At 46.2% G+C, this 288358-nt stretch overlaps 2 protein-coding genes across 6 annotated transcripts in view; one reads left to right on the top strand and one right to left on the bottom strand.

The window, feature by feature from the left end:
- The first annotated feature begins 61854 nt into the window (after positions 1-61854).
- LOC146046198 (serine/threonine-protein kinase D1-like) lies at positions 61855-241140 on the top strand. 3 transcript variants are annotated; one of them, XM_083165423.1, is made up of 20 exons: positions 61855-61982; positions 84279-84792; positions 154965-155103; positions 156743-156871; positions 159156-159340; positions 167777-167972; positions 189530-189613; positions 192360-192507; positions 197101-197212; positions 199112-199189; positions 200803-201067; positions 202669-202697; positions 203474-203546; positions 204890-204996; positions 208548-208709; positions 224360-224458; positions 226427-226694; positions 236276-236361; positions 240490-240690; positions 240786-241140. In XM_083165423.1, exons 2-19 carry the CDS (start codon positions 84652-84654, stop codon positions 240667-240669), a joined length of 2481 nt encoding a protein of 826 aa, XP_083021549.1. In that variant the 5' UTR covers positions 61855-61982; positions 84279-84651; the 3' UTR covers positions 240670-240690; positions 240786-241140. The 3 variants fall into 3 exon arrangements, with proteins under 3 accessions (XP_083021549.1, XP_083021547.1, XP_083021548.1); XM_083165421.1 differs by having other exon boundaries at positions 240490-241140; XM_083165422.1 differs by having other exon boundaries at positions 61886-61975; positions 240490-241140.
- Positions 241141-261693: 20553 nt separating this feature from the next.
- RCE1 (Ras converting CAAX endopeptidase 1) overlaps positions 261694-288358 on the bottom strand; it is a 26751-nt gene continuing 86 nt past the window's right edge. Inside the window, exons 1-10 of one of the 3 annotated variants that reach the window (XM_083165206.1) lie at positions 288287-288358; positions 285587-285664; positions 282460-282793; positions 281816-281918; positions 280700-280783; positions 280542-280620; positions 280280-280447; positions 269223-269294; positions 269035-269097; positions 261694-265449 (exon numbers count right to left, since the gene is read on the bottom strand). The exon at positions 288287-288358 is cut by the window's right edge and continues 83 nt beyond it. In XM_083165206.1, the coding sequence (XP_083021332.1) occupies positions 265214-265449; positions 269035-269097; positions 269223-269294; positions 280280-280447; positions 280542-280620; positions 280700-280783; positions 281816-281918; positions 282460-282590 (936 nt within the window). In that variant the 5' untranslated portion in view covers positions 282591-282793; positions 285587-285664; positions 288287-288358 and the 3' untranslated portion in view covers positions 261694-265213. The remainder of the gene's footprint in view (positions 265450-269034; positions 269098-269222; positions 269295-280279; positions 280448-280541; positions 280621-280699; positions 280784-281815; positions 281919-282459; positions 282794-285586; positions 285665-288286) is intronic. The other 2 variants (XM_083165205.1, XM_083165207.1) reach the window with 2 other exon arrangements.

The following is a 288358-nucleotide window of genomic DNA, read 5'->3' as shown; positions in this document are numbered from 1 at the left end:
GCTTTCTAATGGTCCTACGACGGAGCCATACAATACATCCATAGAAAGAAGATAGCACTCACCAGGGCTTTTCAGCTTGTATTTCAATCTGCTGTTTTATTCCATCAGCAGGATGCACATAATTACAGATAAGTCAGGTCGACGTTTCAGCCACAGAACGTGGCCTTACTCATGACCACATCAAAGACAGACAAACAGATCCCTATCAGTAGGGCCACCCCTAATACCCAAAGCCGGTAACACCCACCTATAATCAACAAATCAGCATTCACTATTATAGGCATATATCCTATAACAAACAGGCGGCCAATAAAACCAGACACAGTGCTGTACTTACATAGACATCACCCAGGTGTCCATTAGGGCGGGTAATACCGCCATCTGGTCCGGCGTGCGGTTGCGCTTCCAGGTAGCGTGCACGTTCTGTGGCCGAAACGTCGACCTGACTTATCTGTATTTATGTGCATCCTGCGGATGAAATAAAACAGCAGATTGAAATACAAGCTGAAAAGCCCTGGTGAGTGCTGTCTTCTTTCTATGGATGTATTGTATGGCTCCGTCGTAGGATATATATATATATTCGTCCTAATCTTTGCGGCCACAGATTATGCTACAGAATTTACGTAGGAATCTAGGCGTACTACGTCACCACCCTAGGTCCACGCCACTACCCTCATGTGTCTATTACATTTAGTATAGTTGTTGTAAGTGAAGGTGATCTAGTCAGATCACTTAGAATAGGGTATTAAATCGCCCCATGTTTACGCCCCTTAAGGCTTTAGGAGGGGAACTCATGAACATGTTCCCCCTCCCTGAAAAGTGCTCTCCCTCCTCCCGTTGTTCAGAATTATACATGGGCTGAAAACTTCATATACATATTTTGGTACTCTTTACTTAGTTGGGCGCCCGTCGCGGTCATCGCGGGTACATTTATGTCTGGCCGCGACGCGACCGACGCGATGCCCGCGATTTCCCATTGAAACCCATGTTAAACATGGAAATCGTGTCGGTCGCGTCGCGGCCGGCCATAAATGTACCCGCGATGCCCGCGACGCGATGCTCCCGATTTACCATAGGAATCAATGTTAAAAGGCGCGATGGACCCGATTTTACTGTTAAATGGCTCAATGGACCCGATTTGGCCATAGGAATCAATGTTAAATGGGCCACAGAGCCCATTAACCCTTAAATGTCCCCCCAAATTTTTAACGCCACCCCACGATCCACGCCAACCCGAAGCGTGGCGAGCGCAGCGAGCCCGCGAGGGGCGGCGGTACGCGTCCTCCGACCTTTTCATGCCCTACTATCCACTAGGGCGTGGAGTGAGAATATAATAGTGTGGCGAGCGCAGCGAGCCCCGCGAGGGGACGCGGATACCTTCACAGTTATACGCGTCCCCTCGCGGGCTTCACAGGTGTCCGTGGCGACGCCGACACCTGTGAAGCCCGCGAGGGGACGCGTCTACCTGTGAAGGTATCCGCGTCCCCTCGCGGGGCTCGCTGCGCTCGCCACGCTTCGGGCTCGGTGGCTCGCTGCGCTCGCCACACTATTCTATTCTCACTCCACGCCCTAGTGGATAGTAGGGCATGAAAAGGTCGGAGGACGCGTACCGCCACCCCTCGCGGGCTCGCTGCGCTCGCCACGCTTCGGGTTGGCGTGGATCGTGGGGTGGCGTAAAAAATTGGGGGGGACATTTAAGGGTTAATTGTGCCTATTTGGGCTCTGTGGCCCATTTAACATTGATTCCTATGGCCAAATCGGGTCCATTGAGGCATTTAACAGTAAAATCGCGGTCAATCAGCCTTTTTAACATTGTTCCCTATGGAAAAATCGCGGTCATCGCGGGCATCGCGGCCATCCCGATTTACCCGCGATGCCCGCGATGACCGCGATTTTTACCCCCGACGACCGTGATTTCAATCGCTGGCGCCCATCTAGGTAAAGAGTACCCATATTTTTTATGTGAATGTATTCAAAGTAATCAGCCCTGTTTCCTGCAGTGTCCGTGGCTGAATTACTTGGGCGGCGCAACACTAGTGATTAGGTAGAAACACGTGCAGCTTCAAGTTCGGCAGGTATACTGATGTAGTAACCCCGCCTATTGTTATGCTGGCCCCGCCCATTTTGGTTTGGGGCTGCCCACATGAGGCCGCTTCCAGAAATTTTCCAGGGCCACTTTTGGTCCCCAATCCGCCCCTGCTCAGGGACTTACTTTTCCCATCATCAGAGATGGGGCTGAACTCGCTGCTCAATGAGCATGTCTGAAAGGCCCCGGCATGCACTGTGGGAAAGAACTTGATAATAGTAATAAATCTAAAAAATGCTGTTCATGTTGTTATCATATGACCAAAGTTTTAAATGTTTTCAGCATGTTACTAATGTTATATAATTTTTGGAGAATTTAAACCAACTCATTTGGTCACATGTTCTGCTCTAGGAATTACATGGTTTGAGATTTATTTGTTATGTCATGCCTTAGGTTGCGAAACTTTTGGCCTGATTCTGGTTCACTTGAAAAAGCAAATTTTCTCTCTAATGGACAAAACCATGTGCAATGCAGATAAGGCAGATGTAACATGCAGAGAGAGTTACATTTGGGTGGGGTTTGTACTACAAACTGATATCTATATTGCAGAGTAAAAATAAAGCAATCAGTATGTATTCTGTGCACGTTACATCTGCCTCACCTGCAGTGAACATGGTTTTGTCCATTAAAGAAAGAATTTGCTTTTGCAGGTGAACCAGAATCAGGCCCTTTGTGATATCTGAATTCTTAATATAGAAAAGATACATTTTCCACACTGAACAAAATAATCTCTGTCATCACTTTGTTTCATTTGCAAAGTTCTCCTATGGAGAGGGGTGTTAAAACATATTTAAAAAGTAGCAAGAATGTATTTTTTTCCATTGGGATAGAAAATATTGGCCCTTATTCCGATTTACTCAGTCGGGTGCGAATTCGCACCGAGACTGATGTTTTGCGTATGTGCAGAAGCATTTCTACACATCTGCATACATTGGGAGCGTGCAAACTCGGTGCAAAATTTGTTTGCCGAGTGTACGCTCCCTGCCTTTTGAGCAGGGGATGGAGAGGGGCATGAGGTGCCGGCCTGGGACATTAGCATATGTGAACGCCCAGCATTTCATGGACGTTCCCATGAAAACGCTGGGCGTACACATGTTAATGCGTTCGTAAGGCACATGCAGGGGGCGGCCAGCTGACATAACCGGATATCAGCTGGCCGCCCTATGCCCTGGAATTCTACACCACCCTTACATATGTGTGTGAATTCTACACCACCCTCACATATGTGTGTGAATTCTACACCACCCTCACATATGTGTGTGAATTCTACACCACCCTCACATATGTGTGTGAATTCTACACCACCCTCACATATGTGTGTGAATTCTACACCACCCTCACATATGTGTGTGAATTCTACACCACCCTCACATATGTGTGTGAATTCTACACCACCCTTACATATGTGTGTGAATTCTACACCACCCTCACATATGTGTGTGAATTCTACACCACCCTCACATATGCGTGCCGAGTAGTATGAAGAATACTGCATGTCTTGTGCTATATCTGGACCACCCTTACATATGCGTGCGCCTTCATCATCATTCGATGGTCGGTGACCATCGAAAGATGGGGTAGGTTCCCACTAGCATGCGAATGGATGTTTATGTAAAGCATCCATTCGCATGCCGGGAAAACGTAGCTGGCGTGCAAAGGGGGGCGGATGTACCACCATTCGCAGGACGGGTTCTGGATGACTCGCAAAGGTGTGAATTTGCACCCGAGCAAGTCAACCAGAATAAGGGCCTTTGTTTGGATCATGCAAACTGGAACTAATATATGGGCCTGATGCATAGATGTATGAGTCATTGGGACAACCAACTAAAGGTCGACATGCATTGAGATGATCACTGGTCGACATGGCTTGGGTGGACAAGGACGGAAGGTTGACACAAGCATTAGGTTTAACAATTTTTTTACACTGTTGCATTATTATTGGAAATCTTGGCATGCACCTGTTGCACTGAGCATGTGCTATGATTATCTTGCGATAGTGGTCATAGGGGTATATTTATGAAGTCCTGCAAAGAGATAAAGTGGAGAGAGATAACGTACTAGCCAGTTTGCCCTTAACTGTCATGTTACAGGCTGTTTGAAAAGCGACATGAGCTAGTTGTCTTGTACTTTCTCTCTGTCTCAGAGGCGTAGTAAAAAGACCCCATTGAAGATTTATTTGCAAAGTGAATGACAGTCAGGGAACATTTGGAGAAGGTAAGGAGTGGTAGTGGTGGTGCAGGCATGTTGCAATCAGTTTGGGGGAGTGTGTGAGTGGGAGGCTGCGACTGTGATTCCGCTTGCAGCTGCAATATATCCAGTGTCTTAGGGTGTACGCACGGATAACTTTTAACAGGGGATATTGACTAGATAGTCAAAATCTCCTAGAAGGTTAGCCAAAATCGCCCTATTTTTCTCCTGTTTAGTCAATATTGTCTAGCAGAAATTGCTTAGCATAGATTGACTGTGCAGGCAAGAAAATTTTGACTAGATCATAGACTATCATTGCTTAGACAAAATCGCTTAATCAAAATCTCCAGTGCATCTAGCCAAAATCTCTCCTAAAATTGCTTAGTCAAAATTGTCCATTAGTCAAAATCTCCCCGTGTGTACATCCCTTAACTTCCTGATGCCAGGCTGTGCGACCATTGGGCTACTCAGAATCTTGATAATCTACTGTACTGTGAACAATGCATATTTGTACAGTTTGTACAGTTTTACATAGCAGCTGGGGTTACGGTATAAATGGGAGAATATGTCTATGTCGGCAGTCAGTAGGTCGACCATTAATGGTCGACAATTACTAGGTTGAATACTGGAAATGGTCGAAATACCCAAGGTTGACATTGATAAAAGGTCAACACAAGCTTATGGTGGACATAGACATGGTCGACATGACTAAAGTGAACATACTTTTTTCATGCTTTTTGTTGTCTATGTCGACATGGACACCATATAAATGTAATGTGTCCCCTCACTGCGTGTACGGTGCCTCTCTGCACTCGACACACTATTATGTTTCCATTTTATGCCCACTTGAATAGTAAAGTATGAAAAAAGCCTTTTTGAGAAAAAAAATGTGAAAAACTAATTTCAACATTATTCATGTTCTTCTCACCTTCTCAAGGTGCCAACCTTGTCACTGTTGACTATTAGTGGCTGACCCAGTGACTGTCAACCTAGATGTTGTCTACCCAGTGACCACATACAGCAGAAGGTGGGCATCTCCATACAGATCTAGGTGCCTGCAATATATTTGTGCACAGCCACTGCATAACAATTCTAGACTGCGAATTGGGCCCTATATATATTGACATAGTTACATACAGTAGTAGTTAAGGATGAATAAAGATGTGCATCCATCGAGTTCAACCTTTGGGTAGAGTGTCTGATATATTTTCTACCTCCCTTTATAAAGGTAGTGTATTCTGATTTATTAGACAGATTATGATATTTGGTTGTACCCCTGGATGTTTTTACCCAATAGGTATTTGTCCAACCTTAAATGTATTTATCTTGTCTGCCGACACCACCTCTCCATTTTAGTTGCTCATCATCTTCTCAATTGTAAAGAATTGCAGAGTATGCTGGTGCTGTATAAATACATGTTAATAATAATTATACCCCCAGCTTGCTTATTGAGTACTTATGCTATTTTCCCATATATTAAGAAGAGTATCCACCTTCTGATACTTTAATTGCAGCGTTACTCAGGGCTCTGCTTTATTTGTTGGCTTACTTTGGTCTGTAGAAAGCCAGATGAGATCCCTTTGTATACTCTCCGGTCACCTCTCCCAAATAGAAAACTTAAAAGAGCTGTGTGTCACAAAGACGTTTATTCTATCATGTTTGCATAGCAGCATTATGGAAACTCACTCCGCATAGGACCAGAAAACTGAGGACATACACATGACTCTGCTATTCTGCCACCGCCACACTTGCAGGGATGGGGCTGTTTCTGGGGGCTGTCCATTGGGACACCAATTAATTAGTTGGTCCAATGGTGGGTATGGGTATGTAATTAGGGTACTTATGTATTATCTGGGCGCCCGATTTTTTCATTGCATGCTACTACTTAAGGCATGCGATGCGATGAGATTTTCATTGTAAAGACCCGATTTTTAATTGTATAGTCAACCATGGGTGATTTCATACCCCCACTATCCAACTACGCATGGAGTTTAATCTATATAGTGTGGCGAGTGCAGCGAGCCCGAAGCATGGCGAGCGCAGAGAGCCCCGCGAGGGGCCGCGGATTACTTTACATGTATTCTGCGTCCGCTCGCCACTCTTCGGGCTCGATGCGCTCGCCACACTATATAAAATCAACTCCATGCGTAGTTGGATAGTGGTGGTATGAAATCACCCATGGGTGACTATACAATTAAAATTGGGTCTTTACATTGAAAAATCGCTTCGCATGAATTGTATGCCACTATATTGCATGCGATGCGATAAAAAAAACGGGCGCCCAGATATTACATAAGTACCGTAATTAGTTATGTGAGGCTAAAGGAGCTTATTCTGATCGTAGCGGCCAAACGTGCGTACGTTCCAAAACAACGTACGCTATCCGTACGCGGCCGTTGGGGTTAAGTCCACCCACAACTCAGCCGCATACGTACGGCCAGAAACAACGTCGAAGGTACACGGACGGGCCAGCCCTTACACTCCGACAACTGGCGTACAATTGAGCGTACACCACCGTTTACGGACGTCTCTCGGCCGTCTTCCCACCGACTTCTTGCGGCTATCTGAGCGTACGCCAGCTTGCACGGACGGGTCCCTATTGTTTTCAATAGAAAAGTCAGCTTATGTCACCGCTCGTGAGAGTGAGCGTACGTCCGTGTACGCTGACATACCCTTCATATATATGGACCTGCAAATCTTGCCTTTGAACTATAATGATGAAAATTAATTAATTGATTGAATTAATTAATGTGCAAAATAGTGGACATGGGCTTAAAACATTGCTGAAACATCCTTTGTAGGTGTTAGATGTGGTTTATGTTATTGTATCCTAAATACAAAACCTATGTTTGTATTAGAGTGAACATGTTGACACATGTCGACTTGTGTAGATTGAGTGTGCTACTGTGTAAAGTCTATGAAAGCACGTAGTGAATGTGTATAACTGTTTAACAAATACCTGCCTTAGCATATATAAGCAGGTCTTAAAAAGATTCTTACCTTAAATTAAACAAACCTTTAAATGTTGAGAAGTTTCGAAAGATAAGCTTCCAATGTGTTTGAGTGCTGTGTGTGGCTTGCAGGTAGTGAAATCATGGTTTGGACTTAATAGACTGCAGCATTGCTTATTACATTCAGGTGTATGTGTTTGGTAGTAATCAGCGTAAATTAGCAAATCCAGGCGCACGCTGGCATGCGGTATCTGTAGGGGTGGTCTGAGATGGCGGTTGGCGGCCGCCTGTTTTGTGTCCGAAATGAACGGTGCTTTAGTCGATCGTGAGGTAGTAGCACCGCTCATTTTTGGTGCACACCCCCGTGTACGCCCATATTTACGCCCATTTTCCCTCATTATTTCGGCCGCTCCCCTTATCACGCCCCTATGCCGCCCCCAATGCCCGTACACTCGCGTATAGGTTTTTTCGCACGTAGAGACCCGTCCGTAGGCGTTGTGGAGTGTTCGCGCCTGCGCATTAGCGAATGTACGCATGCGCAGATCATAAAAAATCCCGGGACGTACGCGTACGGCCCGGCCGCTCCAACCAGAATAAGGCCCTTTATGAGCCACCATGGCCCTAACTGTGCGGAGTTGTATATTTTCCCCGTGCTTGCGTGGGTTTACTCCGGATACTCTGGTTTTCTCCCACAATCCAAAAATATACAGGTAGGTTAATTGGCTTCCAAAAATCAGGGCCGTTTCTAGAGGCGGACAAGCCGTGCAGCAGCCCGGGGCGCCGCACGGCTTGTCCGCCTCTGAAACAGCCAGGGCGCCCGGCAGTCTCCCCCCCAACACCCCGTAGCCGTAGCCGCCGTAGTCTCCCCGGCCGGCCCGACTACACACTGGAGAGGGGAGGGGAACGCATCGTGCGTCTCTCCGTCCCCTCGCTCAAGTCACTGGGCTGCCGCTGTCAGCCAATCAGAGCTCGGGCGCGAGATATGAATGGCTGACGGCTCAGCTCAGGTACACCCACTGAAGGGGAAGGAGAGAGGCAAGATGCGCTCCCCTCCCCTCGGAAGCAGCATAGAAAAAGTGAGTTTGGCACTGTGGGGGCATATGTGTAGCAGTGTGGGGGCATATATTTGTGGCACTGTGGGCCGGGCATATATTTGTGGCACTGTGGGGGCATATATTTCTGTCACTGGGGGCATATGTGTGGCACTGGGGGCATATATTTCTGTCACTGGGGGCATATGTGTGGCACTGTGGGGGCATATATTTCTGTCACTGGGGGCCTATGTGTGGCACTGTGGGGGCATATGTGTGGCACTGTGGGGGCATATATTTGTGGCACTGTGGGGGCATATGTGTAGCACTGTGGGGGCATATATTTGTGGTACTGTGGGGGCATATATTTGTGGCACTGTGGGGGCATATATTTGTGTCACTGTGGGGGCATATATTTGTGTCACTGTGGGGGCATATATTTGTGGCACTGTGGGGGCATATGTGTGGCGCTGTGGGGGCATATCTGGCACTGTGGGGGCATATTAGTAAATGGCATCAGTTGTGCGGCAGCGGCACATGGGGCATAATGTGTAATGGGCATTACGATGTGGGGAGTATTGTGTAATTGCCATCACAGTGTGGGGTCTAATGGGCATCTTGGTGTGCGGTGTAATGTTTAATTGTCATCACGGTGTGCGGCGTAATATGTAATTGTCATCACAGTGTACGGCGTAATGTGTAATTGGCATCACGGATAAATAGTGTATAATGATTTAAGTAGCCTGTCATTGTTTGGCCTTGATCTGTGAGGCGTACTAGGTCACTGTGTGTGGCCTTCAGCCCGCCAACTTAAGTGCGGGAGGACAATAACAATTCCTGCAGCAACCAATGTCTGGTCATGCAGGTTGCAACAGTGTGATATAAGGTAATTGTTTTCCTGCTAGACCACGCCTTACATTAAGCCACACCCCCCTTTTTAAATTAAGCCACACCCCCTATTTCGGCGCGCGCAATTTCTATGATACCATGTTATGTATTGGGGGGCGCATTTTTTTTTCTTCGCCCTAGGTGCTAAATTGTCTAGAAACGGCCCTGCCAACAATATTAACCCCAGAATGTCTGTATGTGTGTATATGTGGTAGGGAATATAGATTGTAAGCTCCACTGGGGCAGGGACTGATGTGAATGCTCAAATATTCTCTGTAAAGCGCTGCGGAATATGTATGGGTACTTGTGGAGTATCACGGCTCCCATCGCATGCCATCGCATGCCATGCATGAGATGGCATGCGATGAGATGCGATTTTTACAGGTTTTTAGCTATTTTTTGGGGGGGAAAATAGCATCGCATCGCATGCGTTTTTGCACTGAAATGCATCCAAATGCATTGAAATGTGTAGCAAACATGTTAAATGCCCCCAAATGTTTCAGAGTGTACCACCCCCACTATCAACGCCAACCCGAAGTGTGGCGAGCGCAACGAGCCCGCGAGGGGCGGCGGTATGCGTCCTACGACCTTTTCATACCCCCACTATCCACGTCGGCGTGGAGTTGAGAATAGAAAGTGTGTCGAGCGCAGCGAGCCACCGAGCCCGAAGCGTGGCGAGTGCAGCGAGCCCCGCGAAGGGACGCGGACACCTGTGAAGCCCGGAGGGGACGCGGATACCTGTGAAGGTATCCGCGTCCCCTCGCGGGGCTCGATGCGCTCTCCACGCTTCGGGCTCGGTGGCTCGCTGCGCTCGCCACACTTTCTATTCTCAACTCCACGCCGACGTGGATAGTGGGGGTATGAAAAGGTCGTATGACGCGTACCGACGCCCCTCGCGGGCTCGCTGCACTCGCCACGCTTCGGGTTGGCGTTGATAGTGGGGGTGGTACACTCTGAAAAATGACATTTGGGGCCATTTAACATATTTGCTACACATTTCAATGCATTTGGATGCATTTCAGTGCAAAATCGCATGCGATCGCATCGCATCGCATGCGATTTGATCGCATGCAATGCGATGCGATTTTTTAGCATGCGATGGACATCGTGGGAGCCGTGATACTCCACAAGTACCTATGTATGCTCTATATAAGAAACTATTAATAAATAAATAATGACCTGTGAGAAAGCCTCTTTGTTCCTGTCTTCCCACCCTCCCTGCCCAATATTTTTGTTTTTGTATTGTTTTTTGTTGTCAGTGTTTTAATGTGGGAAAAAATGTCTGATCACTGTTTCAGGTGCAAATTTGGTTAAGTTGATTAATGTTATGGTTTTTGGGTGTGCTCACCTTCATTGACTTGTTTATCCATACCTCCCAACTGTCCCAATTTTCACTGATCTGTCCTTTTTTTGGGGGACTGTCCCACATCCCACCCAGGGCAGGCATGGTTTCATGGTGGGGGGGCAGGTAAGAGAATCTATTCAGCGAGATAGAGGGGCTGAGGGCATGGCCAGCAGCAAAGCCTGACCATGCCCCCACAATGGCAACAATGAGGCATGGTGTCGCAGGACGGCTGTGATAATAGGCCAAGCCCCTTGTCCATGAGGTCATGCCCTCAAATTTCCGGTGCGGTATAGTTTGTTGCTGGACTACACGGTACTTGTGTATTATCACAGCGCCCATCGCATCGCATAGCATTCCACTAATTAAGGTATGCGATGGCATGCGATGACATGCGATGGGACCCGATTTGAGCCTTTCCCTGGCCGTGAGCATACAATTTTAACATCGCATCGCAAGCCATTATAATGGCATGCTATGCAATGCAACGCGATCATGCCCGATTTGGGCTTATTCCCATGTTAAATGCCCCCCCAGACCCGATTTGTAATTGTATACCCACCCTGATGGGTAATGACTAAGGGCAGTATTCAATGTCAAATATTCTCCGTGCATGGCGAGAGATTTTTTCTCTCGCCATGCACTCTCCGTGTTCCGGAGCCTCCTGCTCCCCCTATTCAACGTGTTAAAGACTCGCCGCCACTCGCGGCGAGTCTTAACCCCTGCAGCGGACGAGCGTCCGCGGCAGGGAGCTGTCAGGGAGCCGGGGGACGTAGCAGCCAAGAGAGATTAAAGTCTCTCTTGGCTGCTGCAGGTGATATGGGGTGGGGAGCAGGGCTCCCCTGGACCCAGGCAGCACAGGCTGCCCCCCCTATAGCCAGCGGGGGACCCAGTATTCACTGTACCCGAACGTGCATCGGGTGCAGTGAATATATGAATATCTAATGAGCGGCTCGAGCGCTCCGGCCCCCTGCTGGCTGCACTGTGTAAAAAAAAAAAAAAAAATGTAAAAAAATATTTTTTTTTTAAATTAAATATATATTCATGTGCTATAGGCACATGAATAAAAATAACATGGCCCTTCACAGAAAAAAAAACCTGATTTTTTGACACCAAAATTAAAAAAAACACCCTTTTAGTTTAAAAGTTCACATTACTGCTCTCCATCAAAAGATGGAGAATTTCTACACGGAGAGAGACGGCGAGAATCACTTAGAAAGACGGAGAATATTTCACATTGAATAGGGTGGCTCGCCTTTGGAGAAAAAAAACCTCTCTCCACCGCGTGAAAAGCACAAACTCTCCAGAAATCACAGCGAATTTTTCTCATTGAATACTGCCCTATGTTAAATGCCCCCCCCCCCCCTTTTAATTAATTTATTAATTTATTAATTGTATTATTAGGTACTGCTTGGCAGTGGCACTCAGTGGCACACGTCAGTGCACAAGCAGCATGGAATTATTTTTTACAGTCCCACACAGCACAAGTATTATTTTTTTATTAAATTAGATATAGCAGCCTAGTATGTACTTGTACTACTAGGTACTGTAGGTACACTTAGGCAGTAACACTGCCAGTGGCAACAGTGGACTGAGTAAATAATACTGGCAACCTCTATTCACAGTATTCAGTGCAGACAGGCAGCACCAGTGGACTATATATAATTCAATTAATTATTAATAATATAGCAGCCTAGTAGGTAGAGAAAATAAACTACTAGGTACTAGGTAGGTAGGCAGGCAGGCAGTAGCACTGCCAGTGGTCACCACAAAAGGTAGTTAGTTATTAATATTACACACCACCAGTAGCTTTATGCAGTGCACCAGCAGAATTTATATAATAATTAATTTTATTATTAGGACGGTACTGCTTGGCAGTGGCACTCAGTGGCACACGTCAGTGCACCAGCAGCATGGAATTATTTTTTACAGTCCCACACAGCACAAGTATTATTTTTAAATTAAATTATTAGATATAGCAGCCTAGTATGTACTAGGTAGGTACACTAGGTAGGCAGTAGCACTGTCAGTGGCAACAGTGGACTGAGTAACTAAATAATACTGGCAGATTCAGTGCAGGCAGCCCCAGTGGACTATATATATAATATAATTAATTAATTATTAATATATAATATAATATTACAGGCACAGCACAGCACAGCACCAGAGGTAGGCCCCAGCACAGAGGAGACAGTACAGTACAGGTACACTGTTAGACTGTTCTCCTAAGCAGAGAGGAGAACAGAGTACACAGCAGCACTGAGGGAGACAGCCCCAGCGAATAAAATAAGTAATTACAGCACAGCACACCAGAGGTAGACCGCACAGAGGAGACAGTAGTACTACAAGTACACAGTTAGACTACACAGCACTGAGAGACAGCACCAGCGATTGAAAAATATTGCGCTCAAGGTCAAGCTCAAGTTTAAGCCCCAGCAGCAGCACCGACACACCGTCTCCCAACCCACTACTTGACTGGAGTGAAGATGGCGGGTGCGGCAGCCGCTTTTAAAGCCTCGCGAAATCCGGCGCCGGGAGATGACGTTCTGACCACGCGGACGGACCCGAGTCAGGCGGGATTCTCCGAGCACTGCTCTGAACCGGTCTCGAAATTATGATGTTCGTGGGGGCTTGGATCTCTGGAATCCGAGTCTGCACATCTCTAGATATAAAAGCAGTAGATTAGTGTACATTCATGAATCCATATTTTTATACTTATAATTTATTTTATTTAGTTTATATGAAGGGCATATTTAAGTAAAGTGCTTGAATGAGAATAATAAATAAATAAAAATAATAATGAAAATAAAAATAAAAATAAATATGCAAAGAAATAATAATAATAATAAATTAAAAACAAATAATTAATTTAATAAGTGAAGAAGAGGCTTGTGTATTTATATATATATATATATATATTTTTTTTAGTTGATTAATACAGAGGTGATATTATAATTATATTATCAAGTGACAAATACATAGAGTGCTATACTGTATATAGTATACTAGGTGATTCATCGCGCCCTACGGGCGCTCTTCACACCGGCGTAAGGGGCTACGCCCCTTAATTTGTGAACATTTGTATTGTGAGAAATATGGTTAGAATTGTATGAAAGATGCCTGTATTGCAGCTTCTGGCAGTGGGTGAGGGTCCAGCGTGGCAGCACAGGAGTACCGGACGGTGGCCCTGAGTCAGTGTCTCCTCCTACTGGGTGGGAGTTAGGGTGCATGAGAGCAGGAGGCTGGGATATGAGGCATGATAGGGGTATGTGGGCAACACAGCGTCAGCGATTACCCAGTGGTGGAAGTTACGGTTCAGGAGAGCAGGAAGCTGGGTAGTGATAGGGGTGTGTGGGCATACGGGGGACTAAAGAGGGTGGTGGACACTGTGCAGCTTCTGCCAGTGGGTGAGGGTCCAGCGTGGCAGCACAGAAATACAGGAGTCAGTGTCTCCTCCAACTGGGTGGGAGTTAGGGTGCATGAGAGCAGGAGGCTGGGCGGTAAAGCATGATAGGGGAATGTGGGCAACACAGGGTGAGCGGGTCTCCACTGGCGGAAGTTACGGGGCAGGAGAACAGGAGGCAGGGCAGTGTCCTCCCACATTGATGGCAAAAGTATTCAACATCGGCCATAAACCATCGATTATTTGAAAATCATTGATGGTCGATGGGCATCCCTAGAACTGGAGGAGGGTGGGGGACAGTATGCAGCTCCCGGCAGTGGGTGAGCGTCTCCTCCCACTGGGAGGGAGTGAGCGTGCATGAGAGCAGGAGGCTGTATAATAGTGGTATGTGGGCAAGACATTGATAAAAGTTGTGGCGCTGGTGCAGAGGGCAGTGGGGAAACCTGCAGTGCGGCAGCCAGGGCCGGATTTCCCACCTAGGGGCGGTACCTGCTTGTGGTGGTACAGGATCCCCCATTGTCACGGGGGTACGTGAAATGCGGGAGCGGGGGCCGCGGTGGTCCGCTGGGGGGTGGAATTGCCGGAAGGGGGTCTGGGGGGTCTGCAAATTGCGGGAGGGGGGGTGGTGTGTGGGGATCCGCGGTTAGCGGGAGGGGGCGGGGGTCCGCAAATCGTGGGCGGGGGGGGGGCTTGAATCGTGGGAAGAGGGGTCCGCAAATTGCGGGAGGGGGGTTGTCGGGGTTAGTGAATTGCGGGAGGGGGGGTTGCGGAGGTCCGTGAATTGCGGGAGGGGCGCGTGGGGTGCCGTGAGTCAAGAGGGGGTGGTGCGGGGGTCCGTAAATCATGGGTGGGGTCATGAATCGCAGGAGGCGGGGGTCGTGGGGGGGCTGCGAATCGCAGGAGGGGGGGTGTGGGGGGTTGCCGTGAATTGCATGAGGGGGGCGTGAATCAAGGGAGGGTGGGCGCAGGGGGGTGGTGCGGGGGTCCGTGAATCGCGGGTGGGGGCATGAATCGCAGGAGGGGGGGTCGTGGGGGGTTCCGAATCGCAGGAAGGGGGGTATGGGGGGTGCCGTGAATTGCGTGAGGGGGGCATGAATCGCGGGAGGGGGGGGCCCCGAATGTGTGAATTACGGGGCGGTCGCAAATCGCGAGAGGTGCCGAGGGGGCCCGCAAATCGCGGGAGGGGGGCGCTATGGGGGGTTTCGTGAATCGCGGGAGGGGGGGTCGTGAGGGGTTGCGAATCGCAGTAAGGGGGGTGTGGGGGGTGCCGTGAATTGCGTGAGGGGGGCATGAATCGCGGGAGGTGGGGTCCCCGAATGTGTGAATTAGGGGGCGGTCGCAAATCGCGAGAAGTGCCAAGGGGGCCCGCGAATCGCGGGAGGGGGGCGCTACGGGGGGTTCCGTGAATCGCGGGAGGGGGCGGCGCGAATTGCGGGAGGGGGGTCGCAAATCACAGTAGGGGGGGGTGCCGTGAATCGCGGGAGGGGGGGTCGCGGGGGGCCCTTTTAATGCCGGGAGGGGGGGTCGCAGGGGGCCCGCGAATCGCGGGAGGGGAGGATGCAGGGGTCCTGCGAATCGCGGGAGGGAGGGGTCGCTGGGGTCCCGCGATTTGCGGGAGGGTCGCGTGGGTCCCGCGTTTCGCGGGAGGGGGTGGTCGCGGAGGTCCAGCGAATCGCGGGAGGGGGTGGTTGGGTCTGGGACGGATATTAGACAGCACTTACATCGACAGCCATTACATCGACACCATTAGTTCGACAGCTCAATAGGTCGACATGGTTTTAGGTCGACATACCATTAGGTCGACATGTCATTATGTCGACAGCTCATTATGTCGACAGCTCATTAGGTCGACAGCTCATTAGGTCGACATGTTTTTAGGTCGACACTGCCATTAGGTCGACAGAGTCTATGTCGACAGTCAAAAGGTCGACATGGGTTTTTTCACTGTTTTTTGGCCGAAATGTCGACACAGTCGACATGGACACAGTTTGAAGTGTACCGCAGCCGCTCGCTATGCTTCGGGCACGGTGCCTCGCTGCGCTCGGCACACTATTTTATTCTCCCACCACGCCCTAGTGGATAGTAGAGCATGAAATACCGCCTGTCGGCACATGTCGGCTCAATAAACAGTGAAAAAACCCATGTCGACCTTTTGACTGTCGACATAGACACTGTCGACCTAATGGCAGTGTCGACCTAAAAACATGTCGACCTAATGAGCTGTCGACCTAATGAGCTGTCGACATAATGACATGTCGACCTAATGGTATGTCGACCTAAAACCATGTCGACCTATTGAGGTTTCGAACTAATGGTGTCGATGTAATGGCTGTCGATGTAAGTGCTGTCTAACAATAGTCCGGATACCGGGGTGGTCGCGGGGGTCCCGCGAATCACGGGAGGGGGGGTCACGGGGGTCCCGCGACTTGCGGGAGGGTGGAAAGCGGGGGTCCCGCGAATCGCGGGAGGGGGGGTGCGGGGTCCTGCGAATGGCGGGAGGGGGGGTCACGGGGGTTCCGCAAATCGCGGGAGGGGGGGTCGCGGGGGTCCCGCGAATCGCGGGAGGGGGGGTCGCGGGGGTCCCGCGAATCGCGGGAGGGGGGGTCGCGGGGGTCCCGCGAATCGCGGGAGGGGGGTCGCGGGGGTCCCGCGATTCGCGGGAGGGGGGGGTCGCGGGGGTCCCGCGATTCGCGGGAGGGGGGGTCACGCGAATCGCGGGAGGGGGGGTCGCGGGGGGTCCCGCAAATCGCGGGAGGGGGGGGTCGCGGGGGGTCCCGCGAATCGCGGGAGGGGGGTCGCGGGGGTCCTGGCAGAGGGTAGAAATGTGCAGGAGTAATGGTGGATGGTGGCTGTGGAGTAATGGTGGATGGTGGGCGTGTACTGTAGCCCTGGCTGGGCGGGGGGAGGTGATGTCAAGGGGGTGGAACGTCAGACACATGAAAGTGAAACTGTTCTACACAGGAACGTTCTCCACAGGGGTTGAGTGACAGATCTGGCTAAATATATAAGAGATAGTGCTTTGTTGAGTGTTTATAGTCATATCATGTACCTGGTATTTATCTGATTGAGATATTAATTAAGACTCCTGAGCTTAATGATATATAGCTTAAAACCTGGACTATAATGTCAGTGTTTGAGAACCTCTGAATTAGCTCCTGATTTATATACCTAAAACTACCCAGTAAGAACTGACCAATAATGGTCCAATCAGAAATGTTCTATCTAGTCTGCCTCTGGATTTATTATATTATTATTATTTTTATTATATTATTATTTATATAGCGCACGCATATTCTGCAGTGCTTATACTGTATGTCTTATTAGCTCTGATACCCACTATCCCTTACTCATTCCCCAAAAGACAAACTATACACCTATACACTGAAGTTCTGTTCTCCTACATATATTTTACAGAATAATTAAGTTTAATTTAATAACAAAAAAGACCACTTTAAGGTGGATAAGCAGATGAGTAATATACTGCCAATCAAATAACTCCTAAACAAGCTATAATGAAGTTAAAACCAAAAGTCCAAAATTCCAATCACGTAATTATTTGCATGTTGGACTTTGGCATCATTTAAGTGACATTACAATAACTAAGCCAAACCTTCTTTCTTTTTCTTTTCATTTCCTTAATCCTCACACTTTCAGATGCATACCGCACATAATCCACACATAATTTATCTAAAATAAAGACTCGGACAACTGAACTATGGCATGAAAGGGGTCAACTTTTTATTGTTGAGAAGAGGAAGTCCTATTAATTCTAACTCTTAATAATTGAGTCCCTCTTCTATCTAAGGTGGCGGGGAGAAGAAAGGTTGTACAGGTTGAATATCCCTTATCCGAAATGCTCGGGACCACAAGCATTTCGGATAAGGGGTTTTTCCTGTTTTTGGAATATATATTTTTTAACATACTTACCTGGTCCCCCGGCATCCCCCGTCATCCACGGCGGTCTTCAGGATCTTCGTCAGCGGTCCCGGTCAAAAGCAAGTTCCATAAAACCTGGCCCGTCACATAAACAACTCAACTAACACTAAGAAAAACTAGCCAGTCTCAAAAACCCTTAATATATTCTGCAAAAGAAAATAAATAAAACTAGCAAGACCTAAGAGCCCTGATGACATCCTTCAAAAAAGATGAACATCCCCTCGTCCAGGAGGTGAATGCCATCCGACCTAAACAAGCGAGTGTCACGGAAGCCAATTCTTCCATGGGAAATTACATGACCGTCCTGTTGGACAACAGCACGACCAACCACATAGTTGATCCTCAAGCAGACAAAATCGATTGCTGCTGGCCTGATCGCATCTCTCCAGAATTGCCTAGGAACAATTTTAGAGCAAATAATCTTGCAAAAGTGCCAGCTCTGCATCAAATTCAACAGATCCTTTCAGATCTCGAATCTCAATTCAAGGCCCGAGTGAACGTGAGGTATTTACCATCAAGGTGGATAATAACAAACAGCGGTAAGCCCCAACTTGATGCGGAGGACATCGTCAGGACCCTTAGACCACCCATCTGAGGCCCCTCACCCCTATCCATCTGAAGAGTTGTACTTCAGAGAAATGAAAAACATCAGCCGCTGCTGTGGACCTAGACACTATCTATATCTATATATATATATATATATATATATATATATATATATATGCTTGTGTGTTGGCCGGCACTCCCAGACGCTGGTCCAGATAATTGCTGACCCGGTGCCTTCCAGTGTGGACCCGTGGGTCCCAATGCAGGGTTTTGGAGAAACAGGCGGCACTCTCGGATTTGATAAACAACGTGAAAGCAAATTTATTGTTCCGACATGTTTCGGGCGGTATGCGCCCGTCCTCAGGGATCAATATTACAACAAAAGTGAACGCAATATATACAGAACCAAGTGAAAAAAACCTCCCCCTGTGCTCCATGGTTACCCGCCCCTCTCACATGTGATATTCATTGCTTACCCGCGCTTCCGCCCCCTCACAGCGTGTGCCGCTCCGTCGGGCGCCATTAGGGAGGCCGTCGCCATGTTCAGCTCCCAGCCACTCCCCGTGACTCCCCATGACGTCAGCGGGCGTCACCTTGCGCTGCGGTCCGGCATGGAGGCCAGGCCTCGCTCTGAATCACGCAGACGGATGGTTGCCATGGCACCTGGGGATACAAACAATACAAAAAATACACATCAATATAAGGTGCATAAAATACATTAAAAAACTGTGAAATAAGAGGCTGCTGTAGCCATAAAAGAGGCGATTAATTCGCCAATCCACTGCTAGAAATGAAACAAATATATATAAAAAGACATACATGTAAGGTAATTAAAAACTTGCAGTCAGGGATTTTGTGAATATCCTGGACCACTGCTATTTCAGGATAAATGCATTGGCCTGTCCTAAACGCATCAAAATGATGCCAGTGTAAATATCGTCTTATTCCAGATAATGGTGCCAATACATATCCATTACAGTGGTGCATGATATTCAGGGGACTGTGTGGCAACATGATTCATAAAAAGTGCTTAATAAGCTCTATTATTACAAAAAATGATACATCCCATGTTGCTCATTCAAGCCCCGAGGTGAGAGCGTATCCAAGAGGTGAATCCACCTTGCCTCCAGTTGTAAAAGCATCCTTTTTCTATTTCCCCCTCTAGGTGGCTCTGGTACATGGTCAATGATCTTTGACCTAATGCTTGCTACACTGTGTTTCTTCTCAGCACAGTGCCTCGCAACTGGCTGTTCGCTCCGGCCCGTCATCAGGGCCTGTCTGATGGCTAGGCGATGATTCGCCATTCTTTCTTTAAACTGACACTCTGTCTTGCCCACGTAGTAAAGCCCACATGGACAAGACAGAATGTATATGATGTACTTACTGGAACATGTGACCGAATGTTTGATCTTTATTTTCCGGCCTGTGTGAGGGTGATTTACTGTGTCACCAGCCAGCATGGAGCTGCAAGTGACACAGCCGATACACTTAAAGCAACCTTTAGGGCGGGACAGAAAATGTGTAGGTCTGATGTTTTTGGTTAACTTGGCCATATCTGTTTTGACCAGTTGATCTGCCAGGTTACGGCCCCTCTTATAGGCTGGCATGATGGTGGTATTATGCAAACTTTTCAAGCCTCTATCAGTGGCTACCATTGGCCACAAGGCCTTAACCTTTTTAGTGATTTCTACTGCCCACTGCATGTTGGGTAACCCATGGGATTCTGTTGCCTAGATCTTTTTTCTTATTAGCTGCCCTGAGTGCTGTTTCTCGGGGGAGGCTGAGCACCTTTCTTTGATGGCTATCAGGCTCCTCCTATTATAGCCTCTTTGTTCGAATTTTTCTTGCATCTGATCCAGGGCTTTTTTGGTGGTCTCAACATTGCTGGTAATTCTCCTTACTCTCAACATTTGAGAGTAAGGGAGGCCCTGGCGTAATGCTATAGGATGGCAGCTATCTTGTCGCAATATTGTATTGCGATCAGTGCTTTTTACATATAGCGATGTTTCTATTTTGCCTGATTTAAGCTGGATCTCAACATCTAGAAAATTAATGACCTCCATACTCATGTTGAAGGTCAATTTGACAGGATGATTCTGTCTATTGTAGGCCTCAAGAATCCCCCTTAACTCATCCGCTGTCCCCCTCCAAAAGATGAGCAGGTCATCTACATATCTGCGGTATGGTATGACCTTCTCCGCATAGGGGGCCTGAAAAAACAATTGCTCGTCAACCTCACACATATAGGCATTGGCGTAGGATGGGGCCACATTCGACCCCATCGCTACGCCAATGCGTTGTCGATACATCGCACCATCGAATGAAAAATAGTTGCGGTTGAGTACCAGATTGAGCAGGCTCATGTAGAAAGGTACTGCGGGGCCCCTGTAAATCTCACTAGTGCGTAGCAGGTTCTCCACTGCATTCATTCCCTCTATGTGTGGTATGCATGTGTATAATCCTACCACATCTGCACTGCACATTATGGTGCCTTCTGGAAGGTCGCCCAATGTGCTCAATAATTCCAATAGGTGATTAGTATCCTTTAGATGGGACTTCGTCACCTGAATGCATGGATTAAGGAATACATCCAAATAAGTGGACACTGGTTGGAATAATGAACCCCTGGCAGAGATGATGGGTCTGCCAGGGGGTCTTTCCAAGCTCTTGTGGACCTTGGGTAGCATATTCAGTAAGGGAGTGATCGGGTATTCGGTGCATAGTACCTTTCCCAAATCTTCTGGTATGATCCCATCCCTTACAGCAATATTTATTATGCTATCAACCTCTTTTTTATAGTCCACTGTGGGGTCTTTACTTAAGACCTCATAAATCTCAGTGTCCGCCAATTGTCTCTTACACTCATTTACATAGTCTTGCAGATCTTGGACCACTACTGACCCACCTTTATCCGCCTTACGGATTATGATATCTGTCCTCTTTTTCAGTCCACATAAGGCGTCTCTTTCTTCCTGGGTCAGGTTGTTATGATGTGGCTTGACTGTGGGTGTTTGGATGGATTCTTCCATCATGCGGATGAACGTCTTTATGGATGGACTTGATACTTGCGGGTCGAATGTTGATTTTGGAGCTAGCTTCTTCAATTGGGGCGGTATAGTCGGACCGCTTTGTGCAGTGCTTTCCTTTCCCCAAAAGTGCTCTTTCAATCTTAGCGTGCGACCAAATTTGTAACAGTCCACTTTCCATCCAAACTGATTAGGAACGCAACTGGGAATGAATGATAAGCCTTTTGATAAGACCGAAGCTTCGGCTTCTGTGAGCGGGGTCTTAGACAGGTTAAATACCAGTTCTTTTAATGTCGAGTGCCTTTTCGGCCTGCTCTGCCTTTCGGCCTGCCGACCGCGCCTTGTCCTCTTCCTCTGTCTGTGGGTGTTTTTAGACCCGCCCGGGTCCGTACCCCTAAAGGGGGATTCCCATCGGTGTTGGAAGTGGTCTGGGTGCCGTTGTTAAAATCACTGGCGGAGGTGCTGGTGCCATCTTCATCCTGACGCCTGTATCTCTGTCTGCGTGGTCTGGAAGGCCCCTGCTGACTCGTATGTAGGCCAGCTGTGCTGAGCCAGTGGTATACCCTGTTGGTCTCATAGTCAGCCTGCACCTTCCTCCGTTTCTCCCTTTTAAATTTTAGGAGCTCTTTGTGGTAGGTCTCAATTTGGCTCTTTAACTTGGCTCCCCAATCGGTCTGGGTGTCGACCGTCAATATCGACACATGGGTAGACTCAAATGCGGACAATTTTTCTTTCACTGCTGTTAATTCCTTCGTCGACTCATCCACCACTAATAATAGTAGGTCCATGGAGCACTTGTTTAAGATGCCCACCCACTTCTTGCAAAAGGCGACATTATTTCTCCCTATTGTGGGGACACTCCGGACTTGGAATCCCCGTGGGATCTGCTTGTCTTTGAAATATTCCGCCAAAGTGGATGCATGTAGCATATAGTCGACTTCCCTCTTCTTTAGGGAATACCAGTCTCTGTATAATTCTTCATTTTCAACTGCAGGGGTCTGGTCTTGTACAAATGCAGCCTGTATGATGTTATCTGCATCGATGTCTGAGTAACTAAATCGGTCACCTGTGTCGATTTGAGTCAGGCTGACACCGGCCAGGGGGGGCTCCATGTTAAATGATGATATGGGAGGTTACCTTCAGTCGGTGCTGGCTTCAGCTTGCTTTAATGGAAGATCCACTGTGTGGGAGATTTACCGGGCACACCGGATGAACACTGTGTGCAAGGTTGGTCCAACTCCAGATGGACACTCTCCGTTTCCCTGTGCTGCAAGTAGATGTTATGGTTTCTCCCTTGGCGCCCGACGGAGCGGCACACGCTGTGAGGGGGCGGAAGCACGGGTAAGCAATGAATATCACAGGTGAGAGGGGCGGGTAACCATGGAGCACAGGGGGAGGTTTTTTCACTTGGTTGTGTATATATTGCGTTCACTTTTGTTGTAATATTGATCCCTGAGGACGGGCGCATACCGCCCGAAACATGTCGGAACAATAAATTTGCTTTCACGTTGTTTATCAAATCCGAGAGTGCTGCCTGTTTCTCCAAAACCCTATATATATATAGATATATATATATATATATATATATCTATATATATATAGATATATATATATATATATCTATATATATATAGATATATATATTAGAGATGTGCGGACTCGGATTTCAGAGATCTGAGCCCCCACGAACGTCATCAATCTGAGCCCAGTTCCGAGCAGTGCTCGGAGATTCCCGCTTGACTCAGATCTGGACGAACGGGCAAAACGTCATTGCACGGTGCCGGATTTTGCGAGACTTTAAATAGCGGCTCCCGCGCTCGCCATCTTCACTCCAGACTAGGAGTGGGTTGGGAGAGGGTGTGTTGGTGCTGCTGCTGGAGCTTGAACTCAATTTGTCACTGGGGCTGTCTGCTGGGGCTTGTCTCCCTCAGTGCTGCTGTGTACTCTGTTCTCCTCTCTGCTTAGGGTGGGATCACCAGTCAGCTCTAACTGTGTACTTGTAGTACTACTGTCTCCTCTGTGCTGGGGCCTACCTCTGGTGCTGTGCTGTACCTAATATATTATATTATTAATAATATATATATATATATATATATATATATATATATATATATATATATATATATATAGTCCACTGGTGCTGCCTGCTAGTGACTGCACTGAATAGAGGCTGCCAGTACCTACTCAGTCCACTGGTGCCACTGCCAGTGCTACTGCCTAAGTACCTAGTAGTACTACCTACCTACTAGGCTGTTATATTTAATAAAAAAATAATACCTGTCCTGCAGTGATGCCCGGAACTGTAATAAATAATTCCATGCTGCTGGAGCACTGCCAACCAGTACCTACTGCAGTATAATTAATTATTATAAATTCTGCTGGTGCATACTAGTATTGCCGATGTATCTACCTGTCTTGTGCCTAGTACTGCTGTAACTATCTACCTGTCTGGTTTCCACTGCCTAGTACTGCCGTATCTACCTGTCTGGTGCCTTGTACTGCCGTATCTACCTATCTTGTGCATAGTACTGCCATATCTACCTGTCTTGTGCCTAGTACTGCCATATCTACCGTCTGGTGTTTAGTACTGCCGTATCTGTAATACCTGCCTGCTGCTGCATACCTACTGACGTATTATAATTGCTCTCCAGTGGAGCTGTCCTGTGACATAACTCCACAAAAATAATGGAGATCCAAAATATGGTGTATAAAAAAATAGGGAAAGATAAAGATCCACTTCCTCATAGTTCTGAAGCTGCTGTCACTAGTCATGACATACTGTAGACAATGAAAAGCCAACAACGTCGTCTGCCATGGCCGTTGCCCAGTGTGAAAGCAGAGGGCATGTACAACCGAAACCAAAGTTCCGTAGAAGGATTGGAAAAAGTAAATGTAAATCGATGGAAGAGAAACGTAAACTTGCCAATATGCCATTTACTACACGGAGTGGCAAGGAACGGCTAAGGCCATGGCCTAAGTTCATGACTAGTGGTTCAGCTTCACATGATGATCAAAGTCCTCCTCTCCCCCTGCCCAACAGTAAATATAAGAGAGTTAGGCTGACACCGACTAAAAAAACTCAGAAAATAACTGCCTTCTAAAGACATATCCCAAATCCCCAAGGAGAGTCCTAGGGTGTCGGTGGTTGTGATGCCGGACCTTCCCATTACTGTACGTGAAGAGGTGGCTCCTTCCACCATTTGCAGTAGGCCCTCTGCATATGCTGGAAGGATCACCTACAGTCGAGTTCCAGATCTTAATAATGAAGGTGATGATGTCTCCTGCTCTTCCATTGATAATAGGTGTCCCCCAACATTTTATTCTTGGCCCTCTTCTTCTCTGTCTCTACATGTCCTCCCTGGGTGAGCTTATTTGCTCACTTAACTTCCACTACCACCTCTATGCTGATAATACTAAAATCTACCGATCCTTTCCTGATCTCTCTCCCTCTATCCTCACTCATACCTCCAACTGTTTCTCTGCTGTCTACTCTTGGATGACCCAGCACTTTTTTAGACTTAAAATATTAAAGACTAAGCTGACCTCTTCCCACCCTCCTGCATAAAACCTGACAATCTCTCAACCTAACCTGTCTAAGCTCACTTCTTCGCCTTCTGTGTCACCCCAGTCTGTCTAACCCTCCCCTTTAGAATGTAAGCTCTCACGAGCAGGGCCCTCTCTCCTTATGTGCCTTTCTTAGAATATATAAACCTCTGCCACCCTGATAATTGCTTCAGTGTCCTGTCCCCTGGTGCACCTATCCATATTAACCATGTACTTGTCCGAAACTGTCTTGTACTGTAATTTGTTATGTGTTTTTGATTATAACTATGCTCTGTAAAGCGCTGCGGAATCTGTGTGCGCTATATAAGAAACTAATAATAAATAATACACCAATAGGAGGATATTGATGTAGCTAACGCTGAGGAGAAAGTTGACGAGGAGGATGCAGAGGTGGTTTGCTTAAAAACCAGGGGGGAATCAGGCATCTGGGGGGGGGGAGGGGAATTGATGTCCATGGGATGAAAAAGCCAATCGTCATGCCTGGGCAGAGGACCAATAAATCCACCTTTACGGTCTGTATTTTTTTTATCCGAATCCGGACAACAAATGTTTTGCCATTTGTAGCTTATGTAAAACTCCAATAAGCAGGGGTAAGGATCTTGCCCACCTAGGGACATCCTCCCTTCTACGTCACCTAAACAACCTTCATAAATCAGTGTTTAGTTCAGAGTCCAGGGACACCTAAATCCCTTGGTCCTCCTTTTGAAGCCAAGCGGCTGAAAAGCACACCGCCAACTCCCTCCTCGTCAAATTCCTCCTCAATCTGGATCGGGGGGAATCCTGCAGGCCATCTCACCTGCATGACTGACTCCATAGATTCCTCCGGAGGATCCTGCAGCGCTATGCCTACTACTACTGCCGCTGCTGCTGCTGTTGCTGCTCCTGCTGCTGTTGCCTGCTCTATGGCAAAGCGGATAACTGAGGCCTTACAGCTATGTTGGTGTTAGACGTGCATCCGGTGTCCGCCATCAATGGAGTGGGATTTAAACGGTTGATGGAGGTATTGTGTCCCCGTTACCAAATACCGTCTAGACTCCACTTCACTAGTCAGGCGATACCCGCGATGTACAGGGAAGTCAGAAAAAGTGTCCTCAGTGCCCTGAAAAATGCAACTGTACCCACTGCCCACTTAACTACGGACATGTGGACAAGTGGATCAGGGTAAACGGACTATATGACTGTGACAGCCCACTGGGTAGATGCATCGCCTTCCACAGCAGCAGCATCTCCTGAACGCCAGCTCCTTCCAAGGCAGGCTACGCTGTGTATCACCGGTTTCAGGAAGAGGCACAATGATGACAACCTCTTAGAGAAACTGAGGGAAATCATCTCCCAGTGGCTTATCCCCCTTAGACTCTCCTGGGAATTTATGGTGTCGGACAACGCCAGTAACATTGTGCGGGCATTAAACATGAGCAATTTCCAGCACGTGCCATGTTTTGCCCACACAATAAATTTGGTGGTGCAGCATTTCATCAGAAGTGACAGGAGCGTGCAGGAGACACTTTCGGCATTCTGCCACTGCCTACCGAAGGCTGGAGCAGCAGCAAAAAATGCTCAATCTGCCCTGCCATCAGCTTAAACAAGAAGTGGTGACGTGCTGGAACATCGCCCTCTATATGCTGCAGAGGATGGAGGAGCAGCAAAAGGCCATTCAAGCCTACATGGACACCTAAGACACAGGCAGAGGAGCTGGGCTGCACCTGACTTAAGCATAGTGGAGGCTTATTTCTGTGTTGTGCAAGGTTCTCCAGCCATTTCAACTAGCCACACGTGAAGTCAGTTCCGACACTGCCAGCTTGAGTCAGGGGATTCCCTTGATCAGGCTGTTGAAGAAGCAGCTGGAGAAAGTGAAGGAGGAGCTAAAGTGTAGCAATTCCGCAAAGCATGTCGCTCTTGTGGATGAAGCCCTCCATATGCTTTGCCAGGATATGAGGGTGGTCAGTCTGTTAAAGTCAGAGGAATACATTTTGGCCACCGTGCTCGATCCTCAGTTTAAAGCGTATGTTGTGCCTCTGTTTCTGGTGGACACAAGTCTACAAAGGTGAAAAGACCTGCTGGTCAGGAGATTGTCATCTGAAGGGGACTGTGTCACGGCCCCAGCACCTCCTTCATTTACTCCCACACCTGTGCCTGTGAGGAAACAGCTGCGATTTCCCACACAACCCACTGGCGGGGATGTAGGGCAGGCAGGAGGTAGTTTTGACATCTGGTCCGGACTCAAGGACCTGGCAACGATTGCTGACATGTCTACTGTCGGTGCATTGGATGCTGTCAACATTGAAAAAATGGTGGATGATTACTTTGGTGACAGCATCCAAGTAGACATGTCAGACAGTCCTTATATGTACTGGCAGGAATAAAAGGCAGTTTGGAAGCCCCTGTACAAACTTGCTCTATTTTACCTGAGTTGTCCCCCCTCCAATGTGTACTCCGAAAGAGTTTTTAGTGCAGCGGGGAACCTGGTCAGTGAGCGGCGAAGAAGGTTGCTTCCGCAAAATGTGGAGAAGATGATGTTTATAAAAATGAATGATCAATTATTCAATGAAGACCAGGAATTGCATCCAGAAATTATAACGGGACCTGTAATTGTGGAGTCCAGCAGGGACGAGGAATCAGAGGAGGAGGAGGATGATGACATCTTGTCGCTGTAGAGCCAGTTTATACAGGGAGAAATTATGAATTGTTTTTATTATGTGGGGGCCCAAACAAACCAATCATTTCAGCCACAGTTTTGTAGGCCCTGTCGCTGAAATGTTTGGTTTGTTAAAGTGTGCATGTCCTATTTTCGAAACATAAGGGTGTGTAGGAGGGCCCAAGGACAATTCCCTCTTGCATCACCATTCATTAATCCCATGGGGTAACTGGACTTGTCTTTCAATGCATACAACTGTTTGCATTCTTCTTGACAGTGGTAATACATTTAATAAATTATAATCAATCACAGAGCTGACCAATACCCACTGCTGAGATTAATTAATTGATTCGCCCACTGCCCCTCGGCTGCACATCGTAAACATGATCAAGCCAGATACGATTAGGAAGGAAGCCACCCACCCGTAAGAACTGGTATACAGCTCCAACCCAGGGGTAAAAGTGGTCCTAGAGAGGTGGGGGAATTCTTTTCCATCTGCCACCTAATTAATTACCCACTTCCCCTCCACCCATTAGGCAATGTTTTGGGAGATGACTGGTAATCCCAAAGTTGAGCAATCAGATTACATTTATTGTGAAATATTTTTATTATATTTTCTAAGCAAAACAAGTATAAAATATAAAAAACAAACATGAACATTAATTACAGTTACTTTTTTTAACCGTTATCGTGATACAGAAAGGTTTTTGTCTTAAAAAATTGCAGAAAAATAAGTGCTTAAAAACAGTTTGCTCTTTAATCTAAAAGCTATACTTACAAATCTCCTAAATTCTAAAACTATTCAAAATGTACAACACAAAAACATTAAAAAAAGGAAAATATTTTAAGTGTTTTTTTGTTATTATGATGTTAGAATGTAGGAGTCCAAAAACTGGGTTGACCATACATGGCTGATGGATCAGACATAGATACTGGATTTGTGTCATAAGGGAGACGACTGGTAATACTAATAATAATCACAAAATTGAGCAATCAGATTAAATTAATTAATAATAAAATAATCAAACAATCAAGCCAGATAGCGGTCTTATTGGATGTTAAACTGATCAAAACGGTTACACACTTGCAGACAAATTCAGTGCTGCACGAAACACCCACTGCTCCTTGGCTGCACATGGTAAACACGATCAAGCCAGATAGGGGTCTTATTGGATGCTTAACTGTACATGTACGGTTAGGTAGGAAGCCCCTGGTTTCTGAAAAGCTATACATCTCCATCCCAGGGGTAAAATCCGTCCTAGAGAGGTGGAGGAACTCTTCCATCTGCCACCTAGTAATTGATTACCCCCCTCCCCTCCACCCATTAGGCAATGATTTAAGAGATTTGTACAGAAAGACTGCGCTTATAAAAACCAGGTGCATGTATGTCTGAATTCACGCTCACCACTTAATTGTACATACATGTATTTATTATTAAGAATATATCAAATTAAAAATGTATTAACATATCAATAAAGTGTACATTTTATTGATATGTTAATACATTTTTAATTTGATATATTCTTAATAATAAATACATTTATGTACAATTAAGTGGTGAGCGTTAATTCAGACATACATGCACCTGGTTTTTATAAGCGCAGTCTTTCTGTACAAATCTTTGGGAGTACAGGTGGGGTTACACGTAAGTGTACCCAACACCTGAAAAGGTGTGAGATCACAATCACACCATTTAGCCTGCTGCTAAGTAGATTGTATTTGGTTGTAAAATTACATATGGATATTGGAAAGTGAATTAAAATAAAATATTTTTAATTAGCGCCTATCACAAGGGGAGATCTCTTCCCAAAAAATGATTTAAGAGACAACTGGTAATAATAATCACAAAATTGAGCAATCAGATTACATTAATTAGAAACATAGAAACATAGAATTTGACGGCAGATAAGAACCACTTAGCCCATCTAGTCTGCCCCTTTTTAAACATGTTACCTCAAACCATATTTGATCCTTATTTTTTTGTAAGGATATCAATATGCCTATCCCAAGCATGTTTAAATTGTACTACTGTATTTGCCTCTACCACCTCTGATGGGAGGCTATTCCACTTATCTACTACTCTTTCTGTGAAGTAATTCTTCCTCAAATTTCCCCTGAATCTTCCTCCCTCTAGTTTCAGTGCATGTCCCGTGTTCTGCTGCTCCTCTTCCTGTGAAGAATGTCTCCCACCTGTACCTTGTTAAAACCCTTGATATATTTGAAAGTTTCTATCCTGTCCCCCCTTTCCCTTCTCTGCTCTAAGCATTAAGTATACATATTAAGATATTTTAGTCTTTCCTGGTACGTTTTGTGATGTAGGCCATGCACCATTATAGTTGCCCTTCTTTGTACAGTCTCTAATGTATTTATATCCTTCTGGAGATATGGCCTCCAGAACTGAACACAATACTCTAGATGAGGTCATACCAATGACCTATACAGTGGCATTATTTCTTCTTTCTTTCTACTGCTGATACCTCTCCCTATGCAACCAAGCATCTGACTTGCCTTCTTCATTGCTTTGTTACATTGCCTACTTGCCTTTGAGTCCCCTGAAATAGTGACACCTAGATCCCTCTCTTCCTCAGTAGTTTCCATTATAGTGTCATTTATACTACTGTATATTTAGTCTTTGGATTTTTGTAACCCAAATGCATGATTTTTCATTTTTCGGCATTAAACTGTAGTTGCTATGCTCTTGACCATTCCTCTAATCTACCCAGATCATCAATCATTTGTTTTACCCCTCCTGGTGTGTCTACCCTGTTGCATACCTTTGTGTCATCTGCAAAAAGGCACATTTTACCCTCAATTCCATTTGCAATACGTATCGCCAATAAAGATATTAAAAAGCACTGGTCCAAGTACAGATCCCTGGGGTACTCCACTTGTAACCTCTACCTCCTTTGACTGTACTCCGTTTACTACAACTCTGTTTTCTGTACTGCAACCTTGCTCTTATCCATTCAACTATTTTAGAATCCAATCCCAAGCTTTTAAGTTTATTTATTAGTCTGTGATGTGGGACAGTGTCAAAAGCTTTACAAAAGTCTAGATAAGCTACATCTACAGCCCCACCCTGATCTATTACTTTAGTCACCCAGTCAAAAAAGTCAATAAGATTTGTTTGACATGATCTTCCCCCAGTAAACCCATGCTGTTTTGGATCCTGTAAATTGCTGGTTTTGAGATATTCTACAACTCTTTGTTTTAAGAATGTTTCCATCAATTTCCCTACTACCGATGTAAGGCTCACTGGTCGATAGTTGCTTACCTCTTCCTTGCTTCCACTTTTGTGCAGTGGGACTACATTCGCTGTTTTCCAGTCCTCTGGGATTACTCCAGTAGCTAGTGACTGGTTGAATAATTCTGTTATTGGTTTTACAAGCTCCCCTTTAAGCTCTTTTAGTATCCTCTGGATTTATCCACTTTCAGTTTTGAGAATTCTGTGAGGACTTTCTCCTCTGTAAATGTACTTGTTTCTCCCTCAGTTTTCTGACTATACTTGCAACTTAACTGTGGCCCCTTCCCCTCTCTTTCAGCAGTGAATACTGAGCAGAAATAATATTATTAATATTATCTGCTATTACATTGTCCCCTCAAGAAAAATTCCACTCTCTGTCTTTAGTCTTATTATTCCACTTTTTGTTTTTCTCCTTTCACTTATATACCTAAAAAAGTTTTCCCCCCTTTACCCACTGATTGGGCCATTTTCTCTTCAGCCTGTGCTTTTGCATCTGATTACCTTCTTAGCCTCCTTCTGTCTAACAAGATACACCTCTTTGTCCTCATTCTTCTGCGTCTGCTTAAATTTCTCAAATGCCAACTTTTTTGCTTTCACAATACTTGCTACTTCTTTTGCAAACCACAATAGCTTCCTTTTACTTGTGTTTTTCCTAACTCTTTTGACACAAAGTTCTGTTGCTTTTAGAATTGCACTTATAATTTTTCCCATTTATCCTGCACTCCTTCCAAGTTCCTCCACTCTGCCAAAGAATCCCTTACAGTGTTTCCCATCTCTAGAAAATCAGCCATTCTAAAATCTAACACCTTTGTTTTTGTGTGCGATGAGTCAATCTCTGTCTTTATTTTGAACCATACTGCTTGATGGTTTTCACCCACATTTATGTCAGATATTCTGTCACCATTTGTAAGTATTAAGTCTAATATTGCGTGCTTACGAGTGGGCTCCCTCACCAATTGCTGGAGGGATGCTCCTTGCAAGGAATTCAGCATGTCCCTACTTCTGGTGCAACTTGCAACAGGCAGCTCCCAGTTTACATCAGGTAGATTAAAGTCTCCCATGATTATCACCTCTCCTTTTAATGCCATTTTATTGATGTTAATTAATAATAATTATCGGTACTCTTTACCTAGAACGGCGCCCACGATTGAAATCGCGGGCATCGCGGGTAAAATCGCGGTAATCGCGGGCATCGCGGGTAAATCGCGGGTACATCAAAATCGGGTACCCGCGATTACCGCGATTTTCCCATAGGGAACAATGTTAAAAAGCCTGATTGACCGCGATTTTAGCGTTAAATGCCTCAATGCCCGCGATTTTCCCATAGGAATCAATGTTAAATGGGCTACAGAGCCCAAATAGCCCCAATTAACCCTTAAATGTCCCCCCAATTGTTGTACGCCACCCCACGATCCACGCCAACCCGAAGCGTGGCGAGCGCAGCGAGCCCGCGAGGGGCGGCGGTACGCGTCCTCCGACCTTTTCATGCCCTACTATCCACGTCGGCGTGGAGTTGAGAATAGAATAGTGTGGCGAGCGCAGCGAGCCACCGAGCCCGAAGCGTGGCGAGCGCAGCGAGCCCCGCGAGGGGACGCGGATACCTTCACAGTTATACGCGTCCCCTCGCGGGCTTCACAGGTGTCCGCGTGGCCACGGACACCTGTGAAGCCCGCGAGGGGACGCGTTTACCTGTGAAGGTATCCGCGTCCCCTCGCGGGGCTCGCTGCGCTCGCCACGCTTCGGGCTCGGTGGCTCGCTGCGCTCGCCACACTATTCTATTCTCAACTCCACGCCAACGTGGATAGTAGGGCATGAAAAGGTCGGAGGACGCGTACCGCCGCCCCTCGCGGGCTCGCTGCCCTCGCCACGCTTCGGGTTGGCGTGGATGGTGTGGTGGCGTAAAAAATTTTGGGGGACATTTAAGGGTTAATGGGCTCTGTGGCCCATTTAACATTGATTTCTATGGCCAAATCGGGTGGATTGAGGCATTTAACACTAAAATCGGGTCCATCGCGGCTTTTAACATTGCTTCCTATGGGAAATCGGGAGCATCGCGTCGCGGGCATCGCGGGTACATTTATGGCCGGCCGCGACGCGACCGACGCGATTTTTCAGGTTTAACATGGTTTTCAATGGGAAAATCGCGGGCATCGCGTCGGTCGCGTCGCGGGCAGGCATAAATGTACCCGCGATGCCCGCGACGGGCGCCGTTCTAGGTAAAGAGTACCTAATTATCATATAATCAAGCCAGATAAGGGTCTTATTGGATATTAAACTGATCGAAACAGTTACACACTTGCAGGCAAACTCTGTGCTGCACGAAACGCCCACTGCTCCTTGGCTGAACATGGTAAACACGATCAAGCCAGATAGGGGTCTTATTGGATGCTTAACTGTACATGTACAGTTAGGTAGGAAGCCCCTGGTTTTTGAAAAGCTATACATCTCCATCCCAGGGGTAAAAGTGGTCCTAGAGAGGTGGAGGAACTCTTCCATCTGCCACCTAGTAATTGATTACCCCCCTCCCCTCCACCCATTAGGCCAGGGGTCCACAAACTTATTAGACAGGGGGCCAATTCACTGTCCCTCAGACCGTTGGCGGGCCAGACTATAGTAAAAACAAAAACTATGAACATATTCCTATGCACACTGCATATATCTTGTTATCTGCCTATACAGGGTGTTTGCATGCTTCTACCCCAAGGGTTAAATGCTCATTGCATTCCCAGCAGAAACAGCACTGCTGCCTCCTTCAGTCTCCCACCCTTCCCATGGACGGGAGAAAAATGTCCATGGGAGGAGCTACGTGCAGTCGGGCATGCGTGCAGCCCTTCCGTGGCCATCTTTTTGGTGGAATAAAAATGGGCAGCGGCTGTGTTTGTATTTAAAGGCACAGGAAGTCCGGCGGGCCATATAAATGTCCTCAGCGTGCCACATGTGGCCTGCAGGCAGTAGTTTGAGGACCCCTGCATTAGGCAATGATTTAAGAGACGACTGGTAATAATAATCACAAAATTGAGCAATCAGATTAAATTAATTAATAATAATAATCACACAATCAAGCCAGATAGGTGTCTTTTGGGGCCTAGTTTTTTTTAACTGCAATCCTGTCTGCTGCTGCAGTGCCACTCTTACATGAGCCACGTGTTTGTGCCGCACACTTGTGTGGCTTAGCATAGTTATCCAGCTACCTCAGTGCAACATTTTGCCCTAAAAACAATATTGTGAGGTGTGAGGTGTTCAGAATAGACTGGAAATGAGTGGAAATTAATGTTATTGAGGTTAATAATAGCGTAGGAGCAATAAAAAACCCCAAATTCTGCGATTTTAGCAGTTTCTATGCTTTAAAAAAAAAAAATCAGAACCCAAAACGTTTAAGTCAGTGGCAAAACCCATTAGAACCCAAAACCTCAAGGTAATAAGAACCCAAAACGCAAAAAGTGGCCGGTGCACCTGACCCAAATAAACTGCGGATCCAACCACATTCCTGCAAAAGAATGGTTGTAAAAAATGAGTAGTGTTATTATGAGGGAAATTTTAGGGAACTAAAAGTGGAAGAATTTAGCAACCTAACTAAATTTTTATATTTTATGTTGGGTGAAGATGAAACAGGAATGATAAATGGAGGGTTGGAAGGAGTGGGGTGATGTGGTCACCCAGTTTGAGGCAAGAACAAAAACCGTAATTACATGTGATGGTAAAACAAAAGTTCCACAATGTCCCTACAAACACAAATGGCATTTTAGCGAGTGGCGAATCCTCAAGGGGGCTCACTGACAGGAGAAGGCCTGATGTAACATTGAAATGCATGAGACCACCACATACCCAGTGCCAAAATATTGACTTTGAACCAACCCACTGCAGCAGCCGCTGAAGCAGTGCCGATGCGGAAAGAGTGAGTCCCATAATCAACTGGTGAAAGACCCAAATGCAGAATACAGCTTTTTAAAACTGACTTGAACTGATAACAAGTCAAGGGAGATCCATTCAAATGGATGATCCAACCCTCAGCTCATTGAGGACGCAGATCCAGATAAGCCCCAGCCACAACAACCGGACAAATGTGGCGTTCACAACTACGACCCATCTTAACTCAACGGCCCCTGACGACTATGTCAGTCTTAGAATGCTGAATCCTACATCACAGACTGTCAGTGCGCACATCGGCATGGTCAGCAAGCATCCTAGAAGGGGTCACCAGTCTGCCTAACCTAACTGCCCTATGAAAAGCCATAATAAAGAGCTGAACCTTGTAGCCTGAAGATCAAATGTTCCTCAAGGACTTCAAAATTCGATGTGGCAGGATGCCATCAATGGGCTTCCTTCTGTCAGGTAAGGGCGGGACCACCCTTGCCCACCCTTTCAACACCCTTGATAAAAAGAAAGACTTGGTAAAGTCCTTCTCACCATGAAGGCGTAGTATATATGAGATGCCCACAAGGACTAGTCCGACGTATGCAAGCTGTTGCCCCGTTCTAAGAGGAACTATGTCCAGAGTTCCCACGAGGACATGTAAGTGGCAAAAGTTGCCAGCACCAGGGATCTGTGGGCCAGATCTTCCTATCCAGTTGGATAACATGCCACTCATAAGAGGGACAAACATACAGTAACCCACAGCACAATCAGAAGGTGCTAGCCTCCTAAAACGATCAAACTCAAAAATGTTGCATGCCGGGAATGTGCTTGGCCCTTAACCACTTAAGTGCTGTCCCGGGAAAATTTCCGGGCATGCCACTATGTAGTAGGTGCGCGCCAGTGGTGCCTCCATTGGAGCACCACTGACGCACTACCTTTAGGGGTCACCCCACCCCACCCCTCCTGTTGTCCCCCCCGGGTCCCTCTGCTCCAGCGTACCCAGCGATCGTACGCCGGAGCTACCCCGCCGCCAATCATCCTTCTGTAGTGATGTAGGCAGCAGGCTTGGGGATGTTCGGGGCGGCTCGGGGGGGCTCGGGAGAGTTCAGGCCCCCGAGTCCTCCCGAGCCACCGCGAAACATCCCCGAGCCTGCCGCCTGTCTGATGACTGACAGGCAGCTGGGGCAGCAGCGGCACGGGAGCTCCGGCGTACTAACACCGGAGCAAAGGTGAGGGTGGGGGTGGGGGTGGCGGCGGCTTGTTATGCTCTGAGATGGGTTTTGCTGGTGCAGGACAAACCTGCCCTGGTAGGTTTGTCCTGCTCAGCAATAACCCACCACTCAAGGGGTTAATGTAAAATTGTTAACCAAGCATTTCAGAACCATATGCTATAATACCCTGAGAACTGGGAGCGAAGTGGATTTTTGTCTATTTATGGTGAAAACCACACCTAGATTATCTCACCAAAACACATCTTCATGGTACTTAAGATCGGAAACACTTCTAAGAGAAGAATGTTTCCTACCAACTGCCCTTGTACCCAATCATCCGGCCACTGATCTGCACACCATCTTCTTGCAAAATATGCTCCAAAACAGGAAATGCCAGCTGCGTCAGAGCAGTATTCATAATAGGCCTAGATTGCCACATGCAAACTCCATAAAAATGTAATAAAAAGGCAACCCATACAGCGAAAACCCTGCGGATTTCCAGAGATAACCAACTTAAATTATGCTGCCTTTTGATACCCGCTATTGCTCTTTCTAGTTTCCTATAAAAAAAAACCTTCCCATAGGTATCACCTGACAAGCAAAATTAAACAAGCCCAAAAGAAATTGAGCCGACTTAAGTGTAAGCTTGCCAGCTGCTAAAGCAAACAAAACTTCATCATGAAGACGTCTAACTTTATCGTCAGGGAGCCTGCACTGGCCTGATAGGTTATCAATTTGGATATGCAAATAGACCATGGCACTGAGACCTTCAGTCTTGTTCTTTGCTATTGGCATGCCAAAGCTTTTGAAAATCTTAAGTAATTTAGCTAATACGTCTCTACACCACCCTGAATTAGGCTGACCAATTAACAGAAAATCGTCCAAATGAAGAGTTATTCCATTTTCACCAGTAAACTCCTGCAACCACCATTGCAGGAATTATTTATTTATTAAAAGTTTCTTATATAGCGCACACATATTCTGCAGCACTTTACAGTGAATATTATGAACAATCACATCAATCCCTGCCCCAGTGGAGTTTACAATCTATATTCCCTACCACATGTACACACACACAGACATTCTAGGGTTATTTTTTTTTGGAAGCCAATTAACTTACCAGTATATTTTTGGATTGTGGGAGGAAACCGGAGTAAAAACACGAAAGTACAGGGAGAATATACAAACTCCACACAGTTAGGGCCATGGTGGGTAATGAACCCATGACCTCAGTGCTGTGAGGCAGTAATGCTACACCATCCGCACTGAATGTACTGAACCATTCAAAATACGAGCAGGAAATGAAGCTAACCATAGGAAGGTGCCTGTCAATTTAAAATCCGTCATCCAACCTAAAACCCATAAACCTAAAGGCTGATGGGTGTAAAGGGAGTAAACAGACTCAAAGCTGACTCAACATCTAACGTGCACATAAGAGCACCATGGCCGTAAGAACGAGCCATATCTAATGCCCAATCAAAGAAAAAATAAACCACTCTGCAATACTTCTATCAATAGTATCATTAACGGACACTCCCAAAGTGCAAGAAATATGCTGAATAAGCCTAAATTTTCCAGGTTCCTTTTTTGGCACTACACCTATCAGTGTCAGGAATGGGGATTTCCTGAATTCCACTAAAATTTTATCCCTAATTATCAGCAGAATTTCCTTGGAGAATGGAGATTCCGGAGGGGCCCTTGCCGAACCATACCCGCTATGAGTAAAGTGGAATCGGGTCTGATCTCCAAGTAGCAAGCTGAAAAAATCAGCATGCCCTTAATCCAATTATTATACAAATGGAAAGCATCTTCACCTTGCTGACCTTTCTTCCTTGCGATGAGTAATGTCCTCTAATCCTCACTGGTCAATGCAAATATATTAACATACCTCCACTTCCTAATTCTATCTTGTGCCCATGGTCGTAAACCTTGTTTAATGGCCATGTTATCACAACGTACAGTATACAATTCCACCAAAACCCTGGAGGAATCTGAACTAGGAGAACGACGGAAACGTTGTCTCCTCTTCTTCACCTCTTCTTCACCTTATGAACCCCACAAAACTAGTCAGAAGATGTTGAAGCAAGGGGAGAATCAGAGCCCTTATGCCTGCACCTTTTCCCATTATGTTTACAACAAGAATATCGATCCTCAGAAGATGAGGACCTGCACTCCAAGGAAACATCACTCCCTTCTTCGACTGAACCCTCTTTGGTACCAATTCTTTTTTGTATATCAGCGCTAAGCCCCACAAACACACTATCCCTTATATAAATAACATTTGGTGTGGACCATATACACTGCTGCGTATATATACTCTTTAATTAAATGTATATTCACAGCAGGTCCAAGCAGTGTCTGTAATAGGAAATGCCTATTTCCCAAAGATGTAAGAAAACAAAACAAAAAATACATGTAACGCGCTGGAAACAATGGGGGGAATTTACTAAGATAAATTCGTAAAATACGATTATTATTTTTTTGGTGTATTGGTATTCATATTGATGGGACATTCGTATTTGTATTTACAAATACGAATGAATGGTGATTCCTAATTTACTAACTGGCCGTATTTTCAATACGCCCGGTAATTAGCGGGATACGCAAGCTAATTGCCGGTCAAATACGCCTGGAAAATACACTTTATTTCCCCGAGTATTTGGCTTCAGCCTGCACGGATCAGTAAGATCTGTGCAGGCTGCAATGTGTAAAAAAATATAGAAAAATAAATAAATTAATTAAAAAACGGCGTGTGCCCCCCCCCAGCACCAGCACCAGCACCAGGCTGAAAGAGCCGGGGCTGGTATTAAAAAAATCAGGAAACCATTCAAGTAGGGCTTCACTGTATTTTTTAAACGGGGGACAAAATGACTAGGGGTCCCCCGTATTTTAAGAACCAGCCCCAGGCCCAACCAGCCAGCAGGTAATGCCACAGCTGGGGTATACTTATTTATAAGGTCCCACAGCCAAAGCATTCATCCCTACTGACCTGTCAGGCTGGCCAGGGGTCCTGGGGGAGTGGGGACCCCCCAATAAAGGGATCCCCCCTCCAGGACTTACCTGGCCAGGCTGAAGCCTGGTGCTGTCCTCGATGCCCCTGGGTGGAGGGCATCGAGCTGATAAAATGGTGTAAAAAATAGATTGAAAATATATGTGCAAGGCACCGGAGCGCCCCAGGCGAGTCGGGGTACCTGCGGCACTGTGTATAAAGCTGGCGGTGTCGGCGTCCCTGCAGGGATTAAGAAATAACTAGCGCTATGCGGCGCCACGGGAAGCGCTTCTGATTTTGAAAACACTGGCCACACGCTGATTGGCTGAATCTCAGCCAATCAGTGTGCGCCAAGTGTTTTCAAACCCAGCAGCACTTCCCGCGCCGCCGCATAGCGCTAGTTATTTTCTATTCGCTGCAGGGACCCCGCCGCCAGCTTTATACACAGCGCCGCAGGTACCCCCGCGGCACGGACACCCCTGCCCGCTCCAGCATCTATGCTAACCATCCATGCTGGTGGCGAGGGGCAAACTGATGCCCTCCAGTGGCCAGCGCCCTAGGCAAATGCCTAGAGCTGCCTAGTGGTGGCACCGGCCCTGCCTGTGGCATTACCCTGCTGGCTGGTTGGGCCTGGGGCTGGTTCTTAAAATACGGGGGACCCCTAGTCATTTTGTCCCCCATATTTTGGGAACCCGCCCCGGCCCCGGGGCTTGTTTTAAAAAATACAGCGAAACCCTACTTGAATGGTTTCCTGATTTTTTAATATCAGCCCTGGCTCTTTCAGCCTGGTGCTGGTTATGCCCGTGGGGGGAACCCCACGCCGTTTTATTTATTTATTTTTCTTTTTACACATTGCAGCCTACACGGATCTGACCCGTGCAGACTGCCTAGAAAAATTTGTATTAGCGGCCATATATATGGCCGCTAATACAAATGGATACGACATCGGGGTTTACAAAGACTGCTTTGTAAATTACCCTCCGGAACACGAATTTGCATATGGCTGTTTCAGCCATATGCATTTGTATTCATTTGTATTAAGAATACGAAAACAAAATATCGTATTCGTATTCTTAGTAAATTTTCCCCAATGCATTAAAAATTTTAAAATAGCTCAATATCTGAAGAAGCCGCCGAGTCCCCACGGAGGCGGGGAAACGCGTCATTTAGCAATTTTCTTACTCTCTTTATTTACCTGCACACACAGCTGATTGTTCCTGAGATCACTGGGAGTCCTATTGGAATAAGGAACCCGGGCTCTCAAGAATCCACTAATGCTGCTTTCAGACCTCAAAACTGGCTTTGACCAGGTATTTTGAAACGTTTCTAAAAAAGGTCTGCCAGGTAAAACCCCTTTCACACCGCATCTCTTAAGCAGTATATTACCGTTTAAGTGCCATTTTTTGACACTGGCAGACCCGTTTTTGGAAACTTTCCAAATACAGGATCAAAGCCAGTGCGATCTTCAGCAACCCCCCCCCCCCCCCCCCCCCGTAACACGCTGTGTGGCAGCGTGTTACAGTTAACACCCCCCCCCAACCAATAGGGCTAACACCCCCCCCCCCCCCAATGTGTTTAAGAAAGCCCCCCGTGCAGCCGGTACCTCATGCCTTGCGGATCCCGGCTGTGCAGACTCCTGCTGCTTATTAAAAAAGTGACTTTCGGAAAATGGCTGCCCCCATACCAAAGAGAGTTTTTTCAAACAGTCTTTCCTATGGGGCAGCCATTTTCCGAAAAGTCACTTTTTTTATAATCAGCAGGAGCCGACAGCCGGGATCGTAAGGCACGAGGTACCGGCGCATGGGGGTTTTCTTAAACACATTGGGGGGGGGGGGGGGGGGGAGGACCTGGCTCCCCTCTGAGCCAGGTCCCCTCTGATCCAGGTCCCCTCTGCACTGGTCCCTCTGAGCTAGCGCAGTGCATATTTAACGAGCCGGACGAGCATTACATATGCGCATATGTAATGAGCGGCCAATTACATATGCGCATATGTAATTATCGGCTATATTACATATGCACATATGTAATTAGCGGCCGGCTCATAAAATATGCAGGCACTGGGGACCAATAGTGCTCACTGCTGCCTGGGTACCGTTTCAGACCCGTTCAGACCGCAAAAACGGGTTTGAAACGTGTAGGACCCTGCTTTTTTACCGTTTTAAAATACCGGTTATTTTAAAACGGTAAATTCACTCTGGACCTTTCAGACCGCACATATTACCGTTTTGAAATGGTAAAGAAACGGCAATATTTGTGCGGTCTGAAAGGGGCATAAACTAGACTATTGCTGAATACAGCCATAAGGATTAGAAAACCAGTCGTCTGTAAAGCAGGTACAGGGAAGACGCTCCCACCTCTCTCTCGTTTGTTTTTATTTATTATGTCTGGCCAAACAAAATCTAAAGATATCGGGTGACATTTAAAGGAATGCAACTTATTCGCACATTTACAAATCGCACCTTATCGCATACTTTTCAAATTCACATTTTTCCTTCAAAACCGCATATTTAATGGGTTACAAAAATGAGCCCAAAAAGTGCGATAAAGTGTGAAGAGTTGCGATGTGGTGCGATGCAATGTGATTTCATGACACATGTGCAAGTTGAGGCCCAACCAGAATGCGAATTACAACACTGCCTCCACATGCCAAATAACCCCCTAACCTATTGGCCCACCTAAGTCCCCTACATTATGCATCACACCCCCTATATAAAGGGGCACAGGCACCATTTTGACCTTTGAAAGGGAGTAAGGAGCATGTAGAGGAGAGGAGGAATGTCAGGGAGCAGAGTGATGTCTGGAAGTGCAGTTGGCAGAGGCAGCAGGGGGCCAGTCACACCCAGTACTAGCAGAGGAGCCAGGGGGAGAGGCAGCAGAGGCATGCTGAGAGGCAGCACTGTGAGAGGGAGAGGCAGCAGTGTGCCAGGCACCATGGCCACAGCAAAGCCTGGGCCAGCCCTGCTCCCGGAGGAGATGCCACAGCAGGAGGAGGTGGAGGACCCTCTTGCTTCCCCATCCCATCCACTAACACAGGACCTGTTCACCACACAGTCCGAGGAGGATCTGCAGGAGGGCCACATCTCTGAGGTCGACTGTGAGAGGGAGAGGCAGCAGTGTGCCAGGCACCATGGCCACAGCAAAGCCTGGGCCAGCCCTGCTCCCGGAGGAGATGCCACAGCAGGAGGAGGTGGAGGACCCTCTTGCTTCCCCATCCCATCCACTAACACAGGACCTGTTCACCACACAGTCCGAGGAGGATCTGCAGGAGGGCCACATCTCTGAGGTCGACTGGCTTGAGGTGGAGGAAGATGGAGGTGAGGAGGGTGAGAATGCCCTGGTCTGAAAAATGTGTGATTTTTAGACACCTCAAAAATGTGAAATCCGTTTGCGCATGCCATTAAATAAGCGATTTGTATACTTTAGAATGGGAAAACATCTGGATGCGATAAAAATGCTAATTTTTACCGGCAAGTGAAAAAGTGCGAGTTATCGCACAAAATGTGCGAATTCCAGGACTTAGCGCACCCTATTAAGTAGGCGATTTTGGCAAAAAATGCGATAACGCCATTTTGTTGCCTAAAAATCGCAAAAAAAAAACCCACAAAACGTACCCTATTAAATGTCACCCTTCATGTTTTCCATATAGCAGACTTGAAATATTATTTTTTCCATCAGGATAAAACACAATTAGGATCAATAAAGGTCCCGGTACTTGTTTCTTATCACGGCCACAATCGCGGGCATCGTGTGCCTTAACTTTAAGGCAGACGATGCGACGCCCACGATTTCCCCATAGGCTTCAATGTTAAAATATTTAACATTGAAGCCTATGCGATGGACCCGATTTGTCGTGTGCCTTAACTTTAAGGCACACGATGCGACGCGATGCCCACGATTTCCCCATAGGCTTCAATGTTAAAATATTTAACATTGAAGCCTATGCGATGGACCCGATTTGTCCATAGGCTTCAATGTTAAATTATTTTAACATTGAAACTGAGTCCATTTAACATAGTAAAAAATGGGAAAAGGCCGAATAAGGGCCATTTCTCATTGGCTATGGCCCTGTCATGTGTGTAAAAAATAATGGCCCCCCATTGTGGCCGCCACCCCCACGATTAACGCGAACCCGAAGCGTGGCGAGCGCAGCGAGCCCGCGAGGGGCGGCGGTGCGCGTCCTCCGACCTTTTCATTCCCCTACTATCCACGTCGGCGTGGAGTTGAGAATAGATTTGTGTGGCGAGCGCAGCGAGCCACCGAGCCCGAAGCGTGGCGAGCGGACGCTGATACCTGTGAAGCCCGTGAGGGGACGCAGGGAACTGTGAAGGTATCAGCGTCCCCTCGCGGGGCTCGCCACGCTTCGGGCTCGGTGGCTCGCTGCGCTCGCCACACTAATCTATTCTCAACTCCACGCCGACGTGGATAGTAGGGGAATGAAAAGGTCGGAGGACGCGCACCGCCGCCCCTCGCGGGCTCGCTGCGCTCACCACGCTTCGGGTTCGCGTCAATCGTGGGGGTGGCGGCCACAATGGGGGGCCATTATTTTTTAAACACATGCCGGAGCCATACCCAATGAGAAATGGCCCATATTGGCCCTTTTACCATTTTTTACTATGTTAAATGGACTCAGTTTCAATGTTAAAAAAATTTAACATTGAAGCCTATGGACACGATGGACACGATTTCTCCATAGGCTTCAATGTTAAAATAATTTAACATTGAAGCCTATGGACACGATGTACCCGATTTCTCCATAGGCTTCAATGTTAAATTATTTTAACATTGAAGCCTATGGAGAAATCGGGTACATCGCGTCGGTCGCGTCGTGTGCGTTTTGGTATGCACCCGACGCGACCGACACGACCACCACGATAGAAATCGTGGTGGCCGTGCTAGGAAACAAGTACCAAGGTCCCTATATACATCCACTAGGACTTGGACTGATATCCTATTGTGACATAGGGGGTTATTTTGGTTCACTCTTTCTGACAAATTCCTTCTTAGATGGACAAAACCATGTGCACTGCAGGTGGGGCAGATATAATGGGGGAAATTTACCAATATGAAAAACCTAGTTTTTCGTATTGGTATTTTCCCTACGACTGCATACGACTGTTTAAGTCGTATGCAAAGTCGTGTTCCGGAGGATCAGTTACAAAGCAGTCATATACGACTGCTTTGTAACCCTCCGATGGTGTAATGATTCGTATTAGCGGCCGTATATACGGCTGCTAATACGAATTATTTCTAGCAGTCTGCACGGATCAGTCAGATCCGTGCAGGCTGCATGGTGTAAAAAAAATAGAAAAAAAAATAAATTAAAAAAAAAAACGGCGTGGATCCCCCCCACAGCCGAAACCAGCACCAGGCTGACAGAGCCTGGAGCCGGTAATTAAAAATCAGGGAACCCGACAAATAGGGGTTCCCCGATTTTTAACAACCAGCCCCAGGCTCCTGCTCTGGGGCTGGTTCCCAAAATACGGGGGACAAAATGACTAGGGGTCCCCCGTATTTCAAGAACCAGCCCCAGGCAAAACCAGCCAGCGGGTAATGCCACAGCCGGGGGGAGACTTTTTATGCAAGTCCCCCCGGCCAAAGCATTAACCCTACCGACCAGTCAGCCTGGCCAGGGGCCCTGGGGGAGTGGGGACCCCCCCAATAAAGGGGTCCCCCCCCTCCAGGACTTACCTGACCAGGCTGAAGCCTGGTGCTGTCCTCGATGCCCCTGGGCGGTGGGCATCGAGCTGATGGTTTTGTGTAAAAAATAGAATAAAAACCATTGTTTTTTACTGTGGCACTACAAGTGCCAGCAAGCCTCCCCAGCAAGCTGGGACTTGGATAACCACAAGTCCCAGCCTGCTGGGCATTAAAGGGCCCGCTGGGTCTTGTAGTGCCACCGTAAAAAAAATAGTTAAATAAAACACACTGACACCCGTTTTAAATAAAAGTTTAATACACACATTACATACATACTGATACTTACCTTTCTTGATCCCGTAGGTAGCCCTGGTCCTGATGTCCTGTGTCGTCCTCCAGGTCCATGTCGGCTGTCTGCGTCGTCCTCCAGGTCCATGTCGACGGTCCGTGTCGTCCTCCAGGTCCATGGCGGTGTCCGGGTCCGAAGAAATCCATGTTGGAGCTGTGGAAGGAAATCCTACTCACCTGTTCCTGCGCTGAAGAAGTCTTCTCTTGATCCGACGTAGTCCAGGTAATCTTCCTGCTGTCGCCGGTCCCCGCTGTCTGCGCTGTCTCTGCATCGCGCTGAGGAGAGATGCTGAAGTTTCATATTCGGCGCCTCTCCTCAGACTGAATTCTATTGGCCGCCTAGCAGGCCAATCAGGAGCCGACTTTCTCGGCTCCTGATTGGCCTGCTAGGCGGCCAATAGAATTCAGTCTGAGGAGAGGCGCCGAATATGAAACTTCAGCATCTCTCCTCAGCGCGATGCATTTTTTTTCTATTTTTTTACACCGAAGCCTGCACGGATCTGACTGATCCGTGCAGGCAAAAACGCAAATACGACATGAAAATGGTGTTCTATTTTCCTGTCGTATTTGCGTGGGTGTTTTACACCACTAAGCAGCCGTATTATCCATACGGCTGCTTAGTAAATCAGAAACCACCATTCTTTTGAATGGTGATTTCTGTCGTATTCTATCGATGGTGTAGACATTCGTATTTGTAACTACAAATACGAATGTTCCATCTTTAGGACTACGAATTGTTGTATTTTTGGGATTGTAAATCCCGAAAATACAAATTCGTAAAAAAAAGGTGTATTTCTCCCTACGAATACACCTTTTTTCTACGAATCCATTTTGGTAAATGTCCCCCAATATGTGCAGAGAGAGTTAGATTTGGGTGGGGTTTTTCTTCAAAGTGAGATCTATATTGCAGTCTAAAAATAAAGCAGTCAGTATTTTCCCTGCACAGACACAAAATAACTCACCCAAATCTAAATCTATCTGCACCTGTTGCATCTGCCCCCCTGCAGTGCACATGGTTTTGTCCATCTGAGAAGGAATTTGCCTCTAAGAGTGAACTAGAATAAGGCCCATAATTCTGATTTATTGGCAGAGGCTTTTCTAATAATAATGTCGGGATATTGAATTTGATTAATTGTTTTTATATATATTTGGTATTTAATTGTGTTTTGTTATCACTGGCCAGTGAGATTTAGTATAATAAATATTTTATATTTTTTATACATTGTTTCTAGCGTGTTATATGTATTTTTTTGTTTTTTCCTCTTTGGTCCAGTCAGGGTCAGAAGATAACTCATCATGCCTACTGCTCGAACCTTGGTAGCCTGCTGCTCCATGCCCAGACCTCGCAGCTGATGTTCTTTCCATTGACTTCGACAGGGTTAGCTGGGGATACAAAAGAGATATCTTCCCTGTCTGCCACATCACGAGAAACTTGCACAGTCTTGGACTGCAGATGTCCAGCGGGTTTGCTAGCTGATACTAACACTAGAGTGATTGCTTGCATAATATTAGCAAATAATGACGCTGTATCGCCCAGAGAACTATTGGCAACCACTTGCCCACCTGGACCGGTGGTCAGCAGGGGAACCACCGCTGCAACTAACGCTGCGCAAAAGTGTTGAAAAATGGTTGCGCCTCGCTCACCTGGCCTCACAATGCCATCAGACTGGTCCTTGACAACCACAAGGCCTGGCATTAGCCATAGCAGGGCAGTAGCGCACGCAGGGGGGGTTTCCGAGTACCCAGAAACCCCAAGGAGTCTAATGACTCTAGGCTGAAAGCTGAGGGTCCCCTCTTTCTATGAGTACAAGAATTTTTGGTACTTGTTTCCTAGCACGGCCACAAAGATGTTGATCGTGGGCATCGTGAGGAAAAATCGGAGGCATCGCGGCCATCGCATGCACTAAAAAAATCGGGTGCGATGGTACCGACGATGCCCACGATTTTCCCATAGGGAACAATGTTAAATACCTCAATTTAGCCGCGATGCCCCCGATTTAGCATAGGAATCAATGTTAAATGGCTCAATTGACCCAAATCATCATAGGGAACAATGGGAAATGGGCCAGAAAACCCAAAAAACACAGCTGAACACTGAAATTTCCCCCCAAAAGTAGTTGACGCCACCCCACGATCAACGCGAACCCGAAGCGTGGCAAGCGCAGCGAGCCCGCGAGGGGCGGCGGTACGCGTCCTCCGACCTTTTCATACCCCCACTATCCACGTCGGCGTTGAGTTGAGAATAGAATAGTGTAGCGAGCCCCGCGAGGGGACGCGGATACCTGTGAAGCCCGCAAAGGGACGCGTTTACCTGTGAAGGTATCCGCGTCCCCGCGCGGGGCTCGCTGCGCTCGCCACGCTTTGGGCTCGGTGGCTCGCTGCGCTCGCCACACTAATCTATTCTCAACTCCACGCCGACGTGGATAGTGGGGGTATGAAAAGGTCGGAGGACGCGTACCGCCGCCCCTCGCGGGCTCGCTGCGCTCGCCACGCTTCGGGTTGGCGTTGATCGTGGGGTGGCGTCAACTACTTTTGGGGGGACATTTCACTGTTCAGGGGTGTTTTTTGGGTTTTCTGGCCCATTTACCATTGTTCCCTGTGATGATTTGGGTCAATTGAGCCATTTAACATTGATTTCTATTGGAAATCGGGGGCATCGCGAGTAAATTGAGGCATTTAACATTGTTCCATATGGGGAAATCGGGGGCATCGCGTCTGGACCATTTAAGCCTTTTTAGCCGCATACGACGCGACCGACGCGATATTGACTTTTTTCAATGCATTTCAATGGGAAAATCGGGGGCGTCGCGTCGGTCGCGTCGTATACCACTAAAAATGACACCCGATGCCCGCGATTGTGGCCGTGCTAGGAAACAAGTACCGAATTTTTAAAATCGGACCTTGGGAACTGGAGATATCTGACTTCAAAGCAGTGGTCCCCATCCAAGCCTGTTAATTGCTCTTCCCAGTCAGATATTTCAGGTTCTGTCTGACGTAGTGTTTTTCTGAGGATATATTCCAAATCTGGGACTCTCCCCCTTTGAATGACACTAGAAGCTTGTCTCTACTGCTCCCAGAACCAGAGATATTAGACTTCCAGCAGCTGGTTACTGCTCCAGCTCCACGCACCTGGTATGTAGTTTTATATACTCGTTGGCAGATTGCTCTGCCTCCTGAACTCTGATCTCCTAGTCCCCAATACCATTTGGTAGGTGGGATTCTCTAGTTTTTAATTCCATTAACATCTAAGAAATCTATTTGCGGGAACTGGAGATATCTGCAGTCAAGCAAGCTGTCCTCTCACCACAACATAATGAATAATAAGCCCACTCCACTATACACCCCTCCTCTGCGTATTAAACATCCTCTACCACCCTGGAAGTTATGTAACAGGGCCACTTCATTCAGCCCAATGCCCCCTTCTCCCACCTCATCTCCCACCATCTGTGCAGTAAAGGGGTAATTAGTGGAAATTACTGATCCAGGCCCTACATGCTGAGCGGTTGATATAATACCCCCTACCACCCGCGGGACATCAAAGCATATACTGGGTCACCTAAGTGTCCATCTCTGTGCTTTGCTCCGCCCCTCTGGAAACCCCCTTCTGAAAATCCTGCATTTGCCCCTGCAGGGATAAAGGAAAGAGATCAAAATGACAGCTAAGAAATTAAGAAAAGATGAAAAAAAGAAAGCAGAAAGGGAAGAATAACAAAAAGAGATATGATTAAACACAAGCTCAAGAGCCCAGTGTTGCAAGTAAGGGGGTACGGCGTGGTACGGAGTACCTGTAAGAAATATGTTGCAGGTACGCAGTACCACTTACCCACTGATCCACTGTCAATTCTATTTTTATTTTAAGTCTAAATATAATGCATCCGCAACCCGCCCACCCAGCGTTATGATTGGTGCTGTATGCAGCTACCGGCTACTGCTGATTTAGCCTGTCACACTGACAGGCATCAGCAGCGCCGACAGCATGAAGAGCAGGCTCCACTATTGTAAGCACAAGCTGCCTGGCTCTCCCCCAAGCAAGAGCCAACCCACCCCCAGTCATTCTCAGTTTCTCATTCCCTGTCTCCTGTGTCAGAATCAGAATCAGAATCAACTTTATTGGCCAGGTGTGCTTGCGCACACTCGGAATTTGTTGTGGATATACAGTGCAGCATCAAGCAGGGATGAAGGGGGGGGGGGGGAAGAGGCATTACATAGGTTACAGACACATTTCATGCTGGCAACACATGCTCATCGAGTAGCACAGCTGTACAGCAGGGACAGTACAGTATACACAGAGAATATGTACCCGCCAAGCTGCACAGCGCCTAGGCAGCCAATCAGCGGCGCCACTGGTCGCTGCAGCAGCCAGGTAGGTGACAATATAAGCAGGGACAGTACAGTGTCACACAGAGAACATATACCCACCAGGCTGCACAGCGCCTAGGCAGCCATCAGCGGCGCCACTGGTCGCTGCAGCAGCCAGGTAGGTGACAATATAGGCAGGGACAGTACAGTATCACACAGAGAACATATACCCGCCAAGCTGCACAGCGCCTAGGCACCGCACAGCCAGGTAGGTGACAATATGAGCAGGGACATTACAGTATCACACAGAACATATACCCGCCAAGCTGCACAGCGCCTAGGCAGCCATCAGCGGCGCCACTGGTCGCTGCAGCAGCCAGGTAGGTGACAATATAAGCAGGGACAGTACAGTGTCACACAGAGAACATATACCCCCAGGCTGCACAGCGCCTAGGCAGCCATCAGCGGCGCCACTGGTCGCTGCGGCAGCCAGATAGGTGACAATATAAGCAGGGACAGTACAGTACCACACAGAGAACATATACCTGCCAAGCTGCACAGCGCCTAGGCACCGCGCAGCCAGGTAGGTGACAATATAAGCAGGGACATTACAGTATCACACAGAACATATACCCACCAAGCTGCACAGCGCCTAGGCAGCCATCAGCGGCGCCACTGGTCGCTGCAGCAGCTGGGTGGTAACAGTATGAGCAAAGATACCGCAGTTATAGCAGGGACAGTACAGTTTTCACACAGGGGAACCACAGGGTACACAGGGGGTTACATATGCTGATTGCACAGATCCTAGGCAGCCATTTGCGGCGCCAGCTTCCTGTAGGGGAACAGCGTGGAGAGCCAGCAGGGGGGAGGGGGAGGGGGGGAGAAAGAGTCACTGGGGCCTGATGGAGTCAGTGGGGCCTAGGGCTGGAGTTGGGCCCTCCCTGGCTTGAGTTCCAATGGACCAGACGTCCAGACGTACCTCCTCCCTGGAGGGCGACGCCAGAGGCATAAAATGTCTTCCACGCCTCTATTGTCATTTAGTCACTCCTCTAGCTTTGTGTGACCACGCCCCCTGATGACACATGACCATGCCCATTTTTGGTGGAGGCTATCAGTACCACCAAGAAAAAAATTCTACTTGCACCACTGCAAGAGCCATACTTTATCGTCCAACGAGTGACAGCAAAGACACCAAAGACTCACTATACCCTAGCCTTGAGTATGCCCCATAATTATTTCAAACTGAAATTAACTGAAAACAGCATTTCTCTTCCCAATAGCTTAACCCCTCACCGCCCGTCCATCACTTTGTGCAAGATGACATGCTCTTCTGTCCAGACTGGTGAGTTTATGCCACCCGGGCACAATATATGCCCTGCACTTTTTGTATGAGATTTATCGCATTTGATCACAGTCAACTCCTGCTGTTGCTACTCACAGGCGATGGGCACGGGAACGCGCATCGTATCGGACCTGCTGCCATTAACCAGCAATTTGGGGTCTTTTGATGCGATTGATTGCCTTAAGTCTGTAGTGCTAAATCTCATTTCCTCTTCCTCTGATGTCTCCTTCTTGAAGGGCTTCCCTGTTCCTGTGTACCACCCTACCTTTCCTTGCACAACCTACTGGACCCATACTCTATAATCATAACTAGGTGATTAATCGCGCCGACGGGCGCTCTTCACACCGTTGTAAGGGGCTCCGCCCACTTAACATGTGAACACCTTTAGTGTGTGAAATCTGGTTTGTATTATATGGAGAAATCCTGTATTGGTACTATAGTTAGAGGTTTCATTTTTAAGATGAAAAGGGCATTTGATTGTGAAGAGGGTGTAGGTTATTTTGTTGGTATGAACAGTGCTTTCAGATCATGGGCATCTGTGTTGTTGGTGTGGCTGGTTGCAGGGGTAATGCGGAATGTAGAGGGGCAGGTGCAGTGTTTTGGCAGGTGGATGTGGGGGTGCTGCATGTGGTGAAAGGGAGGAGGCTTGGTGTCGTTGGAGGGGCTTTTTTTTTGAGTGGTGGAGTTGGAGGTGCATGTGGGTGGTGTGGGTGTGTGGGGTGAGGGTGCTGTAGTTGGGTGGGGGGTGGTTGACGCCAGTGTTGGAGGGGCAGTTGTGGGGTTTTGGGGTGGGTTAGGGAAGGGGTTTGGCCATGTTGTGGATGTGTGAAAGGCCGGTGTAGCGTTGGTGGGGGAGGGGTGGTGGGGGAGACGCAGTTGTGGGGTTTGCACAAGTGGATGGCGGGGTGCTGTGGGTCGTGGTGGAGGAGCGGGTGCGGTGGTGTGGTGTGTGTTGTATGGTGTGTGGCAGAGGTGTACAAGTGTGGCGGGGGGTGCTTGTGGGTGGTGTGGGTGGGCTAGTGTGAGGTGTGAGATAGTGTGGGTGGTGGAGTTACACGTGTGGTGGTGGTCCGTGTGGGTGGTGTGTGTAGGTGTGGTGCGTGGGTGCACCGGTTGTGAAACATGCATTTGTGGGTGTGCTGTGGGAAGTAAGTGGTCGACTGCGCTACACAAGGAAATTTAAACAATAATAATTTTAGAGTGGTCAGGTGTATGGTGAAAAAAGATTTGTACAATTTATTAAAATTTAGACATAAATTAAAATTAAGACAATAAAAACAGAAAGCACGTTAGATATTATAGTCACCTTTCGATTGGTCAAAAAGTCCGGTCCAATTGATAGGTCCTGCAATTGTAATCCGTTTTTGGAATTGGATGTAAATGGATTGAGATTTATTCCTATTGTAGGGAATAGTTCTTAGATTTATTCCTATTGTAGAGAATAGTTCTAGGAGATGGAGTTTGTGTCACAGCAAAGTGAGGGGCCAATTCACTTTGTCTGGAAATGGGGGGTGACATTCTATGGGATGAGATAATCTGACTTTGGCGAATTTTATCGCAAAAACGGCCGTTTTCGCACTTTTTCCCGAATTCGCATATTTAATGAGATGCGAAAATCGGCAAAAAGTGCGGTTTTGCCGCGAAATCGCACTTTTTAGAAGTGCGATTTTTAGTTTTCGCCAGAACTCGCATCCAGATGTTTTCACATTGAAAAGTATACAATTCGCATATTTAATGAGATGCGAATTTGAAAAATGTGTCTAAAAATCTCAAAAAAATCAGACCAGGTTCTGATATGCGATTTGGCCAGAACCCTGCACAGATCATAGAGATCTGTGCATGGCCCTGTGTTAAAAAATGTGGAAAAGTGTTTTTTGACAAAAAAAATTGCGTGGGGTCCCCCCTCCTGAGCATAACCAGCCCCGGGCTCATTGAGCCAGGGCTGGTTCCAAAAATACGGGGGACAAAAAGCATAGGGGTCCCCCGTATTTCTGAAACCAGCCCCGGACTCTTGGACCGGTCCTGGTTCCAAAAATACGGGGGACAAAAAATCTGGGGGTCCCCCGTATTTTGAAACCAGCACCGGGCTCCAACAGCACTCGGTGTCATGCCACAGCCGGGGGACACTTTTTATATTAGGTCCCCCGGCCGAAACATGAGCACCGTGGCTGGTCAGCCTTGGACGGGGTACCTGGAGGAGTGGGGACCCCCCCATAAAGGGGTCCCCCCCCAGGCTTCACCCGTCCAGGGCTGAAGCCCGGGGCTGTCACCGGCGTCCGTGGCCAGTGGACGCCGGCCTGATAGTGTTAAATCTTCCATACATAACATTGCTTGATACAGAAGAACTACAAGTGCCAGCAGACCTCCCCCGCATGCTGGGACTTGGAGAACCACAAGTCCCAGCATGCGGGGCATTAATGGGCCCGCTGGGACTTGTAGTCCACCTGTAAAAAGAATGTTAAAAAAAACACACACACAGAGCAGTAAAACTTTATTACACACACACACCTCACTTTTACACCGCTATACATACCGATCCAGGATCCAGCGCTGGTCTCTCTGCAGCAGAGCCGGACAGCCCGCACTGACAGCGGGCTGAACCGGCTCTCTCCGATGCCGCTAACAGCCTCTGTAGCGCTGTCCCAGCGCTACAGAGGCTGAGAGCGTGATTGGCCGATGCGTCTCCATGGAGACGCATAGCTCAGCCCTGATTGGCTGAGCTATGCGTCTCCATGGAGACGCATAAGCCAAAGACGCTCTCAGCCTCTGTAGCGCTGGGACAGCGCTACAGAGGCTGTTAGCGGCATCGGAGAGAGCCGGTTGTCCCCGCTGTCAGTGCGGGGGTAGCCGGCTCTGCAGCAGAAGGGAGACCAGCGCTGGATCCTGGATCGGTGAGTATGTGGGTGTAAAAGTGAGGTGTGTGTGTGTGCAATAAAGTTTTACTTCTCTGTGTGTGTGTTTTTTTAAACATTCTTTTTACAGGTGGACTACAAGTCCCAGCGGGCCCATTAATGCCCCGCATGCTGGGACTTGTGGTTCTCCAAGTCCCAGCATGCGGGGGAGGTCTGCTGGCACTTGTAGTTCTTCTGTATCAAGCAATGTTATTTATGGAAGATTTAACACTATCAGGCCGGCGTCCACTGGCCACGGACGCCGGTGACAGCCCCGGGCTTCAGCCCTGGACGGGTGAAGCCTGGGGGGGACCCCTTTATGGGGGGGTCCCCACTCCTCCAGGTACCCCGTCCAAGGCTGACCAGCCACGGTGCTCATGTTTCGGCCGGGGGACCTTATATAAAAAGTGTCCCCCGGCTGTGGCATGACACCGAGTGCTGTTGGAGCCCGGTGCTGGTTTCAAAATACGGGGGACCCCCAGATTTTTTGTCCCCCGTATTTTTGGAACCAGGACCGGTCCAAGAGTCCGGGGCTGGTTTCAGAAATATGGGGGACCCCTATGCTTTTTGTCCCCCGTATTTTTGGAACCAGCCCCAGCTCAATGAGCCCGGGGCTGGTTATGCTCAGGAGGGGGGACCCCACGCCATTTTTTTTTTTTTGATGAACAAAAAATCGCACATTTCCTTAAATTCGCACATTTTCATGCCTAAAATTCGCACATTTTCATGCCTAAAATTCGCACATTATCGCACCTAATCGCACTTTTCATTCCAGAATTCGCACCTCATTAATTATGCGAATTCGCGGCAAAAATGCGATATTAAAAAAGTGCGATAATGGGCGATTTTGAAAGTGCGAAAAATTCTCATCCCATAGAATGTCACCCGGGGTTTCTCAGAAATTGGTGGGTGGGCGTGCCAGGTGGGTGGATGGCATGCACTGGTGGGGAGCGCTGGAACCTCCGCTATCTGCGCCAGGCTGTCTTTAGGGGGTGGCGTACCTCCAGATGTATTGGGCCTCGGAGGGATGTTAAGGACCAAAGTGCTTCTCCCACCGATGGTGCAGGGGTTGTCTGTGTTAGGCAGCAGTCCCACTGAGAGTAAAGTTCTCCTTGTTTGGAGTGGTGCGGAATCCAAATCCAATTCAGGGACCGTGGGTACCAAATCTGTGGGGTGGTTGGGGTCACTTGTTTGCACCTACGTGTTTCGCTGCCCTCAGCAGCTTTTTCAAGGAGTGCTCTGGGAAGTGTGTGTGGTGTGGTTGGGAGACAGATGGGTCCGTGGGTAATGCGGGAGGGGGATGGGCGGGTGCAGTGTTTGTGCTGCTTGTTGCGGGGGGTACTGCGAGATGGAGAGGGGCAGGTGCAGTATTTTTGCAGGTGGATGTGGGGGTGCTGCGGGTGTGTGTGGGGGGGTGATGTTGTTGTAGGTAGGGGTGTGGTGGGTGTGTGAAGGTTGGGTGCAAGATTGCTATGGGTGTGAAAAGGCATTAGGGGGTGGTGTGTGTTGTGAAGTGGCAGATGGGGGGATATTTTGTGTGGTTGAGTGTATGTGGGTTGGTTGGCCATGTGGGTGGTGTGGGTTGGTTAGGTGTGGTGGCGCAGCGTTTTAGTGTGCTGCATTTGTGGTAGTGCTGTGGGTGTAGTAGCAAGGGTAGTATGCTTGGGTGAGGCATGGGTGCGTCGGCAGTGTAGGTGGGGGCTAGGCGAGTATGGTGTTGCCATGGGTGGGTGCATGGATACTTTGAGTGAAGGAATTTGGGGTGGAGGTGTGGCGTGTGTTGGTGTATTCGTGCCAGGAGGGGCGGGTGCAGTGTTTTGGCAGGTAGATGCGGGGAGTGTAGTGTGGGTGGGGCGGTTGTCATGGTTGTGCAAGTAGATGCAGGATTCCTGTGGGTGCTGAAGGGGCGGGTGCGTTGGTGTTGTGTGCGTATTGTAGTGGTGTGGGTGGTGGGTGGGGAAGGGTGCTTATTGGTGTGGGGGCAGTGGGCCGGTAGAGTGTTGTGGGGATCTAGGGGGGTTAGGAGGTTTTGGTGTTGGGGTAGTGAGGGTGACTGCATTAGTAGTGCGGTTGGGGAAGTGGAGTACATGGAGTGGCTGCAGGTGGGTGACAGTGTACAGTGGTAGGGGTGGGTGTTCTGCATGATAGTTAGGCTTGCGGGGAGGGGGATGTGTATACACTGTAGTTAGGCTTGCAGTAGTGTACTGCATAAATAGAGTTAGGCTTGTGGGGGAGGGGGTGTATAGGTAGAGGTAGGGTGTGTGTGTGTGGTTACCAACCTGGGCTTAATAGGAGGCGGCTTTTGGGGGACATTCCGAACCAGTGAACTATTGCATCCTATGGGGACCTCCGCTTCCAGGTTCACTGCATACTGCTTCTCCCTTCTGTTCACCCTTCTGCCACTGGGACCCGAATTTCTTCTGGTCCAGTGGCAGGCACCCTGCTTGTGTCCTCTTCTGCTCCCTTTCATCAGGCCCGGCCGGCCTGACTCCTGGCATACATTCAGTGTCAGCAGCGCTGACAATTTCGCTGCTGCGGCACCGCAGGTGAGGTCACATCCGCCCAGCCGTGGCACATCACTTCCATCGGGCCGGGGGACACTAGCACTGATCAGGCCGCTATGCCCAGCGGTTGCTTAGCAACCAGGGGACGCCAGGCTGCGTGCGCTAGGACACCTGATATAAATGTTTAATTATAAGGGGGCTGGTCTGGCGGCGGCTGGTTGACCAGAGGATCCCTTTTAAGGGATCTGGCCCAGCTCAGCCCCGCCGGTCATATTGTTTCTCACAGAGGGCCTCCTGCACTCTGTTGTCCCGGTCCTTGCTGTTATTCAGCCATGCACCATCCCTGTGCCGTTACCGTCTGCCGTGGTTCTTGTGCCGCTGGAAGGTCCGGTCCGGTCACGTAAGTGCTCCGGTGGAGCCTGGTTCCTTACTCTTCGTTTCTGCGAGCAAGCTGCCCTTTTTCGTTGGTTGTTTAAGTAATTTACTTTGCCTGGCTCTCCGGGGTTCAGAGAGGCTCACGTTAGTGGGCTCACCCCCATTTTGGGGTACCGATATGGTACCATTTTGTGCTGGCGTATTTTGTGTTTGGTGGCACCTCGTTATGGTTTGTTCCGTTGCCTGTGACTTGGTCACGCTCCCCGTCCTTGGCCAGGTGCCGTTAGTTAGGGTGTTTAGTCCAGATAGGCCCTGGTAGTTAGATCCTCCTTTTGGTCCAGTCCCTGATGGTCGCCGTTGGTTTGTCCCAACATAAAACCTGGTTGCATCGGGGTTGGGGCAAGCTTAACTCGCTCCTCCGAACGTGGCGACTAAAGGAGAAGGCTAGCACTCTGCAGCCTGCGGTCACCTGCCCGGGACGGCCAACAGCGTTAGTGTAGGGCTTTGCCGTTGCCATTCTAAACAGCGGTCCTGGCTGAGGGCTCAGCCCACCACCATCATTGCTTACACCCACACATGTTACATTCAGGGGCCAGCGCAGTAGAGAGAAGACACATGTGCGGGGAGGGAGAGACACTCTTTGAATCCCTCTGCCAGCCTGCGCACACATACTGGCTCTGTGCCAGTTAAGTTAAAGATTGAAGGGTGGTGAGGCTGTGAGCAGCGTGTGCGGGGAGGGGGGCAGTTGGGAGTCCCCCCAGCATGAGGAATAGACACTGCGCACATGCGTACAGCGTCTATTCAGCGACGCAGAGGACGAAAAAGGGGTGTGACCCGGTGGGGAAATAATTTGCATATGTCCCACCTTCATTTGCATAGACCACGCCCCCTTTTCACCGCGAGCATCCCGCTTCATACACTGAAGAAGTTGGGAGGTAAGTGGCTGTGCCGGTGCACTGCATAATGGCCCTTATTCTGATTGAGTCGGATGGCTCCGAATGTGGACGGACGATGGTTGGTGTTTGCGCATGTGCAGAGGCGTATCTGCGCATGTGCAAATGCCTCACACGTCCGAACAGAGCGTGAGGTCCGTGTAGAAAAGGATCATACGGAACCATCCGAGCAGGGGGTGGAGAGGGGCGTGAAGGGCTGATTTTGCTCATTACCATATGCGTACGCCCCCGCGTTTTTCATGAAAACGCTGGGCGTACGTATGGTAATCCGGCCGTGATGCACATGTGGGGGGTGGACATATGACATAGCCGGATGCCAGCTGCCCGCCCATATCCCTGCTTTTGCACAGAGAAATGCCCGAGTGGTCTGGAGCACTCGGTGCTGCCTGACCACACGGTCCAGCATTCGATGGGAGCATTCGGGGGAGGTTCCCACAGATGTAGGAGGTGTTCACATGAAAAATTCACTTGCGGTCCGTTCGGTCAGCGTCTTACAGCATTCGGACGGTGCGAGCGATCCGTAGGGAAGGTGGGGCTAAGAACACTCGGTTCCTGTCTGAAAATACACCTCCGTCCGATTCAACTAGAATTAGGGCCTATGTGTGTGGGCTGTGGGGATGTGTGCACATGATGGGGAACTTTTTGGGTTCCCTGCAGCAGCTCAGCTATACTGTTTATGAGGACTGGAGTCTGTGACTGTGTGTATAACTCTGCCCATGACTCCGCCCAGCGTTATACACACAGTCACAGACTGACAGTTCTGGCTAAGAGATAATAATAATAATAGTCATAATAATAATAATAATAATAATAATAATAATAATAATAATAATAATAATAATAATGTTATTTATTTAGCACTTTTCTCCCAATAGAACTCAAATGAGGTTTTACTAAGATGGAGTTCTACTGAAGATGGGATGTTGCATATTCTAGAAATCAGTCCCGGGCCCCACAATTTCTAGTGGCAGCCCTGTGCGTACACACTAGACAATTTTACGAATTTGTAGTAACAACATGTCCTTAAAAAAATAATCTAGTGTGTCCACATAACCGTCCATAGAGGGTGCTTAATCATTTCATCACTGCTAAATCTGAATCTGATAATGTTGAAATTATTAGTCTGCTATCCTGGGTCTTATTCTACTTATGAAACTGCTCTTTCAGTGTAAGTTCCTGCAGATTCATCTCATCTTTGCTTCAATTGTCATTTTCTCTTCTTATCCAAACCGCCGGGGTCTCTGAAAAAATAATAAAAATACTTTTGGGGTTTCAGTATAACCTCTATTTGGTTGACTCCCAATTTCAGCTATCCTCCCTGCACCTCCCCATCAGTCCTGGGCCATATTCTAACAGGAAATAAAAGGGGCCAAACACAAAGGCAGAGAAAATCCTTGTACATAGGGATTTGCTCTGCCTTCAGCCTGCTAGCCACATGTAGCATTGTAAACAAAGTAGATATGGGGGTTAGCGTGGCGCGGGATGGTTTCAAGTTCGCCCTTCAGAACTTCCTGGAGTCTTACCCTATTGACTCACATACCAGACCATTCACATGTAGCATTGTACCTATGCCACATGGTGCCTATGGCAGCGCTAAGTGTCCAAGGTGTTACAAGGAGTAGAGGTTACTTACAATTCGTAGTCTTTTTTAGAGCTACAGTAATACCACCACCTATAGCTGCAGTATTTTCTTCACCACTCTATAAAAGCAGGGCGTGAGCTCTGTCACTTGGTTGGTTGTCAATATGGTTTTCGCATAAACTATCGCTTACAATCGCTCCACTGTCTCTGCCGCTGGGCTGTAGCGACAACTACAAAATAAATAATGCAGTTGCCTGTCCGTCGTAGGGAAGACACGCTATGGCCAACAACTTGCCTTGAATAAAGCCACGTTGGGTGCAGCACCCTCCACCACATCAGCTCCTGCACACAAGTGACGGTGCAGGAGCACATCAGCAGCAGAGTGCAGGACTTGGAGCCTGCCCAGCAGCAGCGGTGTGTGTTGACCCACCGTGGGGCAGCCTATTTACATACTCTGGTAAGAAAGTATCACTAGGTGCAGGGAGGAGGTGACATTTTGGAACAGTGCTGGGCGGGGGGGGGGGGGGGGGGGACTGCTGGGGCTAGTCACACACTTTCAGAGACCCTGTGCTGGGGATGGGGGTACCTGCTGCAGCAGCTAACCAGCCAGTGGTTCTGTCAGTGCTGGCCAGGATGAAAAGAGTGGTGGCGGCAATACTTCAGCGGCAGGATTTGCTTCCCCTTAAGGCATCACACTTCTAAGCCAACCACTAGAGTTCATTAGAACATGTATGCTTATATGTGCTAAGTGGTTTAACCCCTACACTATATGGTTGGCACTGCAATGCAGGGGGTTGCAGACAGTCACCACTGGTCTCTGCTCTGCTGCCTGACACAGAAACAGCCCTAATCAATTTCATGCCCTAGCACCAGAACTACTTCTGCCTTTGACCCAGCATCTCTCTCCCAGCACTCCCCCATCACTAAACAGCACAGATTACAGCAAAACCCATCACTCCTCACCCATAGCAATCCTCATTCACAAAACCTTAATTAGGCATTTGGTGCCCAGTGCCACAAAGGGCATTGGCATCCTCCTATTTTAAACAGGGACAGCGTGTGCTGGGGTGCCGGACGGGGTCCCGACAGTCGGGATCCCGACTGTCAAAACAGCCGTCGGCTATTTTCCTTTGTGGGGGTCCACGACCCCCATAGAGGGAGAATAGAATAGGTGGCTCGCGTAGCCCGCGAGGGGCTTAGTTGCGCTCACCATGCGGTCTGGGTCCGGCCAGTCGGGATCCCGACGTCGGGCTAATGACTGTCATGATCCCGACTCTCGGACCCCTATACCACACCCGTGTGCTGAAGGTGCATGTCCCAAGAAAGGGGCATGGTCTTGCTAGGCAGAAGCATTGCCACACAATAGTAACCACAAATTATGCCAAACAGTGGTGCAACCTGATTTACATAACATCATAGTGTCCCTTTTTCATCTAATGTGGCATAGTAATGCCCCTCCCACCATGCTATTCCCAACACAGTGATGTTTTTTCAACCATATTATACCCCAAATAGTATTGCCCCATGTACCTTATTATTCCACCCACAGTAATTCCCCTTGCATATTATGCCCTAGACAGTAATGCCCCTTCCGAAATTACATGTATGTCCCACACAAAGGGATCAATAAGCTTTTAATCTTTGCCAATAGTTGACCTGTTCCTGCTCGTTGCCAGGAGTTTTGCTGGTCAGTGGTCCTGTTGCTGCTGTCTTGCTGACTGACATGGCATTATGCTTGGAATGTATTCCCTTTTCCCTATTTTCTATCCTAGGAAGGAGGTTGGGAGCAATGAAACATAAGAAGAAGCCCAAGACAAGGAGAGTGAAACATAGACACAAAGGAGAGAGTGTCAGGAAGAGAATTAGTGCCCCCCCCCCCCCCTTGAAATTTTCTACTATGGACATAAGGTGCATGCCCTTGTGGGGGAGCGGCATGGCAAAACTGGCCCTAGGGGAAGCTCACACTATGATGTCTATATTTATGAATACTGTATATTATGTACAAATGCTGCTATTCCCAGGATTCAAACCCAAACCTATAACCTTACTCTCATTTGATCCCACATAACAGCGATGAGATGTATAACTATATGAAGCTATCAGCATTGCAATTGAGCAGATTTATGTAGTATACTGCCACACATCCAATCCAGTGCAGCCACACACTATACAGATCTGCTTAGCTGCAATGCTGATATTTTTTTCATGAAATATACGATGAGCTTCAAATATTGTAGTTAGAAGTTTCTAGCTTTCTTGGAAGTGTCAGATACATCATGAATAGAATGTCTGACTGCAATACCGCAAGTGATAGGTTCAAACCTTGGGTACAATGAAAGTAATTAAAACAGATTATTAACAAGTGCCACCAACAGCGCCGACTTTCTTGCTGTGCTGTGTGCATCAGCATATTCCACACCACCCTCGTTGCAGCCCCTAATCTCTGGATTATTAACACAATAAAGCCCTTTTGTTTTTACTATATCTTTTTTTGAATCAATATTCTGCTATAAACCAAAGTTTTGTTCTCTGGTATATTTGTCTCATGTACTGTCTGTTTATTGCATCTTTAGCCATGTATGCACCGTGAGATATTGGCTAAGGGACAATTTTGACTAAGGTGATTATGTGCACTAAATGATTTTGACTATGTGCAATTTGGCCAATCAAATCAGCTAGTCAAACCGGCTAGTCACAATTGCCTTGCCTGTACAGTTTATTTCGCTAGGAGGTAGCGATGCCTCGGGGCCAAGCATCGCTATTGCCCACAGTGTGCACATGGTGCGATTTAGCTAATTTGCTAGACAAATTTGATTATATAGTTAAAATTGACAGTAAAATCGCACCGTGTTTATACACCTTTATGTGCTAATCTCATATACCATGTCTTATCTATCATAGACTTGTATACTCTTATCTAATCTATGTCTGTGCCTTCTCTCCAGCATGAGAATAAGCAGAAGCCATGCATTTAGTGGTGGAGGGGAGGGGCAGACAGGACAGAGCAGCTCTTGAATTTCCTGTCTCTGAAGTTGTTCGAAAAAAAAAAAAAAAACTTGAGAGATGTTGAGAGAGGAAACTGTGAGGAGTCTGCAGAAGATCGTACAGGGAAGCTGTAAAGTTGGTGCTGGTCTCAGAAGTGTTACCTGTGGTAAGAGGTGAGGACATGTTATGTATTCTTTATACTGTATGTACTGTAGCTCTTCTTTTTATCTGATTTCTCTCATTTTCTCTGGACTGTCTTATGTTCTTACTCCTCCCGTTCCTTTCCTGTTTTTGTGTTGTCATCTTTCTCTTTCACATTAACTCACAGTGATTCTATGTTCCATTACCCTTCACCTTGTATATACAGTATATTTTATCTTTTTTTTTATATTATCTGCCTTTATATACTGTCTGTATATAATTATTTATTTATTTCTTTATGTTCTTGATTTTATTTGGATCATCTAAAGGGGCATACACACAGGGCGATTTCAGCCCCATTTCTAAGCGATGTGATTAGGGGGGAAATTTACTAAAATGGATTCGTAGAAAAAAGGTGTATTCGTAGGGAGAAATACACCTTTTTTTTACGAATTTGTATTTTCGGGATTTACAATCCCAAAAATACAACAATTCGTAGTCCTAAAGATGGAACATTCGTATTTGTAGTTACAAATACGAATGTCTACACCATCGATAGAATACGACAGAAATCACCATTAAAAGAATGGTGGTTTCTGATGTACTAAGCAGCCGTACTGATAATACGGCTGCTTAGTGGTATAAAACACCCACGCAAATACGACAGGAAAATAGAACACCATTTTCATGTCGTATTTGCGTTTTAGCCTGCACGGATCAGTCAGATCCGTGCAGGCTACAGTGTAAAAAAATAGAAAAATTTAATAAATAAAAAAAAAACCGGCGTGGGGTCCCCCCCACAGCCGAAACCAGCACCAGGCTGACAGAGGCTGGAGCCGGTAATTAAAAATCAGGGAACCCGACAAATAGGGGCTCCCTGATTTTTAACAACCAGCCCCAGGCTCCTGCTCTGGGGCTGGTTCCCAAAATACGGGGGACAAAATGACTAGGGGTCCCCCGTATTTTAAGAACCAGCCCCAGGCAAAACCAGCCGGCAGGCTAATGCCACAGCCGGGGGGAGACTTTTTATGCAAGTCCCCCCGGCCAAAGCATTAACCCTACCGACCAGTCAGCCTGGCCAGGGGCCCTGGGGGAGTGGGGACCCCCCCAATAAAGGGGTCCCCCCCCTCCAGGACTTACCTGACCAGGCTGAAGCCTGGTGCTGTCCTCGATGCCCCTGGGCGGTGGGCATCGAGCTGATAGTTGTGTAAAAAATAGAAGAAACCATTGTTTTTTACTGTGGCACTACAAGTGCCAGCAAGCCTCCCCAGCAAGCTGGGACTTGGAGAACCACAAGTCCCAGCCTGCTGGGCATTAAAGGGCCCGCTGGGTCTTGTAGTGCCACAGTAAAAAAAATAGTTTAATAAAACACACTGACACCCATTTTAAATAAAAGTTTAATACACACATTACACACATACTGATACTTACCTAGCTTGATCCCGTTGGTAGGTCGCTGGCTCCGGTGTCGGCGGCTCCGTGTCGGCGGCTCCGTTGTCGGCGGCTCCGTGTCGGCGGCTCCGGGGTCGTCGGCGTCCTGTCCGAAGATAATCCATGTTGGACCTGTGGAAGGAAATCCTACTCACCCAGGTCCTGCATGGATGGTCTTCGTTCTTCATCCGTCGACATCCCGGTCTTCTGACAGCTGCTGGCGACTTCCAGCAGCTGTCGGCATCTTCCGCGACGCTCCCCGGCTTTCAGAGCCGGAGAGAGAACCTTCCTGGTCGGCGTCTGGGCTCAGAATGAATTCTGGCCAATCAGGAGCCGCCTAGCCGCCTAGCGGCCAATCAGGAAAGACCTTTCCTGATTGGCCGCTAGGCGGCTAGGCGGCTCCTGATTGGCCAGAATTCATTCTGAGCCCAGACGCCGACCAGGAAGGTTCTCTCTCCGGCTCTGAAAGCCGGGGAGCGTCGCGGAAGATGCCGACAGCTGCTGGAAGTCGCCAGCAGCTGTCAGAAGACCGGGATGTCGACGGATGAAGAACGAAGACCATCCATGCAGGACCTGGGTGAGTAGGATTTCCTTCCACAGGTCCAACATGGATTATCTTCGGACAGGACGCCGACGACCCCGGAGCCGCCGACACGGAGCCGCCGACAACGGAGCCGCCGACACGGAGCCGCCGACACCGGAGCCAGCGACCTACCAACGGGATCAAGCTAGGTAAGTATCAGTATGTGTGTAATGTGTGTATTAAACTTTTATTTAAAATGGGTGTCAGTGTGTTTTATTTAACTATTTTTTTTACTGTGGCACTACAAGACCCAGCGGGCCCTTTAATGCCCAGCAGGCTGGGACTTGTGGTTCTCCAAGTCCCAGCTTGCTGGGGAGGCTTGCTGGCACTTGTAGTGCCACAGTAAAAAACAATGGTTTCTTCTATTTTTTACACAACTATCAGCTCGATGCCCACCGCCCAGGGGCATCGAGGACAGCACCAGGCTTCAGCCTGGTCAGGTAAGTCCTGGAGGGGGGGGACCCCTTTATTGGGGGGGTCCCCACTCCCCCAGGGCCCCTGGCCAGGCTGACTGGTCGGTAGGGTTAATGCTTTGGCCGGGGGGACTTGCATAAAAAGTCTCCCCCCGGCTGTGGCATTAGCCTGCCGGCTGGTTTTGCCTGGGGCTGGTTCTTAAAATACGGGGGACCCCTAGTCATTTTGTCCCCCGTATTTTGGGAACCAGCCCCAGAGCAGGAGCCTGGGGCTGGTTGTTAAAAATCAGGGAGCCCCTATTTGTCGGGTTCCCTGATTTTTAATTACCGGCTCCAGCCTCTGTCAGCCTGGTGCTGGTTTCGGCTGTGGGGGGGACCCCACGCCGTTTTTTTTTTAATTTATTTATTTATTTATTTTTTACACATTGCAGCCTGCACGGATCTGACTGATCCGTGCAGACTGCCTACAAATAATTCGTATTAGCAGCCGTATATACGGCTGCTAATACGAATTCCTACGACATCGGTGGGTTACAAAGCAGTCGTATATGACTGCTTTGTAACTGATCCTCCGGAACACGACTTTGCATACGACTTAAACAGTCGTATGCAGTCGTAGGGAAAATACCAATACGAAAAACTAGGTTTTTCATATTGGTAAATTTCCCCCAAGATCGCTTAGATATTGAGCACCCTGCAGTGATGGCGATGTTTGGGTCCTGTGTATCACTATAGCCTGCAGGGAAAGCCAGCGCTTGCACCATCTATCAGCTAGATTGCGGGGTTCTGCCTATCAACGGGATACGGTCACTAGGTCTACAAGCATTCTGTTGACGAGCATTAGATCGACACCACAAGATCAACATGGGGTTAGGTCCATGGGGTCATTAGGTCGACAGTCAAAAGGTCGACATGGGGTTTTTCAGTTTTTGGGGGAGTCAGTATGTGCCAACAGGCGGTATTTCATGCCCTATCATCCACTAGGTGGGAGAATAAAATAGTGTGCCCGAAGCATGGCGAGCGTAGCGAGCCATGTGAGGGGACGCTGTTCTACATTTCAGTGTCCTGTGTCGAAATTCAGGACAAAAAAGTGAAAAAACCCCTGTTGACCTTTTGACTGTCGACCTTCTCCATGTCGACCTAATGACCCTGACGGCCTAATGACCCTGTTGACCTCACCAAATGTTGACCTTCAGTCATATTGACCTTGAGGCATGTCGACCTTGTGGTGTCGACCTAGTTGCTGTCTGTCCAATGATCCATACCCCTATAAACAATTGGCAAAACGTTTGATCAGCACACAGCACCGCAGGGGTGCATCGATAGTCCTACGAGATGTGTTGAGCCATTGTGCTTAAGCCTGTCACTATGGGCCTTATTCTAGTTCACTCTTTCTGACAAAATCTTTCTTAGATGGACAAAACCATGTGCACTGCATGTGGGACAGATGTTACTTGTGCAGCTATAATTAGATTTGGGTGGGGTTTTACTTCAAGATCTATATTCCAGTGTAAAAATAAATCAGTCAGTATTTACCCTGCACAGAAACAAAATGAATCACCCAAATCTAAATGTGGGGTACACACCAGGATGTCACGCTCACGATGCACATCGTGAGCGGGTCGTCAGTGTTTCTTCCGACCCGCTCACGACGACGGGGGGGCATGACCCGCTCACGATGTGCACCGTGAGCGGGTCTGATCCAATGGCAACCCGCACCCGGGAGTATGGTCATTTCCAGATCCTACCTGCTGCAGGTAGGATCTGAATAACAACCGACCGACCCGAGGGGCCGCGCATCGGATCGGTGTCTCTCCACACCAGGACAGGAAAGGGCCCAATCACCACACAATCTACATGCATTCGGTCGGAATTGGATCTAGATTGATGGGATCGGGCCCTAGTCGTCCTGGTGTGTACCCAGCATAATTCTCTCTGCACATTTTAATACTCATCCACTTTTTCCATAGGGGAAAAAGATCTCTGGAAAGTGGATTAAGATGTTCCTTTCCAAAAAAAAAATAGATGTAGTGTACAATGATATTTATTAAGACCTATTATTTTCAAACAGAAATAGTAATAGTTGTGTAATCACCATGTGTTTTCATTATATTTTGTCCGTTTAACCCTTTGAGTGCCAACATCTCTGTGAGAGATGTCAAGATATCTGCCAAGATATGGTACCGTTACTCACATTTTTTTATATAAATTCAAATAAAAAATGTTGTATAAAAAAAGATTTTATTTCCTGTATAAGGTAAATATTACAGGCCATTATGATGAATAAGAATCTTTGTTTAGCAGTTTTCATACCTATGTTAACAAATTCACTTGGCACTCAAAGGGTTAACATTGTAATATTTCTTAAAGTGGTTGTTGAATGTTACCTGTTTCATTGGGATATTACCTGGTTAAATAAATGCTATATGTTATAGTTTACAGAATAGTTTATTTCATATGTTAATATTCTTTGTTACAGTTGATGCAATTTGTGTTTACATTTGTGATTGATATGTGCTGATAGGGACTGCTATAGTAATAAAGGACCAGTCATGAACATAGGCCCTTATTCTGGTTCACCCGCAGAGGCAAATTCCTTCTCAAATGGACAAAACCATGTGCAATGCAAGTGGGGCAGACGTAACTTGTGCAGAGACAATTAGATTGCGTGGGCTTTTACTTTAGAGTCTATATTGCAGAGTAAAAATAAAGCAGTCAGTATTTTCCCTGCACAGAAACAAAATAACCCCCCCAAATCTAATTTTCTGCACATGTTACATTTGCCCCCCCCCCCCCCCCCTGCAGTGCACATGGTTTTGTCCATTTGAGAAGGAATTTGGCTTTGTGAGTGAATCAGAATAAAGGCCATAGGGCGAGATGTATCAAATGGAAAATGCGGTAAAACCCCGGTTTTACCGCATTTTCCAATGTATCAAAAATGATACCGCATTGAAGGGTATCGCCACCTTTGGGTGGCGTTACCCTATAGAAGCCTATGGGCTTCTTTTCGCCGCCCGCCGCAACCCCGCCGCCTCGCCAACCCCCCCTCTCCCCCTCCCTTGGGCTTACCTTCTTGCAGGTCCTCCTGGACCCCGGAAGGTAAGCCCTTCCTCCCCCTATCAACGCAGCCGGACGTCCTTCCGGCTGCAGAGGGGAGGAGGAAGCGCCGGGGGACAGCCTGCTTAGCTGTCCCCGGCGTGAAAGCAGCAGAAGCCGGCTGGGAGGTGACGGAGACCCCCCGCAGACCACAGTACAGGTATCACGGGGGGCCTCCGTCACCGCATCGCGATGCCAGCCGCATATGTTAGTACATATGCGGCGGCATCGCGGCGGGGGGGGGCGTTAAGGGCGGCAATGTATTTTAATACATCCCGCCCATAGTGGCTCTACCTGCAAGTATCCATCTCCAAGCATCGGGTACCGCCGTTGGTGTCCATCTCTCCAGCACCTCTGCAGGTCTCCACCGTGCTGGCTGTCGCTGCAGTTGTGCTCTCCCCTTCCGTTGCTCAAGTTTTCTCTCCCTGGCGCTGCTACAGGTGTCCCTGGCTGCTGCTGAAGTTCTCCCTCAGCCCAGGGCTGCTGCAGTTCCAGCACTAATTACACGTAACGCCCAAACCAGTTGCCAACAGTAGTAACGCTAATTACATGTAATGCCCATGCCAGTTGCTGACAGATTAGCAATGCGTACACATAATGCCCACGCCAATTGCCGACAGTAGTATCACTGCATACACGTAATGCCCATGCCAGTTGCCGACAGTAGTAGCACTGCTTACACGTTATAAACCTGGTATGACTAAGCAGTCATAAACCTTGCATTGCAAGGGAGAAGGGAAAGTAAAGATGTCCCAGGGGTAAATTTTAATGCATACCTGCATTATTAAATGTTGGTATGCATGTGATATGGAGCAGAATACACTTGCTACAACATGGACACAAGGAGTAACCAAAATCCTGCTTTATGCTCCCTTATTACCAACTTGTACTATTGCATCTTCCTCTTTAAATGGCCTTAAGGCCTGTACACACTGGGTGACTTTGAGCTGAAAGTCGCTCAAAACAGCAGGTTTGAGCGGCTTTCAGCTCAAAGCCACCCAGTGTGTATGCCCGGGCGATGAGCGGTGAGTGCTGCTACGCGCTCCCGCAACATCGCCAGGAAAGACGTCTTTGCATAGTGCTGCGCTATGCAACGCCCCCCCCCCCTTCTGACGGCGCCGGGCAGGGGGAAAGCTGCTCAGTGTGTATGCACTGAACTGCTTTCCCCGCGCATCATCACTGTCCATTTACGCTGGGCATAGTCGTCCAGTGTGTATGGACCTATAGCATCTTTCAGACAATCTTACATTCCTCTTCCTTTACTTGTTTCTATTTTCCTCCAGAGGACACTTCACAATTATTACTTTCACCTACAATCCCTCACAAACGCTGCCCATTTACAAATTTCTTACCTTGTCCCTAGATGCACTTCAGCTCTGTATCTTTACACATCTCCTCACCTTCCTTTCAATATATTACTACCACCTCCTAAACTTCTCCTGTGTGGCTTCCCACCTAAAGAACCCTCTGCCTTGCTCCCCCTAGAATCCCAGGATTTACAATCTTTCAAATGCTTCTTCAAAACCCTCCTATATATTGTTCCCTGACCATTATAGCCCTCCAGATTTTTCCACATGTATTCCCTTGCTCATGCTGTCTTTGCCTGTCCCCACTCACTAGTAAGCATGCTGTGTCTTATCTATCCAACTCCCTCTAGATTGTACAGACTCAAAGACAAGGCCTTCACTTAACTTATATCTTTATTATTATTATTATTTATTTATTTGCTTTTTCAGTCCCCTCTTTGTCTAACCTGCTGCTCATACATGTAAAGTTTTATGTTGGGGATTCATTTATGATGAATACTGACTGAGCAAACAATATGTTACAAACTCATATATACTGTACTGTATATGTATTTTTAGGAAACTGATTCTTTAGACCAGTCATTCCACACTTTTTTTTAAATCACAACATAAAGGGGGAAATTTACCAATATGAAAAACCTAGTTTTTCGTATTGGTATTTTCCCTACGACTGCATACGACTGTTTAAGTCGTATGCAAAGTCGTGTTCCGGAGGATCAGTTACAAAGCAGTCATATACGACTGCTTTGTAACCCTCCGATGGTGTAATGATTCGTATTAGCGGCCGTATATACGGCTGCTAATACGAATTATTTCTAGCAGTCTGCACGGATCAGTCAGATCCGTGCAGGCTGCATGGTGTAAAAAAAATAGAAAAAAAAATAAATTAAAAAAAAAAACGGCGTGGGGTCCCCCCCACAGCCGAAACCAGCACCAGGCTGACAGAGCCTGGAGCCGGTAATTAAAAATCAGGGAACCCGACAAATAGGGGTTCCCCGATTTTTAACAACCAGCCCCAGGCTCCTGCTCTGGGGCTGGTTCCCAAAATACGGGGGACAAAATGACTAGGGGTCCCCCGTATTTCAAGAACCAGCCCCAGGCAAAACCAGCCAGCGGGTAATGCCACAGCCGGGGGGAGACTTTTTATGCAAGTCCCCCCGGCCAAAGCATTAACCCTACCGACCAGTCAGCCTGGCCAGGGGCCCTGGGGGAGTGGGGACCCCCCCAATAAAGGGGTCCCCCCCCTCCAGGACTTACCTGACCAGGCTGAAGCCTGGTGCTGTCCTCGATGCCCCTGGGCGGTGGGCATCGAGCTGATGGTTTTGTGTAAAAAATAGAATAAAAACCATTGTTTTTTACTGTGGCACTACAAGTGCCAGCAAGCCTCCCCAGCAAGCTGGGACTTGGATAACCACAAGTCCCAGCCTGCTGGGCATTAAAGGGCCCGCTGGGTCTTGTAGTGCCACCATAAAAAAAATAGTTAAATAAAACACACTGACACCCGTTTTAAATAAAAGTTTAATACACACATTACATACATACTGATACTTACCTTTCTTGATCCCGTAGGTAGCCCTGGTCCTGATGTCCTGTGTCGTCCTCCAGGTCCATGTCGGCTGTCTGCGTCGTCCTCCAGGTCCATGTCGACGGTCCGTGTCGTCCTCCAGGTCCATGGCGGTGTCCGGGTCCGAAGAAATCCATGTTGGAGCTGTGGAAGGAAATCCTACTCACCTGTTCCTGCGCTGAAGAAGTCTTCTCTTGATCCGACGTAGTCCAGGTAATCTTCCTGCTGTCGCCGGTCCCCGCTGTCTCCGCTGTCCGTGCATCGCGCTGAGGAGAGATGCTGAAGTTTCATATTCGGCGCCTCTCCTCAGACTGAATTCTATTGGCCGCCTAGCAGGCCAATCAGGAGCCGACTTTCTCGGCTCCTGATTGGCCTGCTAGGCGGCCAATAGAATTCAGTCTGAGGAGAGGCGCCGAATATGAAACTTCAGCATCTCTCCTCAGCGCGATGCACGGACAGCGGAGACAGCGGGGACCGGCGACAGCAGGAAGATTACCTGGACTACGTCGGATCAAGAGAAGACTTCTTCAGCGCAGGAACAGGTGAGTAGGATTTCCTTCCACAGCTCCAACATGGATTTCTTCGGACCCGGACACCGCCATGGACCTGGAGGACGACACGGACCGTCGACATGGACCTGGAGGACGACGCAGACAGCCGACATGGACCTGGAGGACGACACAGGACATCAGGACCAGGGCTACCTACGGGATCAAGAAAGGTAAGTATCAGTATGTATGTAATGTGTGTATTAAACTTTTATTTAAAACGGGTGTCAGTGTGTTTTATTTAACTATTTTTTTTATGGTGGCACTACAAGACCCAGCGGGCCCTTTAATGCCCAGCAGGCTGGGACTTGTGGTTATCCAAGTCCCAGCTTGCTGGGGAGGCTTGCTGGCACTTGTAGTGCCACAGTAAAAAACAATGGTTTTTATTCTATTTTTTACACAAAACCATCAGCTCGATGCCCACCGCCCAGGGGCATCGAGGACAGCACCAGGCTTCAGCCTGGTCAGGTAAGTCCTGGAGGGGGGGGACCCCTTTATTGGGGGGGTCCCCACTCCCCCAGGGCCCCTGGCCAGGCTGACTGGTCGGTAGGGTTAATGCTTTGGCCGGGGGGACTTGCATAAAAAGTCTCCCCCCGGCTGTGGCATTACCCGCTGGCTGGTTTTGCCTGGGGCTGGTTCTTGAAATACGGGGGACCCCTAGTCATTTTGTCCCCCGTATTTTGGGAACCAGCCCCAGAGCAGGAGCCTGGGGCTGGTTGTTAAAAATCGGGGAACCCCTATTTGTCGGGTTCCCTGATTTTTAATTACCGGCTCCAGGCTCTGTCAGCCTGGTGCTGGTTTCGGCTGTGGGGGGGACCCCACGCCGTTTTTTTTTTTTATTTATTTTTTTTTCTATTTTTTTACACCGAAGCCTGCACGGATCTGACTGATCCGTGCAGGCAAAAACGCAAATACGACATGAAAATGGTGTTCTATTTTCCTGTCGTATTTGCGTGGGTGTTTTACACCACTAAGCAGCCGTATTATCCATACGGCTGCTTAGTAAATCAGAAACCACCATTCTTTTGAATGGTGATTTCTGTCGTATTCTATCGATGGTGTAGACATTCGTATTTGTAACTACAAATACGAATGTTCCATCTTTAGGACTACGAATTGTTGTATTTTTGGGATTGTAAATCCCGAAAATACAAATTCGTAAAAAAAAGGTGTATTTCTCCCTACGAATACACCTTTTTTCTACGAATCCATTTTGGTAAATGTCCCCCAAAGTATCAGAATTATTTCACGGCACTTATTATCCAAAAGTGTCTTATTTAGAAATGTAGAAAAATATATAATTATGTAAATTGTGTTTTATGTGACGCTTAGGTTAAATTATGTGGTGAAGGATAATATTAGCTTCTGTTTGTCCACATATTTTATGTGGAAGCTACAATAATTTTTTGCCTATTACATGGACAACCAATCCAAGGGCACCCCTGCAGGTGCCATGTCACACAGTTTGGGAACCACTGCCCTAGTTGGATGCATAAAAGAGAGCTTTCTGTTAATCATACTAGCTACTTTGTAAAGGTGCATACACACTCTCCGATTGGCTCCCTGAGCGATATCCTTAACGATGTTGCCAGAACTCCCGGTTGAACGATCTAGTGCATACACAATAACAATAACAGCCGGTGATATCATCAGATCCACACTCCATACATGCAGTCGTTGACAATGGCCCTTATTCTGGTTGGGCGGTAATATCCACGTGCGTTCGTGCCGCCGATGTTTTGTGTCTGCGCATGTGCAGAGGCGTCTCTGCGCATGTTCGAGCGGGACGCACGGCCAAATCCCGCATGAAATGTGAACACTCCGAACAGGGGGTGGAGAGGGGCGTGAAGGGCTATTTGGGCTCATTACCATATGCATACTCCCCGCATTTCATGGGCGTTCCCATGCAAACGCTGGGCGTACGTATGGTAATGCGGCCGTGACGCACGTGTAGGGGGCGGACATATGACATCGCCGGATGTCAGCTGCCCGCCCAGATCCCTGCTTTTGCACGGAAAAATGTCCGTGTGGTCTGAGGTTGCGGGAGCTGGTGGACCACTCGGTCCTGCATTCGATGGTCTGCGACCATCGAATGATGGGGGAGGTTCCCTGAGATGGAGGAGGTGTATTCCATGAAAAATACACGTGCGGTCCGTTCGGCCAGCTTTTTACCGCGTACGGACGGAGTTGGTGATCCGTATGGAAGGCGGGGTTTCGCACGCACGGTCCTGGCCGCATATTCGGATCCGGCCACACCGATCAGAATAAGGGCCCATATGTCAAATTAAGCTGTATGTACAGGGATGTCCATAAACTTACGCTAAGGACCCACAGGAGCATGCATAGTTTGTCGTGTACACAGTGGGCGATATTTGAAACGGTATTGCTCAGAAGGGGCAAAATGAGTGATATAATTCAAATATTGTAGAAACCCGGAGAGAATATAATACAGGGCACTTTATGGTGTCATCATTGCACCCTGCGGCTAATACTGGGAAACACCTGTTATTTGTGAGTCCACGGTAAGGGGGGGAGCTTAAGGATATTATCTAGTCATTTAGCCCTGCCTCCTTCCTGCGGCTCCCATGATTGCCGGTGAGCAACATACAGTCCTTCTTCACTAGGAAGCGGGCAGGATTCGAGTGAGCCATCTACTCTTCCGGGGCTGTGAGGGATTTCACCAAAAAATCAGGAGCCTCCCGCAGCTTCCGAGAGGGTAGGCAAGTATGGTGTAAATCAGTGTTAGTGGTGTAGAAGGATTGTGTCCTGTGTTTAAAATGATGAGATAAAACCATAAGCAGTGGAAATTATCCAAAAAAAAATCTTAACACTTAAAAATGTGCATGCATGGTAAACAAAAACAATGGCCCTTATTCTGATTGACGCGTACTTTTCCGCATACTTTCGGATCGCGTCTTTACGGCGTCTGCGCATGCGTGGAGAACGTGCCACGCCTTGACTCCGTACCTGTTCGGGCAAATCCCGTACAAAACTGTTCACCGCAATCAGTCGGGAAATATGGGCGTATTATGGGCGTCATGCGGAATGACACATGGGCGTAGTTTCAAAGTGGGAAAAACTGGGAGGAAACATGGGCGGACACGGGGGAGTACACTTATGTTGGGGGGCGTACATTCGGATAGCACTCCGAATGCACGCGACCAAAACCGATAGAAATGTGCGGTGTCCAAAAGGCTACTATTGCTTTGCGGACACCACTCGTTCCTGCGGTAGGCGAACGGACCGCCTAATGACTACAAGCATTAACACCTGAACCCAATAGAATCGACTCCTTTACTCATTACTCACTAATAGGACGCTTGTCAGTGCTTTAATTGAAACCATTGCTGCTTCAATTGCTGTAAGGGTTAATGTGTGCAATGCATGTGTTAGGCATGCTTGTAAGGATATATTGGCATCTAATTGATTCCAATTCCAAATATGCATTTTTGTATGAGGATAGGTAATTGAATAAGTGGGTCATGTGATGTATTGCAGAATAGACATAATAGTGGGTTTTTTGGCGTAAATACACCACTTACGTGCGGTAGCACCGCTTGGCTCCCGTTCGGATGCGGTATTCCCGTGCATACTCTGTAATACTCTGTAATACCGTGCAGAATCGGAGTGTTTCTCCCGCACACGCATGGTTTGTATGTCGTCCGTAAACACGCCCTGTTCTTAAAGAGTGAGTCCGTCCGAATGCGGAGGACACGTGGGCGTTTCTACGGACGATGGCCGCACGCGGCAGAACACCGTGGCGTGCGGGCCGCACCGTAAGAATTCGGGAATATCCGCACCGATCAGAATAAGGGCCAATGTTATTTAATCACCGTTTGTTCCAAGTGATTTACAGAGCACAAATCATGTTACTGTGCTCTTTGTCTAAGTTAGTATTGCACTTATTAATCAGGGGAACACAAGTTGTTTGTACAGTTACATTCACACCAGTAGATGTAGAGTTAAGACATAGAAAACAGGGAATGATAACAATGTAGGGAAATAATACAAATACAGTAAAAAGGAAAACAACAAGGGAAACACGCCGGCGGCGCAATTCCTGCATTGAGAAGATTGTTGTATAGATAATGCAATTGGTATTCCCTATACATGTATCCAGCACTAGCCTTATGTGTAAATTCCATGCTGGTCCATGTGGCCTACAGTGTCTTCTGTGGAGAATATGTGCTGCATTTTATATTGCTTACAATGTTGTCCCAGTACAAAAATTCTTCATATAGGAGTGTACAGATATGCATGTAAAGCATACAGATGGGGCAGGTCCCATCTTGGCAGGGGATGGCGATGGTGACGCCAGCCGCCATCCCCCGCCAGTGCCATATCGATTGCGAGAAGGGGACGTCCCCTTCCGACGGCGCTTGCAGCCGCTCCCCCGGGTCACCACCAGCTTGTCGGCGGTAACCCGGGGTCCCCGCCGCCTGCCCGCACCCCCCCTAACCCTGTCCGTCTCCCTGAGGCAGAGACAGACAGGGTTCCCGTCGCCCAGCCGACGGAGTTCGAGACGCGCTTGCGCGTGAGACGCACGCGCGTCTCAGTCAGATGGCTGGCCAGGCTGCTGGCGGATCGCCAGCGGTGACGTTCTGGCGATTCGCCAGCAAGGAAGAGGCCTGCCCCATCTGTACTTGCCTGCCTTTTGTAAAGGTAGCAGTTTTACACATGGGTTTTATACATATTTTGGTACTTGTGTACTAGCACGGTGCCCACGATATTTGGTCGCACGACATATAATCGCATTGCATCGCATGCCGTACACCCGATGAACTGCGATGCGATTTAAAATAGTATAAGCCCCCTATACGATGTTTAATTGTATAAGCACCCTAATGGGGGCTTACAATGTTAAATGCACCCCCACGCCACCCCAACTATGAACGTGAACTCGAAGCGTGAGGAGCGCAGCGAGCCCGCGAGGGGCGGCGGTACGCGTCCTACGACCTTTTCATACCCCCACTATCCACGTCGGATGTCTAAATGAGGTACATTGGACACTTAATACATCGATAACAGCCAGGTGGCTTGGTGTGTCTTGTAGATCGATTATCGTCAAAACCAGTAATGTCCGTGTGCACCAGAGTATCTCTGAGATTCCTTCCTCTCTTGTAACACGTCCTGGGACGAATTTTAGCAAAGCATGGTAATTTTGTTTAATTGTATAATTGTATAAAAAAGAATTTTTCTGGAGCTGCTAATACTGGGACTGTAAATACATCTACCATGAATCGTTTCCACAATAAGTCCACTTTTGAGCCTGTCACCCACAACGCTTCTATTATGGGTTTTGTGAGAGCTCTTGATGCACAAGTTGTGGATTCACAAACACGCCCAGTTGTTAGTAGAAATAATTTATCCAAAGAAGAGTGGAAAGCTCTCAAAGACCTCAGCAGCTACAGAGATGTAGTTATTAGAGCTGTGAAAGTTTTCCAGGGGATATTTGCTAATTCGCATTATAAATACAGCTGCCATTTGGAAAAACATCAGCATTCCATACTATGAATCAGTCCAAGGGCCAGTTGTACCAAGCTTCAAGTGTGATAAAGTGGAGAGTGTTAAACAGCCAGCCCATCAGCCTCCAACTGCCATGCTACAGGATGGTTTGCAAAATGACAGCTAGGAGCTACATGGCTGGTTGTTTATCATTCTCACCTATCACTTTTTAAAGCTTACTGCATCTGGCCCCATATGTATTCAAGATTTGTGAAGCATGCAAAGTTAAAGTAAAATAAAATTTGTCATGGAGGGAATCTGTGCAGATGACAAAAAAACAAAAAACAAAAAAAAAACGCACAAAGGACAAGGTGTACTATGGATGTGTGTACTGCATTGATGTATTCCCATATATACCAAGTTCTGTAATGCAATGCATTCCTGAACATGGACCCAGCACATTGGCCCTTATTCTGATTGATGCGGACTTTACCGCGTACTTACGGATCGCGTCTTTATGACGTCTGCGCATGCGTGGAGAACGCTACGCGCATGTGCCACGCCTTGACTCGGTACCAGTTCGGCCAAATCCCGTCCAAAACTGTTCACCGCTATCAGTCGGGAAATAGGGGCGTATTATGGGCGTCATGCGGAATGACACATGGGCGTAGTTTCAAAGTGGGCAAAACGGGGCGGAAACATGGGCGGACACGGGGGAGTACACTTATGTTGGGGGGCGTACATTCGGAAACCACTCCGAATGCACGCGATGAAAAAAGGGCAGAAATGTGCGGTGTCCACAAGTGTACTATTGCTTTGCGGACACCACTCGTTCATGCGGTAGGCGAACGTACGCCTAATGACTACAACCATTAACACCTGAACCCAATAGAATCTACTCCTTTACTCATTACTCACTAATAGGACGCTTGTCAGTGCTTTAATTGAAACCATTGCACTTACATTGCTGTAAGGGTTAATGTGTGCTATGCATGTGTTAGGCATGCTTGTAAGGATATATTGGAATCTAATTGATTCCAATTACAAATAAGCTGTTTTTTATGAGGGTAGGTAATTGAATAAGTGGGTCATGTGATGTATTGCAGAAGATACTTCATAGTGGGTTGTTTGGCGGAAATCCTCCGCTTACGTGCGGTAGCACCGCTTGGCTCCCGTTCGGATGCGGTATTCCCGAGCATACTCTGTAATACTCTGTAATACCGTGCCGAATCGGAGTGTTTCTCCCGCACACGCATGATTTGTATGTCGTCCGTAAACACGCCCTGTTCTTAAAGAGTGAGTCCGTCCGAATGCGGAGGACACGTGGGCGTTTGTACGGACGATGGCCGCATGCGGAAAAACACCGTGGCGTGCGGACCGCTCCGTAAGAATGCGGGAATTTCCGCACAGATCAGAATAAGGGCCATTATGCCATCTTTAGATCTAGTTCTCCCCCTCCCTAGCAACCTCCCTAATGCGTCATTGGGCAAATGCACAGAAGGATCACAGGGTGATAAATTTTCTTTCTTATCGGAAGATATTTCGGGGGAAATTTACTAAAGGAAATTTGTAAAAAATAGGTGTACTTGTATCCAGAAATACACTTATTTTTGACATTTACTATCCCGAAAATACGGTAGTTCGTATGCGTATTGATAGCACATCAATACGCATACGAATTGCCGTATCTTTGGGATAGTAAATGTCAAAAATAAGTGTATTTCTGGATACAAATACACCTATTTTTTTACAAATTTCCTTTAGTAAATTTACCCCTGCATTTCTAGGTACACACTGGAATTTTTAAAGCCAGTATTTACCCGATAAGTGGTGGGATGTATCAGATCATGAATGCAATTGTTATTACATCCCACCCAAGAGTTCTAATTGACACTTTCTCTATGCCAGATGTTTTACCATGGTATTGACTGTGCTTTAAAATACATACTGCACTATTTTTCTAACTAGAGAACACTTGTCGCTCAGCACACGTCGCTAGGGCATCGCATGTGTGCCAGTGATGTGTGCTGAGCGATCTATGCTAACCTACATAGCTTAGCATGGGCTTCAGTCATCCCATGTGCATGTCACATAACTCTAAAACCCCATTCATACATAAGCCTAAAACCTAGCTTTTGCTTATTTTTGAAAGGGTCTACTCAGGTTGAGGCTCCTACTTCCATGACCCTACCCACTAAGAAGGTTTTTTCTGAGACTTGCAAACTGGGCAGATGACCCAGCATAGGTCTGAAAGGTGCGACTCAGGTAACGACTAAAAAATGTTACTTTAACACATATGCCCTATAGTAGAACACATATACCCAAGAAATAAGCACACTTACATAGGCACAACCACTCATGTAGACAGCAGTGTTCTGGTACTTTTTAGTGTTCTATCAGTTTTTAAGCCACATCATATGACATCATAACTGTGTTGCGCCTAACTGACAAGGCCTTAAACTCTTTAGGAAGTCAGGGAGAACTCTGCTACTTAAGAGATAATCCCTGACATTTAGGGGGAAATTTACTAAAGGAAATTTGTAAAAAAAAAAGGTGTATTTGTATCAAGAAATACACTTATTTTTGACATTTACGGGGAAATTTACCAATATGAAAAACCTAGTTTTTCGTATTGGTTGTTTCCCTACGACTGCATACGACTGTTTAAGTCGTATGCAAAGTCGTGTTCCGGAGGGGGATTTACAAAGCAGTCAGATACGACTGCTTTGTAACCCTCCGATGGTGTAATGATTCGTATTAGCGGCCGTATATACGGCCGCTAATACGAATTATTTCTAGCAGTCTGCACGGATCAGTCAGATCCGTGCAGGCTGCAAGGTGTAAAAAAAAATAGAAAAATAAATAAATAAAAAAAAAAACGGCGTGGGGTCCCCCCCACAGCCGAAACCAGCACCAGGCTAAAGGAGCCGGGGCCGGTAATTAAAAATCAGGGAACCCGACAAATAGGGGTTCCCCGATTTTTAACAACCAGCCCCAGGCTCCAGGTCCGGGGCTGGTTCCCAAAATACGGGGGACAAAATGAGTAGGGGTCCCCCGTATTTTAAGAACCAGCCCCAGGCACAACCAGCCGGCAGGGTAATGTCACAGCCGGGGGACACTTATAATATAAGGTCCCGCGGCCAAAACATTCTCCCTACCGACCAGTCAGCCTGGCCAGGGGCCCTGGGGGAGTGGGGACCCCCCCAATAAAGGGGTCCCCCCCCTCCAGGACTTACCTGACCAGGCTGAAGCCTGGTGCTGTCCCCGGTGACCCTGGAGCGGTGGTCACCGGGCTGATGGTATTGTGTAAAAAATAGATAAACCATTGTTTTTTACTGTGGCACTACAAGTGCCAGCAAGCCTCCCCAGCAAGCTGGGACTTGGAGAACCACAAGTCCCAGCCTGCTGGGCATTAAAGGGCCCGCTGGCACTTGTAGTTCTACAGTTAAAAAAATAGTGCACAAAACACACTGACACACTTTTAAAATAAAACTTTATTACACACAAAGCCCACACATACTGATACTTACCTATCTTCTTCCCATAGGTCGCCCTGATGTCCTGTGTCGTCTTCGGGATCCATGTCGACGTCCTTCTTCATGTCGACGTCGCTGTCGGCGATGGTGTCCCCGTCCGGATCCGAAGAAATCCATGGAGGAAGCTGTGGAAGGAAACCATACTCACCTGTCCCAGCGCGACGTAGTCCAGGTAAGGGTCTTTGCAAAAAAACAAACCGACAGCCCCGAAACCAAACCGGACTGACGGAGACACACGGTGTGTTTACATCGTGCGGCTCCGCCTCCCGAATGCCGCTATTGGCCGCCTTGCGGCCTAGCGGCCAATCAGGAGCCGCTAGGCCGCAAGGCGGCCAATAGCGGCATTCGGGAGGCGGAGCCGCACGATGTAAATAAACACACGTGCGTCTCCGTCAGAGTCCGGTTTGGTTTCGGGGCTGTCGGTTTGTTTTTTTGCAAAGACCCTTACCTGGACTACGTCGCGCTGGGACAGGTGAGTATGGTTTCCTTCCACAGCTTCCTCCATGGATTTCTTCGGATCCGGACGGGGACACCATCGCCGACAGCGACGTCGACATGAAGAAGGACGTCGACATGGATCCCGAAGACGACACAGGACATCAGGGCGACCTATGGGAAGAAGATAGGTAAGTATTAGTATGTGTGGGCTTTGTGTGTAATAAAGTTTTATTTTAAAAGTGTGTCAGTGTGTTTTGTGCACTATTTTTTTAACTGTAGAACTACAAGTGCCAGCGGGCCCTTTAATGCCCAGCAGGCTGGGACTTGTGGTTCTCCAAGTCCCAGCTTGCTGGGGAGGCTTGCTGGCACTTGTAGTGCCACAGTAAAAAACAATGGTTTATCTATTTTTTACACAATACCATCAGCCCGGTGACCACCGCTCCAGGGTCACCGGGGACAGCACCAGGCTTCAGCCTGGTCAGGTAAGTCCTGGAGGGGGGGGACCCCTTTATTGGGGGGGTCCCCACTCCCCCAGGGCCCCTGGCCAGGCTGACTGGTCGGTAGGGAGAATGTTTTGGCCGCGGGACCTTATATTATAAGTGTCCCCCGGCTGTGACATTACCCTGCCGGCTGGTTGTGCCTGGGGCTGGTTCTTAAAATACGGGGGACCCCTACTCATTTTGTCCCCCGTATTTTGGGAACCAGCCCCGGACCTGGAGCCTGGGGCTGGTTGTTAAAAATCGGGGAACCCCTATTTGTCGGGCTCCCTGATTTTTAATTACCGGCCCCGGCTCCTTCAGCCTGGTGCTGGTTTCGGCTGTGGGGGGGACCCCACGCCGTTTTTTTTTTTAATTTATTTATTTTTTCTATTTTTTTACACTGCAGCCTGCACGGATCTGACTGATCCGTGCAGGCTAAAACGCAAATAGAACAGGAAAATGGTGTTCTATTTTCCTGTCGTATTTGCGTGGGTGTTTCACACCACTAAGCAGCCGTATTGTCAGTACGGCTGCTTAGTAAATCAGAAACCACCATTCTTTTGAATGGTGATTTCTGTCGTATCCTATCGATGGTGTAGACATTCGTATTTGTAACTACAAATACGAATGTTCCATCTTTAGGACTACGAATTGTTGTATTTTTGGGATTGTAAATCCCGAAAATACAAATTCGTAAAAAAAAGGTGTATTTCTCCCTACGAATACACCTTTTTTCTACGAATCCATTTTGGTAAATGTCCCCCTTACTATCCCGAAAATACGGCAATTCGTATTCGAATTGATAGCACATCAATACGAATACGAATTGCCGTATTTTCGGGGTAGTAAATGTCAAAAATAAGTGTATTTCTAAATACAAATACACCTATTTTTTTACAAATTTCCTTTAGTAAATTTCCCCCTTAGGGTGTGTTGGCAAGTATGATGGAAATGTATTGCATTATTTTACAATCTTCTTAGTGAACTTAATGCAAAGTATTTTCCTCTGTAATCATACCTCCCAACTTTGGCACCCAGAGAGGCAGGACAGTGATCGCGCCGATTTTTCTGAGGGCGTGGCCTGTACTCACGGCGCTGCCGGACAGTTGGGAGGTATGTGTAATTCTCCATAAAAGACTTTGAGTTGCTTTCTGCATTGTCTAGCAGTGGCCATGTAATAAATATTCCTTGTAGTTCTGCAGAGCAGGAAGTCCAGTGCATAAACAATACTTCCCATCCAAACATTTACAAAGGTACAGTATATGTGAAGGCTGCTGATAAGACTTAGTAACCCTTTCTTACAGTGCTGACTACCTTAGGTAATATGGGCTACACCTAGGGTTGCCACCTCAGGCATCTTCGATTCCTGGAGATTCCTCCCCCCTCACCTTCATGCGCACCGAAAAGTGGGTGTGGCTTTGTAAAACAGGCTTGGTCTCTTTGGAACAGTGGGCTTGACCTCTAATACAGACATGTTTTGAAGCCCCTATTGTTACATTTAATAAGGGCACAGTTGGGAGGTATGTGTAATTCTCCATAAAAGACAATGGGGCAGATGCATTAAGCCTTAACAAGAGATAAATGCAAGGGTGATAAAGAGAGATAAACGTCCAGCCAATCAGCTCCTTACTGACTTTTTTCAAACACAGACTGTAACATGGCAGTTAGCAGGTGATTGGCTGGACGTTTATCTCTCCTTGTCACCCTTGCATTTATTTCTTGTTAAAGCTTAATACATCTGCCCCTTTGAGTTGCTTTCTGCATTGTCTAGCAGTGGCCATGTAATAAATATTCCTTGTAGTTCTGCAGAGCAGGAAGTCCAGTGCATAAACAATACTTCCCATCCAAACATTTACAAAGGTACAGTATATGTGAAGGCTGCTGATAAGACTTAGTAACCCTTTCTTACAGTGCTGACCATCCTTAGGTAATATGGGCTACACCTAGGGTTGCCACCTCAGGCATCTTCGATTCCTGAAGATTCCTTCCCCCCTCACCTTCATGCGCGCCGAAAAGTGGGTGTTGCTTTGTAAAACAGGTGTGGTCTCTTTGGAACAGTGGGCGTGGCCTCTAATACAGACATGTTTTGAAGTCCCTATTGTTACATTTAATAACACATTTCCCATACTGACAACTCCTACACAGAGATACCTCATACATCCTCCCCTCACCCTGACAGCAGTGACAACAACTTCACAGCAACCTCCCCCACCCCCTCACTTTAACATGCATATCTGCCCCAAACACTGACCGTTTACACACACAAATCCCCCCTCCACACTGGCCTCACCATTTCCTCAGCTGACAGCACAGAGGGCTATGCCCTGGGATTGATACACAGTAGCAACAGGCTTATCTCTCCTCTGAGGCTCAGTTTGGAAGTAAGCGCTGCTGCAGCATCCTTAGCTGTTGGCTGCACAGTGCTCCTCCGCCCTCTCTCGTGGCCCAGTTTAAATATTTCTGAAGGTATAGGGAGCTGTGGGTTGGGCAGCAACTCGCAAGTGCTGGAGACACACTGTGCATGCCCCGTGACCTTTCTGGTGCCTGGAGCTCACGCTCCGCCGGAACCACCCTCTCTAAACCCATGACAGTGTGCACACTCAATTGGGAGGCTGTGGAGGGTTTCAAAGTCACCCAGATTCCGGGAGAATCCGGGAGACTGCTAAAACGTCCTGGAGGGTTGCCACTAGTTCAGGGAGAATCCAGGAAATCCTGGAGAGGTGGCAACCCTAGCTACACCATATCTTTAAAACATCCTGGTGTTGGCAGTACAGTCCAATTTGAGCAATAAAATTTGTTTTATCAATTGGGGGTTTTCAAACATACACTTTATCTTGCCTTTAAAAAATAGCTATTTTAATTAATACAATGGCACAGTGTATATTGCCTTAAAAAGTTGCTGCTTTACATCCTGCGGAAGAACTGCTGATTGATATAGTAACTCCTTGATCTTGACTATAGGCCCCTATCTGCTTGTCATAATTCAGGAAAAGTTGAGAAAATAAGCCATTTTTTGAGCATCAGGGACATTTACTAATGTGGACATCAACTATAAGCAGTGACAATGCAGCCGATGCTGTGCATTGGGGCCTGACACTAAGAAGGGGCTTATTACTACTATAATGAGTCAGACTGATTCTTAACATGCCCATGGTCCGTGGTCTGACAGTAACAATGTTACCTGACTTCTTGTAGGCTGACTTCTTGTAGGCTAAAACTTGTTTTCCCCTTTCCCATATTTACAACTCTCACATGCGTACTACTCTCACATGTTTACTACTCACACATGTTTACTACTCACACATGTTTGCTACTCATACATAGTTGGAAAACATTTTCCTAAACACTACTGGAGAATATGGATATCAAATTGGTACATTTTCTCCATACTTGCAATACATGACTTATGCTTGGCTGCTCATTCCAGCATACATGGATTGATATAATTTGTTTTATCTTTATCTGACATTTTTTTTCTCTTTAAACAGAAAGAAGTCAAAGCAGAAGATCCCTTAAGTGTATTTAACATCATTCTTTAAAACTAAAAATACTTCTCAATTAAAGTGAACAATGGATGAATTGGCCTCTTCAAAGCTTTATTGACAATTAGTTATGCACATTTGGATTGCATGGAACTTTGCAAAAAAGGACTAAATCATGAGAAGACTGAATTCCAGTTCAAATATACTTAGCTGGAGATTTCTGATGGTTAACTAACAAATAATTATCAATCTGATAGTGTTACTCTTTGAATGTGACCCCCGTGCATCAGAGAGTTTACACAATATTTTTGGAGTGGTGGGGGAAGGAATTACAGTGACCAAGAATTTTTCACAATTTTTCATTCATTTGGCTTTCACAATGACTTTGGAGAAAGTCATTCAGGGAAAATCAACAGTCCGGCTTCAGATAGGTCTGTGCCGTGAGGCTTATCATCTGCACCCAAGTGAAACCAACTATAGCACTGTAAAGAGACTGGCTGTGGACCTTGTAGAGAAGAAGGTAAGTTTACTTTTATTTCTATGGATGTCAATGATACAGTTGTCATTCTTTATCACAACCATTTTTGAAAATAGAGGATCTGAAGCAAAATACTGTTAAATTATTAAACATTGTTATTTCTTGGTGAGTATAACCTTTGTCTTAACAAATTAAGACCATGTATTAGACCTATTACAGCCTTCTAGATTCCAACAATTTATTAATGTGCTTTTTGGCAGATTTGTATATGAATATTTTTTTTAAATCCATCAGGGGTGGATTGTCAATAGAAGCAGGGAAGATTACCAGTGGGTCAATGCGCCCACGAGGCCACTTGTGGCTGGGAGAGGATAGAGGGTGACTAAGTGATGGTGTGGGTGTGCTATGCAGTAGGGGATGGCATGTTGGTGTGGGTGTGTTAGGGAGTAGAAGGTGGCAGACTTGTTATATGGAAGTGTAAGGGGGTAGAGGGCAGTGACGTCACTAGGCGGGTTGAGGGGGCGGCCCACACCGGGTGTCACCAGTCATTGACACCAAAATCAGTCGCACTCGCCGCACCCGTCGCCAGTTCCGTTCAGAGGAGAGAGCAGAGCGCATTGCGCGTCTCTCCTTCCCCTCACTATCCTCCTCCGCCGCCGCCGCTTCAGATGGGAGGGGAGGAGAGCGATCAGCGCAGGGCGCATATCTCCTTCCCCTTCACTGTGTCTATGAGTCTGTACCTGTCTGGGCCGTCAGCCAATCAGAGTTTGAGCCGACAGCCAGTCAAGAGCCAGCCCGCGAGATATGATTGGTTGACAGGGACAGACTCATAGATACTGTGAGGGGGAAGGAGATATTGCTCCCCTCTGAAGCGGCGGCGGTGGAGCAGACCCAGGAGACACAGGACAGCAGGCCAGGGGGACACCAGACTGCGGTGAGGGCAGTAGGGGTGTGTACTGCGCTTCCGCACAATGGTGAGTTGTGAGTTGCACTCTGCTGGTGGGAAATTATGTCACTGTGGGGGCATATGTGTTTCTGGCACTGTGATAGCATATCTGGCACTGTGGGGGCTTATGTGTATTTGGCACTGTTGGGGAATATCTGGCACGGTGGGGGCATATGTGTATTTGGCACTCTGGGGGCATACCTGGCACTGTGGGGGCATACAGTATGTCCCTATTCCTATCCTTGCTGGCGGGTCGCCAGAACGTACGCGCTGGCGACCCGCCAGCAGCCTCGCCAGCGAGGAGACTGAGATGCGCGTGCGTCTCACGCGCACGCGCGTCTCAGTCTCCGTCGCTAGCGTGGCGGAAACCCTGTCCGTCTCCGCCTCAGGGAGACGGACGGGGTTAGGGGGGGTTTAGGGGGGATGCGGGCAGGCGGCGGGGACCCCGGGTTACCGCCGGCAAGCCGGCGGGGACCCGGGAAAACGTTTCGAAGCGCCGTCGGAAGGGGGCGCGCGCGCCTCTCGTGCGCGCGCGTCCCCTTCTCACGATCGCCATGGCGCTGGCGGGGGATGGCGGCTGGCGACGCCAGCGCCATCCCCTGCAAAGATGGGGACAGACCCATCTGTATGTGTATTTGGCACTGTGGGGGCATATGTGTTTCCGGCACTGTGGTAGCATATCTGGCACTGTGGGGGCATATGTGTATTTGGCACTGTTGGGGAATATCTGGCACGGTGGGGGCATATGTGTATTTGGCACTCTGGGGGCATACCTGGCACTGTGGGGGCATATGTGTATTTGGCACTGTGGGGACATACCTGGCACTGTGGGGGCATATGTGTTTCCGGCACTGTGGAAGCATATCTGGCACTGTGGGGGCATATGTGTATTTAGCACTGTGGGGGAATATCAGGCACTGTGGGGGCATATGTGTACTTGGCACTCTGGGGGCATACCTGGCACTGTGGGGGCATATGTGGCACTGTGTGGGCATATGTGTATCTGGCACTGTGGGGGCATATGTGTACCTGGCACTGTGGGGGCATATGTGGCACTGTGTGGGCATATGTGTATCTGGCACTGTGGGGGGCATATGTGTATCTGGCACTGTGGGGGCATATGTGGCACTGTGGGGGCATGTATATCTGGCACTGTGGGGGCATATGTGTATTTGGCACTGTGGGGAAATATCTGGCACTGTGGGGGCATATCTGGCATTGTGGGGGCATATGTTTAATGGGCATCACATTGTGCGGTGTAATGGGCATTATGGTATGGGTTGTAATGTATAATGGGCATTACGGTGTGGGGAGCATTGGATAATTGCCATCACAGTGTGGGGTGTAATGGGCATCAAGGTGTGTGGCATAATGTGTAATTAGCATCACAGTGTGAAGCATATTGTGTAATTAGCATAGCGGTGTGGGGCGTAATGTGTAATTGTCATCACGTTGTGCGGCATAATGTGTAATTGGTATTACGGCATGTGGCTTTATGTGTAATGGGTATTACAAAGTTCACAAAAATGTGCAATCTGCGGGTACACAATACAGTCATGGTACAGGCCATGCCCCCTTCAGATAGGCCACGCCCCCAATTTTTTAACGTGCCTCCAGCGCGCACAAGCATCCCATCTCCGTATTCCAGAAAGTTGGAATACGTGGGGGGAGGGAGGGGTTGGGGTGACACCATGAGCTACTACACCGGGTGACACCACACCGGGTGACATGGTGGTGTGGGCATATTAGGCTGTCAAGGGTGGCAGGCTGGCAATGTGGGCGTGTAAAATGCCCTTTTTAGAAAAAATTTCAGAACCATGACACCAGGGAAGAGTATTGTAATGGAAAGCATAAAATTGCAGACACAACTGCAGGATTAGACATAAGTGTGGCTTCAACTGAGTCAAACTCAGAATTATGATAAGAGATGCTGCCCCTTCAATAGACCTCACCCTTCAATGGACCCCGTCTCCATGAAATCTCCTTTCTGAAATTTCCCAGGCTAGTTTTCCATTCCAATCCACCCCTGGCATCCAACATGGTGGGAATTAGCATTTGATAACGAAGGTCTGGGTGATACTATCCACCCATTTTCATTTGTGAATTGATGTTTCTTCTGCAGTTTATAGCCATACTGAATACTTATTCAGTCTCCTCTCTGGGAGAAGCTCGGAGAGGAGACGCTTATGGTCACTTCAGGGGCAGGCCTTTCTCAGATCATTTGGCCTAATTTCCCCATCTTGGGTATTTGCAGCGATTTACGTATCTTTGGGTTGGTAAAGGGCTAAAATGATGTGGTTCACATCATTTAGCACTGCGCTCTAGATACCGTGATTCCAATGATTATCTCCCCCATCCTGGAAGCAAGTGGGATGTGCGAGATATGCCTACCCTTGTGGTGTTGCGGGTGACTACCTGTTTATAACACAAATCATACCTGCCTGCTTTTGAAAAATCCTCTCCGGGAGAAGCCCGGAGAGGAGTGAAAGGGGGGCTGGACGAGGCTCCGTTTTGGGGGCCGGGTGAGGCTGATGTCACTAAGCCATGCCCCCACGACCGGCAGCCACATTAATTTGCGGGTCCGTGGATGGGGGGAGGGGCTTAATGACGCGATTCACGACATTTAGCCCCGCCCCTCCCCGCGAAATTCGGAAATTTTTACCGCGGGGAAGGGGGAGCAGGGGCTGTGGCCACAATGCAGGAGACTTGCCCAGCTTCCCTCTTACACATTATGCCACATGGAATGAGCCAAAACTCACACTATACCAAACGGATTGAGCCAAATTTCACAATATGCTTCTCAAACAGGGACATTGCACACCAAAGGCGCGCATTAAAAATTTACACCATAATGCCCATTACATGTTAAACCACACACCATCATTTCCATTATGTATTATATCAAACACCATAATGCCAATTAAAAATTATGCTACATAAGTGCTGCTTACCTACTTGCTCATTGCCAGGGGTTCCATGCTCATTGCCAGGGGTTCCATGCTCGTTGCCAAGGGGGAATACATGCTTGCGGTAACTGGGGGACAGCCGCCGCCAGGCAGAAGTGACGGCCATTGACAGCCGGGCAGAGAGTGGGGGGGCTGCCTGGCTGTATTTAGAGCATTGCAGGTCCTGGCTATTTGAAATAATACCCCTCTCACACCAGAAAATGCAGGGAATTACCCAGGAAAATGGTCCCAGGATCATGCAGGGACTAGCCCCTTTTATACCAGCCTGGTCCCTGCACATTTCCTGGTGTGAAGGGGAGAGAACCCCCCCCCCCCCCTTAACCGGCTATATTGTTTAACCGGCTATAGCTTCAGAACCAAGAGACCCATTTACATGACACCAGTATCATATTGAATAACTTTTTGGTCCCATGAAATTGGGCCATTTGGTTCCAGAGAAATCTGCCCTCAAAGAACATGAAGAGCCATGAAATTACATTTCAGAAATAAAAAATCGCTTTACACGCAATATCTCTGGAACCAATTAACCCATATAAACCAGGTTGGCCAATTGGTATCAGATTGAAGGCCCAGCGATTTGGGTTCAATTGAGATCAACATCGAGCTTCTGTAATGCCAGGGTAGGAACTGGCAGCCGTCGGAACTGGGTGGGGGTTGGAATTAGCGGCTCCCAATTTATCCTATGGGTAAAACATTTCAGCTTTGCCCGGTGGTATCTCCGGTTCCCGGGAGGCTAGCTACGCGGGGCTAGGCTCATTGGAAAGCCCCAGTCCTCATCTACAAAATGGACCTATTTGGAGAGTGGGCCTGGAGCTGTAGCTACATCAGGCCCATTGTTAATCCGGCCCTGACTAAATATCTTGTACTGGTCTAGCGCAATGAAGGCAATTGCCTGATTGGTTGCTGTGGCTAGTCAATATGTTTTAGCTGTGTGTTGTGCCCATATGCACTGGATGTATATGCTCTTAGTTTTACATGCTTTCTTTTTGTATGTAAAACCACAAAGACATCACACAGGTTTCCTGTAACTAGGTTTCAGTTCAACATATAAAAACAAAAGAGAAAAAACATACCAAAGCATCCTATGAAAGCATCATATGTGACCACAGTCCTTACAGGGTAAATCCTTGTATGCTTATTTTTTCCTAAAATAGAACAGTCGGTGCCAGGATATACTTGCCTACTTTTGAAAACTAGTTTCAGGGAGATTATAGACGGTAATAGAATTTTGCACAGTGGCCCATTGAGGGGGCGTTTCATGCTCCTCCCAAAGGGCGTGTCTAGTTCCATATATCGAGAGATTGTGAAAACAGATTGTGAGCGTGGTACCTACAGTAGAAGCGTGGGTGTGTACTGATACATCTGAGAGGAATCTTGTAAAATGACTTATATCCAAATCTAGATGAGCCCAAAGCAGTTAGGAAGAGCTACTATACTTGCTAAGGTGCTGGGAAATGGTGCTGGTGATTCAATGTAAATGTATCTAGCTCTCATTCCTTTTTCCCCAAAAATGTAACAGTGTAATGTGGGCTAGGTGAAATGAGGGAGATTGCTAGACTAATGAAGGAGAGAACGAGATTGCTGCTATTTGAGGGAGTCTCCTGCAGTTTGCGGGGTGACCACTGTCCTGTTGGTCCCATACTGCTTATTGTGTCAGATACATAAATACGGGTTGAGATCGTTTGGTTTACAGAGTTGGTCGACAAGCATTAGGTCAGCATGGGGAAAGGTCGACACCATTAGGTCGACATGGAGAAAGGTCGACATGGTTTCAGGTCGACATGGGTCTAGGTCGACAGGTCAATAGGTCGACACAAGCAATACGTCAACTGGGACTAGGTCGACAGTCAAAAGGTTGACATGGGGTTTTTCACTGTTTTTTTACCTGAATGTCGACACAGTCGACATGGACACAGTTTCCAGTGCACCGCATCCCCTCGCTTCGCTTGCTATGCTTCGGGCACACTATTTTATTCTCCCACCATGCCCTAGTGGATGGTAAATGAAATACCGCCCGTTGGCACATGTTGGCTCATAAAACAGTGAAAAAACCCATGTCGACCTTTCGACTGTTGACCTAGACCCTGTTGACCTAATGCTTGTGTCGACCTATTAATCTGTCGACCTAGAACCATGTCGACCTAACGGTGTCGCCCCAGGCTTGTCGACCAATTTCCTGTAGACCCAATAACCGTATCCCATAGATACACCTATAGGCTTTCATCTGCTGGAAGTACAGATGTCATGTAATTTAAAGAAACAGTGTAATGGATTTAGCTGCAACTGTTCTGTACTGTATACCACACCTGATGTAACACTTTTTGGTCCTAGCCCCTTCTTGTGTCGGGTGCCTAATAAGCTAATTATTATTATTTACAGTTTCTTATATAGCGCAGCATATTCCATTGCGCTTTTACTTTCTCCTCTTTACTTGCTTCTTCACGTTGCCAGCAACATCCACAGTTGGACCTTTAAGACATCGATAGCAGGTGCCATGATGCCAGATGCGGCGTACTGCAAGCATTGACAGCTGTATATGCATTTGCTGATGCCAGTTCCCTGCGGATGATTCAATGCTTTCTTATACACCATTATGTTTTCAGCTTCATAATTTACCATAGTGTTAGCTTTATAATGGGCCTGATTCAGATTTGTACTCTAACCCAATGGTTAGTTTACAAGTCATGTACATAATCGGCCAAATGTAATAGCCTCCGAGTTCAGCGGCTGTGCTAGATGCCAGCTCAGCTTTAAAGAGGCAATCATTTACAAGGCATGGTTTTGCCTTGTAAATGATAGGTACAAAGCAGACAAATAATAGTGACTAAGCACTGATTGACAGTCACTTTCTATATTGTGGCTGCTAACAGGGGTACTAGAAATATAACCAAAAAGAAAAACCAAAGAAAGCAGCGCTTTAAAAGTGACTCAAGATGTATTAAAAATACACATAAGCTTAAAAAACTCTTAGTATAAAACATACAAACCGGCCGGTCTATATAAAAAAGTAAATATAAAATAAATGTCATTACAAACTCATAGCAGTCTACCCTCCTGCATTCTGCAGGAGACTCCCTGAAATAACAGTAATCTCCCTCTCTCCCACATTAGTCTAACAATCTCCCTCATTTCACCTAGCCCACATTATTACACTGTTAAATTTTTTGGGGAAAAAAGGAATGATAGATACATTTACATTGAATCATCAGCACCATTTCCCAGCACTTTACCAAGTATAGTAGCTCTTACTAACTGCTTTGGGGCTCATCTACATTTGGATATGTCATTTTAAATTACACACCCACGCTTCTAGGTGCCACGTTCACAATCTCTTTTCACAATCTCTCCATATATGGAAGTAGATACACCCTTTCGGTGGAGCATGACACGCCCCCTCAATGGGGCACTTTTATTGCAAAATTATAATACCAACTATAATCTCCCTGGAACTAGTTTTTAAAAGTAGACAAGTATGATACAAACTGCATGGAATTTTTATTTTATAGTATAAGCTTTTTAATACCCAGTATTATAACATTAATGATAAATCCTTATAATCAACAGATGGTTTGTGGATGGTAACCGCTTCCCAGCTCTCTCACAGCTGGGGGCACATACAATAAAAATTTACCATATTTGCCGGCGTATAAGGCGACCGGGCATATAAGACGACCCCCCAACTATAGGAGGGCCCCAGGAGGGCCCAGCTAAATACTTAAAGGGCCAGGAGGGCCCAACAATGAAATGCCCACGACTATCATGCCCACAGGCTGGAGGGGCCTGATTTGTACCAACAAGCCTAGTGCCCAATCACCCGGTGGTCTAGGGAGGGGCAAGTGGCCTGGGGCCGCCTACCTGCCTCTCCGTATCCGGCCACCATCTTTCTTCTGCCGCTGGCCTGTCCTGGCCAGTGGCAGCGCCGCTTCTCCTCTTCCTGCAGAAGGCCTCTTCAGCGGCCGCAGAAGTTCTCCCCGCCGCCCTTCGGCGGCTTCCGGCGTCCCCTTGCTCCTCAGCCGGGGGACTTCCTTCCTCGCCCTCCCGGCGGCGTCTGATGTCAGACGCCGGGGGCGGGCCGAGTACGGCGCAGTGAGCGCACCTGTACTGTGGGTGCAGGGATAATACAGCTGATCCCCACACCCGGCTCCCCTCCATTAACCCTGCGCATCCTGTACTCGGCGTATAAGACAACCCTCCCAATTGGAGGCAAGATTTTCAGGGTAAAAAAGTCATCTTATACGCCGGCAAATACGGTATTCATACAAAGACTTGGTTTACAACAGCATTATTCTCCTAGTTGGAGGCCAGGCCATAATGTGGGACACTTTTTTCAATGCAGAGATTTTTGCTTCCAATCGGGATTACACCTTTTATTAAAAGTCTCTCTATATTATAAGCACAGGGCCGGTGCTATGGTGTCCGGCGATCTCCTGCAAACTCTATATTTGCGCCCTCCATCCCATATTCAATTACACCATATAGTATCGCAATCTTATTCACATTACATCGCACATGGTGTCCCTTATACACAAAGCCCACAGTAGTGCCCCTTATACACAATGTCCACAGTAGTGCCATTTGAACATAATGCCCAATGTGGTGCCACTTAAAAAAACACAGTAGTATTGCCCCCCATACAAAATTCCATAGTAGTGTTAATTATAAACAAAATGCCCACAATAGTAGTGTGGGCACAGTACAGTAGTGCCCATTACGCATAAAGTCTACAGTAGTAATGTACCTTATGCACATAATGCCCACAGTAGTAGTGGGCAGGAGAGGGGACAGATCTTGGGCAGGAGGGGGACAGGATAGGTGCTTGGCAGGGAGAGGCAGATACTGGGCAGAGAGGGGGGGGACAGATAATGGGCAGGGAGAGGCGGCTGATACTGGGCAGGGAGAGTGGGTAGATACTGGACAGGGAGAGGAATGCAGAAACTGGGCAGGGAGAGGTGGATAGATGATGGACAGGACAGGTGCTTGGCAGGGAGAGGAAGGCAGATACTGGGCAGAGAGGGGTGGAACAGATGCTGGGCAGGGAGAGGGGGCATATCTGGGCAGGGAGAAGAGGGCAGATGGTGGGCAGGAGGGAGGACAGGACAGATGCTGGGCAGGGAGAGGGGGCAGATACTGAGCAGGGAGAGGGGGACAGATTATGGGCAGGGAGAGGGTGCATATACTGGGCAGGGAGAGGGGCAGATACTGGGCAGGGAGAAGGGGACAGATGATGGGCAGGGAGGGGGTGGAGGGACAGATACTGGGCAGGGAGAGGGTGGGACAGATGCTGGGCAGGGAGAGGGGGGTCAGATTATGGGCAGGGAGAGGGGGCATATACTGGGCAGGGAGAGGGGGCATATACTGGGCAGGGAGAGGGGGCAGATACTGGGCAGAGAGAAGGAGACAGATGATAGGCAGGGAGAGGGTGGGGGGACATATACTGGGCGGGGAGAGGGTGGAACAGATGCTGGGCAGGGAGATAGGGCGGATACTGGGCAGTGAGAGGGGGACAGATGATGGGCAGGAGGGGGGACACGACAGATACTGGGCAAGGAGAGGGGGACAGATTATGGGCAGGGAGAGGGTGGGACAGATACTGGGCAGGGAGAGGGGGCATATACTGGGCAGGAAGAGGGGGACAGATTATGGGCAGGGAGAGGGTGGGACAGTTGCTGGGCAGGGAGAGGGTGGGACAGATGATGGGCAAGAAGAGGGTGGGACAGATGCTGGCAGGGAGAGGGGGCAGATACTGGGCAGGGAGAGGGGGCATATACTGGGCAGGAAGAGGGGGACAGATTATGGGCAGGGATAGGGTGGGACAGATACTGGGCAGGCAGAGGGTGGGACAGATGCTGGGCAGGGAGGGACAGATGATGGGCAGGGAGAGGGGCACAGATAAGGTTGCCACCTCTCCCGGATTTCCGGGATTCTCACGTTTTTGGTGGCAACCCTACCGGAGGCTTTTCCAGTTTCCCGGATTCCGGGATTCTCCCGGAATCTGGGTGTCTTAAAAACCTCCTGTCCAGCCCCCCCCCCCACACACACACACAAAATATCCTGTCTGCCACCGCTGCAGAGCTTCCCACAGCAGACATGCTCGCGAGATGATGATGTCATCATCTCACGGATGTCTGCAGGCCCGCCGCCCACCCAGTGCTGGTGCGCCTGGACCCCGGTGTAACCTGCATGATCATTCGGCTGCCTCCTGGTTCTTGGTCTCCTGCCCTGCACACCAGCCCAGCCAGCCAGCCCAGCCCACACCGCCAGCCCCGCCAGCATGTATTATGTATATGTACTGTATTATGTATATGTATTATGTAAACAGCCAGCCAGTATTTCCAAATATGTATGTATATATATAAATATGTGTGTGTACATATATATATATATATATAGAGAAAGTTTTTGTTTTGGACTTTGGATAGCGACTACTGTGCACGTATTTCACATGGGACAATGTTTGAAGATAAGTAATTTATTTAAACACAGAAGAGAAAAGTATAAAAATGCATATATATATATTCACACAATGTTGTAAAACCACAATATAAAAAATATATCAGATTTAAACCAAAGAGACCGAATAAAATAAGGGGGGGGGGGGAGGATAAAAAATGGATACTAAAATGACAATATGTATTAATAAAAGAATGGGATGGCGATGGTGTCAATTTAATAAACTGACTGTACTATGAGAACACAGCAAGTGTATTCAAAAACTGTATTCAAAAAAGTGTCAATGTGCCACCTGGTAAGTATGCAAAGCCAAGTACAACAAAATACACACAAAAAAAAAAAGGGTTATATATATATTGAACTGCTGTTAGAAGCTGCTACCATGAAATATTTGTAGTTAGAAATATAGGTTAGCTTAACTTGTTAGCAGTGTAGTGAGGAGCAGGAGTCAGAAGTATCCCAACATGTTTCGTCCAGAAGTATCCCAACATGTTTGTTGGACGAAACATGTTGGGATACTTCTGACTCCTGCTCCTCACTACACTGCTAACAAGTTAAGCTAACCTATATTTCTAACTACAAATATTTCATGGTAGCAGCTTCTAACAGCAGTTCAATATATATATAACCCTTTTTTTTTTTTCTTGTGTATTTTGTTGTACTTGGCTTTGCATACTTACCAGGTGGCACATTGACACTTTTTTGAATACAGTTTTTTAATACACTTGCTGTGTTCTCATAGTATAGTCAGTTTATTAAATTGACACCATCGCCATCCCATTCTTTTATTAATACATATTGTCATTTTAGTATCCATTTTTTATCCTCCCCCCCTTATTTTATTCGGTCTCTTTGGTTTAAATCTGATATATTTTTTATATTGCGGTTTTACAACATTGTGTGAATATATATATGTATTTTTATACTTTTCTCTTCTGTGTTTAAATAAATTACTTATCTTCAAACATTGTCCCATGTGAAATACGTGCACAGTAGTCGCTATCCAAAGTCCAAAACAAAAACTTTCTCTACTAATCACCCCCTGAGTGGCACACCACCGCTCCTGGACTTAGCTGACGCCCCAACCATAATATTAGGGGAGTGCACTATATGGGATCACGCTCCTGGACAACTACCTGTTTATACCCTCCTGGCGCACATCTCACCAAATTCTAACCTTTCCATATATATATATATATATATATATAAATATAATATATATATAATATATGTATGTCTTCTCAGGTGGGGATGCGTCCTCACACGAGACTCACTTGATGGTATCACCTGTGATGTGATTTCGCCGTGCGCTATGTGTTTGGGGCATGGACGGCGTCTTACACTTTGGTATATGAGTGTTTGTGTGCGCCCATTTTCTAACTTGGGCACACCTATTTACAAGACCACGCCCACTATTCCGGGAGCGCGTGTCTTCGGCGCGCGCTTTACGATAAGGAGGTCAAAAACTCCAGGATTCGATAATAAGTGAGGTGGCAACCCTAGGCACAGATAATGAGCAGAGAGAGAAAGAAAATGGTAGAACCTGCAGAGAGAGGCAGGAACTACAGAGACAGACAAAGCAAAGGGTATGCTCACAGAGGGAACCATGGTGCGAGATCCTCGGTGCTTGCTTCAGGGATCGAAGAAGCATTTCGCTCCTCCAATCAGGGGACTCTTTTAATCAGCATGTGCCGAGCTCCTCCAATCACAGCTTGGCACATGCTATCCTGACTTCCCCTGCAGACAGCATTCAATGTAAATGTCCTCTCTCCCCTGTGCTGCCAGCGCTGCTGCTGTCTGACATACACTGACAGCGGCATCCAGCATCACCACACATGCCTGCGCTGCACACACACACACAGTGACAATCTGTACTATTGTACTTTAAGATGAAATGTCAAACAGACTATGTGGACAGGTCACTGTGCTCAGGGACCACTCAATGTGGACTCCAGTGCAGGTCTAATCTAAACTGGCCAACAATTACAGGGGTGTGGATCGTTTTATCGACCACAGTTAGGGCGACAGACTATTTTTTTCTCACACCACGACCTTGTGGATGGTAGGGCATGAAATACCGCCTGTCGGCACATGTCGGGTCAAAAAACAGTGAAAAACCCCATGTGGACCTAACGACCTGTCGACCTAACCCATGTCGAACTAACGCATGTGTCGACCTAAACCCATGTCGACCTTGTCCCATGTTGACCTAGACACCTGTCGACCTTCACCCATGTCGACCTAGAACCCTGTCGACCTTGCCACCTGTCGACCCAACGGTGTTGACCTAATGACTGCCGACCTAAGTGCTGTCGACAATACGACTGTATCCCCAATTACAGTGACCTCTTCTGAGTCCGGAGTTGTTATCACTCATTATTGCACTCACACTTTACCTGCAGACCCATTTTATTGACCACTTGAATTCCTGGCTTCTATGTCATGTACAACATATCTGCTGTTAAATAATACTCTATTTTCTCTACCGTCCAATGGGATACTGGGCTTCACTACTATGGGGATTGAGACCTCCGCAGGAGAGACAGGCACATCAAAAAACTTTCAGTGTGGGTGCACTGGCTCCTCCCCTCAATCTCCCTCCACTAGTCAGTTTTGAAAAATGTGCCTCAGGAGAGGCAGTGCTTCTGGATGCTCCAGAGTTTTTCTACATTTATTTTCAAAGTTTGTTATTTTGGGGCGCTGTGGTGACCACACAGCTGTCCTGCTTCGTGGGTGTCAGGGGAAGGGTCAGTCCCCGACCTCTTCAGGTGCAGAGCTGACCCTGCTACAGGACAATTCGGTCCTGTGTGGGGCTTGTCACCGCACAGCATTGCGCTGTGGCGAGCAAGCCTCCTAGCCGCCGCACATCCCCTGACAGGTCTGAAGACTTCAAGTGGTGAGTACAGGCTGGGGGTTCCACAAGGGGACCCCGCAGCCATTTCTGGTGCGGCAAGACGACGGGCAGTAATGGCGGCCTTCTAGCAGGGACCGCGTGAACCCCGCGTCTGGAAACTGGCATAGGGGTGCTGCCGCTGGACACCAGGGACACCCCCCAGGGTATATGTATGTAATATTATACCTTTTTATTATATGTCAGTATAAACGTATGTAAGCGCCAGCTCCGTGTACAGGGGGGCGGGGCTTCACTCAGAGCGGGACCAAGCTCTGCTGGGCGCGCGCTGTCACTTCCTGCTTCTTCACACGCTGCCAGACTCCATTACAGAGGGCTCCTCACTGGCGTGGTGGATCCGGGTACTTGCAGCACGGCAGAGACAGCAGGTTTTTTATAGCGATTTAGCGCTGCTGCGCTATCTGGCTTACTCAGACACTGTGTTTGTTCATATCACTGTGTTTAGCGTTACCAGCTCACCCAGATCTGTGAGTTCAGGTTAAGGGTGCACTTGGCTCCCCAATTGCTCTGTTTTTTCCCCACTGATTAGTTACTTATCACAGCATAAAACAAGCACATAGTCTGTTTTTCACATCCAGCTGTGTGGGGTGTGCACGTGTGTGACTGCGTGGGGGTTGTGTTGTACTGCAGACATTGTAGTACTGTCTCATCATGGTGAAAAAGTTCACTTGTATGGTGTGTAGCACCAAGTTTGTGCCAAAATCACAGTCCCAGGTTACTTGTGAGGCTTGTATGTCACCACAGCCCAGTAGTGCTGACACTCAGATCAGTGGGGTGCCCCCACAGCTTGTGGGGCCATCTCAGGCTGACGAGCAGGAGCCTGTCTGGGCCTCCAACATAAAGACATTGTTGGATTCTGTGGCTTCACAGCTTTCCACTAACACTCAGCAAACGCAGAGGGTTCAGAGGGAATTGTCCATGTTAGCTGCCAGGGTGGATATTCTTCATACTCTTAATGTACCTCCTCCTGCCGCACAGCCCCACAAGAGGCCAGCTGCTGCGATGGCCCCTGATTCAGAGGATGATGAGGAGGACATATTGGAGGAGGGTGAGGAGCAGGTTCTGCAGGAACCAGTCCCTGAGGCAGCAGTGCATGGTCCTGAACCGCTTATCAGGGCCATCAGGGATGTTTTAGATCTCCCGGTGGAGGCATCCGCAGAAGGAGATCCTTTCTTCATGACTCAGAGGAAACAGCCAGTATATTTCCCTGAGCAGGCGGAGTTAGAAACGGTCTTCAAGGCTGCATGGCAAAACCCTGATAAGAGGTTTACTCTTTCAAAGCGGTTCACTAATGCTTATCCTTTTGAACCTTTGGGCAGGAAGAAGTGGGAGGAGCCACCAGTGGTGGACTCATCTGTCTCCCGTCTTTCTAAAAAGGTGTTGTTACCAGTCCCAGGTGTATCCACTCTTAAGGACGGGGCGGACAGGAGGCTGGAATCTACCCTCAAGTCCATATACACGGCTAGTGGGGCCTCCCAGCGCCCAGTTCTAGCCAGCTGCTGGATGGCTAAAGCCATACATACCTGGTCAACCCAGATTCAGGAGGGGTTGTTAGGTGACATGACTGTGGCTCAGATTGGCGACAGCCTGCGTCACATTCAGGATACTGCTAAGATCCTGTGCGAAGCGCAAAAAGAATTGGGCGCAATAAACGCACGCAATTCAGCCATGGCGGTTTCAGCCAGACGGGCCCTGTGGCTGCGTCAGTGGTCCGTGGATGTGGATTCTAAAAAGAGTGTGGAGGGTATTCCCTTTACAGGAGAATGGCTTTTTGGAAGCGAATTAGATGGTTGGATTTCCAAGGCCACGGCAGGAAAATCTACCTTCCTCCCATCAGCTCCCACAGTGGCAAAGCGTCCCTTCACAGCTACTTCCCAGCAGTCCTTTCGTGGGAACAGGTTTCGCCCCAAAGCTAGGGGCGCCTCTAATGCCAACAGAGGCACCAGAGGCAAGTTTAGGAAGCCCAACTCCTCCAGCACACAGGACCGTCCCAATGCCGCGGCTTCCTCCAAGCCTGCAGCATGACGGGGTTTTCCCGCCACGAGACTCTCTCGCGGTGGGAGCGCGATTGTTGCATTTCAGCCAGGTGGGGGACGCCTCTGGTCTGGATTCCTGGGCCAGGGATCTCATTTCTCTAGGTTACAGGCTGGAATTCGACAAACCCCCTCCCAGACGATACTTCAGGTCGGCCCTTCCAGCATCCCAGGAGGATCAGGTTCTCCTTCGGGGGGCCATTACCAGGCTGCTTCAGTCTCAGGTAATCGTACCGGTGCCAGGCACGGAGCGGGGCCAGGGATATTATTCCAACTTATTCCTGGTGCCGAAGCCAGACGGCTCAGTAAGGCCCATCCTGAATCTAAAATCACTGAACCCCTTCCTGCGGGTGTTCAAGTTCAGGATGGAGTCCTTGCGCTCCGTGATTGCCGGTCTAGAGAGAGGGGAGTTCTTGGCCTCTATAGACGTCAAGGACGCCTATTTACACATCCCCATTTGGCCCCCACACCAAATCTATCTCAGGTTTGCCTTGGGGAACGACCATTACCAATTCCGGGCCTTACCTTTCGGCCTGTCTACTGCCCCGCGGGTTTTTACAAAGGTAATGGCGGAAATGATGTCACTACTCAGACTTCGAAGGGTGAATGTCGTGCCATACCTGGACGACCTGCTAATAAAGGCAGGGTCGGCAGAGGCCTTGAGGAGTGCTCTCAATCTGTCCATGCAAGTGCTAAGAGACCACGGGTGGATCCTGAACATGGCCAAATCATCACTGGTTCCGACCCAGAGGATGGTTTTCTTGGGCATGATCCTGGATACATCGGAGCAAAGAGTCTTTCTGCCGATGGAAGAGGTCAGTGCGATACAACAGCTGGTCAGGGAGGTCCTACAGTCTCCTCTGGTACAGATCCATCTTTGCCTCCGGCTTCTAGGCAAGATGGTGGCTTCATTCGAAGCAATACAATTTGCCCGGTTCCATTCCAGGGTCTTTCAATTGGATCTCCTGACAAAGTGGTCCGGCTCCCCCCTGCAGATGCGCAGAAGGATTGGCCTTGCAACAAGAACCAGGATCTCGCTACAGTGGTGGCTAGATTCATCCAATCTGTTGGCAGGCAGACGGTTCCAGATCCAGGACTGGACGTTGGTAACCACGGACGCCAGCTTGAGGGGCTGGGGAGCTGTCACACAGGGAGTCCGCCTCCAGGGTCGATGGTCTCCACTGGAGTCGGCCCTTCATATCAACAAGCTGGAGTTGAGGGCGGTCTACTATGCCCTGTTACAGGCAGCTCCATTGTTACAGGGCAAGGCGATCCAGGTCCAGTCGGACAATGCCACCACTGTGGCCTATATAAATCGGCAGGGTGGTACCAAGAGCATGCCTTGCATGAGAGAAGCGTCAAAGATTCTGTCCTGGGCGGAACAGAATGTCCAGGCCCTGTCTGCCATTTTTATCCCGGGAGTCGACAACTGGGAGGCGGACTTCCTGAGTCGTCACGATCTTCACCCGGGAGAGTGGGGCCTTCACACTCAAGTGTTCGATGCCATAGTGGATCTGTGGGGGCTCCCTCAGATCGACCTGATGGCTTCACGACTGAACCACAAGGTAGCAATGTACTGTGCACGGACCAGAGACCCAGGGGCGATAGCAGTGGACGCTCTCACCTGGACCTGGGAATTCCAATTGGTGTACCTGTTCCCACCTCTCCCATTGTTGGCTCGGGTGCTAAAGCGGCTCCGGCATCAGGGGACGGAGGCCATACTGGTGGCGCCAGATTGGCCAAGAAGGGCCTGGTACGGGGACATTCAGGCCATGCTAGTGGAAGACCCGTGGCGTCTGCCCCTAAGAAGAGACCTGCTCCTCCAGGGCCCGTTCGTCTTCCAGGACTTACAGCGGCTACGTTTAACGGCCTGGAGGTTGAGCGGCAGATCTTAGTCAACAAGGGTCTTCATCCCTCTGTCGTCACTACAATGATAAAAGCCAGGAAGCCGGTGACGGCTTCTCATTATCATGTAATATGGCGAAGATATATTGCCTGGTGCGAGAAGAATGGCTTGCCTCCGGCCAGTTTTCGCCTAAACAGCCTGTTACGTTTCCTCCAGGCTGGTTTAGATAAGGGACTCAGATTGGGTTCCTTAAAGGTCCAAATCTCCGCATTGTCTGTGTTTTTCCAGAAAAAGATTGCGGCCTTGCCTGAAGTGCAAACCTTCTTACAGGGGGTTCTGAGGATTCAGCCCCCCTTTGTACCTCCCACTGCACCATGGGATTTGGAAGTAGTTCATACTTTCTTAAAATCAGCCCGTTTTGTTCCTTTGGAGGAGTCGGAGCTGCGACACCTTACTTGGAAAACAGTTGTTCTGCTGGCTCTAGCTTCGGCCAGGAGGGTGTCCGAGCTTGGGGCCTTATCTTGTCGGAGCCCTTACCTTGTGTTCCACAACGACAGGGCGGAGCTCAGAACTAGACCACAATTCCTTCCAAAGGTGGTGTCAGGGTTCCACCTAAACCAACCCATTGTGGTTCCTTCTGGTGCGGCACACCCGGATATTCCAGATACCTTGGACGTGGTCCTCACCCTTAAGGGATATGTCAAGCGCACAGCTAGGATCCGTAAGACAGACAGCCTATTTGTGCTTTATGAGGCGCAGAAGAAGGGTTTACCTGCTTCAACGCGTACCATTGCCAGGTGGATAAGATGTACTATCCAACAGGCTTATGCATCAGCTGGTCTATCGCTTCCTTTTTCAGTAAAGGCTCATTCAACCAGGTCTGTAGGTACCTCTTGGGCTGCTGCTCGAGGGGTGTCGGCTATGCAGCTTTGCAGGGCCGCAACTTGGTCAGGGCAACACACGTTTGTGAAGTTCTACAAGTTTGACACCCTGGCCAGGGAGGATTCCCAGTTCGGGAATGCGGTTCTACAGCAGACTCCGCACGTTCCCACCCGTTCTGGTAGCTTTGGGACCTCCCCATAGTAGTGAAGCCCAGTATCCCATTGGACGGTAGAGAAAATAGGATTTTGGGTACCTACCGGTAAATCCTTTTCTCGTAGTCCATATGGGATACTGGGAGCCCACCTCGGTGCGGGTTTTCTGCTGTCAGATCCTACTTCTTGTTAGGCTTATTGCCTTGTTTTCTATAGGATAGATATGTCTATAGACTTGTTTACAGTTACAGGTGTCCTCTGAAGTTGTTTAGGATTCACCTCTTTTTTTATATGTTGCTTTCTTCGTTTGGGTGTGCTGGATGAATCTCACCACAATACATTATCACATACTCCTCACATGCTCTCCTTCGGCACAGTTTTTGCATTAACTGACTAGTGGAGGGAGATTGAGGGGAGGAGCCAGTGCACCCACACTGAAAGTTCTTTGATGTGCCTGTCTCTCCTGCGGAGGTCTCAATCCCCATAGTAGTGAAGCCCAGTATCCCATATAGACTACGAGAAAAGGATTTACCGGTAGGTACCCAAAATCCTATTTTCCTGTTATGGAGCATTCAAAGAATTAAACCTCCCAACAGTACACTCTAGTACACTTCTGCTGCACTAGAGCCTGTGTAGCCTGCCAACTGCCTGTGTACACCGAGTAATTGAGATATACTGTACTGTACATATCTTATTTGGTAGTGAATTTATAATTGAATATTGAAAATATTTATTATTTATTTATTAACAGTTTCTTATATAGCGCACACATATTCCGCAGCACTTTACAGAGTATATTTGAACATTCACATCAGTCCCTGCCCCAGTGGAGCTTACAATCTATATTCCCTTCCACATGTACACGCACACACAGACATTCTAGGGTTAATTTGTTAGGAGCCAATTAACCTACCAGTATATTTTTGGATTGTTGGAGGAAACCGGAGTACCCGTAGGAAACCCACGCAAGTACGGGGAGAACTCCGCACAGTTAGAGCCTTGATGGGAATCGAACCCATGACCTCAGCGCTGTGAGGCAGTAATGCTAACCATTACACCATCCGTACTGCCCGAAAAATATATACATTTGGAATTTTTATTTTTGCTCCAAAATTCATAGAACAGTACCCGTCAAGGAAGAGGATTTTTAAACACTTGCTGAAACTACTGCATACTTGTCTAACTTTCCTGGATCGCCAGGAGGCTAATGAAATTGGGATGGCCCACCCAGACCCCTGGAAAGGTTGCAAGCTCCCAACATCCCCCTTTTCCACCGTCCAAATACAGATAGAGCCCCTCTCATTCAGGCAGGGGCTGGCGGAAGATTCCCCAGCTGCCAGCCTCCGCCAGCCGCCGGAAGGTGATGCGCGCACACAAGACGCACGCGCATCCCCTTAAACAGGAGCTCCCCCGGGTCCCCGCCACCATCCCCCACCGCCATCGCCCACCTCCCCGCTCCCCCCCCCCCTAACCCTGCCCATCTCCCTGAAGCAGAGATGGGCAGGGTTCCTGTCCCCCGCCGACGGGAAACTAGGACACGTGGCAAGTGATTAAAAACTCTGACCTGAAAGCTTAAAAACACCTGCAACATAAATGCAACACCCCGTATACTTATCCCACACCTTTTAACCCATTCTTCTGCATTTTGTGGAATTTTACCCCAAAAATGACATGCCATTATAGGACATATTATTTAATAAAAAGCTGTGACACTTAATTAAGTACCTAATTAATCATATCATAATGTGATCTTCAGGTTCCATCTGTAACACAAATGCTTTATGTCCTTTGCATTTCACATTAATGTATTTATCCCAAGCAAAATGCACTGGGCAATCCTACCATAAGCTGTGTTTTTTGTAATGCAAAAGAAAAACAAAAATGCCAGTGGTCCAAGGCCTGAAAGTGTTTGCTTTGTGTAGGGTCAAGAACCTGAAAGATATAGGAGATTGTATGATAAACATTGGCACAGGCAATAGTCTTGTGTGCCTCACTAATATGTCATACCCTCCTGTTCCAAGTCCAGCATACACCCTTCTGATAATGATAAACTTAAAAAATGGAGTAGCAAATAAACCCAAGGACCACATTTGTCATCATTCAAGGTATTGTTTATTATAAGCTATTTTCACTTTAACTAACATTCCCTGGCATCTAACCAAGGAAGGGAGGCTGCACTTCCAAGGTCAGTGAGACTCCGCGGCACTCTTGTGCCAGAATTCCGATGTGACAGCATGTTACCTTATTCCCACATAATCACTTATTTGTTGTTCAATGCAGATGTAACATGCACTAACACAAGAGATGTCTTTGTTTTATTTGTTATACCTGGAATGACTTAAAGTGAAAAAGGTAATGTGAGAACACCATCTCTCCTGGCGCTGAGATCAATATAATAAAAAAATATACATGTGAAAAAATGGGCCCGATTGAGGTTGGCACGGTAAACTGCAAACAGAGTGCCTGGGACATTGCCGGCCACCCGCCCGAACGCCCGCCCGGCCACCGACAATTCCCCTCGGTACCATGCGAGGGGATGTGTAACAAAAACACATACCCTAGCATGCCTTCGCTGTAGGAGAAATCATTCGATGGTCACAATAAGTTGTGCTGTAGAGTGCAGCATGATATTTTAATGGGCCGTCTCAGGTTCCAGTGTAGATAGAGTTATGGTGCTGGGGCTGCATCCAATAACTGCATCTGGGTCAGAAATGGCGCCCAGATAGCGGTGAGGTTGCCTGGTTCATAGTAATCATCTTAATAGCAAGATTGACTGTTCAGAAATAGTGTCTGGATTAGAGGCAGCGTCAATGCCTTTTCTCCCTTCTTTTTTCAAATGTTATGTTGAAAAGGACATATTTATGGATTACAGTAGCCTGGCACTCCCCTATCCAGGTTTGGTGACAGCAAGTCCTACTCTCTTAAGACCCTGGCAACTGCATACCTCCCAACTGTCCCGTTTTGTTTTTTTAGATGGTCCCGCTTCCTGCTGGGGGCCAGCAGTGTCCCGCGGCGGGAGGGGGGTCAGTTGGGAGTCCCCCCAGCCTAATGCGCACAGCGTCTATTCAGTGTTGCAGAAGGGGAAAAACAGGGGCTCTAAGGGCAGAGCGGAGCCGTGCGAGTGTCCCTACTTCACATCAACAGAAGTTGGGAGCTATGCAACTGCACATTATAGCTAGACTGAACATGTGCTTGATTCCTGGTTTGAAGCTCAACTGCCTAATACCTTTTGGATTTTAAAGGTGAGACAATCACCAAAAAAACTCCTGAATTAGCACTAAGGGGGCAGCTTTCACAGGTTTAAGATACATTAGTTTATTTGGGGTGCATGAGAAAGCTATGATCACAGAATGTACCAAAATTAACCCAAATATATTTCTCTTTCGTCCAGTCCGGTGACACAGCTAACCTTGGGATGTAGGACGGTCCGCAGGAGCCAAGGCACCTATGCTGGAAAGCTTTTCCCCTGGACACAGGCTCCTCCCCTTTCCGTATTCCATCATGGATTAGATTAGCTATGTTTTTCTTATTTTATTAACTTAGTGCAGGTTTTTTTTCTCCAGTGTGCTGCTTCTGACAAGAAGCGCTGCACACTGAGAGTGCAGCAGAAGCTGACAAGCACGTCCTGTCAGCGCTCTGTGTGCAGGGGTGGGCTGTCTGCACCCACTGCACTGCGCTTAACCCCAGCTTTGCTGGGGTTTGCCTCGGCCCTGGGAGCGTCTGGAACCGGCTCCTTGTCTAGAAGGGGATCGTGGGGGAAGGACGACTACTGTAGGAGTGGCTAAAGGGGGAAAAGGCGCCAATACTGGCTTCCTACCCCGCTGAAGCAGGGACTTGGTCCCTTCCTACTCTGTGTGCGGACGCCATTTTCTCTCCATAGCTGCGGAGCTGAAGTCTGGCTGAGCTTTCTCAAGTACACAGAGTGCATTTCTCCTGGAAGCACTATTCCCGCTGACGCTTAGTCGCCTACAGCAAGCAAGACAGATAAGTGCACTGTATATACTGTCTTGTACTCTGCCTGACATTGTGCACCGTGGGTTTAAAATGAATGACACGGGTGATAATGCTGCTGCTGTGGGGGGGGGGGGGGGAGGAGCACGGGATATGTTGTTAAAATGCGTTTGCGGGGTTAATTTATCATGTGAACAGATGGACCAAGGGGACCTTTGCCCTGCTTGTGAATCTGTGCCCAGCAATGTGCATGCCCAGGGGTCTGAGCAACTCGAACCAGCGTGGGCTGCAGCGTTGGGGAGGTCTATAAATGCCTTTGTAGAGGCACCTAATAGGCAAAAGGATAGCTTTATAAAGTCTCCTGGCCCTAGCTCTTCCTCCCAAAATTCTATGGGATCCATTGCTCCTGCGCAAGGGACCCCTTATTACTGCAGGTCATACAGGACACTGCACAGGGAATACATAAAATGAATGCTCTTATGGAAAAATTAGCAAAAACCCCTGAGAGCCCTTCCTCCTTGCGGCCTTCAGCTACACCTCCTCTGTTACCAGTAGATTCAGATGATGATGGTGTTTGTACAGATGATTTATCTGGGGATCTTAGGGAAGAGGTGGATGCTTCTGTCCCAGGGATTGAGGATCCCTGGCTGTAAAACAGGCTTTGGATTTGTCAGAGGAGGACAAAGTACAGGCTCATTGTATTTTTAAGAGAATGCGCATAGAATCTGTGACTTTTCCTTCGGATGCCGGTATGATCTCCTTGTTGGGGGAAGCTTGGAAAGTACCTGATAAAAAGGTGTCTATGTCCAAGAGATATGCAAACATGTATCCCATGCCTGAGGAGCATGTGAAATTATGGGAAAAAGTCCCGTTGGTAGATACCCCAGTGGCTAGATTGTCAAAGGCTACGGCATTGCCGGTTCAGGGTGGTGCAGCCTTCAAGGATCCAGTGGATAAAAAAGTGGAAGGATGCCTTGCAGTTTTTGAGGGAGTGGGCTATACACTCCGCCCTATTATTGCCTCAGCTTGGGTAGCAAAAGCTATGATTAAATGGGCTGAGGCTTTGGGAGATCAGCTGCGGCCTGATTTTGAGTCATTTATCCTTGCAGAGAAACTCAGATGTGCAGCAGAGTACATCTCTGAGGCAGGGGAAGAAAGCGCAAAGATGGTGTCAAAGGTATCCGCCACATCTGTGTCTGCTAGACGAGCCCTCTGGCTTAAGGCCTGGGATGCAGACAGTCAATCAAAGAAAGCCCTGGAGACCCTAGAGTTTAAAGGGGAATTGCTTTTTGGCTCTGAACTAGAGTCCATCATAAAGCAAGCAACTATGGGGAAAGAGTACTTTTCTTCCCACCTCTGCTAAACCTTCTGGCTCTAAGTTTGGGGTTTTTAAACCTGCTGTTTGCCGACACTGTCCAGGACTTTCTCCTGCGGCTGGCAGGTCCGGGACGGGTGGCGAGAGCAGTGTGAGGAGGAAGCGTCAGGGTCGTTGCCGAGCAACGCCCCGAACTTCCGCTCTCATTCTCCCTGCTGCCCAGCGTCGGGGCGTTGCTCGGCAACGTCCCCGATCTTCCGCCCGGCAAGCGTCCCTCACTGACGTCAGCAGCCGCAGGGGGCGGGGGATTTGAATAAATAGCCGGCGTCTGCTGGGAACAGATGCCGGTCATAGCTCCTTGGACCCTGCATGCGCACTTCAAGTGGTGTTCCTGGTTCCCGAACTCCCAAAGCTGTTGTTCCAGAGTTCCTGTCCCTGCTGCAGCTAAGTTCTTGTTATAGTTCTCTTCCTGCTCTCCGTTTGCATCCTGTTTTCCAGTAACATCTTGGGCATCTGCACTGTGGGGCTTGTCCCTTGCAGTGCAGGGAAGTTGGGAAGAGATTGTTGTATTGTTTGATACCATCGTCTAGCATTGTTGCTGTTTTATTAGGGTATATTCCATCTTCTGTGCATTGTTGCATTTGGTTATTATCTTGTATCATCCCTTGGTCATTATTACTCTTTGTATTTCCTTATTCCACCACGGTGCATTGTTGCATATTGTTTTGCCTTTGGGGTCATAGGCCTACCCATTCCAGGGTTAGCTAGATATCCTCTTGCTCCTGGTCTGCCTCCACGAATACGTTGTCCCCTCCTAAGACCTGACTGTAACAGAGTATGGTCGGACCTAATTCGCCCTTACAGCCGGGACGGTTAAAGGTCAAGCCTAGCTCTGCACGTATTCGTGGACTCCGGGTTAGGGCAAAAGAGTTAGGGAGTAGGTCTGCTGATCCTCCGCTAGAGTCCTAACACCTGCTTTTCGCTCCTCCTTTCAAGGGGGAGCGTCCGGTAAGGTCAGACTGGAAGAGGTAGATTCCCTGCCAGTAGAGGAAAAGCAGCCAAATCCAGATTTGGGGCCTTCAGTGAGAAACAAGTGTCCAAAGGAGAGGATAAATCCTCCGCATGATGGGATTCAGGCTCCCCGTTCTGGTCTCAGAGTGGGGGGTCGCCTCCTGAAGTTCCCGGACAGGTGAAACATTCCGACCTCAGACCCTTGGGTCGTTTCTATTGTCACAACAGGTTACCAGATAAATCTCAGGGGGAATCCTCCACAGAGATTTCTCCCAACCCTTTTACCGAGGGATGCCTCTTCATGCAAGGTCCTTTTGGGGGCGCCGTTGTCTCTCAGGGAAAAAAGGGGTTGTGGTCCTGGTTCCTCAGGAGGAACACAAGAATTTTTTTTATTCAATCCTTTTCTTGGTTCCCAAACCAGACGGGTCACTCAGACCCATACTAAACTTAAAATCTTTACATCAACACCTTTACGTGGATCACTTCCGCATGGAGTCCCTGTGCTCAGTGCTTGGCAGCATAGAGCCAGGGGAATTATTAGCATCCATAGACATTGAGGATGCATATCTACACATACCCATTTGCAAGGAACATCAGTCCTTACTTCGCTTTGCTATAGGGGAAACTCATTTACAGTTCCAGGCCCTACCCTTTGGTCTGGCCACAGCACCAAGGGTATTCACAAAGGTGATGGGGATTGTGGCTGCGTCACTGATGCTAAGGGGGATAGTGATCATCCCCTACCTGTATGATCTGTTAATCAAAGCAGAGTCAGAGGAGAAACTACTGGATCATTTATCAGTAGCAACTCGTTTCTTGCAGGACATGGGTTGGGTGCTCAATCTACCCAAATCCCATTTAATCCCTCTCAGAGGTTGCAGTTCCTGGGAGTAATCCTGGACACCCATTTACATTGGGTATTCCTTCCAGAGTCCAAAGAAAGGGACATCAGTCAGTTAGTACTACTTTTACTACAGGCTTCAAGGCCTACAGTCTGGCAAGGGGTGAGACTCCTAGGAAAGACGGTGGCGACTTTCGAGACGCTTCAGTTTGCCAAGTCTCATTCCAGAAAGTTTCAATGGAACATCCTTGCCTGTTGGTCAGGGAATGCGAAAACCATGAAACAGGAAAGATTACTTGTCTCTCAGGAGACAAAGGAGTCCTTGCTCTGGTGGACAGACATAGAGACCTTGCAGCTGGGGTGGTCACTACGCTCTTGGGACTGGTGATAACGAACAATGCCAGTCTCAGGGGTTGGGGGGGCGGTTGCCCTTCACCATCAGTTGCAGGGTCTGTGGTCCAAACAGGAATCCAGACTTCCAATAAATATCTTGGAACTTCGAGCAGTCTGGAAGACTCTACAACAGGCCGAGGATTCTCTGAAGGGCCTTCCGATCAGAGTACAGTCGGACAACGCCACGGTTGTGGCTTACCTGAATCATCAGGGCGGGACTCGCAGCAGGATGGCAATGCAGGAAGTCTCCCGGATCTTTGTCTGGGCAGAAATCAACATTCCGGTCCTGTCCGCTGTCTTCATTCCAGGGATCCGGAATGTGGAGGCGGATTTCCTCAGCAGGGAGGATCTGCTGGAGGGGAAATGGTCATTACATCTGGAGGTATTTTAGGAAATTGTGAGTCGCTGGGGGCTCCCAGATGGAGATCTAATGGCATCCAGGAACAACTGTCAGGTTCCGAAATTCTGTTCCAGGACCAGGGACCCAACTGCCTGGGCGGTGGATGCCATGACGGTTCCATGGCACTTTCACCTGATCTACATTTTTCCTCCATTCCCAATGATGCTGTGGGTGTTGAGATGAGTGAAGTCTCAGGAAGTGCGGGCCATTCTGATTGCTCCAGATTGGCCCAAGAGGTCATGGTATTCAGACATTCTAAAGTTGTCAGTGGAATCTTGGCCCCTTCCTCTTCGTCAGGATCTTCTAAAACAAGGGCCTTTTCTGCACCTGGACCTAGCTCGGCTCAGTTTGACGGCCTGGCTTATGAGACCTCCTTATTGAAGAAGAAGGGTCTGTCTGATGCAGTTATCCAGACTATACTTAGAGCTCGTAAACCAGTCTCAGCTGCTAATTATCATCGAGTCTGGAAGATTTACATCAGGTGGTGTGAGCGTCAAAAAGTGCACACCTCCAGGTTCAAGGTGTCTAGATTGCTAGATTTCCTGCAGGATGGTTTCTCCACCGGATTGGGGCTGCAGTCTCTAAAAGTACAGATTTCTGCTCTGTCCATTTTCTTTAAAAAAAGGATAGCTTTTTTGCCTGAAGTTCAAAACTTCTTACAGGGTGTTATCAGGTTAAAACCCCCCATGTAGGCTGCCAGTGGCGCCTTGGGTTTTATCTTTGGTTCTGTCTGTGTTACAGAACCCTCCTTTAGAACCGTTAAGGTCGGCCGACCTTAAGTATGTTTCTTGGAAACTTACTTTTCTGTTAGCCATTGCTTCGGCTAGATGTGTTTCTGATGTGTTCTGTAGATCTCCACATTTAATTTTTCATGAAGATAGGGCTGTGCTTCGAACAGTACCTACGTTTTTACCAAAAGTGGTTTCTTCCTTTCATTTAAACCAGGAGATTGTGCTCCCAGTGTTTTCCCCTCCAGATGGGGATAAAAATAGGGACAAATTAGGGAAGTCAGACGTAGTTCGCGCCTTGTGAATTTACATGGAAAGGATAAAGGACATCCACAAAACAGATCTGTTGTTGGTTCTGTATGAGGTGCATAAGAGAGATTGCAAAAAGAAAAAAGAGGAAGCAGCGCTGATACTACAATGAAAGAATACACAATCTCAATGGATGTTTAGAATACATAAATGATTTTATATAATAAAAGAATTAAAACATTGACATATGCAAATACATTTGAATATAATAAAAAATGAATGAAAGGGAAATGTAAGAGGGGTATCTCACTCTCAGGATGGACGCTGGATACTTGGTCCAATGAAGGGTCCTCACTGGTTGGAGCGGGGCCACCAATAGCCACTGGAGGATGGATAGGGCTGCGACAATCCTTGAATGGCATGGGGGGATGTCCGCTTAAGAATGGATTGGAGAGGTGCGAGGCGGGTGAGGGGTAGCCCATAGAGAAGGATGTTGCAGTAGTCAAGGTGGGAGATGACAAGAGAGTGAATGAGAATTTTGGTCGCGTCAGTGGAGAGGAATGGTCTGATGCGTGAGATGTTGCGTAGGTGAAAGCGGCAAGACTGTGAGAGAGCACGAATTGGGGGGTTGAAAGAGAGGTAGGAGTCAATGATGACACCAAGGCAGCACATTTGGTCGGTGGAGGTGATCTCGGTTTCACCAATGCTGATGGACATAGTGGGAGAAGAGGGGGTGTTCGGGGGATGGAAGATTAGAAGTTCAGTTTTAGCCATGTTTAGTTTCAGGAAGCGTTGGGTCATCCAGGCTGAGATGGCCGTGAGGCATTCGGAGACCTTGGACAGGAGTGATGGGGATAGGTCGGGGGAGGAGTGATAGATTAGGGTATCATCAGCATAAAGGTGGTAATGGAAACCATAGGAGCTGATGAGGGTGCCCAGAGAGGTGGTGTAGAGGGAGAAGAGGAGAGGGCCAAGGACTGACCCTTGGGGAACACCGACTGGCTGTGGGGTAGTAGGAGAGGAGGAGCTCGGAGTGGAGACGGAGAAGGAGCGATCGGAGAGGTATGAGGTGAACGAGGAGAAGACCGTGCCAGTGATGCCAAAGGAGCGGAGAGTGTTGAGCAGGAGAGGGTGGTCAACAGTGTCAAAGGCAGCCGACAGATCAAGCTGGATAAGGATAGAGAAGAGGTCTTTGGATTTAGCCGATAGTAGATCGTTAGTGACTTTGGTCAGGGCAGTTTCAGTGGAATGTAAAGGGCGGAACCCGGATTGGAGGGGGTCTAGAATGGAGTTAGCAGTAAGGTGGCTTAGGAGACGATAATAGGTCAGACATTCTAGGAGCTTGGAGGCAAAAGGGAGGAGGGAGATGGGCCTGTAGTTGGATGGAGAGTTGGGGTCCAGATTTGTTTTTTTGAGAAATGGGGAGACAAGAGCGTGTTTGAAGGAGGAAGGGAAGATCCCAGAGGATAGGGAAAGATTAAAGAGGTGAGCCAGGTGAGAGCAGACTGACGGACTGAGACGACGGATAATATTGGAGGGGATAGGATCGAGCGGGCAGGTGGAGGGAGAAGCGGATTGAAGGATAGAGTGGACTTCAGCGGCAGTGGTGGGGTAAAATGAGGACAGGGGTTGGAAGGAGGGGAGTGGAGATGTAGGAGGGGAGGAGGGAGAGGGTGAGGTCATGGCAGCAGTGATGGCAGTCCCGAGAGAGGAGATTTTGATTGAAAAGTAGGTAGTAAAATCAGCGGCAACGATGGAGCGGGAAGAGCTGGAGGAGGGGGGGCGGAGAGCAAGGAGTTGAAGGTGGCAAAGAGCCTGCGGGGGTTGGATGATTGGGAAAGGATGAGGGACTTAAAGTAGGATTCCTTGGCCAGAGCAAGGGCACAGCTGAAGGAGGAAAGAATGAATTTGAAATGGAGATAATTCACGAGGGAGCGTGATTTCTTCCAGAAGTGCTCAGCAGTGCGCGAATGGATGTGGGTGGGAGAGGTAGTCCACTGAGATAGGCCAAGAGAGGAGCAGAGAGAGAGGAGTTTGGACGTGCCAGGATCAGCGGGGTTATCCAAGGGGATGTTAAAGTCACCAAGAATGACAGATGGCAGGTCAGAGGAGAGGAAGTGTGGAAGCCAGGCGGCGAAGTTGTCAAGAAATTGGGAGATAGGGCCAGGGGGGCGGTAGATTGCAGCGACACGGAGGTGGTCGAATAGACGGATAGAGTGAGACTCAAAGGAGGAGAAAAGGAGAGAGGGTTCAGGGTGAATGACACTGTGGGTGCATGAGGCTGAGAGGAGAAAACCCACGCCGCCAGCTTGGCAACCGTCAGGCATGGGGGTGTGAGAGAAAGAGAGGCCACCATGGGAGAGAGCAGCTGGAGAGACAGAATCAGAGGTGGAGAGCCAGGTCTCGGTGATAGCAAGGAGGTGGAATGCGCTAGAGATGAAAAGGTCATGGATGGCAGGGAGTTTGTTGCAGATGGATCTGGCATTCCATAGTGCACAGGAAAGAGGGGGGGGTGGGTTGTGTATTTATGTGGATAAGGTTTTTGATATTGCAGAAGCGAGGGGGGGTTGTTGGGAGGGTGGGGGTGCGGGGGCGAGTGGTCAGGATAGTTATGGGATGGGAGGGGGGAGGAGCGGTAGGAGAAAGTGAAGTTGAGAGATTAACAGCCATGAGGACCAGAGGTGAGAGGGTAGGTTAGTGAAAGCAGACAGAGAGCAGGGATTTGGGAGGACAGACAGCATCTGTAGTAGATTTGCGAGGATGTGGTAGAAAACAGAGTGAGAGAGCAGTGATCCCCCCAACACCAGCCATTGGGCTAAGTGTACTTACCCTTCATTGGACCAAGAATCCAGCGTCCATCCTGAGAGTGAGATACCCCTCTTACATTTCCCTTTCATTCATTTTTTTATTATATTCAAATGTATTTGCATATGTCAATGTTTTAATTCTTTTAATATATAAAATCATTTATGTATTCTAAACATCCATTGAGATTGTGTATTCTTTCATTGTAGTATCAGCGCTGCTTCCTCTTTTTTCTTTTTGCATCACCTGTCCCAGTGACAGCCCCAACAGAGGGATTGACTACCCCTGTTACCAAGCAACAGCCTAGAGGAATCACTCATATAACAGGCACCCTCATATATACTCTCTAGTAGAGTATATAATTGTCTTTCTGCATAAGAGAGATTGACCTGCTTATAAGCAGACCATTGCCAGGTGGCTAAGGTCAGTGATTGCCTTTGCCTAAATAAGGTAGGTAGACCTATTCCATCTCTGATTTATGCACATACCACCGGGTCAGTTGCTTCCTCATGGGCTGTGCGTCATGGAGCTACACCGAGCAGTTGTGCTGGGCTGCCACTTGGTCCTCTGTTCACACCTTTACCAAATTTTACAGGTTCCATGAGTTCGCGTTGGAGGACGCTTCATTTGGACGGGCAGTGATGAGAACTGGCAGTCTGAGCATACCCTCCCATAGAACCCACTCGTGAAGGTCCCAAATTTAGCTGTGTCACCGGACTGGACGAAAGAGAAAAGGTGAGTTTTGTAAGAACTTACCGTTCAAACCCCTTTCTCTGAGTCCAGGCCGATGACACAGCGATCCCTCCCCTACGCTCAGTAAGTCATACCGTTCATGTGTGTCATGTTATGGTTATATGATTGTGCATATAAGATGTTGGGCATTGTACGGAGTTGTGTATCCTAGTGTGCTTTTTAAGTTGAACTGAAGCATGATGGGATGCGGAAGGAGAGGAGCCTGCATCCAGGGGAAAAGCTTTCCAGCATAGGTGCCTTGGCTCCTGCGGACCCTCCTACATCCCAAGGTTAGCTGTGTCACCGGACTGGACTCAGAGAAAGGGGTTCGAACGGTAAATTCTTACAAAAATTCCCTTATTTTATAGTGCAAAAAGTGCAATCCCTCACTTATTTAGAGACTACCAGTATAGACAGTGAATAAATAAATATAAATAATTAGAAAAATATCGACAAGACTTCAGAATATATACAGTGTCAGCAATATTCTTCGGTAGTTGTGTACTAGCACGGCACCCATCGCATCGCAGACCATATCGCATGCGATGCGATATCGGCCGATGTTGTACAATGGCATACAATATTAAAATTGTATGCCATTGTATATGGCATACAATGCCATACAATGCGATGCGATTATAAATTGTATAAGCACCCTAATGGGTGCTTACAATGCTTAAATGCACCCCCACACCACCCCCCAAGTATAAACGTGAACCTGAAGCGTGGCGAGCGCAGCGGTACGTGTCCTACGACCTTTTCATACCCCCACTATCCACGTCGGCGTGGAGTTGAGAACATAAAGTGTGGCGAGCACTGCGAGCCACCGAGCTCGAAGCGTGGCGAGGGGACGCGGATACCTTCACAGGTATCCGCGTCCCCTCGCGGGCTTCACAGGTATTCGCGTACGCTCGCCACGCTTCGAGCTCAGTGGCTCGCTGCGCTCGCCACACTTTCTATTCTCAACTCCACGCCGACGTGGATAGTGGGGGTATGAAAAGGTCGTAGGACGCGTACCGCCGCCCCTCGTGGGCTCGCTGCGCTCGCCACGCTTCGGGTTCACATTTATACTTGGGGGGTGGTGTGGGGGTGCATTTAACCATTGTAAGCACCCATTAGGGTGCTTATACAATTTAATATCGAATATGAGTTAAAATCACATCGCATCGCATGCCATCGGGTGTATGGCATGCGATTGAAAAATCGGGCGACTAATTATCGGGGAGCCGTGCTAGTACACAAGTACCTATTCTTCAAGTTGGCCTAATTTCCATAGGACCATAGAAATATATAGAAGATGGTAAGACTTCTGCGCCTCCAGTGTTCAAAAACAAAACTTTGTACTTATAATAGTGTGAAATCTCTGATGTAGAGATATCTTTGGCCCAAATATTCTCCTTCCTTCTACATTTACCCTCAAATATTTATATATATAACCTGTGACCACATGCTCAAATAAGTAAAGAAACGGGGCACAACACTCACCATAATAAACTAACTCACCTTAATACACAAAAAAATAGAAGAAAGTATAAATGCGGTTTCAGCTTTTATTTGTATCTTTGCAAAAGTCTCCCTTATTGAGTGCCGCCTGCACCGCTGTTTCTGCCTATATATATATATATATATATATATATATATATATATATATATATATATATACTGTATATACACTAAAAAAAAATACAGCAATATCTCCCCATATATCTTAAAGCAAGGCATGTCCCCTGTTCACATGTTCTGCTCTTATACATATGTATATTGTATATTATTGTATATAATTTACCAGGCCAGCCACCAGCGCTGCTCAGCTTGTTGACAATCCTATCCAGCGCAAACACTGTTGCGTTGTCTGCCGGGGATGTGAGGTGGAGCTGTGGGCTGTCAATCACATGCTCCACATAAACCCATCGGAGGCGCTGCATGCAGCCACACAAGTGCATGAGCTGTCCCACGGCCATCTTGTTTTCTGGGAAAATGCAGCTGACTGCTGAGGTTGCGGTAGACACTTTCCACAGCCCCGCAAGCAGGGAGTGCGGCCTGGTTCTGGTGAAATGTGGGCTGGCCAGGGGCTGCCTTGGTATCCGAGCATTCTGAGCAACCATAGGGTTGGTCAGAAGATTGATGGTGCAACAGCTGGAACGTCTTTGTACGCAAGTTGTGATTTTGTACTGCAGCATATGTAGATGCAGTCACAAAATAATTAAGTGTCCACCTCTGAATCAGGGCCTTAGTGAGATATGTGACTCACAGATACTATTAGATATTTGTCTTTGATCTTCCTTAACCTATTTTAAGATTTAAAAAATGCCAATCAGCAGTATTTACTATTATATAGTTGTCTTTGTTCTTAGCATACACAGCACAACACAGCCCAGATGCAGAAAGTTCATGGCAATTTATTTTTCAAGAAGCATTAACCTTCTGCTAAAAGCAGAGCAGGGCATTACAGCCTTATAATGACACTATTTAAATACAATTACCTTACATTTTACTTTTTGAAGTTAGATTTTGCTGTTTTAGAATTGATTTTCCCACATTTGGTTGTGTAAACTGATTTATCTACTCATTTAACCTGTGCATTGGGGTTGTTTTGGTTATTCATTTGTAAAATGGGATAAATATAAAATCTAGTAAAGATTCCATGCATTCCAGTAATAGTCACTCTTCAGCAGCTTGGATTAGAACCCTCACTACATCTGGTTATTATTAACAATAAATATTTACTATGGATTACACAGGCTATTCTTAAATATGGTGCCAATCTGGGAATTCTAATGCTTTTGTCACAAATCATTTGGTCAGAAATTAATATGAAAGTTGGTTTGGTTTTGTACATAAATGGCAGTTGAGACCACTCTGAGTATATCCCCATTTTGTTTTATATAATCTGTAACACACAATTATACTGTATGATTATAGTTACATGTTTGTTCTTCATAGGCTCTTACATGCCTTGATGGATCTGGGCCAATCTTGGTACACATTCCCTTCATTATCCAACTTAAAATACTAGCAGGGTTTCAAGTGTATCTGTTTGTGTATCTCTCTCTGAGGTCATGCTGACATCATACACCCAGAGCCCTGACTACACAGCTCACCAACAGTAGGGCGATATCACTGGAAAAGCTACTCACATAAGGGTAGGAACTGCACAAAGATAAGGACAGCTTGGTGCAATGTGGCAGCAGACTTGGAGAATGATTGTTGAATATCAGAGGAAAATAGAAATTATTAACAGTTGCACATACCCTTCATTATTCAACTTAAAATACTGCCATGACTGCAACTAAAAAAATCAGACCCTTTTGGGGCCAGGGCTATATAAGTGTATATGTGATACATACGGATGACCGATGCTGGCATCCCGATAGAGGTAAGTTTACTTACCATCCCCCTGCCCCCCTGCAACCTAAATCTTTCCCCCCTGCCCTCGCGGCCTAACCCTAACCTAGCACTAATGGTGGATATGGGCCACACAACATGTCTAACACCAGCATAACTGTGTTGGCCTCGGTAACCTTTGGCCTGGCATGGCCAACAACTTTCTCCTGTGCCTTATTTTTTTTTTTTCAATTTTAATTCACAGTCCACAAAGCCCCTCCCGATAAATGCCCTGCTGCCTGCCCCCCCTCTGCAACTTGTGTTCCCATGCACAGGCTACGAATTGATGTTTAACATAAACATCCATTCACATGCTGCGGGGGAACATGCACATCATTCGATGATCGGCGACCATCAATGATGTGGAAGGCTCACACATATGTAAGGTTGCTCTGAGGCAACCTTATATATGCGTGCACCCTTGGGAGGAAATGGGCAGGCAGCTGACATCCAGTGTTGTCAGCTGCCCGGTCCCCCCACCGCAACACAGTCTCATTACCACAAGAACGCCCAGCATTCTCGTGGGACCGCCAATTAAATGTTGGCCGTTCCCATATGGTAATGGGGCTGCCCTCCACCCCACACCCCTCTCTAAACACCCGCCCCCTGTCCTGCTTGCACCCAGCGATCCAACTATTCGCAGTGGGTGCACGCACCCAGCGCATGCACATGCGCAGAAATGAACATGCATACAGCCTGACCATCGGTCAGGCTGCAAATGTATTCTAGTTGCGAAGTAACCAGAATACCTCCCCCTTAGAGTGTTATGACCATACCCTGCAATATACAGTATGATGCATTACAGGATTTACTAATGGAATAAAATAAACTACAGGAAATGCTTATGTATCAAATCGGTGTCATGTATATTCTTATATATGAAAAAAATAAAAAGATTATAAATACATATTTTATTAACCTTCTCCTTATAAAAAAAATAAGAACACTAAAACTGAATACATAGATCAGATGTGGGGAACCTTTTTTCTACCAAGGGCCATTTGGATATTTATAAAATCCTTCGGGGGCCATATAAAAATGATCAGCACCATATACATGTAGGCATTATACACACGGGCAGCAGCATATACATGTGGGCATTATACACACGATCAGCGGCATATACATGTGGGCATTATACACACGGACAGCGGCATATACATGTGGACATTATACACTCGGGCAGTGGCATATACATGTGGGCATTATATACATGCGGACATACACATAACAGTTCTGCCCACCACTGCAGAGACACCACAGGGTGGACTAATTAATGCGCAGCAGTGCGAGGGTGATATGGATGACTGACAGATCCATGGGGTTGTCATTTATTCATAAAAAGTGACAGTGTGGAGGAAAGGGGGGTGTCACCCCCCAAACAGGTTTATGTGATTATTTCAGACATAATCACATAAACCTGTTTGGGGGTGACACCCCCCTTCCTCCACACTGTCACTTTTATGAAGAAATGACAAACCCCTGGATCTGTCAGTCACTGGGGAAGGGAGGTCAGCATGAATGAGGCTGCTGATCACTGGGTGGTTGGGTGAGAAGAGCGGCACAAGAGGCAGCCAGGGAAAGTGATGAGCCGGAAGCAGCATTTACCTTTACACTTAATAGGTATTAGCTCTGGCTGCACAGCGTGATGGAGACTGCTGCTGTTGCGGCTGATGGTCTGCATGGCGGGCGCATCACAACACTCACGAGAGTTTCCATGTCCCTACCGCAGCCCTCAGTGATTGGCGGGCGCATCTTCTGCACAGATCTCCCCCTTATCTCGCCGGGCGGCCGGCCGGCAGGGGGTGCATCACCTCCAACATATTGCTGGAGGGTAAACGGGCAGATGGGCCGGGCAAACTGGGTACGGGGGCTGTATCCGGCCCACGGGCTGGAGGTTTCCCACCCCTGAAATAGATACATGGGGAGGTGTGCTTTCCAATTCAATAGGCTGTGGGCTGTATAGGCTGTGGCCCATATAGGCTGTGTGCATGGTGTAGCTGTATGCATAATAGTTTTGAAGTGCGGCATAATTGAAACATAAATGCAGAGTTATACTGGCGTTACACTGAAGTGAAACAGAAGGACAGAAAACAACAACAACTCAGAAAACCAAAGACTGCTTTGAGTGAGCTCACTCTATCCTCACATCCATACTACCCCAGGCTGCTTAATCTGGCTATTCATCCATAACATCACCATTTTTACATCTGCAAACAACTTTTACTATCACTGTTAATGCTTGTATTTGCACTGTCAGTTTTGAAAATGCACAGCTGTACCTCTAATGACTTCACCTCTCCTGCACTTGCATTGATAGTAGGTGTCCCCCAACATTTTATTCTTGGTCCTCTTCTTCTCTATCTCTACATGTCCTCTCTGGGTGAGCTCACTTGCTCACTCGAATTCCACTATCACCTCTATGCTGATAATAATGAAATCTACCGCTCCTCTCCTGATCTCTCTCCCTCTATCCTCACTCATTTCTCTAAATGTCTCTCTGCTGTCTACTCTTGTATGACCCAGCACTTTTTTAGACTTAAAATATCAAAGACTAAGTTGACCTCTTCCCACCCTCCTGCATAAAACTCGACCATCTCTCATCCTAACCTTCTGTTTATGCCCACTTCTACCCCTTCTGTGTCACCCCTGTCTGTCTAACCCTCCCCTTTAGAATGTAAGCTCTCATGATCAGGGCCGTCTCTCCTCATGTGCCTTTCTTAGAATATATAAACCTCTGCCACCCTTATAATTGCTTCAGTGTCCTATCCCCTGATGCAACTATCCATATTAACCATGTACTTGTCCTAAACGGTCTTGTGATGTAATTCGTTGTGTGTTTTTGCTCATAATTATTCTCTGTAAAGCGCTGCAGAATTTGTTTGTGCTATATAAGAACCTGTTAATAAAATAAAATAAATACATTCAATGAAGTATCTTAATAAACACAGGTAGAACCTATAGATGAGATATAAAATATGTAATGTGCAATGGAAATCATGAGGCATATACTTTAACCATGTAGTTGATAGTCTGTGGAGTCCTTAGTGCCACTCAAAACGAGTGAAAATCAGACAGAAGAGTTGAAAGAGAAGTAAGAAGCAATTTAGACCAAATTTTTATCAAATTTGATGCTGGCGTTGTGCTTTGTATACAAATGTTTTTTTCTTAATCAAATGTTTTTTTATGAGAATGGCGTCATCCTGCTGCTATTATGAAAAATCTCCCACACAAAATGTCCACCCTCTTATAGCAGACCTTTTTTTGGATGCTAGAGGAGGCCAACGCCTCCTCTAGCATCCAAAAAAAGGTCTGCTATAAGGTGGCAGACATTTTGTGAGGGAGATTTTTCATAATAGCAGCAGGAGCCGAGCCAGGAGGAGCGCCGGGGGTTAGGCAGGCAGCAGCGGAAAGATTGGCCCCAGCAGACCCCTAGCACCCACAATTTACTCAGCGCCTTCCTGCTAGAATCCAATCACAGTCAATACAGACTTTAGCAAAAGCACAGATATGAGTATCTCCCATTGATTCAGCAACTCAATTTCAGCAGCTCTAAAAAAAAACACATTTTGACAAAGGTACCCCAGTGGCTACCAAAGTGGATTTACCTGAGACCAAAATTACGGAAAGATGGGACAGGCCCATATGAGATGCCAGAAAGTACCAGTGTCAACACTACATTGGGGCAGACATATGATTGTCTACCTCCAAATGTAACCAACTGTACTGGAGTCATATAGGTTCTGTGCAAAATAAAGAGTTGTTCCTGTTGAAATCATACAGATTTATTAGCGACTCGTGGAGTATCCCTGACTAAATCCCACTCTTCATCACTCATAGGTCCCACATCTCCCTCCCAAACCCCTCATAAGGAAGTCAAGGAATCTATATGACACTTAGACAGCAGAAAAGAATATGCAATCGAGAATGTTTTTACAGAGCCCAAGTTAATTGTAAAAGCTTAAATGGGGCATGGCGTAATTAATGGAGGAGCATCATGAAACTGTAGAGCATGTCTAAGCTGAAGGAATCTAAAAAAAATTAACTGGAACTGGAAGTGTTAGTGATATTAATACCTAAATATTTAAATTTAGTAGTCCATTGTAATGGAAGAGATACCAATGGAGCGACAGGGGGAGACCCAAGTAACAGCATGATAAAGGACATACACCAATTTATGAGAAGGCCAGAGAACCTTCCAAAATACCCATCACCTCCAACAGTACAGGCATGGCTATAGAGTAATCCTGTAAAAATAACAAGAAATCATCCGCATACAAAGCAACCGTATCCATTTGGGAACCAATCTGAAGCCCCATTATATCCTGATGAGATTTAATAATACAAGCCAACGGCTCTATGGCTAAAGCGAAGAGGACAGGTGAGAGGGGGCTCCCCTGTCTAGTACCATTAGTCAGTGAAAATTGAAAAGAGACATACCCATTTACAGAGACCCTAGCGGTGGGATGTTGATACAACAGTTTAACCCAATTTAAGAAAACTAGCCCGATCCCCAAACCCCGCATGACCTTCCAAAGATATCTCCATTCCACAGAATCAAATGCTTTGGCAGCATCTAGAGACGCTATAACTGAGTTAGAAGTATTGTCATGTGGGGCCCTGAGATGAGGGTACAAATGGCGCAGTCTAATAGAAGTAGACATGCCTGGCATAAAACCAGACTGATCTGGATGTACTATAGTAGCAATGACAGAATTAAGTCTAACAGACAGAATATTTGCCAGTATCTTGGCATCGGTTGGAATGAAAGAAATTGGTGTCACAACTGAAGGGCTGGATGAAGTCGTGTGGTGTGTAGCAACCGGAGGCAGACCAGAGGAGGAAGGTTTGTTGAAGATGCGATGGAAAGAGGTAATGAAAGCTTCATAGTCATTGAGCAGGGGGTCAGAGCATTCCCAGAGAGGGGATACCCAGTCCAGAGCTGACCCTGCCAGGAGAGACACAATATATGCCACCTTTGCCTTGGAGGTAGGAAAGTGAGATGACTGTAAGGTGAAATGAACATCGCATTGGTTCAGGAACCCACGGCATCCCTTCGGTGAACCATCATATTTGCTGGGCATTGGTAATTGCATGTGATGAGGTACTACGGGTCCAGGTATAGGAACAGGGACTGGAACCTCTGGTGCTGTAGCCACAGAAACTGAGGGAGCCGCATGGGGCGGAGACAAGGCCTGAAGAAATTGAGCCACTTGGCGTTGGGTAGTCTCTACTTGCTCTAGACGAGCCACGATGCTTGAAATGCGTCCGCAATGGAAGCCTGTTCTTCACCCGACTCCATCGGGTCAGTACAAACTGTCACAACTGAAGGGCTGGATGAAGTCGTGTGGTGTGTAGCAACCGGAGGCGGACCAGAGGAGGAAGGATTAAATCATGCAGGTTTAATAATAGAATTCATAAATGGGAAACAATACACACTTGAATACTTTCTTAAGTGGCAGTAATAATTGAGCCAGCACGGCGCTTTGGAAGAAGAAAAGTTCATTTAAATAATGACAGTTCAAGGCACTGAGGACGGCAGGCTGGGGTCTTGAAGAAAGAGAGGATCCGGAAAGAGAATGTACTTGATGGTAAATGAAGGATCCTTGAAGACTGAAAGAAGATGAATGATGACTGAAGAATGAAGAATTTGCTTGGAAGCAGAAGACTTGAAGAGCTAGGCCAGAAAGCTCAGGGATGCAGGCAGAGACCAGACTGTGGAGAAGACTGGCAGCGATGGGGTTAAGCAGTAACCTAGACCAGCCACAGAGCACAGGAAGCAAGGCACCAAGTCAGGAGAGGTGAGTCAGAGAGCCGGAGTCAGCTGGTAGCTGTGAACGCCTCTGGAGACTCTTTGTACTGACACTGAACAGGCCTAGGCAGATCCCCTATATCCCTAGAGGACGGCTGCCATTGGCTGTCAGGTCAGTATGGGCGGAAACCTTAGACATGGGCCAATCTGCTATTTGCCCTTAACCAAGATGGCGGCGCCGGCCTCCCGGCGCCACTACAGCACACACTGCTACACCTGCCGGCGTCCCATGCTGCCTGCTGCCCACCAGACTGCCTGCTGCCGCTGACCTGGAGACCACTACACGTTAGCCGACGGCAGACGCGAACGGGTGAGTAATATGCCCGCCGCGCACCGCCGCGGCTGCGTGTGACAGTAGCCCCCCCTTTCTGGGTGACCCCAGGGCACCTACGCACCTTGTGTGGATTCCTTTGAAAGAATTGTCTCACCAGTCGGGGAGCATGGAGGTCTGCAGCATCAACCCAGGAATTCTCTTCAGGACCGAATCCAAGCCACTCTACCAGATACTGAAGATGGGTATTGCGACAATGTGAGTCGATAATGCGCCTCACCTCAAACTCTGTCTCTCTCTCTCAGCCAATTTTGGGCGGTTTAGGCACCTTCTTCTGATATAAGTTCAATCTCAAGGGCTTCAGAAGAGACACATGGAAAGAATTTGATATCTTCAGGGAAGAAGGGAGCTGTAGTCTGTAGGCCACCGGATTAATCACCTGAGTGATTGGGTATGGCCCGATGAACCGGGGAGCCAGCTTCATGGATGGTAACCAAAGGCGTATGTGGCGGGTAGAAAGCCACACTCGATCTCCAACCTTCAATTTAGGAGCCGCTCTTCTTTTCCTGTCCACCATCCTTTTATATCGAGCGGATGCTTTGAGGAGAGCGGTATGAACGTCTGACCAGATTTTTGCAAACCGTAGGGAAGAAGCAGCTGCAGGGACATCGGACGGAGATAAGTCTGAGAACTCTGGAGATCGGGGATGTTTGCCAAAGACAGTAAAAAAGGGAGTGGTGCCGGAGGATGAATGATAGGAGTTATTGTGCGCAAATTCCGCCCAAGGCAGAAGGTCTACCCAGTCATCTTGAGAGGAAGAGATGAACAAATGAATGAAGGCTTCCAAGTCCTGGTTGACACGTTCCGTCTGCCCGTTGGTTTGTGGGTGGAAAGCAGTGGAGAACTTGAGCTTGACTTGTACAGTGGAACAGAGGGCCCTCCAAAACTTTGCAACGAACTGCACTCCACGGTCAGATATAATCTCTTTGGGCAACCCATGGAGTTTGAAGATAGTGGAAATGAAGAGCTGAGCCAAAACTGGAGCGGATGGGAGGCCTTTCAATGGGAAGAAGTGCACCATTTTTGAGAACCGGTCAACTACCACCCAGATTACCGTATGCCCTTTTGAGGGAGGAAGTTCGCAGATAAAGTCCATAGACAAGTGGGACCATGGTTCTGTTGGTATGGCTAGAGGAAGAAGAGGACCGGCTGGAGACGTTCTGCAGGACTTATGCTGGGCGCACTTTACACAGGAGGCAACAAAGCTGGTTACATCGCGACGAATGGTAGGCCACCAGTATGAACGCAACAGGAACATTAAGGTCTTCTGTGTCCCAGTATGTCCTGCAAAACGGGAAGCGTGTGCCCAGGACAGCACTCTCTTGCGGAGATTGAGAGGAACGAAGGTCTTGCCTGGTGGGGGTGAAGGCTGGACCGTTACTTGAGCAAAGACCAGAGGGTCGAGGATTGGTCGAGGAGGAGTCTCAAGGTCTGCCGGGGTCTCAAAAGAGCGTGAAAGAGCATCGGCCTTGGCATTCATCGTCCCGGTCTGAATCTGATTTGAAAATCGAAACGTTCGAAGAACATGGCCCAGCGGGCTTGACGAGCTGTAAGACATTGGGCGTGCTTGAGGAATGAGAGATTCTTATGGTCAGAATACACAGTGATTTTATGTCGTGCCCCCTCCAGGAGGTACCGCCACTCCTCCAACGCTGATTTGACTGCCAGTAACTCCTGCTCCCCAATGGGGTAATTCTTCTCCGCTGGAAGAAACTTCTTGGAGAATAAGGCACATGGGTGAAGTTCCTGGTCCTCCCCTCTCTGCGACAAGGTTGCCCCTACCCCCTCTGAGGATGCGTCCACCTCGAGAATGAAGGGTTTGTCGAGGTTTGGCTGGAGAAGGATTGGGGCGGAGACAAAAGCATTCTTTAGTTGTTGGAAGGCTTGAGAGGCCTCAGGTGACCACTGACTTGGGTCTGATCCCTTTATGAGTTAGAGCAGTAAGGGGTGCAGCAAGGGTAGAGAATTTCCGGATGAAGCGACGATAATAATTTGAAAAGCCCAGGAACCTCTGGATGCCTTTGAGCGTGGTGGGCGCTGTCCAGTCTAAGATGGCTCTTACTTTTTCTGGGTCCATCTCTATCCCAGTGCTGGAGAGGATGTGGCCAAGGAACGGAATGGAAGTGACCTCGAAGACGCACTTGTCTAGCTTGCAGAACAGTTGATTTTGGCGAAGGCGCCGCAGGACTTCAGATACTGTTTGACGATGGAGATCGAGGTTAGACGAGAAGATGAGGATATCATCGAGATACACCACGATGGAATGATACAGCAAATCTCGAAATATGTCGTTTACAAATTGTTGGAAGACGGCCGGGGCATTGCAAAGACCAAATTGCATCACCAGGTATTCGTAGTGGCCGTCTCGGGTGTTGAAAGCCGTCTTCCACTCATCTCCAGAACGGATTTGGATCAAGTTGTACGCCCCTCTTAGATCCAGTTTAGTAAAAATAGAAGCCCCTCTGATCTTATCGAATAATTCGGTGATGAGGGGTAAAGGATACCGGTTCTTGATCGTGATATCGTTCAGGCCCCTATAGTCGATACACGGCCGGAGAGTTCCATCTTTTTTTTTTTACGAAGAAAAACCCCGCTCCAGCTGGCGAAGTAGATGGGCGAATGAACCCTTTATTCAAGTTCTCACGAATGTAGTCAGACATAGCCTTGGTCTCAGGTAGAGACAAGGGGTAGATGCGGCCCCGAGGTGGAAACTTCCCAGGCATCAACTATATCGGACAGTCCCAGGGTCGATGAGGCGGCAGGGTATCGGCACCTCCCTTGCTGAAGACGTCAGAAAAATAATAATATGGTGTGGGTATCGACAAGGGTGAAGCTGGTGAAGACGGAAGACTGGAACCTCCTTCTTCTTGAGGATTAGTTTGGTGGAGTGGAATGACACGAGGCATGCAAGTGGTTAGGCAGTTCGTACCCCAGGCTTTGATCTCCATACTGGTCCAATCAATATGAGGTTTGTGTTTAGCAAGCCATGGTAGGCCCAGGACCATCTGGTGTGACGACTGAGGAAGGACCAAAAACTCTAGAGCCTCTTGATGTAAAGCACCCACGAGAACTGTCACTGGATTGGTTTGAAGGGTGATTTGCCCACTGCTGATGCGACTCCCATCCACTGCAGTGAGAACCAAGGGATGGACCAAAGGTTGTACCGCCAAGGAATGTTGAAAGACGAAAGAAGAAGAAAGAAAGTTTCCAGCCGCTCCGGAATCTAGTAAGGCCTGGATCTTGATTTTCCCCTGAGGGCACACAAGGGTAACAGGAATGGTGGAAACAGTTGAGGAGGGAGATGAAAGCAGGACTCCTAACCTGGCCTCCCTCGGGGAGGTTAGGAGCGGTCGTTTCCCGGACGCAATGGACAGGAAGACAGCAAATGAGCGGAAGAACCGCAGTACATGCAAAGATTCTCTCGACGTCTACGGGATTTTTCTTCCAAGGAGAGCAGAGAGCAGTTGATCTGCATGGGTTCATCTGGTGGTGTAGTTGTGGAGGGGCCTGGTCTAGGAACAGGAACAGCGTTGGAGGTGAAACGAGGGCGGAGACGATCGGAGCAATTTCTCTCTAGTTGGCGCTCCTGCATCCGTAGATCTACTTTGTTGCACAAGGAGATGAGTTCGACCAAAGTAGCAGGAGAGTCACGGGTAGCTAATTCGTCCATGATACGACCTGCCAGCCCATTCCAGAAGGCGGAGACGAGAGCCTCTTCGTTACATTTTAATTCTGAAGCCAGAGTCTGGAACTGCACAACATATTGTCCCACTGATCGGCTACCCTGGCGAATCCTAAAGATCTCAGTGGCGGCAGAAGACACTCTGCCAGGTTCGTTGAAGATGCGACGGAAAGAGGTAATGAAAGCTTCATAGTCATTGAGCAGGGGGTCAGAGCATTCCCAGAGAGGGGATACCCAGTCCAGAGCTGACCCTGCCAGGAGAGACACAATATATGCCACCTTTGCCTTGGAGGTAGGAAAGTGAGATGACTGTAAGGTGAAATGAACATCGCATTGGTTCAGGAACCCACGGCATCCCTTCGGTGAACCATCATATTTGCTGGGCATTGGTAATTGCATGTGATGAGGTACTACGGGTCCAGGTATAGGAACAGGGACTGGAACCTCTGGTGCTGTAGCCACAGAAACTGAGGGAGCCGCATGGGGCGGAGACAAGGCCTGAAGAAATTGAGCCACTTGGCGTTGGGTAGTCTCTACTTGCTCTAGACGAGCCACGATGCTTGAAATGCGTCCGCAATGGAAGCCTGTTCTTCACCCGACTCCATCGGGTCAGTACAAACTGTCACAACTGAAGGGCTGGATGAAGTCGTGTGGTGTGTAGCAACCGGAGGCGGACCAGAGGAGGAAGGATTAAATCATGCAGGTTTAATAATAGAATTCATAAATGGGAAACAATACACACTTGAATACTTTCTTAAGTGGCAGTAATAATTGAGCCAGCACGGCGCTTTGGAAGAAGAAAAGTTCATTTAAATAATGACAGTTAAAGGCACTGAGGACGGCAGGCTGGGGTCTTGAAGAAAGAGAGGATCCGGAAAGAGAATGTACTTGATGGTAAATGAAGGATCCTTGAAGACTGAAAGAAGATGAATGATGACTGAAGAATGAAGAATTTGTTTGGAAGCAGAAGACTTGAAGAGCTAGGCCAGGAAGCTCAGGGATGCAGGCAGAGACCAGACTGTGGAGAAGACTGGCAGCGATGGGGTTAAGCAGTAACCTAGACCAGCCACAGAGCACAGGAAGCAAGGCACCAAGTCAGGAGAGGTGAGTCAGAGAGCCGGAGTCAGCTGGGAGCTGTGAACGCCTCTGGAGACTCTTTGTACTGACACTGAACAGGCCTAGGCAGATCCCCTATATCCCTAGAGGACGGCTGCCATTGGCTGTCAGGTCAGTATGGGCGGAAACCTCAGACATGGGCCAATCTGCTATTTGCCCTTAACCAAGATGGCGGCGCCGGCCTCCCGGCGCCACTACAGCACACACTGTAACACCTGTCGGCGTCCCATGCTGCCTGCTGCCCACCAGACTGCCGCTGACCTGGAGACCACTACACGCTAGCCGACGGCGGGCACGAACGGGTGAGTAATATGCCCGCCGCGGCTGCGTGTGACAATTGGTCTATAGGAATCAGGAAGTAAAGGATCCTTTCCTGGTTTGGGGAGGACAACAATAATAGCCTCTGACATTGAAGCTGGAAACGTATTTGACATAAATAATTCTGAATATAGAGTATGCAACCGAAGTGCAAAAATGTTAATATTATTTTTATATAATTCAATGGGTATGTCATCATTGCCAGGAGCAATAGCTGTTGTTACCTACTCCAAAGTTATAGGAGCATCCACACTAGCAGCAGCCTCACGGGTAAGCCTGGAGAGAGCAATAGAATCCATATACTGTATAAAGTCACCTATAGAACAATGCAAGTGAGATCTATAGATATCGTCATAGAAAGAAAAATGTTAGCAATAGCTGGGGTAGTAGTGTCTATATTTCCCACAAAATCAGCCAATTGGGTGATAGTGGTAGAAGGATGATGAGAATGCACTAAATGAGCTAGATAGCTACTTTGTCTATCAGCATGTATATATGTTATTGGATCTAAACAATAAACTATAGGATTCTTATCAACTAAATAAGCCAACCATGCATTTTGAGCTGACAGCCACCGAGCCTTAGTTATGTTCGAACCATCACTTAAACACTGCATCTCTAGAACCCGATACTCAGTCTCCAATTTATTTTCAGTGTACCTAAAATACAGTTTGAAATCTCGATACGTTTAATAAGTGAACCCCGCATATAAGCCTTAAACAAATCCCACACAATCACAACAGATGCAGAACCCACATTATCAGAGAAGTAACCCTCGCATTAACTCTCCAAGTCAGAGTTAGCCTTTAATTTAAGTAACCATGATGGATGAAGCTTCCAATATGACTGACCCTTCTGGCTCTCGACCGACATGGTCATCAATAAAGGAGAATGGTCAGAGACCCCACTGGACTCATAATGCATGTCAGTTATTCTAGGAAGGAGAGCAGGGGAGACAAATGCTAAGTCAGTTCTTGAGAATGAGCCATGAGTCCTGGAAAAACAGGAAAACTGTTGCACTGTAGGGTGATGGGATCTCCATATGTCAATCCAACCCAGCCCATCAATAGAGCTAGCAAATACAGACAGGCTGCTATGTGACAAAGTTACATGAGGGGGATTCCACTTATTCAAATTCAATTCCATGAGATTATTAAAAATTACAGGGGTACAAGGAGAGGAAGCAATAAAGCAGCAGCTTTTTAAAGAATATCATAAAAGAATGGGAGAGGGACTTATACTGCCAAAATAAAGTAGGGCTGGGAGTAAAGTCTGCATTCCAAACAAATAAAACGGCCATAAGGGTCACATTTAGTAGAGATCAACTCAAATTGCACTTTGAGTTGATTGAATTGTCTTTTTGCTCAAAATAATCACCCTAATGATAATGCAACTTGAGTGAGAGGAGTGTGATACGTCCAACCACTCCAGGGTTTATGGAGGGATTACAATTTATTACCGTATAAGTGTGTTTCTGATAAACAAACCACATTAGAGGCATATTTTTTTTGAAGTTTTAACACCAAAGAGCGTTTCACTCGATCATTGAGGCCCCTAACATTTGACGCCAAAAGTTTTAAAGAAGACATGACTATAGCAATCGGATATACATATTCATTTCAGGAGAGCACCTAAATAAGGACCAGGAAACTTGACACAAAAACAGGACTGAAGCAGCGCTTTGAAAAATATATTGCCCTTTTATAGCAACAGCACACAGGACAGCAAGCCTGTATTATTATTTCTATGGTACAGCTCCCCTTTATTTTTACAGCACACATGACAGATCCCCTTTATTTAATCGGCACACAGGGCAGCACTGCATTATTTTTTCAAGGTAGGGCAGTGCCCCTTTATTTTTATCAGCACACAGGGCAGCGCTGCTTTGTTTTTTCAGGACAGGGTAGAGCCCCTTAATTTTTACAGCACACAGGGCATCGGCCCTTTACAGCAACAGCACATACAATAGCAACCCTGTATTATTATTTCTATGGCGCACACAGGACAGTGCCCCTTTATTTACTCAGCACACAGGGCAGCACCACTTTATTTTTTTTTGGACAGGGCAGTGCCCCTATATATTTACATCACACAGGGCAGAGCTCCTTTACAGCAACAGTACACAGGACAGCAACCTTGTATTATTATATATTCTACTGTGCACACGGGAGAGCACCTCTCAGGGGCATAACTAGAAGGATGTGGGCCCCATAGCTAAATCTTGGAAGCCCCCCCCCCATTGTCACTACAATGCCCATTGTGGGGGTGGGGGTGGAGAAGAGAGATAGAGTAAAGGTGCCCATACACGGTACAATTTTTGTATACAATTTGGACTAGATCGCATCTTATTGCATAGGAGATCTAGTACAAAAAGTATGTGCAGCACATTTTTGTGCTGTGCGATGAGATGTGTGACGGGAGCGCGCATTTCATCGCACCCAGCAATTGTACCATATATGGGCACCTTTAGAGACAGAGGGTGTTGGGGAGAGACATAGGGGAGGGTGCTTTATGGAAAAGAGTGACAGAGAGAGATGAGCAACAGAGAAAGTGAGGGGGCGATAAGACAGGGAAAAAGAGTGTCATCGAGAGACGGGGAGAGAGAGAGCGCAGGTAGAGAGGATGGGAGGCTGTCAGAGAGAGGGGAAGTGTGGGGAAAGAAGTGGGGGGAAGAGAGAGAGGATAGGGACCAGCGGCAGAGAGAGATAAAGAGGTGAGAGATCATTTGAGAGAGTGGTGGCAGGAGGAAAGAGAGAGCAGGAGGGAAAAGAGAGAGGGTAAGGTGATAGAGGGCAGGATATGCACCCCCAGTATAGATGGCACTGTGTGCGTCCCACTGCACCCCACTCCCCCTGTAAAACTACTGCTGTGTCAGGGCTGGATTAAGGTCTGTGGGGGCCCTGGACAACAAAAATTGTGGAGGCCCCCTCCTCTCACCCCCCCCCAGTTACAGGCAGGGACAGGCACATTTTGAAAGGGCACCCCCAACACACCACTTCCACCATTATCACTACAATGCCTTTTGGGGGGCTCAATTTAATTCAGCACGCTATGTGGGATGCAGTTACAATCCCGGCGGTCGGGATCCCAGCGTTCAGAATCCCGACGCCGGAATCCCGACCGCCGAAATGCCGACACTTTCTCCCTCCGTGGGTGTCCACGACACCCCTGGAGGGAGAATAAATGAGTGTGCCGAGCGTAGCGAGGCACCGGGCCCGCTGCGTGGGGAGCGCAGCGAGCCCGCAAGGGGGGGCGATCCACGTCCCCCCCTTGTCGGCATTTCGGCTGTCGGGATTCCGGCGTCTGGATTCTGAACGCCGGGATCCCGACCGCCGGGATTCAATACTGAATCCCGCTATGTATAGCATTTTGAGGGATAGAAAGGGGGAGATATAGAGAGGGAGCCAGGGAGAGAAACAGGAAGTGAGATGGGGGTGCCAGGGAGAGACAGGGAGTGCAAGAGGGTTCCAGGGTGAGAAAGGCGGACAGAGGTTGTCAGGGAAAGACAGGGAGTGACAGAGGGTGTCAGGTGGGGGAGAAGATGAGAGGGGGAGGGGGGAAGGGGGAGTAAAGGACAAGGGGGGTAAAGGATGAAAATGTGAAGAGAGAGTAGTGGATGAGAGAAGGAGGGGGGTAGAGGATGAGAGGAGGTGGTAGAGGACAAGGAGGGGGTGATAGAGGACAGGGGGGCTCTGACCACAGTCTAAGCAGCAGGAAATGTACCTCCAGCATCACAGGGATCCCATCACTGATGACTGGTCTTCAGCTCCTGATCCCCAGAGCCAGCCCAGCAGCCAAAACTGCTTGTCACCGACATCACAGAGTTTCCATCTCCGGTGCTGAGTCTTCAGCTCTTCAGCTCTGTATCCCTAGCACCTCCCTCTCCACGCATTGTAGCCCGGCTGGTTGAGGGCTCCCTTTCACTGCCCAGGTAACAGCCCCGTGGTGCCCGGACCCCACTGCTTGCCTCCCACCCGCCGCCGCCACTACTGCAGACTGGAGTGTGGGGGCCCCTGATGTATGGGGGCCCAGGTTGACTGCCCCTGTCGCCCCATGGGTGATCCACCACTGCTCTGTGTACCTCTCCAAGCAGCCCCCTACAGATGGTGCTTTGTAAGTCCGGCAGCGCAGCACTGGGTTTCCTCTCACCAGCGCCGGGCTACCACCGGGTCTCTGCACTGAGTTGCCAGGATCCACACCACCGGGTCCCCGCACTGCCGCTTTGGGGGGTAGATTTACGAAGTGGCGTTGATGTGTAAATGCGCTATCCCCGTGCGTTATAGCAGGGGATAGCGCATCGCCTAATCTATCACACCCGCCGAGCGTTTACTCTAACGCCGGCGGTGTGGGGCAGGAGGCATAGCGCAGGGGCGATATATTGCACTGCGCCCCTGCCTCCTGCCAGATTTATGAACGGTCAGCATCGCTGACCGTTCCGCCGCCTGCAGCTGTCGACTTCGCCAGCTGCAGGCGGCGATGCCCTATACCTAACAGCAGGGACAGCTCTGTCCCTGCTGCTGGCGCTGAGCTGCGCTGGGATCTCGCGAGACTAGCGAGATCCCGCGCATGCGCAGTCAGCCGGCCAGGGGGAAGGAGACGGCGTATCAGTATTAACTGATGCGCTGTCTCCAGGAGGGACATCGCCGGAGGGGGGAGTTAGCGCTCCCCCACTCCGGCGGCAAGATCTTAATAGATCTTGTCGGTGTCCCCTCCTGCTTCGCCTCGCTAATGAGGCGAAGCAGGAACTGTTATAGCGGCGCGATAGGCGCCGCTATAATAAATCTACCCCTGGGTCTCCACACCACCGTGCTGTGGGGTAGATTTATTATAGCGGCGCCTATTGCGCCGCTATAACAGTTCCTGCTTCGCCTCATTAGCGAGGCGAAGCAGGAGGGGACACCGACAAGATCTATTAAGATCTTGCCACCGGAGTGGGGGAGCGCTAACTCCCCCCTCCGGCGATGTCCCTCCTGAAGACAGCGCTTCAGTTAATACTGATGCGCCGTCTCCTTCCCCCCCGGCCGGCTTACTGCGCATGCGCGGGATCTCGCTAGTCTCGCGAGATCCCAGCGCAGCTCAGCCCCAGCAGCAGGGACAGCGCTGTCCCTGCTGTTAGGTATAGGGCATCGCCGCCTGCAGCTGGCGAAGTCGACAGCTGCAGGCGGCGGAACGGTCAGCGATGCTGACCGTTCATAAATCTGGCAGGAGGCAGGGGCGCAGTGCAAAATATCGCCCCTGCGCTATGCCTCCTGCCCCACACCGCCGGCGTTAGAGTAAACGCTCGGCGGGTGTGATAGATTAGGCAATGCGCTATCCCCTGCTTCAGCGCACGGGGATAGCGCATTTACACATCAACGCCACTTCGTAAATCTACCCCTGTGTCTCCACTGCACACCGCCGCGCCGGATTCCCACACCGCGTCTCCTGTCATCAGCACTGGCAGCTGTAAAAGGGTGCAGGGGATTGCTATCTTAGCCTTGGGCTCCCCCAATCTGCCGGGCCTCATAGCAACTGCACCCCCTGCATTCTCTATTGTTACGCAACTGGCACCTCTTTATTTTTACAGCACTGATGGCCGTAATAAGACAAGTAATGTGGTTTACAACAAGATATTTACAGATGGAAGGAATTGGTGAACAAAAAGAAAAGAAAAATACATTTTACTCTATGACTATAACATTGAAAATGTTAAATAAAAGAAAATATAATTAATTAAAATGAATAATCAATAATGACAGGTACTGTAGGCACTGGTAATATTGTTTAAAATGTAAATACATCGCTGTAAAGCTTAAAATTTTCTATGAATCTAATGTAAAATCCTTTTTTTTTGGGGGGGGGGGGGGGTGGAATTTTTATATTAAGTTGTCTTTAATTTAACACATTCCAGATCTTCTGTTAACACAAAGGGAAATCCAATCAAAAACCTAAAAAACACAAATAAAGATTCACACTTTTCCTGCAGAGTGACGGAACAATGAATTACTATGGACTTCCTTCAATTACTGAGCCAATTACAAGTAATTTTCCCACATGCACCAGAATGTGAATGGTTAGCCGTAAGAGCAGTACTGCTTTGATCACACATCAGTAGAGATTAGGTAAATCTTTACTGATGTTCTCGTAAAAACAATTAACAATGCTGGCAGCTTCATCTATGCCTAAGGCCAATTATTTTCTATGGAGTTTCTATATGAAGCACACAATAATAAGTCATAGGTAGTGTTTAAATGCAGAGATCAACGGATCAAATGGGTATAGTAACGGACAAACATGCATGCAGCACCAGATGCAGCATGTGAGCATCAATGGGTTATCAGACTAATGTAGCCCATACAATTATGAACAGGGCAGCCGAGAGGGGGAATGGGGGGAAGGGGCCCCATGCTGTAGGTGTCTGAGGGGGGAGGCAATAACACCCCCCTTAACTTTAGAGTGTTCTTTTCACCCCCCTCTGAACATTTTGGGAGGCATGGCCGGATCATGGGCGGTGACCACACCTCCCATGATTAGGCCACACCTCCCAAATTTTACCGGGCCCGGCATACCTCTCGGTAGCCCTGCTTATGAGATATTGCATGCAATCATTCGATTTCAACCAAATTTGTTTAAAAAAATCGAATGATTGAATCCAATTTTTAGGGATCAAGCGACACGATGGTGGGGCCCACCATCGTGTCGCTCGATCCCTAAAAAAAACATTGTGTCGCTCGATCCCTAAAAATTTAATTCAATCATTCGGTTGTTGCGTCGATATGTGCTGCACATACTATCTATCAAATTGCAGGAGCGATCACATGTGGTTTTTAACAGGTGGGGGGTGGAGGGAACACTTTCGGCGGTGGCAGGTTTGGGGAGAGGGGGCCATCCATTGTTTCACATTTATTTTTCAAATTCTGCCACCATGCTGACCCCCCCGAGTGCTCCTTCACAACGATACGCTACTCTGCCGCCCTCCGTCCGCCCTCTTCAGTGTACCTGTGGGCACACTGGGGCCTGTAATGCAACTGATCATAGCACAAAACCTCTCACCATAGTTGCCTACCCTCCTTCATTCTGCAGGAGACTCCCTAAAATAGCATCAATCACCCTCACTCCCTGAATAGTCTAGCAATCGCCCTCATTTCACCTTGCCTGCATTATGTAGCTAACAAAGAAGGTGTTCTACACAAAGCGCCCAATGTATAACCTTTGAAAGCAATTTAAATAAAATCAGAGTCACCGTATTTCACTTTATGAACACTGAGTAAGTTCAGTATACAGGATTGAAGACCTGAAACGAGAACCACCTGTTCTAACAGTACTTGTGATAAACAGGTGAACAACTGTTCCACCATTTTTGTGGGCACGCCCCAGTGACCACCACCTGCCTGCCCATCATTTGGTGAACGCCCCAACGAGTGTAAAACTCGCAGAAGGCATTCGCTATGGGGGTTTGTGCATGCATGGCAATGCGCATGCACAGACCCCCACCATTGGGGACGGGGACAAATTCGGACCTGTGCAAATGGGTCTGAATCAGCCCAATGGTTTTCTCCATCTGCTAGTAAAATGTGCCCTGCGATCAGGTCTGAATTAGGCCCATAATTGGCATACACATGATGTAAGCAAGAAGATGAGGACTCAAATATTGTAACTATGCTTTTGGTCCTATTTTTTTGTCTTCATAAATACTATCTAACCAAATACATTTGCACATTGGCGTAACTATAGCACCGCAGCCCCCGCCAGCGCGCGGGGGGGGGGGGCTGTGCATATGGGGGCGCCGGGGGCTGCGGTGCTCTAGTTACACCTCCCCCCAATCCCCCACAGGCTTACCTATTTCGCTGGTCCCGGCGGCTCCGTTCTTCTGCTGAGGACCACCACAAAATGGCCGCCCCCATACAGCAGACAGGAACTGTCTGCTGTATGGGGGCGGCCATTTTGTGGTGGTCCTCAGCAGAAGAACGGAGCCGCCGGGACCAGCGCGAAAAGTAAGGCTGCGGGGGATTGGGGGGGTTTGCATGGGCGGCGGGGGGCGCCCCCCCCCCTTACGGCGGGGGCGCCCAAAATGTAGCTACGCCGCTGCATTTGCACCTATAAATCGCAGCAATCCTGAATGGGAATTGGGTAAATTTGGAACACCCCTGACCTTATGCTCTGTACCTTTTAAGCTTTCTTATAAATATAATGAAGGAAATATCTTTCTGGTAAGTGACTGTGTATACCATTGACATTTCAGTCAGGCTTCAGTGCTATAGCAGGTGTTCCTGATGTAGGTCATATAGATATAGTAGTAGGTATTTTTTATTATTTTTGCAAATAGTATGAGGTCAGTGAGGAGTGTAAACCGCTTCAGGTAAAATGATTGACATATTTTAAATATATTCTAGTGAGTCTACTCCCTCTTATCCTCTCTCTATATATACTGTTTACTGTATACATGATCAACAGCGCACAATGACTAGACTGGACCCGGACAACAGGTTTCACAACATTACAGTGTACAAGCAATTACAAAGATATTCACAATTATCCATACAAGCAAAAGATAGTGGGTGAAATTCATAAACACATTCATACAGGAAGCAGTCTTCTTTTTATTTCCAATCCTAGGTTCCTCTATCACCAACCATATAAGGTTGCCGGGGGGAGGGGGGGGGGGGTAAGCTTTTACTATTGTTGAAGACAAAAGTAGCACATCAGGCACTGCAGAGAGAAAGAGGAGGCTGTAGTAGTAGTAGTATGTTTATTTATAAGGCGCCACAAAGTGTCTGCAGCGCCGTACATAGCAAACAACACAAAAAATTACAAGGTAACATACAGGGTGTGCTGATAAAATACAGCATAAATAAGGGTATAGCTGGTAGAACTAAAATCAGCATCAGTTCTGAAGTACTGTAGGTGTCGAAATTGTCGAGGAGACTGAAGATGAAGTAGAGGAAGGGAAGAACAGGGCAGGAGCACTGGTGAGGTAAAGAGGTAGGGTGAGTACGTGAGGAAGGAGGGCCCTACTCATAAGAGTAAACAGACTAAAAGGAGGTGGGTAGACGAACGAAAAACAATAGGATAAGTAGGAATGGATGGAGGGGTAGGGTAGGCAGGATAGGAGGAGCAAAAGAGGTTAGGAGGAGGAGGGATAGGCTAGTCGGAAGAAGTGGGTTTTGAGGGAGCGCTTGAAGGAGGTAAGGGAATCAGAAAGCCTGATGGGTGGCGGGAGGTTGTTCCAGTGCAGGGGGGCAGCTCGAGAGAAGTCTTGGACATGGGAGGAGGTGATTAGGTGAGAGGTCAGTCGGCGGTCGGCGGCAGAGCGAAGAGGACGGGATGGAGTGTGGATAGAGATCAGTGAAGAGAGGTAAGGAGCGGTGGAGGAAGAGAGAGCCTTGTAGGTGGTGGTGAGGAGTTTAAAGAGAACCCGGAAAGGAATGGGGAGCCAGTGAAGAGATAGACAGAGGGGGAGGCGGAGGTAGAGCAGCGGGAGAGGAAGATGAGCCTAGCAGCAGCGTTAAGAATGGATTGGAGGGGGCGAGGCAGGCGAGAGGTAGCCCAGAGAGAAGGATGTTGCAGTAGTCAAAGCGGGAGAGGAAAAGAGAGTGAATGAGGATTTTGGTCGCGTCAGTGGGGAGGTATGGTCTGATGCGCGAGATGTTGTGGAGGTGAAAACGGCAAGACTGAGAGAGCATGAATGTGGGGGGGTGAAAAAGAGGGAGGAGTCAATGATGACACCGAGGCAGCACGTTTGGTCGGTCCAGGTGATCTCGGTTTCACCAATGCTGATGGAGATAGTTGGCAAAGAGGGAATATTTGGGGGATGGAAGATTAGACTTCAGTTTTAGCCATGTTTAGTTTCAGGAAGCATTGGGTCATCCAGGCTGAGATGGCCGTGAGGCATTCGGAGACCTTGGACAGGAGTGATGGGGATAGATTAGGGTATCATCAGCATAAAGGTGGTAATGGAAGCTATAGGAGCTGATGAGGGTGCCCAGAGAGGTGGTGTAAAGGGAGAAGAGGAGAGGGCCCAGTACTGACCCTTGGGGAACACCGACTGGCTGCGGGGTAGTATGAGAGGAGGAGCTCGGAGTGGAGACGGAAAAGGAGCGTTCGGAGAGGTATGAGGTGAACCAGGAGAAGACCGAGCCAGTGGAGGGTGTTGAGCAGGAGAGGGTGGTCAACAGTGTCAAAGGCAACTGACAGATCAAGCTGGATGAGGATAGAGAAGAGGCCTATAACAGCCTCTCTGACACTGGTGTGTGCTGGCCTGTGAAGGGTACACTGAGGCTGCGTTGCTGAGCAGTCTCTTCTCTCACCTGCATCTTGTGCTTGCTATTGCTCCGCTGCTACACTGCAGTCAGAGGTAAGTGGCAGCACAACAGCAGGTAGGTGTTACAAGGGTGATCACCCCCTTCCATGCAGGCTGTACATGGCACCCCAATGCCTCTACAATTTGACCATTCCCCCAATACCCAGCCCCGCCACCACTCTTGATGGCCCTCTTGATGCCCTACCTGGAGGAGATCTTTGCTGTGGTGTTTCGTTCGTCCACCTCTGCCAAGTGTGTTTAGCAGGGTTGACATCCAGCAGGGTTCTATTCATGAAGAATTGGAAAGAATAGAAAAGTGAGCCAGTGGAGAAGTTGCTCATGGCAACCAATCACCTGCTGCATATAAATGTATAGACTGCACTTGATAAATGTTATTGCACAGTTGATTGGTTGCCATGGACAACTTCTCCACTGGTCCATTTCTCCACTCTTTTCACTGCTTCATGAACAGACCCCATAACCGGCGTTGAAGTTCAGCTGCTTGTTAAACACAATTAGGCCATTGTCTCCCTAGTAAATTAAAGCGATCATCCCTTCCTCTAGCTGAAATGCCTCAGAAAGGAGTCAGCCATATACTTGCTGAAAGTAGGTTTCCTTTGAAAGATAAAACATGGTTTTATGTTATTTACTTTAAAATGTAAGTTTTTTTATAGAATTTGTCTTAGAAATTGTATTATAAAACATGATTATTTTATTGAATTGTAATCTGTGGGTTCAAGATTGAGGTTCAACATCTCATGGCCAAATGTAATAGCTTATATAGTTTGAGGCCAATACCGAAACTTGTCTTTAACTTTCAACAAAAATGGTTCCTCTTTAAATGTGACGGCTAATTCAAAAGAAAAATTAGAGTAATCAAAAACATGTTTAGCAAAAATACATCTAAAAATATAGCATTTGTGAAACAGATCTGGAATTATAGTCAAGTGGGGAAAAAAAACAGGGGGCTGTTTTTGGTATACCTGCGCACAGATTCTATTAGAGTGTACTTAGGACTAGCAGCTGCACTCAGAACGGGTGACTATGTCCGTTTGGGGATTACAGTATAGGAATTTTGGTTTTAGTGCTGCGCTCTATCACTAAGATTCTACAAGTGGGTAAATAATGGATTTTTATTGTGCAAAAAAGACTGTATATAACAAAATGCTCTTTTCAATAACAAATTCCAGTCACTTGAGGCTGGAGGAAATGTATTCCTTCAAGGGCATTGATTCTATACAGGATTACATAAAACAAACGGAAATACAGGAAATGTAAAATTGTACAGGGTAGAAGTAAATCATAAATCTATACAATGGTATAGAATTTAAACAAATTGTCACTGTTTGAGAAATGTTACTAAGTAACCGACCGTGCAAGATGGTGATGGTACAGAAGCTGTAAAACAATGCAAATAATTGCAAGTATTGTTGGTTGTGATTGTCTGTTGGTTTAATTGCCTGGTGCGTACACGCTCATCTAGCTAAATGTACCAGATTGGTCCATACGGAAAAAAGGGTCAGTGGATTTTGATAAGTAAATGAGTGATTAGGTGCAGCGGCGTCCCGCTATTTGTAATCCTTACTGTGCTTGCAAATGTTCTCGGTACCTTAACTTCGTGTTCGGGAGCGGTGGTGTTTGTGGAGGTGGCTTGGGGAGTGGGGGTCCTGGATGGGTGAAGGTGCCTCTGTCTCCCGCTTGTCTGGAATTAGGAAAATAAGAGAAGAGGAACAGAATATACAGAAAGCTCAAAGAAACCAGTAAAGGATGTAAAACAGAGTAGTTGGGTGTGTAGAAAGACATGTAACGGAGAACGGGAAATAGAGATGCTGGGGTGGGGGTGAAAAAGCACCTTGAATTTGATTAACTATGACTAGTCAGTGGGTAACTGGAATTGGTACATCATGATGAGAAGGGTATGGTTTTAGGTCTACACATGAAATAGGTCATCCGGATCGGAAGGTTGAAGGTCGACACAAGCATTAGATCGACAATGGGAAGGTTGAGTCAAAAGGTCAACATGAGTTGTTTACGTTTTTTGTTTACGTTTTTGGGCCAAATGTCAACGTAAGTCGACATGCTCACCGTATCAGTGTACCACGTCCGCTCAAATGGCTCACTAAGCTCGCCATGCTTCGGGCACGCTATTCTATTCTCCCTCCATGCCCTAGTGAATGATAGGGTATGAAATACTGCCTGTTTTTTTATTTAAAAAAAGTCATGTCAACCTTTTGACATTTCCATTGTCGACCTAATACTTGTGTCAACCTTAGTCCTGTAGGCCTATTTCATGTGTCGACCTAAGCCATGTCAACCCAATGTATGCCATCCTTCATACTGTCGACCTAGCGACCGTATCCTGATGGGAAAACCAAGGAGTCCAAACTGCATTTTACTCATAAATTATGTTTTTGAAGAGCTCATTAATTTATTCCCTTTGGAATAAAAACCAGATCTGATTCAATGCTTATTGGGATCAGGAGATGGTTGGCACTGCAGTATATTGAAAAAGAGACAGTCTTGAGTGAAAAGGCTGAGGTGGTGTGTGATCCTGAATGCAGAGGGAGTAGTGGTAATCTACGAAGAAACACCAGGGGCATATGCCCTCACTCACATATCTCTCAGATCAAAAATACTAAAAGGCTCTGATATCCACAGTGCAATTGTAATTCTGCCCAGGGTGACACAGAAAAGCTTCCACCACAAAAGCTTTCACATAGAATAAAGGTAAAAACAAACAATGCACCCACTGGTGAAACAACCAAAGAACTTACACAATTGTCATATTAGTAACATGAAGGTCAGAGTGTCAAACAAGAAAAGAGACGACCATAGTGCAACAATGTCTCAAAATTTGAAGCTGTTTAATTAGCACAGGCCACTCACATGAAATATATCAGACCGCGCATATAAATGGTCTTTTTTTCTTATTTGGTCTCTTCTTCCTGGGTTATTACTTAGTAACCTACAGGTTGATAAAAAAAAAACTTGATGGTGCAATAACGTATGATAAAATACATTTATTGGTGCACTCATAATTAAAAAGAAGTTCTGAGCCAGTGGTGTTGCATCAGGTAAGGTGCTGTAATCCTATCTCTCCTTTCCGGGTCCAGCAGGTGCAGATTTAGGGGTCACCCCCCACACACTTTCTGGATTCTGTGGTACCTATGTTTTTGCCTTTTATGGGATACGAATGTCCTCTGCTGGTCTCCTGGACTTCACTTGAATCTCCTCCTAAATTGGGATTTAATCTTTTAATATGTCCAAAAAATGGTGTATGTTTTGGGGAACGGGAAAGCTTTAAAGAAGGGGGGTGGCTGTTCTGCCCCCAAACTAGTGTTGCCCCTTTCATGTGCCTCTTGTGCATAGTGGAAAATCCAGCACTGGGCTCCAATCTATATGTCCCAGCAGCATTTTATTGGTTGTAAAAGCCAGCAGGGCTCCCAGGAACTAGAATCCAGGAATTGAGATTGCTAGGATGTGTCAGGGTGCCGGATGGGTCCTCTGCAGGATGGCACCAACAGCTGGAGGAGCAATTGAGACCTGTAATCGTGTGTCCATCTATCATTTTGTGAACCAAAATTGTTTCTCAGGTGCTTTAATGTCAAATACAGTATGCATTTTTTTTAAATAAATACATATTGTATTATACTAGGGATGTGCACCGGCTACTTTTCACATTTTGGGTTCTGTTTACCTTCAGGTTTTGGGTCTAATGGCTTTTGCTAAAACACCCACTAAACATTTTGGGTTTTGGGTTCTGATTTAAAAAAAAAAAAAATGCATTAAAACTGCTAAAATCGCAGATTTTTTTATTTTATTTTTTTTCTCCTATGCTATTATTAGCCTCAATATTAATTTCCACTCATTTCCAGTCTATTCTGAACACCTCACAATATTGTTTTTAGGGCAAAAGGTTGCACCGAGGTAGCTGGATAACTATGCTAAGCCACACAAGTGTGCGGCACAAACACGTGGCTCATGTAAGAGTGGCACTGCAGCGGCAGACAGGATGGCAGTTTGAAAAACTAGGCCCCAAAAAGACCCCTATCTGGCTTGATCATGTTTACAATGTGCAGCCGAGGAGCAGTGGGCATTTCGTGCAGCACTGTCTTGTTCTGCAAGTGTGTAACTGTTTTTATCAGTTTAATACCCAATAAGACCCCTATCTGGCTTGATCGTGTTATTATTAATAATCTGATTGCTCAACTGTGGGATTATTACCCTTAAAACATTGCCTAATGGGTGGAGGAGAGGGGTTAATTAATTCCTAGGTGGCAGAAGGAAAAGAGTTCCCCCACCTCTCTAGGACCACGTTTACCCCTGGGTTGGAGCTGTATACCAGGGTTGCCGACTTTGAAATGCTCCACTCCGGGAGAAGCCCGGAGAGGAGACTTTCATTACCCGTTTGGGGGGCGGGGCTTGACTGTGACGTCATTAAGCCCCGCCCCCATTCCAGGAAATACCCCAAATCACTGATCTCCATGGAGGGGGCGGGGCTACAATGACACGAATGTGTTGTTTTAGCTCCGCCCCCTCCTCTGAGACCCGCGGATTGTGGCATTTAAATGCCACGATCGGGGGGCTCAGTTGGTCCCCCTGATTCCAGGAGGGTTGCCCTCCCTTCCGGGGGGGCGGGAGGGGGACCCGATTTTCGGGAGACTCCCGGTAATTCCTGGAGGGTTGGTAACCCTGCTGTATACCTGTTCAGAAATGGGGGGCTTTCTTACTAATCGTACATGTTCAGTTTAATACCCAATAAGACCCCTATCTGGCTTGATCATTTTGTTTACCACCAGCCGAGGAGCAGTGGGCGATTGGTGCAGCAATCAATTACTCTCAGCAGTCTGATTAGTCAGCTCTGTGATTGATTAGAATGTATTATTACCACTGTCAAGAATGCAAACAGTTGTATGTGTTTAAAGACAAGCCCAGTTACCCCATGAATGACTCTAGGCAGTGGGATTAAGGAATTGTGATGGCTTGATCGTGTTTACCACCAGCCGAGGATCAGTAGGCGATTGGTGCAGCACTGAGTTGGTCTGCGAGTGTGCTGTGCGGTGTATCTGTTTTTATCAGTTTAATATCTAATAAGACCACTATCTGGCTTGATCGTGTTGTTTACCACCAGTCGAGGAGCAGTGGGCGATTTGGCAGCATTCTGCAGGCAGTGGCAGAAACGCTCCTGTCACTTAGGCCGTCTTCTGACAGCATCTGGTTGTGTGATGCAGGGTGAGAGCTGCAGTGGCATACTCCCAGAATAATGCAGGGTGAGAGCTGCAGTGGCAGACTCCCAAAATAATGCAGGGTGAGAGCTGCAGTGGCTGACTCCCAAAATAATGTAGGGTGAGAGCTGCAGTGGAAGACTTCTACAATATAGGACATGCAAACTTTAACAAACCAAACATTTTAGCGACAGGGCCTACAAAACTGGCTGAAATTATTGGTTTGTTTGGGCCCCCACACAAAAAAACTATTCAAATCTCCCTGTATACATACAGATAGTGGTAGATGCTCAATTAGTTCAGCAATACTACTCAGGTGCATGAGGGAGGGGTTAATACTGAGTAAGTAAAAAAAGACATGGTTCCCCCAGCTCACTGAATAGTATTGGTAACCAATCTTGAAACTACGTGATAATAGAATTCAGAGATATTGGTTACATATACCTGTGCAGGTGTATGATATGCCCCCAAGCCACGTCAAGGCTTCTCTGTATATTGGGGGTACCTAGCGTTATATCTAGGTGCAGGGTGTGGCACCCCAAAAACTATCATAAGCTAGAAAGCCCAGTGTGGCACACCAGTAAAATACTATAGTGTTAATAAATATTAGTGATAGGAAGCTGGAGCTATATATATATCTCCCTGTATAAACTGGCTCTACAGCGACAAGATGTCATTGTCACTCGTCATCCTCCTCCTTTGATTCCTCGCCCCCTTCAGTGTGTACTTCCTCATCCTCACAGATTATCACTGCCGCTCACTGACCAGGTTCCCCGCTGCACTAAAACTCTTTTGGAGTACACACTGATGGGAGGACAACTCATGTAAAATAGAGGCAGTTTTTACAGGGGCTTCCAAACTGCCTTTTTTCCCTGCCAGTACAGGTAAGAACTGTCTGACATGTCTACTTGGATGCTGTCACCAAAGTAATCCTCCACCATTTTTTTCAATGGTGACAGCATCCAATGCACCGACAGCAGACATGTCAGCAATCAGTGCCAGGTCCTTAAATCCGGACCAGATGCCCAAACCCCCCTCCTGCCTGCCCTGCATCCCCGCCAGCGGATTGTGTGGGATATCACAGCTGTTTCCTCACAGGCACAGGTGTGGGAGAAAATGGAGGTGGAGCTGGGGACATATCACGATCCCCTTCAGATGACAGTCTCCTGACCAGCAGGTCTTTGCACCTTTGTAGACTTGTGTCCGCCAGAAACAGAGACACAACATACACTTTAAACCGAGGATCGAGCACGGTGGCCAAAATGTATTCCTCTGACTTTAACAGACTGACCACCCTCGTATCCTGGCTGGCAAAGCGTATGGAGGGCTTCATCCACAATAGCAACATGGTTTGCGGAATCGCTCCGCTTTAGCTCCTCCTTCACTTTCTCCAGCTGCTTCTGCAACAGCCTGATCAGGGGAATCACCTGACTAATGCAGGCAGTGTCGGAACTGACTTTATGTGTGGCTACTTCAAACGGCTGGAGAACCTTGCACAACATGGAAATCAGCCTCCACTGCGTTTGAGTCAGGTGCAGCCCCGATCCTCTGCCTATGTTGTAGGTGGCCGTGTAGGCTTGAATGGCCTTTTGCTGCTCCTCCTTTCTCTGCAGCATATAGAGGGTGGAGTTCCATCGCGTCACCACCTCTTGTTTAAGCTGATGGCAGGGCAGGTTGAGGAGTTTTTGCTGCCGCTCCAGCCTTCGGCAGTGTCCGCAAATTTTGCGGAAGCATCTCCTGCACGCTCCTGTCACTTCTGATGAAATGCTACACCACCAAATTTATTGTGTGGGCAAAACAATGTTACTGGCGTTGTCCAACACAACAAATCCCCAGGAGAGTCTTAGGGGATAAGCCACTGGGAGATGATTTCCCTCAGTTTCTCTAAGAGGTTGTTGGTGTTGTGCCTCTTCCTGAAACTGGTGATACACAGCGTAGCCTGCTTTGGAAGGAGCTGGCTTGCAGGAGATGCTGCTGCTGCGGAAGGCGATGCATCTACCCAGTGGGCTGTCACAGTGATATTGTCCTTAGTTTGCCCTTTCCACATGTCCGTAGTTAAGTGGACAGTGGGTACAGCTGCATTTGTCAAGGCACTGAGGACACTTTCTGAAGTCCCTTTACATCGCGGGTATCGCCTGCCTAGTGAAGTGGAATCTAGACGGGATTTGGTACCAGGGACACAATACCTCCATCAACCGTCTAAATCCTACTCCACTGATGGCGGACACAGGGAGCAAGTCTAACACCAACATAGCTGTCAAGGCCGTAGTTAGGATGACTGCTATCGTATTTCGTCCTCATGGCAAACGACTGTTGGACGGTCAATTGCTTAGTGAAAGACGTAGCAGTTTTACGACTTCCCCTCTGGGATGATGATCGACTCCCAGCAGCAGCAGCAGTGGCAGTAGTAGGCGTAGCGCTGCAGGATCCTCCGGAGGAATCTCGGATAGAAGAGAAGTCAGTCATGCTGGTGCCATGCCCTGCAGGACTCCCCCCCGATCCGGATCAAGGAGGAATTTGACGAGGGAGTTGGTGGTGTGCTTTTCAGGCACTTGGCTCCAACAGGAGGACCAAGGGATTTAGGTGTCTCTGGACTGCTAGGCACAGTTCCTGAACTAAACACTGATTTATGAAGGATCTTCAGGTGACGTATAAGGGAGAATGTCCCTTGGTGGGCAAGATCATTACCCCTGCTTTTTGGAGCTTATAGCCCCGTACACACGGGGGAGATATATTGCTCAGCAAAACGGGAGCGCACACCCGGCGATTTATCGCCTGCGACCATATTTCCAGCGATTTCAGCCCCTATCGCCCCCGTGTGTACACAGCTTTACATAAGCTACATATGGCAATACATATGTTGTCCAGATTCAGATAAAAAAGTCCAGACTGTAGTGGTGGATTTATTGGCAATACATGGACAACAACTGTTTCCCCCCCTGGGGCCTCATATAAACAAACCACCTCAGCATCCTCCTCGTCAACTTCCTCCTCAGCACCAGCTACATCAATATCCTCCTCCTGGTGTACAACATCACCTTCATTATTAAAATCTGGAACTAGACTGTGGGTGATCCTTCCAGCATATGCAGAAAGCGTACTGCAAATGGTGGAAGGAGCCACCTCTTCACGTACAGTGATGGGAAGGTCCGGCATCACAACCACTGACACCCTTGGACTCTCCTTGGGGATTTGGGATATGTCTTTAGAAGTTTTGCTGTGTTTTTTTAGTCGTGTCAGCTTAACTCTCTTAAATTACTATAGGGCGGGGAGAGAGGAGGAGGACTTTGATCGTCATATGAAGCTGAACCACTAGTCATGCACTGAGGCCATGGCCTTAGCCGTTCCTTGCCACTCCGTGTCATAAATGGCATATTGGCAAGTTTATGTTTCTCTACCAATGATTTACATTTACTTTTTCGAATCCTTTTACCGAACTTTGGTTTCAATTTTACATGCCCTTTGCTTTCACACTGGGCATCGGCCTTGGCAGATGACGTTGATGGCATTTCATTGTCTATGTCATCATGACAAGTGGCAGCAGCTTCAGAACTATGAGAAAGCGGCTCCATATTTTGGATCTCCATTATTTTTGTTAAGTTATACCACAGGACAGCACCACTAGTAGGTAGGCCCCAGCCAACTGGAATTATATACTGGTAGCCAGTGGCAACAGCCGACTGGAGTTATATACTGCAATTAATAATACTGGTAGGCAGTGGCAACAGCAGACTGGAATTATATACTGCAATAAATAATACTGGTAGCCAGCGGCAACAGCCGACTGGAATTATATAATGAAATAAATAATACTGGTAGGCAGTGGCAACAGCAGACTGGAATTATATACTGCGATAAGTAATAGCGGTAGCTACCGTCAACAGCCGACTGGCTTTATATACTGCGATAAATAATACTGGTAGGCAGTGGCAACAGCAGACTGGAATAATATACTGTGATAAATAATACTGGTAGCCAGCAGCAAAAGCCGACTGGAATTATATACTGCGATAAATACTGGTACAAAAAGAGGGGGGGTGAACAATCGCACTGGCAGTGTTTATAAGGTAACCCCTTGTTTCAATCAATATTCATAGGCTTTATTATGTGGGGTGTGCTGTCACTTCAACAGTAATTTGAGCAATAACAAGGGAAGAGAAGAAAGACTGTTATGTACGTGTCGCACTGTTAGGACAAGAAAAATTAATAAAATGTAACCTTTAATTGTTTATTTTAAGATTTGCGACATATAAAAACAATTGCCAAGGAGGCAAAGAGGAAGAAACAAAGTGTTTTTAAAAAAGGGGATATAGATCTTCTCAAATCGAACCCCAAAGTCCTGTTCCCAGTGTAATTGCTAGATTAGGTGCGTGTTGCTGTATATCTTACAGTGTGTACCCACTCATGAAATGAACAAATCTGTTACAATTTTCACTTAATTAAGTTACTTTTGTTTAATATTAGTTTATAACACAGATTGCTCCCAAGGACTGTGCAGATAAATTAGGACAGCAAAGTAAATATGTCTGTTTGGTCCTTTTAAACATCAAAAAAAGGGGTTGCCGCCTAGTATCTGCACAGATATTGCGCAGTGTGTAGCACAGTCTTAAATAATAACAGACTACGGGGCCGGCTGGTAGTATACGTGCCGTATTTCACATCTAAAGTGTACCCGTTAGATCTGATATTGGGAACACAAATCGGCTGTTAGTGTTCTCCGCCGTTTGTTTGGTTCCTCTCCGCAGGGAAAGTGGCTTGTACGTATGCCACTGTTCCTGGCTGTGCTGGTAGTGCGTCGGTGTCTGTGGGGAGATCACAGTCAGTGGTAAGGCTGTGATTCTCCAACTCGCAGACCCGCGTCGCGCTCCGTCACTTGACACTGCGCCTAACAGAGGGACGCACCGGCCGGGTGCTGTATCTGCACTGGCATGCTGTAATCACATCTGAGTCTTGGGGGACCGTGGTCAGGTTCTGACCCCACAGCTCCTATCAGATGCGCCCTCTGTGAGTGGATACTGTAACGCCCTATACATCAATCAAAATACATTTCATGGGGGAAGGGGACATGGGGATATTTCACACACTAAGTGTGTCTGGTCAACGCGCGTGTCGCCACCAGCTTCATCAGGACCAATACTGGTAGGCAGTGGCAACAGCAGACTGGAATTATATACTGCGATAAATAATACTGGTAGGCAGTGGCAACAGCCGACTGGAATTATATACTGCGATAAATACTGGTAGGCAGTGGCAACAACAGACTGGAACTATATACTGCGATAAATACTGGTAGCCAGTGGCAACAGCCGACTGGAATTATATACTGCGATAAATACTGGTAGCCAGTGGCAACAGCAGACTGGAATTATATACTGCGATAAATAATACTGGTAGGCAGTGGCAACAACAGACTGGAACTATATACTGCGATAAATACTGGTAGCCAGTGGCAACAGCCGACTGGAATTATTTACTGCGATAAATACTGGTAGGCAGTGGCAACAGCAGACTGGAATTATATACTGCAATAAATACTGGTAGGCAGTGGCAACAACAGACTGGAACAGTACACACTGCCATAATACTGGTAGCCAGTGGCAACAGCCGACTGGAATTATATACTGCGATAAATACTGGTAGCCAGTGGCAACAGCAAACTGGTATTATATACTGCGATAAATTCTGGTAGCCAGTGGCAACAGCAGACTGGATTTATATACTGCGATAAATACTGGTAGCCAGTGGCAACAGCAAACTGGAATTATATACTGCGATAAATACTGGTAGCCAGTGGCAACAGCAGACTGGAATTATTTACTGCGATAAATACTGGTAGCCAGTGGCAACAGCAGACTGGAATTATATACTGCGATAAATACTGGTAGCCTAGGCAGTCACAACAGCAGACTGGAATTATATACTGCGATAAATACTGGTAGCCAGTGGCAACAGCAGACTGTTGACTTAAAAGCAGGTAGGCAATGTAACAAAGCAATGAAGAAGTCAAGTCAGATGCTTGGTTGCATAGGAAGAGGTATCAGCAATAGAAAGAAAGAAGTAATAATGCCACTGTATAGGTCATTGGTACGACCTCACCTAGAGTATTGTGTTCAGTTCTGGAGGCCATATCTCCAGAAGGATATAAATACATTAGAGACTGTGCAAAGAAGGGCAACTAAAATGGTGCATGGCCTACATCACAAAACGTACCAGGAAAGACGAAAAGATCTTAATATGTATACTTTAGAGCAGAGAAGGGAAAGGGGGGACATGATAGAAACTTTCAAATATATCAAGGGTTTTAACAAGGTACAGGTGGGAGACATTCTTCACAGGAAGAGGAGCAACAGAACACGAGGACATGCACTGAAACTAGAGGGAGGAAGATTCAGGGGAAATGTGAGGAAGAATTACTTCACAGAAAGAGTAGTAGATAAGTGGAATAGACTACCATCAGAGGTGGTAGACGCAAATACAGTAGTACAATTTAAACATGCTTGGGATAGGCATATTAATATCCTTACAAAAAAATAAGGATCAAATATGGTTTGAGGTAACATGTTTAGAAAAGGGGCAGACTAGATGGGCCAAGTGGTTCTTATCTGCCGTCAAATTCTATGTTTCTATAATTATATACTGCGATAAATAATACTAGTAGCCAGCGGCAACATTCTTCCTGCTTCCACCAACAATCGTGTGGCAACCTATATAAATACAAAGCTATCATTGTGTGTCAGAAGGCATTCCAAGTTGGACCATATGTCTGGAGTGAGTACAGCGAGGCAGGATATAGACCAATGGTGGTTTCCAAGATAATGGGCATAGCATGGTGAACAAGCCAGTGATCATTACTGGGTACCAGGATAGACCGCCATGGTTTCAAGAAACAACAGGTGTAAGTACTGCAGCTTCAAAACAATGGCAGCAAAGGGATGTGCTTAGAGTTAGTTATACAGAACAGTGATGCCAGGCCAGAGCCGGCCTTAGGCATAGGCAAACTAGGCAATTGCCTAGGGCATTTGGAATGCCTTGGGGCAACAGCAGCTTCTGCTGATTAAAATGATATGCAGCATGCAGTAGCGAACGCAGGGGGGGTTTCTGGGTACCCAGAAACCCCCCCAGGAATCTGAGGACCGTAGTCTGAAAGATGAGGGTCCCCTCTTTCCATGGGTACAAGAATTTTTAAAATCAGCCCTGGGGAACCGGAGAAATCTGACTTCAAAACAGTGGTCCCCATCCAAGCCTGTTAATTGCTATCCCCAGTCAGATATTTCAGTTTCTGAGGGTATATTCCAAAAGCTGGGACTCTCCCCCCTTTGATGGACACTAGTAGTTTGTCTCTACTGTGCCCAGAACCAGAGATATCAGCCTTCCAGCAGCTGGTTACTGCTCCAGCTCCACACACCTGGTATGTAGTTTTATATTCTCGTTGGCGGATTGCTCTGCCTCCTGAACTCTGATCCCCTAGTCCCCAATAGCATTTGGTAGGTGGGTTTCTCTAGTTTTTAATTCCATTAAAAGCTAAGAAATCTAGTTCCGGGAACTGGCGATATCTGCAGTCAAGCAGGCTGTCCTCCCACCAGAAAATTATGAATAATAAGCCCACTCCACCCACGGGACATCAAAGCTTCTGCTCATAGCACCCTCCACCCCTACTGCTGGAGGATAGGTAGGGGCCCAATACATTGCTATGCCCAGGGGTCTACACTGCTGTTTTGTATATATATTTACATATATATATTTCTTATTATTATTTATATACATTTGGTCTATCTATAATACTTTAACTGACCCGGCATATACTGGGTCACCTAAGTGTCCATCTCCGTGCTTTGCTCCGCCCCTCTGGAAACCCCCTTCTGAAAATCCTGCATTTGCCCCTGGCATGCCTATATTCTGTGAGTGAGTGAGTGAGTGAGTATCTGCATATGAAATAGTGTATTCATGGAAATCACTGTAACATATGCAGGTACAGACACAGTCGCACACAGAATATATTCATGCCACATATCATTTTAATCATCATTTTAATCATCAGAAGCTCCTTGTGTGTGCTGGTCATAACAATGCAAATAAGACGAATTTTCAGCAAAAAAGGCACCCAACGTTAGCAGAACTGGCCAGGAGCTGCATGGCCTATTGAATCAAGTTGTATGAGGAAACATCGGTATTCAAGCAGAGGCAGAGGTCACAGTGTTAGCGGCTGTGCGAGTACTGTCTGCGGGTGGGTTGGTTGTGCAATAGTGTTTGGCATATGTGTAAGGAGCATTATGTGTGTCATGTATAAATGCCTTAATAAAGTGCGACATGTGTGTAACAGGCATTATGTGTGTCATGTGTATAAGGGCATTAATAATGTGCAACATATGTGTAATGGGCATTATGTGTGTCATGTGTATAAGGGCATTAATAATGTGCAACATATGTGTAAGGGGCATTATGTGTGTCATTATGTGTATGAAGTCCATTAATAAAGGTTGGCATAATGTGTAAGGGGCATTATGGTTATAAGGACATTAATAATGTGTGACATGTGTAAGGGGCATTACTGTGTTGTATTATCAGGGGTGCCGAGAGAAAGGGGTAGGGGGTACAAATTACCCAGGCCAAAGTCTGATGGATGGGCCCAGTGGGGGCCCCGGCCCCCTCCCCTTAAGTGACAGCAGCCGCTGCAGCTCTTCTCCTCTGCCCAGCACACACTGCTTTGTGCTGGGTTGCAGTGTGGCCATGGAGGTGCTTAAAATACAATATTTTCTCAGGATTTTTTTCTAAGGGTATAATGTGAATAATGTGAGGAGTAATGTACATAAGGTAAAGTGGTACTACTGTGTGATGTAACGTGAATAAGGGACATTATCGCATGATATAATGTGAATAAAGTTGCACTACTGTGTGGCATAATTTGAATTGGGGGAAGTATTGTGTGGCTATGCCCCTTCCCAGCAAGAACACACCCCTGTTTGGCCTGCGCACCGAATGTGTGAACTGTTTCTATTTAAAATATTGTGAGTAGGAGCACCAAAATGATGACTGCTATGATGAGGGTTGATGGTGCTGGGAAAGAGGAGCAGGGTCAGAGGCGGAACTAGTGGTGGTGCTAGGGGGCACCAGCCAAAATCTTGCCTAGGGCGTCATTTAGGCTAGGGCCGGCTCTGTGCCAGGCTATCGGATAGAGCTATTCTTAAGCATGTCTGCCAACTTGAGCTGTCTGGCCTTTCCACCTAACAGAGGATGTTTTAAAGACATCATACTAATTAATTAGTAGTGGTAGAGCCTGGAATGGCTCAAAATACTGTATATACCAAATGCTGTTTCCACCGGAGAGAATTGGCTTTTGAATAATGGCATTTTTACAGTAGCCCTCTCCTTGACATGTAATGTATACGACCTGCTTTCCATTATACTGTATGTATGCTTCAGTTTCATACATTCATAAATTTTTCTCAATATTTCCAGTACCCTGAATATGGATTTCTGGGAGTTTCTGAAAAGATCCAACTCTTCCGTCACAATCTTACCTCAGAAAATGTCCTGGAACGTCTTCTACTCAGCAGTTCCATCACTGAAGGAGATTTGGTTGAAGTTGTTCTGCCAGGTGAGCATCTCAAAATTGTCATCTCATAATGTTTTATACGAAAAAAAGAGAAGAAAGGGACTGTTTTATGGGACGCACACTGATACGATTGAGATAAAACTTAGCTTTAAATAAATTTATTTTCAAATTCCCTTTTAATAATTTGAGGGAAATAGTAGTGAAATAAAGAAGTTAAAATCACGGACACACACAAAACCACATGTAACATACACACATGTATAGTGCTCGAAAAGTAAAAGGGTGTATTTTAAAACCACAGCGATGTGTTACTGGAAAATATTGTATTTATTATAGCACACCCTTGTAGGGATACAGTTATCACTTGTAGCCTTAATTGGCTTGAATATTCAGTGGTATTCAGATTGGGGAGATTTCAGCTCCTGAGTATATAATGATTATTACTGTGGATTTATTTATATAAATCAGATGTAATCCAACAGTACTCAGCTGCCACCTAGTGGTGGTTAACTAGCTGGAAATATTCACATCTATATAATCAGATCTTATTCAGGTTAATGTAGCAATAATTTGCTTAACAATCTATTTTAAGCAGATAACCTGACTCTATAGGTGCAGTTTGTTTTCTATAATGCTATAGGTGCAGCATTATAGAAAACAAACTGCACCTATAGAGAATGCTCATGGGAATGTGTTTCATGGGCTTTCCAATGAAAATGCTGGGCATTCCCATGGTGATTCGCTGATGACGCGGGTGCTGGGGCAGGCAGCTGACGCAAAATGCAAAACATCCATTTGCATGCATGTGGGTGAAATGTGCATGCAGCAGCTGTTCGTGCGATCGGTATGCAGCATTTATTTGCGAGACAATCAGAATGACCGGTACTCTTTACCTAGAAGGGCGGCCATCGCGGGCATCGCATGCACTAAAAAATCGCATGCGATGCGACCGACGCGATGCCCGCGATTTCCCATAGGGAACAATGTTAAATGTCCCAATTGACCCGATTTTCCTGTTCAATGTCTCAATTGACCCGATTTTTCCATAGGAAATAATGTTAAATGGCCCACAGAGGCCAAATAGGCACCCTGAAGTGTGAAATGGCCCCCACAATTGTTAACGACACCCCACGATCAACGTCAACCCGAAGCGTGGCGAGCGCAGCGAGCCCGCGAGGGGCGGCGGTACGCGTCCTACGACCTTTTCATACCCCCACTATCCACGTCGGCGTGGAGTGGAGAATAGAAAGTGTGGCGAGCGCAGCGAGCCACCGAGCCTGAAGCGTGGCGAGGGGACACGGACACCTTCACAGGTATACGCGTCCCCTCGCGGGCTTTACAGCTGACCGCGTCCCCTCACGGGGCGCGCTGCGCTCGCCACGCTTCGGGCTCGGTGGCTCGCTGCGCTCGCCACACTTTCTATTCTCAACTCCACGCCAACGTGGATAGTGGGGGTATGAAAAAGTCGTAGGACGCGTACCGCCGCCCCTCACTCGACCTTGTGTGTTGACTGTCTACCTAGACTGTCTGACCACCATTCGGATACCCTAAATTCTGACTGCACATATTTCTTTTTCATTTTATTTTCCTGGTAGAAGAACATGGTTCTCACTTGTTTCCTAGTCAAGTATTTATTTTCCAGGCAGTGATAAATTGCCATCTCTCTTCTGTTTTCATGTAGCTTCTGTCTCCCTGGACTTCTCAATACGGCCTCACATCCTCCTAGTGCACTCCTACAAATCTCCCGCTTTCTGTGACTACTGTGGAGAAATGTTGTTCGGCTTGGTGAGACAGGGACTAAAATGCCAAGGTAAGTGCCCCAACAAGGTAAATAGCCTATCTTTTGTTGTTACTTTGTTGCCTGATATGGATTCATGGATTGGTGGCAAAGTTAGGTATTTGGGGTATTTACTAATAGTAGAACAATTGTATGTGTGTATGGGAATAGATATGGTGCATGGTAATTGACGCTATATATGCTGTGGCAGAGACAGCATACCTCCACGTGTTGCAATGTTGGGTAATCAGCAGCACCTGTTATATCCTGATATAAGGATTTCCAGGACAAAGGGTAAATGCTCTTGATGGTGAATTAGCTGCCCAAGCGATAGGCTGGGGTATGGGTTATGGTAGGGACCACTGGAGCGTTTGCAAGAGTCTGTTCTATGCTGGATTATCTTTATGCTGCTGCCTGTAACTACGCTTGCCTATGGAATTAATATGGTATGCTGTGTCCTGCTTTTTAATATAAAGATTAAAGTCTTAATTTGAATCCCCATGTATGTGATCATTTTCACAATACATATGTACAGTAGGTTTTGTGCTCATTATTGACCCAACTTGGTGTTCATTAAACATGACATTCAGAAACCTCAGAAATAGCTTTCATAATTTAGTGCTGGGCAAACGTTTTCTCTTCATAAATTAAATATAAGGGTCAAAAGCAATAAGTGTTCCTATCTGGTCTAGCATTGCGTGTACGCTCAAAATATTATGGCTTCCATTTACTTTGTTAGTGTCCTGCATAAATGAATGTATACTATAACACATTAAAATAAACCCCCTGCATGTTTTAAGGGTGAATTTGGTGCTCAGCTTCTTGGTTCTTCTTGCCAGTCTGACCCTTTCTTTGAGACATGATATCACATGTGCAGTGGGTAGGGAAGGCCCAGGGCATAAGTCAGGACATCCACAAAGATGAACAAAATGATCAGGTCCAGCTGCTCAGCATCAACATCAAGTGGTGTGATCAAGCAAGTGTCTATTAGCGCAACTGTAGATTGACTTCACACATATGGCCTTAATCAAACCTGTCAGCAAGCACTGCAGGTGGGGAAAATGGAACACGTACAGAGAGAATTACATTTGGGTACGATGTGTTCAAACTCAAATCTAAATTGCAGTGTAAAAATAAATCAGCCAGTATTTACCCTGCACAGAAACAAAAAAACTCACCCAAATCTAACTACACCCCCTTGCATGCGGCCGAACAGGAGAGAAATCATTTGATGGTCGCAGCCAATCAAATGATTCCTCTCCCCTTCATTAATAAAGGTCAGTCCAAACTGACTTTTATTCCGGCTGCAGATCACCAAAAAGTGGGCGGTTGCTGACATCAAGTGACGTCAGCCCCCACCCCAAGCAGGCATCAGCACATTTGCCTGTGTAGGGGAACACCCTGCGTTTTTATGGGGGCGCACATAAAACACTGGGCGTTCCCCTGCTGCTGCACTTTATGGGCGGTATTCAATGTGAATACCTGCGAGGTGCAGCGAATCCTTTTTTGGATTCGCTGCACATTCGCCACGTTCCGGAGCCGGCGGGCTCTGGTTTTCAACGAGTCAGGGGCAGCGAGCCCCTGACTGGCGAATATGAGCTCCTGCGGCGATTGCCGCAGGGAGCCTGAGGACGGTGCCAGGCAGAGAGATGGTAGTCTCTCTGCCTAGCCCAGACCTTTGTGGGGGGTTAGGTGGGCTCCCCGGGTGCCAGGCAGCACAGGCTGCCCCCCCGGGGGTGCCAGCAGGGGAGCGTATATTCACTACACACGATCGTAATGATCGTGCAGTGAATATATGAATATGTAATGAGCGGCTCGGCTCCGGCGCCCCCTGCTGGCTGCTGTGTAAAAAAAAATCAAAAAAAAAATAATATTATTTTTACAATTAAATATATATTCATGTGCTAACAGCACATGAATAAAAATAGCATGCCCCTCCTCAGAATAAAATTCCTGATTTTTTTACACCAAATGTAAAAAACAAAACACTTTATTTTAAAAGTTCACATTCCACTTCGCCATAAAAAGATAGCGATTGCTACTCGGTGAATCATGGCGAAAAAAACCTTGAAATGTATTCGCCATGTGGTCATTGAATAGGGTGATTCACCGTTTTTGTCAGAAATTCGCCAAACAGCACAAATTCGCCATAAAAACCTGGCGAATCAGGCTCATTGAATACCGCCCTCAACCTGTCTGTGTATCAGTGGCTCTCATTTATTACATGGAAGTAAAATATTATATTTCTCTGATTTTATTATATTCAACAGTTGCTAATGATATTCCATAGGATGATAGATTTCCTTCTATTTTCCAGGTTGTGGCCTTAATTATCACAAGCGTTGCGCCTTTAAGATACCCAATAATTGCAGAGGAGTAAAAAGAGGTCACCTTTCCAGTCGCTCATTTACAGGAGCTAGCTCTATCACCAAGCAAAGAGCTGTGACACTGCCAACTGGAGGAAGCCTGGAGGACTTAGGGGGGCCTAACACAGACCAGCAGGTAAGCTGCTCTTACACAAATTAATAAATAGACCAGGGATGGGGAACCTTCGGCCCGCCAGCTGTTGCTAAACTACACATCCCAGCATGCCCTGCAACAGTTTATAGCATGGCCAAATAGCAAAACTTTAGCAGGACATGCTGGGATGTGTAGTTCAATAATAGGCTGTAGGGCAAAGGTTACCCATCCCTGATATAGAATTATTCAACGCCTTAAAAAGTTAATCATTTTGTCTGTTTTACATATAATAATAACACAGATTATTCCAGTTATAATTTTTACTATAAATCAGTAAGCTTCTAACGTACATTTTCTAACTCATTTATCTGTAGATTTTGTAAACAAAAAATAAACGCTTATAGCTTTAATCCCATGTGCTGTGGAAGCTCCAAGTTTGCATAGATAAAAGCTAGGGCCCTAACAGTTCGCTTTCAGTTAGCCAGTGAATCATTAAAATGTTATAATTTAAAAAAAATTATGTGTATAGTGCTTTTTAAATATTGTTTGTCTGTTCTGGGGGACTAAGATAGGGATGGCCATCGACTATTGATGTTCCCAAAACATCGATGGTTGGGACCTAGTGCTCAATGTTTTGGGCATCAATAGTGCAGGGTCAAATAGTTTTATGCCATCTATGGATGGCTTGCGGTGGTATAGGTTGGGGGCGCATACTGCATCCAGCAGCATCTCTGCAGGCGGGCGTAGAAGAACCTTAAACTGGATTGATAGATAGTTAAACTTTCTTCTGTGCATGCACGCACATCCCGGATGGGCAGGCCGTCCGCAGCAACGCGGCTGCCCGTCCCGTTGCTCTGTGCATGCACGGCAAAGCGATAGCAGGAACCATCGATGGTAGGTGGTAGAATGTTTTATAGCTGTCGATGGTTCCTGCTTTAAAAGCCATCAATGGGGGATGACCATCCCTAGACTGAGATACTTCCTGGTTTTATACTGCTTGTTCTCTACTGCTGTAAGGGTCTGAGTTAGAGAGTCTATCTGTTTGCAACATTTCTATCTGGACAAACCATTTTGTGCATCAGTGGGGAAATGTAAATTGCACAGTGCTCCGTGTGAGAAGGAGCATTGCCTAGCCAAACTCTAAACCAGGGGTCCTCAAACTACGGCCCGCGGGCCACATGCGGCCTGCTTAGGACATTTATATGGCCCGCCGGACTTCCTGCGCCTTTAAATACAAACACAGCCGCTGCCCGTTTTTATTGCACCAAAAAGATGGCCACGGGAGGGCTGCGCGCATGCCCGACTGCACGCAGCTCCTTCCATTGACCTTTTTCTCCCGCCCATGGGCAGGACTGCCCACCTACGTGCGGTGTGTCGGGCTGCAGCAGGAGGCAGGAAAACAGCTCCTGCTTCCGTTCCTGCCATACACCAGGCTCCGCGGGCAAGCAGCCCCGACGCTGGGCTGTATGTCTAGCGGGCTGCAGCAGGAGGTAAGAAGGGAGAAAGCTCCCTGCTTCCTGACCCCCGCCCCCCCCCCCCCCCAAATATAAAGATGCGCTGATATATAGAAGTCGAGGAATGGTGCGCGGCCACATTAAAAAAACCGCACACCACTTCAGTGCATCAGCGCAACCCCTCCCTCATGTTTTCCGGTGGCCACTGGCTGCTGCTGGCCTGGGTAGCCTTGGCAGAACAGGGACAGGCTGGTAGTATGTGCTGACATGTATTCCTCCGTGCTGTGGGCAGGTGAGGCAGAAAGGTCTGCGGCTGCGGCGGGGAGCTGTGTAACTAACTAGAAATGGTACACGCAGCTCCCAGCCACTGCTTGTGATCCTAGACATGAGCAAGCGCTGGGGTGGGAGACTGAAAGTGGCAGCAGTGCTGTTTCTGCTGGGAATGCAATGAGCATTTAACCCTTGGGGTACAAGCATGTAAACACCATGTATAGGCAGATAATAAGATATATGCAGTGTGCATAGGAATTTGTTCATAATTTTTGTTTTTACTATAGTCCGGCCCTCCAACGGTCTGAGGGACAGTGAACTGGCCCCCTGTTTAAAAAGTTTGAGGACCCCTGGTCTAAACGCTAGTGTAGAAATCAGACTGACCAATATATGTGCAGAATGTAGAAATGTGTTATATTTGCCATGCAGGCAACAAAAAAAATTGTAAGTAAATTTTATTGGGTTATGTATAGAAAAGTACAATTACAGACAAAATGAGATAAGACCTAAATCTCGTAGGCTCAAATGACAAGAATGTGATTATAATTAAAAGAGATAAACAGATATCAAGAGCATATAAAATAATAAATCACAAAACCATATACAGACAGAAGACAAAGGACAAGCGGGAAAGAACACAAGGGGCCAAATGTAATAGGGTGAGAGTTTCAGAAAGTGAGAGATTTTGAGAGAGTTTTCCCATGTTTTTTAAAGCAGCAATCAATTACACTGCAAAACCAGGTTGATGTTCCCATGTAATTGATTGCTGCTTTAAAAAACATGGAAAAACTCTCCCAAAATCACTCACTTTCTGAAACTCTCACCCTATTACATTTGGCCCAAGGAAAGAAGTACGGAAGGGAAAGGGAGAAGAAATAGCAAATGTATAAATTTTAGACATGGCAGTCTAATGTTGGCAGCATAAACCAAGTATTATGATGGAGGAGAGAGAGATGGAATATGTTATAATCCGACAGCTACTCGCCTCAGAATTTTCCATGTAGTCCCTTCAAATAACTTCATGACAAGACATTGGTGGTCATCATCTAATGTTACGACTTGAATGAAGAATTTTGCATTTTTTGTAAAACTTTTCAACTCCATTCTCCAAATCAGGAATAGTGGCCCGCCTATCAAAATACAAAACTTGGAGCAATTTTTGTGTAACTTCCGCTAGAGAAGGGGCCGTGCGGTGGGTAAAGTGAAAAAGTATAATCTTTTTGGCATCTGTAATTAGGGATGTGCACCGGCCACTTTTCGGGTTTTGGGTTTTGGGTTCTGATTACCTTGAGGTTTTGGGTTCTAATGGGTTTTGGCAAAACACCTCCTAAGTGTTTTGTGTTTGGATTTTTTGGGTTTTGGGTTCTGATTTTTTGCTAAAAAAGCATAAAAACTGCTAAAATCGCAGAATTTTGGTTTTTATTTTTTGCTCCTTTGCTATATTAACCTCAATAACATTCATTTCCACTCATTTCCAGTCTATTCTGAACAGCTCACACCTTACAATATTGTTTTTAGGGCAAAAGGTTGCACCGAGGTAGCTGGATAACTATGATAAGCCACACAAGTGTGCGGCACAAACACTAGACTGATATGGCACACTTAGCATCCCCTCTAGGCTGATACTGCACACCTAGAATTACCCCTGGACTGATATGGCACAGGTAGCATCACCCCTGGACTGATACGGCACATTTAGCATCACCCCTGGACTGATATGGCACACTTGACAGCACCCCATGAATTGGCAGACTTGGCTTACCCCAGGAATTATACGGCACAGATGGTGGCACCCCTGACCTGATACAGCACACATGGAATTATACGGTACAGATGGCGGCACCCCTGGACTGATACGGCACACATGGCGGCAGGCATGGAATTATACGGCAGACAAATTCCTGCAGTAAAAATAAAAATTTGTATTCTTTTAATTATAAAAAAGAGCAGCACACCTTACTTAGCAACACCCCATGAATTATACAGCACTCTTGGCTCACCCCTGGACTACAGCGCATTTAACAGCCCTTGCAGTAAAAAAAAAAAACACCTTATTTTTATTTTCAATAAAAAAAAGGGCAGCTCCCCTGGTCTGATATGGGACACATGGGGCATCCCTGGAATTATACGGCACACATGCGGGCACCCCAGGACTGATACAGGACACATGGGGGCACCCATGGAATTATATGGCACACATGCGGGCACCCCTGGACTGATACAGGACACAAGGGGGAACCCATAGAATTATACGGCACACATGCGGGCACCCCTGGACTGATACAGCACACATGTGGGCACCCCTGGACAAATACAGCACACATGTGGGCACCCCTGGATGGATACAGTACACATGCGGGCACCCCTGGACTGATACAGCACAAATGTGGGCACCCCTGGACAAACACAGCACACATGTGGGCACCTCTGGATGGATACAGTACAAATGTGGGCACCCTGGACTGATGCAGCACACATGCGGGCACCCTGGACTTATACTGTGCACTGGCAGCAGTCATTTAAACATTTTTTTTTTTTGCTGAATTAAAATAATGTAGCCCCCTCTGTAGCACTAGCAGCAGTCCCCTATGCATAAATCATCCCCCCCAGCATGTCATCCCCCCCACTCCGCTCAGCAGACAGCACGGACACATCCGTGCTGTCTGAAATCACCAGCCTGTTTGAAAATGGCGCCGACCGCCGGGAACTATATATCCCCAGGTCTCGCGAGAATCTGAACAGCGGGAAGATGACGTTCGGCCTCGTTTTGAACACAGAAAAATGGCGGCGACCATCGAACTCCCTGGATCAGGCCTCGGATCAGGTAAGTTCGTGGGGGTTCGGATCTCTAGGATCCGAACCCGCTCATCTCTAGCTGTAATGACCACAGCTAGCAATCAGAGTTTAGAATCCTTATCTCCACCTAAATCCCAGGTTCAGTAATTACCACAAATACATGCCAGAGGGTCAGGGCGCAAATTGGTAGCCAAGGGCAAACGCAGGATTTTCAGAAGGGGGTTTCCAGAGGGGCGGAGCAAAGCAACGCAGATGGATACTTAGGTGACCCAGTATATGCCGGGTCAGTTAAAGTATTGTAGATAGACCAAATGTATATAAATAATAATAATAATTAAAAAATAATAATGTAATTATATATATATATATATATATATATATATATATATATATATATATATAAACAGAGAGAAGGAGACTGGCACTCGTGGGTCTTGAAAAAAATTCTGTATTTCAAATGGAAAACCAACCGTGTGGGGCCGCACTGCTATATATATATATAGAACAGACTCTTGTTTTGCGCCTCCAACTTAGTAGCTAATTTATTCGGGCTGCCTTACCTACAAGGACCCCTGTTGGATGGGGACAAAAGGGAATGTGGATGGCAGTTGTGGGTTGGCTCCCTTTTTTTAGACCTTTAGTGATTGGGTCTATATAGCTTTTTAACAAATTTCAAATTGAAAAGTAAAGTCCAGAATTTATAAACATTTATTAAAAAGTTTCTTGTTCCACACTTCAGTGGTGATTGTTTCAGACCATAAAACGTTCAGTAGTATATTTCACAATAGCAAATAAACGATCCCAACGCGTTTCGTCCCAACATGGGACTTCATCAGGGGTTCGCAAAAAGCATTGACAGCTTTCATGAGTTGAGTGTGACTGTAACCAGATGTTATGAACTAGGTCCTTAGAAATTCAGAGGTACACTGTGGCTTTAAGACCTTTTTTTCCTCAATGGTTCAATCGGTATAGTGAACTTTATACGTCCGCATGCACATGAACGAATAGCTTGGTGGGTTGAGGGTTTCTAAGGTATTATTCCCGATAGTCTATTCAAAAAACTGATCCAATTATACGGATGGTTCTGTTAGGTTATTGTTACCTATGTAGAATCAGGTGTATGCACACTCAATATGCCATCCTTGGACTGCTCGGATTAAGGTTCTTTTTGACAGGTGGACCCTCTCATTATGAGGCCGACCTGGACCCTTTCTGAGGTGTCTGCCAGTGGAAAGGTTCAGTGGGAATGTATGTGTATACATATACACACACACACAAATATATATATATACACACATACATATATACATACAGGAGAGTCAACAGAAGTGTAGACCCCTGGGCATAGCAATGTATTGGGGCCCCTACCGATCCTCCAGCGGTAGGGGTGGGGGAAGCTTTGATGTCCCGCGGGTGGTAGGGGGTATTATATCAACCGCTCAGCATGTAGGGCCTGGATCAGTAATTTCCACTAATTATCCCTTTACTGCACAGATGGTGGGAGATGCGGTGGGAGAAGGGGGCATTGGGCTGAATGAAGGGGCCCTGATACATAACTTCCAGGGTGGTAGAGGATGTTTAATACGCAGAGGAGGGGTGTATAGTGGAGTGGGCTTATTATTCATAATTTTCTGGTGGGAGGACAGCTTGCTTGACTGCAGATATCTCCAGTTTCCGGAAATAGATTTCTTAGATTTTAATGGAAATAAAAACTAGAGAATCCCATCTACCAAATGGTATTGGGGACTAGGGGATCAGAGTTCAGGGCCGATTTTTAAAATTCTTGTACCCATGGAAAGAGGGGACGCTCAGCTTTCAGTTTATGGTCTTTAGACTCCTGGGGGGGGGGGGGGGGGGTTGTGTACCCCCCTGCATGTGCCACTGGTACTAGCGAACATAGTATCTATGAGTCAAATCTGATCGCACTTAACTGCCCTAAATTGTGGGAGTGTTGTGGGTATGTCTTGTATCAAAACCTTTGTTCAACCCTGAAGGTGCCCATACACAGTGCGATGATCACATCCCTTATGGGCTGGATCGCATCGCAACGCATGCGTTTTGCATGCGATTTGCGTGTGATGCGATCAGAAGGCAGGTGCAAACACAGCGTGTATGGGCACCTTGAGTCAATAGTACCAGGAAGGGCAGACAAGAAGAATGACCCTTGCGGGGGCCAGCATGATGTAGCAGCATGATGTAGCAAATCAGCTGCCCTCAACTGCAGACTCTTTGTGGGTTACTATACTCAGAATCAGTCCTTTAATGTCCAGCATATCTACCTGCTATGGCTTTCATTCAGTTCCTCTTCTGTCCTCAACAACATCATGGGCCAAATGTAATAGGGTGGAATTTTTTTAGTAGCATAACAAATCACACATGATCGCACATGTTGCAGGGTTCGATTTTTCTGCATATGCTAGAAATCACTTGCGATCTCAGCAAGTTTTTAGTAATGGGATTGTGCTTCTGTCACATTTGTGCATGTGACAGAAGCATGCACAAATCTCACAGATCCATGCATGCTTTTGTTGAATTTGCCTGCTAAAATTAGGTCTATTTGTATGCATTTTTTAAGTCATTATATGCATTTTTAAAATCGCAACCTACTACATTTATGATTTTTTTCAAAGTGAAAACATCTAGGGGGAAATGTAATAGGATGAGATTGGGTAAGAAATGTCCAGTTTTTTTAAGGCGGCAATCATTTACACTGCAAAACCAGTTTGATTTTGCAGTGTAAATGATTGCCGCTTTAAAAAAAACCTGGAGAGTTCTTACCCAAGCTCTCACTTTCTGAATCTCTCATCCTATTACATTTCACCCCTGTGTAATTTTTTTGGTCACTGCAAAACAGACACGCCTGGGATCTTATTCTAGTTTCCATGCTTTTCTACATGTTCGCACAGGGGAGCAATGTTTTGCGACTGCGCATACGCATACACATGTATGCGCATGTGCAGGCACTTGGTGCGAGCCGGCATGGTCCTATGTGTTGACAGGGGGCATAGGGCGGTGTCAAGGGGCTGCGCCCATGTAAATGATGGGTGTTCCCATGTAAATGCGCCGGTGATGTGGGTGCAGGGGATGGGCAGCTGACATCAGCAGATGTCAGCTGTCCGCCCGCTTCCCGTACAGGGAGCCCGCAGATCTAAGACACCATATAGGTGTCTTAGATCTGCAAGCGCTTGCAATATCATTCGATGGTCGACGAACATCGAATGTTTTTGTCCCCGCACACAAGGCTTCAAATGGATGTTTACTGGTCATCCATGTGTGCCTGGATATACAGCGTGTGACTGGTGGGCGGGCGTTCGTGTGGGCGGCATTTAAATGACACGCAAAGCTGTGCATTTTGCAGCTTTGCATGTGAACCAGAATAAGGTGCAGCTTTTCAGGGACAATGCAAAGTCTGACTTAACACCAGCGGCATTCCTACCTCATTGTAGAAGGGTCCTGCCACTGTCCACGATGCTGGCATCCCCCCCGCTGCTCTCCACTGTGGTCCTGGCTCCTCTACAATGCAGGTGAAGGCACCGCAGTATCATCCTCGGTGCTGGGCATGCACATACCCCCAGCTTCAATGGGCTGTTTCGGCTGCAGCCCATAGAAGCCAAAGAGGCAGCCTGGGGCTGCCTTTTGTGACTGGCAGGTCTCACTTCCAATAGTAAGTCACTACCATTCACAGTGAAGCCATTGCAGTCTTGCAGACTGCTTCTGGCTTTACTACAGTGACAGATTGTCAGCCCAAAGGTAAAAATGGCCACTGCTTAATAATAAGAAGACTGTCCATGCATTCAGAAGGGTGATGATCATGTGGTTGACAGTAATTTTGTTGACAGTGTTGATATGCATAAGGTCGACATTGGAAAAAGGTAAATGCATTTGCACCCTCCCCCTAATCAGTCCATTCATCCCTTAATTTTTTTTTTCACATCAAAACAATCAATTTCTCTTATAGCTTTTGTTGCAGGCTAATGTGAAGAAGTCTCGTATTCCCTCCTTCAAAGGACGTCCTATATGGAAGGACTGGCAGGAGATGAACAGGGTGAAGGTTCCACACACTTTTCAGGTCCACACATACACACGTCCAACCATTTGTCAGCACTGTAGACGTCTCCTGAAGGGACTTTTCAGACAGGGCATGCAATGCAAAGGTATGGATTTTTTGTAATAAACGTTATCTATCTTTTTTCTATCTAATTCTACATTTTAACACAAAGAGATTTTTTCCTAAGCTATCGCTCTTTGTTGTCTTTTTTTTTTTTTGTGACTAAACTTGAGAAGGATAACCTTTTGTTGGTAAATCACTATTGGTCTTTTTGCAGTTCATTCAGATAACTTATTTCTCCTATAAATCTTGATTTTATGGTACTTATATGTTACCAATTTACCTACGTACGCTTGCGGAAGGAAATCCCATTGCATCGTATGTCCTGTTTTAGTGGCGTGCGATCCGTGTGATGCGATGCAATCCCAGTACTTTATATGCATATATCACTGATACATATATTACTGATGTATGCATTTCAAGTAGCGTAACTATGTTTTATGAATAAACTTAAGCTAAGTAAATAGTGTAGTCAGTCAGAAGTTGCGTAAGTGCTCCTGGTCCCTCACTCTGAGGTAAAACAGTGTCAATCATGGATGCTACCCAGAGTGCTCCCAGTGTTTCTGCTTTTACTGGTGACATCAGCATGGCAAGAGCTCAGGAGATGTCACTATTTAGTCTCCCAACATCAGAGGAGGAGGCGTTGACATTTCTACAGCGTCAGAATTTGCTTCCAGAGACGCAAACGTGCGTAAATGGCCACCCCATGAAGCTGTCAGTCAAAGAAGGTAATTGGAGGTGCCATATCAAGGCCTGTCGCCGAAAGGTGACAGTGTGAGCTGGGCTATGGTACCCTGGTTGCTGTCTGCCATTTGTGAAGCTGGTATGCTTCATTTACTCGTGGGCACAGGAACTCAGCAGTGTGGCATACTGTGAAAGAGAGTTGGGGATGTGCATAGTCATGACGGTGCAGTATAATGCACTGATGAGGGAGGCTTGCACCTATGATCTCCTTTCACAGCCTCAAACACAGATAGGAGGACCGGAACTTGTGGTGGAGGTCGACGAGACCCTCTTCTCCAAACGCAAGCATGCTGTGGGGAGGATGTTGCCACAGCAGTGGGTGTTCGGTGGCATGTGCAGGTAGACGGTGTCCTACTTCATGAAAGCCTTCTACCGGAGGGATGCCACAACACTAATGGCTGCCATTACATCTCATGTTGGCGAACGCATCGAGCCCCGCGAGGGGACGCGGATTACTTTACATGTTTTCCACGTCCGATCGCCACGCTTTGGGTTGGCGTGGATAGTATGCAATGCTGCGCTTGAAATGCTATGGGTGGTGTGGATACTGGGGGGGGCTAGTATGGGGTGGTATGGATAATAAGGGGGTACCTACAATAGGAGGGAATTAATTATTTAGTAATATCGCATCGCATTATACGTTTTAGTGTCATAAAATGTGTGCTGAACAATGCGATGCGATAATAGCTGGAAAAATAAGACTGGCAAAAAAAGACATTAATTAGTAATATCGCATCGCACGCATAGTGTGCACTAAAAGTGCACATGTGATGCGATGCAATGTGATTTGATTTCCTTACGCTGACTAGCCCACTAAGTAAATATCTTAGTGGGCGCCCAACTAACATATAAGAACCGATTTTATAAATAGAGCATTCCCCTCCCAATGTCATGTGCACAAATGTGAGCGGGTGTGGATTATTAGATAGACAGTGTTTCGATAGAAAGGTCGACAGGCAATAGGTGGTCAGGTTCAAAAAAGGATGGCATTTGAAAGATCAACACGGGAAAAGTAATTTTGACCCTACCAACCTATTGCATGACGACCTTTTGACCCTGCCGACCTATTGCATATCGACCTTTTGGAGTAGACCTATTGACTGTCTATCTAGACTCGGTGGATCTAGCAACAAAATCCTGTATGAGCAGTCCCGTCGTGATTTATGTAGTGTTAATGAAAAATCAGCCCATTGATTGGAAAACTGAAGTCCTGTTTTGTAAACACCAGTAAGGGCCGCATTAATCAAACAATATTTGCGGCTAAATCCCTGAAAACACCTGTTTTTGGGGGTTAGCCACAAGTATTATGTATCACCCAAATGTACCAAAGGGGGACCGCAGCAGTAATCTCCGATCCCTGCTGCGATCCCTCCGGCATCACTGTCGGCCACATGCATGTCAGCGATAACCTCTTCCGGTTGAGCGCATCGCAGGGATGGCGATGTCCCTACTATTCCAATGCTAGTATCGCATTTTACAATGCGATCCTGGGTGGTAATATTCCACCCATATCACATTGTAAATGCAATCATTGATAAATGGGCCCCTTAGTGTCTCATAATGAGGTTCTGTAAACCTGGGCAGAAGGCTGAGTATGTGGTACAGCTGCTGCTCTTAAGGCACTCTTTTCTGCATTTTGTGGGCAAGTTCTTCCATGGTCTTACACTGCTTGGTAGCAGACTTTGTTTTATAATGTCATAAGGGGTTAGGCTCTGTGGGTGCCTCTTGCCCTGCTATGGCACTGTCACTGCTTCTTAGTGAACTAAAGTTATTTAAGAATGGTCCCCTTTGCTGCTCATTTAAAAGATTGGGTTAAGTGGCATTTGCCTTCCCTGTCATTTACTTTTTTTTTTTTTTTTAAGTTTATCTTTATTTGACATTTTCTATACATACAATTCATCCATAGACATTGGTATACAACATTTACATCACATACTTATTACTTACATAACAATCACATTGACATTATACTATCACTAACACATAACACATAAAAGTTCTGCATCATTATATATTTGGTCCCATGCACTATTGCCCCGATCCTACCCGTCTCTTTTACCCTTTACTAACCCCTATCATGTTGCCCAGTTTTGTTCCATTGAGAGGTGGGAGGTGTTCTTATTTATTTAATTAAGGTATTATTTTTATTTTTTATCTTTGGCCGACTCTTGTTCCCGCCTGGTTAACTTGTTGTCTAAACAGTGCCTATTTTAAAGTGTATTCCTACCCTGTCGTGACTAAATCTACTGGTAATTCAAATCATATAATTTAATAATTTTCTTTTTTTTATTAACCTATTTATTTTTTTGCTTAATTTGACTTCATATATACGCCCTACTGTGATTTTTAATGATACTTTTTGTGTTTATTTTATGTTTATTATACATTCTTTGTGATGCTATCTTTTATTTAGCGGTTTATCCTTCGCCGTTCTAAGTGCTTGGTGCTGTTTTATAATATTTTGAGTGAAACCAGTCACCCCAGATTTTGTAAAATTTATTTATGTTATTTCTTGTTATATATATTTCTCTCTCGTGCTCAAAAGTATTATTAACCAGGTTGGTCCATTCTATTAGCCCCGGGACTCTCTTTGCCATCCAATTCTGTGCAATGCAAAGTTTGGCTATCGAGCTTAGATTAATAGCCAGCTGTCTTTTTTCTGCGGACATACCCAGATTCGGCCAAACTCCAAGTATCAGTGCAATGGGCTTAATTTCTAGCTGGGGTATTCCCAGACTAGTCATTATGCCCCTGATATCATTCCAAAATTTTTGCACCGAGTTGCATTGCCAGATAAGATGCCAAAAATCGCATCCTCCCCCTTTACATTTTGGGCATTTATCTGACTCTTTAACCGAAAATGTACTTATTTTTTCAGGGGTTAGATAAGTTCGGTGAATAATATTGTACTGAGTTTGTTGCACTCTTAAACAATTTGTTGAGATATTTGTTATTGCGAGTGCCTTCTCCCAATCCCCCTTTGTTAGTTCAGGAATGTCACCAACCCATTTCATTACTAGACCTTCAAGCTGGTCTGTCTGTGTTATAGATATAATTTGTTTATACAATTTGGAGGTGCTTTTACCTGTGCCCATTTTTTTGATAAAGGTTTTTATTGGGTTGTCCTTTACATCAATATGTATATTTTTGGTATAATCCTCTAAGGCACTCATTATCTGGAGGTACTGGAAGAACATGGTCTTTGGCAACTCATATTCCTCCTGGAGCTGAGAGAATGTTTTTATTCTATTTTGTTCGATAACTTGGCCGATTGTTTTTATTCCGGCGGCATCCCAAATGACGCTACCTTGCTGTTTTTCTAATTTTTTAAATGGGGTCAGTGAGAAGATAGTTGTTTCGGGGTCTAGCCCATTGTAGCCTAGTTCCTTACTAAGCCATCTCTATATTTTTATAGCCTGGTTAAGAATCTGGGGATATTTTTTTATGGCACCTACTTGTAAGGATGGCTTGTAAAGGAGTGTGGCCAGGAATGGCCATATTGACCATTATCAATAACTCCATCGCTTGACCCGACTCCTTAAGCCATTCCTGCAAGTGAGCCAGCTGAGCGGCCATATAATAAAGTTTGAAGTTTGGAAAAACGAGTCCTCCCTGTTCTCTCGACCTCATAAGTGTTTCAAGTTTAATCCTAGGGATTTTATTTCTCCAGATAAATGGTATTAATACCCCATTAAGCCTCCTAAATACCGTATTACTGATGTATATGGGTGAATGCTGTAATACATAGAGTACTTTCGGTAATATTATCATCTTTATTAAGTTAACCCTTCCCATGACTGTCAGGGGTAATTTCAGCCAGTTTTTACATTTTGTTTTTATTTCATCAATCAATGGTAGAATATTATTTGTTACATACTCCTTTGGGTCTTTAGAAACGACGACTCCAAGATAGTTAAATTTGTCTACCGTGGGGATATTCCCATCTCCATTTGGTGTATCCCCCGGTCCGCCCGCCTTGTCTTCTACCATCAAATGGGACTTATCCCTATTTATTGTTAAACCCGAGTAGGATCCAAATTCCTGGAGAATAGCCATTACCTAAGGGAGATCTTTCTTATAGTTGGACATGCCCACCAATAAGTCGTCTGCGTACAACGAGACAAGGCTGCCCACCTCGCCCCCATCCCCTGCTTGATTTTCGGAGAGGTTTTTCCTGAGCTTGCACGCAACTGGCTCGATGGCCACCGCGAATAGGATAGGGAAGAGTGGGCATCCCTGTCTCGTACCACGAAATAAAGGGAATAGTTCTGAGACGAACCCATTAATAGAGACTCTGGCAGTGGGACTCTGGTAGATAGCAAAAATCCTGATTACAATTCGTGGTCCAAAACCAAATGCCTCTAATGTGTTTTTCAGGTAGGGCCACTCCAGCGAATCAAAGGCCTTATTGGCATCTAATGAGGCCACCGCTATCTCTGTACTGTTGATCTTCCCAGTTTGTAGGTATGTAAATACCCGACGCAAATTCATTGCAGTGGACCTACCCCTCCTAAATCCAGTCTGGTCTGGATGAATGATTTCATCTATTACATTATTTAGTCTGTTGGCTAGAACCGTTGCGAATATCTTGGCATCGACCGTTAATAGGGATATTGGCCTATATGACTCCGCCCTAAGTGTATCTTTTCCTTCTTTGAGTATTACCGTGATAACGGCCTCTATCATGGACTGAGATAGCGTGCCCTCATTTTCCATTTCTTGGAAGAAATATAATAGCCTTGGTGCCAACATACCCTCAAATACCTTATATAGCTCTGCTGGCAGGCCATCTATCCCTGACACCTTACCAGTCGAGAGTCCCTTTATTGCCCCTTCAATCTCTTGTAACCTGATAGGCAGTTCTAATGATTCCCTGGCTTCAAGAGATAGCACAGGGAGTTCAAGATTATGTAGATATTTGTTACAGTCGAGAGTCCCCTGTGTATTTTTGGATTTATATGTTTCTGCTAGATGGGTCACAAAAACATCTACTACTTTTGATGTATCAGTAACTATTTCACCCGTGTTTGTGCATATTTTAAGAATTACATTCGGGGGTTTATCCAATCTAGCCATATACGCCATAATTTTCCTGCTCTATCTGAGTTCAAATACATTTTGTGGGACTCCTTTAACAGCCTGCATTTTGCCATTTCTTGTAGGTGTGTCACCCAGGCGCGTTGTGCAACCAACCATTCTTGTTTTGTTCGGTTTGGGTTAATAAGAAATTTTTCTCTAAATTCATAATTTTTCCCTCTAACGATAATGCTGTTTTTTGGAGTACTCCTTTAGCCTGGGCGTTTTTTTTTAACCAGTATACCCCGTAAAAAGGCTTTAAAGGATTCCCAGACAATTGCTGGTTTAGTGGAGTTGACATTTCGTTCCAAAGAAGCCGTCAATTTCCATTCTCACATCGCCTAAGTCTCCCAGCAGGGACAACCATGCTGGGTGGAGACTCCAGTACTGGTGGCCTCGGCAGGGTTCTGGATCCATTTGTAATATCAATGAAGAATGATCCGAGAGGGCCCCGGGATTTATATTCAATCACTGATATCTTATTAAGTAGATCTCTGGATGAAAAGATCATATCGATTCTTGAGAAGTTGTTAAAGGTAGGCGAGTAACATGAATATTGACGCTTCTCTTGAAACTTTTCTCTCCAAACCTCATACCAGCCCACTTCATCGATAAATTTGGCAAAATTACTTCTCCCCACCGGACTACCCCTTCTGGGGCTCCATATATCCAAACCATAGTTAATCACATTATTAAAATCACCTAAGCATATAAATGAGTTGTCAGGCCTGGCTACAATAAATTCCAATGTGGCTCTTAATACATCAAATTTAAATGGTGGGGGGACATATACTGCTAATAGATTTAACCTGACTGTATTAACCAGTCCATCTATAAAAACATAACGGCCATTCTGGTCACTCTGGGCCGAAATATGCTTTTTAAGCTTTTTGCAAATATGACACTCTCTCGGGCCCCTATATACCTCAGCTCTCCTGACTTCCATAAGAGACCTTTCTTTCTGTTCTGCTAAATGCCTTCTATACATGTATACACACCTTACATGTATACACACCTTACCTTACCTTTTACATTTTTTCGAAATACAGTATAACCATATCAATATGGAGATCGCAGACTGTGGCAATAATGTTGCAGACATATACAAAAAAAAACATACAACAATTAACATATACCCCCCCTCCTCCCCCCACCCCGTATAACCTACCCAATGAGGCATACCTATATCCTTATCCCCCATGTATACCCACACAATTCTTTCAATTGGGGACTTTTTACTTAATGACCACGTCTAGCGCGGCAGATGCCCCCGGCACTTAAATACATATTTTACTTAACAACTGTTTACTTCGCTTTTTCTTCCCTACTGAGACTGACCACCCTATACAGTACTTACAGAGCCTTTCCCCAACTACCTCCTCCATAAGCTTCCTATACTGTTACAGTTTTTACTTAACAATTAGACATTATTTAGTATCTATTCGGTTGCTATTTGTTTTTTAGCAGGATATGATTTATCCAGCCACAGGGCTGCTTCTGATGCTGCAGTAAAGAATTTTGATTCTCCATTGACGATAACTCTGAGTTTTGAGGGATACAGCATTGAATATTTCAGGTCCAGTTCTCTCATCCTGGTTTTAATATTGCGAAATTTGTCTCTGTCTCTCTGAACCTCTTGTGGGAGGTCCGGAAAGGTAGATATCTTTATCCCATTATACCCGAAGTCAGTTTTGTCCCGAGTTAATTTTAGGACTCTGTCGCGGTCCCTAAAGTTCAGGAACTTTGCAAAAAGGTTACGGGGATATCCACCTGGGATAGGTGGTCGAGCAGGTATACGATGGGCCCTTTCAATAGAGAATTGGGCAGAGAAACGCTTATGCCCCAACTCTTTTTTTAACCATTCTTCTAAAAATTTCTCAGGCTCTCTCCCCTCTGCTTGTTCCTCTAGCCCGACAAATCTGACGTTGTTCTGCCACAAACGTTCTTCCATGTCTGTAAACTTGGATTGCAAGTCCACCAACTGACTGGAAATGGTAGTAACTTGGGCCTGTAGAGGACCCACTGTATCCTCAGTTGTTGAAACTCGCTTCTCCAACTCCGTGACCCTGTCCCTAGTTTTTTGTGCGTCATCTCTGATCAGCATAATATCTGCTTGTAGCTTGTTAATCTGTTCAGAGAGTCGTACTTCACAATTGTTGACTGCCTCCAGAACCTGCTGTAATGTAACTTCTGGGACCTGGGCTTGAGGAGATCGTTTGGAAGGTGTTGTTTGCGGTGTGGCGAGTTGGGAATTGTTTGCAGCTTGTGTTTGTGAGCGAGCATACTTTTCCAAGCGGGCAGCAGCTGTGGTTTGGCCAGTTTTCCCCATTTTTTTTTATTTTTTATAATACTTAGGTTAATGTCCCTTTAATTATACCAGCTCAACTTAAATGCAGTTCTTGATTAGTGCTTCCAAGCACCTTTCCCTTACAACACTCTGTATGTTATAGGGAGTATTTGCTGTCTATACAGAGTATTTCACCTTAATGGGGTTTCAGCAGGAAGAGATAAACAGACTGGGGTACAGCACAGTTTTTAGAAATGATTTTACCTCCGTGTCAGAGTCCAAACCAGGGCCAGGAGAGGAAGCGTTTGAGAGTTGTAGTCTCTGGTCCCTGTTGCAGCTCCTGCCGTCTGCCTGGGCTGGAATTCCGTGGATAGACGCCTGCGGCACTGCCACTGCCGCCTCCTTTCTGAATAGGGCTTGCCGGCACTCGCCTCCAGGCAGGGGAGCGTGCTCAGCCTCCTTTGCCGTGGCGTTTGACCTTTCCTCCTCAGCTGGGGGGATGCGCCTCGCCGTCTCTCACTCGGCGTGACCGAGGCGTCCTCCCAGTGACGCGATGCGCCGGCGCCCTCTGCTGCCACACGGCACCCTGTCCAGCTCCCGCTCGCGCCTCTGTCCAGCACACCCGGGAAGCAGCAGGGGAGCCGACCGGACCCTCGCATGGGCAGATGACAGCGTCGCTGAGCCGGCCACGGAACAGCACAACCGAAACGGTCAGTGTTGAAGCCTTTGGAGCTTGGCTGCCGGGGATCAGTATGGGCTGAACTGGGTGTCCACTCACATGGGGATTTTGAGCGGAGAGCTCATACACGTGCCGGAGCTCCCACACACCTGAGCTCACTCACACACCGCCGTGGTCACGCCCATTCCCACACTCTAAAATCATCAGTAATCTCCGATCCCTGCTGCGATCCCTCCGGCATCACTGTCGGCCACATGCATGTCAGCTATAAACTCTTGCGGTTGAGCGCATCGCAGGGATGTCTATGTCCCTACTATCCCAGCGCTAGTATCGCATTTTACAATGCGATCCTGGGTTGTAATATTCCACCCAGATCACATTGTAAATGCAATCATTGATAAATGGGCCCCTTAGTGTCTCATAATGAGGGGTGTGCAACTGGTTCTGTAAACCTGGGCAGAAGGCTGAGTATGTGGCACAGCTGCTGCCCTTAAGGCACTCTTTTCTGCATTTTTGGGGCACGTTCTTCACTGGTCTTGCACTGCTTGGTAGCAGACTTTGTTTTATAATGTCATAAGGGGTTAGGCTCTGTGGGTGCCTCTGCTCCTGCTATGGCACTGTCACTGCTTCTTAGTAAACTAAAGTTATTTAAGAATGGTCCCCTTTGCTGCTCATTTAAAAGATTGGGTTAAGTGGCATTTACCTCCCTGTCATTTACTTTTCTGCATCTCTGGTTCTACACTTTTTTTCTTCAGTGCTGTTATTTCCTTTTCTGCTTTTTTGCATTTACTGGTACAGTTAAGATACCAATATATGTTTACTGGAAAAAGCACCACAACCTTTTTTTTATTTCACAACAGAATATGCAATGTAGGAAGAAATTGGGAAGTTGCCCATGTTACAACCATGCTATTCAGATGCTGTTCAAAGGCAACTAGCAGTCCACAGAGTGGAATGTGTGCCTGATTCAGAGGTGGATGCTGCTGCATCTGCAATAGCACACACAAACGGAACAGCAGGAGCGATAATATGTGATGGAAAATACAGGCACTGAGACACCCATTTTTACTGTCCGTAAGTAGTCTGTGGCACATTGTCTACACTTGCAACAGCCTATGGGATTCACAATATTCCTTTTCTCAAATTCAGCTAAACATGGCATCTGTGGTTGTGGATCTGGGTTTGATTATCTAGCCGTGTTCACTGGCACACCCATGACCATGATATTTTGCTCCATGGTCAAGTGTACATTGATAATGATGACATCAATGAAAGAGTGCAGACATTGTCAGCACAAAAAAAGAGAAAAGAAGAAAAACAGCGCTCATAAAATGAACTACACCAAGTGAATCAATTAAATAACCTTTTTAAATAAACAAATATAAATCACAATATTAAGAAAATATGATAAAAAAATTATAAAAAACAACAGTGTATCCAGATCAAATGCTACAGTATATTATGGTGTGCCCAGTGGCAGACATTTATATAACTTGCAGTGTACAATAGCAGCAGTCCCAAATAGATGGAGTCCGTACGGCAATGCGAGACCTGCGTATCGCTAGAGGGAGCGTTCCTGTGTTTGAATGGTGGACCACTCTGTAACCTCACAAGTGAATGCGACCGGTTCTTCAGCATATAACGCCAAAGACATCTAATGTATGGGACCAAGTGATCAGATCAATAAGAAGGTGAAGTCCATCTGCTCACAATCTGCATCCAATCTGATTCTGATCTATTCTCAGTTAAAGGGGTCGTTTTCAAATCCTGACTGCAGCAGGGGCGCGCATTGGCCAAAACATACCCAATTTACATACATAAATCTCCCAGTCAAGAAGTGTGGAAGTCAGGATGAAAAGGGGGTTGGATAACAGAAAGGGAGAAACACAACCATGTTCTAAAGAGATCCTGGTTAATATTTAAAGTAACTAGCACTGTCCAGTAAGCAGAATTGTTTCTAAATATATATTTTTTTCTCTTAGATACCTATACTTACCGGGGTCCTGTGTCCAACGACTAATAAGTAACACCCATCAGATTGAGGGTGGAATGTATTAAGTGTTTCATATTACATGCAATACATCCCATCACATGCATAGCAGCATTTACTAAAAATATAAACAGCAACTCTTCCAATAAGCACTGTCCTTGATTTTTGAGGACTTGTGGATCCACAGCCAGATAGTCCTACAGTGCATGCTTGGTCATCAGCCTGGGTATGTGCAAGCCATGGGTGAGGGTTGGGAGGCATCATGGAGGAATCCATAAGATCCCTCTCAGAGGCACGTTGCTTTAAGAAGCTCACAGTTTTCTATCAGTTAACTATCTGGAAGAAGCTGCTGGCAATTTATTCGACATCCACTGTGACCGCTATTATACATTTGGGGTTTTCAGGAGTTTGCCCACATTTTTTTTAAGGCTGGTGCATCAGGTGGTGTTGTAGACAAGTGACAGTTAACAGTAGCTTTTGGTGAATAGCTTATTTGGCAAAGCATCCCCAATAGCAGTTGTCAGTGACGGGGAGTCATAACAGACAAGTAACCCCTAACCAAGTAGCATTGTAAGTGATAAAATAATCCTATGTGGCTGTTGGAGGATTAGTTAGGGCAAGTCTAATTACCAGGGAGACCAGTAATCACAGTGCAGACCAATTAATAAGATGGGACGCCCAACCAAACAGTACCAGAGTTTCCCTTGAAGGGTAAAAGATAGGTTTATCGTGCCATCATACCAGTGCATCTTTATTGTGGCTGAACATTGAGAAATCCATATGGTTTTAATTATTTTAGATTGAAATACAACTAGAGCAAAGCAGATTTAAAATCTCCCAGGAGCTCTCCAAGGCTGAGGGTATATGCCCAGTTATCTAGTGGTCCAGTTGCAGAAGAATAAGTCCAATGACCAGCCCTCCAAGTGAGTATTGTGATGACCTGGGGTAATTAGGATCCAGACACAGCTTTTTTTGTTAACTGTTTCATATATAAAAAAATGGAAATGAGCTTCACTGGCAGCATCCAACATAAATTAACAGAAAATAACAAACAGCTTAGCCCATCTCTAGATGGGAAGTTTCTTTGCTACACAAAGTGTTGCATCCTTGCCTGTTCTTGTAGGTAAGTCACAGGATTCAGCCTAAATCACTGGCGTCAGTCTGGCTTGGCTCTGCTTCCTGCATAAACAGACAGCAGCCTTATTGAAAAAGTCTCCTTCAGCAAAGACTCTTCATGGCCTTCTCACACTTTACGTCAGTCGCAGATGTATCTGATATCTACCCATACAGATTGAATGGTGTCTACCCATACAGCTTGACTAACTTTTTGTTCCTTTTTGTGGGTGGATCCCTCCAGTCACACTCTTAAAGACCAGTTCATCAGCACAGTCTTTACTGATACTGCCATAGTATCCACAAGCTTATATCCACTGTCCTGTGTATAGCATTTATGAGTGACCAATGGAATCTGGCTGGACATAAAGTGTTATGAAGGCCAATGACCTGATGAGGAACTGTCCCAGGCATGAGTCTTCAACTCTGAAATCTTTTAGAACCTGGAAAGATCTTATTAAGAGATTGAAGCTTGAGGGCTTAAAATCAGTGCCATTGAGGGAGAGTACAGGTTGGGCCAGACACGGAGAAGTAATCTTAGACAGGCCCTAGTACATGACCAGGGGAAGATGATAGCTTTTTTTTTTTTTATAAATTCTTTATTTATTGAGTTTTCAGAAAGACATTACAAACATCGGGATTTTTCATTGTACAATATGATGGTATGTCGAATAATTCGTTGAACAATATAAAACATTACAATATGCATGAATCGACACTTCTCGGCTAGACAGTTTGTGCTTTTCCGCCTGTTAGATTAAACACGCTATTAAACTCATAAGTATATAGTAAGAACTAAAGGGGCAAAACACACGGGGGATAGAAAACTGTGGTGAGGCAAAGGGGGTAGGGGGGTGAGAATAGGGGGCTGCCAGAAGCTTACTCTTTCCTTGTATCTAAGGGGGCAAAGTCCAGGAAAATCTTGAATCTCGTCAGGATTGTGGGCTAACGGTTAGGTCTCTGTATGTGGGAGTGAGTTTAAATTCCAGCCAGCTAAACCATCGGGCAGCGAAGTCAGGCTGTTTTTCTGGGGAGGATAGGAAGATGTCATCCATATTCATATAGAAGTCAAGTCTCTGGCACCAGTCTCGTATCGACGGTGGAGTGGTGGAGCGCCACCTGACCGGGACTACCGCTCTAGCTGCATTGTTCATGTGCCGAAGGAGAGATTTCTTATATTTGGATAGTGGAATGTTTGAGTGTGAAAGGAGCCAGAAACCCGGATCCTTTGGGACTTGAAAGCCTAAGATCTCAGAAGATCTCTCTATTACACCCTCCCAGAAGGGCCTAAGCAGAGGGCAGTCCCACCAAATATGTAGCAGTGTCCCCCTCTCCCCGTTACATCTCCAGCATGCAGGGGAAACACCAGGGAAATATTTGTGTATGGTGTCTGGGCAGCGGTACCACCTAGTCATTAATTTAAACTGTGTTTCTATGACCTCTAAGCTAGAAGAGCAAGCGTTTGTATATAAAAATACTTTTTTCCAATTCAATTGGATTCCCTTGCTTGCCATGTCTCTATCCCAATCGTCTTGGAATTTTGACCTGTCTGGTAGGTGGCTAGATAAGAGGACCTGGTACAGGTTTGATATGGTGTGTTGGGGTGGGTATTCTGTCGTGCACATTGATTCCATAAGCGTTAGTGGTCTGTTTAGGTTTTTTGAGTCATTGAGGGAGCAGGCAAAATGTCGAGTCTGCAAATAAAACCAATGTTCTGTTTTTTCTAACCCGAAGTCGTTCATCATTGTGTTAAATGGTTTAATAATCCCATCTGAGTACCATTTACCCAGTCTATCGAGTCCCCGGGCTCTCCACTTGGATGACATTTTTTCGTTATTACCGGGTTCGAAAAGTGGATTCTTTATGATTGGTGTGAGTGGAGAAACTTTCGAGGATATATTAGGTTTGGACCTCAGTTTGTTCCACATCATGAGAGTAGGGCCAACTGTTGGGTGTGTGGAGAAAGGGATTTTTTGGCACCACGGAGCTGTGGTTAAGTGTACTTTGGAGGAGATGGATTCAATTTGGACCCATTGTTTCTCTGGGGAATTCCTGTACCAGTCCACGATTCTATTGAGAATCACGGCTTGGTAGTAGGTCGAGACCATCGGAAGTTGCCTTCCTCCCTGTGCCTTCCGTCCAAATAATATCTGGTGTTTAAATCTGGGTCTTTTGCCATTCCAGATATACTCTCGAATCACTCTATGGGTCGTTAGAAGATATTTGGACGGCAGTCGGATTGGGAGCGTTTGGAATAGGTAGAGTAGTCTGGGCATAATATTCATTTTTATGACGTTTACCCTTCCCATCCATGATAATTTTTTAAGTGACCATAGGTTAAGATCTGATTTAATTTTTCTAAGAAGAGGGAGGTAGTTTAATGCGCTGAGTTTAGTTAACTGGTTTGGGATTTCTAAACCTAGATACTTCACATGTGAGGGGTGCCAACGGAAGGGAAGCGAGGTCTTAAGTGTCGCTATCGTGTATTCAGGGGTAGTGATGTTGAGTGCTACGGATTTAGTATAATTAATTTTAAAGTTTGATAACTTGCTAAAACGGTCAAATTCCTCCATAAGGTTAGGGAGGGAGGTCACTGGGTCTGTGATAATGGCTAGCAGGTCGTCTGCAAATAGTGAGAGACGATGATTCTGGTCACCCACTGCTAGGCCCCGGATATTAGGGTTCGCTCTGATAGCTCTAGCCAGTGCTTCCATACACAGCACAAAGATCAGGGGGGATAGGGGGCACCCCTGACGTGTGCCATTCGATATGTGAACCACTTCTGATAGGATCCCGTTGACCCGGACCCGAGCAGAAGGCGACCTGTATAATGCCAGAATCTTGTTTAGAAAGCTTTCCTTCAGACCTATTCTCTCAAGCACCGCAGACATGAAATCCCAGCCCACCCGGTCAAAGGCCTTTTCTGCGTCTGTTGAGATTAATACCAAATGATCCTTGGTGGTGTATGCGTGTGCAATCAGATCTATTACTCTGGTGGTGTTATCTCTGGCTTCCCTCCCCTGGACAAAACCGACCTGGTCCGGGTGGACTAAGGATGGTAGTATCTGTTTAAGGCGATTGGCCATTAACTTCGCGTAAAGTTTAACGTCTACGTTCAAGAGAGAGATCGGCCTATAACTTTCGGGCAGGCAGGGATCTTTGCCTTCTTTAGGTATTACTGTTATGTGTGCTTCCAACGACTGGGCAGAGAATTGTGTTCTTTCCGAAACAGCGTTGCAAGCATTAAGCAAAAGGGGGGTCAGTTTACTTATGAACGCTTTGTAATATGTTATGGGGAACCCATCCGGGCCGGGGCTCTTACCGTTGGGGGAGCTTTTGATAGCCTCAGTGAGTTCTTGTGTAGTGAACGGGGATTCTAGTGTTTGAATAGCTTCTTCCGTTATTGAGGGGAACTTGATTTCGTTGAGGTATGAGCTAATATCAGTCTGTCGTCTAGTCCCTGCTGCGTCTGATCTATTCTCTGCAAGGTTATATAATTTTGAGTAATAATCTTGGAATATACTCGCGATGTCTGTATCAGAGTGTTTAATGGCACCTGAATGGTCTTTAAGTTTTTGTATGTAGGTCTGCGCCCTCTGATTTCTTAGCGCTTTCGCGAGCATCTTCCCAGGCTTATTGCCCCACTGATAATATTTGTGCCTGCAGCGACTGAACATCTTTTTTGTCCCTTCTGAAAGCATAGCTTTCAGAGATTCTCTTGTCTTTTGGAGCTCTAAGTATGTGTCCGGGTTCAACGTATCCTTGTGTGATCTTTCAAGGTTGCTAATCTTGGCTAGTAAGGAGTCTCTGCACTCAGTTCTCTGTCTCTTGAGGATAGTACCCAATTGGATACACTTGCCTCTAATAACACATTTGTGGGCTACTTTTTATTCAATCCCCCATAGGTCCTATTCCCGAATTGACTACTTCCTAATTAAACACTCTTGCCTAGAATCCCTACTGGACGCCTCCTTGGGACAGATTACTACCTCAGATCATGCCCCTATAACTCTAGTAATCAAGAGAAGGCCTACTCCCCACCGCGGCTGGAGGTGGTCATTTAATGAACAATTATTGAAAGATGCTAATAGCCGCAAAAAATTAGAGGAGTCAATCGATCAATATATAGAGACCAATATCACAGACGGGCTGATACCCCGTCTGTGATATTGGTCTCTATATATTGATCGATTGACTCCTCTAATTTTTTGCGGCTATTAGCATCTTTCAATAATTGTTCATTAAATGACCACCTCCAGCCGCGGTGGGGAGTAGGCCTTCTCTTGATTACTAGAGTTATAGGGGCATGATCTGAGGTAGTAATCTGTCCCAAGGAGGCGTCCAGTAGGGATTCTAGGCAAGAGTGTTTAATTAGGAAGTAGTCAATTCGGGAATAGGACCTATGGGGGATTGAATAAAAAGTATAATCTTTTTCAGCTGGGTGGAGGATCCTCCAAGGGTCAACCAGCTGATATTCTTGAAGTAGGGACCTGAAACTATGAGCTTCCCTAAAAGATGAACGTGTAGCTCCAGAGGAGGAGTCCATGTGGGGATCTAGTGCCCAATTCAAGTCTCCCCCTACTATGAGCGTACCCTCTGTGTGTGAGTCAATGGTCTGTAAGGATTTTCTCATAAATCTTAACTGATGTGTGTTAGGAACATAAAGGTTCACAAATGTGTACCGCTGCCCAGACAGTGTTGCCTTTACTATAATACCCCTGCCGTCTCCTATGAGGACTTCTTGAACCTCGGAGAGCTGGAGATCTTTAGAGAAGAGAATTGCTACCCCTCTGGCTTTAGCACTAGAGAAATGGTTGAAGTATCCTGTGGGGAAGTGTCTGGAAGAAAGCTTAGGTGCAGCATCTTTTCTGAAGTGCGTCTCCTGGATAAAGGCTATATCAATCCTATCTCTATGTAGCAGGTGCAGGAGCTGAGAACGTTTCTCTGGTGTGTTGAGGCCCTTTATGTTGTTGGAACTTATTATTAACCTATCCATAGTGTGGTGTTAATATCAGAGTTGGCTGTATAAAGCCCTTTAGTTGAATCTCGCCCGTTCCCGGGGTGGCCTAGATTCTGGCTTTGGGGGGTGGGATGCAGGTAAGTGTACGAGGGGGAAGAGAAGGGGAGGGAAGCAAATTTACCTACGATACATACATGGGGAAACATACAGACACATAAATTGAAATGTAATACACGGCTCCTTATGAGGGGCCTGAAACTTGCTAAGTAGTTAGTTTTGGCTAAGCCAAACATGAAAGAACAGAACCCTGCGAAGATGACCTGATGAAACCATTTGAGGTTCATGGTCAGCTTGTGTACAACAGGGTGAGAGGGGTATGGGGGTACTAATGTCAGTAACATTTAAACAAGGTTCCCAGTTCTACCTGGGCAACCCTAAAACAGTAATACTAAGAGTATTGTAGTAAAAACAGTTCCATTATGGCGTTGTTAGACCTACGTGGTTAACGGTGCAATAATACTAGTAAACAGTAAAAAGAATTTTAAATCATAAACATGATACTAAACATTTTCTATATCATCTAAGATGAAACCAGAGAGAACCTGGTCGCAGTGTGTGGGCAAGTGCCTAGGTCTAGCGGCCATGTCTACCAGTGCTTCACGACTAAGCAGGTTATAGTGAAACAAGGATACTTAACGTGAGCTTGTCAGTCAGGTTACACTTGGAGCCTCTGAAGAGTGAGGAAGGCGTGGTCTACGTCTTGTACTCTTGACTTTTTGCCAGGTCTCCCTTTGGTTAGTGAAGGTGGGCATTGCTTCCATAGGGTTTAACCAGTTCGGGACAGATATATCCGGGAGCCCTAGAGCAGAACAGAATTTGGGTAGGTCCTCGAAGTCTTTTAGAACCAAGAGGGAGCCTTCGTGCATTACGTTGATGCTTAGGGGGAAACCCCATCTGAACCGGATGTTTTTTTTCCTCAACTCTTCCAAGAGGGGTCTAAGAAGCCTTCGTTGTTGTAAGGTGTTCCAAGAAAGATCTTGGAAGATCTGTATGGAGTGACCGTTGAAGTCTATCTCTGTAGTCGTTCTTGCCTTTTTTAGTATTTCTTCTTTCACTGTGAAGTGGTGTAGGCGGCAGATAATGTCTCGTGGGCGATCTGTGGGTAAGCCCCTGGGGCGCAGTGCTCTGTGGGCCCTGTCAAATCTTATTAGGGAGTCAGGGTTTTTGTTAAGCAGTTCGTTGAAGACTTTTGTCAGCGCGTCAATCAGGCCGTCTTGTGGAACTTCTTCAGGCATGCCTCGTATTCTAAGGTTATTTCTACGTCCCCTGTTGTCGACGTCATCTAATCGACGCTGCAAGTCAGTTAGTAGTTTTGCTTGGCTTTGGAGTGTGGTCGTGAGAGCTGCCAGTTTAACGTCAGTCTCTGCTTCATGGTTCTCTAGTTGATCGACCCTGTCAGCGACATGACCAAGATCAGCTTGTATTGTGGATATATTGCTATTGATAGATTCTTGAAGGCGCTGTTCTGTTTGTTGTAGGTCTTGCTGAATTTCTTGTCTGGTTGGTAATGAGCGAAGATGAGCTAATATTTCCCCAATCTCCGCATTAGGCCCCTGGGTGAATGGTGACAGACAAGGCGAGCGTGGCTCGGGAGTTGCCGAGTCTTCTGAGCCCCCTGTTGCCATCTGGATGGGTTTGGGTTCAATTTTCTCAGTGTCGGAGGTCTGATTTGTATTGAATAGAGCGTTGAAAGCCGATGACTGGGATTTTTTGGCAGGGGTAACACCAACTTTTTTAGGAGCACTGCGTCTCCCCATAGGGTAATGTAGATATTCAACCCACGTTGGAAGATATACGGAGTCAGGTATAATGGAACTTATTTGTCACGTGACATTTTCCCCTCAGCACATAGAGCTCGTGGTCAGGCAGGCATACCGTCTACGGCTCTCAGGTCATTTTTTTTTTTTTCTTCACATGTAGACTAGGTATCTCCAAGGTTGGGCCTTAGCTTTGCCCTTGTCAATATTTAAGTCTGGCTGCAGTTTTCTCAATCCGTCACAAGGGGGAGCCCCGAGACCAGAAATGCAGTGCAGGGAGAGATGTAACCCTTTCAAGACGCCTGTGAGAAACAGGCCTCAAGGCAGGGGCTTTTTGAGGTTAGAGAGGCAATTTTACTGAGATGGTCTCTCAGTTCTTCAGCTTAAGCCTGCTGGGTGGTTAAAGTAGTTACCACTGCTGAATACTGGGAAGGGAGTCTGCTATCACCCCAGCTCCCGGCAGTCTTCAATATAATTAGGTGCAGGGTAGGCAGCACGGGAAAGGGGGCAGGGGGTCGTGAGAAGAGATGTTGCGGGGAATGCACTGAGGGGGGTCTATCCCCTGGATGGAGTCCAGTCCCCCTAAAGTGACCCTATTGATGATGAGGGAGAGGAGTGGTGTTGTTTAAGCAGGGCAGTGTCTCCCAAGCACAGGGGAGCTCAGTGTGTGAGCTGTCTGGTGCCCCAACCAAGATGGCCGCCGCCGCCCACAGAGTGAGTGCTGGGCCAAGTGGGGGGATTAATATTGTCAGGGAGCACTTACCCCACCATTTCTGGCTCAGGGGGGCACCTGGGGATGCCAAGGGAGGGCTGGGTGACCCGCTGGGTTAGTTTCAGAGGCTCCGGCGGCGTCTTCCCGCCGCGGAGCTCGATTTCCGGCCGCCGTCCAAAATTTAGGTCCCGGCTCCGGGTCGCGGGTAGGCCGCAATCCGCAGAAGCCTATAAATAGGCTTCCCGACTCCGCTGCCGCCCGCGACTAGCCTCCGGAGGGGTGGGCAGGCACAGGGGGTGCTGTGTTGGTGTGGGATTTGGGGAGAGGCGCCTGGGGTCCCTGGTTTTGAGGGGCTATTGTGGGAGCTCAGGAACTTTGCTTCCAGTCGAGATGGCTGCCAGGCCACGCCCCCCAGATGATAGCTTTTTGATGGATAGTAGTGTCCTACTTATTTACTAGTTATGGCCCATGACACACTAGGGAGAAACATATTTAATATAGTAGTTTGTGCACTCAAGGTGATTTGTTATTCCACCCATTAGAACAAAATTTTTTAAGTGCTCAGGTGACAAATTATTATCAGCAAGAGCACCCTGTGACATATTTGAGCAGGAAATGTGGTTGGTGTTGTTGTGTCACTATGTGGCATGGTTGGTAGTGATGTACCACTACTGTACGTGGTATAGTATGTTTGGAAGCAGTATGAAATCTCGGCGGTCGGGATCCCGGCGTTCAAAATCCTGACGCCGGAATCCCGACCGCCGAAATCCCGACAAGGGGGGGACGTGGATCGCCCCCCCTTGCGGGCTCGCTGCGCTCGCCACGCAGCAGGCCCGGTGCCTCGCTACGCTCGGCACACTAATTTATTCTCCCTCCAGGGGTGTCGTGGACACCCCAGGAGGGAGAAAGTGTCGGGATTTCGGCAGTCGGGATTCCGGCGTCGGGATTCTGAACGCCGGGATCCCGACCGCCGGGATTTTAACTGCATCCCGTATGTTTGTGTAAAACAATAGAAAAAACTATTGTTGTGGAACTTTGAGTCCCAGCAAGCCTGCTTCGCAGGCAGGTACCTGGGGAACCACAAGTCCCAGCATGCAGGGCATTAAAGGGCTTGCTGGAACTTGTAGTTCCACAACAGTACAAAAAGTTAAATAAACACACACTGACACCATTAAAGTAAAACTTTATTTCATACATAGCCCATACAAACGCCTAAAATAGGTGTATTCGCAGTAAATGTCTCCCAAACTGTTTCTAATTCACTCTTCGGGGTCGCAGGAAATCCACAGCGCCATCTAGCGGGAAAACAATGAAGTTACCATGAAGCTACAGTGCTGCACAGTTGCATTTTCTTACATTCATCTTTGGATTGTCATCTTCAAAGTGTGTTTATTAGATTTTGTAAATGTGGCCTATGGTGATATGAGAGTAATGAATTTTAAAGCTATATGTTCCTAGAATATAATTTGCATTTATACCTGGTCAGTAACATTGTAATAGTATTGATGGATTTTTTGTTTTCTCAAAAACAATGAGAAGAATTACTGTCCATTTAACATTTATGGAATGCATTCAGGATTTATCAGAGATTACTTTGCATGCTATCTTTATACTTAGAATGATTTTGCTTATTCTTTAGACCGTTTTTAACCGTGTCCACTTTTGGAAAGCCCTACTCAACCTATTGTTTTGTAAAGAAGGGAGCAGTCTGTCTGTAGCTCACAATAGAGACACAGGAACAGTTCTATTGTGTCACTGAAGACTTAATAAAATGCAGGCTGAAGTGATCAGCGGCTGGCTTTAAGCAACAGAACGGCAAGCTACAGTATGCAGAGTTAGACATAGGGAAAAATTAAGCTTTTAATGACAGTTATTTTGGCACCAAGTATAGTCTGATGTAAGTGTGATGATGATGATGTAATCAATTAGGGGGACTCTTACTTGCATCATACTTGCTAGTCAGGATACCAGCATCAGTTTTCTGACTGTGGCATCCTGTCTGCTGGGATGCTAATTGCAACCCCTCTTGGGGACTAGTGACAGGAGTGTATAGAAATTCTATGTAATGGACTGAAACAAAGCACAACGAGGAATATAAAGGGGACAGGTACTTTGGGCAGATATATATATAGAAATAATATGGTGGATTCTACATTTAATATAGTCAAATTCACATAATAGGTTTTTATCAACTAAATATTTAACTGCTAATTGATTCTTTACAGATTGTCGGTTTAACTGTCACAGACGGTGTGTGCCAGATGTACCAGATGAATGCCTAGGAGAGGTATCCAGTACTGATGGTGAAGGTAATGTTGAGTACATTATATTCTATTTATATTGTAACAATAGATATCTCTATATACAGTTTCCCAGGGGTTGAGTCTCCCATATCCGAAAATCTGATATCCTAAATGATCCAAAATCCGACATTTCTAGACCGTGACTGAGAGAGCGACACCTTTGTTTTCTGATGGTTCAATGTACACACAAACGTTGGCCCTTATTCTAGTTCACTCTTAAGGCCCCCATACACTAGGGCGACTTGTCCTAAGGACAAGTCAGCCCCGATTTCCCCTGAGCTTCCCCGGCAGCTCCCCGGGGTAGCTTGATAAGATTTGGCACTTGGTGTGCCATTTTTTACATGTGATAAATCGGATGCGATTTATCACATGTAAAAATCTGGGGAGCTGCAGGAGAGCTAGCGGTCCGTGGGAGCGGGGACCGGTCCGAGGGAGGGGGTGGCAGCAGAAGCAGGCTGGGGAGTGGGGACCGATCCGGGGGAAGAGCACGAGATGTAGCGGCAGGCAGGGAGCAGGAACGCAGCCAATCAGCGGCCGCCCAGTCTTTTGAATAGGATGGTTTCTATTCTCCCGATCACGCTGGGGACCGCAGAGCAGCGGGAGAATAGAAACCATCCTATTCAAAATACTGGGCAGCCGCTGATTGGCTGCGTTCCCAGCCAATCAGCGGCCGCCCAGGGTTTTGAATAGGATTTATTTCTATTCTTCCGCTGCCCCCGGTCTCTGCTCTGCATCTGCGCCGCGATCCCCACTCCCTGCCTACCGATACATCCCGGTCCCCACTCCCAGCCTGCTCCTGCCGCTCCCCCAGATGGCTGCACATGATTTATCTTATGTGCAGACCGTCCGACATCCGGATCTGATCCGATGCGCACGGGACCGCGCATTGGATCAGATCAGATGTCATACTCTACGCAATTTGGCCAATTTCACCCGATTTCTCGGCCCAATCCTCCAGAATTGGAATTCTGTGCAGGGTAAATACTGACTGCTTTATTTCTACACTGCAGTATAGATCTCACTTTAAAGTAAAACCCCACCCAAATATAATTCTCTCTGCACAAGTTATATCTGCCCCACCTGCAGTGCACATGGTTTTGTCCATCGAAAGGTGCCCACACATGGTCCGTTTAATGGACCGTGTATGGGGACCTGAAGAAGGATTTTGTCTGAAAGACTGAACTAAAATAACCCCCTTTGTTCCACACAGAAAATTATTACAAATACAATACAGTTGCCTTCAGGCTATGTGTTGAAGGTGTCTATGAAACATAAATACATTTTATTGTGTCAAATCCCAAGATATCTCATCATGGTATGCAGATTTTCCAAAATACAGAAACATCCAATATCCAAACTAATCAACTTTAAGTCAAAAACCTTTCAGAAAGAAACCAGCTGTTTTTGAGAAGAAACACAATAAGATTGACTACAGCTCTTGATTTTATGCAAATATTTGGGAAATCAGTTTAAAGTTTTTGCAAGCCTTTAGGGAAATTTGAGATTGCCCCAGACAGAACATATTTTTTTCAGGCCTAATTTCAGGCCTAATTCAGAGAAAGAGTTAGATTTGTGTGAGGTGTGTTGAAATTGAAATCCTAATTGTAGCATAATAATGAAGCATCCAGTATTTACCCTGCACAGAAACAAAATACGTCACCTAAATCTATCTCTGCACATATTACATTTGCCCCACCTGCAGTGCACATGGTTTTGCCCATTTTGAGAACAAATTTGTCCTGCGATAAGGTCTGAATTAGGCCCTTCCTCTAATACTTTTGAAATGGAATCTAAAATAGCGCCAGTATAACACTTCCGGCCTCTTTTCACAGGAAGAGCTCTCCTTTGCGATATAAGGACTTCCGGGTTTATGACATAAGAAACACCATCATGCGTGGCCTTTGACTAGTGCAGGGCTGGGCAATAGCGGCCCTCCAGATGTTGATGAACTACACATCTCAGCATGCCTTGCATCAGTTTCCGCATGGCCACATAACAAAATTAATGCAAAGCATCCTGGGATGTGTAGTTCATCAACAGCTGGAGGGCCACTGTTGCCCAGCCCTGGACTAGTGCATGCATGAGCTGCAGGGGACACTAGGAATAAGCTTCTATTAGGCAACATCCTGCATTGATGGCATTGCCTATCGTGTACAAGCTCCTGAATGCTTTGCTTTCTGAATCTTGGTGCATGTAGAGATTGTGTTCATATCTCAAAACAGCATTCTGGAGGTTTGACCACATTTCTGACAATGCCTGCAGTAGATTCACTGGGGCCCACATACTGTATTAACACAGCTGCCTCCAAAGGGAGTCATGCTGTAATTGTTGTGAAAGTCTGCAGTTACAGTTTTGCTGTTTTAGCAAAACTGCAACTGCCGCTGAATCGGCCCCAAGTTTCAATGTTCTTGCTCCATCTATAAAATATATATTGTACAGTATGTTTTACAAGTACATGATGCACTACTAATCTGCTCATTGTTGTCCGTTTCTGTTTAAATTAATAATAATAGATAAGAAATTTGGAGGAGATTTATCAAAGCTTCGATAGAAAATAATAATGGAGAGATAAAGTACCAGCAATTCATCTCCTGTCATAGCCTATAAAGTGACAGAAATTGGTTGGTGTTTTACCTCTCCACAAGCTTTGATAAGTCTCCCCGTCATTTAACCCATCTTCAGGGGTGAACAAGAGAGCAATCAAATAGTGGCAGACTTGTCTCTAATTACATTTCTCGTGTGTACACCATAGATGGAGAAAATTTTAACCATGAAATTGAAGATGAAAGTGACACTGAGAGACCATCCAGCCTCAGTGGAAGTGCACAGGAAGAGGAAGGCATGTCCGTTAAGAGTACAGACAGCACAATTTGTCCATGTGAGAACCCAATGTTTGACAGGTAATTGTAATTGTATACTGCGTACCTTGTATTCTGAAGTATCTGAAGAACAGCGCATGGCTTTACAGATGGTAAATCCTCCATTATAGAAGTCTGCATCTTGCAGTGACTAGAGATAAAACCTTGAAAATCTACATACAATTTGGATATTCAGCTTGAATGTGGTATGACGGCTCGACAGAAAACCGGCATAGTAATTCCGATCACAGGTAGTCCTTGCGGGGGTCCCGACTTCAGCTCAAAGTATTCCCTGCAAGCACACAGTGGATGCTATTTAGGACAGATTAACCTTTATAGAAAAATGGGAGCTGATTTAGACCCTTTCATTCGGGTCCGAATTGGGGCCCACCCCCGAAATTGGGGGTATGCGCATGCACATACCCCAGGAGCTAACGGCTTTTGCGAGTTTCGTTCAGTAAGGGTAGGGAACAGGGCAGCAGCAAGGGAACGCCCAGCATTTTATGGGCTATGTTCGGCACACTATTCTATTCTCCCTCCACACAATGGATGGTAGGGCATGAAATACTCAAAAAAATAAAGAAACAACCCAGGTTGACCTTTTGACTGTGGTTCTTCCCAATGTCGACATTATGCTTGTGTCGACCTTTTGACCCTGTCAACCTTAGGCATGTTGACCTTTTGCCTGTGCTGACCTATGGCCTGTTGACCTTCAGTGGTCAACGCAATGTATGTCGACCTTAATATTGTCGCCCTAATGACCATATACCGTGTACGCTTACACATCTGCTCGCATGCGGAGGAATAATCATTCGATGGTCGCTCACTAAATCAAATGATTTCTCCAGCCTTCGCTCTGAAAACTAAGTCTATACTTACTTTTCAGATGCCCGCTATCTGTCGAGTTGCAAGCGGGCTCTGGCGTCATGTGACATCAGCGACCCACCCCGAGGATGCATGGGCATGCCTGTGTTCACAGGGGTATGCCCAGTATTTCCATTTGCACGCTCATAAAATACTGGACGGTCCCGTGCATCCACCCCCTTCTAACCCATCATTGAGCGAGTGAGTGTGAAACTCCCCGAAGGTGTTCGCTCCTTGGGTTTGCACAAGCACACATTCATGCATGAGCAAACCCCCGCCATCAGGACTGGGGGAGAATCGTACCTGAGCGATCAGGTATAAATTGCCCCCTTACTCTGCAGTTGTGAGCAAAAAGACAGTGATGCCCCAATTGAATCTGCCTAAAAGTGTGCAAGGAGTTGGAGCTCTTTCCTTGAGCAGGGAGTCCAACGCCGTCAGAAGATGGCCTAAGTGACAGGAGCGTTTCTGCCACTGCCTGCAGAATGCTGCTGAATCGCCCACTGCTCCTCGGCTGGTGGTAAACAACACGATCAAGCCAGATAGTGGTCTTAGATTTTAAACTGATTAAAACATATACAGATCACAGCACAATTTCAGACCAACTCAGTGCTGCACCAGTCGCCTACTGATCCTCAGCTGGTGGTAAACATAATCAAACCATCACCATTCATTAATCCCACTGCCTAGAGTCATTCATGGGGTAACTGGACTTGTCTTTAAATGCACACAACTGTTTGCATTCTTGACAGTGGTAATAATAAATTATAATCAATCACAGAGCTGACCAATCCCATTGCTGAGAGTAATTGCTTGCTGCACCAATCGCCCACTGCTCTTTGGCTGGTGGTAAACAACACGATCAAGCCAGATAGTGGTCTTATTAGATATTAAACTGATATATGCAGATACACAGCACAGCACACTCACAGACCAACTCAGCGCTGCACGAAACACCCACTGCTATTCGGCTGCACATCGTAAACATGATCAAGCCAGATAGGGGTCTTATTGGGGCCTAGTTTTTCAAGCTGCCATCCTGTCTGCCGCTGCAGTGCCACTCCTAGATGAGCCACGTGCCTGTGCTGCACACTTGTGTGGCTTAGCATAGTTATTCAGCTACCTCGGTGCAACCTTTTGCCCTAAAAACAATAATGTGAGGTGTTCAGAATAGCTGGGAAATTAGTGGAAATTAATGTTATTGAGGTTAATAATAGCGTAGGAGCAAAAAAATTTTTTGCCCGTTTTTATGCTTTTTAACAAAAAAATCAGAACCCAAAACGTTTAGGGGCTGTTTTGGCAAAACCCATTAGAACCCAAAACTTGAAGGTAATCAGAACCCGAAACCCAAAAACTGGCCGGTGCACATCACTAATTCCAGGTGGCATAATAAGTAAGAGGCAAGTACAGTATAATGCCCCTTTCCCAATGCAGCTAAAAAACTGTAAATTGCCGATTTTCAGCGCAATTTACCGTTTTAAGGTTGCAGTGGGAAAGTGCCAGAGTTGAAATACCGTTTAAAGCTAAATGGTATTTCAACCCGTTTTTAAAGCACGTCCTACTGTACACGTTAAAATAATGTTTAAGAGGCAGTGGGAATGCCTCTTAAACGTTATTTAGCCTCCAGGCAGTCCCAGTGCCTGATGAGACCTAGTAGTTCTCACTTTGTGCATGTGTAATGAATGCACATGCATAATAAAGAGCCGCTCATTACATATGCGCATATGTAATGAGCGGCTCATTATTATGCACGTGCACTCATTACATATGCGCAAAGTGAGAACTACTAGTTCTCATCAGGCACTGGGACTGCCTGTACCCTGCATGGACCCCGCTGCCTCCCCACTGCCCTGCATCCCCGTGCAGGTAAGTACAAGGGGAGGGGAGGTGGGGGCACAGGGCAGGTATGGGGGGCTAGGCACTCTTTACACTTGGGGGGGGAGGGATTAGGCACTCTTTATACTGGGGGGGGGGTTTAGGCACTCTACATTTTACACGGTTCACTGCAATGGGAATGGTACTTAAATGGTATTTAAAACGTTAATCTGCTGCAGTAGGAATGCTAATACCGTTTTAAATACCATTTAAGATTACCAGTACTTTAAACTGGTCTGCAGTGGGAAAGCAGCATTAGGGGGTTACTATTGTGTTGCATGATTTTTATAAGGGGTATATGGTGTGGTAAACTTAGGTGATCACATAAAAGATGTTGAAATGTTGTCTTCCAAGTTTTGTTGCCGCCTCACCCTGCAAGTATCTCAGGACATAGGCGTCCTGCGGGTGCACCTTTGGAGAGCACCCGGCAATATATCTCCCTGCGTGTCGAAATTTGTACAGGAAATTTGTATATATTTAATAGGTTTGGAGCCTTATCTGTGCCGCCTACTTTCCTGCGACCGTACAGAATGGACTCACCCCTAAGGAGGTAACCCAGATTTGGGATACCAAAGTGTCGGGGAAGATATTTTGTGTGTGTATGGATATATATAAGTGATTTGAAAACAGTTAATAAACTGAAAACTCGTCAGATGGAGTAGTCATATCCCTTATTAGTCCGAGTGCTGCACCTCTACCTTGGCTATATATATATATATATATATATATATATATATATATATATATATATATATATATATATATATATATATATATATATATATATATATATATAAATATATATATATATATATCTCCAAGGAATCGGACGACACTCACAAGTAAATTCCATTAGTGCTGGGGTGTACACTCAAAATATCCTTTTGTATAGAATGGATATCTAATTTATACGTGGGTACAGATAGAGGCCACTCTCCAGACTGAAGGCAAAAATCAATGAATACTTTATTTAAGATAAAGTATTTATTAACTTTTGCCTTCAGTCTGGAGAGTGGCCTCTATCTCTACCCACGTATATATATATATATATATATATATATATATATATATATATATATATATATATATATATATATACATACATACATAGCACTCTTTGGCTGGAGGGAGTGTGTATATATATTGTCTGATGCTCTCAGTGCTGGCAATACATGGTTAGCACTTCAGCCCAAAGTCTGCAGCCGCCGCTGGAAGGTAAGTATATCTGTAGCTTCTATTTTCCCTCTTTTTTCTGTGCCAGGCCCTTGCATATGCCAACCTCTTTACCATTTTCCACCCCCTTTGCATTTTTCCTATGCCAGCCCCCTGCCCTTTTCAGGCATATATAATTAGTTGAAAGTATTTACACAAATAGAGACACACCCATGAGCAGACCACCCAACCAGAACACTGGTCACACCCCCCACATTATTAGGTGCTGGCCACAACCCCTATTAATGCGCATAATAGGCCCTTGATAATTTTCAGCTCCAGGCTCATTTAGACCTTAATCTGGCACTGGGTCCTTAGAGAGAAAGTGGAAAGAACTAAAGTACCAATATCAGCCACTGTCCAGCGTCCAGTGTGCTGTTGGAAGCTACTTCACACAGACCAATATATCATAAGATTGCATTTATAAACATGTCCAATAATAGGATCATTATTATGCGGCATTGAGATGGGTGTCACACCATACATGCTAAAATATCATATAGCCAGCATACCTACAGTAAAAAAAGAGTTGCAAAATATTAAAATGGCACTGATACAATAATTTATCTAGGAAGGAAATTATTGAGTGCTGATACAGTATATTAGTTTGCTGATGTGATAGGATTCCATGGTAAATCCCATTATTGTATTTAACTTAACTAAGAATTCCTTTCTCTCTTTGATCAGTAACTTCATCCCACTCATGAGAGTGGTACAGTCAGTCCGATACAACAAGAAGAAGAACAGCTATGTGCTTATGGAAGGCTGGCTTGTCCATTTCACTAGCAAGGACAGCATGGTGAGTAAAACATCTCTTTTTTGGTCCAGTTCTAAACACATATCATAGAGTTCACAGAGGTAATTTACTAGTAGGTTTGTCTAATTACTTTATCTCATCTGCATACTTACACAATCTGCTCCCTCATGCTACATATCACAGGGGTTGTTTACTTAACAAGTGACCTTGGTCTTCTTTTCTTATCATACTGAATAAGGTACAGTCATGATGTAAGTTGCAATAAGCACATATCCAATCCTGTCAGCGTTCTGCATAGAACAACAATGGCAACAAATGTTGTTTGAAACTCGTAGTAATATGAGTTTCTTACCAATCTGAAATTGAGCAGATATATAAAAATAAATCCACTTTTTGTGCACTCTTATGGGGAGATTTGTCAAGCAGGCTATGCTAGTAAAGGGCAATAACAGTACAAGCTGATTGGTCACAAGATTTGATACATCTCCCCCTTAGATTTTTATGGGGTTGATATATGACTAAATATGGGCTTCTTCAAAAAATCTGGCTTTATTGGGTGGGTATTCTAACCAATACCTTTTACCACCCTGGGTGGGATGTATTAAATGCAAAAGTCTACAAAATGTAGCCATATTCCCCATATGTACAATGCTCTGAAATGTGATATATTCCAGAGCTTGGACCTGGTGAGTAATTACCGAATATAAGCTTATAGTCTTCTCTTCACAATTCCCCCTCAGAAAGATCCAATTGGATCCCTCCCAGCAGCCACCACATCACACTGCATTTGCACACAAGGACTCCAGGGTCCTAAACCCTGAAGTTTTCTATTTCAAAAGACAGCTCTCATCTGGGGGATGGGGGGCTGTTCTTTGCATATTTCTAGGTGCATACCGAAGTTATTAATGTTGATGTGTACCAGAAAAGTGGTGGTATGCGATGCATAGTACATCCTGACCCCCGTACCTTTCTGCTGGGGGACCAGGCACAGCCCTTAGCACATGGCTTCAGACTATTATTTGGTTCTGTCATGGTTACATTTTTATAATCATTTCCAATTTGCAGAGACAGATGTTTCTTCTAGCCAATTGTAGAGGTACTGTACACTTATGTATTAGTACAATGGGTGGCAATGACTGTGGGCATGCAAGATTGAAGGTTCCATGCAGCTGGTTGTGAATATGGGCTATCTGTAGTATTGTTTTTTATTCTACAGCTAAATCTAAAACCAAGATTTCAATCAACTTTATCTTAACAAGGTGCTCACAATTTTAAGAGCGTATACTCAACAAAAGATATACAGATAATGTCCTGGTTTGTATTTAACTTGAGAAACCAGAATTGTGAGGCAACAATGGAATCTACTGCAAATGACTCTCTCTATTATACTGTTTTCTACAAATACAAAAACACAACCTTTTTATAAGTAGGGCAGATTTCCAGGGTGAAAGAAGTTGAACCTGGTGATTTTACCCCTTTCATTCTTACGATCTTTACATGAGCAATCTACTATGCTAGTGCACTGTAGACTTATTAATATTTATATTAATATTTATTTCAAACCAATTTGGGAACAGTGGCAGTGTGCAGATACAGTTACGTGGAGGTATTTGACACTCTTGGTCTGAGTCAGCCTCATTGCTTGCTCTTAAATAAATATGCGTCTTTGCATGTTGTCAGAGAGGGCTACATCTATGTAGATGCACTACTACAATCTGTCCACTTGTGGAAGTAACTGGTATCACTATCAGTGAGCATTTGCATCATGGGCTTGTAGGCAGAACTGTAGGCTACTCAGGCGAGTGCATGCAGGATCTCTGCCTACACTTACCCACGGAGCACACAGTACAGAAACTCACTAGTCCTATCCACAAAATAGTCTTACGTGCTACACTAAACCAGCCCATCCATGTGTAATGGTGACCTATTTTGCCTCCACAGAGGAAGAAGCATTACTGGCAGCTGGATAGTAAAACTATCACCTTATTCCATAATGAGGCTGGTGGCAAGTTTTACAAGGTGAGCAAATATTGTAATACTGTGTTCCCATACCTGATAATAAGTTATGTTGTACCTACATTCTCACATGTCTATCTTGTATATCATCAATATACCTACTGTATATATTGCTAAGCCACTGACACTTTATTTACTAAAACTTCTAAAACATCATATAACTTACTCTGTGGCACAGAAGTAATGCCAAATACTCAATAATAGCTCCAATGCCCTCCCCTCTAAGGTCGTTCTGGAGTAACCCTGATTTTCTGCCTGGACCACCCACATCTACCTTCTCTGGTCTAGGACAGTTATTACATTTCTTTATCATATTGTTGTCAGAGGTATATTCCGCACTTCGCAGCAGCTTCAGGAGCTTAGACAGCTTAGACATTTCATTCACACAAACCCCATTAACTTTTCTCTAGAACACCCAGACCCTTCTAACAACATGGTCGCACTGCTTGTTCACCTCATGGCTCATCTCATTCTAGTAGAACACTTTCCTTCTGAAAGATAAGGTCACAAGTTGTATAGGAAGGCAGATGCTTCTTGGTTTTTAATTCTAAATGTCTATAAACTATTATAGATATGGGGCCAGATGCAATCGGCTCCTGCCTGCCATATCAAAGACTGTGTTTGAAAAATGTCAGATAGGAGCAGATTGGTTGGTTGTTTATCACTCTCCATTTGATCACTTTTGAAGCTTAGTGTATCTGGCCAATGGTATGTCGTCCCAACCATATGCAACAATATTTTGACTCTGTTCAGCCACTGGGTCCTTCTTCCATATCTGGTGGACCAGTTCTATTCTTCAGACATTTTGGCTAAAAGTTTGATCCCTCCTGAACTTCAGTTCTGGATCTTGATCTCTCTCTTATTTTCAAGCATACAGATTTCCTGTTCCCTGGACTTGATAAAGGTACTTGGGGGTAGGGGGGGCTCTGAGACCCTCTTTGGAATGCTGCTGAGGGGCAAAAGTGTCCCTCTTTGCAGTCCACGGTTACCGTTTTCACACCACCCGGATTTGTCCCGCCCATGTCCCCATGTCCCCACAATTTACTATGTCAACAGTTTGTTGGCCCAGAATGGACCAGAATTGTCCTATAAGGTTGGCATTGGATTTGGAAATAATATCTAATCATTGGAAAAAAGTACCATACTGTATAAAAATATATATATAATTTACTATAGTAGATTCATAAATGGAAGGCCTAGTAAGTAAAATAATGTAATTATCAGAAAGGGATGCGGTCAATTTGCCGGCGGTCGGGATCCCGGCGTTCAGAATCCTGACACTGGAATCCCGACCGCCGAAATCCCGAAACTTTCTCCCTCCGTGGGTGTCCACGACACCCATAGAGGGAGAATAAAATAGCGTGCCGAGCGTAGCGAGGCACCGGGCCTGCTGCGTGGCGAGCGCAGCGAGCCCGCAAGGGGGGGCGATCCACGTTCCCCCCATGTCGGGATTTCGGCGGTCGGGATTCCAGTGTCGGGATTCCGACCGCCGGGATCCCGACCGCCGGGATTACGTATCGGATCCATCAGAAATACTTCTTCAAATAAATAGATACATTCTTAGAAGACAGATTTGTTTCTGAAATGCATAACATTTAATCCAAACCTGTTTTTAGGAGTTGGCGCTATCTGATATCCTTCATATTGAGGCATTTGATAAAAAAGTAAATGAGCTCACAAAGGATGGGGAAACACCTCACTGCTTTGAGCTACTGACAGACGCCTTAGTGTATTATGTGGGAGAGCGTCGGCCCAGTACACAAACTGGTCAGAGTCGGGCAGATTCTGGAGATACTTGGTATAGAATGATCCGTCAAGCCCTGATGGCAGGAATGAATGAGAGCACCACACCAAAGGATTTAGCTCCATCAAGTATTCCAGGTGAGGTATTCAGTGACTGTTATATTGCTTCTTAAGAGTACAATTATTATCAGAGGAGATTTTTTAATTTCTTATGCAAGAAATGCAATTCCCCAATGCTGGTTCGATTTGCCAATTGATGGACTCTGAAGGTCAGTGATTTGTATGGAATTGGCAAAATATAGAAAGTTATAAATTCCCAACTACCGATTCCAATCTTTTTGAGATCGTTATCTGCGAGTCAAGGGTTTTGACTCACCCGGGGCTGCTTTTGCTCATTTGGTGTTGGTGGGGGACCTCATACCGGTTTTAAATTATTTAGTTATCTTATTTGTTTACACAGAGATGCCTGCACAGATCTGACTGATCCATGAAGGCCGTAGCTAAATAATCATGGAAAATGTGGAGAGTTTTCCATTTGTGTCTTCTGTTGAATTCGTAGCCAAATTCAGCAGTATGAATGTTAGTAAATGAGCACACCACCATAGAACTCATGGAAATATACGGCCAAGTTCTATCAATGGTGTACTCATTCGCACTCCCGAATTCAGCTGAAGTTGCTAGTGATGACGTCACTGATTGTGGATGCACTCTTGCTTTCGGATACCACTGTGTTCATTTGGTTTGTGGAAATATAAGGTGGATCAGTTTTGTAACTGCTTATGCCCTGATGACGATATAATAAATATACAAGTTCCTTAAATTATTACTGGAGTGCTGCCGACAATGTATACATTGTACCAATTTTCGCAGGACAGTCCATTTTTTTCTGGCACTGTTAAGGTGCCCATACACTTGTGCGATCAGATGCAATGCCTCATCGCACCTGATGGCAACTGAAATGCTTTTCTCCAGAACCCGATGTCGCATGCCACCTGCGATGACACATCAGGTGCTGGAAGAGGGCTGGTGGACGGTGATGTAGTGGAGCTGGTCGCTGTCTGCAGGCGGAGAGCTCTCTCAGGCAATTTGAGGGCCACCTAGTCTTTTGAAATCTTTTCTTTTAAATTCTGCCGCCCGTCATAAGCTCCGCTGACTACCACCTGCCACCAGCCCTACTGCCACCCGCTGCTAGCTCCACTACACAGCCACCCGCCAGCCCTCCTGCTAGCAGCTCTGCTACACCACTGCCCACCCTGCTGACTACCGCTGCCGACGTGGGATTCGACCGGCGGGCCCACGCATCCCGTCAGGTGACACATGCGATAGCATGCAATCCATGTGATTTGTCGAAAACCCCATGGATCGCACGTAATATCTCACATGTGTATGGGCACCATTACCCTGTCCATTTCGCGAGTCATAGTGTTTTGCAGTGGGGGGATTTTGGGAGGACCCCTGTCACTTGCTGCTCTGTTTCGGGGAGCAGCACATGCAAGCAGCATCTATTCATGGGAGAGAGGGACAAGAGGCACAGCCAGCAACTCCCGTAGCAAACAAAAGCAAGATCATATATTAGTGAATTAGCTTACTTGGCTGTTTTATATTTGGATTTACAGGTACTGTAAGCAGTGGTCCTCTTTCAGGTATCTTTTGTAGTCAATATCCAATCATTTTGTTTTAGGTTTTGCCACTTGTTTGTAGTATCAGTGTTATAGATGTTTATTTTATCTTTTCTTTAGGGGAATATCTGGCACCACAGCAGAATTTGGTGAGTTCATCAGTTTGCAACTCATTGTAATCACATTGGTTCTAGTTTTCCACTAGTTTAAAGAGCATTTGTTTGACAATAAAAGGAGAATACATGAAAATGAACATGTGCTTTTACTGTTTATTCATGTGTTGCATTGATGTACAAAAAAGACCATGAAGAGCTCTTTTTGTTCACTGCTATCCTCCCTACTGGAGTTGTTAGTTAATTTATTTATACCCCTTTCTCACAGAAATGCAAATTATCGGGTTAATCATTTCTACCCTATAATGTGCCGTTCAACACTGGTTATTTTCTTGTGTGAAAGGGTCAACCCAGGCAGAAATTCCTGGGACTTTGTCCCAGGAATTTATCAGGTTTGAAGACCTGAGAATTTTGACCCTTGGCGACGCTTTCACACAGAAGAAATACCAGTGTTAATCGGCAAATTACTGGGTAGAATATGTTTAACGTGGTTATATGCTTTTCTGTGTGAGGCTGAGACCTGCAAAACAAACCGGCACTCAAATGCCAAGTAAAACCCAGGATTTAGGGGCTATTCTGTCTGAAAGTGGTATTACTAAAGCTTCAAAAATTCACTTACATGCAGGCACATTTGGTGCAATCAATAAAACCTACAACTGTGGACGTAAACTAGTATATTATGCTCCCTTGGATGATACCTCTACATGGGGTAATCTATTCACTGTAATTCATTAAACCTCAATCAGCTTGCATAATATTTCTCCAAATAAAGAACACAGTCATAGGCACATAATATATTATTCTTATTCTAGGATATCAGTCATATGTACCAGATCTTCCCCGATGAAGTTCTAGGCTCAGGGCAATTTGGCATTGTGTATGGTGGTAAGTGTTAATTTCACATTCCATGTTATTTGATGAAATAGGAAGCAGTATTCAGTTTGGCCCTTATTCAGATCTGATTGCAGTACAAATTTGTTTGGAAAATGGGCAAAACCATGTGCACTGCAGGTGAGGCAAATGTAACATGTGCAGATCTGAATAAAGGCCTATATCAGGACAGCTGATTCTTAGTAAAGCAATTGAAATGTGCTTATAAAAGGATGATTCATTTAGTTTTAGAAATCTGACCGCTCAAAGTCTAGTGTGTAATCCATGTATTTAGTACATAAGACTAGATTATATTACATTTTCAGCTCAAAGTTACAGTCATTCCATGGACAGTAATTATTTAGATGAACTTATATCCACAAATTCATACATTAATATTTTTTCAAGTTGGGAGATCCACTTATCATAGCAGCAGCTTTACAGGAGAGATGGACTTGGGGCATTTGCCCACAGTGACAGCAAACTGGAGGTGTGACTTGTGGCTGCATCATTCCATGAAGCCACACCCCTTTTGCAGATGTAATGCCCCTTATTAAGGAATATCGATTGGGACATCTAGAATGTTGGGAATTATAAGTACATACCAGCATAAGAGGTATCCGATAAAATCCCACTCAGAAAGAAGCCCAGATGGCGGTGCCTTTTGGGAGAAATGTATCAAAACTTCTAAAGTGTGGCCAATGGGAAAGTTGCCCATAGCAATCAGTCAGTTTCTTCCAGCCAGGGCCGCCACTAGAAATGTTGGCGCCCACCCACCCCCCCCCTGTCAGCCCGCCAGCACACAACCCCCCCCTCCCCCCAAATTACCATTACTTACCAGCAGCAACCAGCAGTGGCAGCGCTGCATCTCCCTTTTCACGTACGGTCGGTATCTCACACTGCACAGTGCAGTCTGCAGAGCGCCGAGCCCCTCTGAATCCTAAGTTCGGCACTCTGCAGGCTGCATGGTGTATTGTGCGTGCCTGGATGGGGGGCCGTCGGGTGGGAGAGGTATTGTGCGGGTGCGGAGGGGGTGGCGCTGTGCCACATTGGGCAGCTGCCCGGGCCCCTCCAGAGGCCAGGGCCTGGGACAGCTGCACCCCCCTGTCGGCAGCCCCGATGGTAGCTAGAGGCTGATTCATTGTTATGGGCAACTTTTCCACTTCTCTACTCTTAGTAGTTATGTACAAAGTTTTGGGGGATTTTTATTATGTAAATTCATCTGTTTTACATTCTTTATGAATTGTATTTTTTGTGTTTTCCTTGCTATTATAACTGTGACCAAACTCAATCATTTTGAAAATAAAAAAGCGTACAATGCATAAATATATGTTTTACTATTTGTTTCTTTGTTTTAGGAAAGCATCGAAAAACTGGGAGAGATGTTGCAGTGAAGATTATTGATAAACTCAGATTTCCTAGTAGACAAGAAAGTCAACTCAGAAATGAGGTGGCCATACTGCAGGTAAAGCTACTGGCTGTATTGATGCATTTGATAATTTCTTAGTATATAGTATAGTATATAACTTAGATAGCTGTGTCCACTGGACCTGATAAAGAGTTGATCATAAAAGCAAAATCTTTCTCAAATGGACCAAACCATGTTGCAGTTCAGAGGGGGCATGTAACATATGCAGACACCATTAGATTTGGGTGGGATGTGCTCAAAATAAAATCTAAATTGCAGTGTAAAGCAGCCAGTATTTACCCTGCACAGAAACAAAATAACCAGTGGCGCAAGGAAAAATTATTTCCAAAAGTAGGCATGGCATGGTCATATGAAACTAGACGAGTGGTTACATGACAATAGGGGCATGGCCACATTATGCCACGCATCCTAATGAATCTTACACATACCACATGCCGTAATGGCCATTACACATTATGCCCCACACGGTAATGCCCAATACACATTATGTCCCACACTGTAATGCCCAATACACATTATGCACCACACTGTAATGCCCATTACGCATGACTCCACACACTGAAATGCTCATTACATATAATGCCACATAAGTTCCACTTACCCACATGCTCATTGCTAGGAGTTTCTTTCTCAATGCCAGGGGCTTCATGCTCGATGTCATGGGGGATTACATACTTGTTGCTATGGGGGATAACATGCTCATTGCCAAGGGGTTTCATGTTCATTGTCACAGGGGATTACATGCTCTGCTAAGGGCGGGTCATGCTCGTTGCCATGGGGGAGTGAGGCTCACAGTGACAGCCGCAAGCCCGGAAGAATGGAAGTGATGTGACAGCCGGACGGAGGGCGGTGTTCTGCCCGGCTGTCTTCTGAGCTATTCCGTGGCTGTTTGAAACCACTTTCCCCAAACTTCAGCTGCTGATTTTGCTTGCTGTTTCACACGGCAGAACGGAAGCAATGTGACAGCCGGGCAGAGAGCGATGGGCTGCCTGGCTGTCTTCTGAGCAGGTCCACGGCTATTTGAAATGTCGGGTCGCCAGCCAATAGGAGCTGTTCCTGATTGGCTGCCGGGCCGCGAGCTCCTATTGGCTGGCAACGCAGCGCGATATTTCAGATAGCCGAGGACCTGCTCAGAAGACAGCTGGGCAGCCCACCGCACTCTGCCTGGCTGTCACATCACTTCCGTTCTGCTGGGTGAGTCAGCATGCCAAAGCACCAGCTGCAGGGGGAAGTGGTACGGCATACCTGCAATATATTTCTTACAGGTACGCCATACCCCCTTACTTGCACCACTGAAAATAACTCGCCTAAATCTGACTCTCTCTGCAAATGTTACATTGCTCCACCTGAAAATGCACATGGATTTTCCCGTTTGAGAAAGATTTTACTTTTATGATCAGCTCTGACTGATAATTATTGAACTATTTCTTTGTCCAGTCAGCTAAAATTTTCTAACTGTATGAGTATATTCACTATAAAAATCTAACATATATTGTTTCAAACTGAAGCACAGTCAATGCCTGATATATCTACAGATATATTGGAGCATTGTGCTGTGTTTACTTTCTGCAGAGCCCAATGTCACAGCTGGGTGGGCAAATTCAATTGTCCACCCAACTGCATTACAGAGACCAATATATTGAGCAGCCAATTAGTATATATATGCATATACCTTTGCAGCCGTCCGTTCACTGCTATAACATATCTGTCAAGTGTGTATCCAGCCTTAGATGTTCAAATGCTTTGAAGCAAAATTATACATTGTTAGTAAAAAAAATTCTACCTGTTACTAACTATTTTATGTTGCTCAATAGATAATACTTTTAGATGAGTATTTAGAAAAGCAAAGAAAATTGAATCCACATACAACCATGACAAGTTTTTAGAAATGTGCCCTGCCAGTGGCGTAGCTAGATAGATACATGTGGGCCCCATAGCAAAAGTTTGTAAGGGCCCCTATTCATCAACTAATGCTGAAAAATGTATATGCACATGATACTTTGAAAGGCAAAGTGGGCCCCTCTCAGCTCTGGGCCCCATAGCAGCTGCACCCCCTGCACCTATGGTAGTTACACCCTCCTCCACCCCAACCCAAGTTCACAATATGTAACATGGCAGTGGGTGACAGGAGAGGCAGAGGGTGACAGGTAGAGGCAGGGGGAGGCAAAGTGTTACAGGAAAAAACATTGGGTTACAGGAAGAGGGTGACAGGAGTAGCAGTGGGCCCCTTAGTCCGCAGGGGGCCTGTTGCACTGCATCTGCTACACCAATTGTAGTTCCACCTATGCTGCTATTGCTTAAAGGAAGTATGGTCCATCCATGTATACCACTGTTTTTCCAGAATGCCCACAGAATTCTCTGGTTTTAAAGTAGATTCCCATTACCCAGCAGATAAGTGCGGATGGGATGGGGGGTTGACTCTCTCTATTCTCCATGCACTACTTTAGCAGCAGTGTTTTTATATCAAAGTTAGATTTTTTTTAAAGACATCAATCATTTGCAAGCTATGCTTTTGCTTTGTTAATAATTGCCCCTTTAAAAAGAAACATCAGAGTTCAGCCAGCATCCCTCACCTAACAGACGCCATTACATATGCTCCATTATGTTGGTCATAGAGTTTTCTTTGCTGCTTCTCATGTGCGGCCTCAAAATGGACTTTCATTGTTTTTTATGTCGGTCAATTAGCAATATCTTCACATGTGTGTATTGTCATTGTCCGATAGATTCTGTGATGTCCTGTCATACAACAGGATCTCTCCAACTTTGAAAACCAAAGGGAAGATACATCAAACTTTGGAAAGGGATAAAGTAGAAAGAGATAAAGTACCAACCAATCAGCTCCTGTCATTGAAAGTACAGCCTGTAAAATGGCTGGTACTTTCTTAATATACACTTTGGGGCTGATTCAGACCCACTTATAGCGGGCCATATTTGACACCTTTCCCGATGTTTGGGGTTTGTGCATGCGTGTTTGTGCGCATGTGCAAACCCCGGGAGCGAATGGCTTCAGTGGGGGGGTGGGCGGGGGAGGACAGGGGGCTGGGTCAGGGGAACACCCTGTGTTTTATGTGCGCCCCCATGAAAACGCTGGGTGGAACGCAGGTGGACCGATGCCTGCTCGGTGCGGGTCGCTGATGTCACATGATTTTTTATGATGATTATGATTATCACTCTGGATAAATTGCTATTTTCCTAAAACAATAAAAAAGAAATCACCTTGGGTGTGATGAAAAGGGGATGTCAGCGACTGCCCCCATTTCAGTCATCTCTATTTAAAATAAAAATCAGTTTTCACTTACTTTTATTTCCGAAGGGAAGAAAAATCAATTGTTGGTTGGCGGCGTCAAATTATATCTCTCCCTTCTGGCTGCATTCTCCTACGCATGCTAGCGGGGGGGGTGACTGGACGTTCGGCGGGTGGCGCTGACCTGTTCGCTAGGCTGCTTGTATATACACCCTAGAGAACAGGTCTGAATCAGGCCCTTTATCTCTATCCTAGGCTTGATACATATGAATGTCAGGTTTTGTCCCATACAAGACTATCATGCTGTACTGCCTGATAACAGTATGACTCTTTGTTCCCTCAGAACCTGCGCTTTGCTGCTGTTGTTGACCTTGAAGCTATGTGTGAGACTCCAGAGCGGATTTATGTGGTGATGGAAAAGCTGCATGGTGACATGCTGGAAATGATCCTGTCCAGTGATAAGGGCAGACTTCCTGAGAGGATCACCAGGTTTATTGTAACTCAGGTAAAATGATGTATGAAAAAGATCCGATTTTAAATTCAATAATTTTTATTGACTTTTGGTATACGTGTGAACATAAACTAAAAGCTAAGAGCGTACTCAGAAGGATAGTAAGGCGGCAAAGGCACATACATAGTCATTACACCAAATAACAATATATAACTAAAATCTCGGGGTTCAGTGCGCTTAACAAAACCAAATGCAGCTTAACATAACATATATAAAGTGAATTCCCCCATCCACTTAGTCAATCATACTAAGTGGATAGTTTAGGTATGTAGGATAGGGGTGTTGTCTGTACAGCCCAGCAGAAGCAAATCTTCTGCAGTGAGCATGCCCAGACTTCAGTGAGTCACTCAGGGGTAGATTTATTATAGCGGCGCTAAAAGCAGGAACACAAGCAGGAGGGGAGAGCGACAAGATCTACTAAGATCTTGCCCGCCGAAGCGGGGGAGCGCTAACTCCCCCCTCCGGCGATGCCTCCTCCAGCTGACACTGCATCAGTTAACACTGACACGCTGTCTGCTTCTCCCTGGCCGGCTCGACTGCGCATGCGCAGGATCTCGCTACTCACGCGAGATCCCCAGCGCAGCTCAGAGCCAGCAGTAGGGACAGCCCTGTCCCTGCTGTGGCCATAGGGCATCGCCACCTGCGGCTGTCGAAGTCGATAGCTGCAGGCGGCGGAACGGTCAGCGATGCTGACAGTTCATAAATTGGGCAGGAGGCAGGCGCGCAGCACGAAATATCGTAGCTGCGCTATGCCTCCTGCCCCACACCGCCGCAAGCTAGACACCAGCTCAGCGGTGTGATAGATAAGGGGAAGCGCTATCCCTTGCCATAAGGCACGGGGATACCGCATATTCCCCTGATCGTCAGTTAATAAATCTACCGCTCAGTGTGATGCAGCTGAAGGAAGGTATGCATTGCACCAGAGAGGTGCATGGAAGTTTTATTATTTTTATAATATTTGAGCCTCTTTGAATGATATTTATTTAAACTATTATTTGTGTGTAGATCTTTAATAGAAGTATAATTTTCTGTACTTTAATTAATATTAAAGTTATTCAAAGTGTGTATTTTTCTCCGTACCTGTGTTTAAGTGCATATGGGTACATCATTTGTTTACAGTATATGCACAAAAAAACTGGTACAGAGCAATCACAATCAAGGTTACTTTATTCCACAGTTTAAGGTGATATAAAGTAGATTATCTGTATGTTGTGTTCCGTTTGCAATGAGCAGTACCCAGGCAATTGCAGCCCCCCTTAAGTCTAAAGGCAGGAACCGCCACTGCTAATGACCTTAATCTGGGTGAACCCCAGCACTCCCACGTCAACAATGTAGAAAACCTTTCTCCTAGGTCATTACTTATCGTGTATGAAGGAGTATACATAAAGAATAACAGGGCACATGACGGAAAGGGTCGTCAACCTAACATCCCTTAGCTAACTAAACTCTATGCTTGCACGGTGGCCACAGCAATATGGTGACAGGTGTACTTGCAAAGTGCTGTATATGCAGAGTCCCAGTGTGTTAAAGAAAGGATAGGCAGCCTTAAGTTTGTGCAGGCAGGATATGGATAGTGTCACCCTTTAACCCCTTCCTGACACAGCCAGTTTTTGCGTTCCTGACAGAGCAATTTTTTTCAAATCTGACATGTTTCACTTAAGTGGGGATAACTTTTTTTTGCTTTTACTTATCCCAGTGATTTTGAGATTGTTTTCTCGTGACACATTGTACTTCAAGTTAGTGGTAAATTTGGGTCGATACAGTCTGTGTTTTTTTGTGAAAAATACCAAAATGTCGTGAAAAAATGGAAAATTTACCAATTTGCAAAATGTCACATTTTCTGCTTGTGAGACAAATAAACATTAGTTAATAACTAACAAAGACCATATGTCTACTTTATGTTGCAATCATTATTTCAACCTCCTTTTCATTTTTTTGGACACTAGGAGGCTTCAAATATGAATAGCAAATTCTCAAATTTTCAAGAAAATTTCAAACACTGATTTTTTTAGGGACCAGTTCAGTTCTGATGTGACTTTGAGGGACTTGTATGTGAGACACCCCCATAAATGATGCCATTTCAAAAACTGCACCCCTCACAGTATTCAAAACAGCATTTTGGAAGTTTGTTAACCCTTTATGTGTTTCACAGGAATTAAAACAAAGTGTAGGCGAAATTTCAAAATTTCTTTTTTTTTTGCAGAGTTTCAATTTTAATACATTTTTCTAAGGAACACAGTAGATTTTACTAGAGAAATGTGACTAAAAATTGATTCCCCCAATTCTTTTGTTTTCATAAATATCCTATATGTGGCCCTAGTGTGCACGTTGACCAAACCCCAGGCTTCATAATAGAAGGAGCACCTACTTGATTTTGGAGCCTCCTTTTTATGAGATTTTTTTTTAGGCACCATGTAGGTTTCTAGGCACCATAAGTGCTAAAAGTTAGGAACCTCCCCCACAAGTCACCCCATTTTGCAAACTACACCCTTCAGGGAATTCATTTAGGGGTATAGTGTACATTTCAAACCCCCAGGGGTTTCACCAATTTTGATACAACTGGGCTGTGAAAATGAAAAAATTTAATTTTTCATTTTCACAGCTCAGTTGTATCAAAATTGGTGAAACCCCTGGGGGTTTGAAATGTACACTATACCCCCTGATGAATTCCCTGAAGGGTGTAGTTTGCAAAATGGGGTCAATTGTGGGGGGGTTCCACTGTATGGGTGCTTCAGGGGTCATTCAACCAGAATCTGTGCTGCAAAATCCAAAAATCACTCCTTCCCTTCTGAGTCCTGCCATGCACCCAACTGGTATTTTTTGGTCACATGTGAGGCATTGCCATACTCGGGAGAAATTGGGGCACAGATTTTGGGGTGCTTTGTCTCCTTCATTCCTTGTGAAAATGAAAAATTTTGAGCCAGATCTGCATTTTTGTGTAAAAAAATTTAATTTTTTACACAAAAATGCAGTTCTGGCTCAAAATTTTTCATTTTCGCAAGGAATGAAGGGGACAAAGCACCCCAAAATCTGTGCCCCAATTTCTCCCGAGTACGGCAATGCCTCATATGTGACCCAAAAATACCATTTGGGTGCATGGCAGGACTCAGAAGGGAAGGAGTGATTTTTGGTGGTGGAATGAATGGTGGGTGCTATGTCGCATTAGCAAGACCCCCGAAGCACCAATACAGTGGAACCCCCCCACATGTGACCCCATTTTGCTCACCAGCTTTGGGAGGGGGGCTGGCGCTGCGACTGGTGGGGGGGTGGGAGGGGTGCTGGCGCTGCGGCAGCCGGGTGGGTGGGAGGGGGGGCTGCCGGGTGGGAGGGGGGGGGGGGGGGGCTGGCGATCGGTGGTGATCGGTGCTGTACTTAACAGCACCGATCACTGTATATATATATATATATATAAATCCAAGAGATCCACACAAGAGATCTGTATCCAGGCTGTTCCTGCTCCGTTGACTATGTGACATCTATTTGGAAAACGCTCCTTGATAAAGGTCCATGTTGGGACCGAAACATCGGGGCTTATATACTGCTTGCTAATAACGATGTTGACTCGTTTGGATTAAAAAACTTTTCTACTTTTATCACAAGGCTGAGTTGTGATTGTGGCGAGTGCTCTGCTTCTACACCATTGTGTGTGGATCTCTTGGATTTGTATTAAGGGGCGTGCGATTGCATGCACCTTTTGCTGGGCACCCCACCGTTGTCTATATTTGGGTGAGAGTGCGGTCTTCCTTTGTTTCTATATATATATATATATATATATGTGTGTGTGTATATATATATATGTGTATATATATATATATATATATATACACATATATATATATATATATATATATATGTGTATATATATATATATATATACATATATACACATATATATATATATATATATATATATTTATATATATATATATAGTTCATAGAAATAAATTTAAAACCAAAATCACAGATTTAAGCAGCTGTGCTGCTGCTGCTGGCGGGGGGGTGGGAGGGGGGCTGGCGCTGCGGCTGCTGGCTGGGTGGGAGGGAGGCTGCCGGGTAGGAGGGCGGACTGCCGGGCGGGTGGGAGGGTGGGCTGCCGCTCGGAGGTGATCGGTGCTGTACTTAACAGCACCGATCACCACCGATCTCTGTGTTACCGAGCGGCTTAGCCGCCGGTAACACAGAAAACGCTGCAATTGGCTGTTCACTTTTGAATAGCCAATCGCAGCGATCGCCGACCGGGGGGGGCACCCCTGCCCCCCCTGGGCGGCGAGGGGGGATGTCTGCTGTCAGGGACAGCAGACATCTCCAAACTGTCACCGCGTCTATAGACGCGGTGACAGTTAGAAGGCATGACGTACATTTATGCCATGTGTCGGGAAGTACTTCCCGACCATGACGTAAATGTACGTCAAATGTCGGGAAGGGGTTAAGGCTATTCTGTGCAGGCTAATATGACCGCGGTCCTTCCACCACTCCAGCGATGCACAGCTGGGCTAAGCTGTAAGCCTGTGCAGGCGGAGGTGGATAATGACGGCAGTCAGAGCTACACCTTACAGGCCAAGATGGCTGCGGCCTCTCCCGTGCCCCAGCGAAGTGCGACTTGGCTGTACTGTCTCTGGGCGTCAGGGTTCGGTGGGATTTGCACTAAGCCAGTGTGTGCGGAGCAGCATATCAGGAGGCTGTAGGTGATGAAAACCAGGCAGAGCAGAGTCTGAGCCCAGGAGCTTCGGATTTTGGCGTCCACGTGAGGCAATGTGGCGCCGGCGTCCGACCTCTGCCCAGGGGCTGTGCAGCAACAAGCCAGATATTTCAGCATAGGGTGGGTGTATTCAAGATTTGAGGCTATAGGAATGTGCCAGGAGGTTTCCCCCCCACTCCACATGTGACCTGGTACAGGTGAGTGGTCACAGGATAGGTGAACAGGATAGCTGTAGCAGGGAGCAGAGGAATAGAACGTCTACTCACATGTCCGCCAAAGCCCCCCCCCCCCCCCCCCACCACCACCAAAAGGTCAGAATTTAACAGACTTCTCAACATGGTGCATTTAAATTACATAGTTACATAGTAGGTAAGGCTGAAAAAGACTTGCGTCCATCTAGTTCAACCTAGTTGTTATTGAACTGACTTGTAAAGACAGATTATATTTCTTATTTGTACCCATGGATGTTATTAACCAATAAGTGTTTGTCCAACCTTATTTTGAACGTATTTAATGTGTCTGCCGATACCACCTCTCCAGGAAGAGAGTTCCAAAGTTTGACTGCTCTGACCGTAAAGAATTTTTTTCTTCTAGCTGTACAAAATCTTTTTTCTTCTAATCTATACTCATGCCCTCGCATCCTAGATTCCTTTCTTGTTGAAAAAAGGGTGTTTGCCAGTTCCTTATATTGGCCCCTGAAATATTTGTACATGTTGAGCATGTCCCCCCTTAAACATCTCTTTTCGAATGTAAATAGTCCCAAATTGCTTAATCTCTCCTCGTACCTTAAATTCTCCATTCCCCTAATAAGCTTTGTTGCTCGTCTCTGGATTTTTTCTAATTCTATGATGTCCTTTTTATAGTGTGGGGCCCAGAATTGTACACCATATTCGAGGTGAGGTCTTACCAATGCTTTATACAGTGGCATTATTACCCTTGAGTCCCTAGATTCAATGCCCCTTTTAATGCATGCTAAAATTTTGTTGGCCTTTTTTGTTGCTACATTACAATGGGCACAACACTCCAGTTTGCTGTCTATTTGGACTCCTAGATAGAGGGTGAAATTTACTAAAGGAAATTTGTAAAAAAATAGGTGTATTTGTATACAGAAATACACTTATTTTTTACATTTACTATCCCGAAAATACGGCAATTTGTATTCGTATTGATATGCTATCAATACGAATACGAATTGCCGTATTTTAGGGATAGTAAGGGGGGAATTTACTAAAGGAAATTTGTAAAAAATAGGTGTAAAAATAGGTGTATTTGTATCCAGAAATACACTTATTTTTGACATTTACTATCCCGAAAATACGGCAATTCGTATTCGTATTGATGTTCTATCAATTTGAATACGAATTGCCATATTATCGGGATAGTAAATGTCAAAAATAAGTGAATTTCTGGAAATAAATACACCTATTTTTTTTACAAATTTCCTTTAGTAAATTTCCCCCTAAATGTCAAAAATAAGTGTATTTCTGGATACAAATACACCTATTTTTTACAAATTTCCTTTAGTATATTTCCCCCAGAGTATTGAATTACCCAATTCCTTTCCGTTAAGGTTATAACTAGCACACTGGTTGTGTCTCCCATGGTGCATAACCTTACATTTATCCACATTGAACCTCATCTTCCACTTTTTAGCCCACTCCTCTAGCTTTGCGAGATCCTTTTGAAGCGTGGTGACATCTTCTGATGATTTAATAACTTTGCTTAGTTTTGTATCGTTCGCAAAGATGGATACATTGCTGAGTAACCCCTGCCAATATTGTTAAAAAAAATGTTAAATAAAATGGGCCCTAACACCGAACCTTGAGGCACTCCACTTAGTACTGGTATTGTATCTGATACGGCATTGTTCACAACCATTCTTTGTTCTCTATTACACAGCCAATTCCCTACCCATCTGCAGATATTTTCACCCAATCCTAGGTCTTCCATTTTATCTAAACCTCTTGTGTGGGACAGTATCAAAAGCCTTAGTGAAATCTAGGAAAATCACATCTACAGCGTTTCCATTATCAAGGTTTTTGCTTACCTCCTCGTAGAACCCTAATAGATTAGTTTGGCATGAACGGTTTTTCACGAACCCATGCTGGTTAGTACTGAGAAGACGGTGACGGTCTAAATATTCCTGGCTACTATTTCTTACAAATCCTTCAAAAAGCTTACCCACTATTGATGTTAAACTAACGGGTCTGTAATTAGCGGGATCGTCCTTTTTTGAATATTGGCACTACCTCTGCTATTCTCCAATCTTTTGGTACTTTACCTGACGATAGTGAATTGCTAAAGATATAATGTAGAGGGGTAGCTAGTTCATCCCTTAATTCCTTTAGTACCCTCAGATGAATTCCATCTGGCCCTGGTGATTTATTTGTTTTGATTTTGCTGAGCTTCAGTATTATTTCCTTGGGCATAAAATCAACAATGAGATCAGCCTTATTTGTCCCATTAGTTTTAGATGCCCGTTCCACAGTCTGCTCTCCTTTAGTAAATACTGATGAGAACAACTCATTTAACAGTTTTGCTTTTCCCTTATCTTCAGTAACACTTTTTCCACTGATATCCGTTAGTGTGTCTATGTTTTCCTTAATTATACGCTTACTATTTACGTATTTAAAAAATGTCTTGGGGTTGGTTTTGCTTTCAATGGCTATGTGCTCTTCATATAGTTTTTTAGCTGCTTTGATTACCCCTTTACAAGTTTTGTTTGAATCTTTGTATTTTGCGAACGCCTCCTCATTTAAGTTATTTTTATAGAATTTAAATGCTCTTGTTTTATTGTTGATAGCTGACTTTTTTTGTCCAACCATGGTGGCATTGATATGTACTGTATGTCTATATATTCACTCAAAATAAAGCCTTGTCTTGCTCTACATTTGAATACAAAGCTTAATTACCCATAACACCTAGGATTACCTGATGGCATTAGTAAAATAAATCACATGATAAATACCTCCAAACTGTCATGTTTTTCATTGGACTGTACCGTTGTTGTTTTTTTTAAGATAGTCCCACGTCCCATTTGTGACCAACAGTATCCTGTGGTGGGGGGGGGGGGGGGGAGGCAGTTGGGAGTTCCCCCCTGCCCACCACTGCTCTGGTGTGCACATATTGTATGGCCTTGTGGGAGTGGCATAATTATGGGCCACACTCCCAAATTCCAAAGGCCATGCAAGCGTCACTCTACAGTGTGCTCTAATGTTGGTGTCACACCAGGGGTCTGAGTCGATGAGACAAAGACCTCTGGTGGGGGTCTGGATCGGTATTGAAACAGGGCAGGCTGTAGGGAACCCCCGTGCATATACTTTGCACGACAGTGCACCCAGAGGCAGTAAACAGTCAAATGTAAAATAGAACTAGATTTATTGGCAAAAGGTTGTAACAGGTAAATGCAGGTAAAGTATGCAAGATGGTATGAGACAGTCACAGCAATGGCAATACTTTACAATGATGAAATGTAGATGGATCGATGGTGGAACATCGGATGCAGTTTGGGTTGATGTATCAGGAGTATCGGACTGTAGCTGTAGATCTGTATCCGGAATATCGGACTGGATCAATGGAAACTTGGAATCCGGAATATTGGACTGGATCGATGGTGGAACATCGGATGGGAATGGAAACCCGGAGCTAGGAGGATACCTCCTTGAGGTGAGTCTGGGAGACAGTGGTGGATCACAGGTGATGATAACCTGGACACTTCACAGGAGATGGTAAACCTGGAGAATACACAGGGGAAAGAGAAACACCAGCAGGAGACACTTGCATGCATGGATGACAAATGAAGCACTAGCAAAGTGCAGGAGTCCTCCTAGCACCTTTTTATACCTGAAGGTGGGAGGAGACTTGGCTGGCTAATGACTAAAGCAATAATGAGTGCAGCTGTAGTGAGCTGAGGCATCAGGCAAGATTGCAGGCCTTGCTGCACAGCTGCAGCATTAGGCAGTCACTGGAAAGACTGTAGGGAGACACTTGAAGGTAAAAAATAATGTTTGTTTTACCCAGATCGTGACAGTTGGGAGGTATGCATGATATAATACATGGGGTGACATTCTATGCTATGCGCTAAATGCGCATGTTTAATTCGCACCCTGTATCGCCGCAAATCGCCTATTTAGAAATCGCATTTTTCAGCCTAAATGCGCATATTTAATGTGATGCGCATTGGAGGCTGAAAAGTGCGAATAGGGGCGATTTGCGGCGATGTGGTGCGCTGGTTTTAGTCCTGAAAATGTGCGATTTTCATGTGTGAAAATCGCACATTTGCAGGACAGCGCAAGGTGTAAAAAAAAGAACCGAGCGCGGGGTCCCCCGCCCGAGTGTAACCAGCCCCGGGCTCACTGAGCCGGTGCTGGTAACATAAAATCAGGGTCCCCGACAAATAGGGGTCCCCTTGATTTTATGAAACCAGCACCAGACTCAAGGTCCGGCGCTGGTTCCCAAAATACGGGGGACAAAGTGACTAGGGGTCCCCCGTATTTTAAGAACCAGCACCGGACACAACCAAAATACACAAACTATGGTGAATACACTTGCGATGTCTTTAAGCTGATCACTAGATTCTCAGGTGGATAAGAATATGTCGCCTCCACCGAGAGACCAGAATTAGGGCCACAGAAAAGGTCAAATTGACGATGTAAAACCAACGGGGGTATTGCCCCCTGCAACTGACCTCTCTGTTGTGCCCTATAGGCATATAAAGGTTTCTTTTAATCCAAAACGTCTGGTTATTCCAATTGGATCAGAGCTCACCTTATGTAGGTGCCCTATGGGCACGTAGCAGTATCTTTTACGTCCCTCAGGTCAGTCAGCGTGTCAATCACCACCAGTCCAGGGTTGATGAAAAAACTTTTATTCCAATCATAGATGATCCATACACGAAATAACAATAAAAAATGGCAATAAAAATGGCTAAAAAATTTTAAAAAGGTACTGATGGGGTCCAGCACGGGAAAAAAACTTCCGACCACCTCTACCTCACCCGGGTTTTTAGAGGAGAAGGTGGGTGTCTCATAGATGGAACAAAGACACAGGAACACCCAACAGTTACCTTGTGTGGTCCTCCTACCAACGCGTTTCGGGCCTCACCTGGGGCCCTTTGTCAAGGTATGGAGGATATGGAGTGGGACCAGGTATATATACCTGTCCCTATTTGCATAAAACATGGTGCACTGTAAAACATGTAACGGATTCCATCTTAAATAAAACCTAAGTAATACAATACGCCAGTGCTAATTGTTATCACATCCTTAGTTAGAATCACATGAAATACCATAACAATGAAGGGTACATATATACATATAACAAGCATATGCCCATACGTCACTTCCGTCACGGAGAAATGACAGATTAACTGGATATGCGGCATTCAGAAAAAACGGAGAGACGCATCCATTCGGGGGAGCCACACAGTTTATGACTGTATGCACAAACCGATGCTTGTTATATGTATATATGTACCCTTCATTGTTATGGTATTTCATGTGATTCTAACTAAGGATGTGATAACAATTAGCACTGGCGTATTGTATTACTTAGGTTTTATTTAAGATGGAATCCGTTACATGTTTTACAGTGCACCATGTTTTATGCAAATAGGGACAGGTATATATACCTGGTCCCACTCCATATCCTCCATACCTTGACAAAGGGCCCCAGGTGAGGCCCGAAACGCGTTGGTAGGAGGACCACACAAGGTAACTGTTGGGTGTTCCTGTGTCTTTGTTCCATCTATGAGACACCCACCTTCTCCTCTAAAAACCCGGGTGAGGTAGAGGTGGTCGGAAGTTTTTTCCCGTGCTGGACCCCATCAGTACCTTTTTAAACTTTTTTAGCCATTTTTATTGCCATTTTTTATTGTTATTTCGTGTATGGATCATCTATGATTGGAATAAAAGTTTTTTCATCAACCCTGGACTGGTGGTGATTGACACGCTGACTGACCTGAGGGACGTAAAAGATACTGCTACGTGCCCATAGGGCACCTACATAAGGTGAGCTCTGATCCAATTGGAATAACCAGACGTTTTGGATTAAAAGAAACCTTTATATGCCTATAGGGCACAACAGAGAGGTCAGTTGCAGGGGGCAATACCCCCGTTGGTTTTACATCGTCAATTTGACCTTTTCTGTGGCCCTAATTCTGGTCTCTCGGTGGAGGCGACATATTCTTATCCACCTGAGAATCTAGTGATCAGCTTAAAGACATCGCAAGTGTATTCACCATAGTTTGTGTATTTTGGATTGTATGGTTGGGATTGGTAATCCCAGGTGTCTACAAGTGCTGAAGTCTTTTGGCGCGGATTATTCCAACATATTCTTGGAAAACCGGACACAACCAGCCAGCAGGCTAATGCCACAGCCGGGGGGAGACTTTTTATACAAGTCCCCCCGGCCAAAGCATTAACCCCCTGGCTGGTCAGCATGGGCAGGGGTCCTGGGGAAGTGGGGACCCCCCCAATGAAGGGGTCCCCCCCCTCCAGGACTTACCAGCCCATGCTGATAGTCCGGGGCTGTCCTCCATGCCCCTGGGCTGTGGGCATGGAGCTGATGCTTTGTGTAAAAAAAAGAATGTCAACTATTGTTTTACACTGGCGAACTATCAGTCCCAGCAAGCCTACCCCGCATGCTGGGACTTGGGGAACCACAAGTCCCAGCATGCGGGGCATTAAAGTGCCCGCTGGCACTTGTAGTTCTGCAGTGTAAAAAATAGTGCACAAAATCACACTGACACCCTGAAAAATAAAACTTTAATACACACAAAACACACTGATACTTACCTACCTTGAGCCCGTAGGTCGGACCCTGGATCCTGGATTCGTCCTCCGGGGCTCCAGGGCAGAAGAGTCCGGTTCCGGGGCCTTGGTCCTGGTTCCGGGGCTGGTCCTGGGGTTCCGGGGCTCCTGGCGTGAAGAATCCGGGGTCCGGGATCCGTGGTAGTCCAGAGGGGTACCTAAGGAGGAAAATCCTACTCACCTGCTCCCCGGCGGCGACCTCCGGTGACAGCGCTGCTCCCGACTGGTACCCGGCTTCAAGGAGTTGGTCCGGCGCTGAGATGTTGCTCCCTCGACGTCTCTGAACAGAATGATTTCTCGGACAATCAGGAGCCGAGAAAGTCGGCTCCTGATTGGCCAGAAATCATTCTGAATATAGACGCCGACGGAGTAACATCTCAGCGCATCCAGAGCAGAGATGTTACTCCGTCGGCGTCTATATTCAGAATGATTTCTGGCCAATCAGGAGCCGACTTTCTCGGCTCCTGATTGGCCGAGAAATCATTCTGTTCAGAGACGTCGAGGGAGCAACATCTCAGCGCCGGACCAACTCCTTGAAGCCGGGTACCAGTCGGGAGCAGCGCTGTCACCGGAGGTCGCCGCCGGGGAGCAGGTGAGTAGGATTTTCCTCCTTAGGTACCCCTCTGGACTACCAAGGATCCCGGACCCCGGATTCTTCACGCCAGGAGCCCCGGAACCCCAGGACCAGCCCCGGAACCAGGACCAAGGCCCCGGAACCGGACTCTTCTGCCCTGGAGCCCCGGAGGACGAATCCAGGATCCAGGGACCGACCTACGGGCTCAAGGTAGGTAAGTATCAGTGTGTTTTGTGTGTATTAAAGTTTTATTTTTCAGGGTGTCAGTGTGATTTTGTGCACTATTTTTTACACTGCAGAACTACAAGTGCCAGCGGGCACTTTAATGCCCCGCATGCTGGGACTTGTGGTTCCCCAAGTCCCAGCATGCGGGGTAGGCTTGCTGGGACTGATAGTTCGCCAGTGTAAAACAATAGTTGACATTCTTTTTTTTACACAAAGCATCAGCTCCATGCCCACAGCCCAGGGGCATGGAGGACAGCCCCGGACTATCAGCATGGGCTGGTAAGTCCTGGAGGGGGGGGACCCCTTCATTGGGGGGGTCCCCACTTCCCCAGGACCCCTGCCCATGCTGACCAGCCAGGGGGTTAATGCTTTGGCCGGGGGAACTTGTATAAAAAGTCTCCCCCCGGCTGTGGCATTAGCCTGCTGGCTGGTTGTGTCCGGTGCTGGTTCTTAAAATACGGGGGACCCCTAGTCACTTTGTCCCCCGTATTTTGGGAACCAGCGCCGGACCTTGAGTCTGGTGCTGGTTTCATAAAATCAAGGGGACCCCTATTTGTCGGGGACCCTGATTTTATGTTACCAGCACCGGCTCAGTGAGCCCGGGGCTGGTTAGACTCGGGCGGGGGACCCCGCGCTCGTTTTTTTTTTTATTTAACCATTTATTTTATTTTTTACAGCAGAACCCTGCACGGAACATTGCGATCTGTGCAGGGTTCTGCCTAATTCGCCTAACAGACCCAGGTCTGAAATAAGTGCGATAATTAGTCACTTAAATAATGCGATGTGCAAATGCGCATAGCATTAAATAAGCGACTTGTATACTTTTCTGTGCGCAAACATCTGGATGCGATAAAAATGCAAATTAATCTCGCATTTTTATTCACCAGACATTTACGCACAAAATATGCGATTTCAGCCCCTGTGCGCATCCCATTAAATCGGCGATTTAATGGGAAAATGCGATAGCGCCATTTTGTGGTCTAATTACCGCAAAATAGCGCTAATCGCATATCATAGAATGTCACCCATGATATCACTAAGTCACATCATGACATCAGTTATTGTTATATCAGTGATATCTTTTGTTTATTAATGATTTCATCATATAATCCTTGGGGTTAAAGTTTTCCTTGTAACTTTAATAATGAAATAACCTGTTTATAGAATATATAGAACATTTTTTGAGCGGTTTCAAAAGTTTTTTTTTCTTCTGTTGAGTGTATTAAGATATTTACCACAAAATAAATACCTATCTACTACTTATTGTCACAACTCAAACAGCCAGTCCAGGCTGGGTTTAATAATAAAAAGCTCATAAAGTTGCTTGCCTATCCAGTTTATGCATTCCTAATCCTGTGTAGGGATGGCCATCAACCATTGATCACTCATAATTGATGGTACATATCCGATGTAGAATGCCTTTTCCATTGATGGTGTAGAACCAACTGATTTCCATCCATCGATAGCACCGTATAACTGATTATTTTTTTTACAAGCATTGTTCTGCCCCAACACTTGTGAAGCTCCGCCCCCAGGATCTGATTGGCCCATGGGACAGTCAGTCAAAGAACAGGGATAACCAGCAGATGGTGAAACCAGCAATGTTATCCCCTGCATAGTTGGATACCTGCCATATTGCCATAGAAGAACACCACACCGATGTCCATCCCTAATACTGTGTATTACATGATGATGATGTTAATAAACAGAATGTTGCTGCAGATCTATCAGGGAGATACAAAAGAGCCAGCAGTATCAATGTGAAACTGATATCCAGGCAGGAACTTGTACAATTCACATGACATACATTACAGCTAAAATCTTTGGACATGCTAAAGACACATTTTCCTTAGGCAAAGAGTGTTACATGAACTCCATGCACACATCCTTGTATTATATACAATTGACAAAATGACTGCAATCTTGGCAAATTACACATCAGTTCATACTGTAGATTTTCTTTCATAATTACTATGGATAAATTGTTATTTTCTGAAACAAAAACAAAGAAATCAACTTGGGCATGATCATACCTCCCAGCTATCCTGATTACAGCGGAACAGTCCTGCTACTTGGACACTGTCCCACCCATGGGTCGCAGTATCAGGTGGGGGGCAGTTGGGGGAGCTGGTGATAACTGCGGCTCTGCACTGCATCGGGCATCTATTAGTGCAGAGAGAGGTGCCCTCAAAATGATTGGACCTCTGATTGCCACTTTGGACCACCTCCTGCTCATTCATCTGATCACCATTGGTAATACCATCAACACCCGGCTTGGAAGTTACAGACCACCATTGGGACAGTTCATCGCAATACTGGTTGAGGTTTCAGGACCGATCCCTCCAGCGATACCTGGGATAAATTTCCAATTTGGACTGCATTCCATCAGGACTCACTCCAACGGATCAGTGCAGGTTATATAACTTTGGTCCCCCACCACTTGGTCCAACCAACACTTTGCCCATCATTCGCCCCATTTCTTTAATTCAAGTTGTGTAATTTTTAATTGTGTAATAAATTGTTATATTATGAAATTTCTGAGTGTCTCTCACTGTTAGTGCTGCTTAAAAAAACTTTTTCTTGTTTGCACATTCTAAGAGTCTGACCATTCCCTTAAATAAGCAGCTGCTATAGGAAAGCAACTTTGGTACTAGCGCTCAATTTTCAACCCAGGTTGAATCACCCTTTCGCATGACTCGGCATACCTGTTTACACTGCTCGCTATCCAGGTCCTGCCCATGTTCTACCCTGGTCAGGACCTGGGTAGAAGTCCCGTGTAAAGGGATGCGGGTTAACCCCTTTTACACCGCTGCTGATCCCAGGTCCACAAGGGAAAAACCTTTTGCGGTAGTGTAAAAGGGGTATTACAGGCATGTCCAAACTGTGGCCCTCCAGCTGTTGTGAAACTACACATCCCAGCATGCATTGCATTAGTTTTAGCATTCCCTAATAGCAAAACTGTGGCAAGGCATGATGGGATATGTAATTTCACAACAGCTGGAGGGCCATAGTTTGGACATGCCTGGGGTATTAGATAATACTTAAAATCTCTCCGCTTTATCCATCTCCAAGGATTGATACATCTCCTCCATAATCACAACCACAATCGGACAGTAAATACTCAAGACACTTGTTACTCCAAATACTGTAATACTTCACTTTTAAACTTTGTACAACTAAATGCAAATCTTGTGAATAAGAGACTAATTTTGTATAACAGATTGTATAAATCAAATCTTGGTTTAATTGATTCATTAAATACATAATGTTATATAAACTTGCTTGAAAATACGTCATTTTATTAATGATTTCTAATTGACTGCATTATTCTTTGTAGATACTGATGGCCCTGCGACACCTTCATTCTAAGAATATTGTTCATTGTGATCTCAAACCAGAAAATGTACTTTTGGCAACGGAAGAGGCATTTCCACAAGTAAGGATCTGGACAGAAAATAACACTTCAGTTATCCTGGGGGAAATTTATCAAAGTTAAAGGGCCTACACACTGGGCGATTTCAGGGCATTTTGTAAGCAATCTTACTAAATCGCTTAGAAAGTGCCCCTACATCGCTCCGTGTAGGGGCAACAGTGATAGCGATGCAGCATATCCAGCATGCCGGATAAATCCATAATCACTGGGCACTGTGACAGATCACTCAGCACACAGCGCTGACACATTGCTGTGTGCTGAGCAATCTTGCTGAGTGTTATGAGCAGGGCTTAAAGTGGTCATGCAGAGGTGCGGGAACTCATTTCTCTATGCAACCTAATTAACCCTCCTCCCCTCCCCCCCAATAGGCAGAAACAGGGCCCGAGGTAGGGTTTTTGGCATCCCCCTGCAAACTAGAATACTATTCTGTGAGAATTACTGTGTAGGGCCAATGTGGAGGTAAAAATGTTCCACCTCACCATTGGAGGTTGTGGAACTCAGTTCCACCCCATTCCCCATCACTTTAAGCCCTGGTTATGAGCGATCTAGCATCGCTCAGAACGCTCAGCAAATATCCATGTGTGTAGGATGCTTACAAGGGAGAGAAAATGCAGAGAGATGTATTAGCTAGTTAGCTTTATGTCATTTTACAGGCTGTGTTTGAAAAAGATCAGGAACTGATTGGTTTGTACTTTATATACTTCCACTTAATCTCTTTCTACACTTTAAAACTTTTAGGCAGGGTTGCCGACCCTCCCGGAATTTTCCGGGAGTCTCCCGAAAATCGGGTCCCCCCTCCCGGCCCCCGGAAGGGTGGGCAACCCTCCCGGATTCAGGGGGCACCCCCGCTGTCCCCCGGATCGCGGCATTAAAATGCCGCAATCCTCGGGTTTCAGAGGAGGGTGCGGAGCTAAAATGACACAATCGTGTCATTTTAGCCCGCCCCCTCCACGGAGATCCGTAAATTTACTGGTTTAGCATCATGGGGGTGTTGCTTAGTGATGTCTCGCTTAAGCCCCGCCCCCTGAGCGGCTGCTGAAACTCTCCTCTCCGGGCTTCTCCCGGAGAGGAGAATAACAAAGTCGGCAACCCTGCTTTTAGGTGATATTTTGACTTTTGTAAGATGTAGGTATTCACACATTGGAGATATAGTTGAGCCATGAATTTGCACAATAGATTCTTTGGATGACCAATGCTTCTGAGAGGGACTGCCTCTGTCCATTTCCCCTACCCTTAAACCAAGCATGTCCAAACAATGGCCCTCCAGCTGTTTTGACACACAAGTCCCATCATGCCTTGCCACAGTTTTGGTATTAGGTTTATGCAAACTGTGGCAAGGCATGCTGGGATGTGTAGTTTCACAACAGCTGGAGGGCCACAGTTTGGACATGCATGATTAAACCATATGACGTGTGCACCATCAGTCACTGGCCTCATCAGGACATATTGGGTGTGTCACCCAATATGATGCAGTTAGGAGCTAGGCATGGTGGTTATGGATGTATAAAGAATGGCATTTCGTTCTTCTAGTGCCCACTTATCTATTAAAATGCTCCAAGGTGGAGCTCACCCTGAACACTTAGATGAGTTGCTACCATGTGATAAAAACATTAAAATATTTAAACATATAAATATTAAAGAGCCCTGATGCACTCTTATGGAAATAAAGAAAATATATAGGCACAAGTCTACACAGTACTAACAAGACGGACATTCTCACAAACATACAAAACCTTGTGCAGAACATTTTTTACAGAGTTCAGAATGTTGACTTGCTGTCCAGATGCTTTACACGTGGTCATAACAGTCATCAGGCCCATTTGCACAAATAGAGGTGTATCTCACAGACTTACATTTTATGGTGTATGGTCTGAAAATGTATTTTATTTTATAGTTCTAGTTTTAAGTAATGTTAAGTAAAGTTTATGGAAAAACTTTTACTTCTTCCCATCTTATTTTCTTTCGCCTAAGATAAAACTTTGTGATTTCGGCTTTGCTCGCATTATTGGTGAAAAGTCTTTCCGGAGGTCAGTTGTTGGGACTCCTGCTTACTTGGCTCCTGAAGTTTTGAGGAACAGCGGCTACAATCGTTCCCTGGATATGTGGTCAGTTGGCGTGATCATCTATGTCAGCCTCAGCGGTACCTTTCCCTTTAACGAGGATGAAGATATAAATGATCAGATCCGGAATGCAGCTTTTATGTTTCCAAAGAACCCATGGAACGAGATCTCAAATGATGGTGAGTAGGAGTCTGAGTTAGACGTAGTTGCGGCCTTCCTTGGGCATTTTGCTTAAGTTACACCTGTAACTATATGCCAATGCTGCTACAAAGCCCTCCCCTGGAGTACATCCGTATGTCTGGATGTGCAAGAACTACAATCATGCTTTTCTATGTCTTTAGATGCCACTATCTGTCATACCATTGTAATTTACCAGCCCATTCTTGACGGTGTTACAGCCTCATTCCTGTATTGCAGCACGTTTTCAATATAAACCGTGAACTGAAACTTGCCCCAGCCCTATGTTAGGTGCAGATCATCTGTCTAAGTATGGCTTTCAGACTGAATGATTAACGTCACCCACTATCAGCAACATTCCTGTGTCACTTTAATAACATGGCCATACTATGGTACAACTAGGTCATTAGCCAGCCCCCTGCAGCCACTCTGGTATACAAAGCACATTTCTAATAAACACTTCTTCTTGCATGTGTCTCAATCTGTACTGAGTGAGAACACTTTGAGGATGCATGCGCAGATAAAATAATATTGCAGAAAAAAAAATTAACATATTAACGCCCAAAAGTTAAGAAACACAGATAGTAAAAAATGGACACATTGACACTTTGCAGGAAAAAAGTAGGACTCATTGATGCAATTACCCCCAACACGTCCATTCCTAGTCCTGAATGAGCGTAGATACCCATTTCAATTGTGTCCCTGCAACCTTGTCCCCACTGCACTGCCAGGTCCCGGTACCTGCATAATGTAAAGCAAAAGGTAGTTAAAGAGCACGGCATGATATATTATATAAAGAAGGGAAGAGGGTGGCTATGTCTGTGTTGTGCATAATGTGTAAGGGGAATTACGGTGTGTGGCATATTGTGTAAGGGGCATTATGGTGTGTGACATATTGTGTAAGGGGCATTACGGTGCGCAGCATAATGGGTAAGGAGCTTTACTGTAATCTGGAAAATGGCAAGTAATGTTAAGAGCCTGATCCGTGAACAATCGTGCAATGGATTTTTTGAGGGAGCGGGGCCCTAAATCTGTATCTTGCCTAAGGCCCCATGAGGTCTAAATCCATCTCTGGTGCAACCACACCTGCATGACCACCAAATTGCAATTCTGCTACTTAACATTTCTTGCTAAATATGTGACAGCAGCCCCTGCAACTAGGGATGCCAATCCCAGGGCATTTTTTCAATCCCGGGATCCGGGATTGAAAAATGCTCAATCCCGGGATTGAAAAATGCTCAATCCCGGGATTGAAAAATGCTCAATCCCGGGATTGAAAAATGCTCAATCCCGGGATTGGCATCCGCACCAAAAATGCCATTATTTTCAATAAACCCACACCGGCCGACCTGCACAATTGCTTACATTAGGGAGCGGGCGGCCGGGAGTGGGTTTGGAGGTGCACGGTGCCTCCCGGCAAGTGCACCTCCTTAGAAGTCAGCAGGTGGGCGGAGGCAGGCTGGCGGGCAGAGAAGAGGCAGGCGGAGAAGGGGTGGGCGGTGACGGGCCGCACGCCGGGGTCAGGCTACGGGAACAGCCGGGCAGCGTCTGAGCTAGTGCTCAGACGCTGCCCGGCATTAGACTGCGCAGCCCGGCATTAGACTGCGCATCTCGGGATCCCGCCGATCCCGATCCCGGGATTGGCCACACTACCTGCAACTGTGGACCGAACGATGACGTGCCTGGATTGGGTGACGGCAGTGGATTCTTCACGGCTCTTGTTAGCTGACGACAGGCAATGAAGGCTGGGTATGGGACGCCCCAGGGAGGACCCACAAAGAAAAGAGGGCAAACACGGCTAGCAGCAAGAGAGATTTATTAATGAAAGTCGGGTGTAATTGCTGCAATACCTTTCAAGTATTTTGTGCAAACATCCAACAAGAAGAAAAAGACATTTAAATATTCCTGTAGAATTTTGTAGCCAATTATCACATCAGAGAAAAACCAATGGCCAATCTGCAGTGATCATTTACCATCCCTTACTGAGAGACAATCACATACACCTGTTGTATATGAAATGACATAACAATGACTTCAGAAAGATAATACAATAGAACGAAGATAAAGACGATCTGAGAAAGAACGATATCAATAAAGATAAGACTGGCAATTAAACACTCTATTGTAACTAGATAGCTTTACCACCAAATGTCCGCCAGGGGGCGCTACACCTTATACATATACACACTACACCAGGCATTCCCAACCACGGTCCTCAAGGCACACCAACAGTGCAGGTTTTAGTGATATCCAGGCTTCAGCACAGATGGATTATTCAGAATCACTCAATTACTAATTAAGTCACCTGTGCTTAAGCCTGGATATCACTAAAACCTGTACTGTTGGTGTGCCTTGAGGATCATGGTTGGGAATGCCTGCACTACACTGTTGTCCCAGATACAACACAGTCTCTGAAGGTGAATAGGTGAAGGTGAATAATGGTCCCATGAAGAACAAGTCCTTACTAGTGAATGAGGGCCCTATTTTTAGTGTGCACACTACTATTTAAATAGACCAATAATGTTAACAGTCCTCTAAAGAGGGGAAGGCGAGTTCCCGTTACCTAAGGTAACTCCCTGTTGGAAATGCAGCAGACTGTAAGGGAAGTCTAAACAGAGCAATAACTTCCGGAGAGGGACAGACGAGCTCCCGTTACCTAGGGCAACTCCCTGTGGGAAATGCAAACAAGCTGTAGGGCTAACTTCAATACAACAATAGCCGCTGCGATGGGGTCCGTGGCACTAACGAGTTTCTTAAGGCTGGGCTAATAGGGCTGCTGAGTGGACAGGGGGTATGAGGGGTCCTTGCTCCACAAAACCCTGTGGGGTACTGTATGACAGGGCGGCAGCTCCAGGCTGGACCCTCTCCGGTGCTGGCAATCTTCTCTGGCAGCGTCTTCTCTGGCGCCGTCTCTCCCCTCCACTGGCTGGGGACACCAGCTGTCAATCACCGCTGGATACTGTTTCTGTCCACGGCCTCTGTGTGCTGGCTCGCGTGCACACTTGAGCGGCAGCTGGCTCCCTCGGCCCCCTTAATTGCTGGGCTCTGGCACTTGACTCCACTCCTCTTCAAGCCGCACACTGCTCTCTCTCTCTCTCCACAGTGGACAGCGGTGCTGTGTAATGATGTGGCCCGGCACTCACTCTCTGCATGCGGCTCCTTCTTCTCTCCCATCAATCACCACCGGGGATCTCTCCAGTCCCGCTGTGCGGTGCACCGGTCTGTGGCTCTCCGTCTTCTTTACCTGCACGCGATTCCAGCTGCACGCCCGACTGCTTACTCTATACGTGCCGGCGCTGGTCACCCCTGACCTTTCTTGGCGCTCTCTCCAGCCAGCCAATCAGGAGCATAGTCAGGCTCCCTTCACGTGCACAGGGGCTTAGGTACTCACTGGTACCTCAGTTAACCCTTCATGCCCCAGTCCATGGGCAAAAGGGTTTGTTTAAATAACGCTGGGGTAAATTAGGAAGGGGGGGACACCACTGCACTACCTCTACTGGAACAATGCGTGTCCGCACGCAACAAAACAGAACATGGGGTTCTGGATAAAGTCCTTTCAACGTCCATTAGGAACAATTAACGGTAACAAAGAGAACATATAAAGATATATATACATTCAATGAACAGAGTCAAGTTATTCTCGGTAGTGCGAGGGCAGAACGCCTCTGTATATGCATTCTGACCTCCTGATACCGATTACATGCGGTGCATCTTCAACATGATCATTACTATCGACATTTGGCACTGGGTGTTGCTCTTCCAGGAGGGGTTCGTCTCTCGGCAACTCTGGAGCGGCGCTCCTGACCCTGAGGTTGGGAACAGCATGTCCCAAGAACATTAGTAGATTAAATGGGTCATCATGTTGTATACCTCCCCAGGGGTCCTCTCCCTCTGCCACAGGGCCATCCACTTCTTGCTGGATGGGTTCCAGGTCTTCAGTGGTGCACAATTTCAGCTGGTCACGTGGTACTGTGCTGATTCGGCTGCCCTTTGATTGAATTTGATAAGTGTAGGACTCGCCAGCTGGAACTGTCACAAGGGTATAGGGTGTCTCTTCCCACATTGTATCAAGCTTGCTGGTCCGGCGACTCTTCTTTCTCCACACTCTGTCGCCCACTCTTGAAGGTACCGACCGTACATCTGTATTGTAATCTCGCTTTTGCCGGGCATGTTCGATTTCTAGGTGCTTGTCAATGACTTGTCGGGCGGTCTCGATGCGGTGCTGATGTTCTTGCACCCATTCAGTTTGAGGGGCACTGGATTCACCGAATTCTGGGGACAGCTCTAGGTCCTTGGGGAGTTTGCCTTGCCTTCTGAAAATTAGAAAATCTGATTGGTCCTCTGGCAGAGGCCGTTCCCCTGGGGGTGATAGGCCGTAGTCCTCAGCTTCCGACATCCGTACACATGGAAGAGCTGGGACTCGAACGCCGGGCCCTGGTCTGTTAAGACTGTCGGGGTATCCATAATGATGGTCGAAGTGCCTCATGAAAAGCTCTGCTGTGGTCTTCGCAGTCAGGTCACAGGCTGGGATCACTACCAGGAAGCGACTGTAGTGATCCACGATTGTAAGGGCATATTGGAAACCATGGGGATGTGGTGTTGTACCCCCTCCGCTTTTCCAAAGTTGGCCGGATGTTGGCTGAACGCCCCGGCATTCCTGCATACGACTTGGATGATACTGGGGTATCCGCATCTCCAATCTGCAGCTCTTTCCACCAAGCGGTCTGAGTGTTGATCAGGCTCGACTGACCCACCACAGCCCCTGGTTAGGCTTTCGGCAAGGACTCCCCCAGGATGTCCTGGAAATCAATCAGGACCACATTTGCCACCGGGCAGTGTCGGAACCACCGTAGCAGGTAGCTGTGCGGGTTCAGCACACAGACGGGAACTCTCCCACGCTCCACTCTTGCTAGCATTCTGGCTACTGCAAAAGGCTGTTGTCCCTTGAAGTCACAGGGCTCGATGACAGCATTGTAGTCTTGCCCACCTGGGGCGATCCTGGCCTTGCACCAGATCACGTGCTCCGCATTGGGTCGTAGAAGGATGGGTCGGTGGTCAGTAACCCTCGCTTTTCCTACTTCTCCCCTGGAATTGGCGAAGCGCTTGTGTCCTTCGACCAGGCATACTGTCTGTGGCATGGCTCTTCGCTCTCTTGGGGCGGCAGCCTGCATCTCTAGCCGAAGGGCCTCTACCAGCTCGTCGGGGCAATTTTTCAGGACATTCATCCCCAAGATGACTGGAGGTAGATGCTTGTTGCAGATGGACGTGACCAGACAGCCCTGTCATTCCAGTCGTGCTTCTCCAATAGCCAAATCTGCTTCCCAGTAGCCACAGAACTTGATTGGCTGCCCGTTGCTGGCCAGCAAGCTGAGCCACAGGGTCGGAGTGACACTATGTCTTCTTCACTCCAGTGATGTTGAAATGCCTCCAGCTGTATAGTCGTCACCTGGGACCCGGTGTCCAAGAGAGCCGCCATCTCCACTCCATTGACTAGTATCTTCAGGTGGGGCACTTACCAATGAACTGTGGCTACCACTCTTGGGTCGACGGACCTACTGGCGAGGTTCCTCCCGAGGGTCGGTCCCTTGCCTCGGGATCGTGTCGTTTAAAGGCTGGCTGTCACATTCACGCTCGACATGCCCGCTGAGCTTGCAGTGCCGGCAGATGGGCCTTATTTGAGCGTCAAACTGGTCTGTGGAGCGCCGGCCCGACCTTCATGGGACATCCCACTGTCGTCTGCCTCTTCCACCTGAGTCACACTGCCATCCTCCTTGACAGGCTTCCATTTGTTCCACTCATATGTCTCGTAGCTCTTTCATAATTTCCGTGATTGCACTGGTGAGGGTCTCAATCATATCTGGGGTCGCCTGGACAAGGCGTGCTTGGCCTTTTCTGAGTTCAGGCCTTGGAAAGAACTGGGTCCGTTCCACCTCGTCATCTTCCGTTTCCGTTGCCGCAGCTCCACCTTCTTCATCGACGTTCCGGTTCAACCCCAAAATGGTCAGGATGGTTTCTTTAAACTCTGGGAAGGTGCAGTCAGGTTTCTGTCGCATTCACATTCTCAGTTGGGACCTAATTGCTTCCCCTCCGGCTCCTTCAATAAAGAGGTCAATCAGTGTCTCATCTACTTGTATGACTTCTTGCTTAAATTGCCCGCATCGCCTCCTGTAGTCCTAGGGAAAACTCCCGAAAGGTTTCTTGAGGCTGCTGTTTCCAGGCGTACAGTCGCTGTTTCAATTCTGTGGTGGATTGTGCGTTGAAGATACCAGCTAACTTTTTCAATATGCCGTCGGCCGATTTCCTTTCCTCATCCGACCATGACTGGGCCTCTTAGCGCGCCGCCCCTTTCAGCTGTCCGATGACCGTTCCCGCCTTTTGTTCTTCGCTGGGATTGTACATTTGGAATGTCGACTGCAGCCCATCCTTGAACTCTCTGAAGGAGCTGGTTCCAGGTGTGCGGGAGTGTCCGGAATATGTTGGTATCCACGGTGCCCCGAAGAAATAGGGCATAGTGATTTGCACCATTGGAGTCGCCGGTGTATCTGGCAGTCTTCTCCTGCTTTGTGCGGTGTCTGCTGGCTGTTGCTGATTAGGTTGCTGCTGGTCGGCCTGGTGTTGGTCACCTCCGTCCGCTGCGTTTTTTGGCTGCAACATCTTTGCAGTTTACAGGGGTTTTCTTTCAATCCTGTTCGTGGACGCCAAGTTGTGACAGCAGCCCCTGCAACTGTGGACCGAACGATGACGTGCCTGGATTGGGTGACGGCAGTGGATTCTGGTTTTCTTCATGGCTCTTGTTAGCTGACGACAAGGCAATGAAGGCAGGGGAGGGGACGCCCCAGGGAGGACCCACAAACACGGCTAGCAGCAACAGAGATGTATTAATGAAAGACGGGGTGTAATTGCTGCAATACCTTTCAAGTATTTTGTGCAAACATCCAACAAGAAGAAAAAGACATTTAAATATTCCTGTAGAATTTTGTAGCCAATTATCACATCAGAGAAAAGTCAATGTCCAATCTGCAGTGATCATTTACCATCCCTTACTGAGAGACAATCACATACACCTGTTGCATATGAAATGACATAACATAATGACTTCAGAAAGATATTACAATAGAACGAAGATAAAGACGATCTGAGAAAGAATGATATCAATAAAGATAAGACTGGCAATTAAACACTATTGTAACTAGATAGCTTTACCACCAAATGTCCGCCAGGGGGCGCTACACCTTATACATACACACTACACTGTAGTCCCAGATACAACACAGTCTCTGAAGGTGAATAATGGTCCCAAGAACAAGTCCTTAATAGCGAATGAGGGCCCTATTTTTAGTGTGCACACTACTATTTAAATAGACCAATAACGTTAACAGTCCTCTAAAGAGGGGCAGGCGAGTTCCCGCTACCTAGGGTAACTCCCTCTTGGAAATGCAGCAGACTGTAAGGGAAGTCTAAACAGAGCAATAACCTTCAGAGAGGGACAGGTGAGCTCCCGTTACCTAGGGCAACTCCCTGTGGGAAATGCAAACAAGCTGTAGGGCTAACTTCAATACAACAATATCCACTGCGATGGGGTCCATGGCACTAACAAGTTTCCTTAGGCTGGGGCAATAGGGCTGCTGAGTGGCCAGGGGGTATGAGGGGTCCTTGCTCCACAAAACCCTGTGGGGTACTGTATGACAAGGTGGCAGCTTGCAGGACGGCCTAGGGAAGGCAGTGCTCCTGAATGCAGAGCCTTGACAGTGGGGTTATAGGTGTCCCCTTCCGTTGGGGACACCCATGCTTCAAAATGATCTTGCAATTCTAGATGAGTGGGCAAAAAAGTGGAAGATGAGGTTTAATGTAGATAAATGTAACGTTATGCACCTTGGGAGACACAACCAGTGTGCTAGTTTTAACCTTAGCGGAGAGGAACTGGGTAATTCCATACTTGAAAAGGATCTAGGAGTCCAAATAGACAGCAAACTGGGATGTAGTGCCCATTGTAATGTAGCAACAAAAAAGGCCAACAAAATTTTAGCATGTATTAAAAGGGGAATGGAAACTAGGGACTCAAGGGTAATTATGCCACTGTATAAAGCATTGGTAAGACCTCACCTCGAATAGGGAGTGCAGATCTGGGCCCCACACTATAAAAAGGACATCATAGAATTATAAAAAATCCAAAAGACGAGCAACAAAGTTTATTAGGGAATGGAGAATTTAAGCTACGAGGGGAGATTAAGCAATTTGGGACTATTTACATTGGAAAAGAGACGTTTAAGGGGGGACATGCTCAACATGTACAAGTATATCACGGGCCAATATAAGGAACTGTCACACACCCTTTTTTCTACTAGAAAGGAATCTAGGACGCGAGTGCATGAGTACAGATTAGTAGAAAAAAGATTTACCGGTAGTTCAGCTAGTAGAAAGAATTTATTTACGATCAGAACAGTCAAACTCTGGAACTCTTCCCGAAGAGGTGGTATCGGCTGGCTCAATAAATGCGTTCAAGGCAAAGTTGGACAAACATTTACTGGATAGAAACATCCATGGGTACAAATAAGAAATATAATCTGTCTGTAAAATATCAGAACCTACCAAATCAGCAATGGATAATCTATACTAGGTTGAACTAGATGGACGCAAGTCTTTTTTCAGCCTCACCTACTATGTAACTACCTGTTGGGGCAGTCACTTGCTGGGAAACTCCTTGCGCAGGGGAGAGGGGTTCACAGTAGTGCTTTCCATCCCTTGGCTGGCATGGGTGCTGGAGGTACAGGTGGGGCTATTGTTAGTTTCTGCTGGGGAATAGCCTGTATGCGGGCCAACTGGCGAGGAGTGGGGTACCCTGTTACCTGAAGCTCATCTGCTGTTGCCAGCACCGGCCGGTCACGGCTCCTGCTGTCGGCTCCAGGCTGGACCCTCTCCGGTGCTGGCAATCTTCTCTGGTGCCGTCTCGGGATGCGCCCTCTCTCCCCTCCACTGGCCAGGGACGCCGGCTGTCAATCACCGCCGGATACTGTTTCTTAACGCGGCCTCTGTGTGCTGGCTCGCGGGCACACTTGAGCGGCAGCTGGCTCCCTCTGCCCCCTTACTGCTGGGCTCCGGCACTTGACTCCACTCCTCTTCATGCCGCACACTGCTCTCTCTCTCTCCGCAGTGGACGGCGGCGCTGTGTAAGGACGCGGCCCAGCACTCTCTCTCTCTGCACGTGGCTCCTTCTTCTCTCCCATCAATCACCGCCGGGAATTTCTCTACTCCTGGTGTGCGGTACTGTGGCGTCTCCCCGCTACTCACTTCTTTACATGCACGTGATTCCAGCTGCACTCCTCACATTCCAGCCAGCCAATCAGGAGCAAAGGCAGGCTCCCTTCACGTGCACAGGGGCTGATGTACTCACTGGGACCTCAGTTAACCCTTCATGCCCCAGTCCATGGGCAAAAGGGTTTGTTTAAATAACGCTGGGGTAAATTAGGAAGGGGGGGACACCACTGCAGTGGGGTGCCAGACATATGTCTTAATGTTCCTAATAGAATGATATAGTATAAAATTTGCAATTGTGCTAATGGCTAATGATTTATTTTCTCCATAGCAATTGCCCTTATTAGCAGTTTGTTACAAGTGCAAATAAGAAGAAGATTCAGCGTTGACAAGGCTTTAAGTCACCCATGGATGCAGGTATGTGTCGGTTTCTGCTAATATGTCTCCCGTGTGAAGTAATTGCCCTGAAACTTGTGCTAATAGGTTGGCATGTCCTATAATAAACCAATGCTATGAAAGATTAAAATAAATTAAAATATGAATAAAGGTAATATATTAAATTAGTGATTACTTAATGTTAGTACATGCATTTGCCATTAATTATCTATGCAAGTCTGATAAAAACACATCTAACTAACTTAAACATGTGTCTAAATACAGTAGCATGCCTGGAAAGGTTAATTTATTAAACAGTATTATTACACAGATAAATTATGGAACATTTAGAACACGGGTGTCAAACACAAGGCCCGCAGGCCAAATCCGGCCCGCCAGACGTCATGTGGCCTGCGCAGCCGCCGCCGCCACCCACCCCCGCCTGGCGCCGATTACATTACTGCGGGAAGCCATCACAGTGTGAGTGTCACATCACATTCAGTGACACTCACATGACGACTCGAGACTGAGAGACATACCTAACAACGTGAGGAAGCCGGGTGACACAGTCACTCCACCGCGGCGCTCGCTGGGAGGAGGGAGGCAGGACAGTGGACACAGACTTGTTAGTGTCACTGTGTGACGTGCCCGACTCCTCCTGCGGTCAGTGGCTACGGCGCTGCCATGTGTGACACACGCCCGCCTGACAGCAGTGCCAGTGACACCGTGACGTGCATGCGGCTGCCTGTCGGACTTGGACGCCGGTGAGCTAGCTGCCTTCTGCCTGTGGTGCCGCGCTGCGCAGCAGTGGCATCAGTTGGCAGTGGGGTGGGCACAGTTGTGTTGTCTCTTGTTGTCCAGACCAGTCTGTCCAGTCCAGAGTCCGTGGCCGGGCAGGCAGAGAGCCAGGCCAGAAGCACACAGCCGCAGCCTGAGCCCACAAATCTGCAGTGCGGCTGCCTGTGTCCAGGGTCATTATCATTATCTGTCCCACTGTCACCACCAGTCCAGAACTCTAGCGAGAGTCCTGCGAACCCAGAGGCCCAGGTCACCTGCTGGGCGATCTGACGTCACGTCACTGTGCCCTGTCCCAGGCCCCCAGCCAATCTCCCTGCTAGTTATTACTTACATTATTACAAAAAACAGTAATAATTGAATGCAGTGACAATAATTTATGATAATAAAGAGTGGACACATAGTCCTACAGATACAACCGGCCCTTTGAGGGTGACCAAACTGCTGATGCGGCCCCCGATGAATTTGAGTTTGACACCCCTGATTTAGAACATTGATTAACATAAAATATAGAAACTTTTACTTATCTTGTTACAATGGCACCTGTCAAGGGTGGGATATATATTAACCAGCAAATGAACACTCAGTTCTTGAAGTTGATATGTAGGAGCACAAATAAATGTTCAAGCATAAAGAACTAAACAACTTTCACATATGCCAAAGGGCTAAACTTTGATGGCTAGACGACAGGGACAGAACATCTCTAAACTGGTATTTGTTATGGGGTGTTCCTTGTATGCAATCATTTGTACCTGCCAAGAGTGGTTCAGGGAAGGACAAGGCAACAGGATCATGATCACCCAAGACTCATAGAGGACTGTGGGCTGTACGGATGGTGTTGTTAGCATTACTGCCTCACAGCACTGAGGTCATGGGTTCAATTCCCACCATGGCCCTAACTGTGCGGAGTTTGAATATTCTCCCTGTACTTGCGTGGGTTTCCTCTGGGTACTCCGGTTTCCTTCCACAATCAAAAATATACAGGTAGGTTAATTGGCTCCCAACAAATTAACCCTAGAATGTCTCTGTGTGTGAGCACATGTGGTAGGGAATATAGATTTTAAGCTCCACTGGGGCAGGGACTGATTTGAATGTTCAAATATTCTCTGTGTTCAAATATTCTCTGTAAAGTGCTGCAGAATATGTATGCGCTATATAAGAAACTGTTAATAAAGAAATAAGGCTTATAGATAGGCATTTATAGTCCTACAGATCTGATCGCAGTACAAATTTGTTCTCAAAATGGGCAAAACCATGTGCACTGCAAGTTGGGCAGATGAGCAGTGTGTTAGATTTGTGTTAGTTATTTTGTTTCTGTGCAGGGTGAATACTGGCTGCATTATTTTACACTGCAATTTAGATTTCAGTTTCAACACACCCCACTCTCTGCAGTGCACATGGTTTAGCCAATTTTGAGAACAAATTTGTACTGCAATCAGATCTGAATAAGGGCCATAGTGTAGCACAATTTACTGAAAAAAGTTAATGCTTGCTATTATAGGTGTCAGAACACATAGGGTCTGATTCAGACCTGTTCGCTAGGCTGCGTATATTCGCGGCCTGTGGCAGCTGGGGAGTTTGACTTGGGTGGTACACCTGTCAAACCGTAACACATGGTCCTAAGGCGAGCTCAGGTAGGACAGGAACCTCCCGTGGAGCAGATGGACAAATATATATATATATATATATGCGTATATTCGCAGACTAGTGCCGCCCTGACGAACGCTTGCCTCCCTGCTGACAAATCCCCTCACTAACATGCAAGGGAATGTTTTCTTAAACATATCACCTCATATGCAGCCGAAGTGGAGAGAAATCATTCCATGGTCGCTGATCATCGAATGATTTTTCTCCTTTTTGGTAATAAATATCAGCGTAAACTAACTTGGTTCCCTGAATACGAGGTGGGTGTTTTGGCATCATGTGACATCAGCTGCCCACCCCCTGGGTAGGCAACACCACACTTGCATTCCCTGGGCAGACTGTGATTGCTCTTCGCACGCCATGTATTCAGTTCGTGGAGGGAGCTGTGGGCTTCTAATGAAGCACTGAACATGCCCCCAAAGTGACAAAAGCCACACCCACTCTGTCCAAGAACATGCCCACTTTATGCATAGCTAAACTGCCTCCTTGGGCTGGATGAGCCAAATTCTACAAATCAAAAGTTGGGAAGTATGGTCAAACGAGATAGTGCATACACACTAACCAATAACAGTTTCCGATATCGTTCAGTGACATCATCCAGACCCCTTCTCTCTACATGCAAAAGGGCAGACTAGATGGGTCAAGTTGTTTTTATCTGCCATCAAATTCTGTTTCTATGCAGTCACTGATGATCTAGTCAGACTGAGGTAGCAGGGATTCTTTTCTTTGTCAGTTTGTGGGTTTTGGAATATTCCAAGGTACACCATCCTCATATGATTATTGAATGTATCTCAAACATATGTGATAAAGGATAAATAGAGTTTCAGAGGGATTCAACAAATGTAACTGATCTACAGTAGGATTTAATTAAGGTATATAAATAGTGCAAAAATAAAATTCTATACCAGAAAGAAATGATAGTTTTGATTAGATAACATGATGTGCAAGCAGGGCAGTCTTAATGGCATTGTGGGCCCTAGGAAAAGCAATGTACTGGGGCCAATACTAAAATAAAAAAAAAACATAACTTTCTGCGGTGTCTCTCAACTGCTATCAGCCATTCGGCAATTAGCATGCATACAGCCAATAACTGTTTGTTTGTAGGCTGATAGAGAATGTTTAAAAGCAGCTATAATCTTGTGTAATTCATAATGAAAGCAGCCAGGCATCAATCTCTACTAGCCTCACAAGAAACACCGGAGGCACCAGCAAACCCGAGCTCGAAGGCCCCTAGAATAGTAAGGCTTTAAGGCAGCTTCCCACTAAGCCCATGCATTAAGATGGCCCTGTGTAAAAGTGACTACAGCAAATTGGATCCTGGTCTTGAAGGCCGACAGTCAAAAAGTCTACCTGAGACTAAATTATTTTGAAGCAATATGTGCCGACAGATGGTATTTCATATTCTATCATCGACTACAGCGTGGTGGGAGAATAAAGTAGTGTGCCAAGCGCAGTGGCGCACTGTGCCCGAAGCATGGCAAGGGGACGTGGATACACTTAGACGGTGTCCATGTCGACTAAGGACATCCAGGACAAAAGTGTGAAAAGCTCATGTCGACCTTTTGGCTGTCAAACTTCCCATTATCGACCTAATGCTTGTGTTGACCTTTAGATCCCATTGACTGTAGCCATGTCAACCTTTTTAAGCCTAAGCCTTCAGCCTAAAATAAACCTTAGAAATCTACTAGCTTTCAACATTATTTTACTGCTATCTTCATTATTTCACATCAGGACTTACAGACTTGGCTGGACCTACGGGAGTTGGAGACCAGAGTTGGACAACGATACATCACCCATGAAAGTGATGATGCACGTTGGCAGAGATTTGCCGGGGAATGTGGCATTGAATACCCTCAGCACTTTGTCATGGGACCTCAGTATGATGAAACTGAAGAAGAAGATGAAGAGTAAAAGTTTATTGAAAACTTATAGGTGAAGTCTGCAATTTGGCTGCGCCAAAGACAATGCACTGCAGGCAATATACTGTATTAAGTAATCTGTTCAGCACAATTTCCTATCTCTCCCAGAAGTGCCATGAAGTCTTGATAAATGCTGAGCCATAGTGGAAGACAAGAAGATGCATCTCGTGCTTGTGCACTAACAAGAAAAAGAAGTGTTCATATGTTTTATTTGTGGTATGTTATATTTCGTATAAGGCGAAAAGCTTATAGATTGTCCATGTACAATCCTAATATCTGTCGCTCTTTGTAGCATAAAAGTTTTCTATTCATTAGAACTGATTTCAATGTGCAGACCCACGACGTAATCCATTCATAGTCACATTTCCTGGCCTGTTTTACTTATTTTTCATATTTTATTTTCTTTAAAAAGAAAGTGATATTTTGTGTCTATGCTCATGAACAAGAAATTATTTATCTTTCAGTTGTGTGATGTGGTTTGTGACCTACTGTTGAATATCTTGTTGTGTACTATAATGAACTATCATTTCATTTAAATAATGAATTACACACACATATACTTGCCTACCCTCCCGGAATAGCCGGGAGTCAGGGGAAAAATGGGTCCGCCTCCGTGGGAAGGTGGGCAAGTCATCCGCATTGCCCCCAGCCTCCCACAATCCCCCCTCAGCAAGGGGGCCGTAGGGACACAATTGCGTGAATCGTGTCTGCGTGGCTTCGCTCTTCACTGTGCAATACCTGTAATACCGGTATTTAACAGCAGGGGGGAGTGGCTATGATGGTGCGATCGCAGTGGCCATGCCCCCACACAAGGATTGCACATTAAGCCTCGCCTTTTGCTCCACCTATTTTACACCACTGAATCCTCTACCTGGATGTCCTGTCCCGGAGAGGACAGCATAAAAGTAGGCAACCCTGTATATATGAGTGACACAGATGGTAAGTTCCAAGTGAGGCCAGGTGCAGTATCATTCTGACAGCTGCAGCATCAAATTAGTAGCAAGGACAATATTTAGATTGCAGCTGCAGACTTGCCAGAAACAATGGGCCTAATTCAGACCTGATCACAGGACAAATTTGTTCTTAAAATGGGCAAAACTATGTTGCACTGCAGGTGGGGCAAATGTAATATGTGCAGAGAGTTATATTTGGGTGGGCTATATTGTTTCTGTGCAGGGTAAATACTGGCTGCTTTATTCTTACACTGCAATTTAGATTTCAATTTGAACACCTCCCCACCCAAATCTAACTCTTTGTCTTGCGATCAGGTCTGAATTAGGCCCAATGTTCCCAAAGGGGCAATTTTTCCACCAATATTTTCTTGTAAGACTGCAAATTACAATAAACATAAACAAGGAGCAAAATGGGCAAAAAAGGATTGGATGTGCAACCTAGGGTGCACAGACAGGCGCTTACCAGGGGTGTTTTGTCAAGAGCTGCCACTTGGTAATGGGGTTGTCAGTCCCAATGGTTCAAGTACAAAGGAAAGAAAGGAAGTGGCGCTGTATGATGAAAGATCATATAACAATATTTAATAATAAATTAAAAACATGACATACATAATACAATGAATGAAATCAATAAAAAATTCATAGGGTGGTGATGGTTTTAAAATATATAGGAGCCGGAAACTGCATTGACTAGAACCATATGGATGCAAATGGTGAATGGAATGGGGGGCACAGCAATTGTAGAAAGTGATGGCCCTGTGGGCTTATAGTTACCACTGGTGATATGTGGGAATGTCCAATCCCGATATTGGTGGTAGCGGAGAAGTCCTCAAAATTGTGCGACTGTTGGCCCACTTTGGTGGGGGCCCGTGAAGATGGTGGGCTTGATGTTGATATACCCTTGGGTCACTGGTGTCGCTAGAGGTGGCACTCTCCTGAAGGTGGGTCAGACAGGTGTCCTCAAGGTGTGTCAGGTCTATATGACCAGGTGTTCAGAATGGAAGAACAGAGTACCTTGATTCCTGCTGATGGCGTGGATGAATACAGGGGTAGGTGGTAGCCCAATGGCTTTGAGGATAAGTTAGATGGTGTCCTCTGGCTGTGATAAATAGGCATCCATACTGGTTCAAAGGATCGAATGGAGATAGTCAAATGGTGTGGTGGCAGGTCCGGTCTACAATGTGCTCCTCAAGGAGCAAAACGGGACAGTCAAATAAGACAGAAAAAGTGTACATTATCATTAATCAAGAGCAATACAGAGAATCAGCTACAGCTGATAAATCATGGTAAATAAGATAACAGGTGTAACATGAAGTGAACACAACAAATGTCACACATAGGGGGGTATGCAATCTGCTGCCGCTATTTCCGACATGGGAAATATCGGCGGCTCCCTATTCAATGCTGTCTTTAGCGACAGCATTCAAGCGGGATCACGGCAGAACGGGCCCGACTTTAGAAGCAGTCGGGCCCGTTCGGCCGATAACAGCAGTTTCGACAATCCACGGCCGTTTTCGTGGCCATGCCCCTGAGCGGCAGGCGGGACATTGAATCCCGTCGTTCTGCGGTCGATCAGACCGCAAATGGGCCAGGATCATGGCGGTCAGCGGGGATTGACAGCCGTGATCCCGGCATACCCCCCCACAGTGTTATGCTGGATGGACAAATCGCAATGGAAGTCACTATTTCCTTATTATGCCAGCCTGTGAGACGAACCATAGATCTGAGAGTTTCCTTCACTTGGGGGGATAGAATATTAATATATGGCTACCATATTTTATGGGGTATTTGAAGAAATATGTAAGAATCCAAATTATCAGGCAATACTTCCAGCTGAATTAGGCTCACCAAGATCCAAATTGCTAGAGAAAATTCGTATCACAAGACAGTGGGTGAAATTTGATAGGATGAGAGATTCAGAAAGTGAGAGATTTGGTAAGAAATCTCCAGTTTAAAAGCGGCAATCATTTACACTGCAAAACAGTTTGATTTTGCAGTGTGAATGATTGCCGCTTTAAAAAAACCCTGAAGATTTCTTACCAAATCTCTCACTTTCTAAATCTCGCATTCTATTACATTTCCCACTCTATATCAAGCATTAACAATTTGGATATATTTTAAAATGTATTTAATATAACTCCTTGTAATCCATCTGGGAGATAAATATATTTTAGGGTTCATCTTAAAATTCACATCTCCAGTAGGGGCTTTGGCATATCTCCAGTAGGGATGCCAATAAAATATAAAGGTGCCCATACACGGTCCGTTAAACGGATCCGTTTGGGTCTTAATTAGCATGCATCGTATCGGATCGCATGCCTAGTGCATGCAATGCGATCCGATACGATGTTTAGCTAGTACAAAAAGTATGTGCAGCACATACTTTTTGTACCGTACTATGTGATGCGCGGGAGCACGCATCGCATAGTACAAAACGGACGGTCCGGGAACGGACCGTCTATGGGTACCTTAACCTTTATTGAAATATTTACTAAAACTGCAAAATATGAAAAACATACATATAACAAACAAAGTGAGGATTAAGTGCGTGTTTAAAAACAGCACGTGCGGGGACTAAACATGTGTTTATATAAGTCTCTGCTGATAAACTGTGTAACGTCTCAGAAAACAATTATCCTTGCCAAATGTGGGAAAAGGTCCTCTGGTTACATTTGTGGCAATGTATCTTTATCCGAGAATGTGTGTTGCTTTATATCTGCAACTAGGTTGTATGCGTGGGAAGTGTATCTCTTGGTTAGTTCAATAAGCGTATTCACACACCATATGTCCGCTGAAAATGAGTGTCAACAAATCTAGCTACCATGTATCATTGCAGCTCTGGTTGTAATAAATCATAGGGCTACCATTCAATCTCCCTCAATTTATGGGGGGTATCTTATATTCGTAAGATATTCACACAGGTTATTGTACCCTTTATTATTTGTAATACACGTTCTCTTGTTGGTGCCGTTATGAGACCAGTAGAATCAGTATGTTTGGGAATAGAGTTCTGATTATCACAATATACTCTGATCAATGGTACTGAATCACTGTCAGTTAGCACACGGAATGCTGCTGCTTTATGTTAGCAGTGAGCTGTCAGTCTCACTGCTCCAAGTTCTAAGCAGTTTGAGACAGATTGGTATCAGCTAGTATGTTTGTAAGGACACTCAGTGTGTCGACAGTGGCTGAGGTAGATGATTGTGTCCACTACTGTGTGGGACACTTCACATTAATGAGATATTACAGATATGCGGCAATAGCTGGTCGGGCTGATGCGCCCGCTCCTGCGAGAGGCTGGTATATCACCAGGGCCGGCGCCACCACTAGGCAAGGTTAGGCATTTGCCTAGGGCGCCGGCCACTGGAGGGCGGTAGGGAGCTGGCCTGGCCAGCAGCAGCAGCAGCAGCAGGAGGAAGCTGCTACGCAACGCACGTCGCTACCGCAGAGGAGAGAGGAGGAACAAGAAGGCGAAGGCAGCGGCTGCAGAGACTCTCCATACCCACACAGCAACAACAACTGCAGCTTGCTTGTGAGTATAATTCGGACCCCTGTCCCCTCCGTCCCCCGCCCCCGCCGGAGCCCACCCGTGTACATGGCTGCCGGCCTGCCGCCAGCGCTGACAGACAGTAGTCAGTCAGTCGCCCGGACGGTCATCAGGCCTACTAAGTACAGCAGCCAGCGGGAAACTTCGGCGGCGGGCGGCGGCAGCCCCTGCCCCCGCTGGCAAGACAGCGTGAATCCACTGCCCCCCCACCCGGTGCCGTGCCCGTGCACCGACACAGCAGGCCTGCAAATCTCCGGCGGGTGGAGGAGCCGCCGCCCGCCCCCTCCCCCCTCCTACCCACCCAGCTACTCAGTCAGTGTCACTGATATGCCACCCACTGCCAGTCATCTGGATGGTGGCGTGGTGGCACGTGGCAGTCATTATTTTACAAGGTGCCTATCTCTATGAGGGGGGGGGGGTCATCTCCTATAGCAGGGGTGGGGAACCTCCGGCCCGCGGGCCGGTTACGGCCCCCGCACCCAGTATGTCTGGCCCGCCCGCCTGCCTATATTACAGCCGCCCGCCCACCTATATTACAGAAGTATCTTCCGCCCTCCCTCCTATATTTCATACCAGCCGCCGGGGATGGCTGCTGCTGCTGCCGCCGGGGAGATGTGCAGAAGACGCGCCCGCCAATCACTGCCAGCGCATCCCCTCCACAGCCACTGTGATTGGCGGGTGCGTCTTCTGCACATCTCCCCGGCGGCAGCAGTAGCAGCCATCCCCGGCGCCTGGTATGTAATATAGGAGGGAGGGCGGGCGGATGATAATACATCAGTAATATAGGCGGGCGGGCGGCTGATACATCAGTTATATAGGCGGGCGGGCAGGCAGGCAGCTGATCGGTAATATAGCCGGGCGGGTGGTGGGGGAGATGTGCAGAAGACGCGCCCGCCAATGCTGCTTCTCTCACCCTCCCTTCCCCAGTGACTGACACATCCAGGGGTTGTCATTTACCCCTGGATTCACCCCCAAACAGGTTAATGTGATTATATCTGATTCTCATAATCAGACATAATCACATTAACCTGTTTGGGGGTGACACCCCCCCCCCCTTCCTCCACACTGTCACTTTTTATGGTGTCTCTGCCCACATGTATATGTCGCTGCCCGTGTGTATAATGCCCACATGTATATGCCGCTGCCCGTGTGTATAATGCCCACATGTATATGCCGCTGCCCTGTGTATAATGCCCACATGTATATGCCGCTGCCAGTGTGTATAAGCCCACATGTATATGCCGCTGCCCTTGTGTATAATGCCCACATGTATATGCCACTGCCCTGTGTATAATGCCCACATGTATATGCCGCTGCCCTTGTGTATTATGCCCACATGTATATGCCGGTGCCAGTGTGTATAATGCCCACATGTTTATGCCGCTGCCCTGTGTATAATGCCCACATGTATATGCCGCTGCCCTGTGTATAATGCCCACGCGTATATGCCGATAATTGATCATTTTTATATGGCCCCCGAAGGGTTTTCAAATTTTCCAAATGGCCCTCGGTAGAAAAAAGGTTCCCCACCCCTGTCCTATAGGATGGTGGCAGTATTTTTTTTTTTTTTTAACAAGGTGTCGCTTCCTCCCTCTATAGGGGGGGGGGGGGGGGGGCGTTATCCTGTAGGTTTGCCTAGGGCGCCTAGATGCCTTGCACCGGCCCTGTATATCACAATCTGTGCACGCCGTGGCGGTATTAGCCTGTCACACTGTGGATGATGTCATCGGTGTCCGCTGATATTGGGTGCGATCGCAGATACTGGAGACACTTCCTAGTGCCGAGGTATGTACAGACACTAGCTAGTGTTGCATATCACTGTTAGCAGTACATCGGCGGTGGTCACTTGACAATGAGTCTACCCGCTGCTGTGGGCGGGGGGATGCAGGCGTTATAGGTGAGGGGCGGGACTTGTGTGCCATCCTGGTTACTGATTGGTGCTGTTTCTGGTGTGGGCTGTCTGAGTGACCGGTGCAATGGCTCCCTCTCTCATTGGTGCTTTACTCTGTCCCTCATATTCGTATGGTGCCTGTGCGTTAGTGATGGGTAGTTCATGAATGATTAGTTCAAAATGAACTAATCTTCAAAGTGAACTAAATCGTTCAGTTCACTGCTCTGGCAAAGATTAGTTCATTTAGTTCACCAGGAAGTAAAGCAAGTGGGACTCAGAGGTGTAACAGACAGACAGAGCTCAGCAGATCCATAAGGCTCATTTACTGGATCTTTACTTCCTGAATCTAAAGTTAAAAGGTACAACAAAGCCCAGCAAATACAGATCTAATAAAAGACAGATATGCACTGCCCAGCCAGTCTGTAGGGTGTGTCTATGAGTGAGAATGTGTGGACATGCTGCTCACCTTTCTGTGATACTATCCCTATACTATTAGTTCAGATGCCCAAACACTTGCTGCGGCTTCTGGTACTGGGTCCTGAGCATACTGCTTTGCTACATCTTCTGCTGACCTGTGTAGGTGCTTCTGCAGCAGCCATGTTATTCAGCTCTCATGTAATACACAGGAGGCAGTACATGTTAGCTACCACAGGTGGCAGTGCTGAGCTCAGACATGGTCTGGACTCTGCGGATCTACATGGTCCTGATGACTCATGAGTCCTGCAAATAGTTCAGTAGTTCACTGATCATACAGATACCTGAACTAATCTCTGACTCTACAACCATAATGAGTCTGTACAGTACCTCTGAGCTACCATGTGTGGCACTGCTATGCTCAGGCACATGTAGTGTGTGTATGCTGCCATGATTCCTTCCCAGGTATATTAAGATGCGTACACACGTACAGATTTTCTGTCTGATCTATCTGGTGGGAACAAAAACCTGGAAATGTATCGGAACATATGACAATCAAAAATTTCTACCCAAATGCAGGAAACTAGAAAAAATATATATGGTTTGATAAATTTGTTATATCAGAATGATTTAAAAATGTGTCTGACTGATCACTGTCTGTTTACAAGTGTTTGGGAACAATTTTTGGTACTCTTTACCTAGAAGGGCGCCCATCGCATGCAATGCAACCGACGCGATGCCCGCGATTTCCCATGGGAACAATGTTAAATGTCCCAATTGACCCGATTTTCCTGTTCAATGTCTCAATTGACCCGATTTTTCCATAGGAAACAATGTTAAATGGGCCACAGAGGCACCCTGAAGAGTGAAATGGCCCCCACAATTGTTAACGCCACCCCACGAGCAACGTCAACCCGAAGCATGGCGAGCCCGCGAGGGGCGGCGGTACGCGTCCTACGACCTTTTCATACCCCCACTATCCACGTCGGCGTGGAGTTGAGAATAGAAAGTGTGGCGAGTGCAGCGAGCCCGAAGCGCTGCGGACACCTTCACAGGTATATGCGTCCCCTCACGGGCTTCACAGCTGTCCTCGGTGGCTCGCCACACTTTCTATTCTCAACTCCACGCCGACGTGGATAGAGGGGGTATGAAAAGGTCGTAGGACGCGTACCGCCACCACTCGCCACGCTTCGGGTTCACGTTGATCGCGGGGTGGCGTTAACAATTGTGGGGGCCATGTCACACTTCAGGGTGCCTATTTGGCCTCTGTGGGCCATTTAACATTGTTTCCTATGGAAAAATTGGGACATTTAACATTGTTCCCTATGGGAAATCGCGGGCATTGCGTCGGTCGCATCGCACCCGATTTTTTAGTGCATGCGATGCCCGCAATTTTTTACTAACGATGCCCACGATCAAAATCGTGGGCGCCCTTCTAGGTAAAGAGTACCCATTTTTTTGATAGTCAGCTGTTCCCATACATTTTCAGATTTTTATTCCCACCAGATCAGACAGAAAATCTGTACGTGTGTACGCACCTTTTGATCACAAGCTACACTCCCAATCAGCCAAATACACAGTGCTGGCTGCTGCATGTTATATACTGTAGCAAACGCTCTACTTTATCTCTCTCTAAGGTCAGTTACATTGGGACTTTTTTGTGCATTTTAAAAGCAGAAAAAGTGACATTAAATTACTCTGAATTCTGGTATTTTACTTGCATATTATGGAAGTTAGCATAATAACCACAATGGGATTAATATTGCAGAGCTAAACAATAAACATGTCACTATAAGGTTGCTGTATAATTTATTGCTTTTCTAAAATAATCTGATTAAACATATCTGATCATTCTAACAATACTGTGACTCCTACAATGAGCCAATATTACAATGCCTGCTCTGTGTGTAATAATATAGTCTAGTTCATCTAGTTCCATGCACTCCTCTCAGTCTCTGAGTCAGTGAGTGAATAATGAACTAGATTTTATGATCTAATCTTATGATCTAATCTTTTGGGTGAACTAGATCATAATGAACTAGTCACCAAAATGAACTAGATTTCCCATCACTACTGTGCGTGGTTGCTGTTGGTAACTGACATGTTTTTCACGTTTTTGGTTATAAGGAGAATGGTGGGCACATTCTAATGATTGCATCGATCGTTGTGAGTATTCCATATGGCACAATAATATGATATCAAGAGATGCAGTTAGTGAATGGAAACATTTTTAAATGTAGGAATAGCGTAGTTTCCGCATAGAGATTGATTAATGCAAGTATAGAAATGGTATTTGTGGAATTATGCAGGTACATAAATGGTAATACAGAAAGAAGACAATAATAGTGCTGTGGTTTTTATGCAGAGAGGTTGTGCAATGCAGATTGCAACGTGCTACTTATGTATTACTGCCCAGTGTGTCCAGGTTTGGTTGGCAAGGGTCTGGATGGATGTTTTGAAATGATGGTGCTTTAATAGAAAAGCTGGGTTGTGTGTTCTAGATGTCCAGATTCTATGCGAGGGGATGAGTTGGGAGTTGCATGTTTGTTACTTTTTCCCGACTATTGATTTTACTTTCTTGTCCAGGTTGAGGCCCCTTGGGTTGTGTTTTCAGCTCGTACATCCATCTGAGCTCTGTCTTGTTTATGAGTTGGGTGTAGTCTCCTCCTCTCCAGTTTTGTTTGACTGTTTCAAACCACCGACGCACAATAAGGAAGACCCCTCGTTTATAGCCAAATGGGAAACCATACTACAGGAATGTTCAAGGCAACTGATAAATCTACTCATTGAGGACACTAAAACCAAACTCTCGCACCTGGACAAAGAAATAAGACTGGACAAGAACCTCGACCAATATAAAGCCCAAACAGAATTCATAACACTGTCCAACCTCACCAAAAACAGACTGCAAAGGAACAAGACAAAAATCATCAACACCAAGAGAAATAAGATCAGAGATAAATACGGCCTAAAGAAACCATCCAAGAAGCCCAACAAGCGAGAAAACAATAGACAAAAGAAGCAACACACTTTACTAAAAAAAAAAAAAAAGAAGACCCCAGAGAATCAAGAAAGGATACACCCCCTACAAACGCCTCAACCTAACCTACCAACAATACATGTCCAGTATCAACAACAGAGGACACCAACCAGCAATAACAAAACAACAAGAGACAAAACCAGAAACAGACCAGGAAACCACCCTCAACAGCACGGCCACAGAGGAGTCCTTCTCAATACACGAATTTGACGCAGACACACACACACACCACACCAGACTTGCAAGAGCATCACTAGGGTTGGGATGAAACGACAGCAACATATCAACACTCCACAACATAATAAACCAGACCCAAGAAGAAGAAACCCACAAGCTCAAGAACACCAAATAGGGACAGACCAGAACAGCAGCATCCCAACGCGAGGCAGCCACATCAAAAGCACTTCGGGCTCAAAGAAACGCAACATAAAACCAGACCAAGACAAAGAATCTACAGCACTAGACAGTCACAACGACAGCCTCACAGAAGAAGAAGGTGGGGGTGGGACACCCTGCGCTTAGTAACTAAAATCAAATCAAGATGAAAATACAAATAGAAGTAAAAATAAAGAATAAAATTGCCTTACACAGTAATTTGGTAAAACAAAAAGTGATAGTTTATTTAGACTGGTATCATGCACAATTAGCACAACATCTAAAAAATGATATTCTGGTAGCTTACCATTATAACAATCCTAATGGAGTATTAATCTAAAACATCTAATACCAGTATACAGATGAACACATTGGGACTGGGGAACACAAACAAGACAATACATGCAAAAGTCCAGTACCGGTATATTTCCTGGTGCAGCAACTGCTGAATATGACTCCTTTGGTGGAAGTGTACCAATGTCAAATAAGTGTGAGTACCTGGTATTCCAAGGTGCAGGGGTGTCTGCCGGCAGACTTACCCTTCTATGCCATGTGTGTGCAGCGGCAGTAGCAGGGTATCCACAAACATCGACTAGTTTCGCCCAAAGGCTTCCTGAGGACGTCACCTCCCTCTACTCAGTGATCAATCATGAACAGGGCACAGAAAGCATCACATATCATTTGGAAAATGACCCCACCACAAAAAACAAATATTGCAATTTCATCCTGGACAGTATCACCTTCAACGGGGAAAATATACCAATAAAGAGCAGGATCACCTGTGAGCACAAAGGGGTGATAAACCTCCTAAGATTGTCCATGCGATAAACAATACGTGGGAAGAACGATTAGAACATTGAAAACACGCATAAATGAACATCTGTGCAACATCAAAAAGGGTTTCGAAGATCACAACCTGTCACAACACTTTAAAGAGCATCATAACAGCGACCCAAGCCACCTAACATTTATGGGAATTGAAACAGTCAAACAAAACTGGAGGAGACTACACCCAACTCATAAACAAGACTCATAATCAGATGGATGTGCGAGCTGAAAACACTGAACCAGAGGGGCCTCAACCTGGACAACGAAGTAAAATCAATAGTCGGGAAAAAGTAACAAACATGCAACTCCCAACTCATCCCCTCGCATATAATCTGGACATCTAGAACACCCTGAACACACCAACACAAAACCCAGCTTTTCTATTAAAGCACCATCATTTCAAAACATCCACCCAGGCCTGGACCATCCAGACCACCCACTTCCATTCCCCCTCACCATCCCTTCCCACCTACACCCTTGCCAACCAAAGCTGGACACACTGGGCAGTAATACATAAGTAGCACGTTGCAATCTGCATTGCACAACCTCTCTGCATAAAAACCACAGCACTATTATGGTCATCTTTCTGTATTACCATTTATGTACCTGCAGAATTCCGCAATTACCATTTCTATACTTGCATTAATCAATCACTATGCGGAAACCACGCTATTCCTACTGTTATCATATATTTAAAAATGTTTCCATTCACTAACTGCATCTCTTGATGATATATTATTGTACCATATGGAATACTCACAACGACGCCACAATCATTAGAATGTGCCCACCATTCTCCTTATAAACAAACACGTGAAAAACATGTCCGTTACCAACAGCAACCACGCACAGGCACCATACGAATATGAGGGACAGAGTAAAGCACCAATGAGAGAGGGAGCCATAGCACCGGCCACTCAGACAGCCCACCCCAGAAACAGCACCAATCAGTAACCAGGACTGCACACAAGTCCCGCCCCTCACCTATAACAAAGACAGGACACACAGACTGTAAATCTCCCTAGAAGAAGGCCGACATAATAAACTCAACTGTAAATCTCCCTAGAAGAAGGCCGACATAATAAACTCAACCATATTAATCTGTCATCACAAAGCTGTACAACTAGCTCTCCACATTGCTCCCAAGGGAAAAGTGTAAGTAAGTATATTCAAAGTAATTACTACTGCCTCCTCCCAAAGGGGTTTATCCCCAGTATGGGTCAAAGGTTTTTTGCTTTGGGAGACTATGATCTAAAGCGGAATCTAGTGGCTCATTGAGGAAAAAATCCCAGTAGTTAAATCTTCCTACTGCCGAGACTTCTCTGCACATATTTGGCTGCCAGAAACCCAGTGAGCTCCCCATTAAGATCTGCTGGCTGTAATTTAGGTTTCTAAACAAAAAAAAAAAATGAAAGAGGTCTGATGCATATATGAAGATTTTATTTTAATACAGATTTGCCTTTTAACATATATTCGAAGCTACCTGAATATGACTATTATATTAATAAATCTCATTTTCAATAGCAATCCATTTTAAAAACTGTAGCTTATATTCTGGGAAAGGATATTTGCACACATTGCTGACATTTTTGGGAAACCGTCTAATTAAAATGAAGTCAGGAACTGATCCAACTAAAATATCACTGCAATAGTGAAAGTTTAATTTTTTTACTTTTGTGCAGGACTATTTTACGATTTTTGCTGTGGAAATTCAAGGGATGTGCTATATTATTTATTATTAGGTACAACACCTATAAAACACCATTGTAATAAGACAAAGGTAGTTATTTATTTTACCCCTCTGTTTTTAAATCTAACGGCAGTATATATCCAGTAAATCTAATGAATGTTGCACCTGAAAAAGGTCCCCAGTTTGAATTACTGCTCTTGAATATCTTAATTTAATTTGACAATCGCTTTAAGAGTATTGGAAGGTGGTAAAATCTCAGACATAAGTCAATTTTATATATCTAGACCTTCAGAGATCAAAATGTGGCAGGGAAAAAAAAAAAAAGACAAAAAGGTAAAATGACAGACATGTAGGCATTAAAACGTGATTCAGCAACCATTTGTTGTTTTTGAAAGGGGATTTATATTAACAAAACTTCCAACCCAAAAAGAGCTCCCTGAGAATCTTTTGCATGCTGGGTACACACCAGAACGATCACGATCGTGAGCAGATTGTGAGAGGACCATATGATGGTAGCACTATCTGCTGGAGCAAACTATCATCTGATCCTGACTGCAGCAGGTAGAATCTGCAAAATGACCGGCAGGGATGAGCATCGGATCGGATCTAAAACATGCCCAATTTACATACAATCGGATGACATTTTATCAAAATTGTCGGAATGGAGGCCAAATTGTTCTAGTGTGTAGTGTACCCTCCATTACACTATGTATCTTGAAATTTATGCTTAATACAGGCATGTGGAACAGTTGGCCCTCTAGGTATTGAACTACACATCCCAGCATGCTCCACTAGAGTTTTGCCATGCTAAAACTGTTGCAGTGCATGCTGGAATGTGTAGTTAAACAGCTGAAGGGCCAAAAGGTTCCCCATCCCTTTTTGGAATACATTTTAAAATATGAATGTCTAAATTATAGATCATATGTAAAAGAAAAAGCTGCTTCAAGTTTGTAACCAATACTACATGGATGAACAAAACAGGATTACTAAATGATATTAAAAAAAAAAAATTCTGGTGTGCATGAGAGGCTGCTGCTGCAGGACTCCTGTGGAGGAAACCTCCTGACTACTGCTGCTGCCTACAAAGGTGTACAGGTATCTCTCTTGGGGCCCAGGCTTCCTGGTCAGCTGAACCCCCCCCCCTGGCTGTACTATCTTACATCTCCCTGGGTACTCCTCTTCCCACGGATCTGCCCCAGGCTGCCCAGTAAATACCAGTGGGGAGGTTCAGAACTGTGGGACACCCCCCCCCCCCCATCCATTCTGCTGAATCCCCAGGGTCAAAGAAGGCTAAACCCCCCTGCGGTTCACGGCTGGGTGCCCATAACATCGTTACACCCCGGGGGGGCTCTCCTGCCTCAGGAAGGATGCACCGCTGTCATATGCACTGACTGCCCTCTATCCACCCCACGACCTATGACCTTATGCTGATGGATTGAACCCAATATACATGGATCACCACTGACAGTTCTGTTTATGTAATATTCTTATGGACTCCTCACGCCTCTTTTGCTACTCCTGGAGTGCATTCTAAAGTGTCATTCTCGCCGCTATGCGACCTCGCAAGAGTAAGGTCTCGAAGACGGTGTCACAAGTAGCCTTCTTCAAGCCGTCACCTAAACCCTCTACCTCCAGAGGCATTCCACCCTCTACATCAACCTCGACCCCCCCCCCCGCTGATGAATACTCCAGCCCCTGACCTCCCACCCCCTTCGGGGACCCCTGTTCGGAGGGAGATTCCTGATGAGGAGGCCCTAACAGTTGGCACCCTGAAAATCCTGCTTACACAGATGAAAGATGAGTTTTCGGCGGAGATCCGCACCTCCCTACAATCGTGCCAACGATCTATAGATGATTTGGGGGACCGCACAGACTCACTGGAGTCGAAAATGGGTGAGGTAGTTGCATCCCATAATGACCTAATCGACTCGCACGCTACTCTGGAGGGAGAGGTCGCATCATTTCGGGACAAACTGGCAGATCTGGAGGATCGTTCCCGCAGGAACAATCTCAAGCTAAGGGGTGTCCCCGACAACGTCTCCAACAGTAGCCTACATGACGTGGCAATGGACATCTTCAAAAAACTCCTGCCCTCAGCCTCGTCCTCAGATTTGCTCCTGGACAGGATTCACAGACTCCCGAAGGCTAGGAACGCTCCTGAAGGGGTACCTAGAGACGTTCTTATGAGGGTACACTTTTACCACATCAAAGAAGCACTATTGAAGGCTGCTAGACCCACTTCCGAGACTGCTGCTGCTCTAGGATCGTACCAGCTGTTTGGTGACTTGTCACAAGCGACTCTTGCCAAAAGGCGCTCCCTACAACCTATTACCACAGCTCTTAGGAAAGCTAATATCCTATATCGCTGGGGTTTTCCGACCCGTTTGCTGATCACGCGTGAGGGGTCCACCATCTCTATTTCCTCAGTTGATGAGGGTTTGCGGATCCTACAAAAATGGAACATATCGAGCCCTTGCCGGGAGGCATCTCCAGCCCGTCGGCTCCAGCAGGACTGGTCGACAATGGAGTAGTGCCCCATCAGTGAGGATATATATGCTTGTTTAGGTTTTTCCTGACCCTGTTAGGTTTTACAGCTCTTCATTTCTTATTGCTTTGAGATATTACATATGCTTGTTGCGTATTTACATTTTTGAGTATGCTGGTTAATCAGATATCAGAACAGTATACTTCTTGGTTAAATGCATGTATGGACGGTGGTCCCCCTGGGCGTATCCGGGTGCGCCTCCCTGTGCTACCGGATGATTGGCGTCTGATTAGACATCTCATGGATTTTCCTCCTGACCATAATGGGAGGGGGCGCGCCCGGGTGCACGCGGTGGGATCACTACTAACAGTGGGATTTGGAGACTAGGAGCACGTGTATGTAGACACGAACAACTTAGACTGTAGAGCAGTAATTGTCTTCATACCATGTCTTCTCCCTCTTCTATGTTCTTTTTGTTTCCTCTTCCCCTTATTAGGCCTTGATAATGGTCTTATAAGTTATTAGTTATAAGTATATTAATGCTCGACCAATGCCCAATCCAATACCTACTCTTGGACAGTAGTGGGGTGAACGGCCACTACCCCCCTCCCAGAACCCTGGGTGAAGCGCTCCGATTTTGGCGCCTCTCTACGACTCTCTCGAGTCGCTGTCTTTCTGCTTCTTCTTCTAATGTTTCCTCTTACTATTCCTTGTTTGTCCCTCCCACCCTTTCCCTGGGTCCCAGTGTGTGAGAGCTTCTACAACATGAAGCTCCATCTTAATAGTTTAGCATTCCTACCCGTCCTAGATTATGGTTAATATTCTTTCGTTGAATGTGAAGGGGTTGAATTCTCCTCAGAAACGTAAAGTAGCTTTAGCCTCTTTCCACAAATTGAAAGCAAACATAGTTGCAATCCAGGAAACGCACTTTAAGAAGACGTCCCCTCCCAAATTTTTCGATAACAGATACCCCCAGTGTTACACGGCCAACGGTCCCCTTAAAAAAGCAGGTGTGGCAATATTGTTCTCTGCTAACTGTTCTTTTACAATTTCCTCCCAATACTCTGACCCGGAAGGAAGATATATCATCCTAGTGGGCCTACTGGACAATATAGAGGTCACCCTAGTGTCATGCTATGCCCCAAATACAAGACAAGTAGCGTTTTGTAGGAAACTTTGCACATCAGTACAGAAATATGCTAGGGGAGCTCTCCTGATCCTGGGAGACTTCAACATGGTTTTCGATCCGGCCATGGACAGGTCCTGGCGTACGTAGAGGCCCTCTGGTGACAGATCACTCCCATAGGTTTCGACAGATTATTAGTGAATATGACCTACACGATGCATGGCGCGTTAGACACCCAGGGGTCCGCGACTACACATTCTTTTCCCATCCACATCAGACATATTCTAGGATCGACATGGCGTTAACTGACAAGTGGAAGTTAGCTTCAATACATAAAATCGTAATTTTACCCATAACATGGTCAGACCACTCCCCCTTACTGCTTACTTGGGATCAAAGCTCCTATAGGGTCCCCCCAGGACCATGGAGATTGGGCAAACTGGCCTTATCCCACCCTGAATCCTGCCAATTCAATAAAGATTCCCTTTCTGCATATGTTTCCAACAACCAACCACAGGAGACAAATGTATTCAACCACTGATGCTCGCTTAAAGCGGTTGTACGAGGATCTGCAATACAAGCAGCATCCAGGTTAAAAAGGGCCCGGGCAAGAGATCTACTTTTAGCCGAGGGAGAGGTGGCCAGATTGGAGTCTGCCCATAAGGCGGACCCCCTAAACAGAGCTTTGTTCAAGTTGCTCGTTCAAGCTAGGGATAAGGTTAATGCGTTTTCCCTGCAGGAGGTGCAAAGAAATATAGCTAAATTGAATCAGCGCTTCTATACCTTTGGAAATAAAGCGGGCCGTCTTTTAGCCAGAAAACTGAGGGGACAGAGGGCTAGAGCAAGAGTCAGCCTCTTATATAGTCCTCACGGTGCTAGAGTGGTTGACCCTTTCAGTATCGCAGATACCTTTGCGGAATACTACTCGCAGCTCTATAATCTTAACTCGGACGCACTCACCCCTCAACCAACGACAGCTGACATTGACTCCTTTCTGAATAGCATTAACCTCCCGAAGCTGGACTCTGAGACCTGTCTGTCCTTGTGCTCCCCCTGGTCCATCTCTGAAATAGAGGCTGCCATAGATGCATTGCCAAGTGATAAAGCCCCTGGCCCTGACGGCTATCCTTCTAATTTTTATAAATGTTTTAAGACGGCTCTATCCCCCTTACTGGTGAACGTCTTTAATGAAGCCTCAGAATCCAGGGGCTTCCCGATGGAAATGCTTGAAGCAAGAATTGTTGCGATCCCCAAACCTGGTAAACCCCCTACGTCGGTTCAGCATTTCCGCCCTATAGCTCTATTAAACACCGATCTTAAATTGTACGCAAAGCTTGTAGCTAATCGCTTGGCACCCTTACTCCATTCCCTTGTTGCGGCAGACCAGGTGGGATTCGTCCCGGGCAGACAGGCCCCAGATAACACAAGAAGGGTTTATAACGTTCTGGAGCACTGTGATTTTAATCAGGATCCCCTATTGCTGCTTTCTCTGGACGCTGAGAAAGCGTTTGACAGGCTCCATTGGGGTTACCTTAGGGCTGTCCTGCTACGTTTTGGTATCAGCGGAAGATTCCTGGATTCCATTTTGGCCTTATACTCATGCCCGTCCGCGAGAGTATATGTAAATGGTTGCCTCTCCTCTAGTTTCCATGGTTGCCTCTCCTCTAGTTTCCATATCTCCAATGGCACTAGGCAGGGTTGCCCCTTGTCCCCGCTCATATTTGTGCTGGCCATCGAACCCTTCGCTGAAAAACTTAGATCAAATAGTCAGATTAAAGAACCGGTCATTAGTGGGATTCCCCATAAAATATGCATGTTCGCAGATGACATACTCCTGTGTCTTTTAGACCCTGAGAAATCCCTCCCTGCTCTCCATAAGACTCTTGAGGAATATTCTAAAGTTTCCTATTACAAATTGAACACGTCTAAGACGGAAGCCCTCCCATTAAATGTCCCCCCAGCAGTAGTCGCACTATTAAAAGATAAATACCGCTATGCCTGGCAAACTAAGTCGATCAAATACTTGGGGGTACATGTGACCAGGGACGTCAACATATCCGACTGTAATTTTACACCATTATTAAACTCTTTTGAAAAATTAATTCTAGAATGGTCCATCCATGAGATATCTTGGCTGGGAAGGATTGCTGCCTCCAAGATGATCTTATTGCCTAAGCTCATGTACCTTTTTAGGGCTATCCCTAGACTCCCTCCCAAGTCTCTTATAAGTAAATTTAACACATTGTTCTCTAAGTATATTTGGAAGGGCTCTAGGCCCCGAATATCTAGGGGGGTCCTCTCGCTACCTAAGGACTTGGGCGGTGCTGCCTACCCGGATATCGAGAGGTATCATATGGCATGCTTACTCAGCCAGACCAGAGATTGGTTTGAGCCTCACTCCCCTAAGCCTTGGGTGGTGATGGAACGCTCCTTTTCCTCAAAAATCCCTCTAACTGATCTGCTTTGGGTCCCTTCACATGCATCCCCAACATGGTCTGGTCCGGGGGCAGCCATCAGAGCTACCCAATCGGTCTGGTATAGAACTATATCGGATGATGCGTCTGTTTCCCTGCCGGGGCCCGACCTATCGCTAAAGGCTATAGCCGGATTCATACCCAACTTGCAGTTGGACTCTTGGATAGAGGCGGGAATTTCTTCCCTAAGACAGCTGTTCCTCGATGGCACCCTATTACAATTCTCCACTCTACAGGCACAGTACGGGTTACCCAAACAGGACTTTTATAAATTCCTCCAAGTACGACATTGGTTATCTGCTAATTGTAAAAAAGACTCAACGGGCCCATCCTTCCCCAAATATCTTTTCTCTAACCTATCTTCTCAGACGCATAGAGGGGGGATATCAAAATGGTATCACTATTTAATTACTAAATTGAAAAAAGGTAAACTGCCGGCACAGTTAAAATGGGAGGCAGATCTCTCCATCACCTTCACTGAAGAGGAATGGGACTCCATTGCACATTCTGGTTTCAAAATGTCCAGATGCCTACACCATTCTGAGATGTTTTATAAACTGTGCCACAGCGCATACTTCACCCCTCAACGGCTTCATGGGATCTGGCCGAGCGTCTCCAAGCTTTGCTGGAGAGGTTGTGGAAGTGTTGGCTCAATCTACCACATATTTTGGGAATGTGTGCTGATACGTCCGCTGTGGTCTGAAGTATTCTCTCTCATTAGTGACGTCCTGAGAACACGCGTCCCTCCGGATCCGATAGTGGCGTTACTACATCGTAACATATTACTTTCTATGGGGGATCTATACATACTCAGGCATATCCTAATTTCCACTAAGGCAGCCATAGGCCAACACTGGAAATCTCCAGTTATACCTTCAATCGCACATATAGCCAATACTACTCATAAACATTTCCTGTTTGAGACAGCTAACGTAAAATACTCGTCTTCAGCCTCGTCGACCCATATCAATTGGCTCAAATGGAGCGAATATAGAAACACGGGGCCTACCTCTCTCCCGCAATGAACCCCTAGACTTAGCAGCCCTTTCCTCACCTCCGCATTCCTCGACTGAATAGTTCCGCATTGGACGCATGAATCCCTTCTGAGATCTATACTGCTCTTTTTACAGTGCGGCACACACTGGGCCCTACCCCCCATCCCTACCCTCCCCCTCCCCCTCCCTCCCTCCTCTTCTCATCCCTTCTTCAATAAAAACTAGTCTTGCTTATTTAAACTGAGACTTAACCAATTTTCTCATAGAATACACTCTGTTATTGAAAATTGTCCCTTGCCAGGACTACTAGTACATGTACAGTTACTTTGTAAAAAAATGTTCTTCTTTATTTTGTATTTGTGCAAGACTTAATAAAAATTTATTATTTAAAAAAAAAAAAAAAAAAATTCTTCATGACAAATGAATAAACCGAAAGCAAAATTTAATTGACCTCTAAAGAAAAAAGCAAATTAGTACTAGCAAATATAGATCCTAAATCGGCAAATTTTATGAACAAGTGGAAGAAATTTTATTCAACTATTCATATTGAAGCAAAAAAACAAAACAAAAAACATCAGCTTTCTTTATAGCTGATAGTTAATTTTATTTCTTGATGAAGTGGCAGCAATTCTCAGCTACGGTTATAAAAGGAGGTTTGTAAAGGTTAATATAAAGTAAAAACTGTGTTAAGTACAAACGCTTTGGTTATTGGTCAGAAATCCAGGTATATAAAAATACATGGGATTTCACAAAGTATACTTGCCTACCTGTCCCTCTCCATGAGGGTCAGGTACCACTTTCCTGGTAATGTATGATATCCATCACCTGTAGTTAATTGATCAGAAATGTGTTTCACCACAGGTGATGGCAATCATACATTACCAGGGAAGTCCAGGAACAGAGCATTTTCTCCCTCATGGAGAGCATCAGGTAAGAAAGTATGGGTAAAAAGGGAGAATGGTGCAAATCCACTAACACAGAAAATGCAGCTTTAATTGTACCTATACATTTCTAACATTTTACTAAAGTATGTTTTTGTTTTAAGTAAAAACCTCACTTGTTCTTAAGAATGCAACTTTTTTCTTCCTAGTTAACAGAGCCATATAACGTACATGTCTTACTGTAGAATACTCTTACTAGATTTTGCAGCATGCTAACATCCCCCCCCCCCCCCCCCCCAAAAAAAAAAAACCATGGAAAATGAGGTCAACATTGCCAATGCCAGTTTATTGCATACAGAAAACTTACAGCGTTCATGTGGGAGCTTATGGCCAAATATGCTGGTGTACAGCAGAATAACACTTTACAACAGTTTTACAAAAATAAATTAGCTCTCGTACAAAGGAGTACCATTAGGGCCTGTATGCCGGAAAAATTTGTTCTCCAAATTGGCAAAACCTTGAACACTGCAGGTGGGGCAGATGTAGTATGTGCAGAGAGCTAGATCTCGATGGGGTGTGTACAATTGAAGGCTAAATTGTGGTGTCAAAAGAAAGCAGCCAGTATTTACCTTGGACAGAAACAAAATAACCCACCAAAATTTAACTCTGCACATTAGATCTGCTCCACCTGCACTGCACATGGTTTCGCCCATTTTGAGAACAAATTTGTCCTGCAAACAGGCCTGAATTAGGCTTTAATGTTATAAGATTACAAAATATGCAAATAGCCAAGTTCCCCTGGAGTACACTTTTTAAAAGACCCATTAGGTCCATGTAGTGTACAGATACATAAAATACATTTTTATTTAAATCACCAGGCCCATTGTGCTTAATTAGGAAATATATAAAGCCCTGATGGAACAGATTCTACGAAAAGAAAAAAAAAGAAAACTATGCCAAATCTAGATCTAACAGCTTTGACAGGACAGCTGCGCTAGATGTAAATGGCAGGCAAAAACAGTAGAAATGAGTGTTCTCTAAGCAAGAACTACTTTTCAAAACTAGCAGGTATTGCTTTAAAAAGGTGAATAAAGCAGAAACACATGGTCATTTTAGATGGCAAGAACACAATATTGTTTTCATGCCATGCAATAATGCCAGAATTATGACACTTCAAACAATCCAGCTCTGAGATGCTATCATGAGAACTGCCATCTCTTCTTTGTCACTATACAATTTTATATTGTGATATCAAGGCAAGCACAGATTCTCTTTGCTGCCATCATCTTCACCATTATATCGTTTTCCAAATGAATATGTAATTATCAGGAGCCTGTTTGAATAAAGACAAGAGGCAAGTAGACAAGAGAAGCTATCATGCACTGGACTACAGTAGGCATCAGGTACCCATAATGGGCAGATACTGTAAGCAATTGTTCATATTTCTGTTTACCACCTTAATTTAAATAAGCATTAAATATCCAATCAAGGTTTCAAATTTGGACCGGTAACACGTCATCAGTACATCTTTAACAGACTGCATGTTACTTTTCTATAAATGCGCACAAATTTATACAATAGTTTTATAAGGGGTGCTCCTTCCATAATAATGACAATTTATTAGGGAAGTATAAACAAAGTATGAATATTAAACAAAGTCTAAATACTTGAACAGCTGTCAAAACAAAATTTGGTGAGGAATCAAAACAAAATCTTTGTAAACAAAGAGACATCAACTTGCAACAAAAGTACTATAGTAAAGGGTTACAAAATAAGCACGGTGTCCACATGTTTAATCACCACAAGTAAAAAGCAGGAAAATGATTGTAATTTCTGCATAATAAATTACTGTCACCATCCAAAGATCAGTAGTAATATACTTAAGTCACTGTGCTATTAGCGGTGCTGTTAGATCAGGGCTGGGCAACACCGGCCCTCCAGATGTTGATGAACTACACATCCCAGCATGCCTTGCATCAGTTTCAGCATGGCCACATAGCAAAACTAATGCAAAGCATCCTGGGATGTGTAGTTAATTAACATCTGGAGGGCCGGTGTTGCCCAGCCCTGTGTTAGATGGTAAGATATAGCCTCATCATGTTTCTCTATTACACTTTGTTTCAGACTGAAACGTCCATAGCAGCAACAATAAAGTTATTGCAACAAACCACCTATGTAGCACAGTAAAGCATTTTTCTTTTTAGCAAAATGTCTTGAGGCTAGAACAGCTGTCTACTAAGTAGTATTTAAAATAGAAAGGGGGGGGGGGGGGATTAAGCTATTTGTCAGCCTCGAAGGTTGCTTTGACTACCACTCAAGTAAATTGCTGTCATCTCTTGTTTGTACTGAATTAAATTTACTGGTCCAAATTTTACAAACATACCAATAAAGAAGGTTTTTATTGAAATATAGGTACTTGTTTCCTAGCACGGCGCCCCCGATATTCACTCGTATGGCATTGTATCGCATTGCATGCCATATGCCCGCATGCAATGCGATTTTAAATTGTATAAGCACCCTAATGGGTTTTTTCAATGTAAAATGGGCCCCCTATACGATTTTAAATTGTATAAGCTCCCTAATGGGTGCTTACAATGTTAAATGCATCCCCACACCACCCCCACTATCAACGCAAACCCAAAGCGTAGCAAGCCCGAGAGGGGCGGCGGTACGCGTCCTCCGACCTTTACATACCCCCACTATCCACGTTGGCGTGGAGTTGATTTTATATAGTGTGGCTAGCGCAGCAAGCCCGAAGCGTGGCGAGCCCTGCGAGGGGACGCGTATTACTTTACATGTATTCCACGTCCGCTCGCCACGCTTCAGGCTCGCCACACTATCTAAAATCAACTCCAATCAAGGTGGATGGTGGGGGTATGAAAAGGTCGGAGGACGCGTACCGATGCGCTCGCCACTATTCGGGTTGGCGTGGGGGTGCTTTTAACATTGTAAGCACCCATTACGGTGATTATACAATTTATAATCTTAGAGAGGGCCATTTAACATTGAAAGCATCCATTAGGGTGCTTATACAATTTAAAAATCGCATTGTATGCCATATACAATGGTATACAATTTGAAATTGTGTACCATCGGGAGCCCGTCGCATCGCATACCATTGTATGGCTTATGGTATGCGATGCGACGGGCGCCGTGCTAGGAAACAAGTACCGAAATATAATTTCAGAGGAAAGGAAATTTTAAATGAAATTAGCAGCAAGTTCACTTTCAGCATCCCGAAAAAACAAACAAAAAGATGCATTAACCCTTTAGTTGGCAACCGGCTCTCTAATAGCAGCTTTAACAGATTTGCATAAAAATAACCTGTTTTGAGGACTGCCACAATTGTTGCAAAGTTCTGAAAGCAGTGCCTACAGGTATGAGGAGGAAATGACAGCACATTGTTTCTTTTAATGTTCTCCAGTTAAAAGGAAGAAACCTTTATTCATCTTCCAAAATAATGTCTGGGTTGAATGTAAAAAAAAAATATATATATATTTATATATTATGGAATAAATCTACATCCAAAAATATAGATACGAGATCTAGCGTCAAGGAACACCTGGTCTTTTAACTGTAGCTCGATTTAAAGGTGCAGTCAGAATCCCCATAATTCTGAATTGGTACTGTAGACGTGGAAAAAAAATATATAGTTTTCTTTTGTAGTTATTGATTCATCTCACACAAAACCAAATCTTTCATAACAAAATTCAACAGGTCATGTGATATCTACATTAAGTTATTCTAACCACTTCTGCACCAGGTTAGTTTGATATTCACTGTGGATAAAATATTGCCATAACATGTTTGTTATGCTTTGTTCCATGTTTGCTGCTGTTGTCAAGAGCAAAGAGAATGGTGGCTTGGAGATCCCTTCTCCAGTAAATAGCAGACAGGTATGTCCCCATACAATGATGGATCTGTGACAGGATAGAGTAGCAAAAAAAACAGTACGACACCCAGAATGTAGAAAAAAAGAATAGTTGTACGTTGTGGATGGTCCAAAGCTGTAAATATGGCTGGAAATCCAATGTAATTACAAAAGGAATGGCAGAGAACAGGTCCTATGAAGTGTCCTAAAAATGAAACAAAAATAATAAAAAAAATAGTTTAGATTAGATGAGTCAAGTGGTTCTTGTGTACCATTTTAAACATAGTACAATTGAGGTAGGTAGTTCTGTATTTTAATGGTTGAAGACCAATACAAAATACACAATTAAAAAAAAATGGCTCTGATCACATGTAACCCTTTAAAGACTAGACTACGTCTCAAAACAGGATTACATGCAGGGCCTTCAGTATATTTCTCTTTATAGCTGAGCTAAAGTGATGTTATTTATCTGAACTACAGTAGCATTTTGATTAAGCTCAAGTTCAGAATGGCTAATTCAGCTAATAAAAGCTTGGGCCAATCTCACTGGTATGGATACCAAGGGGAGATCAACTAGAATTCCTGTGACTATTGTGCAGTGTTTACTTTTGAGTTAAGCTATATTTTGGGACCAAGAACCACACAAAAAATATCTAAAAAGGCCCCTAGACACAAAGCCAAGGTAATGCATGAATTCTCGCATGCACTACTTTTGCATACAATGCATCATATGTGAAGCCACTGACTGCTATAGGATCCAAACAAATCCTTGTGGCAGCCACATTCTCTAGATCTAATCCACACAGGAACGCCCATCAGGCCCAGAGGTAAAAAACATAGGATATGGAACTTTTCATATGATTTATCAGCCCAATGGGTGAAAAAGTGCCATTTTGTATAAGTGTATGGCCACCTAAAGCCCTTTCATAGATGTGACAGCATCACGGACCATGATGGTTGCATTTTGCTGTAGCAGGCAAATCCCCTCAGCAACAAACAATGAAAGCAGAAGTCTGTAGACTATTTCTGCTATAAAAGAAAGACTTCACATCAAGCTGGGACAAAAAAAAAAAAAATACTCCTGTTTTAATTGACAGCTTTCAAGTTCACAATTGTATCCTACAGATGTGACCACTTGAATTGTTACCACAATACTTACATGTGGCATGCACCATCATACATTCTTGCTATGAATTCATTCTAATTGGAGACAGTTACAATGCAGCATTCAGTGACTAGTACGCATAGCGGCCTTGCTACAGAACGCTGCTAAAGGCAATAATATAGCGGTAAACATACGTATATAGTTTTAGCATTTGTAGTGCTTTGAGTAAAAGCTATTTAACCACCTGAATGCACCCATTAATTGTTCAAAAACTGGTTAGCTTGATTTAAAAGCTTAAATTATTTACAGCATTATACGCTAGGGTGGAGTGAAAAAGTTGAAATTGAGAAATCGGCTAGTGTGGAGAAGTTGTGACTTGACCTGAATAAGAAAAGTGCAAAACCGTTCTGCTCCAAGTCAGTATCTTCTGTTCCGGCAATATACCTAAAGTTTCGCTTTTTAGATGAAAATAACAAAATGTATGAAGAAGCTCTGATCTACTTAAAATTATGTCAGGATGTCTTGTTTCATTAATATACTTAAGCATAGTAAAAAAAAAAAAAAAAAAAAAAAGTACGAGCTTGTCCTAGTGCCTTGATGGCTAACCTATTAGCATGGCCAAGATAGCAAAACTGAAGCAGAGTGTGTAGTTTAAAAACATCTGGAGTGTCAAGGTTAGGTTTAGTTTAAAAACATCTGGAGTGTCAAGGTCCTAGTGCAAAGTTACTGACTTTGGCGGGAGAAAAAAAAAATCCCTGATAACTGAGCCATTTCATTGTCACAATTGTGAATATTGTGTTTTCACCCAAAAGTGTTATTCATTTCTTTTTGGAGAGAATGATCTGTAAATTGAAGTGACCAAGAAAAAAAACAACTTGGGGCAAAAAAAAAATCATGGTAAATTCCTTTTGTTTTCCCTTAACAGAATAGTGCACCTCTAGGCCTTCTAATGTCCAACTCTTTACTGAATTCTACAGCAAGTTAAGAAAATAAAATAAAGAACATGATTAAAAAATACCAGATTTCAAAGATGTTGCATATACAGTATTGTCTTCTTAAGGTACCCATACACTGTGCAACAGGGCAGTGCGATGAGATGCGCCCTCCCGTGCACATCCCATTGCACAGCATTGCATAAAGTCTGTGCTAAAAGTACTACTGTAGATTGCATAATATCTAGTACAAAAAGCATGGTTCTGTAGCACATTGTATACTTTTTGTACTAGATGCTATGCAATCTAGTACTAAAAGCACATCGCACTGTGTATGGGCACCTTTATTGTTTTTTTAAGTTGTGTTTTGAGTTCAGTTTTATACAAACCACTTGTGATTGATGTTACTGTTAAATTGCGTCAGTAAGCACATAAAAAAGAAATAAAGTATTGCTGATCAATCCTGCCTCGTAATTACCAGTGTGATTGGCATATACTGTATGTACTGCTGGACACCACTGATAGAATGAATAACTCACAATAACATATCCATTAGACTTTATTATTTTCAATACACACAATAGATCTGATTTTAGAATTCATAGTATATGGGTGTGGTATGACTGGTCGACAGTGATCCTGTCGACATTCAGTATGTCTTCATAGATATGTCGACCATCCCTGGTTAAATAGTGGTCTCTTACCATTTCTCATTGGCAGCTCCAGCTTCTCAGTAGACCTGTAATACTCTTGCATTCTTCCCCAGTGCCAAATTGCCCACCTTATTCTTCTGGCACATGATCCCAGCATAGGGGATGCAAGAGTACACTATTATATTAAGGGACAAACAAAAGGGATTTACCCTGATTTTATGCCCCAGGTTTCTTGGTCACTTCAATTATAGAGCATACTCTCTAACCCCCCCCCCCCCAACCCAAAAAAAAAAAAAACACTTTCGGGTAAAAATACACAATATTCACATTGAAACCATGAAAACGGGCCAGTTATCAGGGATTTTTTTTCTCCCGCCTAAGTCAGTAACTTTGCACTAGGACAAGCTCGTACTCTTTTTTTTTTTTTACCATGGTAAAGTATATTAATGAACCACTTTAAGACATCCTGACATAATTTTAACTAGATCGTAGCTTCTTCATACGTTTCGTTATTTTCATCTTAAAAGCGAAACTTTGGTGTCTTGCCGGAACAGAAGAACACTTTTCTTAGTCAGGTCACAACTTTTCCACACTAGCTGATTTTGAATATCTCAATTTCAGCTTTTTCACTCCGCCCTGTTATACGCATTGTATCAGGGACCATTAAGCCCAATGTTAAAATGAATTGTGAACACTAACAAGTTCCATATGATTTGACATGAACTAATTTTCTTTACAAAATACATTTTTTTGAAATGTCAATGAGAATTCTCTGCAACATGCAGCTATCATGGTCAGCGACTGCTGACACATGTATCAGATCATAGAAATCTTGTTTGGTTCGTGGTCTCAAAATAGAACAGCTACATTGAAAATTGGCAAACTGTTTGCACAATGTTAAAAGTATTTAACAAAATGATTAACCATGACTAGAGCAACAGAAACAAGAGCACCTGTGGAAATGCAACCGGTCAATACAGTACATAAATAACTACAATGAAAGCCTTCTATAAACCCTATGCATTTTGGGGGAAATTCCACTATGGAAAGTTTGTAACAGTTTTCTAAGCCATTGCTATTATTCAAGCCATAATTCTCACCTGTTCTTATGAAGATAAATGCTGTGTATGCTCCAAATACTGCAGTATATGAAAACTGAAATGCTACAAAACAAAACAAAAAAACAAGCAAATGCCTAAATTGCTCAAACACAGTATTAAAAGACTAGTGAAAAATAAAGGAATAATATTGAAAAGCACAAACAAAAACAACATCTAAACTTACATACCAGCAGAAAGAAAAATGTTCACAATAGTTCCCTGCCGAAACCTTAGCTGCTCAATGACGTGATGAAAATGGGCTGGGAAAAAAAAACAAAAAAACAGACTTTAAATAAAAAGAAAGAGGATAAAATTCCACTAGAAATGATCATAAAAATCTAAAAATACTAGTTATATAACTTTCCACAGCACCTTTTATAGTGGTAGTCTGTTTAAAAGGATATATAGACAGATATAAATGCTTTGCGAAAGCTTGGGGGCTTATTAATTTACATAAATTCTATTAAAATGTAGTACATACACATCTGGTCACTGCTATCTTCCATGTGCTAGTATTTTTTGTATCTCTTTAAATATGTATTGGACATAGAACAGTTTTGTTTGTTTTATTTGCGTGATTTTGGGGTGACACAGCACGGGCTGTGTGTGACAAAGGGGGGGGGGGGGGTTTCAAGCCCCGAAGAATCAGTGCCAATGGGTCAAATTTTTTATTTCCAGGCTATCCATTTAGAGTGCCAGGGATTTGATTTTGCCTGCCTGAGGCTTGTGAAAAAAAAAAACCCTAATAAGACTTACGGCCCCCATACACTAGCCGATTTTGGTCAGATTTCAGCCAGATCAGTCGGATCTGGCCGAAATCGGACCAAAATCGGCTAGTTTTGATGTCCCCTCAGATCCGATGCGCGGTCCCGTGCGCATCGGATCTGCGTCGGGTGGTCGGACCTGCTGCACGTCCGACCACCCGACTTGGGACCTAGTGGGGCGGCGCGGCGGTAGAGGGAGCAGGGGGGGCTGGGGACGCTGCGGGGGACACAGGCAGCATAGAGCCGGGCAGGGGGAGCCGGCGGGAGCTGTCAGTATTGAATAAAAAAAAAAAAAGCCCATACAATGCATGGGCGGCCTGTGATTGGCTGAGCGCTCTCTCAGCCAGTCAGCAATTGGCTGAGAGAGCGCTCAGCCAATCACAGGCTGCCCATTCATTGTATAGGCTTTTTTTTCTAGCACTGACAGCTCCCGCCGGCTCCCCCTGCCCGGCTCTATGCCGCCTGTGTCCCCAGCCCCCCCTGCTCCCTCTACCGCCTCGCCGCACAGACGCTGTCCCCCGCAGCGTCCCCAGCAGCGGGGGACACAGACGTGTCCCCCGCAGCGTCCCCAGCCCCCCTGCTCCCACCTCTGTAGCCCCCCCTGCTCCCCGGGTTTTTTACATGTGATAAATCGAGACGATTTATCACATGTAAAAAATGGCACATCAAGTGCTAATCTAATCAAGCTCCCCCGGGGAGCAGCCGGGGAAGCTCAGGGGGAAGTCGGGGGCGACTTGTCCTAAGGACAAGTCGCCCTAGTGTATGGGGGCCTATAGTACGCACTGGTTGTTGGGGCTAATTGTCATGCGAGGAAGTTACCAGCAATTAGTGTTAAAATGAATCTGTTTGTGTGACATCCAAAAAAAAAAAAAAAAATTAACTCCTACAATAATAAAGCACCCTTTAACTATGCAAAGAAAAAAAAAAAGTTAAACAGTTCTAATATGTAAAAAAAAATAAAGTGCGTTTACACCAATGTTCTTTAGCAGATAAGACGGTCTTGTCCTAGCAAATTATTGTAGAGATAATATGGAGTTCAAGTACAGTAATACCACTTTCAGACCGCACTAGGGACACAGGTTATTTCAGTGTTCGCAGGGCTTAAATCTGGGTCAAGGTGCGGTATGAAAGCGCCACAGCCAGAAAACCCGTGTTGAGCAACATGGCTTTTCAACCCTTGTCTGTACCAGGGTTGAACATGGCTCTAACACGTGTTTGTGTGCGGTCAGAAAGGCCCCGACCAGTGTCATCCGACACTACTGTTTTGATACTCTGCTATTGGCGGATTCCTGTGAGGTCAGCAGTCTGACCCTGGAAAAACACAGGCAGCACGGGACAGAGGCACCATCCCAAACTGCGTTCCACTTTTACAGCCTGCTGTTACAGACTACTGAAGCCTATTGTTCCAGCCTTGTCCAGCCTGCATTCCACACTTGACCAGCCTGTGTACCACACTGATACAGCCTGCATTCCTGCAATATGTCCTCTCTATGGACAGATGAGGAGGTGAGGGAATTGCTTAACATAAGGGTCGAGGAGGAGATCCGCAGGCAAATTACCGGAACAGTAAAGGACGCTGTGGTATACAAAAATATTACAGTGGTATTGTCATCCCATGGCTACAAAAAGGTCACACCAACAGGTGGTCAATAAGCTCAAGGCGCTGCGGAAACAGTTCATGAAGGTACATGATCACAATAGAATAAAAAAGTGGTGTGGCACGCCTAGATTGGAAACACTATGTTTTGGTGTTTTTGGATACACTGGAGGACAGTCTCACAGGTGTGGTTAATGCAAATTACCAGCTGCGCAAAGCAGCCAGGCTTCTGGGAAGGACCATGACAATAGCAGCATTGCATAGTCGCCACTTAATAGATGGTGACCCGGAAGACGCCATGGAGCAACATCCTGGGGGCCATGACAGTAGTGGTGCGACTGTTGAAGCGGCAGAAGAGACACAGGCCGTTGTCTGTACGTCATCTGGCGCCAATACATCGGCACACACACACGCCCACAAGTACTCAAAAAGTTTGCGCTATTTTTTTGGGGTATGTGCGTGCGCAGCTATATATACACAAATAATATACACACACACAAACATACACTCAAAAAAATTAACAGTATTAAACATACATATACATACACACAAAGAAATAAATATTCCACCAGAAATGTTTCCATCCTTTATTAAAAAAATAATAATTCTAATCTTTTGCAGTATAGCTATTGTGCAGGTGGACGAATACCACAAGCACGTTTTTGCTATCTCCACTGCTATGTTAAATACAATTTAACGCTGACTATAATGTTCCTTTTTTTAGTTTCTCCCATGTCTAGTATATTATGTTCCACCAAGAAAAAAGATAGTGAATAAAAATGAACAAATGACCAGTTATGGCCAATGTCATCGGCTAAAAATTGCAGGATATGGACGCTGCAATATCTGCACAAGAAGATGCTTACCTAGATAGATTTCTAAAGGCACAGGACGCTATGCAAAATGCCTTTTTGACACAGGTAATAGCCATACAGGAGCGTCAAACCAGGGATGCAGTTAGTGCAAAGAAATGCCCATCAGTTCCAGATGGCATTCCTTGAGCGAGTACTCGCCAGTCGCAATCAAGGGCAACCCTCAGTACCCAAATCAACCCTACCCCCAATATAGTCCTGGCCCATTCTATGACCATGCTCACCCTCCTGAAAGGGCAAAAAATCCTGAATACTCTGTGTACAGGAACTTACCCTAACTCTGCTCTTTATTTTTATAATACTACAGTTTTTTATATATGTAAAAAGCACTTTTTGTAGTTTTAGGGTCACGTGCCAAAAGAAGGAATGTTTTTAGGTGCAAATATGCTCCTTTCACTATAGTATTTGTGTTTACCTGTAAATGTTTATTTTCACATGTTTGAGTGTGTTGAAGTACACAATTTTAAACGGGTACACTGCTTGAACCTGAATAAACCTGTTTTAATATTTAAACAACTTTGTATTTGCATTTATCTATGATGACAGTAGTGAAGGAAGATTCACCATTAGAGCAGAGCAGATCTGTTCTGCATTCCCGCCATCATCCCCAACATACTCTGCAGAATCCACAGAGGCGTACTCAAGTGGAGAGTCCTGTACAGCCCACTCAGGCAGAAATTGCTCATTACGAGCCTCACATATGTTGTGCAGTACACAACACGCTGCGACATCAGGCATAATCATAAGGTCCATATCATTTCGCTTCATGACGCAGCGCCAACTTCCTTTTAATCTGCCAAATGCATTCTCCTCCTGTCTTTTGTAAATAATATGCACTTTGTGACATGTAGCGTTTTTTTGCACATTAATGCATGAATTTGCACAATGACACTGTGCACTTTGAGAATGGATAATCACCATCATATGAAAGGCTAAAAAGCTCTGTAATATATCCAATTCCGTATGATTATACTTTTTTTTATATTTGCAGATCGTTTGGCCGGCTCCGATGGGTTGTGGCTGTGACTGTGCGTGTCACACAGCGTTATGCTGTGGAACGCACAGCCATTCAAATCTGCCCCCTTCCGCGCTATGTCCGGGCTGTGTGGAACGCACAGCCATTAGTGATGACGCATCGTGCGGTCACGTGATCGGAAATCTCCACTCGATTTGTTCAGCATATGATCTGTGAGCTTTCCGGCTGCGTGGAACGCACGGCCATGTCTGATGACGCGGCGGTGCGACCACATGACCGGATTCTACCCTATCAGGTCCTTTGTTTATGTGAAAGTTCATTTTACAACTTCCGGCCACGGAGACCTGGCCAGGAAGTTAACGCTAATTGCACACAGATGTATTTTGGCTATATATACACGTTTAGGAGGCTAATCCAGCACACTTCTGATGAAGAACTGAAGTTCAGAAACGCGTTAAGTGTGCCTCCGTTTTTTATTTGTTGGACTCCTTGGTGACTCTGCTGCTTTCTGGTGATTGCAACCCCTTGGTCCGGACTGAGAACTGCTGCCCTAATTTCATCTGGGACTCACTGGATTGTTGCTGCTTTGCCTTGGAGAAACCTTTTGAATGCTTTATTTCTGTCCATGTTTGTAAGTGCAAAATCCCATTAAATTGTTATATGTTTAAGACATGCTGCACTATTTTTGCTCTCTTTTACATTCATAGAGCTATTGGACAAGCAAATATTATATGAAAATTAACCCCTCAAGGTGGTAACTGTATTACTCTATTTGTGTGTCACCTTTTGGTGTAACTTTTGTCTGACAAACACCATTTAGCGCTTAGAGCCATATTTTTTCTTCATCCTCCGACCATCCTGGCAGAGCTCAAGGTGTGGGTGAAGGCAATTTGATCAGGGCTCAACTCCACATCTTGCGTGAAGCCCTTCATCAACCAGCAGCGTAAAGGGTAGGCCGCATCTCCAATAATGTGCACTGGTATCTCAACCCCATCAATAATCTTTGATTTCGATAAACAAAGAGGAAAAGATAAGTATTTGTAATGTGGGAAAATTGCCTACACCAGTGGTTCTCAACCTCGGTCTTCAAGGACCCCCAACAGTGCACGTTTTCCAGGGCACCCTGCAGGTGCACGCATTAGTCACATTTTAAAAGATCACAGGAGGAGCTAATTATTTCACCTTTGATTGTGTGTGGAGACTGGGAAAACGTGCACTGTTGGGGGTTTTTGAGGATGAGGCTTTTCCTCCACTAGTTGGAAGAGGTCAGAATTGGCGAGGACTCTGGAATCATGTGCTCAGCCTGGCCACCCAATGAAGACATCAGTGAAGCTAAAAGGAATATGTTTATTTTAGAAAAATGGTCTAAATGCACATAATATAAAACACACACTGCAAAAACAAACTTACCAGTACTGGTGATCCACGACTGCTTGTAAAATGATGGAATGCCACCCCTTTCTGTGTTAATAGTCTGCCGGGCTGTCACGGGGTGCAATTAGAGGGAAATGTGTCCCATCAATGGCCCCAGCACATTGGATACCCCCGTCTGCGGAAACCTTGGATGGTGTCCTCTAGGCGCTGTCCCTTTGCAAGGGAGATGGACCGCTGGTAGAGAGAGTATCCAGAATTGCCCGTGTGACTTGGTAGACTATGCTGCAGACTGTAGAGATCCCAACTCCAAACAAGCAGGACAGTGTGCGGTACTCCCCAGGTGTAGCATTCCACCACAAGGCGATGGCTAGCCTCCTGCTTGGCTTGATGGGTCTCCTGTAGTTGGTGGTCTGCATAGTGAGTGCAGGGGTCAGTACATCCAGGTGTTAAAACATGCCACGTGACAGCCGAAAATGAGCCATCCACTGTTCATCTTGGAAAGATTCCATAGCTAGCATGAAAGCTTGCCCATGACCATAGTCTCTGGCCCACAATGTTCAGGCTGATGCCGTGTTCAGATGTAGCACGGTCGACATAGTAGACGAGATAAATGCTCTCCTCCTGCGCTAATAAAGGCATCTCTCCTTGTTTCTCTCTGACAAAAACTGTGCACTTTTCCTCAGCATGAATTAAGTGTACAGCATGTTGCACAGTGTGACACCATGCTGCATGCTAACACCTGATTCAAAGCACAAACATCCATGAGGTCAGAGAAGTCTGCCCTGCTGCTGCTGCAATGCTCCGCCCCTCACTTATTTCCTTTGTGACATTATTGTGAGCCATAAAAAAAAAAAGTAAATTTTTAATGACACACATAGGTTTTCCAAGTCGGACACGGGTTCAGTGTGTAAGCACCAATCCTAGGAAAACCCAGGTTGAAATGCAGTGTGAAAGGGGTAATTTAGGAGTCTGACACAGCTCATCGCAAGGACAAACCTGTGTTCAAAATGCAGGGTTGGACACGGGTTTGCAGTCTGAAAGTAGTATTAGGAAATTGGGACCAAGGCAGACCAAACCTAAAGTGAGGGGATAACTAGCTCAGATTGGCTGACTGGCTATTAACACCTTCAGTGGTAATCCCGAGAATTTTCCGAGCTGGGTCTCAGTGCTCAGTCTGGCAAACCCAGAAAATTCTCGGGATTGCCACTGTTTAGAGCCAGCCAGTGCTGCTGAGTTAATTGCTGAACTCAGCCAGCTTCAGCGCTGCCTGGCTCTCTCCTCCGCCGTGCCTCCTCCTCCAGCCCCCTCGGCATTTCTATTGAAGCCTTCGACGCCGACTACGGACACGCTGGGTTGCCGGGTGCTGCAGGGCCGTGGCGCCGGGCAGCAGCTGGCGTAGTGTTCAGCGGCGCTGCCCGCCCCAGGGAGGCAGCGTGGTGGGGGTTTTTTTTTTTTAGGTAGTGCTCCCCCTGAAAGCTCGCCCGGTGCTACCTTTATATTAAAAAAAAATAAAAAAATCACCACTGAAGGGGTTAAACTAGGCCATACTGTTGTCAGTGCTGGAGTATGTCTTACCAAGAAAACTGCTACTCTAAAGGGGATGCAGTTACAATCCCGGCGGCCGGGATCCCGGCGTTCAGAATCCCGACGGCCGAAATGCCGACACTTTCTCCCTCCTGGGGTGTCCACGACACCCCTGAAGGGAGAATAAATTAGTGTGCCGAGCGTAGCGAGGCACCGGGCCCGCTGCGTGGTGAGCGCAGTGAGCCCGCAAGGGGGTGCGATCCACGTCCCCCCCTTGTCAGCATTTCGGCGTCGGGATTCTGAACGCCGGGATCCCGACCGCCGGGATTCAATACTGAATCCCTCTAAAGTATGGATGGGGAACCTTTGGCCCTCCTGATGTTCAACTACACATCCCAGCATGCCCTGATCCAGTTTTGCTATTTGGCTATGTAAAAACTGTTGCAGGGCATGCTGGACTGCATAGTTCTACAACAGCTGAAGAGCCAGAGGTTCCCAATCCCTGCTGTAAAGGAAAAGCATATATGCCATCTTCCTTTTTGTCCATTGCAGAACTTCCACAACACACAAATAGAAGGAGATGTGTGTAAGCATTTCAGTGGTGTACAGCACATGAACCTGGCACAGATACTACTGGAGGCAAGTACATCAAACTTGAGGGATAATTTCAGCAAAAAATACTAATGCAGTCTATTGCAGCTGTACAAATATTATATTCTGTAATCCCTATTCAGAATACTACTGCAGACTATCGCAACTGTTTCGATTGATATTATATTCTGTAATTTTGCAAAACTGATTTTATATCATAGTAGTGATTCAATTGCATGGGTCAAACGGTTATTGGGGTTTTAGATTTACGCTAGGTTAAGACTTTGAATTACAAGGATAGTGTTACTGACCTTACCATTTGTTAGATTTGATTAACACCTTTTGCTGGAGGGGTGGTTTACTGGGTGGGATAGTATTCAGGATGGACACGTTTTTGTAACCTTATTTAATCAGTAGTGGCTTGGACACCAGTCTTTTAGGACACTAGGGTGTCTCCTTATAACAGGCCTCGACAAGTACCGGGGGCCAGGTCGCCACGGCGACCAGATTCTGCTTCCTGGCGATCAGATATTTTGCAGGGAGGGAAGAAGCAGAATATGGTCGTCGGCAGCCCGACCACCCGTCCTGTCAAGCCAGCGCAGCTGTGGTCCCCGGCCAGCCTGTGTCAGGTACAGGCTGGTATAAGAAGATGCACTCTCCCAGCTGCCAGTGTCAAAATGTTAAAGAGCGGCGGCCGTGGGTCCCATCAGGGAGAGACTGCTTACCGCCAGCAGCCCTGCCCCTGCCCGGCCGCCGGAGTTGCGTCCCCTTACACCCTGCTGCATGAGCTCCGTGACCGCCCCTCCTCCCCCCGTGGCTGGAGCTCAGTCTCTGTCCCCCTTCCGCGTTGTTGCAGGAGCTCCGTCCATGAGAGCCCCCCCCCCCTTCGCCCGGCCATAGACTCGAACACATATGTAAATACGGCGCACATCAAACTGATCAATGCGCTGTAGCGAATTAATTTTGTTACTACTGATAATTTTATTACTGTGGGGAATACGTATATTTTGAGTGAATAAGATGTCTGGACGAGTAGTACAGGACCTGATATGCCAAGTATCTGCAGAAGCAGCCCCCAAAAGTTTCTATGGGAGCAGCTACAGTATAATGTGAGGTTTACCAAGCAGCTTATGGCATCTTCAACTTCAGATGGCACTAGCACTTAGAAGCCAATGGGCTGCTCTATTGTTGATCCAGAGAATCCCTTTGCACTAGCCAACACGGACCTATGTGAACCCCGATGGCATTGCATGTGCTCCAGCCTGGTCTGATATGAGTTAGCAACAAAATGATCTTAATCATCAAAAGCAATTGTCTATAAACTATAATTTATTCAAAACTGTTTTTATAGCTATTGTGTAGGGATGCCAATTATGGGTTTTAGGCCATTTTTGGAGGCATTTGAATCCCGGGATTGGAGCATCCAATCCTGAGATTTCAGGAACGAAATATGCATGCGCATTTGATCCTTTCTGCTGGGCTGTACTGAGCACTGCCCGGAAACAAGAATGTGTGTCTACGCAGCCTGACGTTAGCCATCATGCTGCACAGCGACACACCAGCCTCCGCCGCATCTGAATGCCGGGATTGGAAAAATATAACTTTTAATTTGGAGACTAAACCAAATTCATTTTGTGTCACTACTAGGGGGGTGGGGCGCATTAGGGATGTGGTACTGTGGAGGGGCATTACCTGGGGCATGTGTGTGGCCAGGGGGGCTGAGGTACTGGGTGTTTTATTAGGAAAAGGGAGCGTTTGCCTGTAACTGAATTTTCACCAGCTGTACCTGCCTGCTATCCCTGGCAAAGGGCATTTTGACCCCTGGCATCAAGCATGCAACCCCTGGCAAAGAGCATGTAGGTAAGCTGCACTTATGTGACGTAATATGTACAAAGCATTACAGCGTGTGGTATTATATCTAATGGACATTACAGTGTGGCTTAATGTGTAATGGGCATGCCGTTGTTTTGTAGAATGTGTAATGGACATTACAGTGTGTGGCATAATATGTAATGGGCATTATGGCATGTGGAATAACGTAATGGGTGTGTGACATGTGTAATAGGCATTGCGTTGTAAAAAATTTCCAGAACACCAGGACTGTCCCCAGGCCTACCCCCTCATGGTGAGCTGTTTCCATGCACTGTATATCCTATCATACAACTACTATTACACAAGCACCCACTTTCCCATATCTGCAGAGGGTCCTTATATATGGCTCACCTCCCACAGTGTAACCTTCATAGTGTGCCCAACATGGCTGCCTCATCTGGTACACTTGTGGATGGGATGCAAAAATACACAAGGGGTAAGCTATTCCACCCAGGGTAATCCTACGTGATGCAATTAAGAAGATTGCCTCACCTGGTACCTTGTTAGGGTGGAATACACAACTCGTAAAAGTTATTATCCAAAATGCCTGCACCAACACTACATTGTACCTACTGTGCTCTCAAGGGTCTCTCAGTCTGTGTGGCTTCTTTATGGCTGTAATACCCAAATCCTATGTATTACGTGCATTGTTTTGAGGTTTGTAAAGCACCTTGAGTCCTGTTGCCACTAAAACTTTCCCCAGACCAAAACACTGTTACCATCTTGTGTCCTTCCAGCTGTGGCTGCAGGGTGTTTGGCATGTCCGGTGAAATACATTGGAGAACAAAGTCCAGCCAGTTGATGAAGCAGAAAAAGCAACCCTTCAATAATCAGCAGAGGTCCAATTCATATACGGTCTTGCAAATGAATGCCTTTTCTGCCGATGCAACTTTGTTAGTATAGGTGCAGCGACCACACACTTGCTTCAGGACCCCATACGCAGCAGGGTTCCCTCTGAACTGCCATACTGAACACACATCTGGTAGCCCCCAGTTTAATTTTGACGGTGAGTTGTCCCACACTGTAGGGTGTCAAATCTGTTCACCTCTCACATCAAACGACACTCCAAATCCACATCAGTTATTCACAATGGTACCATTTGTCCAGTCACAATAAACCAGAAATACTGCCACTTTTAGTCCAAAAGCCAATAATCATACCTTTGTGCAACGCTCATAAAATAGCCCTTTACCCATGTTAGCAAGAAGAGATGTGTGCAGATAACATGGCTTACTTCATAGGCTACATGCTGCCAAAATCGAATATAGAGAATAATATGAAGATTGAACTGTTCTATACACATATAAAAACTTTTTTTTAGTCTAATGTTTTAATTCGCTTTGCTACAAATACTGTTCACATAACTATTGTATTAATGTAATTATGGCACATACTCATGAAAGGGGTCATTTCATTTCACTTCTGTCAATTGAGCAATTCCCTTTACATTGTATACTTCTACCAATTAGAGAGGCTGGCTGAGAACAGTTTTCCTACTGCAAATTGCTTCAGCGCAGGGCACACTATCCCCCAACAATACAGATTTTATAATCAATCCATATCAAAAAGGTAAGGTATTCCTTTTATGGTTACAATGTGATGTGTACATTCAAACCATTACTTTTCTGCAGAAAAAATTAAGATAGAATTGAGTACGAATGTCTAAATTACTCACCAATACCAAAGAACAATGGGCATGTAAAGATTGCTGTGCCAGGGCTAGTACATGGTACTAACATGGGCAGCATGCAGGCTCTGAAGACCAATTCCTCTGTAAGAGGGGCAATCACTTGGTTACGAAGCCACCGCATGTCAGTCACACAAAGCATCCAAAAGCGAAGATCTGCAATGTTTGCAAACAAGTTAGATTTTAAAGGACTGTACAATAATGTGCAAGGTAGCACCACCAGAAAAAGAAAGTCTTCTGAAGCACATACCAAAAGCAACTTTTAATCCATCAATAAAATCCCATGGGCAATCCAGGGAAAGATGTACAAGTGGTCCAAGGAATAAGATCTGCAAAAACAAAAAAAATTTTCATGTAGTACATTTCGAAAAAAGAGAAAAGTTATATAATTTTTATGGTCAGCCTTACCATAGTGAGTAGCAATGGGAAGATTGTTGCTGTGATGAGACCCTCAAGTCGGAAACCCATAAGTGAGAGTATGGCTGCATCTGTCTGGAGAGAACAGATAGCATTCTAGAGTCAATTTTATCAGCCAAGGAGATTTTATTTTTATGCTCCTTCAGAAACATGGGGTGTGTACAAGTGTAATTATTATTCAGAAAGCATAAAAGTTACTTATTCAAACTTAGAAATACCTCCCTAAGAACATGTTTCCTATTAGCACAAGCAATATAAAAAGTACATGTAAATAAATAAATCGAAGACCCTTGTGGGCTCGCCACAAGTTCTATTCTCCCTCTATGGGAGAATAGCCCTCGTCAGTCGCTATAGTGACCGTCAGGCATGACTAGATAACAAACTGGGGTGTAGTGCTCAATGTAATATAGCAACAAAAAAGGCCAACAAAATTCTAGCATGTATCAAAGGGGGCATGGAAACTAGGGACTCAAAAGTAATTATGCCTCTGTACAAATCATTGGTTAGACCGCACCTCGAATACGCAGTGCAGTTCTGGGCTCCCCACTATAAAAAGGACATCATAGAATTAGAAAAAATCCAAATAAGAGCAACAAAGCTTATTCGGGGAATGGAGAATTTTAAGCTACAAGAAGAGATTAAGCAACTTGAGACTATTTACACTAGAGAAGAGACGTTTAAGGGGGGGACATGCTCAACATGTACAAATATCAGGGGCCAATATAATGAACTGTCAAACACCCTCTTTGCGAATCAACCGCATCTAGATTGACAACATGTGGTCGAGCACTCTTGGTGGAATGTGTCTAGTTAGATGCCTCAAGATAGTTGACAGTGTCTAGATCGGCAGTAACAAAAGATAAACACAAGTATTAGGTCGACGGGAACGTGATCGACACAAGGCCGATAAATTATATAACATAACCTAATGTAATGCATATACCAAAAAAAAAAAAAAACGCACAAAATGTTAAGTGCTGGAAAATGCTAAATTTATATATCAAGATTCTCAGACATTAGTTGGAATGCCGGCGTATTATATTTGTAGGACAGGTATCAGGATATAGTTGTATGGCCCATATTAGGCTTACCTTGCTGATAACATACCTTAAAGCCTGTGACTTCTTTCCACACCCATAGGAATAAAGGTGATAGTAAAGATACAACCAGTACACTGGTAAATCTTCTCTTGATGACTGCAGGATGGTCCCTACATGGGAAAATTTAGCAGTCACACATCTGATATCTGTCACTGGCAATGACAATCTCATGCAAGGTGTACACTAAATTTCGACTTATGTTTAAATAGGTTAGCGCAGGGATGGGCAACAGCGGCCCTCCAGATGTTGATGAACTACACATCCCAGCATGCCTTGCATCAGTTCAGCATGGCCACATAGCAAAACTAATGCAAAGCATCTTGGGAGGTGTAGTTCATCAACATCTGGAGGGCCACTGTTGCCCAGCCCTGGGCTAGCATATACTATTGTCTAACTTATCAGACTACAATGATGTATACCCACATGCAGTGCTGCACGCTTACTGACACACCCATTGAAGCACTATGCACAGCTGCAAGACCTATGATAGAGAGCACTGGCAGCTGCACACAGCTACATGTAACATTGCCTAAGGCTTTCAGTGACATCAGTGATCTGTAGCCCAATGTCCGCTTCCCTGCAGCCTACATCAGAAGCTGCCCACTTCTCACTGTTCTCTATTCCCAATGCACTACACCACAGTATCTGTACCTGGGCAGACCGCTCTTCCACACATACAAGCTGCCAACATAGGAGCACGCCAGTGACAGGCAGCAGAGTACAGACACCGTGCACAGCCCATATCCAGGCGCATCTTTCAAAACTTCAGCCATGGCTGTCATAATTACTGTCTCTCCCTCTTCCAGGGAGAGTCAGCCAAGTTCGGAGTGAAAGTCTCATTGGACAGCATACAGCAACATTGAAACTCCAATTGACAGATCAGGGATGCTCCTTGATACATTCCAGGCAATGCAGTCTTCTGGTTAGTGCTCTGGCCTCCTCATTGATCACGTGAATTACTGTGGTAGGTGCTGATAGATGTGGCCTGAAACAGAGATTTCATTAATCAGAAACATGGCAACAAAACATCACAAATAGGGTGGCCAATCCCGGGATCAATGGGATCCTGGGATTTGGCCCCCAAAACGCCGGAATTTTAATCCCGGGATTGGTGTATCCAATCGCGGGATTAGACATGCGCAGTCTAATGCCGGGCAGCGTCTGAGCGGGTGCTCAGCAGCTGCCCGGCTTCTCCCGTCCAGGGCAGCGGGGTTCTGCCCAGCATGACATCGTCAGAGGCCTGTGCCCAGCCCGAACACCCACCCACCAACAGACCAGACCGCCCACCAGTGGACCAGCCCGCTCACCCACCAGGGGAGGCGACCAGCCTGGGCTCCATCAACGCAGCTCGTCCTCCCACCCTGGCTCCATCTCCCCGGCTTGCCCACCCACCCGGCTCCCGGCCACACCACGCATCTGTAAGTAAATATGCGGGGCGGCCGAGGCAGGTTTTTTATATTAAGGAAGCCAATCCCGGGATCCGGCATTTTTCAATCCCGAATTCCAGGACTGAATAAATGCCCCGTGATTACATCCCTAATCACAAAGGCCTGATATTAGAGCACCAACTGTCATATAAACTCAAGAACTGCCTCTGCTTCAATTAAATGGTCATTATCAGTGATGTTGAATGTATTACCTAGTGTATTCCGATATAGGCATATAGAGGAGGCTGATCTCTGCTTTTTCTTCAGGAACAATAACAGGGGAAATTTGTTTTTTTTCAAAGTTACTTGTGCATGATGCTGACTTGTGTGCAGTTATGCTGAGAGGTGAATAGTGTTACCACCTTGTCATGCCACCCCAAGACAGGGGATATGACAAAAAATATGGCCAATACCATAGTAGGATGACAAATGTTCTGAAATTTCAAGTTCCCAAACTGAGGCGTATAAACGGAGGTAGGGGGTTGTATCTATTGAAGGCCCTATCCTATTTAGCTAGCGGCACAGCGAGGAGACTGCACTGTTCCAGAATCTACTGTGTATGGTGGAAATTTTCTTAACAATTTCTCTACAGCACATGCACAGATTTCCAGTAAAAACATCCACTGTGCTATTTTCCCAGCAAGTTGTGCAACTCAAGACTTCGGAGCACTATTAAAGAACAGTCTTAAAGAACATTGGTTGCAGGTTGTAAATCTATTATAGATACTGTACATTAGTGCTTCCAAACATACTTATTTATGACATTTCACATATATCTTGTGTATATATAAAAAAAATTTCACTCATAGTTAGTGGTTGGGTGAAGCCATTTATTGTCAAACAAATGTGTTTACTCTTTAAATCATAATGACAACAGAAACTACCCAAATGACCCTGATCAAAAGTTTACATACCCTGGAGATTTTGGCCTGATAACATACACACAAGTTGACACAAACAGGTTTGAATGGCTACTAAAGGTAACCATCCTCACCTGTGATTTGTTTGCTTGTAATCAATGTGTGTATATAAAAGGTCAGTGAGTTTCTGGTCTCCTGAAAAACACTTGCATCTTTCATCTAGTGCTGCACTGACGTGTCTGTATTCTGAGTCATGGGGAAAGCAAAATACCCCTTTTACAACGCTGAAAAATCCGGATCAGCGGTGGGTCAGACCCGGATCTTCGGCGGTGTAAATCCCTAACGCCCTTTACACGGGACTTCTACCCAGGTCCTGACCTGGGTAGAACACGGCTAGGACCTGGGTAGAGGGCGGTGTAAATGGGAACGCCAGGTCGGATGACACGGCTCCCATTTACATGAATGGGGAACGTCCAACCTGCGGACCGCAGCGTCCACAGGTTGGACGGATTGTCAGTCTGACACTGACAGCCGGCGCTGCTGTCTGCTATACTCTGCAGACAGCAGCGGCGGCGGGGGAGGGAGGTGAACGGATGCCTGTGTGCGGCATCCATTCACCTCCTGTCCAATGGCGGGGGGGGGGGGGGCTGTCATCTTCAAGCGCCGGGAAGGGGCGGGAGGGGGGTGCGGGCGTTTAAGCCCGTCCGATGTAAATGCCCCTAAACGCCGGGTCGCACCCGGCTTCAACCAGGGTCCAAAAAGCCGGGTACGACCTGGCGTTTTGGTCTAAAAGGGGTATAATTGTCAAAGGATCTGTGGGGAAAGGTAATTGAACTGTATAAAACAGGAAAGGGATATAAAAAGATATCCAAGCAATTGAGAATGCCAATCAGCAGTGTTCAAACTAATTAAGAAGTGGAAAATGAGGGATTCTGTGGAAACCAAATCACTTTCAGGTAGAACAACAAAAATTCACCCACAACGGCCAGGAAAATTTGGTACTTGTGTAGTTTCACGGCGCCAGCATGCTGCCGTGCTACTTCCGGGTTGTACCCTCGCCACAAACTATGTAAAAGAAAGTAACTTAACTCCACGCCAACATGGATAGTTCATGCAGTACCTCTAGATAGCGTGGCAAGCGAAGCGAGCCACCGAGCCCGCAGCATGGGCGAGCGAAGCGAGCCTCGCAAGGGGACTCCGACGCACGGCGCCATGCTGGCACCATGAAACTACACAAGTACCGAAAATTTTTCAGGATGCAAAGAAAAATCCACAAATAACTTCAGCTGAAATACAGGACTCTGAAAAAAAAAGTGGTGTGGTTGTTTCAAGATGCACAATCTATCAGTACCCTTTTTCAAGCCATTATTGTATGCAGTCAATGCAACCCGGGAATTGTGAATGCCAGATAAGAAAACCCCACTTCAAAGCTACATCTGGCCCCCAGACCCATAACCTTTACTAAAATCTAGGCTAAACTGCTGTAGGTACCTGAAAGCCCAGGTCCTCTTTTCAATGACTTCTCCAAACTCCTGGCAAGTTCCACGGAGTCATAGTACCTTACAGTAGCTGGAAAGAATAAGGAGGTAAGCAGAATGCATGCCGTACCATAGAAGGGTATAAGCAGTGCTAAAAATTACTATGTGGTATGTGCAATAGATGGCAATGGTAGCCAAAATAAATATATAGAACAATAAATTTTACTTTATTAAGTAGAATTCAAGATATTTGATTGAACATGGCCAATTTGTTAGGTGTATATTCTATGCGGCCGGTGATGGTGTTAAATGGCAGGGATCACAGAAAACCAGCAATCATTGCTGTTTAACCCCTTCGCCGGCCGCTCAAACTAGCGAGGCTCGCGCAAATGCAGGAAACCTGCTGCATTTAGCCGCAAGTCTCGCTGCTTCTGTGGCCGCATACACAGATTCCACCTCGCTCCAAAAACAGAGCGAGAGGGAATCAGCGTATGCAGGGGTCAGTTTTATACTTACAGGCGAGCTGTGACAGCTAGCAGGCAGCCCTGCTCGCTGTTACAGCTCACCCCCAGCATTAAATATACCCCAGAATATACCTATGACACTAAGGGGGCAGTTGTCAAGATCTGCACATAAACCCCCCTTACAGCAGTTTTGAGTAGGTTTTAGATCTGCACATAAATTAGCCTTGAAAGCTTTTGTCCTTCCTGGACAAAAGAGTTCAGGCAAGCGCACATCTTTATCAAAGATTTATCTTAAGATCCGATGTGCGTTCCTATGGATCTTTTGCTAAGAGAGCGCATCCGATCAAGATTGGCTAATTTGCGGCCGATTGTGGTCAAAATCGGCCAATCAATAGGAAATCTGACCAAAAAAAAAAAACTGTTCTAGTGTGTGGGCATCTTTAGACATTGAGCAAAGTGCAAATCTTCTTGTGCGGTCCGCTGGTGAAAACTACCAGCACATTAGACACCACATCTATGTTTTGGGGGAAGTCCATTCCCAGTAGACTGCTATTATCCATGACAGAATAATCTGTCCCAAATATGGACCATGCTGGAACTACAGTATGAACAGGGTAAAGAATCGCCACACGCAGAAAGAGTTTGGGCTAGTTATACGCAGCTATGCCTGCTACCATAAATCATATACTTGCACTGCTCTGATTATGCCAACATTCTACAGCAGGCATTCCCAACCACGGTCCTCAAGGCACAACAACAGTGCAGGTTTTGTAGATATCCAGGCTTGAGCACAGGTGACTTAATTAGTATCTTAGGGATTCTGATTAGACCATCTGTGCTGAAGCCTGGATATCACGAAAACCTGCACTGTTGGTGTGCCTTGAGGACCGTGGTTGGGAATGCCTGTTCTACAGTCTTGGATGGCAAAAACATCAAATTCTATCTAGGCGTAAGCAACATGCAATGTTAAAATTTGCAAAGGTGTATCCTAACACTTAAGATGGAGTAAAAGTCCTCCTTGCCAACTGACTATGAATCGTTGGCAAAGTTTTTAGTAAATTAGCTGCAGAGCTCTCTGTACATAGGAAATGGAATTTTAAAGTCTATTTCATTAAATAGTCATTGTTACTGAAGATGCACAGCGATTCCACCCATCATCCAGTATGTACCTTTAGGGTGGTTTCACACTCTGGCTCCTGCCGGATGGCGAAATCCCGCACGGCCAGGGTGCCGTACCGTGCACATTAGTTGTGAATGGACACTATTGTGGTCATTTACACGGGACGGCCCAGCCGTCCGGTTGCAGCCGGATCCCGCCACTGGAAGGGACGGCTGCCGGGCTGTGGCCATCCCATCCATGATAAACTACTGTGTGCTGCACGGCTTCCTGGTCGTGCGTGTTTTCGCCGCCCGGCAGGAGCCGGAATGTGTGAAACCGCCCTTAGTGTGTACGGGGCTTAATTGTTCTGTCCCTCATTAGCATACTATATCACTAGGTTTGATGTGCAGAACATCAGACATGTCATTTCATGCAGCTGCAGGAGTGCATATACTATGAAATGTAGGCAATATGTTGTTACATAACAGCGTAGTGGCACAACAACATCACTGCAACGTACCCTAGAACACATACATAATTTTTGCAGGCTGTAATTTCACGTTTGTTTTGGATATTTCTTTACCCCTGTATGTGTTCTAAGGTTAAATTTGCTTGTGGACCCATAGGGCTGCGCACACAGTTTGGGCCATAATGGGAAATACTGTTGCCGGCCAAAGACAGCACTTCCTCCTATAGCAGCAGGTTGCTACTATAGAGGACACAGATGCCGTCTCTCTGCATTTCTACACTGTGCTGCAAATAGGAGTGTTGACCTCTGCCCCACAGGCAGCACTTGTGGCAGAGGCGCCGCGGTATACGTACCAGCGAGATAGGCAAGTACAGGTCACCTCACCTGGTGGACAGCGGGCCCTGCAACATGGAGCGTTCACTGCATCGCTTAGTTCCCGCCATCTCACCGACCCTGGGGAAGAGGCGCGTACACAAGGCTGGCGGGAGCAGAGACCGGTACTCAAGCACCCCAGTTACACAGCTTAGTGCCCACCCTGGACGATTCGACTGTCAGGGAGGCCATTGACGCGCGCTCGCCACCAGGTGCAGCGCTAGACAGGGGCGCAATTGATGGCGGCAAAAGGAACCGGCCCAAGCTTCCCCCATGAGCGTCCACCCAGCGTCAGCTTGCTACACTCACCATGTTTACGCGGAAGAGAGGCGGCTAGCCTAGGAATAGAAGGCAGCTGAGCTGGAAAATCGGTGAGAGAAA

This window comes from Crinia signifera, chromosome 11, assembly GCF_055691185.1.
Source record: "Crinia signifera chromosome 11, ASM5569118v1, whole genome shotgun sequence".
Classification (NCBI taxonomy): Eukaryota; Metazoa; Chordata; class Amphibia; order Anura; family Myobatrachidae; genus Crinia; species Crinia signifera.
Note: the sequence above shows the minus strand (reverse complement) of the source record. Positions and strands in the feature narration are given on the sequence as shown.

Bases quoted from the DNA above. Each gene is read 5' to 3' on its own strand.
- LOC146046198 (XM_083165423.1), top strand. From the start codon at position 84,652: ATGACTTTGGAGAAAGTCATTCAGGGAAAATCAACAGTCCGGCTTCAG. The intron at 202,698-203,473 runs GTGAGTTCATCA...TTCTTATTCTAG, and splicing joins TGGCACCACAGCAGAATTTG to GATATCAGTCATATGTACCA. The intron at 208,710-224,359 runs GTAAAATGATGT...TATTCTTTGTAG, and splicing joins CCAGGTTTATTGTAACTCAG to ATACTGATGGCCCTGCGACA.